Raw genomic sequence first — 288,358 nt, forward strand, 5'->3', positions numbered from 1 at the left:
GGAAATTGGTTAGTCTCTAAAGATCTCTAGTTCCAGTCCTTATAATATTAAACTAATCCTTTTGGTTTTTGAAAGGTACGTTAGTGATTTTCAACTAAACAAATCTAATTAAACTACTATTTCAAAATGACTCAGAAATCTTTTGAATTGATATCACTAAGATTGAAACGAACCTATATTTACTTACTGAATATTGGGAAAAATTCAAAAAACATGAATTTCCATATGTGTGTATGTGTGTGTCTGTATGTATTAAATGGAATGGTTGGTTTGACTTACCTAGTCCATTATTACCAGAAACTAGAAAACTAGAATTCTCAATTTTCAAATACTTAGCAAATTATATATAAAATTCATATATATATATAAAGTTCATATATATATATATAATTCATATATACATATATATATATATATATATATATATATATATATAGAGAGAGAGAGAGAGAGAGAGAGAGAGAGACCCCCCCAAAGGTCTAAATGAGGTGACTTATATAAATAAAGTGAGAGATTGAAGGTTTAAGCGGAAATCTTTGAAAATGTCAGAGTTGAGCAGACAAGTCCATGAAAGTAAAATGAAGCAGTAAATAATTTGCAATAAAGCCAAAAGAAAAAAATAAAGAGAAATAAGGAGAAGGCTGGGTATGTGATTGAGAGACTCTTCAATGCCTCATGTAAGAGAAACAATAAATAATATAAAGCTAAAAAGTAATCAGTGGATTTACTCATATGAAAGCATTAGTGATATTAGCAATAGTACTTTCAAAGCAGAAGAGACAGAAGCCAAATCAGTGCTACTGTGAATGAGAGTGGAGGGTATATCATGAGCTCCGAATATGCTTTCAAGAAGGTTAATGAAAAGAAAAAGGAAGGGGAGGCCCAAAAAGTCTAGAGTGGGCTTCTGATGGCTTGTTGTACAGTGAGATGTGCTCAAACCTGAGTGTACGCTTAGGAAATGAACCACCAGAAAAATGTGGTTTCAAGTTGGATGAAAGAGAGCTGTACTGGCAGAATGTTGTTAAATGCGAGTAATGGAAACCCACTGTCACGCGGGAGACCCTGCTCGCTGCGCCATTTGTCGTGCGGGGCGGCCTACGGGGTCTCTGCTCCCGCTCCCCACATAACGCAGGATATGGTGAGGCCAAAAAGGAATACCCACGGAGCCATAGGCAGGGGAGTCATACCACTATATTCTCTCTGGCGGCTGAATCCACACTGTCCACAAACCGCCATCCGTGCTTGCCAGCCCAGCCGCCATCTTCTTGCTAGCCCCCATTCTTCTAGCAATCTCTGCTTGCCAGCCACAACAGTTATGTTAGTGGCCAATGGCTCACCGGTTACAGCTGACGGCCAACTAGCCACAGCTGATGGCCATCCAGTCACAGTTGATGGTCATTTACTACCTGAGCCAGCACCTGCCCATGTGAGGCTGAGAGCCTGGAAACTGCTTTCTGGGGCTCTGTCCCCACACCCACTTAAAACGATGTTATCAACAAAGAAGTGTTACTGCTCAGACAATTAAAGTACTGAATCTAGGGACTCAAATACCACTACCAGGCACCACCCCTCCATCTCCCAGTGAGGCTGTGTCACGCGGGGCGGCCTGCGGGGTCTCTGCTCCCGCTCCCCACAAGAGAACGCAGGATATGGTGAGGCCAAAAAGGAACACCCACGGAGCCATAGGTAGGGGAGTCATACCACTATAGTCTCACTGGAGGCTGGATTCACACGACGTATGACCTGCTGTGTGCTTTTCTGCCAACCAACCGACTCCCCTTGCTAGCTGCAACCCACTGTGCTAACGGCAATCTGCTCTTGCTAGCTCAACCACCATCTTCTTGCTAGCCCCCACTTTTTCTGCTAGCGTAGCCATGGCAGTTATATTAGTGGCCAACGGCTCACTGGTTACAGCTGACGGCCAACTAGCCACAGCTGATGGCCGTCCAATCACAGTTGATGGCCATTTACTACCTGAGCCAGCACCTTTCTATGTGAGGCCGAGAGTCTGGAAATTGCACTCCTGGCTCTGTCCCCACAGATGATGTATCTTTAGGATGATAACAGACGCCAGTGGGAAAACCTGCATCTTAGCAACGCAATACCTTCGGGTTATGTGAACAACTTTCTCAGTACCTCTAACAGGGAAGTCTCAGAAAACAATAATAGCACCAGGAAACGAGTAGGTTATGTAGACAATTCTAAACTACTTTTATCCTGGCCAGGGAGAGAAAATATATTAATTCATCACGCTTCGATTATACACGTATCTGTAACATGAAAGCCTGGCCCACTCCCCATCGCAAAGAATGGGGCAAGGATGCCAAACCAGCACATTTTGAATTGATCAGGAAACACATGGCATCAGCTGTGCCAGGAAACGGGTCGAGGCAGATTCCAAAGGAAAGGATTGAGAATTAGCCTCCTGAACTTGACTGAAGGCTCAATTATGGTTGCTGGGGATGGGACAGCAGATTCCAAACAATAGACGCTAAATAATAGACGCTGTGAAAGACTTTAAAAAATTGTTAAGCGGTCAACATTAAACATTCTAAAAATCCTAATACATAGGGGAAAGGAGCATTCAATGTAAGAATATGAAAAACGTCCAACTAAGTCACCTATAAAAAGTCACCGTAGGAATCCCTGCAGACTGGTAGTTTTACCGGAAAAGAAGAAAAGGCAGTGAAAACATCCTGCTCTAGGTTCCACATGTAAGGAGCCTGGAAATTGCCACTCCGTCCTAACAGCAAGGAAAAAGTTGAGCAGACTGAAAAATCAACCGCTCTCCCTGGATTCGTACCAGAGAGGTGGACACGGCAAACTGTTGCCCCCGAAACTGGAGTGTGACAAAAAAAAAAGAAAAGGATTGGAGACTTACCCGAAGCAGAGACTCTCAGGCCGAACAGGTTGCCTCGACCAGTGCTGGGTCCGAAAACGTGAATGCAGCAGGGGTTTCCATGCAGTCACCGCTGAGAGTTAAAACTCCTGGGGGACCCAGTCTTGGGGGACCCCCACAACACTGTGAGATTCACTTCCAGGCGTTCACCCACAGTCCCACAGTAAATATCAGTGAAAAACGTCCGGGGGCTTCCAGCAGGGAGGAGGGAGATGGTACCCTTCTGAAACACTCCAAAGCGCACTGTTCTCAACATGAAGTCCCGCCCTCAGTGAAAGCTATTTAAGGAGAGCCTCAACGGCTGGTTTTCATCAGAGCCTAAAGGATGCAGGGAGGGGGAACAACCATCTTCAGGTGGCTCTACCTAGCTTTCCACGTGAGAGTCATTCCCTAGAAACAGAGGCGGTGTATATCAAACTCCGTGATATTTAGTGTGGTATTGCCAAGACTGCAAATGAGCTAGAGAAGAAAAGGACATTTTTACTCTAATGTTAGTTTCAATACTTTCTTACTAGAGAAAATGTTCTTCTCTTAGCATAAATTTGGAGTGTGTTGACTTTGAGAAACAACACTGGCCCTTATCTTTGAGATGTGTTCTTAAAATATCAGGAACATAATTAGTGCATCTGTGGCTCTCTCTGCTGAGGGAGTTACTCATTAACCATACAGAAAGAAGCCCAGCATATTGGTAGGGAGACAAATGCTGTGTTTCCCCGAAAATAAGACCTAGCTTGCCAATCAGCTCTGATGCATCTTTTGGAGCAAATAATATAAGACCCAGTCTTATTTTACTATAATATAGTAATACAATTATTTTAATAGAATAGAATAGAATGGAATAGAAAATACCAGATCTTAATTTTTGCTCCAAAAGATGCATTACAGCTGATTGTCCCACTAGGTCTTATTTTTTGGGAGCCATGGTGCTAATCAGTGTACACCTGAGCTGAAATCTCAGGGAGTACTAGAAAGTGGAAGACTCTGGAAATAATTAAGGAGCAAATAGCCTCCTATGGAAGACAGAAAACCTTAGTCCTAAGAGAATTACATTTGAGGATATAATTGAAGACTGGTCCCTCTCCCTTATGGGAATGAGGTTACAGGACAGAAAGGTTTAAGAAGGGATTTATTTGATGCAAAGCCCTCTACCTAAGGGCAGGAGAGGCAGAAAAAGGCAAGAAGGAGACTCCTCAATGAGTCCTTACAACATCACATGCCTTTCTTACACTACAAGAAAAGTCCAAGTTAGCAAATCCAGGGACATTAAATTTTTGTTAGCAACCCTGTCTTAGTAGTTTCCCATGGTTTCTGTGACACGGTACCACAAACTGAGTAGCTTGAAAATTGCTGGCAAACATTGGGGGTCCTTGGCTGATGGCTACGTCATTCCAATCTCTGCCTCCATGGCCTGTGCCCTGTGTGTTGGTGTCCAATTGTCCCTCTTCTAATAAGGACACTGGTCATATTGCATTTAGGACTCACTCGAATGTAAGATGACATCATCACACCTTTATTATATCTGCAGATGCTTTATTTCCAAATAAGGTCACCTTTACAGGTTCTGGGTGGACGTGAGTCTTGTGAGAACAGTGCTCAATCCAGCACAAACCCACAGTAAGAAGTATATTTTATACACATGAACAAAATGAAACAAAGAAAAACACTTCCAAAACAATGCTTACCCTCGCTCTAGATAATGAACGCTGATATTTCCTAGTCTCTTATTTTTCAGTTTTTAAAAGCTTGTCACAAGACTCAAAATTGAGTCCAATCACATGTGACTATCAAAGTCTAAAAACACTTAGTAAGAGCAATAATATTTGTCACTTGAACATTTTAATTCGCTTGTAACACTGTACTAACCCTTTCACTGAAAGGCTGGCAAGGCAAAGAGAGGAGGGGAAAGGTATCTGTCCCATCGGATATCTTATGTTCATTTCAGGCCTCCAAAAGAGAAGGGGTACAGTTTATGGGGTGGCCTAAAACACAGAGTTACCAGCATGGTCCCATAGTCCTATACACAAGACTCAACATGAGCAGAGACAAAATATGCAAACTAGATAGTAAGACCCGTTCCATGGTTTAGCAAAGGTGACACTTCAGGGAGAGAGAGAGAGAGAGAGAGAGAGAGAGAGAGAGAGAGAGAGAGAGAGAGCAATAAACACCTAGGTTGCATTTGCATTAAGTTTAAATCTATAGTACTTTTCTTTTTAAAAAGCTATGATCAATAAAATTTAGAGAGTACCTAGCTGTTCTTATGTTTTTTCACCTGCAAAAACGTTCTCATCAAAATGAGTGAAATATCCTGCAAAGGTGACTCAACATTGTTCTTGGGATTCCTTTGGCAACGGTGTTATGTGAGAAATCTGTGAGTACCAAATGGAATAAATCTGAGTGAAAGTCCTTGCTAGAGAATAAAGAACAGGAGTGTCCTTTCCGAGTCACTTTTATGACTCGCCCCAAACCTTAACTACAAGCTAAGAGTTCATACTCATCAAGGATTAACCCAGGAACAAAATTCCTCTACAATATTAATTGATTTAATGCGATCCTTAGGGTACTTTTCACCCATTCATTTTATTACCAAGTAGGCAACCAGTCACAGGAGTTATAATTCTTTTTTTTTTTTTTGTACTTATAGTCTAGGATGAAGTAATAGATAGTGTGATGAGCTGGCCCTTTATAACATAGTTCCAGAGAAACTTTAAAAATTAAAGTTGTAACTTATACCACAGAAGGTATCAGGTGAGGTTCTAATTCATGGTGTTGTAGCATATGAGTTTCACAGGGGTAGAGTCTGTCTCCCCACCTATTCCTCTGCATTTGGTTTCTCATGGGCTCTTCTAGACTTAATTACACCCTTCTTATTTAAAGATACCTTTGCAATTTGTTCAAACATGAGTGTTGTCATTTTAAACCACGATCGCCAAACCTAGTCTTAAATATAGCATACACTATGCAAATGATAAGTACTATACTTGAAAATTGATATTTATATAATTATATTTTTTCCTTATAATGTGGGTTAAAGTTAGTTTTGTCACTTTGTCTGCTGGAAGGCACTTTCGTTGCCATATCAGAAACGTAAAATTGTGATACATGTAATATACGCTATGCAAGAAAATCCCTCTACGTTTGAGAGATCGAGGCTACGATCTGGACAAAATAGAGAATGACTTTGTTTTCTTTCTCATTACAGAAACTCCATAATATCCTGAGGCAAAATTCAGAGTATATATTCTCTCTCGTTCTAACACACTGGATTTGTTTTCCAACCTCCACCATCCCCTCCAATGAATGAAAGAGATTTACAATTAGTTACCTTTTGGCTAGCCCATGGCAATGTTATTTTTAAATTACATTTTCTAATAAACTCCTGGACTAAAGAATGGTTTGTTGACCTACCTCTAAGCACAGGCCTGGATATTGCTCTTAAAATAAAGAGATATTTCCCCCATCTATCTTCAGAATCTTCATAACTGGTCTCCCTGTGGTGATGACTCAACTTTAATGCTTTATTTACCGATTAGTGTGGTGCACAAGAACAGTTGAAACAAGTGAAATGTATTCGTCTTGGGGAGACCTTCTCTGAAAACTCAGGTTTGCTGTAAACATAGCAAGTATTTGAATAAAAGGGAAAACTACCCATTCATCTGCTCTGTCACACTGCAGTTCACACAGACCAGTGATTACGTTCCACTAACAATTTCCATCTTCTTTGTCACAAATTGGCTTGATCGTTATTTCAAGAAGTTTAATTTATTTTGGCTACAGGAGGAATAGTCAAGTCTACTTTGACCAAAGGTAGCTTTTTGGATGAGAGGAAAGCATATGCTCAAAGAGCCACCACAAATATAACTTTTATTCTACTTATGTCTTCATTATTTTCTACAGATTTTTGAAATCACACACAAAAATCACAAAACCCTACACTACCCTCAAAAACACACCATTTTGTCTCCTTCCCCTGTAATTAGCTATGCTATTATCTATTATCTATTTTGATCTATTTTTTATTATCTTTTCACCCAGTTCTTAAACTGCTTATTCTATTTTCTATATTTTTTCACCCAATCATCATAAATTTGAAGAAAAACCTATGCCTGTATCCTGAAGCTCAAAACAGATGAAGTATGAAGCAGTAGGTACATACACTGAACAAAAACGTCATTTTACTGTTGCTTCTCTGCTGATCATTACATTAGAGAAATCAACTACTTGTCATTAAAAAAAAAAAATCAGCAACACCACAATAAACTGAATTTCACCCATTCAGTTTTAACCTGTGGGGCCAGACTAAATGCCATCTAAAAACAGACTCTACGTTCCAAAGAAAGATGCAGCGTAAATGATTGGACAGAAGCAGCATAGGTATCAGCTGAGTGTTAAGAGCAGCCAGCTACCCAGCGAGATAATACAGCACGGATTTCTGAATTTCATGGCCGCAAAATTTCTAGAGAACTTTTCCTTAAGATCATCAAAGCCTCACAAAAATGTTCACTTCCTGCATCCAACTTACTCTCAATCTTTTTGTTTCCACAGTGCTTGTTTCTGGTCCGTCCCAGGGAAATGGATTCATGGAGCCCATGACAGAGCACATTTCCCCCGCCATCAAGCATATGGCTGCATTTCTTGGGCAGACAAAAGTGCAGCCTGTGGCTACTGTTTGTAGGTTACTGGGAAATAACACTGGGAAGCAAAAAGGTGGTTCATTGCAACCGGTGTCTAATTTCTAGACTTTTCCAAAGTTGTTATTTCTTACGTGCTTCATTTGGAAAAAATGCATCTGTGCCATGGCTAGAAATCCACACAGACAGAAAAGTAAGGAGCCGAAGAACAAGACGGTAAAGTGTTCACATTTACACTTTGCCTCTCCGTGGCTCTGTTCTCTCGAACTGGAAAAGAACAAATTGATTTTACCAAGTTTACCAAAGATATGATACCCAGCATCCAACACTGGCTATTAGATTGTTGTGCCTTTAGTGGTTTTAAAACATCTTTAGATAGGAGAGCAGGGTTTCAGTGGCTGGAACCCAAGGGGTCAGTTGCATTATTATCAAGTTCTTTAGAGAAGCTTGCCCCATCTAGACCTTCTTGCAGTATAATTATTATGAAGGAGGAAGGCTGTTTCAAGACTAGAAAGATGGATTAATAATACTGTTGTTATCAAACAAATAATCCGTAACTATAAAGCCATCATATTAGCTATCTAACCGATTTGCACAGACACTCACTATCCTGTATTAAGTACAAACTTTTCAACTTCGTTCTGTTCTTTCTATAACCTGGGTGACTCGGAGAAAATGACTTCAGAACCTTGGCTTGAGGTCTAACATATTTACTATTATAATAAAAATAACTAGCATTTAGTTAGCAGTGAAATATCCCTGTCATTGTGTTAAGTATTTTATACTATTCTATTTAATACTCAAAATACTTGGAAGAGGTTAATATAACTATCCCCATTTTACAGCTGAGAAGACTGAGGCATATAGAAGTGAATTGTTTCTCTAAGTCCCAAAGCAGAGCAGAAATGTAAATGCAAAACTGTCTAGTACTAAATCATATCTTTTTAAACATTACGCTTTACTCCAAGAAAAAATAAATAGAAATAAGAGGCTGTACCTAACAGAGGAGGTGAGTTTTGTCTTTGGATGGGCACAACTGGAACTTGCTAAATATAAAAAATTTAATTTATAAATGAAAGGCAACTTTATGTAGCAAATGTGTGCATTCTTTCAAAATCTTTTTTATTTAATCAAATTTCAATTAAATTTGTAAAGCTTATTAATGGCTTTCAACTCTAGACAACAGTAAAAAAAAATCTAGCATGGATGTGGCTTCCCTGAATAAGATTATTTTTTAATGAAATAAGAAGGTGAGGACTTACGGGGTTTTGTTTTGAAATACTCTTCTAAATTTGGTAACTGTTGCATTCCATCATCTTAATGAGTTAATGTCACTTAACATTTACAAAACCTTAGGAAATTTTTGAGATTAGTTTCACTAATTGGTTACACTCATTTAATTTCAAAATGTTTAATTTGGTTTGGATAAGATATTTGGAATGCTTCCTTTTTTCTCATTTTTGAAATTCGTTACAACTCAACTCCAGCCTGCTTACTTCAGTTAAAGAATCTCTAATAAAGCTCTAATTTGCCACCCTGACTTGCCACACATACTGTTTACATAGCTTTCATTTTTGGCTATAGTTCTGTGAAAATCATTTTTGCCCAATCAAAACTCTAACTTGGGTAACTAGTTGTGAATTCAAGGTCCAAGTATACAGAACAATTAGGCACTAGATATATATTAAGCTAAATTCTTTTTTCAGCTGTTACATAAATTTATACTTCCACAAAATTAAATGAACCTTATTTTAATTGCTCCCACCAAAATTGAATGAACTTGTTATTTTAATTACTTAGCTCTTATAATGCTTTCTCTTACTCATTAAGGATTTGTTTCAAATATTCAAGGTTGAAATTAAGAGTTGCTTAAAAAGTGAGGTGTTACTATAAATTAAGAATGCAAGCTTTTCATTCCACTGTTGGAGGTTTTTATCACCCCTAAAATTCAATTTTTTTTAAATAATTAAAAATGATATTATTGAGTCACTCAAATACATAAAAGGTCTGTTGCTTTGAGCTGCCTGTATAGCATTTGGGGGCAGGCATAGAGAGAACCATCACCCTCTTTCTTCCTTCCTTCCTCAGATCCATATATAATTCCAAAACATCTGTCCCACATTAAATTACAATCTGTCACTGTGTGAGGGATGTAAATTATAAATGTCTATTACATTATTTTGTACATCTGAAACTAATAAATAAAATAAAATAAAAAAACAATAAATTACAATCTGTAACTGTGCCACAGTATAAAGTTGATTTGCCCATATTATCAGTGGATCTTTTGGAAGAAAGGAAGAAAACTACCTTAAAGCGTAATTATTTTCAAGATATAAAAGGAAAACCCTAAAACATGATGAAGAAACATGCACATTGCTCAAATCATACATTAGGATGTGACTTAGTCTCATCTGGCTACTATAAGAAAATATAATAGATCAGGTTGCTTATAAACAACCACAATTTATTTCTCACAGCTCTGGAGTCTGGGAAGTCCCAGACCAAAAAAAGTCAACAGAAAACAATGACAACCCAATCCAGGGCAACTAATGGCCCAGATCCTTCAAGAATGAAGGTTTGGGTAACTGTCAGGCAAAGAACCACACACAACTAAGGTGCTTGCTGATGGCAAAGGGACTACAGAATGGGTAGCAGGAGAAGGTAGTTATAAATACCAGCTATGACCACGTGAGTAGTTACAGAAACAAACACTGTAATTATCATGAGTGTTTCCTCCTTATTTTGTAATGAACATGTTTGTGTGTTTATATAAAATATTAAACAAATGTCTTTGTTTTCTTTCTTATTCCCTTATCATGTAATATCAGATGTACTGACTTTATATCAGTATTTAAGTATTGTTAATTTTACATCATATTATTTAAGTTATGAGAAATCAGGAGAAGAATAAATATCACTCAAGGACTTTGCCTCCTCTTATGGGAAGAAATTAGTGTATTTTGGGTTGTGAGTAGGATAGTTGTATCATGTTAGGTGGAATTATGACCTTGTTATTATCTTTATTTGGAGATGAAGTATGGTTTAAAGAGATGGGTATGGGTGCCAAGTGGACAAGAGGTAGACTTGTGATGACTAATTTTCTGTTCGAACTTGAGTGGGTTAAAAGATGCCCAGATAAATGGTAAAAGAGTATTTTTTTGGTGTGTCTGAGCCAGTGTCTCAGGAAGACATTTGCATTGGAATCGGTAGACTGAGTAAAGACAGTTGCCCTCACCCATGCCGATGGGCACCATCCAATCCCTTGAGGGCCTGAAGAGAACAAAGAGGCAAAGGAAGGTGGAACTGGAATTTGTTCTCTCTGAGTGATTTGAGACTTTCCTCTTCTCCTGCAATCAGAGTGCTTCTGGTTCTTAGGCTTTCAAACTCAGACCGAGACCTCTACCATCAGTCCCTCAAGTCTCAGGAATTCAGACTGAATGTGAAGACTGGCTTTCCTGGTCCTCCAGCTGGCAGACAGCAGATTTAGGGACTTCTTGGCCTCCGTCATCATGGGAGCCAATTCTTATAATAACTTTCTCACCTATATCTATACCTATAAATTGTATTGGTTCTGCTTCTCAGGAGAACCCTGACGGATACTGCCTAACTGGGTAGAAAGTCCATTTACACATTATTAATCCCTTTTCTTCATATCCACTAACGAGTTATTGCACTGGCATATATTACACTCTAGCTTTGCATTCAAATCACTACTACAGCATACACACATAATTAGGGAAAGGAACTGCCACCTCTCAATGGAGATACTTATTTCCTCTGAGAGGATCCTTTCCTCCAAGAGACAATTCCAGATCCTTGTGAAATCTCTTTTTTTCTCCCTACACAAACCGCATTGCCAAGTGAATCCAGAACAGAAATAACAAGGACATTATCGAAACAAAACCACTGCTCCCTCGTCAGATCTATAAATTACAAGGCGTGTGTTTTTAGGCACATTTGTGTTTTACGCTCTCGCCTATGTACTTCTTTCACCTATAAGTGATTCTTTGCCTTTGTCTTTCTCTTCCCTGGGATCTTGGGCACATTCTCTTGCTTCCTGTAACAGAGATGCACAATGCCCTGTGGTTGTGACACCCCCCATGATTAAAGTAGGGGAACTTAGGACTTTTACTTATTTCTGCTACCTCATAAATAAATATAATCTTAGTAATTTATACGCACTTTGCTATGGAACACTATGAAGTAAGGAAGCTTGCAAACTAATGCCTTTTTCATGCTTGCCTTGAGTGAGGAGAGACATGTGTGTGCGCGCGCGCACCCATGTTTTACCTGAAATCAGAGCATCTACGTTGAAAGGCTCAGACCTTCTAACCACCCTTCCAGGTCCCCAGGTAGGTTAACCATTGTGAGGACCCCACAGTAATCAGACTCCAGCATTTCAAGACAGCCTGAAAACAGATGCTTATTACACTGCTGTAAATACCAAATGATGAATGCCAAAACTATTGTTTATGAGCTAAGGCTACTCTCAATGTGCTTTTCTCCTGGCCAACTTATAAGGGTTGATTGTTTGTTTGTTTGTTTGTTTGTTTGCTGACACCAAAAAAGGAAGAAGGAAAAAAGGCTATGATCTTTGGAGAATCTTTGGCTTTTTTCCCTTGACAAATGTGTGGCAGCTTTCAATTTGATTCAAGTACTTCTGCTTTAATTCTCAATCCCATCTCTAAAAATAATTACTGTCCTTTGCTCTTGGTCTCACACTGACTAATTTTTATATAGCATATTGATTTCTAATTTTGATCCTGGCAGTTCATCATTCAACTTGTAAGACACATCATTCTTTCTGTGAATGGAAGTTCCATGTCATTCATCTTGGTCCTTTATTCTAAATAATGTTACCTCGTTTCTTTATACCTCCCTCAGGCCTTTTCTCCTACCTAAGGATTTACCTTGGTTTTTTCGTTTGTTTGTTTGTTTTTTAATTGCATGTTTCTTCCTGGGTTTTTTGTTAATGAGGTTTTAAACTTTATTACGAAGCACACAAAGGGATTGATTTAGAAGCTTAATTTTTGAGGCGGTAGGAAGAAGTGACTCAGTTAACCTCAGTACTGCACTAATGACATAAAGTACGTATGTATTCAGGAACCCTGAGCCATGAGGAAGCCAACTCAGATGATTCCCCTTTCTAGACCACACAAGGATTTATATTAGCACTGTAACATCTATTTCTCTCGAATGAAAAGTGAAAGAGGAGGAGATAAACGTATTGAGCCAGATGCAGAAGGAACAGAAGCAGAAGCACCGATAGATTGCTAGTGTTTGTAACGGTTAAGCACCTTTTGCAATTCTTTCTTGGTTTACCTTTCGGCTGAAGCGGGATCTGATTGTCACCTGGCCTTCTGGGCTGAAAAGAGGTTTTCCTTGGGGCCTGCTGGCCAGGCAGAGGAGAGAAAGAAGGACGTTCACTTTTTGAGAAACACTTCCTCTCAGTTAAGGTGGAGTCAGCAGACTCCGCAGCCTCTTCTTACCTACACTCAGCCTGCCTAGGAGCCATTCTGCGCGTCACTCCCACACTCATCTTCCAAAGCAGAGCTTTTATGCTGTCACACCCCTGCTCAGGCACCTGTACTGGAGGAGAACGATAGTATCAATGCCTCCCATTAGTGCAGAGTCTTTCCATTTACAAAATGCTCTCACATATGCAATCTCATAACAACCATCTCTGGGTACTTAGTACATCAAATCCAAAGCCCTCATCCTTAGCACAGTCTTAACACTTTCTCAACTAGTTAGCTGTCTTTCTATTACTTCTCACAAAGGAAGTAAGTCTTCAGCCTCTATTCCCTCCCAGACAGTGCTTATTTTCACCTTTGAGAAAGGTGAAAATATTTGCATCCCCACCCCACCCCTGCCCTCTGCCTGCAAATGCTCCAGCCTCCTTTTGCCTCCTTATGGAATGTCAGGAGGAAATGCCAGCTGGCCAGGGGAAAGCATGGGTTCTGAGGACAGTCTGCAATAGGCCACCCACTCCTTCTGGCCTCACTCCACCCAGCTTGCACATGGACACACAGTTTCTTCCCACCCCCATGGGATGACCCTTAGTTAACTGAAGTTGTCTTTCGCATATAAGCCCCGCCTCCAGGCCCTCATCTGCATGTCCTATTTTTGGCTCTTTGCTTATGGATCAAATTAGATGTTGATTAGACCCACCATGAACTCCTCCCTCAACCAGTTTGCACGGCTCTGAAAAGTTCTTGTCAGGGTCCCATCATCAGAAAATATGACAGCAATTAACCTTACAGGGAGTTCTATAGACGTATTTTCTCAGTTTATTTTATATTAACTTCACTTTCCTTTTGGAAAGGCTTTAAAATGATCAATGTGGCATAATCTATCCTCTTAAACCACAGGGACGTGAAGGCGGAGGAAGGTGGGTGCCCTAACCCTCAGGCTGGGGCAGAATTGAACCGGATCAGATATATGGTGACGGAAGGAGAACTGACTCTGGGTGGTGAGCACACAATGTGACATATAGATGATGTAATACAGAATTGTACACTTGAAACCTTTGTAATTTTACTAACCACTGTTACCCCAATAAATTTTAATTTGTAAGTAAATAAATAGATTAATTAATTAATTAAAATTAAATTAAAAAAAGAAAGTCCTGACTCTCCACTAGGCCTCCTCTGACACTAACCCAAAGGGAAAGAAAAGGGGTGCCTCATTCTGCTGGATAAGTGAGGGCAGCCTCAGGAAGGTTTCTGACCATGAATCAGGAAACTCTCTGCTTTCATTAGTGGAACACAGGTTTCTAAACATTTATACATTTAGCATAGGCCAGTTCTTTCTCAAGATTAACTTACACAGATTTGTGCTACTTAGCCAATTTTCAAAAATCTCCAGCTTTTTAATATGCTGTGTGTGTGTTTTTTCTTTTTTTCCTTTTAAGTAAGTCCATGAGGGTAGGTAAAAGAAATGACTGCAAGATTTTAAAAGATGAATATGGTGTGAAGATAACTCTTCACTGGCATAAACGTCAGTCTCCAGAAATAGCATGAATAAGTCAACAATTTTTCTCAGGATAGATACTAATCAAGGCATAAGGGATACATAACTATGACAATGATATCTAATGCAGTTGCCTATTATTCATTAAATTATCTATTCTTATTTAAAATTATCTTCATTTATCATTTGAGACCAAAATCATTTAAAAGGTATGAAAACATGTTATCCTATCTGTTAGAATATAAAGAGAATGTATTCCACACACGATGCACTGAAATTGCTACATCACATTATTGAGAAAATAATCTAAGTACTAAAACGTGAGCTTAGGAAGTGTGAGCATACAAAATAGTTAGATTGCAAACCTGGATTCTAGTCTCTGTCCTCCTCTAAGTAGTGTGATGACATTGCTAAACCTGTTTCTTGGTCTGTAAAGGAAGAGCTTAGATTAAGGGAGCCAACGCTTTATACAACGCTAATGTTTTATACATCAAAGTAAGGAAAAAATGATTACATTTAAATATGTCAGTGAAGCTTAGCTTCAACTACATAACTGTGGAATACAGAATTAGACATCGTTTGCAGAATAATAAAATGTTTTGTATCATAGGGATGAGGGGCCATTTGCTTCATTCTTTTATCAATTCCTTCAGTGGTTGTGTCAGTTAGGGTTCTCCAGAGAAACAGAACAATAGGTGATAGATGATAGACAGACAGACAGATAAGAAGGAAGGAAGGAAGGAAGGAAGGAAGGAAGGAAGGAAGGAAGGAAGGAAGGAAGGAAGGAAGGGAAAGAAAAGGAAAAAAGAAGAAAGAAAAAGGAGAAGAGAAGAGAAAAGAAAAGAAAAGAAAGACAAGACAAGAAAAGAGAAAAGAAAAGAAAAGAAAAGAAAAGAAAAGAAAAGAAAAGAAAAGAAAAGAAAAGAAAAGAAAAGGAAAAAAAAAAAAAAGAGAAAAAGAGAAAATCAGCTCACATGATTGTAGGGACTGGCAGTCCAAAATCCACAGGGCAGACAGCTGGCTTGTGGACCAGAAACTCAGACAAGGTTTCTACATTACAACTGAGGCAGAATCCCTTGTTCTGGAAATCTCATTTGTTGAGAATTCCAGAAGAAGGGATTGGATGAGGCTCACCTATATTATCAAGGGTAATCATCTTTATTTAAAGTCAATTGAGGATACTTGTTAATCACGTCTACAAAATATATTTCCAGCAACATCTAGAGTAGTGTTTGACCAAAGAACTGGGCACCATAACCTACTCTAGTTAACACGTAGGATTAACCATTGCAGTGACGGCATATACTTATTATAGGACCTGTTGTTTAGCACCTAAAAGGTCTTAGGGATTATTATTCTTTGTGCTTTGAATAAATAGTCTCATGTAAACTTGAGGTTGAAACTCAAGTTTACTTGACTACAAAATATAACAAAATGATCACTGAGAAAAATAAGCGAGAAATGTGAGATTCATATACTTTCTTTCATACCAACTAGCTTTTGAACTTGAGGCATGTAACAGTATTATTTTCTTTACATATATAATGAAGTGTTTGAGTTGGATGTTCTCTAAAACTACTCTGTGATTCTGTTTTGGTACTGTATACATTTCCCCTGTCTTTCTTTTTGAATGCATCATTGCCTTTTAAAGGGTAGGCATTCCATTGGCGTTTGGCTTGGGCTGTTCTCTTGAGCCACGTCATGAACATTTTGTGCTGGTTGATTATTCAAGGACAACAGAGAAGGTTGATTCTTCAGTGGCAAACCACTACAAAGGAATTATGAATCTACACATTGGAAGGAAATACTATGAGTGTGTTTTGCCTATCAGCCTTTCCATCTGTACTTATAATAAAACAAAATACACTTTAATGACTAGGGAGCCACGTGACCTGAAGCACAGAGTAAGGATGGCTCATGCCAGATGGTGAATTTTGCAGAGCTTCACTCAACACTTTTTCTCTCCTTAGGTGTCTTGGCTCAGGTTCTGCTTTCCTCACTAACAGTAATCAAGGATTTAACACCATCACCCCCTGCTGAGCTGAGGCTGTTATGAAAGAGCAGGCTGGATTCTTCTGGCCTCATACATCAACTCCAGCACTGCCAGCTAAGTTCCATTTGCAGAATCTTTATTACTGCTGATGATGTCAGAGAAAAGGAACATAGTCTGATTAATAGATTGTAGGTGGAATTTACAACACTGGCAGCTAAAAATGATCTTTTGATTTATCAACTGAGAACATCCAAGATAAAAGTCACCGAGAATGAATAAATATGTTCAAAAGCTACCAGATCACTCTAGAAATCGAGTTTCTACTTAAATGCCATTGAAAAAGCTCTTTTTCCTTACTGTTCTGCAAGTATTTTTTGGCTCTGGTAGAATCATTGGCCTTTCTGTGGGGAACCATTGCAGAAAATCCTGCTACGAGGATCTATTCTGGCCTCTGTGAGTAACTTATTTTTATTTCAAGACAATGGAGCGTATGTGTGCACTGCAGACACACAAATTCAAACAGCACGTATGTTGAACGTGAAAATCTAAAAGATTATCTACCATTAGGTTGGTGCAAAAGTAACTGAGGTTTGAAAGGTCAAAAATAATTGCAAAAACCGCAATTACTTTGCACCCAACTAATGTAATTCAAAATATCACCAATGACAGTAATGTTTCTAATTAGGATACTCATTTGCTTGGAAATTATATTTTTAGAGTTTTGGAACTTATATTTTTCAGAGTTTTAGAACTTACATTTTAAACAAACCAGCTTCTAACTTTTACCCTACTCCTCTTTTTTACTGCCTCTTAAATTAAAAAGACAGAATTTAATTGTTTATTGTTTTATTTATTTTTTTCCCCTAGGAGATCTGAATTGTTTTCTCGTTTATAGTAGAGAAGGCTAGTATTAGTGACCCAGTAAAAAGGTGCACACTTTCTTGGAGTAAAAATCATTCACTTGCTTGCCTCTCTTCTCATATCATTCATTACATTTTTTTTTTCATTGCATTTTAAATAGGCATAAGAATGGAAAGGCACCTGAGATGCTACTTTAAAGAAGAAAACTACACAAAAAATTAAAGTATTGTGTGTTGTTGTTTTTTAAGAAGAAAAATTCCTGGATATCACAACATCAATGTGTTATTAAAAGTGTAAGAAACATGTTGACAGAAAGATATTCTTAAAATATTTGTACGGAATCTATTATTTTCTCACTTTAACTTGATTTTCTTGGTTGACTCTGTAACAACTCTCCCCTTCTATTGGAGTAAGTACAGACGATTTCTTCATTCATTCTCATTCTTTCATTCAACTGATATATTTTTTTGGTTCATACACAGATGCTCAACTTTACCCATTAATGGCGTATACTTCTGATGCTGTCAGAAATATGCAGTATATATTAGACAGGGTCAACTTTCACAAGACATGGAGAAAGGCCAGTGGTCATATCAGATAGCTTCTGTATATTCGAGGTAATTTAAACTTCAAAATCCTCTCTATTATTTGGCATCAGTACATTCACATCCACGTTAATTTTTAAAATAAAGTTGCCTGGGTCTTTGGACTTACCCTAAACAAGCTTTAGCATCCCAAATCTACTGATACCACCTGTCAGAGCTTGAGTTATTTTTTCATTATGATTCGCTATGGTTATTTTATACTTAACAATGTTTTTAAAATATTATCCAAAAATAGCCTCTCTAAATTTCTCTAGTCGATCGCTAGTCAGTTGGATACATAGCAGTATGCCTCTGTTAACAGACTCAAGTGTGAGGAAAACGTAAGATTATGTTCTATTATCCCAACTTTATTTTGAGCCAATATCCAACTGGGTTTAGTGATGACATTATTCTTAGTCTTGGGTGGATATTAAGGGTAGGTTTTTCCAGCTTCTAATGTTTCAGGTTCTGTCAAGGTTTGGAGTAGCTTGCACACTGTCAAGAAATTAAGGGACAGGGGGCCAGCTAGTCTTCAAGTCACTCATCCTCAAGTCAGAATAGACAAAACCATCACCTAAGCATGGATTGTGCCTTTGGTGTTGTACCTAAAAAGTCATCCCTGTACCCACAGTCATCTAAGGTTTTTCTCCAATGTTATCTTCTATGAGTTTTACAGATTTGTGTTTTATATTTAGATCTATGATCCATTTTGAGTTAATCTTCGTGAGGTTACAAAAATCTGTGTCTAAATTTTTGTTTGTTTGTTTTTTGCTTGTGGATGTCCAGTTGTTTCAGGACCATTTGTTTAAAAAAACTATCTTTTCTCCATTATATTTTGCCTTTGCTTCATTGTCAAAGATCAGTTGACTACATTTATGTGGGTTTATTCTTGGGCTCTCAATTCTGTTCCATTGATCTATTTGTCTATTCTTTTACCCCAAATCCTTATTTTAAATCCATTTTCCTTTTATAGATTGGGATTTGGATCCTGCATATGTTGTCCTGTTATTATGTCTGCTTTGTAAAGGGCTCACCAGTTGCCAATTCAAACTACATACAATTAAAATGTCACTATTCATCTGCCTCTGCAGTCTGTCCCTACACTTAATCTTTAAGGCAAATGCATAACCGACTTCTTAATATTAAAATTCACAGAATCAGACTTTTGCTAAAGCCTACTTCTATTTTTTGCCTTCTATGAGTCCTTGGAACCCTCATCATACAATTGTAACAATTACCGCGAAGTGGTGAGTCTCACCAGTGCGAATGTAATGTGTGCCTCCTGCGGTTGTTTCAGTTAGAACGTTGTTGCTTTGCCTAGCGACGTGACACTTCTTCACTGGTCATCTCACGCCTCACCTTGCCATCTGCAACCATCCTGGTTAGAGAAGAAGCTTGCAGATTCTTGTGGCAGAAATTTATTCACTGCCTTGCAAAGTTCTGTGCACCTACTAAGAATTGCTTTTCAGAATGATTTCAGAAGAGTATTCACTAGATTTAACCTGCAGATGCAGGCACAAGTTCACGTTTAGCTAATAACGCTATATATATTTTCAGTAACCTCAAAAAAGCACCTAACTTTTCTGTTAGGTACTTTTTTGTTCAAACATCTACATATGTTTGAATTTTCTTTCATAAGTATTGCAGTTGTTAGGCTTTGTCTTGGTTTGTTCAAAAGACTGCGCAAGGATTATATATGGAATATATATGGCAGCATGCTTTGAAAATTATTGTTCAGATGTTCATAATTCATTTTGATCACAAAGACAAAAAAATTGATATTATTAATTCAGATGTAGAAATAATGAACCACATGGTGTTTGAATATGTTTTAACTCTTTCACTATATTCATTTTTTACTCTTTCTGTGAAAACGAAATGCTGCTAAGAGTATCCTACTCTTCTGAGATCTTTTATGAACTTCAGGATATATTATGAACACTAGGAGATATTTTTTTCCTCAAGTGAAGTACAAGCTGAATTGAAATATTTGCAAACGAATTAGTGAAAACTCAAGACACGGACCTGTTTTGTTATTTCAGCAGAGCATCTCCTAAAGACTTTCCTGATAAGATGCTATGTAGGTACTTCAAACACAAGTTCCTTAAGTAGAGTTTTCACCATCTGCAGGTGGTGAAAACTATGCCTCTCCTGAGTTCCAACTGTGGTCAGAATCTCCATTTGTGTCAAATCAGCCTGCTTCCTCTTCTCCCTCTCAGAATGTTCTTGATTCCGCTTCTTCCATGTTCACTGTCATTGCTCTTGGCCAGGCCGTAGCAGTCTTATTTAGACAGAGCAGGGTCTCCCAGGCTCTTTGTCATTCTATGTCCTACAGCCTATTATCTCCAATCAATCCTCTCACAGGGACCTATGCAAAAAAAAAAAAAAAGCATGCAGACCCAGATACATCATTCCCTCCTTTACAGAAATCATCAATATTTCCCCCTTCTTTAAATAATTCTTAAACTATTTAAATAAGTTAGCATGGTTTTTAATGCCTGTTTTTGCTCTAGTTCTCAGATAACTTTTCAGCTCTCTCTCAATCACACTTTTCACACTCAATCTTTTCTCTGTATGCTCCACACTATTTGCTATTTCCCTGAATGATCCCTCTGGAGTAGCCTATGTCCAAATTAGTCTTCCACTCCCTTCTCTCTAAATTAGGGTGGGATTTTACTATTTAAAGGGGCTCTGAAAATTTTAAATGCATGTGGAGGAGGATCTGAAAACTGTCTTGAGGAATGTTTGAAAAACGGTGTTTTTGTTGTTGTTTTGAGAAGGGTGTTTGTTTATTTAGTCTGGAAACAATAAAACAAAGTTGATGGCTGCCTTTTAACATTTAAAAAGTGTCATAAAGTAAATAGAGTAGAATAAGTCTTTGTAGCACAACAGGATTTGAACAAATGAGTGGAATTTATAGAAATGCAGTCTTTCAATGATTTTAACAAAAGGCAATTTTAACTGGCATTTTTAAGAAAAATATCAGTTCGTGGCTAACCCAGTTCTTTATATACAGGATTTCTTTAATCCTCACTAGTCTGTAAAAAATTGAAGAACACTTACCGATACGAACAGACGGATTCAGAAAGCAACAGAGCCAAGATTCAAATTCTAAAACGACTCTCACAATGAGGTATGTGTCTTTACCACTGTCGTCTGAGTACCTTTCACTGAAGTCATTGAAGAGCTGCCAACTGCCCATTTATTAAAGATACGATAAGAGGTATTTCTGCATTGTCTGGAAGGAAGACATCTGTGCTTTAAAAAAAGCAATTTATTTCAATGTTGAGATTTGATAATTTAATAGACTAGCAAGATTGATATTAGTAAACATCTCTTTAGATTTCTAGTTGCTTCTCCCCACCCCCCCAAAGTATTGTTTAAAGAAGCCGGTACACGAAAGTAAGCTAGTCTCTGCTCTCTCCAGGAATATTAATCCAAGGAAACCGATGCAAGTTTCTCTGTTTCTTGCCCCATGCACCTTCCCGAGGTCTTCTAGTAAAACTCACATTAGGAGATGAATGGCAATATATTTTCATGACATCAGTAGTGCAGAATTAGCTTCTATAATGGCATGCCCACACCTTGTTCATAAACTTCAATACTCTCCAACATCTACTTTAGATCCTTTGGTGGCCTCTATATTGTCCATTGAAATTATTTTCTAACGGACAAATTCTCCTTTGATACTGAACTTACATAGCTTCTTCAGAGTGAAGGAAAGCTCCCGGAAAGGTATTTCCTTTGTTTTAAATTGTTTTGCATGTTTCACAGCATTTAAGAAAACATATGAATCAGAGATAATTATCAAAACAGAACTGCCTCAAAAATAAAGAGGACAGCTATGTTGAAAACTCACCTGAACCATAGTCACATTATACAAAGTAGACCTGAAAACAGGAACAGAAGAGGAAAAAAAAGCATACATGTATCTGCTTAGCATTTTATATGGTTTTCATCATATAAAAAATGGCTCTTTTTTTTTTAATAACACTGCATTTTATAACTGGATGTTTTGCCTTTATATGCATAGAATCATCTTCCAATTAAAGTAAACATGAATAAATAGTAAATTCTTTGAGGTACAAAACAACTCAGGGGTGAGCTTTAATTTTTTATTCACTCAAAAATATGCATTAAAGGTCTAGAGTGTAACTCAAAAGGAGGGTGGATAACAGTTGATTAATCTGAGTTTGTCATCTTCAGGCACTTTTTCCAATATTTGCTCAGCTTAATGTACTTTTCCATCTATCACCGCTAGCTTGATCCTGATGGAGCAACATTTCGGCATTGGCAGCGATGCTACACTAGATCGGTTAGCATCTGCCTTAGATTCTTCTTTCCCTTCTAAAATTTACCAGCATTTGAATCAAGTGACCAGCTTCAGTTTAAACTCTTCTTGTTCACATTTAAATCATTTCTGATTTGTTTGAGTAAAGCTTTCTTTTATGATTACACATCTGTGGCATCCTGCGTGATGAGGGTTGTGGAGAGAGAGGAGGGGGGTGCAGGGTTAAGAAAAGACAGTAGCCATGAACAGAGTGCAAGTGGGGCCAAGGGACTCAGCCTCAAGGACCGGGCCCCAAATCTGGCCTACCCCTAGGTATTATTAGTTAGGTGGGGAAGTAAAGGAGATAAAGCTGGTCAATCTCAAGATCTATGAATCCCATACATTATAATAGGAAACTGATTCAAGCCAATCACCCTTGCCTGCAGGCAGCAGAACCGTAAGTCTCAGGATAAGCACTTCCCCAAGGGACAAAACCTATATGCATATGAATAGATGGAGAGCACACCACTGAATCTCTTCCCTTGCAGGTTGTGGGAAGGAATGCAGCCACAGAGGCAGAGGCTCTCCTTAGCCCGGGGAGGTGGGGGGCTGTGCCTACCACTATCGACACTGCGAGTTCTCCAGTGGGTCCCCACTCGACTGCGCCTGTCTTAGGTTGCTTTCCACGTGGAAAGTCGTACTCATCATTAGCTGACCGACCATCTTTCTGTGGCCAAACAGGGAGACATAAGGTGCAAGCACAAAGGTGAAGCAAAGTCCCTGAAAGGATCCGCCTCACAGACTCTCCTTTTCTTTAGGGGCAGGTACAAGGGGACAGGAGGGTAGGCTGCTGCGTGGCAACACAGATCCACATCTTTTTCCACAGGAAAAAACGTTATCTGTGACATCTTTCGGGGTGAATTTTCCAAAAAGATATTAATAATCTGCTTCTGTTATGCTTTTTCTTAGAATCCTAAATTTTGACCTCAGGATGTTACACACCCATCCCACTGGTCAATATGCCCTTTGGCCCGTTAAGCGTCAGCTGGAGAAGGCAATGATAGCAGCTGAAAGCTAAGCGCAACAGTAAGTTTTGGGATCATTAATATTTCAGAAGAAGGAAACAGCTGTTGCTGCTGTATTCAGCGTGGTACTCGCGCAGTAGGCCTGAAATAACTCTCAGCACAACGTCATAAACGATGATCAAAGAAGGTTCAGACTGCAAGACCCAATTCAATATATTTGAAAGCAAGGGTGGAATACAACAGAGACAGTCAATCCCAAACCACACTCCGGAATGTTCTGAATGCCTTCAGAATTGTCAGGCAACTTATAATATCACAACATACCCAGAGAGATTATCAATATTCAGAATTTAAATAATTCCATGGTGTAGATAACATGTAGCAGAAACCAAAAATTGATTAACTGTGTAGTTGATGCAAAAATTTAAGGAGTTTTTTTTTTTTTTAATTAAAAGGAAAACCATATCACTAACACGTAAAATTTAAATTCAAACATGATTAATCTGGGGATATCACGTAATGACAATTCATTTACCAAAAATAAAAGGTATGGATTTAGTGTTTCATAGGCAGCAAACTCTACTAGAATCGATTTGGTGGTATTCAAGAAAAAGGAAATGGGCACTGCTTTCAAGGAATTTATAATCTAGTGCAGGAAAAAATAACCAGAGCTTATAATGTAACTTGAAAACATGTGTTATGCAATAGGCTAATGTAACTTATATAGCTATGGAATATAAGCAAAAAGGAGTGAAGAAATGGTCAGAATAAGTGATAAAACATAGGATTATGGGTAAGCATTTTTGGATTAAGAATTATAAGAGCGCCTATCTATTCATGCACATCTAACTGAGTGCAAATATCGAGCTCTTTATCATCAGTGTATGCTCCGTATGAGTGGTGGTAAACCAGCACGCTATATTTAGTGCAAACCACCAGGCCTAAAGTGGTCTTCAATTGAGTAAATTTGATCCCGCCCAGGGTGGTATAGCTGGGGTAAGAGCTGGCAGCAAAATGCTCTCAAATTGCAAATTCCTTTTAATGTCTCCTAACGAAAGATAGAAGAGTGAGATAAAGCAGAAGTTTCAGGGGCAGGTAAAAAAAAAAAAAAAAAAACAACTAAATTTCCAAACCAGGGCAAAATTAATACTTAAGGATATAACATCAATCGATTATGTATAAAACAGTGTTAATCACCTACGAGTATTTATATGGAAAATTATCTTCATGTTTTACCATTGTTGCTTCCTGTTTAGGTATATTGACTCCTTTTTTAAAAAACTTAGCTGTATTACTTTATTTTTCAAACATTTTTGTGATTATATGTAGTACATGTCATCTGAGAAAATCAAGTAGTACATACAATACCATGTTCTTAAATTAAAATGGAAATTAAATTTTCTCCATATAAATCTTACGTAAGTGCTCATAGTGTATGCTATTTCTTTTGTCTGAAATAAACCACAGTATCGTCATCTACAAAAAAAAAGATATTCCAATTCATAAGGTTGATTTGAGAATGAAAGAAGTCATGTATGTCTTGAACAATTTGCAGTATATTCAGCAGTTTTTATACACTTTCTAGTAATTGTAAGTGAATGAAATATGCAAATAAATTGTTTTAAGATACAAAATGAAAAATGTGGCTGGTAAAAGAAGTTACTGGATATCACAGAGGTGTCAATCCCAAAAATGTGGATATACTTTAATACACAGAACTGGATATTTAAATATTCAGAAATGTATTCATTTTGTCTAGTTATAGCAACATAACACTAATCTAGAGGGGAAATTTCATTTAAAAATCTTTAATTTTTAATAATTCTTCCAGGCATAAAATTCCAAAAGTCTAGCTGCGTCAAGTTAAGCATTCAATTAGACAAATCCCACAGCAAAACAATTCTTGTCATGAAGGTTTGTTATCACTACTAAAGTTATATGATCTCAAGAGCTCAGTAGTGTGAGCGGGCCATATGTAAACTATAATCTTTATGTCACCAAAGTGAATATAGTGACTCAAAGTTGGGAGACTCCACTGTTTTCACAGGACTCATAGAGGGAGATGCTGGGAAGAGAGCAATGCTATCATTTATCCATAAGCTTTGCTCAACCTATGCCTTGGAAACTCCATTCAATGACATTTATGGCTCCTGTAAAAAACAATTCTTTGTACAGAAGGAAAATAATTATGGACACAAGATTCACCCTTCCCCTCCATATCTACATTCTCTACATCACAATAATAAATTAAATACACGTGGTTTAAAGTATGGAACTAGAAGCTGCTGTTTGTGAATAGCCAGGTCAGCTTACTACCAACTATACTCAGTCTGAAAATTAGTATTCATATTGTTATTTCTCTTGGTAGCAATCTGAATACTCAGGAAGATTTAATAGTTGCTTTCAGCACTCAGCATTTTTTTTGCCTCTGTGAGTGCTATATTTCTTACGGTACATAATCAGATGAAAGGCTCAGAGATAAAACACACAAAAAAGTTGAAGGATTTGCTGCAGTTATGCTATTGTTGCATTTTAATTCCTATCGAAATCAATTACATGTTTCGGGCCTCTGGATAGAGAATTCTATACTTGTTGATGACTGAAAGGCCAGTACACTCACTGCATTTATATGTACAAGTTTATCTTTCCTTTCTGTCCAACCCTCGTAGCAATCATTAATAACATAACCTTCAGTACAATGGGCTGTCAGTACTTTCTCTGTGAGAAGAAAAATACTCCACCTATTTCCATAGAGAACAGGTAATGCAAGCTGAAAAACTTGATAAAGTGAAGAGAGGCATTCATTCAAGTTATTTTGCCTAATTCCACTTGACACCTGGGAGAAAGTGATATTAATTTTATCTTCTATTGTAGATACTGGATGGGAACAATCAAGGCAACATATTCTGGACTTTTCAGGTGATAAGACAGCCCAGCAAAAGTTTTCTTTTGTGACTATGGTTCCATATGACAGGTTTTATTATTATTGGTAATGATGATGGTGGTGGTGGTGGTGGTGGTGTTGATCTGAAAAGAATTTCCAAATTTTGCAGGATACAGGGAAATTAGAGCTCACAATGCAGTTGTAAAACCCTGTTGTAAACTCCAGGCATTAAAAACTTATATAAGAAACTAAAATATACATTACTACTACTTTTGTTCTTTTTCTTTATTATTACCATCAAGAAAATTGTATTTTTCATTTGTCAGTTGAAGTGGTCAGGGACATATCAGATAAAGTACAATCTGGCTAACTACTAGTCACAGGAAATTACAACATAGTTCACGTTAGAGACATAGCATTAATTCCACTTAGAACAGAATGAAGTTTCCCAATGGTGAAACAAGCAGCCATACAAGGTAGTGAGTTCATTGCCATGAGAAATAGTTAGAGACTAGATGGCCACTCATGAAAACTATTGTAATACAGGAAAGAGGAAATTTTTGAGTAAAGTAATAGATGAACCAATTTACCCTGAAGTCTCTCCCTACCTTATCATTCTATACTTCTGCACAAAGTAACGTCAGGTAAAAGATGAAAACGAATCAAGATTGCTCCAAGGCACTAAGAGTTCGTGGGAAGAACTCTGTAATATACAGAATCAACTCGTATCAATCACTTACATATGCCATTAAGTATAAGTGCTTATATATACAAGTCAATAAATTTTCACAATAAACCTCCAAGTTAAATATAATTATACACTCCAAACAGTGAAAAAGATGGTCATTTGCACAAAGTCACAGTGAGGTTAGAGCTAAGTCTCGAAAGTCTTTGCACTCACCCACTTCTCTTTCAAAGTTTAAAATACTCTACGTGTTCTTCTAATTATTTCTGAAATAGGTGACTCTTAACGCTATTATAGAATATTCCAGTGAATTTTCGGAGAAAAATTCACCCAAAAAATAGATCTTCTCAGGCAGGCTGCCAAAAATGCAATGCCAATCCCCAGGTTAAGCTTTTGGCTCAGATTATTTTAGTGAAGTCTCTTTACAGGTAGTCCCGGATGTTCATGCAAGAAACACCAGAAATGGTGGCAGGAGAACTGAAAGAAGGCCTCGGGCATGCTCACACAAGCATTTCTAGATTCTTTTTGCAAAAGAATTCTTTAGATCAGAAAAAAAAGTTCCTGATCTTGCATCACAGAAATGAAGTGCTCTTCAAATGCCTCTTCCAAATGGCCCTATGCGAATCCAGCCAGAGACTGACTATAACACTCTAAGCTCTAAGTTTTAATGGAATCTCAGCCTGATCCAAATTGTCTTCACTAAAGAATTCTCCCCAGAATTGTTTGTTTTGTTGTGTTTTGTTTTTGTGGGGTTTCTTTTGGCTTAAGGTTTTTGGCTTCAATACGATGAACATTTTCTTTCTCATTTCACAATGACTGAATGTATCTAAAACAACATTCTGCTTATTCAGGGCCTTCCCCCATAATCCAGTCTTCAGCTAAGATAAAATTCTGTCCATTAAAAGTTTGTTTCTTCTCAAAAGTCTCCTTCAATTCCTACACGTTACATCAAGGTTTTCGTGTCCCTCTAGATTCTTTTGGTCCACCTGCCCCCTCCCACCCCAAGCTCACCCACTTGCTCAAAGAACATCCCTGACCACTACTGTCCACCAGGTCCTCACGGTCTCCTCATCTAACACCCCAGGTTGTCTCAGCCTCTCCGACTCATGGCAACTACACTTCCGTAGGGTCCCACCAAACATGCTGTGGCAGGAGCTCGGGCATCCAGGTGGCCTCCAGCAGCTGCCCCACCGGACCAGGTCACCAAACCAAGGAGTCCAAAGGAATTAATACCTTCATGCAAGTTTCGATCTTTGCACATCAGGATATGGAAAGGGTCTGTCATAAAGTCTTCCTTCCTCTCCGGAAACAGTCTACCTGGCTACGTGATTAGTTCTGTGTCTTGTAAGGCTGTGTGTCTCTGTAACACAGCAAATTGTATTTCCTGATATAGTTGGTCCCCAACTTCAGATGGTTCAAATACCTACTTTTGATTTCATGATGGGGCAAGAACAATCTGCATGCCTTGAAAACCCAACTTTGAATTTTGAACTTTGATCTTTCCCCAGGCTAGTGACACTACATGAGACTCTGTTGGGACGCTCAGCATTGGCGGGAAGCAGCGGGTCCCAGTCAGCCACGTTATCACGAGGGTAAACAACCCTACTCTACCATGTATCCATTGGGTCAGATGATTTTGCCCAACTGTTGGCTAATGTAAGTGTCCTGAGCATGTTTCAGGTAGGTTAGGCTAAGCTACGGTGTTCAGAAGGTTAGGCGTATTACATGCATTTTTGACCTAAGATCTGTTCGATGTATGATGCGTTTATTGGGATGTAACCCCATTATAAGTGGAGAAGCATCTGTAATTGTTTTCCCTCCTCCCCTTACTCATAGCCCTGGGACTTCACCTCCAAAGTATGACAATGTTCGCTTTGCCCCAGTCTCTAATTTCTAAGAGACATTGTCTACACTTCTATTTTCCTTCTTGCTAGCTTATGGCACTGCTTAAAACAAAGAAAGTCAAGCATAGAAGTTCAATCAGGAGAAATGCTTTTCTGTTTTACTACCAAAGCAATTTTCGTACAGATTTTCTAAATGAAATTTGAGTAATAAACATATAACCATATATAAAAAACATAAACATATAACCATAATGTACCATTTTCTTGCTGCCTTGATTAAAAATATATTACAATGGCCTATAGGCCCTACTTAATTAATCACCACCAGAATTTATAAAATAACCCTTCCAATTTTGGGGAGAAGGTGTGAAACTTTTCAATTTTTTTCTCTGTTTTACTTCTCCATGTAAGTAGTGACTTCTACTATAAAACAGAAAATTTACTTTCCTGGTGCTTTAAGGTCAACAATATAATTTTATATAAGCACTTTCTTTTATTTCCATATCTTCATTGTCGCTTACTTTCACATAAAGCTTAATGTATTCTTTCATCACCAAGGCAGTAAAAAGGTTAATTTAAAGCAAGAAGGGAGGGGGGAAAAAAGTCAGCACTTTACTATATACCATCACTAACCTCTTCAGTTGCTTTATTTGTTTCATCATTTTCATTTCTAAATATTACAAATACCCTAAATAAATATACAGAGTAATAAAATGAACACCAGAGTACCCGCCATCCCAATCTACCTAATCCTGACATTTGGTCAACCTGCTTCAGATTTTTTTAAATTAATAAAATGTTATTTAGGAGTTGACCCTTTTCTTATGTCATTAGTCTCATTCTCTGCCAAGAGGAATTCAATCGTCAGCCTCATTCACAACTTTTGCTATTAGTACATATGTATTTACATGTAAATATAGTCTTTTAAATGTGTTACAAATAGTATAAAATATAGGTATTAATTCATTTAGTTAACCAACCCTTATGTGTTGGCAACTTCTATGTGCCAAACGATAATCTAAGAATTGATTTTACAAGTAAAAAAATAATGCAAAGTTTGTAACTCTTTCAGACTGTGCATTCTGGTTGAGGAATAAAACAAATACATTTACAATATGCCACCAGGAAATGATCATTGTTATTTAAAAAAAAAAGAGTAAAGGATAGTGTTGGAGAGAGATGTTCACTAAAACATTTAGGCTCGCGAGCAAAGATATGAATTAAATACTAAAAAGAAACATTTGAGTAGTGAGGAAAAGTCTTCTAGAGCGAGAGGGAGAGGAAACGCAGGCCTTGAGGGGTGAGTTCAAGAATCCAAAAGTGACTGCAAGAATTTCGTGAGCGTGGCGAGGATGCAAGGGCAGGAGTTCACCAAGGGTTATTGTGCAACATGCTCTTTGCATTCAAACATTACTCTTTAGAGATTGAACCACCTTGTAATGAGTAAGTCTTGTTTAATTATTTTAAAATTTTCCATTGGCTAGGACTCTAAAATTTAATAACCCACAGACACATCAACTTACATTGTTTCCAATTTTCATTATTTTCACTATTTCAAAGGATGCTACAATGAGGACGCTTAGTTATGTCTCTATCTACACTTATGCTAGGGAATTATCTTTCAAATTCTCTCTGCGTCTCTATATGTTGAAGCAACCAGGTTGTTCATCTTTCGAACGTTGCATAATTTGAATTTTGTTTATTATACAAAATGCTCATTTCCAATAGAAGCATCTGTTAACATTTTAAAAAATATTCCTCTGTCATGTGTATACAAATTAAATAGGCCGTTTAATTTATTTTGACAGAAAATAAAAAACTTATTTTGTGTTTTCATGTTTGAGACTCAACTAGTTACATGTGTAGAAAGAAGCCATTGATTAGATACTGCTCCACACCTCAAACCACAGTCGCCCCCTGTGATAATTACAAAGATCCCTGTGTCCCTTTCCTCTGGTGCTTTGGGGGTAAAGTGAAGCTAATTCAAGGCTAGTCAGAGATCAGGAAAAGTACATGAAGGGAAAAAGTAGAACAAGCCGTGGGTTACGTTTTAAGTAAACATCAAAGGTTCTAGCAGATAGAAGAATTCTGGATTTATCCAGTCACCAGGAAGCCTACAATTTTGGAGAAAGGGAGCAAGAACACACAGAAAGGAATGCAAACATTGCAGATACAAGCACGTACACTAGACGACAGAATAAATTATTCAAGCAAATAATCTCACGAACATGCTCTAAGGAGTCTGGTAGCCAGGCAAGGTTTTCTTTCAGTCCAACATTCAAGCAGGATATGCGTGGAGCCAACCAGTGCAGCAATCAAACAGGAACACCTCACCAGAAGAAGGAGTTACAAGTGGGAGACAACAGGAATCCCAGCCATCACACATGACTTACTTAAGTTATTGTTTTTAAATGAAGACTTTAATGAAGATGTAGCAGAAATTACCAACACCCACCACCCTGCAGATGCCCACCACCCACCAAAGCCCTCCTTATGACTTCTCACTGCTAGTATTTGTGTCTCTCTGATTACTGCTTTTTCAAAACCTTGGAAAGATTCTTTGCTCACAGGTAGGGCAGATCAGAAGTGCCAGCTTATTCGTCCTTTCAGGAAGCGGCCCACAGCCAATGACTCACCAGAGGAGGTGTACAAATACCTCAGCCTTCTCTCCTGTTGGGTGGCATAGTCTCAGAGGCTTGATTTTGACCATCCCCCCACTCCCCATGTTCCTAAGGAACTAAGCTCCCAGTGCTGTCGGTGGTGGCTAGATTTAACACCCTTGATTGGCTAACTTCCCTCTACTGCTTCGTTTCTAAATCCTCCACTGGCGTACACTGCATTTTCCCCTAAAGTACTTGAGCTCCTTACGACAGGGAATGAAGGCCCTGTTTTCTTGCCTGCCACCGGCTGGGACTGCTCTCAGCAACTAGAGGCCGCTATCAGTTCCTTGTGTCAGAGCCCACTCCATTTCAACAGTGGAGAAACTCTCCCTGGTCAAATCTCTCTCATGTTCTCAATCTAACTTCTTTAGTATCCAACCAGAGAAAACTCGTTGCTTTTAAAGGATTTGTGTGATTAGGTCCAGCTGACCCAGGTCATTTTCTTATCCTTAAGGTCAACTGATGTGGGACCTTTCAGCTGTATCTAGATCAGTATTTGAATAATCAAGGCCGAGGAATCATGGAGACACAGCATAGAATTCTGACAGCCACAGCAATCATTGAATTTCAAATAAGTAAAACTGCGGTGATGTTTGTACAACTCTGTGAATATACAAATAATCACTGACTTGTGAACTTGAAACAGATGAAGTTTACATACAATAAAGCTTTAAAAAATAACTTCTGTATGCCTCATGTTATTTAATCTCTAGATAATCTTTTGCATTGTAATCATTATTAGTCCTGTTTGGCAGATAAGGCAAAACTAAGACTCTCAGAATTGAAGGAATTCCTGTGAACGCGCAGTGGCAAATACAGAATCAAATGAATGTCATCTGCCATTTCCATTACTTTTTCCTACTTACTGCCTGTTTTTATGTAAATATAAGAAAGCCTTGGGATTATTCAGATGTTTCCTAGAAAACAGACACCATTTGTAAATGTAGATAATATTACAAACAGTTTTATACTTATCCCATTGAATAGCTTTCAATTTTTACAATCAGTTTCTATGGAGTTAAAGTTGGAGAATACACTTAGGAATACACAACTGCTCTTTCTACAAAACCATCCCCATACATACAAAGGGGAAGGGGAGTAGACAGAGGGAGTGAGGGAGGGAGAAAGAGAGAGAGAGAAGTGTTTTGTTATTAACAGAAGAATGAGAATATCAGTCCGTTTTTTTTTTCAGGGTAAAGAGAACTGTATAGTGGATTCCAGGGTCCCATATTAGAGACAGACTATTAGATACTTTACACATGTGCCTAAGAAGACAGAGTCACACGTGCACAGGAGCTGTCCCAGCTGTTATCTCCACTGTTTCCGAAACGACAACCCTAAAATAAATCCCACACTTAATTAGTAATTCAAATATTACATAAAATATTACTATGCTCCAATTTTTTTCAGCTGATAAAAATCCAGGTTTTATAATAAAAAGACAACTAAAATATTATAAGTCCAAGGAGAATGCGAAAGTAAAATTGATTTTAATTATAATTTTTCCCCTAAAGGAAAAACACTTTTCTCATGTAAAGTATGTGTAGGGATCACTTAAAATGTTTACAATTGCTTAACAGCTGCCTGGTATCTTCACAGAAGAAAAAAAAAAAATCTTTTTGGAAAAGTTTTGAAACTGTGAAAAGTATATGCTACAAACTACTAAAACATGAAACTGCCTGCTGTGTTTAATTCTATAAATGATGGAATACTCCTTAAACACAGCAAGCATATGTATGCATATATATATATGTGTGTGTGTATATATATATATATATATATATACATATATGTGTATATATATATATACACATATATGTATATATGTATATGCGTGTATATATGTGTGTGTGTGTATATATATATATATAAAGCATAGGTATGCATGATGTATGCATATAAAATTCCTTTTATTACTATTGCCTTAGTCATCTAAGATGTCTTCAGGATATTTTCTTCCCTTTAATTCTTATCCAAACTATGCCCTCAACACATAATACAATGAAGTGCCATTAGAGGTTTTTTTGGTCAGGATGTCTTAGAACAACTCTCCTTAGCTTTTCTCACTTTCTCTAATCCTACCACTGTAGGAGTTTGGGACGCATTTGCTAACCTGTCAATTAAAGCTCATAGGAGCCACCAGTGACGCAAGTTTAGTGGCTATTAAACAATTAACATAGTAAGGAGATTGTTGAAACTCTCCATTGGCTGAATTATGATCCCTGGAGGCAGTCTTCCCTTTACAGCTTGCATGAGTTTCTTGTCATTGTTCAGTGAAATTCAGGTGACAACCCGTGGTGCTTCTTAAACCTTTTCTAATTACGCTACTTCAGGCGTTCTGGTGGACTCGGGCTCTGTTCAAATCTTGAGTGTTAGGAATGGTGGTCTTCAAGTGAAAATGGAGCGGTTCAGAACATACGAGGGGTGACCAAAAAATACGGTGAATGCTGCTACCGAGCGCCATCCAACAGAAAGCCAGGGATCTTCAATACGGGAAGCGGTGTATTCAACCTTAGTAACCGTATGTGGCAAGTATCAACTTGTTCAGTGCAGTCAGCCAGGTGTGAGCTACGGTTGATTGAAGGTGTGTTTTAAAGTGTGCCATAATCATGAATCATGAAAATGCATTAAAATGAGATGGGCAAACAGTTTCATGGTCCATTGTGACAACGCTCCATGTCACACATCTCTTCTGGTTCAGCAAAATCTGTCAAATAACCAGATCTGACACTGTGCGACTTCTGGCTCTTCCCCAAAGTCAAAATGACCATGAAACGTAAATGTTTTGAATCGATTCAGGACATCAAGGAAGCCAGGACAGCACAACTAAAGACACTCGTGAAAGAGGACTTCCAGAACTGCTCCAGAAGTGGCAAGAACGATGGGATAAGTGTGTTCGAACAAGGGGGGAGGTATTTTGAAGGGGGATTAATGGCAATGTGTCTTTTACTGCAATAATTTTTTTTAATTTAAACATTCACCGTATTTTGTGGTCATACCTCCTATATGTTGAATGAGACAGTCTGATCATTACAAGTTTTCTACTTTATCATTATTTTGTTTATTTCCAAGCTAAATATAGAATGCCTCAGAAACCAGGATCTTGTCTCCCCTGGGAGAACTATATCATCCTTAGTAACTAGCTATGCAAGACTGCCTACCATTTCTTGAAAATTATACATGCTGACAATTTGTCACAACACAATTGTGAACTTTCAGAACCTCTAGAAATAACAATTTGGCATAGTTATGTAGCCAACTATGTCACCATCTACACAGCTTTATGTACTATCTCAGGTGTTTACTCCTTGGGGGGCGTCTGACCACAGTTTTCCTTTAGGGCATTCAAAGTTAGTGACTATTTTTCAAAAACAAATGGCCAGGTTCATGCCATTATTCTTTCTGTCTAATTCCTACCCAAAGGACAATTAATTTCATGGGGTTAAGTCAGAAAAAGAAAAACAATAATTAAGGGAAGAAAGCAGAATCAAATTAAGGATTAAGTTAATGGTAGTTTCCCAGCATGAAATTCTACATTAGTGAAATACACTGGAAATAGGATGTCAGTTAACCAAGCTTTCCATACATGACACCCCTTACACAACTGGAAAAAGTACAAATTCAATAACACGTGGAGGTATGAATTACAGGATACACCAGCCAGATGGCTGTAACGTGAAATTGTCACCCACAGGCAGCTGATATTCTGAGAAAAAAAGAAAATATAATGCAGTGCAGTTTTACTGAGACAAATGAAGTGAAGTATACGTAGAAATATGGATAATTAAAATGTCTCTCAAAGAACTGTTCAGAAAATTTATAGTAATGAATTCCTTATTTGAACAGGCACAAAACGTTTAATAATAAAAAGTGTATTTGTCTATGCACCAAACTAAACAAAGGTTAAACAAACACATAAGAACTATCAATTTTTACAGAGAGCCAAAAAAATTAATGGCACAGATTTTAGTATTTCCAGTTCTGACCCTAGCAGAGTTGGCCATAGCATTCTCATACCCTAACCCCCAAAGGAAACCTTGATCATTTTGCTCTATTCTGAATGGCACAGAAGTTTCCTAATCACTGTTCTCTCTAATTCCCACCATCTGAAAGCTAGAGTAATGAGATTCCATTTGTAAAACTTTTACAATCTTAGGGAAAATTATACAATTATAAATAAAATACATTTATCTTTGTTGTTATTATACAAAGAGCTATAATTGTGTCTATTTTTGTAATGTATTTTGTTGTTTTTGAGAAATTTTATACTGGGTATAATTCTAATGCTGCTAACACTGCTTTCTAAAATTCATATTGAAGACGAAGCAACTTTGCCTGAAGATGTCTTTCTTGCAATTGTAAAATATGAACTATATTATGAATGACAATAGCAGTGAATAAAAGTACCTTTAACATGCTGCTAAAGCATAAGAGGAAAAACATATTCTCTGAAGCCTCCATAATAATAACAAAGAGGCTCAAATGTTTAATTATTTTCTTCAAATCCTTTGGTATGTCTTAATGATGCCAATTCTCATCTTACAATCCAAACATCCTCTCATTCTGCAAGCAATTTAGTATTTGTTTCATATAATGGGTCACATTATTCCTCTGGATTTTGGTTGCCTCTTTCATTTCCTGTGTTGGTCACTCACCCCTCACCATTACACTAACGCTAATCATTCATCCTCTCCTAAGCTTGACCCACAGTGCCTTCCAAGGAGACAAGGGAACTGGGGCAGGCTGTGGGCAGAGCTTTACTCTGACCCAAAACCTCATTAATTTAGCATATTCATACAGGTGTAGAAGAGCACTTATTGCAACTCTCATAAGACACATCACCCTAAAAGAAAATACACATAGTATCCAAGGGAATATAGAACATATATAGCTAGATACAGATACAGATGATGATAGAGGTAGAGGTAGAGGTAGAGGTAGAGGTAAAGATGATAGAGATAGAGACAGAGATGATAGAAATAGAGATAGAGATAATAGAGGTAGACAGCGAGAGCGAGAGACAGAGAGAGAGAGAGAGAGAGAGAATATAGAACTGTTCGATCACCAAATAGGAACTCTCTCCTCCTTGTCCTTAGAAAAAATTAAACTGCTCTCTGTCACTATAATTTTAAGAATGTTATGTAAATGGATTCATACAAAACATAACCTTTTTTTAAGGCAACTTACATTAATTTTATTTTAATTATATTGTATTGAAATATCCTTATTCACTCAAATTTCAATAGTAAAGATCCCTTAGGAAGGAATAAATTCTAACATAGTTCTACTACCACTCTAACAACCAGAGGGGAGCCCAATATGCTAGTAGTATTTGCCTATAGGATTAATGTGTTCTGGCAAATGCAAGGAAAGTTAAAACATTAGCACCTCCTATAGTATTGAATTTCCTCATTTTTTAATGTAATTTTGAGAATTCAGCTTTCAGAAATTGGCCACTAGGTTTTAACTTTATGACTAATGTTTTCCCCTCAACATAATGCCCTGGAAATCCATTCAAGTTCTACTGTGCATCTATAGTTTGTTCCTTTTTATTGCTGAGTCATCTTTCATTGTATGGATGTACCACAATATGTCTAACCACTCACCCTTTGAAGGACATTTGAGTTATTTTCAGCTTGTGGCTGCTATGAACATTCATCTGAAGGTTTTATGTAAACGTATTTTCATTTCTCTAGGATAAATATCCAGGAGTACAATTGCTGAATTACATAATCTTGTTTTTATTTAAAAATTTGAAATTTGGTCATCACAATTTTTTTCATATTAATTTTGATTCTTCAAAACATTGCATTAAAATGTTAGGTTACTGAGTTTTTTACCCCTCTCCCTCAAATTGTGCACCTGAAATGGTTCTCCTTTGTTTCTTCTTAGTTTCAACCTTCGCTAAGTATATATTTAGTTTTATAAGAATTTGCCTAATATTAAAAAATAATTAACTTTAAAAAAAAAAAAAAAACAGAATCTGCCAATTTTTTTTTTTTTTTTTCCAGCAGGATTGGAAATGTGCTGCTTTCAGAATGACTGGAATTTCCATTCTAGGAGTGATCCAGTTACTCAAAATCATTGACAGCATTGGTGTCATCACTGTATTTTTATTATAGCCATTCCAATGGATCTGTAGTAGTATCTCTTCATAGTTTTAATTTCATTTCCGAATGACTAATGATGCTAAACATCTTTCATGTGCTTATTTATCTGTCATCTGTAAATCCTCTCTGGTGAAATGTCTCTTCATAGCTTTTGCCTATTTTCTAATAGGACTGTTTTATTTTTTTAATTATTCAGTTTTGAGAGGTTGGTGTTTTTAATATTCTAATAGTCTTTTGTTGAATATGAGACTTGAAAATATGTTTTCCTAGTTGGTAGCTTTTCTTTTCATCCTTTTAACAGAGATTTTCAGGGAGCAAAATATTTTTTGATAAATTCTAATTTATCAGTTTTCCTTTAAAGGATTGTGCTTTTCATGTCAAGTCTAAGAATTCATTGTCCATTTTTGAATTCCAAAAATTTTCCATTTATTTAAAAAAGTTATACAGTTGTATGTTTTATATTTAAGTTCATGATCCATTTGAGTTTATTTTTATTTACTAATTTAATTGAGATATAATTGACATATAACACTGTGTAAGTTTAAGATATACATGTTGATTTGATACACTTATATATTGCAATACTATTACCACCTAAGAGTTAGCTAACACTTCATCATGCTACATAATTATCTTTTTTTTGTTGTTTTAAAAAAAATAAGATCTAGTCTCAGCAACTTTATGATTAAAAAGTGGGCAAAGGAACAGAATTCATTTTTGTATGAGATTTGGGTTGAGGTTGTTTTTATTTTATTTAGAGCTTTTATCTGAATGGGATGTTATATTTTACCAATTTTATATTTAATTTTTAGGGAAATTATTACATAGTTTCTATTTAACCTATAAATATAAGTCATAGGTAATCTTCATAGAGTCTACCTTAGTGTAATACCCCTGGGATGAGTTACTGAGAAATGCATGGGGGCTTTGTGTTTTTGTTTGTTTATGTGTTTGCTTTTAGTGATAGATTTTCTTGTAAAAAGTTAAAGGATCATTTGGCTCTCCCTTTTCATAGAAAGTGAGGTTTGATTTTAATGATTGTTAAATCCTTGAATCCACTTCCATATAGGCAAATTAAAAGTTTTTATATATATATATATATTTATCTGACCTTGAACCCACCTTCAAAACCATCCCCCAAAATGGTCAGACACCTGGGAAAAAAATTAAAACAAATGTATATCAGAAGATCCATGTCACGATTCACAACCTATTTAGATCTAAAGTACCCTTTATTATAAAAAATGTTTTTATAACTCATTATTCTGAACAAGACTCACAGATGATAAAAAAAATACTACCTACACTTATAAATTAATTCAGGACAGTGTACTTATTATAAAGGTGAAATAAAAGGAAATTGATTTATAATTAAGTAACATTTATATCATGTTAATGCATCAACACAAGTACATTAAAACATATAATGATATAGATGCTTTCATTGTTGTGTAACCATCCTTAATACAACAGCTACAACCCCAGTGTGTGATGTGTATGTTGGGTTGGTGACTTCAAATCCATGAGTTGATGTGTTGTTGGTTTCATGGTACCAAAATGATCGTCAACTTTTGGTAATGTTCTGAGCAAAACAGAGTACAATCCTTTCTCAATTTTGTACCTTGTCATTCCTAGAAACTTATATAAAAACAATACATAAAGCATTTATATATTGTTTTAATATGGAGTTAAATGTTTACCTCAGGCAAACACAAGTCAATTTTGTACCTATGTAAAGTTAACGGTGGAGATATTTGAAAGTTCGAAAGAGGCCAGTGTTTGTCTACATCGCAGAATACCTAGCCTAGCATTCTCAGCCTCTGATCTAATACAAGTAATACCTCCAACAATCATTAACACCAAAGCACTCACACACATTTCTTAAATGCCCCATAAGGGTTTCAACAGCTGCAAAACTAAGGAATTCTGACCTAATCCAAATAGCCTAATCCTACAAACTCTGATTACTATAGGAACCAAGTCAGTCATGTAAATGTATGAATCTAGCTGGTCATTAGGTCAGAAGGGAGTTTATAACTTCAGTGTTTCAAGTACTTAAATGTCTTTATAAAACATGCTAACATAAAATACTTTATTCAAGTATTTTTACAGTAGTTGTTGTAATGTCTGTATCAGATCATTTCAACATCTGCGTCATTTTGGTGTTGGCAGGATGCTAATTGTCTTTTCTACATCATTTGAGATTGCCACAGTTTTGTTGTATGCTGAGTACTTTTTTATTTCATTTTGGGCATTTGGGATATTCTGTCAATCAAGAGTCTGTGTCTTATTTAAATCCAATGGAAAATGATGACATTTTTGTTTTGACAGTCAATTGCCCTTGTTAAGTTCAGGTCTAAAGTTCCATCCTGCCTTCTGTAAGCTATGGTTCCAATACACGTTCACTTTTCAAAGCCTTTTTAGTTCCCTTTGGATCTATCTGAGCTATTTACTACCCATTGGTCAGTCTTTGACATACATTATAACCCCTGTATAACATGCTGAAGGCTATAAGTGGGCCACATTAAGATATCAAGAGCAATAAATCGTGCGTTTGCCCTCAAGAACATCTTAGCCTAGGAACAAAGTCAGGCATGCAAACAATTGTAATATATAGTTTATAGATATGATCAAAGTGATCATGGAAAACAAATGAACAATAAGAAAAACATCTATAGGTCTAGGTTAGTGGAATTTATTTTCTTAAATATAGTATATATATGTATATGTATGTATATATATGTATGTATGTATGTGTGTATATATGTGTGTATATATATATATATATATATATATACACACACACATATATATGGTGCCAAAAAAAGTATACATATTTTAAGAAAGGAAAAAACTGTATTAATTGTAATACTCAATATATACCAATAACAAAAGATGAATACAAGTCACCTTTGCCTTCTGCAATGACAAGAGGTGCTCAAAGTGGTTACCATCAGTGTCTAGACACCTCTGATTATGGTGAACTATTGCTTGAGCAACACTGACCAAAGTGTCCACTTGTATATGTTATTTTGGCACCCCCTCTATGTATATATTTAGTTTGTTCTTAAAATATACATTTCCTTCTATTGAAAAATTGGTTGTCCATACTGTGATTAAACCTGTGCAGACATAATTTCGAAAGCTTTGACTCAGATCATCATAATTTAATCATCCTTAACCTTGGCTAAGAAACATGACGGGAAATAATCCCAATATCATGGACAAGGAAATATTTCTAACAGCAATTTGATAAGTAGGTGCTCAACATTTACTGAAAGAATGAATATTTTCAGGAACATCCAAAATTGCACAAACATTTCTGACTGCATCATGTATGCTCCACATCTTGCCTCTCCACTTTATTTATTAATCACCACCTCATGTACAACCCAGAAAAACAGTGCCTAGCAGAAGGACATATAAGGACATACATTACTTGCTGTGTCATGGACTTATTTTTCTGCTACATGCATAGCATTGTGAAAGTACTTTAACGCTAAGGCTTAAATCTAGATCACATTCTAGAAATAGCTTTCCTTCTCTTTATTTGGGGTGGACGTCCAAATCTCGTTGTGTCGCTAATTGTGTTGAATATATATTTGTGCTTTACTTATCTCTGGTTTTCCTTCTGTACCAATCTACATGTGACCCTAAGAGCAAGAGCAATTCTAAAGGAAAAGAGAGGGCAGGGAAGGAAACAACACGTAGCTGGCAAGATATAAATTATACATAGCATATTGGAGTTGATATATTTGTTTATGTTGGTAAATTTGGGATTCAGAGGAAAAGCTAAAGGAAATACATCATAGCAAAGAATGATACAGCACAGAAATTTACTCCTTACTTATAATAACAAAATACATTTTCACGCCTGAGGAGGGAATTCAGTTTCCTCTGTTTAATGTTATTTGTTTAGTAAGCTTTTATATAGTGTGCAGTTTCCTTAACACATAACTCCAAATTCACGTAGAGATTTGCTCTCCCATTCAAATGGTACCTCTAAGTTTCAACTATTGATCTGTGGTGTTTTTATAACAGTGCTTGAGTCTACCAATAAAATTATAAGTGTTTAGGTTTAATGCCTAAGTTATCAGGTAAGTGTGAGAATAACGCATGAGACTACCTGTAAAACTCTATTTATAAATGTCTTTCTCTTAATGAGACTAGACAGAGAATATTTCTGTATGGTTTCTAACTGCCTAAGCAGTTCTGTCCCTGAAGTCTGTTCTTAGGAATTTAACATGCACTAGAACAAGCTGCCTTTTATTTCAGCATTTATTCGAATGCACAAATTCCCACTTTGTCTACAGGAGTTGAATTTGATGATTTGACTAACGTTCATATGGCATTATTTTATGATACCAAGATTCATCCGTGTTCACTATCATAGCATAATATTGACCTGTTACTACAGTAAATGCATTGATTAGTTGGCCATTAATAAATTTGGTTCCTCCTTATGTGAAATATTTAAGGATTTAGTTGTAAAGTTCTTTGACATCTAAAGAAAAACTGTATGAGAAACAAAAATTAATGCAAGTGATTAAAAATCATTAACAAAAAAAATTATGAAAGTCATACACAAAAGAAAATATCTAACATGCAGAATATTCTCATTTCTATAGTTGACAAAATACTGCTCTAGCACCCAAGGGTACATGTGATAAAACTCCAGGAAAACAAGTGTGTTGACTCAAAATTCTACCAACGGATAGCAAGAATAAAGAAAATGAAATCAGATATAAAACCATTTCAGTATGATTCATATAATGTGAAATAACAATAAAAATCCTACATATATTCATCTAATTTCTCTTGCATTAAATTCAAATTGTTTTTCCTTTTCTTCCATCGTCTTCATTCTCAGTGCATGACCTTGCCTGCTAGTTCCCTGTGAAAGCTGAAACCATTACCACCAGCATCTGTACCCGCATGCTCTGTCTTCCCACCTATTATAACAGAGGAACAAGTGCAGCTACTTCCTCCACTTGGGTATTAGATCCTATTCCTTCTCACCTACTCAAGTATTTTGCCAAAGCAATTCTCTCTCCTACATAATCACTTTTTCCTCCTATGTGATTATTATAATCAGCACAGAAATATGCTGTGTCCTTTATTAAAAAAAAACTCCTTTTGACCCCACTTCCTCATCAGCTCCTGCACCCTGATGACGCTCATCAAAGTGTTGTCCAAACTCACTTTATTTGCTCCTTTCTTTCCAGTGACCTTCAAATCTACTCCATGTAAGCTCTTGGCCCACACTTGAACTAATTTTGTCAGTTACCAATAACCTTCAGTTTCTTAGAGCCAACACTCAATTTTCAGTCCTCATCTTACTTAACCCATCAGCGATATTTGACACCGATCACACCCCTAGTTGAATACTTCCTTCTCTTTTACATGCTCTCTTCTTTTTTTTTTCAGAGTACTACTCCTTCTTGATATCCTCTTACCACACTGTCCTTTCCTTATCAAGTCACCTTTTCTTTTCTTTTTTTTAATTAAAGTTTATTGGGGTGACAATTGTTAGTAAAGTTACATAGATTTTAGGTGTACAATTCTGTATTACATCATCTATAAATCCCATTGTGTGTTCACCACCCAGAGTCAGTTCTCCTTCCATCACAATATATTTGTTCCCCTTTACCCTCATCTCCCACCTCCCTCCCCCCTTACTCTCTGGTAACCACTAAACTGTTGTCTGTGTCTATGAGTTTTTGTTTCTCATTTGTTTGTCTTGTTCTTTTGTTGTATTTGGTTTATATACCACGTATCAGTGAAATCGTATAGTTCTCTGCTTTTTCTGTTTGACTTATTTCACTTAGCATTATAATCTCAAGATCCATCCATGTTGTCACAAATGGTCCTATTTCACCTTTTCTTAACGTGGAATAGTATTCCATTGTGTATATATACCCACAACTTCTTTATCAGCAAAAGAAACAATCGACAAAATAAAGAGGCAAGAAACTGAATGGGAGAAGATTTTTGCAAACAATGCCTCCGATAAGGGACTAATATCCAAAATATACAAGTCACCTTCTCTTATTCCTCCTTGCTGCTCACTCTTAAATGTAGTGTTCCAGGATTCAGTCCTTAACCGTCTCCTCCATCCACACTCACTCTATTGGTGATTTCAGTCTCTTGGATGTAAATGCTGCCTTTATGCTAAGAACTCTCAAATTTGTATCCCCAGCCCATATGTCTCTCTTGAACTTCCAACTCATACATTCAAATCTCTATTCATTTCTACTTGAATCTAGTGAACATTTGTATGTAGGTATCTAATAAAAAAATTCTACTTGGATATTTAATAAACATTTTCATTTGGATATCTCATAAATACTTCAAACTTAACATAATCCAAATTGAAATTCTGACGTCCACCTCCACCCGGAAACTGTTTTTACCTGGATCCTTCATTCTTCATCTTAGTTGACAACTCCAACTTTCTAAATGCTCAAGCCAAGAAATTTATCTTTGAACTTTTCCTTTCACCTACAGCCAAATCCATGAAAAAATATTTTGGGCTATATCTACAACATACGTTGACAATTTGCCCGCTACTCACATTTCCACTTCTATTAATAATACTCTGGTGTAAGCCACCAACTTCTCTCATTACAATTATTTCAGTAGCTTCTGAACTAGATCCTTGCTTTCAGTCTTGTCCCATAAAGCACTCTCCAAAAAGCAGTTAGAGGAATTGTTTTAAAATGTGAGCTGTGTTATTACGTCAAACCTAGCTCATAGTCTTCAAGTGTCTCCCCATTTCTTTTACAGGATAATCTGAACTCCTTAACAGTTACTATATTAGCCCTATCTGACTTCTCTCCAGCTCCAGTACTCCTTTGCAGTTCCTAGAACATTCCAGTATAGTCTCACCTTGTGGACTTTGCCCTGTTCCCTCTGCCTACATATCCACACGGTAAGTGTTTTTTGTTTTGTTTAGTTTTGTTCTGAGGGGGTTGTTTGTTGGGTTTTGTTGTTTGTATCCTTCCATATCCACAAAGCAGGCTCCCTTTCATTCTTCAAGTCTTGGCTCAAGCAGGATATTCTTAGTAAGATCTTTCCCCCTTAAACTTAATTAAAATTGAATCTCTCCATCTCTAGATAAACATTTCTGATCTTTTATTTTGCTCTATTTTTTAGTAGTATTTACCTTCTAATATTCTATATAATTTATTTTTGTAGTTGAGTAGAGGGCTTTTGTATCTGCTTTGTTTATTTCTGTAATCCCATTCACTAGAACCATGACATAGAGCAGATACTCAATAAATATTTGTTAAATGAATGTCACATGAACAATTTATTTTATTATAATCTGTGTGTTCACTGTGTTATTTCTGATTCTACTGGTTCTCCTACATACCAGACCTAGGTAACACTTACCACACATTTACAATGCCAGCATCAAACTTTAAAGGCGTCTCTATTCACCATAAAATCAATGATCCAAATTTGAATTTATACACTTGGTAGTCACAATATATGATTTCTCTCCAACCTACAACATTTATTCAATGACACGCATCTCCATTTATCTCTTCTACACTTTCTGTGAATTCTGGAGTGAAGCACTAGAATCTCTGACCAATATTAGAAAGGAGTATACAGTAATATATTTGAACCGTATAATCCCACCATCCATATTGTCCTATGACAACCATCATGAGACTCAAACTGGCAAACATAATTGCAAGGTTTCACACTGAGGAAAGTCATAATAAAATACGGACAGCAAGTGTAAAGCCTATTTTACCAGATTGAGTGGACGGTAAAAAGAAAGACAAAGGATAAATAAGATAACAGGCCCTTGTTCCACTGGCCTTTCAGGGCCTGTAGAGATGTATGTGGAACCCAAGAACATCCAGAATTGAGGTTTATTTAATCAGGACTAGCAGAAGGAGCAGTAGAGAGAGTTCCTGAAGGCCTACAGGCACATCCCATCCACAGTAGGCAGAATTCTGAAGTGACTGCTGATGTTGCCCTGCCCTAATCCTCAGAAACTGTGAATATGATACACTAGCACGCCAAGAATATGTTATGTTACAGGGCTTTGCAAATGAGATATAGCTGGCCTCCAGGAGCACAGTGCAAGTCCTGGCTGACAGCCTCAAGCAAAGAAGATCTCGGTCCTATAACCACAAAGTACTGAATTCTGCCAACAACCTGAATGACCTTGGAAGCAGGTTCTGCCTCAGTCTCCAGAAAGGAACGTTGCCTTACCTACACCCGATTTAAATCATGAAATTCTAGAATTTTAACTGAGGAGATAGATGAGGCTTTGGACTTCGAAATGAGGCTGTAATGAAATGAGCCTCTTGGGTGCCATGGAATGGGGTAAATGGATTTTCCTTCTGGGAGAGACATGAATCTTTGGGGGCCAGAAGACAGACTGTGATAGATAAATTCTAAAGATGACCCTCCCAAGAGTCCAGTCCCCTAGTTTTTCAAACACTAATTTAGGTCCTTCTTTGAAGGGATTTTACAGATGTAATTAAAGTCCCATCAACTGACTTAAAATATGGTGATTATTCAGGTGTGCCTGACTGAATCAGACAAGAGCCTTTTAAAGTATTCTCCTGTTGGTGGCAGAACAGAAGTCATCATGGGAAGAACTCGGCATACTGTTTCTAGCTTGAAAATGAAGAGATCCATGTGAGATGGAATGTAGGCATCCAAATGATACAAGAGGGCTCTTGGCCAACAGCCAGTGAGGAAGAAGGAACAGGATCCCAGCCTCCAGCTGCAAGGAACTCAATTCTACCATCACCTGGAATCCAGAGGACAACACACTAAGCCCACGCCCCCTTCTCTCCAGCCAGATATAGGTCTCACTCACTCAGACACAATCCTGAGGTGTAGTAGTGAAGGGAATGAAAACTCCAAAACTCTGATCCTAAAGAGAACCATCAATACAAAGGCTGCTACATAAAACCAAGTCTGGTAGGAAGTTAAGATGCAGGTAAACTAACTACCCAGACCTAAAAGAAACTCATGAACCCAGGAAATAATGCAATATCAGCAAGTAGAAGTTTTTTTGTCATCCACTAGAGAAGAGGTTCAATTACTAGGAAAAAGAATCTAAACTTCCTTTGCAGAGCTGAGTAGAGTGTGATTGAACTTTTTACCTGGGTACATTAGTATAGGAAACATCAATTCATGTGTGTCACTTAAAGGCACCAAAACAAAATCAAAATGACCTGTTGAAATAATTCATTTATCTTAATTCTTATCTACATAAGAGATTTATCGATATTTGAAAAATAAAAAGGTTTCAAATATATGGTCATGCATATTGGTTAATAAATGACTAGGAGCAAAACCCAGTAAAGTGCACTTTAATGAAAAGTTCAAAACCTTGAAAACTGTTCTTGACATTATTTCCCCACCTCTAAATTGAGCAAAATATTACATGCCTATGGAGGTATGTAATGTGATGATGGGATCGGTTGTGTTTTATGAAGAGATTGTAAAATCCATGAAAAGTTGCCCAAAACCAAAAGGATATTACACCAAGCATAAAAAGCATATAGCTTAGTGGAAAATAAGAATTTTAATAAAATTGAAAATATAACCCATCTCCCTCTTTTATGCGTCTTCCAGCTACCAATATTCTCTCCCACCATGTTTCACTGTTATGACATTGATAAGTATGAAAAAAGCAGATAAAAGTTTGGAGAACTGGTAAAATAGTTTTGGATGCTGAGCTACCTGAAAGCTAGTATGGTAGAGTTAGTGCATTGATAGAATTAAATGTGGTTGTCATATTAATGGCATATTAAATAATGTAACTAAAAACAAGTGGTATTTTACATGTGAATAGAATAAAATAATAGGTAGCTTTAAGATATAGAAAATAAGTTTGAGATATCTAATCCAGCCTCTCAATTCACAGCCATAAAACAGGATTAGAAAGAATGCTAGTCACAGCACACACATATTTAAATCAAGCAAAAGATCTGAAATTTGAGTCTATCCCTCCTGATTCCATCTTTGTACACTTTACCAGTTCAAAATAATTTGTAACAAAGTTCAAGTGTCCTAAAAGGAATAATATATACACATTAATTTAATAGTTAACATTTGCATCTTCAAATGTTGAGACTAAGAAGATTACCATCAAAATCAGGTAGCAAAAAATGCCAACTCTTCCAGATGGGCTTCCTTTGTACCCATCTTTGATAAAACTAGACAGAAAGGACTGTAATTAGTCACAGGAAACCCCAGCTGTATCCGAGTCTATCCAAATTGTTGACTAACCGCTTAGCCTGTCTCTAGTCTTGAAACATAATGAAATTCCTTTGTGCAGTGTTTAGTCCCATTGGGTGATTTCATGTTCGTATAGTGGCGCTGACAGCAGAGAATTTCAAGTTATGCACCAGACTGTGGAGGTGAATGAAGCCCTCAAACCCATTGTTCTCCTGGAACAAAAGCTCCATTTTCATTACACCTACATACACACGAACAGACTCAAATACTGACACACTCTTCATGAGGAAACACATTCTTTTTTTTTAACTTAATTTTTGCTGGGTTTACAACAAAAAAAGTCCTAATTTGTGGGTTCATTTCTGTGCCTACAACTGTTTTCTCCTTTCTAAGATTTCCGTATGGGGTGGAGATCAAAAACAAACGCTACCCTGTAAACTCTTGACATCACTCAATGGCCCCTAAGAATTGTGCTTTACTCACGTCTAGGAATGCCGGATCCTAGGATGGGTTGGAAACACAAGTTGAAGGAATAACATGGTTTCTTCTTTCATCTACATGGTAACCTGCCCTGATACAAGAACACAACTGGGGAAAGCACATGTCCTTGTGTGCAGAATTTAGCCTTAAGGTAAATTCTGAAGACTGCAAAACAAAAGGGATAGCACACACTTTGGGCAAAATCACAGAGAGTGATGGCAAAATTTAAGGCCTTCCATGGGGAATAAAGGGAAAATTGAAATATATAAGTAAAAATTATCCTTTCTCCAGAACGTTTTTGCTTTGTGCCAATTACTCACTTAGGGCCAAAAATCCACCAAAGCATCAAAAGTATTTGTGACTGGGAGATAATAAATAGCATTGGTTTTAAGTAAAACAGTCATATGTTTCACTCAGTCTGCCGTATTTTAACCTACTTTGTTCAACATGGTGCTAGGGGTCTCTCTCTTTTCAACACAACCCACATCCACCTCTGAGCTTTGAAACAATTAAGACAGGCTTCCATGGATGGGGCATTGTAAATGTACACTTAAAATTTTCACTTCTTATGAACGAGATGAAGAACCTAAGATGAAAATGAAACTTTCTTTCAATGGGGCTGAAGCTTTTAAATTTTACATATAGAATTCAGAGTCTGGTGTAAATTTACAGTGTGATGCTTGGGCTTTAACTCCACAAGGAAGGATTTGGGGAGGGAAGATGGAGGTCACATGACAATGAGTAATTTCAGCTTTTATATCAACAAGAAATTCTTATTCCAGTAAGATATTTTTACTGGGTAAAGAATTCTAGGTGTAGAGGTGTTTGTTTGTGGGTTTTTTTTCTTTTCTTTTTTTCTTTTTTTTTTTTCTTTTCAGCAACTTTAAAGACATTGTTCCTGCTGTCATTCTTGTCTTTATTCCTCTCTACATATTGTGACTTTTTTTCTGACTGCTTCTAAGATTTTCTCCAACTAGTTTTAAGGAATTTGATTTTGATATGTCTTAATGTAGTTTTTCTTTATACTTCTTGTACTTGCAGTTTGTGAATGTCTTAGAAAGTTTATTGTTTTCATCAAATTTGGAAAATTAAAACTTTTGGTTATTATATTTTTTATTTCTCTCTTTCCTCTTACATGGACTGCAATTACATACACATAAATGTCCTTGAAATTGTCCCAAAGTAGTTGCTAGATTTATTTGTTTACTCTTTTCTAGTTTTAATTTGGATGTTGCTATTTCTGACAAAAAGTTCATTATTCTTTTTGTCTGCAGTATCTAACCTGTTGATATTCCCACCCAGAGTATTTGTCATCTCTGACATTGTAGCTTCCAACTCTAGAAGCTTGACTTGGGTCTTATTATATCCTTCATATTTCTACTTAGCATGCATAATCTTTCTTCTACTTTCCTTCACATATGCCACATAAGAATAATAACTGTTTTAACATGCTTTTCTGTTAATTCTATCATCTGTACCTTTTATGGTTCCATTTCTATTGATTGCTGTTTTGTTTTTTTTTTTCTCCTCATTGTGGATTATATTTTCCAGCTTGTTTGCCCACCTAGTAATTTTGGATCAGAGGTCAAACATTGTGAATTTTACCGTTTTGGATACTACAAATTTTTATATTTCTGCAAATACGTATGATCTTTATTCTGGGGTGCAGTAGATTAACTGGAAATACTTTGATCCCCTCACAGCTTCCTTTTATACTTTTTTCGATGGGATCAGATGTGACTTAAGTTGAGAGCTAGTGTTTTCTCCATTACTGAGGCAATACACTTCAGCATACTCTACCCAAAGTCTTTTAATTTCAGAATTGCAATCCTCTGAATGGTGGGAACAAGAACTACTCACATCCTTTGTGACCTCTGTATATTGTTTCCTCCAAACTTTTTGCATCAATCAGTACTCAACAAAGCCTTGAAAGGGAACATTTGCAGGTATTCAGATCCCGCCCCCACCTCCCCACTGCTCTCTCTCCTTTTCTCTCTCTCTCTCTCTCTCTCTCTCTCTCTCTCTCTCTCTCTCTCTCTCTCTCGCTCTCTCTCATCAGGTACTCTGTTTTGCAAACTTTAAACACTTTGGTCTGTCTTCTTTTCCTCAATTCAGCAACTCCACCAGTCTCCAATGAGCTGGGGTAATCAGAGACAGCTCACCTTGCTTGTTTCCCCTCTCATGGACAGTGTTCTGTCCTGACAGATGTTTAATGTCTGAAAATCATTGTTTTGTGTATTTTGTCTGTTTGCATTTTTTTTTTTTCAGGTGGAAGGTAAGTCTGGTCCCTGTTACTGCATCTGCCCAAGAATATTTTAACAACTTTGTTTTCATATAATTTAGAATCAGAAAATCTAAATTCAAAATCTAATTTGATTCTGACCAGCAGTGTTCTGGCTGCAGCTTGCTCTTTTACTAACTATAGCAACTTTGGCAAGTAATTTAATAAATCACTCTAAAACCGCCTTTCTTTTTTTTATGAAGTGGGGACGGTTATATATGTCCTACTTATTTATGAGGTATTTTGTGGGGGGAAATGAGCACTAAATTATATAAAATTGGTTTGTAATTTCACAGTTGAATTCTCTCTTCTAAATCTAGTGCTTTTTCCACAATTGTCTACTTTATTAAATATACAATTTAGAAATGAGTTCTTGTCAATAAAGCATTCTAAATGCTAACATGATTTTCCATATATTTTGTTGTGTTTTTCCCTCCCTATATACATTTTTTACTGAATATTATCAACTCTGTATAACTCTCTAAGGATTTGTATAACTTTTCATCTAGAAAATGAGATGGTCTCCAGTTGCATTTAAAATCCAGTTGTAAATAGCTGGGTAGAATGAATGTTTATAGGGTAGGGCAGTTGTATATTATTATTATTATTAACCATAGAAGCAATTCTTTACATAGAGAAGTCCTTGCCCCTTCAAAAGCACTACAGGATTTTCAATAAATTTTGTAGAATGTGAGCCAATTTTAGTCCATGTTATTAAGGGAAATTGATTTAACAAACAAAAAATAAACAGACCCCTAGATTTAGGATTAGAAATCAGTGTTCAAAAAATATGCTGGAAATTTATGTTGATTAAATTTTATTTTCAGATAAAGCAGTCTCATGCCTTCTTACCTCTAATGATATCTTTCCCCATATGTCTTTCCCAGTATCCTTAGATTCTCTTCTGCACTTCTGTGAATATAGCTCTTGGGAAAATATTTTGAAAAACTCATACTGTGAAAATATCATCTACGGACAGGTAAGTCATCCCAGAGATAATGTAGTCTTCTCCCTTTCAGTTTCTTTTTTATTTGGGGTTCAAAAGTAACACAGCATCTATTTGGCTTAGTTCAGAAAAGCATGTTTGAAACAAATGACCTGTAATGTGCCATCTAATCCTGATCCTTCTATAACTCTCTGAATGAAGTTTCAATGATGGAAATTCAACAGTTATCAAGGGATTCTGCTATAAAAATGATAAGAAATTCCACTGAAATATGATATTCAGAGGTGTGCAAAACACAGGACGAGGAGTTAGGAAACAATTTCTGATTTTGGCTCAGAGTCCCAAAGCTCCCTTTATAGACTTGGATAAAAATGTCCCTGGAAGTAGTTTTCTCATTTGTAAAAATGTGAAGTTAAAAATCTACAGATTATGTACAGCATTTAGCACACAGAGTTCACATCGAAAAGGCTCGATGTGTGTTTGTGAATTGAACCATCTTATTTACTATCTTGTAAAACTCTCCTGAGGAGGAAGCAGCCTTTTGCTATTTGTAAACTTTCACCAGTTTTCCAACCAAAAATCAAGCCCCTGGAATAAAACAAATGGAAACAATTTTAATTTGTTTCTCTTCAATTTGAGTTTGTGGAAAGACGGGTTCAAGGAGACAGCATGACAAAGAAATATAATTTATTGAAGTTGATTAATTAAAGTCTAGATGAAAGTAATTAGTTTGGAAACATTACACCATTTCTATTTTCACCAAAGTCATAACAAAAGCTTCTGGCTATTAAGACTTTGTGGCAGCTTGTGATTTTTTTTTCAGGTAATGGAAGGTTTACAGGTGGATCAATTTTAGCTTAAATCTAGCATGAGACCTCCTTAAACCAATTTTAAAAGTTTCTAAAGGAATTGTTTGAAACATAAATTTTTAAATGAAATTGATATCTTAGGTTAAAACTATAGTATGGGTTATTCTGCCCTCAATTAGGCAACAAACTAAAAAGTGACATCTTTCTGATAACATTCTAATTGGCTTTTTATTGGTTGAGAATAATTCCATGTATTTCATCAAAAAAAAAACATGATATTTTTGAGGATTTTAAAACATTTCTGAATGTGTAACATCTTCCCTAATCATAGTTAGATCAATGGTTATTGATAAACTATTTGTTAACTAGTTGCTACACACAGACGTTAGAAAACATGCAAAAAGGTGCCAGTGACATTCTACAGAGTTTGTGCAGAAATCCGCATGCAATTTTTGCTGTGTTTGTTTTGTTTCTCCCCAGAAAAGTCTTCATCAAACTATCAACCCCATATAAAATTCTAATTTTTGGTAAGTGAAGAGCCTTCAGAACCTGAAGGATAATTAACTTCCCATAAGTCTTTAATAAACAATGAGGGAGATATTTTGTTCCCCCCATTCATTTCAATTAAACATTTTCAAAGCTCTCTGACCCTGTTGACTCTCCTTGGAGCTCTTCCAGGATTGGGAAAAAGAAACTCCAAAACTTGTAAGAGGAAAATACATTCTTTGGGATTGGCCCCAGCCATGGGACGAATTTCTCACCCTAGTCCCTTAGAGGGTGGTAATTAACACGTAATATGCATAAGAATCATCTTGGCATCTCCGAAAAGATGTTCATGGTCCCCACATATGTGATATGCCTGCCTTTCATGGAATAATCCTGCTGACTCAGACGTCCGGTCTCCAAAACTGTGAGACAATACATTTCTGTTTAAACCACCCAGTTTGTGGCACTTTGTTATGGCTGCTGTAGGAAATGAATACAAATGCCACGCATTAAGATTTAGAATACACTGGATTTTGTTTCAAGACTGGAAATAATTAATGTCCCTTTTCAGATCACAGCTCTGGACTTTGCCAATCTCTCATCTATTTCTAAATAAATGGAAACAACATGAATTCCTTCAGACTCCTAGATTATCCTTCACTAAACGACACCTCCACAGGACTAAGGAGGGAGCAAATTGGAAATGAGGCCAGCCCCATACACTCAGTCCTGGAAAAGGGCCAACCACAGCTGTCCTGTCCTGGGTCCGGCCACCAGGTGCTGCCCCAGGCTCTTTTTGGGTGTCAGCTGCTCAGGTGGCATGTTTGGATGTCACATTAATTCCTTCCTGGCTCTACTGTGTTATTTAGAGTAATTCACCAGTTTGGAACTGGCTGAGACTAGCCCTGAATTATACTAAGTGATACCCTAAGGGAGTGAAGGAGTTAATGTACCTTTCAAAGTGGCCTTCTTTAAATACACAATCACATCAGGTGAAGTACAGGCTGCTCAGGCAGCATCTCTGGGAAAAAGCAGAAACATGCACCCTCAGGAAGCCGGTGGGTGGGCACGTTAACATTCTGAACTCTAACCAACAGAAAAACACCAAAATTGTTTATGTGGTGACCACTGGGAAGAATAAACATTAAGTCCATTTCACTTATATTGTAATTATTATTATTACGTAGGAAAAAAAAAAAGAGGGTTACACAGACATCCACAAATGCAAAATTAACATTCACCTCAGAGAGGCTGAAAACACTGATTTTAACCTTCATCCACCAGGTTTAAACCCAAGCTTCCATCACGAGATCCCAGGCATCCTTACGCTCCTGCCTGTAATCTTTAAATCTGTTTTTTAAGAATTACTCTCATTTGCACTACAGAATAGAGTCAATAATGACTTCAAGCCACTCTCCAAAGAAATCTGTACGTGAATGAGAACAGGGGCATAGTGGGGGGAAGAAGCTAGGAAAAAGGTGTTGTTTTAGAAGTCAAGATCAGCCTGATCCCACAGGGAGTGCTGGAGCATGAGTGGGACCACAGCTGTGCTGCCCAAAGCTAAACTAACTGGTACATTCCCCAGGGTGGGAGTGCGTAACCCCCAGGATCACCAGCTCCCCACAGCCCAGGACAATCCTCCAGAGCTGGTGCAGCTAAGAGCCATGAGCAGCAAGCAGCTGCCACAGCTAAGGAGGGCACCTCAACCTACTTAAGGATGTGTGGGCGGGGCGGCCACAGCCTCTACCATATCCTCAACATGGGTTTACTCAGCACCTAGCTAACTTGTAAATACAGTAGGATAAGTCATAGGTCCCAGTCTATGGAAGTTAAATCTCATTGAGAAGACAGGAGATAGAGATACAGAGATAGAGATAGATAGATGATAGAGAGAGAGAGAGAGAGAGAGAGAGAGAGACAGAGAGACAGAGAGAGAGACAGAGATATATGCTAGTCAATGAAAATAGGTTTACAATTCAGCATAACCTATTACACTAAATCTGACAACCTTTGACGAGGTGATAGCAAATTTAATTTTTTATTTTTATTTTTGAGCTTATCTCACATCGGTCTACGTATTACATGTAAAAAATGGAAAATTTTAACACTAACTTTCCTCACAATAAAATGCAGAACATTCAAAGTCAAGCTACAGAAAAGACAATTTAAATGAGTCTGGTAATTTTTGAGGTTTGGAAAGTATCTTCTAAAACCTTATATATGAACATTAGATTTATTATAATAAGAATTATCTTAGCCAGATAAGCCAAACACCAAATGGTGATGAATGTTTACCAGAACTACAATGTGCATATATTTCTCAATATTTCTCAAGTATCTCAGTGTATCAATCCCTGTAATGAAATTTTCCTACAGAAGAGTAAACATGAAAATCACCCTCTCTCCCGTGTGAATACACATAGATATATACCAGACATTTGCAGAAAGTTCTCTTATAAGAAAGTATTGTGGGGAATAATTAAATATTAAGGTCAATCTTATATCTTTTAGTATCCCAGTACATTTGAGTGGCTTGGCTTATGTCTTAGAGAGTTGCAAAATTCATAATTCTTGAAGAAAAATGAAAAAAATCGTGATTTTAAAGTTAGAAAGATATGTCCTAATATTTACTATTGTCTGAATATTTACCATTAGAAATGATCCTGATGGCTACTCAAATTCTTGTTTCATAAAAATCATGGATAACAAAACTTTTTTGTCATGGGTTCTGTCCAAAGTAATTGGCAGTTATTTGTATAGTATGAGACTAGTGACACAAAGCCTGCTTGATGAGTTGCAAACACCTTATACTCAGGTGCTTAATAGTTAGGTGAAGGGAAAATAATGACAGTAATGAGGATTCTGATCTGTGTCACATGCAGTCCAGTATATGCATAGAAAGTATCTATGTTCTGACAATGGACCTGAATATTTCCAGGATGTCTTACTCCCAGTACGGAGCTGCCTGCCACACCAATGACGCTTACAGGCCACAGTCAGCTCGCCCTGGCTGCAGAATGCTGAATCAGACCTGCAGTCCCAAAGATGATCATGTAAAAGCAATTTAAGAATTTTACAGTTTATTTTTATGGCCATAGAGGTGATTTTTTCTCCCTGGCATTCATCATTTCAAAAAAAAAAAAAAAAAAAGCCTGGAAAACCAGATTAAAAAATTCAAGAACACAAGTTCAGTCAAGAAAAGAACAAGCAATTACTAGCATTAGGAAGCCATGCTTCCGACTTATCCCTTCCTCATTACCAAAGCAAATGTCCATGGAATTGAAGGAACATTTCAAAGAAAGGCCGATAACCTTACCTACGCAGAAAGAATCCAGCTAAGACATGTAACTATAAAGTCACGTGGTCATATTCTTTACAAAGATTCTAGAAATTCTATGTGCAAATTATTCAGTCCCTTAAGATAGCTTCCTTAGCAAACTATCCATCCATTCCAATGACATCGGTATTTTTTATTTTAAAAAGTGTGGGACAGTGACAGCTTTGTTAGGATCTTTAGTCTCCTCTTCTGATGTTAGAAAATTCTTGCCTATAAAGGTGAGTTTCATTTTTAGAAACAGCAAAAACGACAATCAGATACAAGTTTAGTGAATAATACCAAAAAAAAAAAAAAAAAAAAAAAATCACACAATCAGCAAACGCATACAGAGGCGCGCATCGAAATGATATACAGTTTTTCAGACATACAGAATATATCATTAAATGTTCATCGTTATTATCATAAGTGTAGGTGGCTTGATATGTTTTAGTTTTTTAATTCTCTAAGGACTTTGAAAAATTATTTCTCAGAGTTCTTCCTATAGCTTGAGAGTCCCCCTGGGAATCCCAGATGTGTCAACTGCCAAGAAAGAAGGAGGTCAGGAAAATATTTCTTCCCACAATTACATTATCAGTGTTCACATTACTTCACTGCCTCCGGAAGTGAGCTGTGAACTGTGGCCTTGATGCTACAGTTGCCACCGTCATTACAGTTTGTCAGTCACCAGCTTCTCTCAGCCGCTGTCCTTAACCAATATGAATCATGGGTTCATAGGTTTCATTAAGTCTATTCCAAGAAAAACAAGTTAACCTTTGTGATCAGAGGTGGCCTTGCTCAGTTAATGGAGGGTATATTTATAAACAAGGAAGACGAAATGTCAAGATATCAATAGACTTTGTAACTATTATGGATGGGCAACTGTCTCTTATTACGCAAAGCTGAAAATGATTTGTCTTCAGTAATATAGAAGGATTAGACCGCGCCAGGAAATGATGCTGGGAATTACTTAAAATAATTATTTCCCTTGGAAATTTAATGCACGATGCTAGAGAAAAACATGTTATGTGCCCAGCTGTTAACCCTGTTTTAAAAGTAACCATTAGTGTTAGGAGGTTCTTACACTTCATCACTGAGTTAAACCCTTATGTCCCGAGGGTAAACCTGCAAAATTCAAAGAAGACCTTTGGGTGTATGTTAATAGTTTATACAATAGCAGAGCAGTATTTAGTTGTATGTTCTTATATGTTTGTGGGCATATGCGTATGAGTGACAGAATATTCCAATATTTTACTATTACTAGGCCTTTAATATAAGTGATACAAAAGCATTTATCAATAGAAATAAATGACTTCTTTTTCCTTACATTGTTTTTTCCTTCTAAGTATACTCCACTTAGTGATGAGTACTGAAAGTTTAATCCTCAGAAGTTTCCTTTGAATTTATTTTCTTATGGCTAAGGAAACACAGACGAAATGCTTTGTCACTATTTAGTAATGCACTAGATATAAGTGGAAGGTAACTTTTTGACAATTTCTGCCAATTTGACCTGTGATAGTCAATCTGAGTTGTTAAGAAAAGTCATCCTTTCTGTCAATTATCCAAATTAAATTAACCATAAAGTTTCATTGTAAAATATGGAGGCTAAATATGATTCCTGGTGTGTGTGTGATAATATATATATATAGAGATAGATAGATGATAGATAGATATAAAATAATAAATAATAATAAGGAAACCAGAGATAATATGGGCCCACAAAAAGAAGATATTTTTTAAAAGGATCATTCATCTTGAATATCTAATGACTATTTTTTTCATTTCATTTTGGGGGCAAGAATCCCTTTTGAGAATCTTAAGAAAACCGTTTCCAGTAAAATACTTTAAACACATATATATATAAAACTTTTCATATAGCTTCTGGACACTTATCTAGTCTGAAAACCACATGGGGATCTTGAATTTCATGTCCTAAACTCAAGCGAAAATAAATATGAATGTCTGTACTTCCTTATCAGTGTTCCAGCCAGCTAAAAAATGGAGATTGTTCCAGAAAAGCAAATTTTTTTTGTCCCTGCCGATGCACATTAATTGTGAAATATTGGTCTATTCATAATACACCAAATGAAAAATAAATTTCCTTTAGTAAAGGGAAGATAATTAATTCCCTTTCAGATGATGAAGGCAAGCAATCCAGTAACCATTTGTTTTATGGGGTAAAGCTCCTTATAGGAAACCTGTAGGGTCAGGAACGTAAAGCCAGTTGAGCACTTGGGTTGGCTGCACCTCAAGTGCTGTGTAATTTAGGTCAAGGAGGTTAATTAGCATATTATTGTTTGGCCAAATGAACAGCATGAAGTTGGCAAACCTCGATTCCTTAAATAGTAACACATAAATCTTAGTGCTGTGGCACTTCTACAGATGGCAGCACGCTATCTGATGGATGGAAAGGGCTACTTGAGCATAACATTAGGATTCTAAACAGCAAAACAACTTCCGCAGTGAAGAAATTTCACGGGACAGCAGAAATTTATCATGTTTGTTTTGTCACTGTAACTAACATCTTGCCAACTCAACCTCATAAAGAAATAAAGGGACATACACAGAAGGTCACACAAGGGGGAGTTAAAAAAATCAATGTATGCAAAGATAGTGTATAATAAACTGCCCGCTAAGAAAGAAATGATGGAAAGTGTTATATTGTTGCTTTGCTTTTTATGAATAATGTAAACTTTCAGGTCTCTTTCATTCATTGCTTATTTATCTTGCTTCTCATGTTATTACACAATATTTTTGGAAGCATTCAGTCAAGTATTAATTTTCCATTTTATTGTTTGCTGCCTTCTCTTCGATGGACATTATATTTATCTTTAAATAAAAACAGAACATAATAGCAGGAAATGCATTATGACAGCAGTCCCTGAGGGAGGGAAAAAAGTTTTATAAGTAGAGAGAATGGGTTCTACTCCTTAGCTCAAGATTTTACAGAACTCCTAAGTTAAAACCTATTTCCCGTGTGTGTTGAAGGTCTGCAAGACCACACTCAGGTGTAATGACCCCTGGAAGGATTTACAGGACCCAGAAGAGCTACTATAATCATAGTTACAGTTTGTTATAACGAGTGCATATGAATTAAAATCAACCAAAGGAAAAAGGTGCATAGTGCACAGCTTCCAGCTACCTTCTCCCAGCATAGTCACACAGTCAGTATTTAATTCTCCCCAAACACGTCACAACATGTGCAAGGTGTTGCCAGCTCTGGAAGTTCACTGGCGTCCTGGTGTTCAGGAATTTTATTTGGGAGTTAGCCACCTGGGCATACACTGCCTGCGTAACTGACCTCAGCTACTCAGACAGTAGCCTCCAGAGGTCAACAGATGCCACATGTCGCAAAGCCCCCGGCATATATACAAAAACAGGCATTTACCATAAATCTCATTCTTAGCAAAAGCTACCTAATGTGGCCCAAGTTATCTGCGGCAGGCTTTTCCAACAGCTCAAAGGTTATTTATCTCTCAGGAGCAATCAAGGGCCAGTCCTCAAAACATTTGGAATGTGCAGGGTTTGGGCAACGCAGACCTGGGAGTTAACTCTTTACTGCACACCATGGACACACCATGTAGCAGTGATGGTTATGTATCCACTACAAGGTTTTACCTCACTAACTCCTATTTTCCCTAATTTCTCCTGAATTTCTTGTTGTCACAGATGCTGACAAGATTGTATTTTTAATTTCAGAAAATGCCGATATCTATGTGTGCCCAAGAATAGACATATGCTATAACTCGATTTTTTTCCTCCTCAGGCAGCTAAACAGATGCATTCTTTTCAAAGCAATAATAGGTAGGTTAATGACCTACCATCTGAACAGATGAATCTTGTGGGGAGAGGAAAATGCATCTCATTCTAAAGAAGTTAACGTGTTTAATGCTTGTATTTCCTTGCCCCTCTTGTTGCTAGGATGTGGGCATGGGACCTCGAATCAGCCAATAAGACTATCCCACCTGGGGCTGAATCTAGAGTAAGTATGAGAGACAGAGACAGAGAGAGAGAGAGATGAAAGTCTTCCTCACACCTAGCTCTTGTAGATCCCATAACCTTGCTTAATTCCTACCCACTTTACACCCAAGTTCTTCGACCTTTCCCCAAATTCCTGCAAGCTATAAAATAGCCTTTCAGTATAGTAAGTATAGGTTAAAGTTTCCCAGAGTCAAATGTTGTTGCTTTCAAACAAAGACCTTCAGCTGGTATAGGAAATGTGCTAAGAAATTAAAATAAAATAGAAATGAATCTAATTTGTAACAGACGTCTAACAACAGATTTCATGGTTAGCACAATTTCTTAGGGACTCAGATATCCTCCAAGGACTACCAATTTCTTTCCTCTTTTCATCTGAGCAAATTCTAGTAAGAGGTGACCTCTAGGGGCTCTGTTATAAGGTCTACTGAAAGCCTCAATCTCTCCCAGGCTAGTTCCTGATCTTTCTAAATGTGACCGCAGTATCACGCCCACTGCTGAGTTTCACTGCACTCATTTGCTGCCCCCGCCAAATTTATCTGAATCTATACTTAATTTTGATGAAGACTGTTTTAAATCATCCTAAGAGACCTGACTTTGAACCTCATCTAATTTTATATTAATACTGAATTTCCTACACTCCTCTTGAAGCATTTCTGTCCCCAAGCCTTGAGAAGTTTAGTTCCGACCCTTGCACAATCTTACTCTACATTTCGGTGGCACTCAGCGTTGTCTAATCTCACTATAGGTCTTTTGATTGTGATGATGGGCATAAAGTTTCTAGAGTCCTTTATGAAATAAAAACAAACTGGTCTTTTTTATCTTTTAAGTCGTCGCATCCAGTCTAAGTTCCTCCATTGAATTCTTGCTCTAGATGAAGAAAAAAATACACTTATTGGTTTATTTGCAAAGCAGAAATTCTTAATAAATCCTAAAGGATTTATTAGACCCAAGAAGGAAGGTCCCTGCCCTGATGCATGAAATCTGGGTGGCCTCTGAGCTTGAACCCTCTGATGGCTATACCCCTTCTAATACACAGGATAAGAAGTTTGTAGATCAAAGCTTTGAGTTTCCCCATCCCTTTCTAGACTGTCATTCAGACTTCTGGGAACCAGAAACCACTGCCCAAATGTCCCATACTTGCATACGGGACACATACAGACTTCTTCCCAAGGTCTATGCTCCTGACAGAAGCCCATGTCACAGACACATCCATCTCTAGGTCCAAGGAGCCACAGTTTGCAGAGATGTGGGAAGAGCTGGGGCTTGCAGGCTCAGTGCCCACATGTACATGCACAAGGTCTCTCCCAGTATGAGGCAGAGCAAGGGTAGGAAGGAAAGGCAGGTGGAGTGGGGTGGACAGCCCCAGTCTGGGACCGACGTAGTCTTGCATGCCGTCATTGCAGGAAGCCCAGAACTTCACGTTCAAATTGGGCCTTCCAGGTTATTATGGGAGCTATTTGCCAAGGAAAGAAAAATAGTTTGCTAACTTTTTTTTAATTTTTAAAATATGTGTACCTATGGCATGTGACCTCCATTTGTACTCATATTCCAGGCAAGTTTGCTGGTCCCAATACAGGATCCATTTCCTCTGCGGTCAGTTGTTCCAATCTACAATTATCTTGCTTTCAACCAAACTTTTCAACTTCTATAGAATATGCTTTACAGAAAGAATTAATATGTATTCTGCAGAAGTTATACAGACATAGCCTCACTTAAGGGGATAATATCATGCATTTTTAAGACTGTCACCCGGTTACACTGGAGAAGATTTCTAAAACCTAATTATAATATTCAGAAATTGTAGAACTGTATCAGCTTCATGCAGAATCTACATTTCACTCTTTTCATTTCCACCAATTCCTCCTAACTTTCATTCTTTTTATTCATGTGCATTTGTTGACGTTTTACACATGATTAGACTGTCATGTTGTGGGTGTGAACAGTTATCTTAGGCAGGCAGGAGACCCGGAGCTCTAATCCCTAGCTTTGATGTGGTTGGGGTTTGCATGGCAGGGACTGGGTATTAAAGGACGAACTTGGTTAATCAAAGATTTGGGGGTGGAAGGTAAAAGAAGATTCTAAAATAAAAGAGTCAAGTCCAAAGGGAGAGAGACAGGCAAAGTCTGGCCACAACATAGAAAAGCTATCACAGAAGCCAGGCAAGATGGAACAATTTGCTTCAGAAAAGGGAATAAAAGACAGATCCTGGAGAAATTCCCTAAATCTTTTAGCACAGAGAAGATAATAGGACACTTGTCCTTGCATTTGTGAGACGAAGCGTGCTGTTTACGGAGGAAAGGCAATTCAGACATTGTGGGTATGAATTTATATACATTCTAATTAAAAGTGAATACTCCAAGACGTAATTATGAAAGAGTAGCCAGCTTGTTAGTGAACACATGAGGGTGGGGGCAACGGAAGGTTGATATTTTGTGCAAAGTCTCAGAATTTAAACAAAAGAAGAAAAAAGGAAGGAAAGAAGGCATAGAGGAGGGAGGGAGGGAGGGAGGAACCACACACATTCAAAAGGCAAATGAAGGCAAATAACATGCATCACTGAGGAATTTGGATAATAAATAAAGTTAAATCATGAAATTGTGAAATTAAAGGACATAAACTAATTTGGAAATTTTAAGGCTGATTAAAAGAGCAGAGAACTGAGAAGAAATTAGTGTAGTCAAAGAAATCATTCACATGAAGTCCAACCAAGGCAGACAGTAGATTAGATCTGAGGGAAAGGAAGAGACAGAAGAGGACGTGGGATGAAGATTAACTGTACAAGTTAAAATGCTCTAGACATCCTGGGGAGCCAAGTACCATTCCTACCACAAATAACACTGAAATCGACTTGATTAGCCAAATTCACCCCATCAGTCAGCCATTACTCATTGAGTGTCTCCTATGTGCCAATCCCTGTTCTCGGTACCACCTATAAAATGCTGAACAAAAGAAATACGGTCCCTGATCTCATGCAGCTTATTGTCCATGAGAGCAATAGACGATGAAATAAATTTACACAGATTCCTAAGTTAATATAAATTGAGATGCTGAATTGCCAAATATAAATTGTGGGGTTATAAAGAAATATTTCAATATTAAAACTGGAAGTTCATGGAAGTCGTCTCCAGAAACTAATATTAATATGGGATCTGAATGTGAAGGGGGGATTAGCCAAGCAGTGAGAGGTATTAGGAGTCATTTAAGTGGAGGGAAGAAATATGTAACAGCCTTGAGATGAGAAAGAACGTGACTGATTTGAGTTGCTGAGGGAAGACCAGCAGAGGGAAAGCAGAGTGAGCAGAGTGGAGAGTGGTACGGGAGGACGTTATAGAGTTGGGTAGAGTCTGCTAGTTTGTATAAAACTTTGGATTTTTATCCTAAAAAATAAATCTTCATTTTCAATATAATGAGGGACCATATCAATTTTTGTAGTCCGTGAAAAGTCAGAGAAAGAAATCAAGATGGGTTGGTACTTTAAAAAAATTAAAATGTGATGTGTTGAATTAAGTGAATTAAAAAAAAAATACCCTGAGGTTATAAGACCCCAAGATATATATGTATCTTAAGGAATATGAATCTTAAGGACACTGGGCTAGAGGCAACAAAGGATATTAATAAGTAAAAACGTATGTACCAAATATAAACTCAGGCTGTTCCATGTTCACGCTGAATATCATGAACTTTGGGTCAACACCAGCCTTTATAAAAATGGTGGAAAGTGTTTTGCTTAAGTGGAATATTAAAAGATGTAATAGCGCATCAGAACTTTACACTATAGATTCTGTCCCTCTGACAGCTGTGTTATTTGGTAGTACCACCGCTCATTTTCCAAGAAAAGCAAGAAGAGGTCTACACACCCTACCATAAAAATGACGTGATGGCCACTCATCACAGGAAATGTGGAGGCATTAGCTGAGTACCGCTGGCACCAACACCGACTAAAGTATACCAAAATGAAATGACTCAATTCCATATTTTTGCATGTTAAATGAAAATCAGAAAACACCTTCTTATGTTTCGCTACTTACATTTGATATTTTTGACTTAGCTCCAAAAAGAGCTCGAAATACGAATTCATCACAAAAGAAATCTTTCTTACAAATGAGAAATAATGGAAGAAAGCTCTGAACTTAAGAGTAGACTATCATCCCATTCCTAACTGAATTCTTTCCTCAAAAATCCCAAAGTATTCCACTTTATCTTCTTCAAGCCTCAGCTTTTTCTTATGTAAAATAACTATATGAATCCACATGTACTTTCTATTTCCATTGTACTTGTCCAAAACGACAGTATATCATTATGGTTCTAAGGGCAGGCTCTGGGTTTATATCCAGCCTATTCTATTTGGCAAGTTAGATAACCTCACTGTGTCCTTTTCCCCTTATCTATTAAGTAGAAGACCTCATGGAGTGGTAGGAATGCAGAACAGCACCCAAAACATAGTATGGAACCGGTGGATATTATTTACTGTTGTGTTAATATCTACTAAGTAAGGTCATATGTGTAAAAGTACTTAGAATTGAAAAGTGCTGTGCAGAAGGCGAGCCATTATTACTTTCATTAAGCAACGCTTTTATATTCTATTGAATTCAAAGGGCATCAGTATGAAATTCTGCCTTTCGTGGTACCCTAATGTCTGTGGCTAATAGTGACAATTATCTGTCATTATTTTTTAAAATGTATCTGATTGCTCAATATATGGCAGATATGAATAGATCGTCGAGGGTGGCTGTGCCAATATGTTTTCTATTCTAGAACCATTCTCCAACCTTCTCCCTGCTGTTCTGGGCTTCTGAGTCTTACCTGTAAGGGTTATATCAACAGGACAACCATGCTGTCTTGCTTCCAATTTGGTTGAGCCAACGACGAGCCATAGAATGCTCAGTGAAAAGGAGAGAACCTAAGTTCTTCAGTTATTTCCATTCTCCATGTTCTCTAGTCCAGTCTCATCACCTTGCAAACCATGTATTCCATTGGATCCTTCCCTGAGGGACTGTCTCATGCCACTGCCTCTCTACCAAAGCCTCTGCTCCATTCACGGCAATCTTCTTCTTGTGATTCTATCTCTATCCCCTCTTCTCTTTGGCCCTAACTGCTACCATGGCCAGTTCACGTTCTTGCCCCACTGTGATTCAGTAATGCCTGCCCATACCTCTGGCATAAGATCCAGGGTAAATAAGCCTTCCTTGAATGATCCTAATTAAATCTCTTACTGGTTGGACTTTGACTAATAGGGACCTTAAATTATTCTTCTGTTTACTCAACCAGATCTTCGTATCTCAAGCGATACATAAACTATGACAACATAGAACTCAAGCATCCCAACTTGAGTGATGAGACATACTAAGTAACTTTAAAAGTCAATCATGGAGGAGTGAGGTGCTCAACTATCTATTTCACAGGGCCATGCTTGACAGCAGTGCTGAGCAGAAGCTAGAAACCCTTCCTAGGAAGAAGCCCAAGAAACTAACTGTGTTAAGTTTGTGCTGTAACCCAGAGGACTTCCTGGGATTCTAGAAGGGGTGGAAAGAAACTTGGAAAGTGGAGGTGTCACTCTACATATAGGAGTACCAACTGGCTCATTTATAGTTAGGCACACATATTAGTGTGACCGCATGTATGCCCTCAAGCTGGTGATGCCTAAGGACATTCAAGCTACTTTAACAAAATCTGGAAATGAATATATAGAGATGAGTCTGGAACTGTATCTAAAAGTGAGATGATCCTGTTAGGGAAACTGCGTAAACCAAAGCACAGAAGCAGGAATGGACAAGGCGTTTTATGAGAGTCTGCAAAAAGGTCAGCCTGACTAGAGAACAGGCTAGATGTTTAGAAAGGAAATAATATTCGATAAGTACATGAGGAACAATTGATGCAGGGGCTTGAATGGATGTGGAAGAGTTCAGCATGGGTCAAAAAGGCAGTGTATGTTACACCTATGTAAGTACACAGTGCCAAGTTTTAAAAGTAACTTGGAAATATTTTTCTAGCAGTTTTCGGCAAGAACATACGAAAGTTAACAAACACTGTTTGTTGGGCCATAGCCTAAGGTGGTGGCACTACTATTACCCAGCAAGGAAAAAAACACCCAGAAAGTATTTTAAACAATGATTGAGTATGATCGGATCTTGGTTTCTAATACAAATAGAAAAGGAAAGAAAAAAAAAAAAAAGAACAGGGATCCTAGGACTGGAACAAAAAGTATACAAGGTAAGCCTGGAGCATCATAGTAGTAGAAAGTACAAAAAAATGCTTTAGGAAAAAAGAAAGAAAGAAAGAAAAGTCACGTTTGGTATATCTTAAAGGACATAGGAGCCAACTGAAAGAGGCCTCAGTGGCCAAAACCAGAACAACTTGGAAAACAACATAAAATGCTATTAGATTATTACCCAAACATTAAAATAAATATCCATGCATCTACATCAATGTAAGTACATGATTAAATAAATAAACAAATGGACAGCAGCCACATCTTCCTATGCAGGAAAATTCCAAATAATTTATGTAGATATACCTATTCTTTAGGTGTGGGCTGCTCAGAGTAACTTCTTCTCAAAGATAACAGTATAGAAAGGGAGGAAAAGAGCAGCTTTACAACAGAGAAATCCAACAAACATGATCAAGGTCAACATCAACAGGAACAAGTCAGGCTGTGTTCTGTGTCCTTGAGATGATGGGGTTAAAATGATTCTTTGCCACTGTGATCTTTCTCCCCAATATAATTATGAGGAAAACATCAGACAGTTCCAAATTGAGAGACATTATGGAAAATATCTGACCAGTACTCCTCAAAACTGCCAAAGTCATCAAAAACAAGGGGAGTCTGAGAAACTGTCAACATAAGAGAAACCTAAGGAGACATGATGACTAAATCTAATAGAGTATCCTAGAAGTGAGCCATGGAACAGAAAGAAATCACCTTAGAGAAAACTTAAAGAAATCTGAATAAAGTATGGACTTGATTTAATAATTTCTCAATAATGGTTCATCCATTGTAACAAATGTTAATATAGGATGGTAATACAAGGGGAAACTGGGTGTGAAGTATATGGGAACTCTTTATACTATCTTCACAATTTCTATGTAAATCCAAAACTGATCTAAAATTAAAAGTTTATTTTTTTAGAAGCCCTATGTGAATATAACAAATGCATCTCATGTATTGGAAACACTTATAATGTAAATAAAAAGAGGGGACAAAATCTTGCTCATACTCACAATCTATTTATCCTCACTGTGGATTTAGAACATGGTAATTTCATTTTTATTATTTGTATACATTACATTAGAGTAACTTTTTTTTTAAAAGGGAATAAAAGCACTGATCACAGTCTAACTCATGATTGATTAGGGAAAACAGTGACTCTCAGCTGGTAGATTATGGAATTGGAGGAAGTTAGGGAGTAAGGAAAATTCTTCACTTGTGGGGAAGATCTCTGAAAAGTGTGTGTGTGTGTGCACGTACATACACCTTTTAAGAAGCATAATAAATATTATGGGATGATTTCACATTTGAATAAAAAGCTGATGATTTTTTAAAATTCAAAGTGCATAAATGGAACTCAAAATTATCTTGACTGATTACAGCTGAGCCAATAATACTTTGTATTTTGTGTATGTCAGTTATTGTCAAGTCAAGGAGAGAGTGTGTCATTCAATTTAATAAAAAGAGCAAAAAAGGAAGATTGAAAATCACTGAGCTCTAGAGAACCCAAGCCAGCTGTAAAGCTAAAATTTCAAGCTCTACTTTAGAGAGAATAGTGATGACACTGACACATCCAGAAAACTAGAACTGAAGTTATTTCAAGAAAGGCAAGGTTAGCAAAATTATAAAAAAAAAGAAAGAAAGAAAAAGAAAAAAACTGAAAGAAAGACAAAACGTTGTTTGGAGAGAGAATGGAGGACATACATTGAGAAACCAAGAATAAAAGGAAACAGGAAACTAAACACAAATGTTGTAGATCTACCAGCCATCAGGAGGGTAGTTGAAGGCAGAAGAAGAGCAAACGACAGAGTAGTCATAAGAAAAGTTAAAGTTATAAAATAATGAGACCAACGACACAGATCTCATGTCAGAGTGTCTCCCTTTGAGAGTTACTTCTTCATAGAATGTGATCAAAGTGAAAGAAAGAGAACGTTTTAAAAAGAGGTTGAACAAAGTAATCAAAAGAAGCAGGGGGCAAGGAGGGTGACTCGGGAAGGAAAGACGACTGTGTTAAGCAATGGGAACCCAACGAATAACCTAAATTGCAACCTCCCTGAGTTCAAAGACGGGTCTTGTTCATCATTGTATGCAACATTTGGCACAGTGCCTGTCACAGAGTAGGTGCTCCTTAAATATTTGAGTGAATGGACAATTATAGCGGAGCACATGGGAACAAAACTAGACTGCGGAGAGCTTGGAGGAAAGAAAATGTTGAGGAAACAGACGATAAAGTAAATGACATTGTAGATGAGAAAGAATAGGGAGCAAGTGAAATGAAAGACAAAAGCATAGAGATAGATAAAGGAAGAAGGTAAAAAAAAAACACGAGCAGGATAAAGAATAGCAAAGCAAAGAAGGGAGAAGCAAAAAATAGATGTTGTTGAGGTTTTTATTGATATTATTTTACTATAGCTTGCGACGAGAAGGCTTGTCTACTGAGTACTTGGTGACACACAGTGACTTGTGTCGTCCATGGGCTTCCTCAGAATGGTCCAGGTTAGTGGGTACTCACAATGAAACTATTATCAGAGTTCTAACATCATGTATTATGAAAGGGGAAAAAATAGAAGAAACAGGAATAATGAATTATTCTTAATTATCCCCAAATGAGTAAATGATACCAATAACATAAACTTAATGTTTGGGCTCACTAGCTCTCAAAGGACATTTAGAAAGTGCCCCCTTTACACTTGAGAATGGCAAAATAAATACAGAAATGACCCTGTAGGGTATTCCTTCAAACAGCCTGTCATGTTCCCTCTCACATTCTGAAGATATTGAACTCTGTTCACACACAGTGGGTATGGCTTAGAAGATGTCTATTGCTGGCACCTTAGATTTACTGAGCAACTTTCTTTAAAATGCCCCTTATTTCAGATTATTTGCATAGCTTGAAACAATTACAGAGATTGTAGATTGTGCTTATTTCCTCCCTGAAAGAAAAAGTGGAAGAGAATTATTAGATGAAACTGGAGAAGGAAGTAAGGAAGGTCCAAGGTGCATGGAGGTGGGAGGGGAAAACATGGAGCCCTGGAAATGAACTTGATTTATTAAATGTCATTTTTGCATAGACCTGGCATTTTCCTCTGCTCCGAAATATTTTGGCAAAGAGCATCTTTAACACATTGCAACAGTCTTAATAAAGGAAAGAAAATGTGATTTGGGGATCCCTATGTATGTTAAGGAGATATTATTTTTATTCAGTAATTCACTCTACTGAGACCCCTTTATAACTTTATTTCTCCTCTCCTCTATAAATGCTTTTATGATATTTAATGAATGCTATTTTACTTTAACACAATAATCATGAAGTGTTCGGAAAATGTGGATGTTTATTCAAAATGATTTTCAAAAGGTTCCAAGTATTTTGCCATTAAGGTTTAAGTCTTTGAATACTTACCATTGAATTACTTTAGGCTATGCTGAAGAAAAGATTTCTAGGATGTATAAAATTACAAAAGAGACATAAATAGAAGCAATAAGACTCTTGAAGGGATTAACAAGAAATAGAATCACATTTACAAACAACAATGGTTGTATTCTAATAAAATGATTCTATACACCCAGATCTAAAAAGACAACCCTCCCTGGTTGTATTCTAATAAAATGATTCTGTACTCCCAGATCTAAAAAGACAACACTCCCATTCAAAAAAATCGTTAGTTTGTAAGATATTTGAAACAAGGACATGACTATGGCACAGTATGAATAATAAATTATAAAGTCAGGAATTAGTGTGTGGGTATACTGTTGTCATTTATATTTTATAACGCAGAACAGAACTTTTAACAAATTAACCGTCGGCTCTGAATTCCTTACAATTATTTGTTCTACGGGGTTTATTCTGTGATTGTCTTCTTTATAGGATTGTTAGGTCAAGTGACATATAAAAAATACATAATTAAGGCTGTTCTTTTAAACGGCTACTTCCATGCTAGCACACTTGGTATTCTGTATTCTTTTCCATTATAAAGGTATAATTTACTAGTTCTACTTTTTTTTTTTTAATTTATTGGTGTGACAATTGTTAGTAAAATTACATAGATTTCAGGTGTACAATTCTGTATTACATCATCTATAAATCCCATTGTGTGTTCACCACCCAGAGTCAGTTCTCCTTCCATCACCATATATTTGATCCCCCTTACCCTCATCTCCCACCCCCCACCCCCCTTACCCTCTGGTAACCACTAAACTATTGTCTGTGTCTATGAGTTTCTGTTTCTCATTTGTTTGTCTTGTTATTTTGTTGTTTTTGGTTTGAATGGATAAAGAAGTTGTGGTATATATACACAATGGAATACTATTCGGCGGTAAGAAAAGATGATATAGTTCTTCTTTTATACTAAATACACAAGCTGTATTGGGGTATATGCATCGAGACAGCTTTCTATGTCAAATTGTGTCCTACAGAGAGCCTGCCACTTCTTTTGTAAATTCCACTGGAAGAACCCAAGAAAGTCCCATTTTACATGGAACGCTTTTCAATAGTAAACATTGCTCTAATGAGGTTTCAGTGTAAAAAGTTGATTCCAGGTCCAAAAGTACTTTACTCAAACTCAGGGGGTGACAGAGGCACCAAGAGACTCCAACTCATTATTTTATGGGACTCTTACTACAACCCTCAAAAACAGTACCTTCCTCTATTTTCACGATCTCTCACTAGCACTCATGAGGGATCTCTGTGGAATGCTCTGCCTTTACCTCCTGCCTTTTCACAAGATGTTCATTTTTGTACTTCTCTCGCTTTTGTATTCCTATTAGTTTTAAGATATTTGTACTTTATTCGCTGTATTATATTCAACCGTTCATTGTTTCTGGGTCTTAACGTTGATTTATACTATGTTGGAAGTTCCTGACTGCTCGTTTGGGGGTTATTTTTATTTACGTACTTCAAACACTTCTCTACATTTGATGAATTGATATTGTAGGAGAAAATTTATTGTGGAGTACTTTATGAATATCCCATCTTGAAATCCCCTTTCCTAAAGTATAAAGTGTACCAGTTGACATGACTTTTCTTCATAGGTTTGAAAAACGAGTCATGAACAATGCCTTCAAAAATAACGTTGCCCATAACTTCCAAAACTAAAGGAAAGAAAAGAATTCAAGAGCAGCTGAAACCCCACATGGCAAACAGAAATGTTGCACATTCAACGAGCTGTTGTTTACGTTTGCCAGAATTAGAAGAAAAATACACAAGAATAAATTTTTCCTTTTCTTTGACCTGCTGGGAAAAAGCACATGTGGGCTTTTGATGTTTGCAGTGGTCGATAATGCGATGTGCCATGAAGTCAAGGAAATAATAAAGAGCAATACAAAAGCAGCGGTAAGAAAACATACCTGGCCCAGTTTTCCATCTGGGAAAGAATGACCAAAGATAACAGGGGCAAAGTTTGCTTTTGTCACTTTCCTGAGGTACAGCACATTGTCACTTTCCAATGGCGTGTATTTTTGCATGCATTATGAACTACTAGGTGTTAAGTCTAATTGTACGCAAGTCTTCACTGCACAATGCTTACTGCTGAAAAAAGAGACTGCCATGAGAGATACAGACATCTCAAAAAGGCTGCAGAGGGGATATTGTATCAAGCAGGAGACAAATGCGGTACCGCCTGATCTGATGTAGGGTTTCTCGGGATTATGCTAATAAGGAAATTTTGTCAGAAAGCATTTATTCTCATAAAAGCTATTGTCAGGACAGCTGTTAACAGCATTAGCAACAGCAATAAAATTAAGATGCTCTCCTCCTTAGGCATAAAAGCCAAAAAAGCTGACTGCCTGAGTTGGACTCATAACTACACAAAATAAATGCAGTAAGCCATCCCTGTGCCATAAGCAAAAATGATAGGATTCAAATCATTTTCAGAGGCTTTACTGCTAAGTACCTATTATGGCTCGACACAGAGTATTAAGAAGCAATGGCCCATGTGGCACTGGCCCATTTATACTGTATACACACTGTATAATCATTGTTGGTATCGGGGGTAATCCACCAGGATGCATCTAGCTAGAACTGTGACATAAAGAAATGGACTGTTTGAAAGGGTTATGGAACATGAATGGAGCTAGTCATAAGAGCCATAAATGTAGGCTTGAGACCAGAAATCAAAGTGAAACAGAATGTGTTCCCCATCCTCCCCTGCCTTATTCCTAAAAAACCATGAAAGCATTTCGAGTACTAAAGAAAGCCACCGCACGGAAGATTTCCCCAACCCACAATAGCTTTCCTAATTCACAGGGACTCAGCTTGAGCACATTATGGCGGAGGAGGCAAGTGACTCAGGAAAACCTGCGTCATTTTGGCCGATGCTGTCATTGTTCCTTTTTTCTTTTTTTAATTTTAATTTTCTTTACAGGTTTCTTGAGGTAGAAGTGGTATACAATAAATTGTATCTGTTCAAAGAGTGCAGTTTTATGAGTTTGACATATATATCTTCGATAACAAATATATACATCACTCCAAAATTTTCCTTGTGTCTTTTCAGAATCCTTTTCCTACACCTCCTTTCCCATGCCCCAGTGTCATCGGGCAAATAGTGATTTGCTTTCTGTCACTATAGATTAATTTGCCTTTAGTAAAATTTTATATGAATTTATATAAACTGACACATACAGTACATTCTCTTCTTTGACTAGCTTTTCTGACTTGCCATAATTTTCTTGCATATCAATGGCTCCACGGGTATCGATAGTTTATTCAATGTAATTTTGCTCCATTTATTGCTAGATTTGGGCCTCCAAGCCCAAACAGGGCTGGTGTTCAATCAGAGGTTTTGACTTCAATTAAAGATGATTTGTGTAACGTGCGATGCTTTCTTGCTTCCATCATATAGTGATAGGAAATGTCAATAAAATATTTTCTCTCGCTACCAGCTAGATGTCTCATCAACTGCTGACTCAGCTGCAAGTGTGTATTTCCCTGTTATGAGAACGAACATCTCATAGCTGAGAACCACGATTACAAAATCCCAATAGAGTCAATTCAAAGGGAATTTACCTCAAGGCAGTGGAAGATACTGCTAAGTACACAGATCCTCAGTTGTGCAAAATCTTTCTTTACGACTTAACAGTGGTACAACTATAAGAAACCTGCCCTATGTTTTACCCCTATTCCTTATCTATAAAGTAGGGCTGTGCCTCACTAACAAATTTTGGTGACGACAAAATGAGTCAATATATGTCAGAGTGTGAGAACAATGTCTGGCACACAGTTAACACTATGCAACTCTTAGCTGTTCTCTGGGTAGCTGTTATGCTATGGATGGCGTTTTTTTTTTTCATAGGCAACACTTACTCCTGACCCACATAATGTTAGCAAAGCAGAAATGTTTTTTCAGCTTTGCTTATGATTGGAACAAGACTATTTGGAACAAGACGAAAGGTAATGAGATATAGGAAAAGTATGACAATAAATCTCCCTTAGATAACTTACTGGTTCTTCTCCACTGCTTCTCTATTTAATTTATTGAATGCTGGGATCCAAAGCACCACAGCTCATTCTATGGTTGACCTACTTTCCCCTACACTTGTAAGGCAGCCCACCACAACCGTTCCCCCTCTAGGATTAGAAATTCAAGGGTGGGTATCAGCTTGCTACTTACGACATCCCGTGAAGGAGATGGTATCTGAGACAGCCACAGGGAGCCCTTTCTATGAGGTGTTCTGTTACCAAGTTTGCAGCATGACCTAAAGCAAAAAACAAAATAAAAATTCACGTTATTAGCCATATTCAGAAAGTCCTAGTTTCATGTGGAGTATGTCACTGAGAGTCTGTAATCAACCATAATGCTTAAAATATTATCAAGACAGTGTGGTGCTAAGATTCCCATGCCATTTACCAAGTTTGAAATGGCTGGGATGGAACACTAAGTTCTTGCTCTGGGAAAACGAAGCTGGCAAGAACCAGAAGAACGATCAAAGTCCCAGCCAAATAGAACCCAGTCCCGTGAAACCAGAAATCTGTAGGAAACCATCCAGCAGTCGATAACTAGGCAAAACTGGTAACCAGTTGGTGAAAGTCAGTGAGCATGGTGGGGGGGGAGGGGAGAGCAGAGATTCATGAAGCACATTTCCCTAGGGAAGCAAGATTAATTTTTGGTCCTTTGGTAATGTGAGTGAGGCTTGTAAGAGTCTACTGGCAGGTCTGTTTCCGGTAAGCTCAGAAGCTCATCCTCTAGGATGAATGTTTTCTTCACCTGCTGTTGGGCTGGGTTGATATAGGCAGGAAATGACAACACAGTAGGAAATAAAACTTTGTGTGCCTTTCAGTGAAATGACCACGATAAATATACTAGTTAAGTATTAGTACCTACTTCGGAGAGTTCAACAAAGTTGCCTTTAGAAAAGGAACCAATAAAAAATAAAAAGAAATAAATAAAAATTGTTCTTCAAAAAATGACATGGGAAATACTTGTTCTCCTTTGTCAAAAATATTTGTCTATTTACATAAGCGGACCTTTCTGAATTGGATGTAACTTCTCCATTGGGAAACTCCTTATAAGCAAAATCTACCTTTCAGTTATCCTGAAGAGGTGTGTTTATGTTTCTTTATTTTATAGTTATTTGAATCCCAGTTCACTTAAATGATGCATTATTTTAAATGTTAGACTTTTACTAGCTCTTTCTGAGTCCAACCATCAATGCTAAGAGAAGAAGAAATAACATTCAAGTCAAAGTACTACCAAATTCAAGAAAAGAAAAAGAATGAAAGAGAGGGAAGCAACACACACACACACACACACACACACACACACACACACACACACCACCAATTTTTCAAACAACAACAGGCAATAGTTTGGGGCCAGAAAATAATGCAAGAATGGGTATTCATTTTCATTTTTGTGTTGAAAATTATAGAGCCGTAAATGGATGAATTCTAAGACATCCTGGCAGTGGAACAGCTTCTGCTTCAAAGGTAGATTCCTGTCTCTCACTCAGCATACACAGAGATGAAGCCAAGCACTCGCTTTCACCAGTTGGCCTCTCCCACAGCATTCAAGGAACCCAAATGCAAACTGCAGTTCTAAGCTCCATAAGCATACGAGAAACTTAAAAAGTTTCTGCCTTTAAGAGAGCCTCACTATTAATTTGTATATAAACTTAATAGATTTTAATTGTCTCATTAAAAATAGAATACTTTATGAAAATGAGCAATTATATTTGTTTTACAGCAATTGTTTAATTCAAAAATATTTCATTATAATTAGCAACAATTGGGATTGATTTTTAAGTAAATCAACTTTAACACAGAGTGTATTTAATTGGGGTGAAATTTCCTTTATTAAGAAAATTTAATTCAAAAATAAATAAGGAGAGCTAACAAAATTGTTTTTATTTCTCAGCATAGAATGAAACTATTATTTCAGCCATCTGGCCTTCTTTAGGGTAAAGGTCATTAGTATGCAATAGTTTCATTTAGCCATATACAGAAAGTTAAGAAAGCATTTTCTTGTAGATTCTACTTTTTGTAAACCTTACAAATGGTTCAGATATTGTCACAGGCAGAATCCATTTGCATCACGGAACTGGCTATATCATGGCTGAAACCCATTATAATCCAATAGGCAAAATTAGGAGAAAAATATTTTAATTGTAGCAAATCTCCTACATTTAGCGATGAGAGTCACATTTGTAAAGGTAATTTGTCTATTCAGCTTAAAACTTCATGTAATTCATGAGTATACTACTAGAAAATTGTACATTTCAGAAAACTGCAGTTAGTCTAAGAGTTTTAAAGTACTCAGATTTCTCCATAATCAGAAACTTTAAAATTCACACTCTGGGATTGTTTCTGAACAGCAGCGCAGAGTACATTTGTCAAATATATTCTATTGTAGATAGTGAAGCATTTTGAAGTGTAGGATGGTAAGTTTAAAAGTGGGGCAGGGGTAACTGTGACAAAATGTAATGTAACACAGCACATTATGTTTTTTACAAAAATAAGAATCTAGAATATGATCTTACTTATTGGTAGGATTAAAAATATAGCTTTACTCAAGGAGAAAAAAAACTTAAGTGCTGTTTTGGGAAACTATACAGTGTGCTACGCGTTTATCCAGAATCAGTACAATTTTTCTTTCATGACTGTGACATTGGTCATTAATCTTTCTAAGTGGCCAAGTGGAAAGCTAAAGTGTCATCCATGCATAGCATTATTTCATAGACGGCTAGAAGCACTTTTCAAAGTTCAGCTTCCTGAATCACTGAACAACTTACTTTCTCTAAAAGAAGTTTACTTTGATCCATACCTGTCAGACTGGCAATGATCAGAAATCTTTACTGAATTACTTTTAGCAGCATCATCATTTTTCAAAGCAAGAAAGCATACAAACATATTTTGATTGCAGATAAAAATAGTTTGAAGGGCATTAAATCTGCACAGAAACGGTATCTTAACTGTAATCAGAGTTTTAGTAAATCAAGCTCAACTTCTTTCTTGTGGATCGATCGTACTTCTTCATTTCAGCGTTCAGTCGGTACTGTTCAGGAACCACGAGGAAGGTCTCAAAGAATTACATCAATTTCATGAGAGTTGAATACTGCCAAACCCATCCCACTTCAGGTTAGAGGCAAAGGTGATTGCAAAAGAGTTATCTCAGGCATACATGGTTTACAAGTATATATGTCTGAATTATTTTTAAAAAGAAAAAGAAAAAAACTGAAGATACTGAGAAGACCTAGACATAAACCCAATTCCACCACTCACTCTGTGACCTTGGAATAGGAACACACCTCACATAGCATGTTATTTATCTAGACAATATAATCGCAATATGGCTTGCTCTACCTAACACACCAAATTCTCATAAAGTTCAAATGAAATTATGACTCTGAATGTGACATTCCAATTTTAAAGGCTATGCAAGAGAAGAGTTGATTACCTACTGCTACGTTTTTGCTTCTTCACCTTTCAAGTGTCACCTTCCTACAGCATATCAGGATAAGAGGGTCTGATTTGCATTCATCCCTAAGCCAGTGCACACACCCACTCCTAAGTGTGACTCTGTCTTGGGCTCCCCTTCGAGCCTGGTCGGACCCTGGAATTCTGGAAGGTGATACTCCCACCAAAGTGGGCTCAGGAGACGATGCCGTACGTCTCTCCACTTCCAGCTCTTAGTTTTCATGTAAAACGAATGCAAGTCTGTGGTGACAGCAGACTAAGGAAAAGTAGGCATCGCGGAGGAGAGAGTACAACACACGGACAGTGGGGAATGAGATGGATTTCAAAACTATACCAGATATTTCAGGACTTAGGAGTTTATCACACAAACACCCACTCAGAATTTTTTCTTCAGGCTAGAAATCCATAGATTTGTTAGATCATGACCAGCTCTCAGAAGATAACTATAACCCAGGAAGGCAAAAATATATTGAAAAATTATTAGCAAAAAAAAAAAGAAAAAAATACAGTAAGAAAAATTTTTTAAAAGAGGACAGATGGACAAAAAGGAAGAAGAGACTGTTTACAGTAGCAATGAATAACATACAATATCTAGCAACAAGCTTGACAAGAAATATGTACGTGATGCATGAGGAAATTTTTAAACATTACTAAAACTCAAAAGGAACACTTGGACAAAGGGAAAGCACACAATTTTCTCAGGCAGGCCGCAATTACCATACCAGTCCTACCAAGTGAATTTATAAATTTAACTCAAATTTTGTATTGGATTTTTATAGCTCGGGAAGCTCATTCTCACCTTTCCTGAGGAAAATAAAAAGTAAAATTAGTAAATGAAAACATAAGGATGACAAAGCCAGCCACATCAGATACCAAAATACATCGAAAGTCTCAGAGCTTTAAAAAGTGGAATGCTGGTATCATCACCACACTTCCCAACAAATGGAAGGGAATTTGAATTCCAAAAATAGACCCAAACTTATGTGAGAATTTAGAATATGATGAAGGTAGCCTGCGATCAGTTGGATGAAAGTGTCACTAACAGCAGTTCAGGTAACTGAGTAGCCATCCAGAAAAAGGTTGGCTTTATATTTCTCACCTCACATGATGAAAAAGTCCAAATAGAACAAAGATTTAAATATGAAAATTAGATTTATAAGAATACATGGAAGTGCCATGACAGTGTGGGGAGCTCCACCGGTCTCTCTTACCTAGCAACACTGGTGACAATCATTTTTTAAAAAACGACGACCATGTAAAGTGTCTAGAAAGGATCCTAAGGACACGCAGCAAATGACAAAATATGTATTCTGGGAAATCAACTAAAACAAGGGCACGACCACACCTGCACCCTGGAGGAGGCACTTTAGAGAATGCACATTGCCAGGGGCAGGTCAACTTGACTAAAATAATCCAGTCCGTCCCTCAACAAGTAAACAAACAAATAATGATAACCAGTCTAGGGAGGAGGGAACACGTTTCCAACAAATAATTATTAAACATGCAAAGAAACAAGAAGTTAGGATTCATACTCCAGTGACCAGAAGAGAAATAAAGAAGGCAACATAAAGTGCCGGTGAGAAGTGATTAGACGTTGGAATTCACTGACAAAAACTCCAAAGTAGCCATTACCAATATGTTCCCTACATTCACATATCCACGCTGATGTGCATTGAAACAGACCACTACCTCCTAAGACCATGACATTCATCAAAGACGTGCCACTATTGTCTCTCAGAATTGTTGAGGATTATGGAAGGTGGAAAGCAGCTATCATCTTTTAAAATATTAAGATTTTTAAATTTTATTTTATCAAAAGCAAGAAAAATATTAACTCATGTACAATGAACTCCTTACTAATAGAAATCATGTGCCCATCTTTCTGTCTCTAACATTTAGGGTGACATCTGGGACGTAGTGTTTGCCGATGAATGAATAAGCAGATGAATGATCGATGTTTCGTAACTCTACAGAAATACATTTTCTGTCTCCTATCAAAACCCCCATACCTTAATTCTTGTAAACTTGAGGCTATGTCCTTAAAGTACGCATACTTAGCACTCTTACAAGTTCCCAGTGAATGGAACTTTTGTTTCTAGACGCTTGACTTAACATTTATTTTTGTCCTATATTAATATAGCTACACCAGCTTTTCTATATGAATTTTCACCCAGCATATCTCTTTACAGTCTATTTTCCTTTTATTTGTATTCAGTAGATTGAACAGACAGTTATTAGGTTGGTGCAAAAGTAACTGCAGTTTAAAAGGTTAAAAATTGCAAAAACCGCAATTTCTTTTGCACCAACCTGATGTTTATTTCCCTGTGATGATCTCAGAGGTGGAGTATGTATTTGTGGAAATTGCCCCACAGTTTCTGATTCAGTTGGTCTGAGGTGGAGGCCAGAAAATTTGCATGTCTACTAAGTTTCTGGGCAATGTTAACACTGCTGGCTTGAGACCACAATTCTAGAAGCATGTTTAAAGAAGCAGGAATTTATATCTATAGTTTAAGCAAGAACTCAGGTGGTGCTGATTTGCTGGTCTGGGAACCAGATTTTTGAGTAGCACTTGTTTTCTGCCTCTGACCTTTTTTTAAAGTTTTCCATCTTTTTTTGTCTCTGCATGCTGTATCTGGAATTTTTTTTTACTTTTATCTGTCTTCCAGTTTCTAATTCTCTCTTCTACTGTGTTCATTTTCTAACCCAATTTGACCATTATGTTTTTACTTTGGGTTATCTCGATATCCATTTAAAGAAATTCTACTTGCTTATTTTTCAAACGTACTATGTCACATTTATAAAATCTTACCTGCAGCTGATTTGATGTTTGACATTATATATTTAAACAGAGTAAGCATAGCTGTGTTAAAATTTATGTCTGAAGGTTGCTCATTTAGTTCATATTCATGATGCCTTGTTTCTAAGGGTGATTAATTAGTACTTTAAAACTTAAGAGTCACTGGATTTTAAATATTATTTATGAGCATTCCCTGGGTCCTCTTTCAAAACCACTTGACTTGTGCTTCTGTCAGGTGTATAGAGTCACCAAACATCAGGGATTCCCACTAATAAAGCTCATGTCTTGAGATTCCTTAGTCATCCAGGCTAATTGTGCCCAGGTAGAAAAATCCATGTAAGGCAGGTCTTTGGCCATAAATCCTCATTTTCTCCTTTCAGTTTGTTCTCCTGCCCCACCCAGAGCCATGTCAGACTTTTCTGAATTCCCTAGGGAGTCAGGATGGGGTGGGAATACAGTGGGATTAAGTCTGGCATGCCATTATCCAAAGGACATGGATCTCTGAGGTCCCAAATTTGTTGGGAATGGCAATCTTAGGGGAGTCCAGACCCAGGTCCGGTCCTGGCCCTGAACTTCTGGCTCTTACTGTCGAATGCTATCAAATCAAAGCCCAAGAGAACTTTACCAGCAAATGCCCCAAGGCAAAAAAAAAAAAAAATAGATTTAATGTTTCTATCTCTGCTAATAGGTTTTTATTTAAATACTGGGCCCTGGAGTTCCCCACTGTCTTTCTGACTCCTCATTGGTTTATAAGAGGATTTTTGAAAAAACACATTTTTCCAGCAACTTTTAATGTTTTTAGTGGGAGTATTCATTACCAAAAATTGGACTACTCTTGATCTTATAGAGTATAGAGAATAGAGAATATTGATAGATGCTAACTTAAAACGTCTTCAGAAGTATAGTAACAGCTTTTATTTTATTTTACTTTAAACATAATCCTTTCACTTAAATGATAAAACCCCACTGTGAAGCAATTTAGGCTAACAGTTAGATAACCTTTAAATCAGCATTTTTAATCATATATGTCACATATGGCTTTCTGTTCTATTTTAAAACAAACGTTCCACTATAAGATTATGACTTTTGGGGGGTACTCACTAGAAACTGGCTGAGTACATTTGTTGTAAAACAAAATTTCAACTTCTAGGAAGTGTAAGGATAAATAAAAAATAAAGAGGCTTAATTCTCCTTCAAAAGAAAAGGGGGAGACTCCTCTCCTTCTCCCTGAAAGCACTTATTTAGCAAACTTTTAAGTTCTTTCTGCATCTCTTTGAAATGCAGATAAATCTTTCTTAAACGCTAAATAAGCCTCTCACCAGCTTTACATCCTAAGACTGCCTTTCTCAAGTACCTGGCAACCACCTGTAATCATCTAGGAAGATGGGCAGTGCCCCTATCTCCCTGGTCCCGTGGGCCCATAAGAGCTTAACTTTAGCTGTAGGTAGGTTGCATCTCTTCAAATAGCCCCCGCCCCCCAAAAAAATCTCACATTATAAAGATAAAAAATGTTTACTTTTCCTGCAGATAAAGCCAATTAACTAACACAGATGGTCACCTCAAATAACCAAATAAATGTATAATGAACAAAGTGTGCTGACTAATTCTTCTATTTGAGGACTAGTTTTGTTTACCTTGAGAAAACAGCTGCCTATGTACTAGATTGACATGATGATGCCTTAAGGATAGGAGGGTTAACAGAGTGAGTGAGGGAGGGAGTTCTGCTTCCATTTGAGAAGAGGACATTCGCCAAAGAAAATCTTTTTCACTCAGAACAGAACAAGATGGATATCTTATAAAACCATGAATATTTTAAGCCCACCAGCATAGCTAATGTCACAAAGCAAACACATGAACTAAAACTAGAAAAGTGACAACCCCTTCTAGAAAAATAGGACATATAACTAATTTCATCTTTGGCAGAGTTGGCAAAAGAGGATGGAGGTAAAATAGAGTCTTTTTAAGTCTACCAAAGGCTGAAAGCATTCATTACCAGTAGATCCAGAAAGCAACAGATGTTAAAGAGATTCATCTGCTTGAAGGTAAATGATAGCAGATAGAGCAAAGGAATATAGAACATAAAAGTTAATAGTAATATGGATAAAAAATATAAGATTGTTATCTTATTTAAGTATCTTTAAAATAAAACTGTCAAAGGCAAAATAGTAATAATTTCTGGATTTACAACTGATATAGAAGTAAAACTATGAAGATAAAATATAATTGTTATAAATACAGAATGAATCCAGAAAAATTAAACCAAAAAAGACAAAAAAGGAGGAAACAGGAAACAAAGGACAGATGTGACAAACAGAAAACAATTAGGAAGGTGACTGACTTAAGCCTAATTTCATCAATAATCATCATAAATATTAATAGCCCCACCCCCAATTAAAAGGCAGATGGTCAGATTAGATGAAAACCAGCAAACAACAACAAAAAGAATCCAGCCAACTATGTGTTGCCTAAAACCAATCCACTTTAAATAGAAGGCTCCAGGAGGTTAAAAGCAACAGAATGGAGCACGTCACTTTCGACTTAAGACATGTATTGAGCTGAAAAAGAAAAGCTCCCTTTTAGAAATATTTTCTCAAGTTTTTTTCACTTCCGCTTTCCATTTCATCACTTCTCTCTCATCTTCACTCTCATCATTTCTACTCATTTTTCTTAAAAAAAAGAAAAAAAAAGAAAAACAGAAAAAAAAAAAAAAACACCTCTATTCCTTGATATGGTGCAGTCTTTGGTCCCCCACTTTTTTCACTAACAAACTTTTTCAAAGACCAATTTTGGCTCCAGTCTCCATTTAATTACCATCTGTTCATTTCTTAACCATTTTCCTTTTTTTTTTTTTGGCTCTAAAATTACAATATAACTACGTAAATTTGGAAGCTATAAAGACACTTTTTTTTTTTTTACTAAGGAATATTACAATCTGATTTTTCAGTCTCCAAGATAATGCTGAAATTATTCCATCAAAGATCAAGTATCTAATCACCAAATTCAATGGCATTTTCTCAGTTCAAAAATTCCTACATGGTATTCACCACCACTGATTAACTCCTTCTCAAATTTCCCCTTTGGTAAAACGATATGGAGAAAACTGTGTATCTTCTTGGCTTAGAAATTATTATGGATAAAATATCATCAGTTCTATATGCATTTAAGACTTTGATGAATTACGGTCAAGAGCGAAAGAAGTCCCTTCCAAAACAAAGACATTCTGCTGGTTGTAATGTCATTGGTTAGACAGAAAATATAGATGAGTGTGATATTCAAGCTTGGGTACAGAGCAAAAAAATTCTACATAGGAGTGGAGAGGGAAACCCACAATGTGAATACCGTGTAGAGCAGGAAGAGCAAGAACCATTATTGATAGGGTAAACAGTATGGAGTTTGGGAAACAATACTGGAGGTGCCAAAATTGTATACAAGTGGACACTTTGGTCAACGTTGCTCAAGCAGTAGTTCGCCATAATCAGAAGTGTCTGGACGCTGATGGTAACCACTTTGAGCACCTCTTGTCATTACAGAGGACAAACGTGACTTGTATTCATCTTTTGTTATTGGTATATATTGAGTATTACAATTTTAATATAGTTTTCCTTTCTTAAAATGTGTCTACATTTTTTTGGCACCCTCTACATTTACGTGGATTTTTTTAGTGAAATTTTGTGTACTATGGAACACGGTTTTTCCTGTTAACCTCATTAGACCATCAGTCAAGATTGTAAAAATTACATGATGCCTGGTATAATTCAATATCTTATAGAAACCAGAATTGCCTGATTGACTTAGGACAGGAAACAATCAACCAGCACATAAAAGTAGGAAGTGGACATCCGTGTTATTCTTCCCTTGCTCAGCGATGTATTATATACTCTCCTACGAGAAGCTATTCTTCAGTTACATTTGCTGGGTAATAACAGTAGTGTTGGCAATAGTAGACAACTACTACATAACTTTCATTAAGTACTTGTAATTGGATAGGTACTGTGATAAATATTTTGCATGGATTATTTTATTTAATATTCAAAACCTACATGGAAGTTGATAAAAGTATTAACTCTATCTTTCAGATAAACAAATTGGGACTTAGAATTATAAATACTACAATTATATTTACTTAAATTATGATTAAACTTCCCAATTCTATATCCTTCTAGGTAAGAAACATTCTTACTAACAGGTTATCATATTTTTATTTACCCTTTTATGTCTCGTTTTTTTTTTTTTCAAATACTTCTATAGCCTCTAATACAGAGACCACATCTGATATTTTTTTGGGTTCTATAATGTCTAGCAGAATTTTTGATGCTGAGAATAAGTATTTAGCACACACTTTGGAAGACAAAAAAATGTATCCCAGTAGATTCAAAACAGACAGGACGAGAAACAGGTTGCTTAGCTTCTCAACTGGCTCTTCAATTATTATTTAGGAACTATTTACTATCCTTAAAATAACACCCTTATTTAAATTTAATGTCCTTGGGAAAATCACAAGGCACAAACTCTGCAAGCACAGAAATCATGTATGTTGAGTGTATCACTGATTAATATGTCCAGTATCAGTGGCGTTAGAATATTTGGCCACTGATGAGACACATGAATAAACCAATGAGAATACATGCTGAATATATGTAATTACTTACTGCATATGACTCTCAGCCCTTCTACAGCCTAGTAACTATTTATGGGTACCCAATAAATATTGAAACAAATGTGAAAGAAAGAGAAGGGAAGGAAACAGGAAGGCAGGAAAGCAGACAGGTAGGAAGGAAGATAGGAAGGAAGGGAGGAAGGAAGGAAGGAAGGAAGAAAGGAAGGAAGGAAAATTTAAAAATGTGTTTGGGTAATATATAAACTTCCATATAGAAGTCTCAAAGGAAGCAAAGCAAAAACTTTTTAAAGTTTACTTTTTAGGAGTTGAATGTTGCTTATAAATCTATTAACAATATTTAACTCCTGAAAAGGAAATTTTAGATTCCTATAGTTAAAATTCTTGCAAAAAAAAAAAAAAAAAAGTTAATTTTTCTTATAAAGAGAACACCATCTCATTCACACCTTAGGATTTGGTATGGATAAGGTTGTTCTCACTTTGGCTAAAAATGGAAAACATGTTTGATCCCTAGAAATAATGCCTTAGAAGTTCAGATTTAGAAAAATCAGCTTTGTTTTCTTCTAACATCCTCATTTGTTCCTGATTATTTATGAATTCCTTATATCTGCTGGTGATTTTTAAGGTAGACTTTAGTTTACTAATACCACCAGCATAACTTTTGCCAACTTCTTGCTCAGAAAAACACATGCTCTTGTGTCTTGAAAACTTAACAAATCTCCTATGAAGTCACAATGAGGGATAAACGGACTCCTACATTACCATATTTACCCAGTCACTTATATGGTTATAACTTCCTTTAAAAGTCAACATGGCGGTCACAGATCCATCTTGGCATTTGGCTGACCCTCCCTGTGGTCAATCTTGCTGCTTCAAACCATCAGTATCTGTAGTGCAAGTATGCCAAGCACTACGAGTGAGGAGTTTGGCATTTCATTGGTTGTCTAAATCAATCATTTTTGAGCATGAATAAGTCATGCTAAGAAGGATGGCTTCAGCCTCCATTAGGAAACACTTGTGTGAGGAGAAAGCTGACAAATAGAATAAATTCAGGTTTGGGGATGCCACACCACATTTTCCTTTAGCCAGTCTCACCTTTGCTTCTACTGAAATGATAGATTATAGAATCATTTCAATACAAATCCTGCTTAAGTCTCCTGAAACTGATTTACTAGAACGGCTCGTGATAGTCCAGCAGAGAACTCATTAAGGAAATTCGAGATTCTGAAATCAGAATAGCATCGCTGCCTCTCAGAACACGAGATGATAGATGGAAATGCCTTCTATGCATGTTTACCAGCAGATGGGTATATTTCATTCCCTTGATTCCTTAAAGAACAGTTGAAGGATTTTTTCAGAATTAACTTCTCTCTTTTTCAATTCCATCATCAATCTGAAATTCATTTTAAGAAGTGCTTTGTTGGACATCTCTCTCAGTATTTCACTGGTTTCTTTTGAAGGTCATGCCTTTCTTTTCTCTGTACCAGAGTTGAGATGTTGCCAAAAGCAATGGCTTACGTGCTGAGGAATCAACCTATATTTTCTCAATTTCATGTTTTCCATGTCCTCTGCCATATGGGTTGCCTATAAACATAGGAACACCTCACTTCCCCCAAAAGGTAACATAACATGGATATAGTTAAGCAATGGAAATGAGAAAAACAGGACCTCCGTGCTATAATACACACACTAAACTAATACATGAAATGTTTAGGGGAATTTTCAAATTTTTCATTATTCTTTTACTCATATTTTACACCCAGTGCCGACAAGCCTAGCATGTGATTTTCTAATCAGGAAATTGGTGAAAGTTATTCCAGTATTAGTACCCCCAACTGTACTTTAAGTACTATTAAATACTATTACCAGGCAATAATTCAATAACCAAGGACTAATAAAGATGATACATGGGGAAGAGATGCTTGTTTCTGAACATGCAATTTAAAGATTGTTTCTTGAAGTTACAAAATATCTTTCCAGTCACTGGGATTCAGAATAACAAACCCACAGAGATTATATCCTTCCAGAAATGCAACAAGGAAACAATTTTTCATTTAACTATATATTAACAATATATAGACAATATTTTAGTTCCTGCAAAGGCAATTGTGAACACACATACATATCTGTGCTCTGTCAGTTGAGAGGACATAGAAGCAACAACACACTGGCAGCAATGAGCACACCTGGCCCTTAAATCTTAGTTTCTAATACCATTCATTCTGCAACACAAGGAACTAAGATTCCACTCCTTGAAAAAAAAATATCTGATTCTACAACAGTGGCAGAAAATACACAAGATGCTCCTTAGCACCTTGTAGAGTCAGAAAGAAAGGAAATGTCTAAGGAGACACACACACACACCATCAGGGAGGTAGGTCAAAGAGACAGGAACCAACTGAAAGAAAAGAACTCCCAATTGTCAAAGCTATACTGGGTTATGACCACAATATAAAATCAACATTGAGAGTCTGGACTGATATAAAAATATTTGAATAAATAAATGGGGGGGAAAAGGGCAAATTTCTCATTCAGAAGAATTCCAGATAATTTATGTAGATATTCTACTTCCAGTGAAGCAGAACTTTACTCCACTTGAATGAAGGAATCCACTATTTCATTCTGGGTATTCATAGTAACTTACTTCGCAAAATTATAGTATGAAAAAGGGGGAAAGAGGAACTTAACAGTGGAGAAACCTCACAAACACTACGTCAGTGAGATGATCCAGATGAAGACCAACAGGAATAAGTCCTGCTGGTCGTTGGGACCCTCAAAATGATGTGATTAAAATGACATCTGACTTCTGTGGTCTTCTTCCCAAAAACCCATGATCCCAACATAATCATGAGGAAAACATAAGAAAAATCTAAATTGAATGAAACTGTACAAAATAGCTAACCAGAACTCCTAAAAACTGGCAAGGTCATCAAAAACAAGGAAAATGTGTGCTTGCTTCGGCAGCACGTATACAGAAATTGGAATGATACCGAGAAGATTAGCATGCCCCACCACAAGGATGAAACACGCAAATTCGTGAAGTGTTCTATATTTTAAAAATTAAAATGAATGTTTTTTTTTTTGTTGTTGTTGTTTTTTTAAAGGTAAATCTGAGAAACTGTCAGAGCAAAGAGGATCCTAAGGAGACATGACTACTAAATGGAATATTCTAGAACGGATAAAGGACATTCAGTAAAAACTAAGGAAATCTGAATAAAGTATGGGCTTAATCATTCATCTGCAGTGGTTCCTCAATTGTAACATAGGTACTGAACTAATGTTAAGATGATAATATAGGCAAAACTGGGTGTGGGGTATATGGCAACTCTGTTATTATCTTCACAATTTTTTCTGTAAATCTAAAACTATACTAAAGTGATAATAATAAAACTACATTAAAGTAAAAAGTTTATTTTTTTTTAAAAGGCAATTGTGAAAACTTAATTCATTTCCTTTGTTATTTAAATAGGAGATATTTATTGTCTACACATAATTTGCTGTGTTGAAGCAAATCTCCCTATTCATCTTATACTCCTTAAATTTTTTCTATAGTGTTTATCACCATCTGACATAATGTGTATTTATTATTTGAAAATTATTACCATGAAGACAGGGTTTCTGTGTTTTGTTGTTGTTTTTTTAGTGTTCTATCTCCTTCATTACATCAGTGAGCTTTGTTGACTAACAAATCACCCTAAAATTTAGTAGCTTGAAATAAGCCATTTATTACCTCTCACATGTCTACGGGCCTACAGGTAGTTGCATGAATCCGTGCTAGGTTTGGCTGATCCTTGCCAGGTTTGTTCATGGGTCTCTGGCTAGGTGGCTGATGAGCTGAAGGATGGCTGGTCTGAGATGGCCTGAGCTAAAATGACTCGTCTCCCCTCTCTGTCTCTCAGATCCCTCCAGCAGGTTAACCTAAGTGTGTTCTCATGGTAGTAACAAAGTTCTACCATGTAAACGGGAACGGAAGGGTACAAGCATTTTTAAAAGCCTCCACTAACATTAACTTCACAGGTGTTTGATTAGCTCAATCACATCACACTGGCCAAGCCCGGGGACTGGCAAAGGCTGTCGCTACAGAAGATGTAAATAATCAGAGTCTCCTGATGCAGTCGACCTGTTGTGACCATCTAGAACAGAGGTAGGCCCAGAACAGACACTCCACAAATATCCGTTATATAACAGAATGAAATGTAACTTTCTTTTCACACAAAATGCTTGATTGTATGAGTACATATATTGTAGATATAACATAGATGTTTGGAGCTACAGAAATTTTCTCGACGAAATGTAGAGTCCTACAATATTAGGTTGGTGCAAAAGTAATGGCGGTTTTTGCAATGGAAAAAAATGGCAAAAACTGCCATTACTTTTGCACCAACCTAATACCTATGCAAATATAAATCTAAGCAAAGATAAAAGGAACATAAAGTTGCATATCAAACCTAGCCAGCAGGTGTGTGAGTGTGTGTGTGTGTGTAGTTTAATTAGGTGCGGCTTTGTGGTATTATTTGATGCTTCTCCAGCTAACACTGATGTAGAATACATTTCAGACATTATGGAGACAAGGTATCTCAGCCTGTCGTGATGACAAATACTAACAGCAAGTGTCTAATAATCTAATAAACAAATATCCAAAGAAGACGTTTTCCAATTTGGATCAGGGCTATAAAGGAAATAAACAATCAGATGTGGTAGAGAGTGCTGGGAGACATTAACTCTGTGGTCTTCAATAAATGAATCTCTCAGGTGATAATATATGTGTCAAGAACAACACGATGAGTAAGAGTCAACCAAGTGACATGAGGTGAAAGAAGAGCATTCCATGCATTAGCGAAGGAAGTGCCAAGTTTCTGAGGTATGAAAGGGCTTTGTGTGCTGAAGGATCTAAAAGGAGAACAGAGTGTCTGGAGATGATTGGGGAGCAAAAGTGCTGTGACATGAAATTGGAGAAGTCGACAGACTATTTAAGGGCTCAAAGACATTGCAATTATTTAAACTTTATTTTTTTCCCTAAGAGAAATGGGAAGCCAATGAATAGATATGAAACTAGGGAACAACATATTTTCTTTAACTCTTGTATAAGACCACTCTGGCTGATGTGCGAAGAACAGATTGGAAAGGACCAAGGGTAGAATCAGGAAGGCAAAATTTGAGGGCTAATTTCAGTTTTCCGGGTGAGAGATGAGGGTAGTTGGACCTGGATGGAGGTAGTGAATATGGAAACGGGGAGATGGATTCAAGAAATATTTTAAAGGTATAAAGACTTCAATTCTTGCTGATGAGCAAGATCAGATACAGAAAAGACCCATTTTTACTGAGGCTATAGAAGTCTTGAAAAGAGACAAGTTTGTGATGGGGGTGATTCCATTTATTACATGTTAAGACTAGAATATCTATTAAAGCTCCATATTGGCTGATGAATATAAATGGGGAATAAACAGATTCGAAATATCAACAATAGAAGGTATTTAAAGCCATGAGACAAGATACCAACTTAGAGGCCCAGTGGTTAAAGAAAAGAGGGACTAGAACTGACCTCTGAAGCACTCCAAATTTTAAAGTTCTGTTAGAAGAGTTACAAAGACCGAGAAGGAATAGCCCATTAACCACAGAGGGACTGTGGTGTCACAAAAACCAATAAAAGGGTGTTTAGAGAGAAAGGAATGGTAGGCTGCATTGACTATGACTGAGAAGTTAGATATGAAAACAACGTGCCCACAGACTCGGGCAACAGGGAGAAATGTGATGACTTTTGCAAGAACATTTGATTCAAGGACTTGTGATGGAAGTCCAACTGGAAAAGACTAAAGAGGGAAAGAGATCAGAGGAGTTGAAGGCAGTGAACACAGATCACACTTTTAAGAGATTTGTTTTCTATAGAAGAGGGGACTCATATTTGACCTGCAGAGTCAAGGGACATTCGAGGTTTCATTTTTTTTCTTTGATTTGCTTTGATTTTATTCATTTTAAGATGGATGTTTCCAGAACATGTGTGGATGCTAATGGGGATGAGTAAGGACTCGTGACATACGAGAGAGAATCCATAAGTTGAAAAGTGATGTTTAAAAAAACTTCTTAACGGATCTGACCCTGGCCCTTCAGGCTCATAAACAGAACACTCTCCTTATTGTTCCTATTAGCGAAGAACTGGGTCAGCGGAGATAGATACAACTTGGAGCGGCCCAATCCCCATGCTGACCGTGAATCTCAATCTCTTCTCTTTTCCTTCACCTACTCACTTATTTTACATCCACGGCTGTTCACGAGTCCTGAAATATATGTACTGTCATCCTTTCTACAGTTCCTTTATGAAATGAAACTAACAATGTCTTTAAAAAGAAAGTGCTCAAAATTATATAAGGAAAAGAATGAAGAAGCAATAAATATTGTCAAGCCACAAATTTACAAACCAGTCTTTAAAAACTTTTCAGAAGTTTATATTAGACCTTGGATTTTTTTTAAATGATGGCTATTTGCTAAAGTATGGCTTAAATGCCACTGGTAGTAAGCCAGGTGACTTTACAACAGGTGATATACGAAAGGATTTGGGGAAGGAGGGAGCCCCAGCAGGAAACATAGGACCAAGATAGTTGAAAAAGCAGCAGGAAGAACAATGGATGAATGAGAGGGAGGGGGCAGTGGCGTAGGAAGAAAAGTCCAGGGGTTGCTGAAATTTCTGTCTGACTTAATTCTGTCTCACTCAGTGCTCACGCGTACATGTACACACACACACACACACACACACACACACACACACATACACACACACACACAAATGAATGTGTGCCAGTTTCCTGCTCACAGTCTTGCCTTCGAGTTTTCAGAACAAGGCTGGACCAGCTGCGATTACATAAATGGAGGGAGGAGGGACAACCCCATTCTAAGCAAGATCAGCTCCTGCCAGAAATGCTGGACCCCAAGACCAAGGGCTTTCAGAAGCTGAAGTGAAGGCTGAAGTTCTTGAGTCCATTTCAGCATCTGCAGAGGCAGCCGAGTGGAGCTCAAGAAAGGCTCGGGAGTCTATTAGAATTGTATTCTGCTCTTGGCTGAGACCCACAGCTCTGTGATCCTATAGGTACCGTGTCACCCCTCTGGGATGCAATCACATGGTAGGAATAAAAGCACTAACTATGAGGTTGCTGGCTCCAAAAAAAAAAAAAGTGACAGAACCCTAGTTGTAAATCCTCTCCATTCATTCAGTCTTCAAATCATCAAACATAATTGTGTGAATTTCCTAGTTATTAACTTGTCAGGAAAAAATTTCTGCAAATATCCGAAACATGCTGAATTCATGCTGACAAAATTGGGAGTTATGAAATAACCACATGTTCTGAAGAACAGATCCAGAACAACCTTTTAGGTGTCTCCTTCAGATAAAAGTTTGTTGAATAAAAACCACTTATATCAGTATGATTAAAAATTAAGTTTTAGTATTGGAGGAATGGTTAAATATTTTCTTTTGTGCTGATTGATATTAAAATATCAAATATATGCTAAAAATATTAGATATATGCTGATTGATATTAAAAATTAAAAAATAGCTGTGCAAAATGAACTTTCAACCCCATTTTCCTCTCAAAGCATCAATGTACTACCGTATAATTATTAGCGACTAACAAACCTTATTTTTCTGTAGTGCTTTCATGGAAGAACTAATTTGCAGCTCAGACATTAAATACATGTTTTCACTTCTTTTCATAATTTGTTTTACTTATTTTTTTAAATTTTTTAAAGTCATTAGTATTCTTTGGTTCCACGTGTATGTATTTGGTTATACATGTGTAACATGGTGTGGTTATACATGTATTTTTATGCTGACCTTACATATATTGCAAGTAAGTCATTTTTTTATTCATGGAAATATAAATTTATTATTAAACGCAATTGAAAAAACAATCTTTTGAAAACATTAATCATAAGATGAGTCTACGGGAAATATTGTCAAGGTATGCGTAAAAAAATTTTTTTTGAGTCATGCTGCCTTACATAAAGAAAATTTAAAAGCTGATCATCCTTTATCAAAGACATGTCTTTTTCAAACACCAAGGTTAAAGGGAATCAAATTTATTTTTCAAGAACATTCTAGGGTTAGCGCCATTTTCTTAAGTTTGTTACGACATCTCTTTAACCTGAAAAAACTATAAAGATGCTTTAAGATAGTGGTGCCTAATTATGATTCCCAGTGTTTTAGGGTATTTTTGAAAAAAAATAATTAATTATGCTGTCACACAATACTTGAAAAAGTATATCCATGTCTATATTAAAATTGAAAATTACAAAAAAAAATACCCACAAAACTATATTACTCCTACCCAAATACTAAGATTTGGGCAAAAATGCCATAAAATCCTATCCCAGAGCCACCAGATACCCTGAGGTAGAGGGTTGCAGTAATAGGCAATCTAATGACGAAGGCGACAGCACCGTCTGATTAGACTGAAACAAGGTACAGGCCAGAGAGAGCAATATTTGAAGAGTTGCCTTAACTCTGTCTTGGAAGGTAACTTGTGCCTTTCCTCTAAAACTTGCTTATTTTACTCAGAGGCTTATGGGCTTAAAGACTTGAAACCTGAAAGCGAGAAACCCTCTAAATTATTTTTACTATTGACTCAGTGACAAAGTCAAGGAAAGACAACTTTCAAATAGATTGTACTACTCTAGAAAATATTATCAAAATTGTTTCTTCTCCTGTGTCTACCCACTTTTCTTCACAGGAGACGCTAAGTGAAAAAAAGAGAACTGATACATTCGTGCATGACTTAGGATTTTAGAAATTTGAGAGCTGAAGAGGACCTACCTGAAAAATCATCTAACATAACTGTCGTTTGTACGAACAAAGAAATTGAGGCCCCAGAGTTTAAGTGGCGCGCACACACACACACACACACACACACACACCAGACTAATGATACAGAAGATTTAATATGTTCTTTGCAAGAGCAAATCGTTTCCAAATGATGTGAGGATTTTCCACACCTCTTTTTCTATTACTTAGTAGAAGTCATTTCTTTCAAACAAAAGTAACATAGATCCATCTGTTTTAGCGTATGACTCATTCATCTGCATTTTCTGACCTAAAATATCTCTTGCTAAGAAATATCCTTTTCCTCAAAGGAAATAATAGTGACACTTCAGAACAGGTACTGGAAATCCTGACCCCCCCCCCCCCCCCCCCCCCCGCTTAATTTCATAGCCCTCAGCTGAGCACCTGTGAGGTCAGTTGTTTGGGTCTCTATCACAGCTAAGAGAATAACTCTCCCCTTCCTGCCACGGCTGTCCTCGCCAGTTCACATGCAGTAGAACTTACTTTATTTCTTAAAAATAATACAGACCCACAGAAATCATTTTCCGATCATAAAAGTAATAATTCATAGTTATTATAGAAAATCTGGAAACCTAGAAAAGGACAGGAAAGATCATAAAAATCCATCACAATCCCACTGTGGAGGCAAATTATTGATTTCATTCTCAGACCTCATTTCTACTTCCTAAAATCCTCTGGTTTTATTTCTGAATCCATGTGTTTCTGGGAAAGCCAATGTCCTTTCAAGCCCCAAAGGGGTGTCCAGTCAGTGGACATTCCCTGTCGATGGCCACAGCGACAGTTTCAGGAGGAAAACTGTGTCTCCTCACTCCAATGAGTGAATGCTTTCTCTATGAAAGCTATTACCTCATTATCGTATTTGTTGCTAACATTTCCCAATCTGTTCTTGTTTTCTTCATTTTGTTTAAGACCTTCCAACATAAATAACTTTTGAATTTTTTTATGTCATGCAAGCACACGTGTTTTGTTTTTTATAGAATTTTGCCATTGCTTGTATATTTTAAAATGTAGTCCTGCTATAGTCTGAAAGTTTGTGTCTCCCCCCCCCCAATTTGTATATTGAAATCCTAACCCCCAAAGATGATGGTAGAAGGTGGGGCCTTGGAGAAGTGAGTAGCTCATGAGAGTGGCGTCCTCAGGAATGGTTTTAGTGCCTTAAAGTGCCACCTCCTTCCACCCTATGAGGACACAGCAAGAAGGCACAGGCCATGAACCAAGACGAGGACCGTCACACGGATGCAATCTCGCTGGCCCCTTGACCTCAGACTTCCAGCCTCTAAAACTGTGAAAAATAAATTTCCACTATTTATAAGCTACCTAGTCTGTGGTGTTTTGTTACAGCCATCCAAACGGACTAAGACAATTACCTTTCAGAAATGAGCCACAGCCACTTAGATTTCTGTCTAGGTTTAATGGCTCGTGGTACCAATGGAAGCAAAATTTTAATACTAGTTCAAAAAGCAACTGAGAAACTTTCTGCCCATGTAGTCCGTAGGTTATTATTTTTCTGTGTGTTATTTTAATTACCAATTTATTTAGCATTCACTCAAAATATATTCGTTGAGTTCCTATCATGTGTTACACATGGTGATGGATAGAAAAACAGAGTTTCTATTAGAAGGAAATCAGGATTATAATGTCACAAAAATGTGTCTTGGAGAATTATGAGAGACAATGTCCCTCTTTGCCTCATGCTTGCAGGGATTAGAATGGACTCTCTGAAGGAGTTTGAGCAGAAGAGGAGAGAGAAGTTTAAAGAAAAGAATGGCTTAAGAGGAAGCATAAAGAGGGAGAAGAGCAGGGAAACGATTCACTTTGCTAGAACTCAGGATACAGGGAGGACAATAGCTAAAGATAAGCTTGGAGAGATGGAAATAACACAGCACAGAGACCTAGAAAGTCAGATGCAAATGCACCTTCTTTGTGGCCGAACCAGTCCCTTCAAAAGGTTTTGGCAGGAAATTTAAAAAAGAGGTATGTTTTAGGAACTATATCTGCAAGTTGTATTTAAAGAAAAGACGGAATAATTCCCTATTACTGAACCTTAGAATAAAATAGAAAGGAAATCTGACAAGCTTTTGAGAATGTCAAAGGGACTTCCCATGGTGACAGATGCATTGGACCCCACCTATGGTTTCTTACGTTAAAAATCACAAATCCCAGTCAACGTTTTAGAGGAAAATTACTGCATCATCCATCCTTCCTATTTATTAGAGTATGAAAGGGCCAGAAAGGCCGTCCTTCAGGGGCGTCCTACTGACTCGCAGGTCCCCAGAGGCAGAATAGAAAAATTCCAATCAGGAATCCAGTACAAGGAAGTAGATGTGACGGATTTCTTTCTCCCTGGTCCCTAAAGATTTCTAAATGTTACATTTAAATTTTGCTGTAAATCCTACTCTTCTTTGACATTTTGCATTGCTGGTTAGGCTGATAGTTATCTTTGGAGAGACTCAAAGTCCAATGTGTGGTCACCATGAATATCCTCCTTTCTATTTATGCATCGTCCTCGTTGCAACTGTGAAGCTCCATGTGAGCTGACAGTGGGATTCTTTTGGTTGCTGCTTTAATTCTCTCTACCACACAGCATAGTTCGAATCAGGTTGCTTTCTCTTTCTTGTTTCTCCTGGCGGCAGAGTGAACTTCGCAGAGCCCAGGTACGGCCCCTAGAGCAATTTTATGAGCCTGAAGGCACAGCCACGTCCCTAAGTGATTTTCATGTACCTAGGAGAATCCGATTCAGATGTAATAGAATTAATCTTTGCATAATATTCCATGAAATGTCGATATTTCTGCTGCCATGCTAGCTCAGAATGCCCTGAAAACAATTCCCCTTAAAAATATTAAATACTGAAAATGAGATAGGTTTATGTTAATTGTGGTGAGACTGAGGAACATGCCCAGATAGGACAAGGGTCTTTATTTAAACTAAATCCTGACCTAGAGGATTCAGCTTGTAAATTGTAAATGTGACCCCTAGATTTTTATGGCCAGGCTATAGTTTGAATGAAAAATCACCTCATTTAAACATGGTTTCAGGTAATGTTTTTCTTGACTTTTATGCAATGAAGTGTTTTACTGCAGCTGCTGGTAGATAAGGTACAAATTTCCAAATCAATGTGTTCAGCACTTTTGAAGACACTAATTCACTTTTCATAGAGCTAAAATCATATAAATTTGTACTTAAGCATTAAATTCCTAAAAATATCTATTCCATGATACTTACCAAAGAGCAGCACATTAGTGTTTTAGTTCTAATTCAATCATTTGAACACTCTGGTTATGCTCTTCTAACAACAAAAGCAAAACTCTTCAAAATGGTAATTGTTAAAATATTTCAACCACTGAGTAGGAATAGATCAAACAACATATCATGATAGATTAGAAAAAAAAAGAAAAACAATGTGTAGATTGTGTCTGATTAGGCTTTAGTTTATAATGAAGCTTATGCAAAAATATGATAAAATATTATAAAGCTGTAATTTTAGCCACATAAAATTAACCATATCATGCCTAGGGAAACATTTATGAAATATCACATTGAAAAAAAGCAATTCTAGAGTAACCTTCAAAGGAGCAAGATGCAGAATTGAAACAAATACCTACGTAGATAATATTCAAGATACGATTTAATTATCGGAGTGGCAACTAGAAGAAAGAAAGTATCAACTACAAGGATTGAAATCAAAGAAATAGAAAATAGAAAATAAACAAGGAAAATCAATGAAACCAAAAGGTGGTACTTAAAAAACAACAACAACATTAAAATTGAGAAATCTCTAGTAAGACTTATCTGGAAAAAAAGAAAAGAAAAAGAATCCATGTGCATATTCTAACATCATAAATGCAAAAAGGGACATCACTTGAGAATGTATAGACATTAAAAAGATAATAAATACCATGAACTTTCTTATGCCAGTAAATTTAAAAACTTAGATGAAATGGACAAATTCCTTGAAAGACGCAAACCACTAAAGCTCACTTACGGTGAATAGGTAACCTGAATAGCCAATATTCATTATTTTAAATGACCTTGTAGTTAAAAATCTTTCCACAAGGAAAGCTCTGGGCTTCACTGTTGAATTCTACCAAACATTTATGTAAGACATAATCACAATTCTACACAAGCTTATCAAGGAACCAGAATCAAAGGAAGCACTTGCCAGTTCAGTTTTCTGAGGACAGCATTCATCTGAAATCCTTAACAAAATTTTAGCAAATTAAATCCTGAAGTACGTGTTTTCTTTAAAAAGCAGTATATCACCACCCATTAGGATTTATCTCTAAAACGCAAAGTTGTTTTAACATGTGAAAACCCAAGTGATTCGCCAAATTGTGATATCACATTTGAAAATTATTTGACTGCCTTAATAGATGAAGAAAAAACACTGGAAGAAATTCCACAGGCATGATGATAAAAACTCTCAGCAAGCTAGGACTAGAAAGGACTTCCTGATATTGAAAAACGGGATACAGCTCACATTATATATAATAGTGAGTGAATACTTTATGCAGAAATGGGAGCAAAATGGTGCCGACTCTCGCCACTTCTATTCAATGTAGTACTGGAGGTTCTACCTACAGCAATAAGTAGAGGTGTGAACTGGGTGATATGTCTATTTACAAGTCTATTGGCAAAGCCTAATACATTACATTACATTGTGAGAGAGGACGGAACAACCAAAAACCTAACTGACCCATATCCAGCCTGAATTTAACTAAAGTCCTTGGGTTTTTGTTTTCATTCATTTTGTTTTGTTTTGCATATTGTGCTACTAAATTATGCCTTCTGATCAAGGCAGAAGAAAGACATCATAATTGAAACATACCAATAATGGTAGAACAGACAATACTAATCAATTGATCGATCAACTAATGACTAATCAACAATTAAACCAACTAAAAACCTGTAGGGAAGTTTCTCAAGATTTTCTGGCTGTCCCTATCATATCCCTCTTAATTTGTCAAACTGTGTATTCATTTGATAAAGACTAAACCTATGGTGGTAATCGTTTCACAATATATGTAAATCAAACCATCATACTGTATACCTTAACCTTATACGGCGATGTACAAAGTATGTCAATTATTTCTCAATAAAACTGGAAAAAAATAATCAAAGTAAATTTTAAAAAGAAAGATGACTTGTACTCATCTGGCAGATGGATTGACTCTTGGGGATTGACCCGCAAGTTTTCACTGAAGTGCATTTTAAATACTTTTCCAAAAATAGAGTCCCACTCTATGTGAAATCAGTGTACAAAATTATATTGAGCTACATACATCATAAAGCTAATCATATCAAAGAGCTGTAATAAATTGAATTTTCCATTCCATTGATTTTTCACCTCTGGAGCAGGCCCTGCCTCGCTCTTCAGACACTGAGTGTGGTTGTTGTTTTCATCGTGTGTCTTCTTGATAATGCACTCAGAAGTAACACTGAGAAATCCCAACTTTGAAAATAACGCCAATAGGCCTATGTATGGGAAAGGTGAGGGTATACAAGGTCAAACAACTAAGTTCAAGAACTCATCCTAGAAAAAGTGCTACATACCTCATTGCTGAATATCACTGTGGTCACCTTCCAAGTACTCCCCTTGGGAAGCTGTGCACTGTCACTAGTGTCTAGTCCACCCTTCATAGCAATTTTGGAATTTTTCTGGAATGGCCATCAGAGCTGTTGTCATCGTAGTACCCTTGATGTCCTGAATGTCATCAAAATGTCTTCTTTCAATATTTCCTTTATTTCAAGTAAAGAAAGAAGTCACTGGGGGCCAGATCAGGTGACTAGAGAGGGTGTTCCAATACAGTTATTTGTTTACTGGCTATAAACTCCCTCATAGACAGTGCTGTGTGAGTTGGTCCATTGTCATGATGCAAGAGTCATGAATTGTTGGCAAAAAGTTCAGGTCGTGTAACTTTTACATGCAGCCTTTTCAGAACTTCCAAATAGTAAACTTGGTTAACTGTTTGTCCAGTTGGTACAATTCATAATGAATAATCCCTCTGATATCAGAAAAGGTGAGCAACATCGTTGCAACAAGTTCATGAGCTTAATTGCCAGACCTCGTATCTCTTACACTTACTTTCTCAATATCCATGAATGTATCCACACATATATACATACACCTAAGCACAGACCTGATATTTTGCTGAAAATTTCTCATTTCACAAATTAGAAAGATAGAAATCAATTCTATATTTCTAAAACCCTAGTCATTGGAAGTAGGTAAGGGGGGAGGAGAGGTGATAGAAGAGGGTACAGGGGGTCAATTATATGGTAAAGGCAGGAGAACTGACTCTGGGTGGTGAACACACAGTGCAATATAGAGATGATGTATTAGAATTGTACACTTGAAACCTATATAATTTTATTAACAAATGTCACCCCAATAAATGTAATAAAAAATATATTTTTTAAGTATATATTTTTATGTGATGAACTTCTTGTACTTGGCTGAAACCTCACACTATTTCTAAAATTATAGGTAGGGAGTGTATTTCTATCTTTACTATTCCCTTGTTTTGGGAATAGCGTATTTCCAAAGTGATGGATGCATGGATTGCGCTAATGAAAAATTAAACAAGTACTCCAAGGTTACCCAGAAACCGCTGAAATCTTTGGTGTGCATTTATCTGTAGGCAGCATTAATTTCTGTTGTTATGAGACAATAGCTTGATGACCCTTGAAACTATACGTAGGCATGTTTGGACATCCTGATGCTCGTTAAAAGGTAAGACCATTGCTGCTCACTGTTTATCATTTTCATACAAGACAGTAACCCTTACAACTTGGAAATGAGAAATGTGAATTAGTGCACACACCTGATTTGGGAACTGAGAAAAAATAAGAAGGGAAAGCGGAGGACATCAAAATGGCTGCCTCCATTCCCAGACCTGGCGATGGTCCCTGCATATTTAGTGCTTCAGGCTTTGGAGTAAGAGAGCCCAGGCAGTGGGGCTTTGGGAGGAGTCTGATCTGGCTGAGAGAAGGGAAGAGTGACGCACACACTGGGGTGGCACTGGGGAGGCCCTTCTCCCACCCCTTCCTCAGCTCCTGAGCTCCAGGGGCCCTGATCTGCTCTGTGTTCTTTACTGTCTTGTTTCCTAAAATCACTCTCCTCATCCTAGGAGATGATCGTGGCTATAAGAATAAAGCAGGATTATTCAGAATGACTTTGCATAAGAAGTTGTCATGGGCAGAACTTAAACGAGAGAGAGGAAGATAATTAGCTTAGCTCACAAATAGGAAAGTGTGCTTTCAGCACAGCCATGAGTACAGTTACTTTACCCACTGAAATAGAAAAACCAAAAGAGAGCAGAACTGAGGGGGCCGGGAGGGAGGAGGCACATGTTTACTTCTCTCCCAGGTCATCCTTCCTGAGTAAACAAATAGCACTGTTTCTCGAAATCTTTACTATAAAAAACATACTTATATACACTATATATACGTACATACAACTATACATATATGTACATGCACACTAATACCCATGAGCATTGAAACATTTCCAATGCACTCACTAATATCAGGTACCACCAGAAAGCAGTGAAGAGACATCACTGCTTTTTTTGAAGAGACATTTCCAATTACATTTCAAAAGGATATAAATTATCAGAACGCCAAAAATAAAAAACAAAGAAAACCGAACTTGTCAGACTATCTCCATTATTCTCACGTTTATCTTGCATACGCACCCAGGACTCTCATTGGGCAAGCTCTGGAAATCAATACTGTAAATAAAATATCATTGGCGTGCTCTTCTCATTTCAGCTGTGCTATGAGTGAATGAAGGGCGGTAATGTCTCGATAAATAATGTTTTAACTTCAGTCTCTTTTACCCTCGTTCCAAACAGATGAGCAATTTCTGAACAGCAACTATAGAAGATGCACTTTTACCACTTCATCAAAAACATGTAAAAATGACATATATTGTGATATTTATTACCATGTATATTACAAACCACCACAGCAATCCAGTACAAATGTCCTTTTTTTTTTTCCCTCTGTGGCGCCGACCTTCAAAAGCGATGATGTGAAAAGCCTTTATGACAGCTTAACTAGAAATACACTACCGCTGCTATATTAATATGTAGTATGGCTTTCCTATAAAGTTGGAATTTGAAAGGACACGCGGAACCTTTTGCTCCACGACAAACATGAAACATGCAGAAAAATGTGTTCCTGCATGCAGCAGGAGAAGCTTGAGGTAATGTTTACATGAAAGGATGCCACCTCCTCTTCCTCGCCTCCAAACGTCATGGCAGTTTTTCCATTAGATAAAGTCAGTATTAGCAACTGGGTGACTGACATCCCCTCCAGCACAGCTAATCAGAAAAGCTTTCCAGAAGTGCGCTCAGGAACATAGTCCTACCCTCAGTCCCTGTGTAGGGTGACATGTGACTCTCCAGGCATAGATACGCTTAATTAAGCTCCATATGGAATCAGTGAGTGTATTTCAGTGACCAAGGGCTGAGTAACGGAAAACTGACAGGCTCTGAAAAATTACTTGGAAAGCAGCAAATGCATTCCCCTTTGCACCTTCAACATATTTTACGTACGTAAGTATCATGCGGCTACATTTTCAGTAGGTTCCTTAACACCTACCATCAGGTTGGCTAATAATTGCTTTTCAGTGGACACAATGTTCCCTCACATATACATGACGCCACGATGCATACCACGATTAATTTTTGTGGGGTTTTATATTAATTTGTAAACAGCAACATTTTTTAATTTTTTTTCCTGATGATAGTCCAGGTAGGCATGAGTTCCCGTGCAAACATGAGCTCACAAACAGAGCCTGACAGTTGAGGACCTGTCCTTGTCTGCTCTGGCCATTCTAATAAGGTACTACAGACAGAGTGGCTTACACAACAGACATTCATGTGTTACTGCTGTGGAGAGTGGAAGTCCCAGGTCAAGGTGCTGCTCCCAGTAAGGTCAAGGTCAAGGTCCCTGGTGATGGCTACCTTCTCACTATGTCCTCACAGAGTGAAGAGCGCAATCCCTCTCTGCCTTCCTTTCTTCATAAGGACGTCACTCTATCATAGCGGCCCCACCCTCATGACCTCATCTAAACCTAATCAACTTCCAAAGGCCACACCTCCAACTATCATAACATGGAGTATTAGGAAAGGGGGTATAAAATTCAGTCCATGGCAGGACCTAATGTCTTTATCCATTGTAGCAGATTTGTCAAAAAAAGAAGAAAAAAAAAAGGTTTTGGTAAATCATTTAAAGAACAGGATTATGGAAGAAATAAGTTAATTTTTATATTATTGTCATAATTAAGATTTTGTACCAAGTCAGCATTTGGTGTCTTAGACTATTACAAATTAAAAGGAAAAAGCACACAATGCAATATACGGATAACGTATTATAGAACTGTACACTTGACATTTATATAATCTTATTAACCAACGTCACCCCAGCAAATTTAATAAGAAAAAGGATAAATGTCAACTTTTCCTTTAAAGAAGTATCAGCAACTGAAAGGGCAAGGAAGATGCAGGCTGTGAATTTGGTTAGGGCAATAGTTTACAATGGTGTGAAATCGAATTGACATTATAACATGAATGAGGGTAAAGGAAAAAGACCAAATGAACTACTACTTGTAAGTCACCTACAATGTACCACATCCAAGTGTTGGACATTTCAAACATATTACGTCAATTAATTCCAAAAGCTTTTCAAAGAAAGATAGATATAAGTAATATTAGCCTACTTTTATAGATGAAGAAATGATTTGCCTGAAGTTCACACAGCTTATAGTTGTGGGGCTCAGAACTGAACCCCAGTCTTCTGGGCTTCAAAGGGAAAGAGAGCAGAGATAACTCCCTTGAATCCATATATACGCAGAAAGAAAGAGATGGGGAGAGAGCTTTTTTAATGAAAGCACTGTGTATGACAGAACAAATTAAGGAAAAAACAAAACACTTTTACATTAATCGCAGAATGACTTTTGAGAAGAAAGAGAGGCTGAGATAATTCTGCAGAATTTAAATTATTTTGAATTTGAATCCTGACTCTGCTAGAAATTAGAATTCCTTGAAGAGTTCTTTTTGGTTGTTTGTAAAATTGGAATTGTAACAATATTGATCTTACAAACTTTTGTGAGGATTAAATGTAAGAATATGTAAAACTCTCAGGACAATGATTTATGCATTGTAAGCCCTCAAACAATGCTTGCTGTCTAGTTTTTACCTTTGTTTTCATTATTGTTATTCTTGCAACTGGTGAGAAACATGCAAAGGTAGCTACCCCCTCTCTCAAATCTCAAATCAGAGTCACAACGCAGGAGGTGACAGATTAACCAAAGGTACAATGACCCAATGTTGTGTAGGCATGATGGTGACATAGGTATATAATTCACTCAGACAATGTATATTAATTTTTAAAAGTATACGTCTTTTGAGTTTGTATATGTGTTTCCTACCTAGTATGCCAGACACAAAAACACATCTGAAATATCTCATGCCTGTGAACCAGTAAGCCAAACTTGACCTGAAATTCCTTTGGTCCCTGCCCCAAAGGCTGGATCCTACGTGAAGTTGTAGATTAGTTAAGTCTGTCTTCCAAATTTGACAATACCCTAAACGTCAATCATTTCATGCTTAGGAGACAACTCTTTCACTGTTGGCCTTGATTGTAAGGGTCATGTGCAGTTTCCATGCTATCTATGTATTTATAGAAAAGTCTCTGCTACCTAACAATAGTCTATTCTTACAAAAGATTAGGAGGGACATGGGAACTATATACAGAAAATGACTGTCTGTAAAAGAGACATCTACATATGGTAGAAATCGACTGTTGGTGCAATTGTGCAGATACTGCCAACCCAATCTCACCTTCTCTTTTTCTCACCTTTCTTGATTTTTGAGATTCTCACACTCCCGCACTCCCCACTCCCCGACCTATTAGACCAATGAACTCACTGTTTTCATGTGACCCCACCCCTCACCACTGCCCAGAGCCTCCCTGACAGACGTTAATGTCCCAGGCAGGTGGGTATTGGATCAAAACAAAGTCTACAAAGGTCAGATCCTGAGGGAAACCTATACGGTACAACAGGCTGTTCTCAGTTTTCTTTATTGTTCCTGCCTCTCTTTCCTCGGCCTATTAGTATGGATATTTAGCCACACTTACTTGCAACAACGTTTATGTGTATCTTTACTTGTATGGATTAACCCTCTTAAGATACCTATGTGACTAAGTTACTTCCAGCCAAGCCTTGAAATAAAAAGAAGGGAGGGGATATTATACTTTATATGTCCCAAATTAAGAAAAAAGGATAAAAGGAAGATGGAAACAAATATGTACTGAGAATTTGCTATGTGCTTGGAATTACACTAAGTACTCAACAAATAGTAACTTGGTAACTAATTTTGCCCACACATTCAAATACAGCTATTAAAAATGTAGCTCCTTTTTATTACTGAGAGTCAGAGAAATTAATTGGCCAATAGGTGATAGGGTTTAGATTCAAGTTGAGTCTGTCTGATTTAATATTTATTTCCTACACTGTAATATCTCTCATTATTTAATCTGCAGTACATGTTATTTTATATGGTAGAACTTTTTGTGAAGTGAAAAATCATCTGTAATCCACTTCTTTCATAAATCAAAAGTATAGTGTAATTTTGATAAATATGTAAATTGTCATAAATTCCAGCAATGGATTTGAATTTTAGGAAACAGACACATACCTGTAAACTAAATAACTCTGTCCTTCACGTAAATTTGTGGTGAAAGCCGTGTTTGAACAGCAGCTGGGAGAGCTTCTGGAGTTTACCTGCTTAGGTGCACTCCCTGGCACTGCACCTGTGCACTACATCTCGCCGTCTTTCTAGAATGCCTGCTTCCCCACAAGACGAAACTTGGCCTGGTGGATTACTTCTGATGACTTCAGAGATTAGATCTCTCCCCATTAATCACGTTGGCAGGTGATTTCAGATTTCTGCTACTTGCACACAGGAAAACAGCATTAAAGTGTTTGGGATTTTTGCTTGTTTGTGAAGAATCTCAGCTTTAAAATGCTGCTTTTTGAGAGCTTTAATGAAGCTCGAAATTGGTGACTTACAGTACATTTTACTTTAATGCTTTTTCTGAATAATACTCGAACAGTTCGTCTAACTTGAAAAAAACGAATTCTGTGTCCCAAATTTTGTCTTGGAGGAACCCAAAGTCACATTTGGCTGGTAAATATGGCTGCTACTTCTACTTGATAGCCGAGATGAGCGTTAGCTGAGTTTCTTTGTTTATTTTCTGCCATGGATGCCGCTAAGGATTTCATATACTGATCTGATTAATTTCAACAACACAAATCTCTCGAGATACATGTTTCATTGTTCCCACTTTACTAATCAGTAAATGGAGATGCAGAGAATTTGAGTATTTTTACCCAGAGTCCCCTAACCATAGGTGGCCCATACAGAATTTAAACTTAAACAGTTTGAAGCCAAAGAAGATATTCTGAATTACAGGTGACAAACAGCAAGGGTGCAAAGATTAGGACTCACGTCTGAGCCCAGGATGTTATACAAACCATGGAACAACAAGTGCACAGTGGACGTGTATTGTTTCCGTAGAATTTTTTTCAGTTCTCCTGCATTGTCTCAACCACCCATTTGCAACCAGCCTAGTAGCTTTCAACCTTAACCTAACTTTACAATTACCTGGAGAAATTTTGGGGGGAAAATAAGAACAACAACAAAAAACACCTAGTATTTGAGCCCCACCAATTTAATAACTATATCTGGGGATGGAGGTTCAAGTATGAAATAGGGGTCCTATGGTGACCATTTCAATAAACAGGTCAGTTAGTACCAGAAAGATAGGGTAATTGTTATGGTGGTGTTCAGGGGAGGAAAACATGAAAGAAATTAGTGGGTCGAGGAAATTGCAAACAAATTCTCCCAGCATGTTCGGAGTTGAAGATTATTGGAAGCGACATATATGCTTGCTGATGCACCACCGATGGACCTCTCCTGTGCCCACTAACGTCCTGCAAAGCTTTCTGTGTTCTGACAAAGGAGCCAAGCAGCTTGGTAAGTGAGCTGCTGTTAAAAAAATATTTGATGAATGGATAAAGTGATTTCAGCGTTCCTTGGCTAGACATGGGTGCAATGGGACTTTTCAAAAAACTGCTTGTGTTTCATAAAAGCAAATTTTATTGCCAAAATCTCTTCTTCTAAAATAGCATGATTGTTCTCCATGGGGGTTAATTCAATAAATAAAAAGCACAATACATGGAACAAAACTGAAGACTGATCTCATTGGGTTGAAGCAACACCAATTCCACTGTTAGAAATTTTGGCTGTTTTGCAAAATAAATCAGATCTGGGTAAAGAGGATAGAGAAGAAAACCACTTTGAGCTGGTGGAAGCTAACGTGGGAAACTAGAAGCTGTTTGGAAACAGATGATCAGTAAATAGTAAAATATCTGCCACTAAGATTACAAAACAGGAGTAAACACAAGACAATGCTTTCCCATCACATGTCTTCCGGAAGATTAAGTCATTTTGTAGATACAAATCAACAAATTGATTCTAATGTCTATATGAGAGGCCCAGAATAGCTGACACAATATTTAAGGAGAAAAGAGTCAGGGGACTACAGTATCCAAATTCATAACTTACTATATAAAGCTACAGAAACAAAAACAGTGTGGTATTGACAGAAAAAAGTATAAATAGGTAAATGGGTCTGAATAGAGAGCCTAAAAATAGACTCACACAAATAAAGTCAATAATCATTGACAAAGGAGCAAAGATAATTCAATGGAGAAACAAATGGTCTTGTCAACAAATGGTAGTGGAACACCTGGACACCCACATGCACAAAAAAAAAAAAAAGAGAGAGAGAGAGAGAGAGAGAGAGAGAACCAAAAAATGAATCCAAACATAGAAATGAATCTAGACATAGAATTTACCCCTTTTGAAAAATTAACTCAACATGAATCATAGATCTTTACGTAATGTGCACACAAAACTTGAAATTCCTAGAAGATAACATAGGAGAAAATCTAGGTGACCTTGGGTTTGGCGATGACATTTTAGATATAATACTAAAAGCATGATCCATGAAAAAAAAAATGGATAAATTGCACTTCATTAAAATTATAAACATCTATATGGTGAAAGACTCTGTCAAGAGAATGAAAATACAAGCCACAGACTGGGAGAAAAATATTGGCAAAACACATATACAGTTTTAAAACTCGAAAATAAGAAATAAAAGAAAATTTAAAATGGGCATAGGATGTGAACAGGTACCTCACCAAAGAAGATACATAGATGGCAAATAAGCACATGAAAAGATTCTCAACATTATTTATTAGGGAATTATAAGTTAAAACTATAATATGATAACACTATGCGTGTATTAGAATAGCTTAACATCTGAAACACTGACAACTAGTACTGATAAGGACATGGAACAACAGGAACTTTCGTTCGTTTCTGGTGGCATTACAAAATGGTACAGTCATTTTGGAAGACAGGTTGCAGTATCTTACAAAACTAGACCTAATCATACCATGCTATCCATCAACTATACTCCTTAGTATTTATCCACGAGTTGAAAACTCAGGTCCACACAAAAGCCTATACACCAATGCTTTTAGCAGCTTTTTTCATAATTGCCAAAACTTGGAATCAACCAAGATGTTTTTAAATAGGTGAATGGATAAATAAACTGTGTGTTTTTTTATGCAATGGATTATGATTAAGCATTAGAAAGAAACGCACTATCAAGCCATGAAAAGACATGGAGTTACCTTAAAGGCATATGATTAAGCAACAGAAGTCAATCTTAAAAGGCTACATACTGTATGATTCCAATTATATGACACTGTGGAAAAGGCAAAATTAGGGTGAAAGTAAAAAGATCAGTGGTTGTCAGAGGTTGGAGAGAGGGAGGGAGAGATGCATAGACAAAGCACAGGGGATTTTTAGGGCAATGAAACGACTCTGTACAGTAATGTAATAGTGGATGCATGATATTACACATTTTTCAAAACCCATAAAGTAAACCCTGATATAAACTCTGGACTTCAGTTAATAATAACCTATTAATATTGGTTCATCAATTGTAACAAATGTATGACACTACTGTAAAACGTTAATAATAATAATTAATAATAATAAAGGAAACTGTGTAGGGGGTAGTAGTGATAAGTGATATACGGGAACTTTCTGTACTTGCTGCTCAATTTTTCTTTAAACTTAAAATGGCTGTGAAAAAAAGTCTCTTAATTAAGAAAAGAGAAAAACAAAGACATTGTTGCTTCAGCTTCAGGTCAAAGTATACTAATTACTACATGTAACTAAACAGAGAGTCTACAAATAGACTCATTGTTAGTAGACTCAAAAGACAAACCACAGACTTGGAGAAAATACTTGCAAATCACTTACTGACCAAACCATTCCACACCTGGGTATTTTCCAAAGTAAATAAAAGCATGTATCCTTACAAGTCTTGCATCTGAATGTTCATAGCAGCTTTATTTATAATAGGAAAAAACTTGAAACAACCTAAATGTCTAGGAAAGGCGAATGAATAAACAGATTCTGGTATACCTATACAATGGAACATTATTCTGCAATAAAAAGAAATGAACTATCGATACACACTGTAACATGGATAAATCTCAAAATAATCATATTGCGTGAAAGAAGCCAGATCCAAAAAAAAAAAGCACATACTGGATGATTTCTTTTAATACAAAATTTTAGAATGAGAAAACTAATCTACAGTGACAGAAAAACAGATCAGCAGCTACTTGGGGGCTAACGGGATAGTTTACAAATCAGAGATATCTTTTGGATGTGATGGAAATGTTTATAATCTTGATTGTAGTGCTTTCACAGGGGTGTGTGTGTGTGTGTGCGTGTGTGTGTGTTTGAGAAAGAATATGAATTTGCGTACTTTTAAATATATGATTTATTATAGGTACAGTTATAAATCAATAAATCTTGTTGATTATCTTATTTAACCCACCAAACAATTTTCTAAGTTACGTTCTATTAGTACCTAAATTTTACAAGCGAGGAAAGGGTTGTGGTTAGAAATTTTAAGTAACTTGTCCCAAATCACTGGGACAAAGTTGGAGGAACTGATAAAACCAGGGCCTTTATAATACCAAGCCAAACAGCCTCCTGGAGGTGGCATTATCATAAGTAAATCATTAAAATCAAACCTCATATCTTTTTTATAACATTCTCAGGTTGGCAGATTATATAAATGCTGATGGCCTAGTTTATTTTAATGCATCAAAGTATCTCAAATAATAGCTTTATAAGTACAAAGTGAAATGAATAAAAAGAGAGAGGAATTAACAGCTAACTAACCCAATGACTGTTGATTAGTAGGTCTATGTCAAACAGCCTGTGTATTTTTTGAGGGCAACATATTGTTAATGCCTACACAGGCCTGCCCTATATTTAGTACTGATAAATGACTGTGGAATTTAATTGAAGCCCTCGGGAATCCCTGGTGGATTGTCATCAAGTCCTATCTTTGACCTTGTAATATATGATATCGATATCAGTGAATTGGGTGGAGCCTGTAATCATACTTATAAAATCTGCTATAAATATTCCATTAAAGTAGTGCTAAGGAATTATACATTAAATTTCAAAGATGTCTTATTCAGCAATATCTTATTCAAAACACATTTATTGAGCAGCCACTGTGTTCTAGATTCTGTACTATACACAGAAGCCACGAAAGTGATTAAAACATTTTTGATTGCCTGATACAATATAACACTTAACAGATGCTATGAGAAGTGCTAGATTTACTTTAAAAAAAAAAAAAAAAAAGGAACTGCAAAATGGTAAAGGTCATGGCACTGGGTTGGTATTGAGCTGATTATACAATTATGGGAAACCTAACAGTGTCATATTGTTATCAAGGTTATCTGAGTCAAATGTATGCTGGATTGCTGGGTTAATAGAAACACAATGTCCAAATAAATTAAAACCGAAATACCCAACTGTATTTTGACCTGGTCCCACCGTATCTATATAATTTTAATCTCAGCACAAAGCTATGTCCAATCAGAGCACCACATTAAAAACACCACACCCAGCCAGACATTTGAAAAAAACTTATACCTACACTAGCAATTATCCAGGTTAAAGCAGCTAGAATACTCTGGTAATCGTACTCTAGGAAATATAAATGAAGGGACTTGAATTATTTAATCCTAAGAAACAAAGGCTAACAGGACAACACTATTCCTTCACTAAGGATTATGATGGCAAGAGGGACTAGTCTTGCTCTTTGGTGCCTTAGAAAGCAAGGGGAAAGAAAATTAGAAGGAAGCACCTTTTGGATTTACCTATGAAAGAACTTTATAACAACGACACCAATTTCAAAAGAGGAATGTTCTTCTCAGAATATGGTGAGCTTTCTCTTCCATGAAGGATATTTTTAAAAGCAGCTGCCTGATATTTGTTGAGCCAAATAACTTCTAACATTTTTTTTTTTCCACTTCTCTTTGTGGACCCTTTTGCTTTAGGATAAACCATTTAATGGGATAGAATGTCACGGTGTTTCACAAACTTTATCTACCCTGAAAAATAATGCATTTATTTTATTCCCTACAATGAAAAATTTCCTCCCAGAGCATAACCAGATAAACGTACTGAGGAAAACCAAATTCAAAATGGTGCAATCTTTGTGGAATAAATAACAAATGGATCTCATACCTTATTCTATTTATTTGAAAAACTAGATTAACGATGCCACAAAGATAATCCCCTGCAGTGTTAGTCAATTGTCTCTTAACCTCACTCTGCCATATAACTTACAGTGTAATTTCAAGTGTTAGGGTAACATGTATACATCCTGAATTAAGGGACTATGGATATACTACACCTGTTACTTTTGGTGTCAATGTAATAAATTGAAACAGAACAATAAATTTTATATGTGTGGTATAAATATGCCATACGTATATGATTTGCACATTTTTTTTGGCTCAAAGATAAATAATGTAAGACAAAAAATACTAAATACAATTTTTAATGTTTTCCAACCTGATAATTAACAATTATGAACCCTCGATGTGTTATTAAAACTAGGTAAATATTTTTGGATTATACGTTCCATAAAGAGACTTAACATCATTTTTCTTTTCTGCTAAGAGCCAAAGCAGAAGAAGCTCTTATTTCTCTCTCTCTCTCTCTCTCTCTCTCTCTCTCTAAATAAATAAATAAATAAATAAATAAATAAATAAATAAATAAATAAATAAAAAAGAAGGGAAAACCACTCACTTATCAATCATAGGGAAAAGCAGTATACTGACCAGTTATAAAACAGTGAACCTTATCCTGAAAACTTTTTATTTAAAAAAAAAAAAATTAAATGTGTTGGTGATTAACCTGTTTTTAAAAAACGCTCATATAATGACAAGTAAGGTCAAACAACACACATTTTCTAACAACAGATACATTTTCTAACAACACATATTCTCAACTTATAAAGCAGTCAGTGTACTTCACTACATGCAATTATCAACTCAGAAAACTGGTCTTTTAACAGAAATCAAACAATGTCTTATGAGTTTAGGACAAAGAGCTAATTGAAAAACAGAAAGTTGTGATGTGTACTTTGGACTATTGTGTCAGAAAAGGCAGATATGAAGAAATACAAGCAGTCGGTTTATAAATCACGTGCGTGGAATTTAGTAAGAGCTAAAACGTACTCAGTAACAATTATTTGGAGGGTAATTTGCAGGAAGAATTTGGATGGAACTCTATAATAACTTTTAGCTTTGAACAAATTTAAATCCTCATCAACCTCCTGATAACAAATATAAAGGAAGCCCCTCTCACATGTAAACATCATACTAAGTACAAGGATAAAAAGAGATTTAAGAAAATGTGCCCTGTCTTGATTGAGCTTAAAGTTTAACATTCAGGGTTTAGAGATAGGCTTTACCATGACTGCTACAATTAATTCATAATGGCTTCCTAGAGTGCCATCCGGTAAAGGGATCTGATATAATGCCAAAGCTTTACAGGAAAGGAAACCATTTGTGTTTATTGAAGCTTTCCATTGGCACGGCGGAGAGGAGTGACGTCGTCACATGCAAAGGTAGTGTGCAAAATGCTTTAAAGCGTAGGCGCTGCAGCCAGAGAGCCTGGGTAAAGAAAAATCAAGTACACTAGCACATTCTAATAATTTGATACATATTCATTATCAGACACATTATCACACACACACAGAGGAGACTTAAAGACAAACATATGTTGTGTGTGAGTGTATAAAATGGATAGGTCACACACAAATAACAGACTGCTCTGTGCACAGATACTAAGGGAAGATTTCATAGCAAAAGTGGAAACTAAACTGGTCTGTAAGGAAAGGCTAAGCACTGAAAACGTGAAGTGGAAGTTTACCACAAGATGGGCTAGGCTGAGCAATAAATAACAAAAGCCAGGATATCCCAGAACAAAGCTGGAATAGCCATGTTTTTCTCTGGTAGACTTCTTCAGATGAAGGAAAAGTTTCTTTAAAAAGCCATGAAGAACGCAGCATGCCAGGACAAGAACTACGGACATTATTTTATGCTTTAGGGAATAACTGCTATGTTTTTAAATAAGAAGTATTGTGTTTTAAAAAGAGCGCCTCTTAAAAGTCTGAGAACTTCCAGAAACTAGAGGAAAATTGTAGCCACACAAATCAGAATTCTCCATAAATCCTCCAAAAATCTATAGCAATCAGCAAGACAATATATTTTGACCAAGTAGAAAGACTGTGAGTTTAAATATGGGAGAAGGAAAGAAAGGAATAGCCTAGAACTGGTGCCACAGAGCTTTCTATTTCTCCAGACCTCATTCAAAAACTGGCAACCTCATCAATTAATACTGGTAAATGGGGCACCACGTGACACCCAAATGTAGTGCAGGTTCCTCCATGAGGGGTCATTAGCCATTGGCTCCGAGTTGACACTAATCTCCAGGGACTCAAAATGCTTACCTTGATCCATCAATCAGAGTGGTGAATTGTGGAAATCAGATAGATTTGGCATCTTGCCAGTAGTCCGTTCTACTATGAGTCCAGTGGACCTGAGAGACCATTATGAGTTTATTTTACTTTAGAAAAGCATCATTGTCAAAATCTCCTCAGTTTTGTGTACATACGTTTTTGAGGGCTATTTTAGTAGAAAGGATCAAGGGCAACTGCTTCTCACATTATAAATGAAACAACAATAACGTGCATTTCTGGAGGAATTCCAGAGATTAATGCCAAGAGTAAAAAAAGACCTGAAAGATGCAGGGATATAACTTCCTATTATACCTCTGAGTAACTCAACTCTTGGGCTAATATAGGGGCCCAACGGATCTTGGACGATGACAGTTGATTACCATAAACTGAATCAGAGTGCCTTCGATCACAGCTCCCCTCACAAATGCAGTATCTGTCCTGGTGCAAATCACTGGAGCCCTGTGCACCTGGCAGGCATTTATGCATCTGTTGAGTTAGTGGATGTTTTTTTCTCAATCTTAATCAATAAAGACAATCAGAAGGTGATGACCTTGATCTGGCAGGTATGGCAGGACAGCCTCTCTGTCTTACCTCAGGGTTCTTTATATTCTCCGTATCTGTGTTATTGTCTGCAGAGACCTCCTTGTATCCCAGAGAACATCATGCCAGTATTTAACACAGTTGCATTATGCTAATTAGTAAAACACCAGAAGACACAGGGATGTTGGTAGGTGGTAGACCAAGCCATGAAAGTCAGGGGCCTGCCATACCAATAAATTGTGAGGGCTCAGTGTTCTAAAACTTGTCAAAATATCCCCTTGTAAGGTGAGAGAAATGTAGAGATAGCTTTTTTAGTGGAGCTAAGCAAGTTGCATATCAAAGATTCACTTCAAAATTCCCCTCTCACTTCACTTAAATATGTTCCTTTATGGCAGAGGTCAGCAAACTTTTTCTTTAAAAGGCCAGATAGTAAATATTTTATACTTGTGGACCACACTCTCTCTTTTGCAATTACGGTACTCAAGTCTGCCATTACCTCCTTAAGCAGCCATAGACAAGTAGTGAATGGGCATGGCTGTGTTCCAATAAAACTTTACGAACAGGTAACATACATTATTTGGCCTGGGGTGGAGGGGGCATGGTTGTTGATCTGTTTTCTGATATACCAAAAAGGTCCACCTTCCATGCTTATTGATTACAGAATCTAGGTTTAAATTAACCAGCCTCTCCCACTGGGAGAAACTAAAGCCAACTTAACAGCAGCACTTAGCGACCAGCTTCCTCCTGTCACCTAAATATTTTACTAATGGCATCCACTATCCAAAAATTTAGAGACCACATTTTAATAGTTAATATTACTATGAGTATGGAGTATTCACTCTTAATATTTTTAATGGGTGATGCTGACACAGAGTGGGGGCACGTGCAGGTAACATTGGGGAATAATACCCTTTGAAGACAGTGCCTCAAAATGTCAATGCTTCCTGCTTTACAGCTAGATGGAAATGTTTTAATGAACTTTGCTTCGGGGGATGACATTATGAAATGTGTTGTTGCTTTGGAAAAGCAGTAATGATTCCTCTTCAATTTCACATATCTAAATATTCAATGTCTATGGTCCATCTTGCACTCACTATCCTCCACGTGCAAGTTTTCTTCCTATATAATGTTAATGATTAAACAATCACCTTTCAGTGTATATTTAGTTGATTGTGCTTCTGGCATTATCTTGCATATCAGTGTTGCTCGTCTTAAATTATAGGTATGGATCATCCTGGAAGCTCACATCTGTTTGTCTTGCACTGAATACAACCCATACTTAGAACCATGCTCAGGAGATTACTGGCACAGGTATAGATGTTTGTGATTTTCCCTGACAGGGACCTCTCAACATGACAAAAGGGGAACATAGGGTCATCATTCTACCTCTAGACAGATCTTAACAATACTTCAATCATTCCCAGACAGGTAACAAATTCCTTTCCCCATTTCTGCTGGGATATTGTGAGTCTTATTACTTCTATTATAGGCCATTGATTTTCCTTATGCGCTCCATGTCATCATTACTGTCTAATGTTAATGCACCCTCATTATTATAAACCATTTTAGTTTTGCTTTAATGACTGTCTTCCTCAGCAAATATTGACAATCAGGAATCCCTAACTGTTGTCCCGCTCTTCCATGCGACGTTAGGCAAATCACTTCCCTTTCTAGGACTTTAGCTTTCCATCTATAAAAGGAATAGATTGTGATAAATGTTCAATTACAACACTCTCTAAATTCATGAAATCCCTTCAGTGGTATTAAACCACGCATTCTTTCCTGCAAAGTTTAACACGTCTGTCTAGAAAATGAGAAATGCTTCAAGTGGTGATTAACTGAAAGGAATCGTTATGTTTTTCTTACTTGACGATATCTTCTTTAGACCTTGCATTGTATTCTTTTTTTTAAAAAAATAATATAGGAATGTATTTGACAATGTTGACCATTTCACCCTCTGCATTTCTTGGATTTCGATGATGTTAGGATACATGTCTAGCCACTCCTTTTTAGGTCTGCTTTTCTAGCTCCTCATCGAGTCTTCCCCTAAATTCCACAGGAATCTGCCCTCGATTTCATTGCTCTCTCCAATCATCCTGGGCAGCCTTATTCACACACATGGTTTCAAGTGCCACATATATGTTGATGACAGCTAGTCAATGTCTCTAGCTCATAGATCTCTGGAGCTGCACCTCTGCTATTCAGCTGCCTACTTGGTATCTCCAATCCGATGTGGGCCAGATGCTCAAAGGCTGTGTATCTGATGCTAAACTCATTAATTTCCCCAACATTCTGCTCCTTCTCTATGTTTCCTGTTCTTATTAAATGTCATCATCATTACCCCAATTGCTCAAGCCACAAACATACCTGGCAGTCATCTTTAAATCTTCCCATTCTCAATTCTTACATCCAACTAAAGTCTGTGAAGAGGGTAACTGTGAGAAGTGAAAAGTGAAGTAGCTTTGCTTCTTATATAGTATAATAGCCCGCTGTGGACAAAACACCACCCCAAATAAAGCATGAAGTTTGGTTCGTGTAAAAACAAGCTCGTGAATTCATTTTGTAAAAGAAGAGTTAACATTTAAACGATATATCCTCTAACTTTGAAACTTACTTCCAGGCTAAAATTAGTGAAAAGATATAAGTAAATTCTAAACCTGCTTGGTTGCATGTTTGTTTGGTGTTTTTTTTTAATGTGGACACACTCCAATCCAACCAGAAATACTCTTTTTATTTTTTTCCACGTTAAAACAGCAAACAAAACACATTTTGATCTAAATCTGGTTGTTTGAAAGAATTTAGAATACTACCTGTGAGATTTAGTTTTTTGCTAAATAAGAGAATGATGAAACAATTCTATTTTGTTGTTGTTAGCCTGTAACATTTAATTTCCTCTGTACTTACAAGGCCAGTGATTTGTTACATTGATCTACTCCATGCCAAGTGACTGCAAAATTACAAAAACACAAATACAGACAAAGCCCTGGACTCTATAAAGTCTCCCTTTCCCTTGTTTGAAGTTTTGGTTCCCTTCTACAGTAAGTAAAGGGACCGCATCAGAAAACCATTTACATAGGAATATACATGAAAGTACTTGTAAGCATACAATGGTAGCACATTAAACAGAATTTTAGTTTCTTTTTTTAATTTTTACCAAGTGTTTACTATATGCTCAGCACTCTTCTAAGTACTCTGTAAATATTTGTTTACTTAATCTTCAAAAATAAGACTACAAAATAGATGGCTATAAAATCTGTAAAATGGAATAGTGCCCATTTTACAGATTCAGAAACTGATGCCCAGAGAGAGGTACATTGCCAGCCAGGATTCAAACCCAGGCTGTCCGGTGGTGGAGAGGGCACATGTTTAGTCATAACGCTACCATCACAACATTTAACCTGACTTTCATCAAACGCAAATGGCACATGCTACATTTCTTGGGAAATTTTCAGACGAGTCAACTTTTTATATGAATTTTCAGACATACAGGGAAGCACTATAAAAACCTTCACAACCTGTATGCAAATTACTCTTGCACAGTTTCCTTCCTTCTATTAGGCACAGGAAAAAAATGGTTTCTTTGCTATCCAAGTATCTGTCAGAAATTAGTTCCTCCAAGATATACTTCTTAACTTCGACAAGATCAAGGTGATAGTCAAAGAAGAGAAGATTATTTAGAAGTGGCTCAGGACGTAGCACTCGCAATGACATGTAGTCAAGGGTTCTGAAAAGACTCACAAAGTAGAGAAATTTCGTCCTAAAAAAAGAAATGCTTGGAAATGCAGAAAAACATGCATTAACAATTCACAAAGAAAGTCTGTATCACTACATAAAATGCTCACAGCCAGAACCAGGCTACGTGGCTTTAAATGAATTTGGGGAATATTTTTTTTTTGTAAACATCAGGTATGTTTGGTCTGTAAAAGACATCTACACAAGGGCATCTACTCGAAGGCAATTATTCTAACATATGTTCTTAAGGTTGACTTATATCCAAAACCAAATGAAACTTAGAGACAATGTTCTAATTTTGAACATTATTCCTGATTCTTAAACAGTTATTTTTTTTTATTTCTCTAGACTACTGTACAGGAGCTAGGGACATTTTGTGAAATGTAAGCAAGGCCATCATGTAAGCAATTTGATTCCCAGTAGGCTGAGGGAAGCAAAATGGTAGAATATAATTACACACACCTATTTAAAATAAACAAAAGGAATCCTAAGGTGTTAACTAAAAATACTGTGATATCACAACTCTTTAGCTTATAAGGTTTATACAAACTGAAAAGGGAGAGTTATGTGGCTTTTATTTACTTTTCATTCCTTGTCGCCAACGTTTTTGCTAAATAGACAAAGTTAGCTAAACCAGACAGTTCATATGTATTTCTTCCGTATCAAATACATTTCAAAGTGCCAAATTAAGCTCCTTCAGTTTCTTATTATGTCTTGTAAAATGGTCTTGTGACTGATGGGTAAGGCCAGACCCTCCCGCTATTCCTGCTATCTACCCAGAGGCCCGTTAGGGCCTCTTAAATGTTACTCCTCTAATTCCTGTAATTGCCACCACATGGATGGTGACTTCTTGACACATAAAAGGTTAGATGATTCCCCCCCTCCTCCCCATGGATAAGGGCTTCAGAAGAGTGGATCAAGCTCACAAACGAGTCAGCATCGCCTGCTTTATAAAATATTATAATACAAAAACTTAATACATTCCCTAAGATTTCACTACACTCAGAAGTGAATTTAACTCAGATACCTCTGTAGAGAGAATTTTAAAATGTATACTTAATTTTAATTATAGTCTTAACCATCCAGCGTTGTTTTGATCATCATTAAACAAGCTTACACTCAGTCACGTGGCTGGTTATTTATCCGTACTTCTTTTATGGGACTGATTACTGACACTGATCTCTCTGAAAGTAAGCTTTTCTATTATCTACATTCTCTTACAGTTCCTATCAGGATGCAGAATGGTGTATAGTAGACCCCGCATTTGTTAACTGTGTGCTATATGACTAGCCTACTTTATAAATGTAAGATCACAAAAGGGGCCTGTCTTCAAAAAGCTGACAAGGCAACAGAGGATACTAACAAAGTGTATGCTACCTCCCCTTGTCCGCATGGGGCCCATTCCAAGACCCCCAGGGGATGCCTGACGCCTCAGGTAGTACCAAACCCTATATATACTATGTGTTTTCCTATGTCATACAGGGACTCATGCAAGGACTCATGCGAGGTCTCAGCTCCCGCTCCCCACATAAGAACGCAGGATATGGTGAGGCCAAAAAGGAATACCCAGAGCAACAGATAAGGGAGTCACACCACTATATTCTCGCTGGTGGCTGGGTTGGAGACACAGGAAGCAGGAGCCACACTATCCCCAACCTGCTGTCCACTTCTCTGCAATCCACAACCTGCATTCCGCTGTGCTAACTGCAACCTGCTCTTGCAGGCTCAGCCACCATCTTCTTGCTGGCCCCCATTTGCTGCTCGTGAAGCCACAGCAGTTATATTAGTGGCCAACGGCTCACTGGTTACAGTTGACGGCCATTTACTACCTGAGTGAGCACCTATCCACATGAGGGTGAGAGCCTGGAAACTGCACACCTGGCTCTGTCCCCACGCATATATATATATATATATATATATATATATATATATATATATATATATATATAAAATAAAGTTTAATTTGTAAATTAGGCACAGTATGAGATCAATAGCAATGACTAATATGACAACAGAACAATTATAACAATATACAGTAATAAAAGTTAGGGGAACACGGTCTCTCTCTCTCTCTCAAAATACCTCATTATCTTTACTCACCTTTTCAATTAAAGGAGGCATTTTACCTCTTCTCTTTGGCACATCCGAACCGCCATCACTCCTCTTGCACTTTGGGGCCATGATTAAGTAAAACAAGGGTTATTTGAACACAAGCACTCAGACACCTCCAATCGGTCCGATAACGCACCGGGCTGCTACGTGACTAACAGGTACCAGGCTCAGCAGGTGAAGACGATGGACAAACAGCTGACTCACATCAGGGGTGGGATGGAGCCGGACTCGCGAGATTTCTTCACGGAACTCAGAATGGCACGCAGTTTGAAACTGGTGAGTCGCTTCGTTCTGGAAATTTCCATGTGATATTTCGGACCACTTCTGACCGAGGGTAACTGATACTGTGGTAAGTGACATGGAGGAAAAGGGGGGGCTACTGTAGCAGATTTTTCCCTGCGGGAGTGTGTGTACAACCCTGGGAGGATACGTAGAAGCTTCATCTGCCTTAGACGAAAGAGAAGGCAATGCTTTAAAGTACCTACATTAGACAGGCAACAGGGTGAGGAAGAGAGTAGCACCAGCAATTTCCGGAAGCCGAAGGATCAAAGTTTCAATTAATTTAACAAGGGAGGATAGAGGGTGTCGTGCGGGAGACCCTGCTCGCTGCGCCATCTGTCATGCAGGGAGGCCTGCGGGGTCTCTGCTCCCGCTCCCCATACAAGAACGCAGGATATGGTGAGGCCAAAAAGGAACACCCACGGAGCCATAGGTAGGGGAGTCACACCACTCTATTCTCTCTGGCGGCACTACACTCTCACTGGAGGCTGGATACACACTGTCCGCAAACCGCCATCCACACTTGCCAGCCCAGCTGCCATCTTCTTGCTAGCCCCATTCTTTTTTCTCTCCCTTCTTGCTCGTAGCCACAGCAGTTATATTGTGGCCAATGGCTCACTGGTTACAGCTGACGGCCAACTAGCCACAGCTGATGGCCATGCAATCACAGTTGATGGCCATTTACTACCTGAGCCAGCACCTGTCTATGTGAGGCCGAGAGCCTGGAAACTACTCTCTGGGGCTCCGCCCCCACACTCCACCCCTACAGGCTCTCGCCTCACAATCTACGCGACAAGCGTCTTCCGCGAGGGGACCTGTGCGAGGAGCCTGGGGGTGAATGCAATATCCTGGACACAGCCAGGCTCTCTGGGTACAGCCAGGGTTTCTCAGGGCACCACCAGTGCTTCTGGGCACGGCCAGACTTCCTGGACTTCTTAGGGTACCACCTGTCTTCCCGGACACAGCCAGGGTTTCTCAGGGCACCACCAGTACTCCTGGGCACTGCCAGACTTCCTGGACTTCTTAGGGTACCACCTGTCTTCCCGGACACAGCCAGGGTTTCTCAGGGCACCACCAGTACTCCTGGGCACTGCCAGACTTCCTGGACTTCTTAGGGTACCACCTGTCTTCCCGGACACAGCCAGGGTTTCTCAGGGCACCACCAGTACTCCTGGGCACAGCCAGACTTCCTGGACTTCTTAGGGTACCACCTGTCTTCCCGGACACAGCCAGGGTTTCTCAGGGCACCACCAGTACTCCTGGGCACAGCCAGACTTCCTGGACTTCTTAGGGTACCACCTGTCTTCCCGGACACAGCCAGGGTTTCTCAGGGCACCACCAGTACTCCTGGGCACTGCCAGACTTCCTGGACTTCTTAGGGTACCACTAGTTTCCCCGGGCACAGCTAGGATTTCTCAGGGCACTGCCACTTTCTCTGGGAACAGCCACACTTCCTGGACACAGCCAGGGCTTCTCAGGGCACCGCCACTCTCTGTGGGCACAGCCACACTTCCTGGACACAGCCAGGGCTCTCAGGGCACCGCCACTCTCTCTGGGAACAGCCCGACTTCCTGGGCACAGCCAGGGTACCTTCAGGGCTCTACTACTCTCTCTGGGAACAGCCCGACTTCCTGGGCACAGCCAGGGTATCTTCAGGGCTCAGCCAGACCTCTCAGCGCACTGCCACTCTCTGTGCCTCTCAGGGTACCCTGCTGGAACAACAGCGACTCACAATCAAGGTGCTTACATATTCTCAATGGCAGCCAGTCAAGAGACAAAAGCAAATATCCCCCAGTTCCACTAACAACAGTTCCCAAACAGTCAAGCGGTCCATTAAATTAGGGATGGAAGGCAATTCCCCATAGTCCATAGTCATTCACCAGGGCTGTCCTGGGAGTGAGGGACGACCTTGACCTCACCCTCATCTCCCACGAAGGACTCAGCAAGCGTTACCTCCTGGGACTATAAGTCCTGCATCCGGGCTGCCTGAGCAGGAACTTCCCCGGCCCACAGGGCTGCAACGACCTTCGCTTTCTCCGGCCTGTGCTGGTTGGGGAACCGTCCACATCTTTCCACCTCTCCACGGGGCTCCATCTCTGCAGCAGCTGCATGGCTTTTCCTGTGCTGGTGGGAGAACCGTCCACGTCCTCCCACCCCTCCATGGGGGTCCAGCTCTCCGGCAGCTGCTCCTCCTGGTCTTCCTCAGACTGAGTGTTCACACGCACAAACTGCTCCACCGTCCTTTGGAGAGCTTTGGCTGGCACCATACCCTGCTCGCTGCGCCATTTGTCGTGCGGGAGACCCTGCTCGCTGCGCCATCTGTCATGCAGGGAGGCCTGCGGGGTCTCTGCTCCCGCTCCCCATACAAGAACGCAGGATATGGTGAGGCCAAAAAGGAACACCCACGGAGCCATAGGTAGGGGAGTCACACCACTCTATTCTCTCTGGCGGCACTACACTCTCACTGGAGGCTGGATACACACTGTCCGCAAACCGCCATCCACACTTGCCAGCCCAGCCGCCATCTTCTTGCTAGCCCCATTCTTTTTTCTCTCCCTTCTTGCTCGTAGCCACAGCAGTTATATTGTGGCCAATGGCTCACTGGTTACAGCTGACGGCCAACTAGCCACAGCTGATGGCCATGCAATCACAGTTGATGGCCATTTACTACCTGAGCCAGCACCTGTCTATGTGAGGCCGAGAGCCTGGAAACTACTCTCTGGGGCTCCGCCCCCACAGAGGGTATGAGAATAGTAGGCGTGGACTAACAGGCCTAGAGGGGAGGGATGGTGAAAGACAGGAGAGGCAGATCCAGACACAATTTTGGACAAAGATGAAGAGCTTGGATTTTTATCAGGTAGGCTGTGAGACCGAGCTGAAAATGATTAAGTAATGAAGGATGAATTGGCGTTTTAGAAATCATAACAGCACATAGATTGAACTGAAGGGAATTGAACAGTGCAGCAACTCAGGAAGGCAAGCAACAATGGCTTAAACTAAGCAGGGGCAGCATAGAAGGACAATACAGTTCTAAGAGACATTATGGAGATAGAATAAATAAGACCTCAAAATGGTTTAAAAAAAAACCACAAAAAACAATGAGAGAATGAAAGCCAGTTACGTCTCCCAGGATTCGAAGCTGCTCAGCTGTGGGAATCCTGGTTCCATTCACCAGGATCAAAGGTTTAAGGGGAGGAGTACATTTAGGAGGTTATGAAAGAGAGAAAAAATGATGAGATCTGAATGTATTGAGTTTGCTTACAGCTGTGGATCACTTGGAAAGGAGGGACAGGACAGAATAGTGGTGAGGAGAGCAGACTTGCCATAAAAGGGGGTGATTATATTAGCACTTGTTCCGTAGGGTTCTTGCAAGTGGTAAATGAGTTAACATATAAAAGTTCATAAGACGGCCTGATACGTAAATGTGATTTCATGATATTACCCATTGTCATCATTTTTATCTAACTAGAGGCACCCAAGCAGTTTGAAATGGGTACTGAAGCTCAGTAGAGAAATAGGGGCCAGAGAAAGAAATTTGGGGGTGGAAGAAATGTGGGAATCACCATCACATTGGATGATATTTTTTCCACCCTGACAAAGCATCAAGAACACCCAGGAACATTAGGAAGTGGGCCGTGCCCCTGGGGGTTCCCAAATCCAGCCAACAGTGAGAACACAGGTAGATAGAGGTGGTACATGGAATCACATGCTGGATGAGACCCCATGAATGAGTGGACAGAATGAGGTCTTAACATGCAAGGGTTCCAGACCGCAGTCATCGTCTTTCTAACATGACCATTTCTGAAATTTTCCTTATCATAATGGAGCTATCGATAAATGTGAACCACAGCATCATGGGAAAAAGGTAAAGATACTGGAGCCTATGGTTTTGTGCTACCTCTTCCGCGTCATCCGGGAGCAAGGGGGATGTTGTGGGGAAGCAGTGACGGTCAGTCATACTGTGAATCACGCTGAGGCAGAATTCAAGCTGGCTTTGAGACCCCTGGGAGCTGGAGGAGATTCAGGGTGTGATTCTTTTGTGGAAGGCAAATTGCCCCAGGACATGTGGAAGCAAGGTGAAAATTCTAGCAGCAGCATCAAGGTGGTATTAGGTTGGTGCCAACTTAACTGCAGTTTAAAAGCTTATTAATTGCAAAAACGCAATTACTTGTGCACCAATCTAATAATGACAGCAGTGGTGTGAGAGCCTCCAGCCTCAAATGAGTGCACTGACTTCCTGGGCTCACAGACAAACAGGTAGAAGAATGATGACCAGCAATTTGGAGATGAGAATAACAAAGCCCCCTCCTCACTGCTGAAGGGAGCTGTTGGCTCCAAGTCGGGAAGACAGCTATCCTAACAGCCCTTTGTGACCTGGCCCTTTCGGTGGCCCACGGGAAATAACAGATCTGTGCTTCTTGAAGAGCAATGCCAAGGCAGCTGTCGTTAAGGAATCACACCTGCTATGACATGGAGCCACCTGAGCTGAGCATAATAGCAGAGAAAGGGGACCTTCCTCTTCTATCCCCACCCCCTTATACATGTGGATGAGATGACAGGTGATCTATGGCAGTGCCTGCTGCGGAGGCCAGAGACCTTCCTGTTATATTATAGGAAGTGCACTCCACCCCTGCCCCACATATTGTCAACTTAGTGGAAAATCATTAATTCACAGAAGCCATTGTTCCTTAGGCAGCGTCATATAACTGTGCCTTGATCTGTTATATGTAGAAAATAAACAAGGCTCCCCTAGGCAGAACGAGGTTAGAAATATCTCTAAATCTAAAATTAGTATTTTCCCCACTATATTGTATATTTGGAAATTGTATATTTGGAAACAATAAATACGGTAGTCCAGCTTGGCTAATGATAGAGAAAATACAGGAAATAGACTAGAAAGAATGATGGGAAACTACATTATACCCTGAGTCTCAATGGATTTTTGAACAACTTATCCACTCCCTTCCACAAATATTTCATAAACCCCTACAATGTACCAGACCCTCTTGGGGGCTCTAGGGATATAACTGTCAAGAAAAATGGCAAAGCAGTTATCAGGGAGCTTAAATTCCAGGAAAGGGAGGCAGAAAATAATCCAAGTTAAATTCATGCATGTGGTGGTGATAAAAGCTGTAAAGAAATATAACATAAGATAAGGAGGAAAGAAGATGATGGTGAAGGGAACAGTGTCCTCTTGTATATGGTACCATGTTATCCAGGTGGCTTTTCTGGTAAGGGGGCATGGCAACCTGACTCCAGCCAGTGAGGGAGGGAGTTGTGTGGATTTGTCAGGCGAGAGCAAGAACAACAAGTGCAAAGAAAGTCCCCAGAACAGAAAGAAGGCAACTAAACCCTTCTTTCCCTAATTTTGGGATTCTGATTGCTTACCTATTTTCCTTCCATAAATGCCTGCGTTATGATACAGAACTTGTTTTGTGTGTCATGTTGGATAGATACGGTTTTTCACAACATGGGGTCTTTGGGAAGAAGGGAAAAAAAGTCCTCTCCAGCCTCTTTGCCCTCTGGAAAGCTTAGAGCCAAAATAACCGTTGAGCAAATCTACCACCACCATTCCTGTCTCCTAAGCCCTGCAATCATTTTTTAGTAGACCGATTTTGTCTTTTATTGTCTGTCGACTGAGGCTATATGGGAACAGCCCTTTATTGTTATATGAAGCATTTGCTGCAATTTGGGAAGGCTGGGTTTTCTTTTTGCACTTGTAATTATGAAAGGGAACCCGGACACCGCATGATGGAGAGTACCACACAGCTGCGACGAACACTTCTCTGATACACTTGACTCATTAAAAAGCACATTTTGCTCCTTTCTGAGTCATAGCTCCTTAAAATTTCTGTAACACAATGATATTCTGACAAGGTTGCTAGTTTCATATGTGCCAAACTTTTTTCTCGGCATTTGGAGTAGAAGCAACAAAGTTACATGACTTTCTGGATATTTTAAAGGACACAAAACCACCTCAGAGGAAATTGTGTCTTAGTTATAGCTTCTGTGCAGCTAGCAAGGGTTTCAGGTTTATTAGTGTCTTTTCAAATTGGAGACATTATAAATTTGGTTTTTTTTTCTCATCGTGTCATTGTAGGTCTTACTCTTTTGATACACCCTCAATTCAATCTAACTTTAGTACAACTGTAACACTTCAAAATTTACAACTCTTCTAAAAGCAAAGGACAAGAGAAATCTAGTAGCAAGTACTGTCGGGTAGAGCAGTGTTTTTTGCCTCTGATGAAATAAATTTCTGGAGGATATAAAAGTGGCATTATCAAAGAGGAGAAATATGGTCTTGAATTCAACCTTGACCTAATTATCGAACTTGACACAGGGCCAGGTTTAAACCATGATAATGTTGGTAGGACAAGGCAGTATTGCATAATGTGATCCATGAGACACAAGGAACTTCCCTGCTTAAAATGCTAACCTTTTCACAGATGCTCCATTAGAAATCCAGGCTTTGGGGTTAAATGTTTCTCTATGCCCACAATTTTTTTTTTAAGCACCATTTATGGAAGGATACACGTGTAAAAGATGGATTCTTTTGACTTGAGTTTATGTGGCACTTCTCTCTTGGGTATTAGTGAAATGAAGATACTGGGATCTAAAGGAAATAGTAGGAAAGGACTGCTGGAGAGCAAGAAAATGATGGTCAAACCACACTAAATCCATGCCTTTAATGTTTGTCCTGGAGCCAGCCCCACATGAGACAGAAAATGGTTAAAAGTCTTGCCAGCATCCGTCCAATATTCGGTTAACCACAGAGGATGGGAGAAGGTAATTAGGCACCTAGCACTTGGGCTCCACTCCTTTAGAAATTCAAACAGGGCCAACATTCCAGTTATTTCCATTCAATTAAATTAGAAAGAAACACCCACCTGGATGTTTTCAGTCTACAGCACTTTTAAATGCACTGCACGTTTTATGTCTTCTCTGGCACAAAAGAGCACTGTAATAGAAAAAAAAGGTGACAATTTGCCATTTACAGGCAAGTGAAAACTAGAAAATCATGCCAGCCTGGAAGAATTGCCTTTTGAAAATAGTATTAGGATAGCTGCCTTAAAGGAGGCAACAATTTGCGGGTCTAAAAAGTCCCGAAGAATAAAAGATAGGTTGTATAATGTAACGGTGTTAAAATCATTGCACTTAATCATAAAAGTCTCCTTAGCATAAAATAATTTCTTTTTCACTTCTTTCTCTTGCCTCACACCATGTGTCCGTGAAAGAAGGATTATTATTGCCATTATTTCTGTAGCCTTGTTCATTATCCGAATGCTTTATAGACATTGATTAGTTAACTGTACGATCCCTGACAGAAAGGGCAGTATAATTAACCTGCAGGCAGATCTCAGTGGTTACGTGATTCACCCTTTCCTCCAAGGAGATCAGTGGAGGACAAGACCTCACCTCGAGAGTTCTTCTGTCTGAAGCAGTTGCTCTCCTGGCTGACATACGTAACAACGAAAATGCTTTTTCTTCCCTGGCATCACTGATGTCAGAAATGGGGTTGTACACACTCATTGGTCAAGAATGAAATGTTGTCCTGGTGAGAGTCTCTGCTCCATTAAAATAAGTACACCTGGATAAGCTTTCTAATCTGCAGCCAGTGGAGGGAGTCTCAGGTTAGAGTTACTATATGTTCATGCCACAGTTTTCCCCTTCTCTGAGTATTTATTGAGATCCCATTATACCCCCAGAGGACTGTTCTAGGCTCCAGGAATACAAAGTGAATTTGGGAGCCAAGGTCCAGCTCTTACGAAGCTTCCTTTCTAGTTGGATGAGACTACGTGATGATAAAAGTAAGGATAATAGCAACTAGTGGTAAGAGCAAGGAGAGAATTAGCACAGGATGATGTCATGTTGGAACTGTGCTTAGGTGATGTTTAGATGGGGTCATCAGGGGAGGGTCTCTGAGAGTGAATGACTGAAGGAGCTAGCAATGGGAAAAGGAAACCAAAGAACATTCCACAAAGAAATAAGAGGTAAAGGATAAGCCTTAAAGTAGCAGGGAACAAGGTGTGGCCAGGCACCTGACAGCGACTCAGCATGTCTGAGGGAGACTGATCAACTGGGAATGTGGAGTAATTGAAGGTTAGAAAAATAGGGAGTGCCGGAAGGTGTCCCTCAAAGAAAAGATGTGTGAATTTATTCTAAGTGCCTTAGGAAACCATGGGAGAGATTCCAGTGGTGATGGGACAGGATGTTATTCCTATTTGCCAAACATTACTTTGTTATTTTGGGGGGAAAGACCAGGAGAAGGGAAGCCAGTTAGCAGGTTATAGCACAGGTGAGAGGTCACAGTAACCTGAACTGGGATGGTGGTAGAGGAGATGGAGATTTAATTGGATTTATTTCGGTTTCGATGTCAATATTGACAGGATTTGCTTATTGATATAGAAAATATGGAGAGTGCAGAATTAAAGACAACTGCTATATCCTCAGGTTGAAGGATGGGAGAGAATTATTAGTAAATAATCTAAGGCTTTTCAAAGGCGTTTGAACTTGGGAAACGCACAGCACCTGAAAAAGAAAATATCAGGAGGCTCTGACATCATCTAGGATGTCAGCCAAGGCTTCTTTAGAAAGTGACAGGTACACTAAGATCTGAAGGAATTCGCTGGAAAGATGCTGTGACCAGCACTGGGATATAAAGTCATAATTCATATACTCATATACTACGCTGTACAGACTACAGACATTAGGTCTCTGTCTTCAGATTCTGGAGAGAGAGCATCTGATCAATTGATTGTCCTTAGGGCAGGTGTCCAGTTCGCATCCATTCATCTGTGGCTTGGGGAATGAGAGAGTGTGTCACTGAGCCTGTAGTTTCCAAGGAGTAAGAGAGAGCCTGTTATGCTAGAAGGGAAGTCAGGTATGACAGCAAATTGACTTATATGTCTAATATAATCCTCCATTCACCTTTTCATTCCCAGAGCTTAACAGAGTACCAGGCATATAGGAAACATCCAACGTCAAGTGATTAGATGAATAAAGGCAATTACAGAGACAGGAGGCAATTTAAGTAGTAAGGAAATCTAATTCCCAGATCCATCCCTACTATTTTCCAAATGGACTCCCACCCCTCCCCCCACCACTCTGTAATCTTTTGGAACTGTGCCTCAGTAACAGATATGTTAACCATATTAGGTTGGAAACATATTTGTTAGTACTGAAACCTGAAATGTTTCACATAGGAATCCAGTGATTCTTAAATTTGGCAAAAAATAAGAATCACTTGGGCCCCATACGTTAGAATGCAAATTCCTAGATCTCACCCTTTTCAGTACAGCCAAAGGAGAATCCAAGTATATCAAGAAATTCCATTTCTGGGCGTATTTCCCAAAGAATTGAAAGCGGAATCTTGAAGAGTTATTTGTACACCGATGTTCATAGCAACGTTATTCACAATAGCCACAAGGTGCAAGAAGCTCCAATGTCAATCAACAGATGAAGAGATAAACAAAACGTGGCATGTCCCCACAACAGGATATTATTCAGCCTTGAAAAGGACGGACATAGTGACATAACCTACAACACGGTGACACCTTAAGGACATTATACTCAGTGAAATCAGCCCATCACAAAATGACACTGTAGGATTCCACTTGTGGCAAGTCTCTGACATCGTCACATTCAGACAGAGAGAGTAGAATGGGGGTTGTCAGGGGCTGGGGATAGGAGGAAATCGGACGTTGTTGTTTAAATGTGTACAGTTTCTGTTTCAAATATTGAAAAAGCTCTGTAGGTGGTTACACAGCCCAAGTGTATATATACGTAACATGACTACAACTGCACACTTAAAATAATTAAGATCGTAAATTTTGTTACGGGTATTTGACCGCAATTACAAATAAAAAAATACAAGAATATGAATTTTGACTAAGATCCCAAGTGATTAAGATGCAAATAAGGAAATTTACTTTGAGAAACCACGTGCGGTAGTCAGTCTTTTCCCCAGTCCAATCTACTGCAAATCTAGTGTCATGGATCATTGTCACTGACTTAATTTAGACTTCATCACCTATATTGGATTCCAACAGCCACATAGCTTTTTTCTTGGCTCCTGTCCCACTCTATCCTAATCTATCCTGTACTTTAATATTATCTTCCCAAAGCAATGATTCCTGTTTAATGTAGATGGCTTATGATTCTGATAGAAGAGTAGAATGGAATGAGAAAACAAAACAGAACAAAAACAGTGCAGGAAATGGTCAAAGGACTACAAAAGGTAGCCGAATTTAGCACGCTTATATTAGAATTATAGATTTGAATTTTATCTTGTCCATATTTTAACCGTGTCAACCTTGATGTCTTTTACTTAGTATGACCCGCAAAAGAATCCGATTTATTCGCATTTCCTTATGAACTAAAATACAAACACTGCCACCCCTCACAAACTTGCATGTGTACTGCGCTCACCTACCTCCCCACGTTTTCCAGCATCCCCCGTGTCACATGACCTGATGCTCCCCCAAAGGAAATCCAATACGAGAATACTCAGGAAGCCTCGTTTCAATCCAGTCTTTTCCACAAACTAGCTGTGTGAATGTAAGCGATTTTCTTAGCTTCTCTGGGATCCACATTTCCACCTGTAAAGAGAGAACTGACTTATAGTAGTGCCTTTCCAACCTTTCGATGACCACCCACTATAAAAATAGAGGTTTTACATGGCAAAGAAGTTTCATGAAAGTTCCATAAAACACTTACCCTTCCTGCATGTGAAGGACTCTGATGTCTTATCTCCTGATTCGTTCTGTTTCATCCCGTATTATTTCTTTCTTTAAAAAGAAATAGTGCTGGTTGCAACCCTCTAAACAACACTAGACTACGTCATAGCCACAATTTGAAAAACACTGACCTCAATGACCTTTATGGTCTGCTCCAATCCTAACGCGCTACGATAATGAACAAACATGGAATTACTTTTGCCTATTTGTGTCTTTTCCCCTATTTGTATATTAACACGTTTATAGATAATTTCTTGGGAAATAAATAGATTCCCTAAGGTTCTCTCACAACTCTGATAAAATAGCATAGCATCATATTAGGAATTCGTAAATTAATTCATACATTAAAAAGTGTATTGAATGATAATACAAGCCAATGGAAAAGAAATTGTATTCCTTTCCTCATTTTCCGATTACATTCCAAATAGTTGACCATGATTGAGGAAGAGACACCAACATCAAAAGGATGACCTTTCAATAGCTTGGTTCTCAATCCTGATGCGAAGTCAACGTCACCTGGAGAAGTAAAACAATTTTCTGACCCCATTTTGTGACTATTAATTCAGAATATAAGAGGGTAGAACTGAACCACCAATATTTTTAATCCCTCCGGTCGAGGACAGAGAATTAAAAAACTGGTAGATACAACATGAAAGTCTCCATCCTCTGAGTATCCGGTGTAGTCGAGGATAGAAAATAACTAGGGCAACGGCAACCACTGTTGATTTAACCCTCCCTTTTAATCCCCTGTCCCTACATTCCTCCCTGTTCTGGACTGAATATTTTTGTCTCCCCCAAATTCATATGTGGAAGTCCTAAACTCCAATGTGATGGTATTTGGAGGTGGGGCCTTTGGGAGGAAAGCAGGTTTGGCTGGAGTCCCTACAATCAGATTAGTGCCCTTATAAGAAGAGGAAAAGATTGGAGCTTGAGTACGTGGCCATCTGCTAGCCAGGAAGAGAATTCTCACCAGCCTCCAACGGTGCTGGCGGCCTGACATGGGACTTCCAGCCTCCAGAACTAGGAGGATTAAATCTCTGTTGTTCAGGCCATCAGTCTGTAGTATTTAGTTATTGCAGACCAAGCTCACTGAGACACTCCCCTCAGCTTCAGGCTGTTTAATCTTCTCCCTTATCATCTTCATAATCCATAATGGAGAACTGTTCTCTGCTGCAGTGTAAGCAAGAATGCGTTTACATCCCAAATCTCCTTCACTGGCACTGCTAACATGTGCTACGGTTTCTGCGTGCAAATGTCACGTGGGAAGGGCACCCCTCTAAACAGCTGATCCTGTTCTGTCAGTTGTGCACCTCAGTCTGTGGGATAGAGTTGTAAGCATCTTGTAGGCGTGCCATGTTGAAGAACTAATAGCTGAAAGCGGGTAAGGGTCGTAGTAACAGCCGTGTCTCATCTCACAGAGAAGTATTGTGAAAGGCAATCTAAAAACAACATTAAGGACTTGGAGATACAAACAAGCAACAGCAACGGTGACAGACTCAAGAGACTAAAGGGAGTTAGAAGTCGTTATTTGGCTTTGATATAACAGCCTAACTTGGGGGTGAATTACACATTAAAAAAATAAAAAATAATAAAAAATAAATTAAAAAAAAAAATTAAAGAGAAAATATGGAAGTCAGGGAAATTATACCCCCAAAAAAGTTAAATGAAAAAAAAAACTAACAAATGTTGTTTTGAAGGGTTATGGTGCTTTTGCTTTTTTGCTCTGTAGACTTGATTTTATTATTGTGATTACTTTTTCTTAATAATGCAATCAATTGAATTTTCAGACACAAGAGGTTTTTTCTAATTCCTGAATTCTCCTTTTAGATGAAGCTACTAGCTTTTATATGCTTCCTTACCGCCACCTGGTGTGTGTTAATATATTGCAGGGAAAAGGCAACTTGGTGCAACAACTTAACCCATGTAAGGTCGAAGCTGGCAGTTAATCCGTTTATTAACAAACACCTTTGATGTAGCTCAGTGAGTTGCAAATAAAATACAGAGCATCTCCATTCACTAATAAGGTTTTCTCTGGTTTCCAGACTGGTAAAAGAGTTTCCTTTTGTTTTGAGGTAAAGATTTTTTATAATAGCATCAAACTATATTTAAATAAAATATTGGCCCAAAGAGGTGGTAGTGTTTTATTTTATTATTACATTTTAATTTGTTTCTTAGTAAAAGGAAAAAAATTGGGACTGATGATTAGCCCTCTGGAGAAGGCTAAGAGAGGTTTTCAGAGACACCTGCGCACTATCTCTTATTTTCCTCTCTCCTCATCATGAGAAGTGAGGGGTCTTCACTCACTCAGAGTCGATTAAAAATCTGAACATCCGTACATCTGAACTAGACCTCTCTTTAATGGCAGTGAAAGGTAATTAGTGCAACTGCTTCTTGAATGGTGACTTTTTGAAAAATGCCACGAAAGTCTTATGGTGAAGCAAGAACGGGGCCACTTTCTCAATTCTGGCTGGTTTGTACCAGCCAGAAAGTCTCTGGGGAGATGCTATAGAGCAAGATACAGATGCTTTATAGAGAAACAAGGGGCAAGAAAAAAGCTGCCTTAAAACATGATGTATCTGCTCTATACCCATTAATTTCTGTACCATTGGACAAATATATTGGATCTTATAGTGTGTGTGTGTGTGTGTGGGGGGGGGGGGGTCCATATTCTCTTCCTATTAATCCAACAACACCAAACTGTTAGCTCTGTTTCGCTGCCCACCTCTACACACGCATTCCCATTTTTGTTGTTGGTGAAATTTTACTGGACCCGTTTTACGGGCCTCTGATGTAGTTGATGAAAACAACAGGAGGTGGAACGAATGAGCTATTTCGGAGCCTTACTCCCTTTGGTCTCTTACCAATCTGAGTGTAACCTGTTAATTATGAAAGACAGATGATAGGCCAGCAGGTCCTGGTGAATAGCCAGTGTGGGAAACAGGGTGGCTGGTAAGGGTGGGGTGTGTGCATGACTGGAATTTGGAAAGAGAAGCTGAAACGGGAGCCCGAGGCTGAGACTGACTCTCATTTTTTTTCTTAGAAACAAGGCTGTACCTGGCCTTTCATTGCACAAAGATCTGTGAGCATGGGTTTACGGGCATGTTTCTTCAGCAAGTTTCTTCAGCAAGAGACCAATTTTGGGAAAAGAAATTTTATGTAGCAGAGACAAAGGTCACTGACATAGCTGACGCCTACTCCTTTTTTACCTCTTAGGTTTTATGTAATTGTGGCATTGATTGCTAGGTTTTTGTTTTTGCGTTTGTTTTTTTCTCTCTTTTTCTTCATACTTTAATCAATATCATAATGAAAGCTTAGGGGAAAAAATGCATTTTTATCAAACTCTAAAAATTTGCCTCGCCATTGAAATACATATCTAAGCTCTTAATTCTGTTCATTTAGACAGTTCATATTTCTTAAAGCAGTGCCTGATTATTCAAGAGATGCTTACTCTTCCCTTTTCAAATACTTCAAGTGTCTATTGTTGGTAGAATTCTGACAGTCTCCAAAGCTTTTGCAAAGCTCACCAACTTGGTTTAATTCAGAAGTCGCATTAACTTAACAAGATCAGAGTCTCTCTGCCAAAAATTAACCTATTTTGCACAGAAATAGTTCTTTAGCTGCAATTGTCATTTTTCTCAGATCACTGCAGACAGGCTGTCACTTTTTTTCTCCACCCACAAAGACTGAGACTTCTGCAGCTCATAGAATGATCTTGCATTTTCAATATTGGGATCATTTAAATGACCCTGTACATATTTTCTGTTTTAATCTATGCTTTTCCAAATATAGTTTTTAATTCTGATGGATTTTGTAGAAATTATCTGTCTGTACAAATCCCGTTTTTTAGCACTACTGCTGAAATGCAATCAGTGATATTTATTTTAAGTCTTCTCTTCAAAATGAATAGTTACTGTTAATTGAATAAAACAGCGAGGAAAGTTGCTAACTTACTCTTTCAAAGGGGATTGTGTGTGTGTACTAGTGAATCATACAATAATTGGAAAGAGAAAAGTAGCATGCATGAAAAACAGTGATGGTACTTTCTTATTTGATAATCTTTAGAGAGTGGGGAATTGTACAATATTTGATTCTTTATTAATATTTATAAAGGCAATATATCAAATTTGAATACTTTTGTTCACCTTCACCAAACTGGGTTCTCATTGCTTCTATAGCAGCACTGGATTAAAAAGCTTAAGTTATATTTACAAAATGAGCAGTTAAGCTTTTTACTGATGAGAAAAATTTAAGTTGAAATGAAGATATATTACTAAGAATCATAGAATGATTGTACCAGAAGGCATTTTAGAGAAAATATAATCAAATGCTCATTCTGACTCCTCGTTTTATTGTTTTACAGATGAGGAAACTGAGTCCCAATGAATTTCTTAATTCCACATAGCTAATCAGTGGGGGTAAGAATGTACTTCATTTTTTTTTTTAAAGAAACCAGTAATATATATTGCCTTAGAATGCTTATCTATGTTTATTGCAAAAGTGTAATTTATTTTCAAACTCTATCAAAAATGGGAATACTCAGCATATGTCTAGAGTTTAATAAATACTATTGGCTAAGGTCTTATGATGATAACACTGTCTGTAGAGCAAATAGATTATAAATGAAATCATTTACATTATTGAGTTTTTCATAGACATAATAGGAATGAGATCAATATTTTTTAAATTATTATTAATTGAATTGGCTGGATTTTAGTGTTACTGAGTATACTTTTAATAGGTAATTGACACTTGAGATAGAATTATATTTTTATCTAAATGTAACATAGGCAGATATACCCAGAAGCCTCCATAACCAAAGGGATAACCCATGAACCTTGAGCCCCAAAGGCAAATCAAAGGTAGACCCAAGTGCTTTCGGTGACCTACCTCTTTTTAAAAAGAGAAATACCCTGACTCATAGCTCACTCCTTGCAAAAGAAATGTTATGTCTGCGTCAGTCTTGAAAAAAAAACCTCATCTTTCTATAGCTTCAGACTTTATCATCCCTGAGAACGGCCCTTGAGAACTATCACAGCATTTATTATTTGGCCTTTTTCCTAAAAGTTTCAGCTGCCCAACACTTCATCACATAGTATGATTTGGTGTGTGTTTTCCTGTAGATAAAATAGACTTTACTACCTTATATTAATATAACAGAGATGAGATGAATCCTGGCCTTTTATTTTAGAACCAAAATTTTCTTTTAAAGGACAGAGAAATAAATTAAAAGAAAAGTCATAACAGTGTTCAAAACCACAAGGCATAAACTGTAGAAATCTACTGTACCCTATTGTACCTATAGCCCACAATAATATACTGTATACTTAAATATTTGTTAAAGGGGTAGCTCTTATGTTACATATTCCTCCTGCCATAAAATAAAATTCAAATAAAGGAAAAAAATAAACATTCTTTGAAATAGCTCTAACAAGTGAATAGCTTACACCAATGAAAATCCTTTAGTATTATTTTCCCTTCCTTTCTCCCTCTTTTCCGTGAGTTGTCTCTGGTGCGTTACAAACTAAGTTGCTTCCTAGCTTTCCCTCCAGCTTCTGTGCTTAGAAAATCTCTCGAGAGCAGAACGAAGGTCCAAGATGCCTGCCTCTAAAGAGCTGAGACTTTTATGTCATGGAATACTCACGAACACCCTGCTGAAAAAAGTTTCTAGCAGGTATACTTTATGTCAATTGGCCAAGTCCAATCCATCTTTCATGAAGTAAAGCCACCGAGTCACCAGCAGTAGTCCATACGAAAAACTAGACAATACCCTTTTTCTAAAGACAGACACTTGCTTAAGTCATTGAACCAAAACCAAATAAAAAGCATTTGGTTTACTTGGAATGACCTGAATTTGCTTACCCGACATGAATCGATCTGGAGACTGAGCCACAGTTACTCAAATCAGCATCTACATGAAGTTACACTTTTAGTGAAGGATAAATTGCAAGGAAAACTCTTACATCAGAGATTTTATTTGGAAAATGTCTAATTACTGTTGAGAATGCCTTTGGAGAAGATGTTTCATAGGAATGACCCTCATGACTTCTTTTTTTCCCATAAAGAAAAGAAAAAAGTCTAATTCAAGTATACCAGACAGTCAACTGAAATGAATAAGGTTTTAAAACTTACTTTTATGGATTTTAAGTTTTCAAGTCCTTGAGGTCTCATATTTGCCATTACTTTTAGTTCACAGTTGTATAGTGTTTAATACTATTTTTACCAATAGAGTAAAAAGAAAAGGGAATTAGAGGTCCAAAATTTTAAATATGATGAAATAGTTTAGTTTTCTTAAAAATTCTCAAATGTGTTAGTGTATTTAATAAATTCAAGACTATTTACTTGTTCTACAAATATTGTCGGAATGTTCGTTTCTGGTAGCAGCAAAGGCTCTGAGATTCAGTGGTGATCAAAATGAACAATGTCCTTTCCTTCATAAACCATACAGTGGGATGGGAAAGTGAGTGTTAAGTTAATAATGATCACATAACTAGGTGAGCAACATTACACAATTCAAAACGCTGTTCTGAGAAAATGAAAAAGGCTCTAATATAGATTAAGTTGTAGGGAAGAGTGCCCTCAGCCAAGAACTTTCAAACTGAGGCCGAAAGAGTGGACAGAAGACAAAAAGACAGACAGGGGGAGAATGCTTCGGGCAGAGGGACCCTGAGGTGGAAAAGGTTAGGTGTGTCCAGAAACTGAAAGCACAGATTTAACAAAATAGTGAATTTGAGGGAGAAAGAGATAAAAAGAAGTTATGTGTAAAAGACTTCTATTAAATGGAAGGATTTTGGTCTTTATCCTAAATATAACACAAAGCCATAAAAGAGTATATATATATATATATATATATATACACACACACACATATATATACACATATATGTACATATATGTATGTTTGTGTGTGTGTGTGTATATATATATATATATATATATATATTTTTTTTTTTTTTTTTTTTTTTTTTTTTTTACCATGGTTGACATAAAGATGAATAGCATTCAGGCTGGAATATATCTTATATTTTCATTTTTTGGTAAAATCCAGACTAGACTGTATTTCTTTACATATGTGTGTGTGTGTGAGTGTGTGTGTGTGTGTGTGTGTGTGTGTGTATATATATATATATATATATACCATATATATGTAATATATATAATGATAATATGTCACTTTGTTGGCATAAAGATGATTATATTCCAGGCTGCACTATATTTTTCTTCTAATATTAAAACGTTTTCATGAGCGTCTAAAGTTCTCGTGACCTCTGGGCCCAGTGCCTACTATGACCAATGCATAAGGCTGCCCTGGTCTTATCAGGAGAGAACAGTTTTAATCCAGATAAAGTAAAAAGCTATTACATGGCGCCTGGCAAGAGAAGATGGCAGACACAGGCAAGAAAAATCAATAATGTATTATTAAATTAGGGTTTAAATAAAAATAAAACATGGCATCGACTCAGACACTTTAAAAATATACAGAGGGTGCCAAAAAAAAAAAATGTATGCACATTTTTAAGGAAAAATCTTTATTAAAATCACACTGATGGGAACCACTTTGAGCACCTCTTGTAATTGCAGAAGTCAAACGTGACTTGTATTCATCTTTTCTTATGGGTATATATTGAGTATTGCAATTTTCATATAGTTTTTTCCTTTCTTACAATGTCTACACATTTTTTTGGCTCCCTCTGTATATCAAGAAACCTAAACCAATATTTGCTCAAAAGAAAAAAAATTCTGACTGCGATCTATTTCAAAAATTACAGAAGGGAAAGGGAAGAGGTAAGAAGACCGAGATGGAATGCTGAGGGGTGCAAAGGAACAACTGGAAGCCGAGAGGAGGGTGGGGAGCAGAACAGTGGGAGGGAGAAGAAAGGACACCCAGGGAAGCAGAGGCACGGGAGAGGGTGAGAGATAATTAAGGGAAATGTACGTGAAAACTCTTTATAAGGTAACTGTGCTGCACAAACGTAGGAAGTATCATAGGAACCCAGGGGAAAATTTCCTCGAGCACCTGGAGCTAATGCATTAAAAATCTTCTAAAGATCACCCACAATTCTTCGGAAGAAATCGACAGACTGTAGGCCATCCTGGAGATAGTTGTGTTTAGCAGGACAGAGCTTTAAAAAGGAGCATAGGAAGGGCTTGTCAAACCCAACATTTCTGCAGAGAAGGGTGTTAGAGGGAAGCTGGCAGGTGGTTTTAATTTGTCTTACATGTCTGCTTGCTAGAAAAACTACATATAGGGTCGGGTAAGGGGAGTTGTTGTTTTCCTAGTTCTTTCTGTAAATCCTCTGCAATGTTGTTATGTAAAAAAAATTCCAAAATGGTTTATAGGAGAAAAATCAATGTATGCTCACAGCCATTCCTTGTCTTCTTCCCAAAAGAGTTTGATAATCTCTGTGCTTTGTTGTGAGAGTCCCTTTTTATGCTCTTCCCTCTGTGGACCAGAAGTGACATCTGGCAAGTACAGCAGGAGGCCTGGCTGGCCCTGGCCGTGGTGGGAACCCTTTCTTCTCTTGACACCTCTCCTCTCTGCTCTGCAACTGTGGTTAGTCTTATATATCGACTGGGCCAGGCCATAGTACTGAGGGATTCAAACACTCATCTAGACATGGTTAACACACATAACCAGTTGACTCTAAGTAAAGAAAGTTACTCTTGATAGTGTGGGTGGGCTTCAACCAATCAGTAGGAGGGATACAACAGCAAAAAAAACAAACAAACAACAACAACAACAACAACAACAAAACGAGGTTTCTCTAACGAAGAAGAAAGTCTGCCTCAAGACTGGGATGCCAATTCCTGCCTAAGACTTTCCAGCCTGTCAGTGTGCCCTGCCCTGTTTGAACTTGCCATCGCCTTACATGTCCTACTGGTTCTGTTTCTCTGAAGAAGTGCTGACTGATCCAGATTTCGCTACTGAGAGGGGTTCTGGAGGAACAGAATCTTTTTTTTTTTTTTAATTCAACTTTATTGGGGTGACAACTGTTAGTAAAGTTACATAGATTTCAGGTGTACAATTCTGTATTACATCATCTATAAATCCCATTGTGTGTTCACCACCCAGAGTCAGTTCTCCTTCCATCACCATATATTTGATTTGATCCCCTTTACCCTCAACTACCACCCTCTCCCCCGAGGAACAGAATCTTAAGGATGAGTTTCCTGAATTGTTTCTGGAGAGTCTGGATTTGGTTCTCTAAGCTCATTAGATTGAAAGGCACTAGGTTTAAAGTGGGTGCTGTTAGTTCATGGCATGATGTGCGACTAGAGGTAACTCAGAATATTACCATTGGACACCACTAATCAAGTATCTATAAGGGGTGAGGTTTTGGGTGCCTATGTATATGATACCTTGGGACATTTTTGTCAAACCAATGCATATGGTAATGACAGTGACTCATTGCTCCCAAGTGCACTGGAGGAAGTGGGGAGAGAAAGGATGAGTTCAAGACTTACGAGGTCTGACAATTAAGTTTGCAAACTTGCTGCACCGATGTTGCTAACTTTTTTGATGTCAGAGGGATTATTCATTATGAATTTGTATTTGTACCAACTGGACAAACAGTTAACCAAGGTTACTATTTGGAAGTGCTGAAAAGGCTGCATGAAGAAGTTAGACGACCTGAACTTTTCGCCAACAATTCATGGCTCTTGCATCACGACAATGCACCAGCTCACACGGCACTGTCTGTGAGGGAGTTTTTAGCCAGTAAACAAATAACTGTGTTGGAACACCCTCCCTACTCACCTGATCTAGCCCCCAATGACTTCTTTCTTTACCCAAAGATAAAGGAAATACTGAAAGGAAGATATTTTGATGACATTTGGGACATCAAGGGTAATACGACGACAGCTCTGATGGCCATTCCAGAAAAAGAGTTCCAGAATTGGTTTGAAGGGTGGACTAGGCACTGGCGTCAGTGCATAGCTTCCTGAGGGGAGTCCTTTGAAGGTGACCCTAGTGATATTCAGCAATGAGGCATGTACTGTGTTTCCCCGAAAATAAGACCAGGTCTTATATTAATTTTTGCTCCAAAAGACACATTAGGGCTTATGTGTGGGGGATGTCATCCTGAAAAATCATGCTATGGCTTATTTTCCAGCTAGATCTGATTTTTGGGGAAACACAGTAGCGCTTTTTCTAGGATGAGTTCGTGAACTTAATTGTCCGACCTCATAAAATTTCCAGCTCAACTGCAGCATAAGTGACCTGAGAGTTTCTATGTCTACCCTGGAAGAAATTCTTACCTCCTGTAGCTGAGGGGCTAAGATCCATAAAAGAAAACCAGATTCATCCTACGAGTGGCTAAATTACAGCAGATTGAATTTCCAACCTCACAGTATGTAGCTGGACAATCTTTTGTTGGAAAGAATTAGCTTCTGGCTAATGGATCCAATCAACCACCTCAGTAGAAGCCAGGAATAAAAAGCCAGGCTTATCCAGGAATGATTTGTGAAGGCTCTTTTGTCTAATGGCTTACACCCCTGTTAATTGCATAAAAAACTCACAAGGTTTTTGAGAATTTTATATCAGCAGAAACACTGCCAGCCTGGATTAAAAGGTACCAAGACACAGAAGACACTTAGGGCAGACCAGATGACACCAGGGGAAGGGATTGGAGTGATACAAGCCAGGAATACCAAGGACTGCTGCCAGCCACCAAAAGCCAGGAAGAGGCCAGGAAGGATTCTTCTCTAGAGCCTTCAGAGAGAGCATGGCCTTACTTTCAAACTTTTAGCTTCCAAAACTATGAGAGCATAAATTTCTATTGTTTTAATTTGCCCAGTTTATGGTCATTTGTTAGAGCCGCCCAAGAAAACAAACATAGCAACCATAGCCATTCAGTAAATTGTTCATACAATCCTTCCCATTGTGGGGGAAGATATTCAGAGACATATAGAAATTGTGTGTCTTCTATTCCTTTTTGGAATGTTTGGGAATTCAGAGGGGTTGTTGTTTTTTAAAAAAAGTTTTAAACTTGACTTATATTTTTTCAAAATTTTCCAAGACTCATCATGAAGCCTGGCTTATCAAAAGATTGATCTATATAAAGATGGTTTGGGGAAAAAAAAGATATCAGCTCTTCTTCCTCTTAACCCGGATACTATTACTGTGATTAATTATTACCAAGGAGGTAGACAGAACACATAGAGAAAGCATTGAGGAGGGGTTAGAAGGAAGGTGAGGGAGGAAGTTCATTAGAAACACATAACCTGGAAATGACATTAGAGGAGCCGTCCAAAGATCTATGCAAGCTGCTTGTCTCTGACTCTACGACATAAATTGTTTGACCTGAAGGAGGTATTAGATATCATGCAGTCTAGAGATACAATATTTATCCAGAGGCAAAAGACAGGGCAACAACATTTCAGCATGGCCTAGACTGTGAACAAATGTAGATCAGGCCTCTGAAGGGTAGACATCACTGGGACAGATGCACAAGCCAGGTGGCCACACCTGCCAAGCTGGAGGACAGCCTGGAGGAAGCAGCAGGGTTCTCAGTCGGGGAGCTACAGCACACTGGTGTGGCTCTCTTCACTGTCGGCAGCCACATTTGCGTCTCGCGTCGTAGTCACACTGCTTCAGACACGTCTTTCATACAGAAAGCTGAGCTAAGTGGGTCCCGGGCCAGACATTAGAGCTATATAACACTACCCGTTTCAAAGAAAGGTCTTAGGTTTACAGAAAAAGTACAAGAGAGCTCAGTAAGGGAAATGAGCCGTTCTGAAGAAAACAACACAGTGTCAAAGTGTTTAAATAGGTCCAAGGTAACAGAGACACAATGGTTGGTATTTTGTAAGGCTTTATGGTGAAGTACTGTTTGTGTTGTAATTAAGGCTAATCTTTACAACTGTTTTGGGTGATTTCTGAACACTTAGCATATGCTGCTAAAAATTGTATGATTTCAAAAATGTTGAAAACTGAAATAAGATCTTTCAACATACTTTATCAACTCATGTTTCATGTAAAGTACCACCCACCTTGGTAGCTGTGTTGTCACGTCATAATCGATTGAAAACATGCAATTAGAGATGGGAGGACTAAAAGGGCAGCCACACTTAGAGCTGACAGCCCGGTAATAAGGAAGTAGGCATATAACTACTATTTAGCTATCCAGTAAAATGCTAATTTATCATAATCATAGCAACTCTCAGGTGTGTCTGTCGTGATTGAGACTAAATTGTGTTCCCACTGAGACTCAGCCATATCAGCAGTGCTGGGAGGTATACACAGGCTATTTTAAAGAACAGCCTAGAGAAAAGATTATTTGGGGCACCCCATAATGTCTGTTATGAACAGTATCCTTTACCCAAGTCACTACTTCTCTATTCCTAAGGAACAATAAGGCTGGATGCAAAAAATGACAGACCTGCTTTCACATAAAATCTCTGAGTTCTTAAACACAAAGTAACCCAGAAGTGTGGGAAAATGTCCCCCTCACTTCTAAAAAGAGATGTGACCCTGCCACAGAAGAAGCCTGCAGACATTACAGGAAGTGGTACCAGAGTTAGCGAGTCACCCAGGAGAAGAGGTTTGATGGCCTTCACCTCCTCTTCAGTGGAAGCAGCAGTGACTGGTCATGAAGCATTGATGGGCAACAGTCACATTAGTGACACCTTAGTTCACTGCAGCTAAGTTGTAGATGAGGGTTGGAGATGACAATCCCTGGGGGACAGATATAGACACTCATGATAGTGGGACCAGCAGCAATAGCAGAGGTGAGAAGCCTTCATGTGTCCATGTCTCCTAGGAGATTGGGAGCAGAAAAGATATCACGGAGTATTTGAAAACAATTGTCCCATTTCACTTAGAACATAGGAAATAGCCTTTAGGTGCTTTTAGAAATCATCAGGGAAGAAAAATCCTTCAATAACAAATAAGGATTCAAATAAAAAAAAAGAATATTTATTGGGATTAGTATTTTTAGTCCCTGCCCCACTCCTGGTCCCATCTGGTATTTTGGGGGAAATATTGACTACATTAAGAAAAAGTGTTAATTATTTGGCATACGCTACTTAAGATAGCAGGTGTTACATAATACATTATAGGAGTGTTTTCATCAAAATAGTTCGTTGTTTTGTTTTGTTTTAAAGAAGTTTTTGCACTTGAGGTTGTATGCTTCAATTATCTATGAAATTCACTTATGTGGAATAATAGTTCTTTCGATGACAGAGTCAAATAAATAACGTATTGCTATAGTAATAGGATGTGGAGCCCTGAGCAAATTTGATTAAAGACGGATTTAAGAGCACTTGTATTAAGAACAACCCTTAGTTTAATTAGGACCAAAGGGACTTCTGTTTTCAATAATTATTTGTTAAAGTTGGGCCAGCTTTTGTGAAGGATTAATTTTATTGCTCAATGCCTTTAAAAAACAATTATTCTGTATTGTTCCTTTCCACCCTTACTGTAGTGTAGATGTTAAAAATGTAAATTTGTGGCTGGTTGCCTCTGTAGCATCAATTTTCAAGTTCTGAAGTCCACGTTGTTGCCTCAGAAAGACTTTTCTTACTGTTCTCAGGGGAAGGCAAACATTTAACCGCTGCACACTGGGCTGTCTTCTGCCGTGGGCTGCCTCTGCTGGTCTTTGGTGCTACCATAGACTATAAAATTAACAACTGAATGTGACGATGCTTTTCAGGGCCCCGTGCATCTGACCCGAGGGTGCACACTGGGCAGCAGTGACATGCGTAAGTAACTGCAAATAGACAGCCGATTCCCACATTAGACTGGCTTTTTTTTTTTTTTTTTTTTCACATCAGCAGCTCTCATATCCAATTTGCATACCACACAAATTATCAACCCTAATGTTCATACAATGTGCCCAGAGCACATTGAATAGGCAACTGAAGTCTATGAGAAAAAGGGGAAAGTAGTAATGGGGAGAGTTTACATGTACTCCCATCATGCAATCATTTTTGCATATTTTCCCATTAAAATTTGAGATTTCCTTGCTCAGCATTTTTTTTTTTTTTAATGAGAAAGAGCTGTTTATGTCTATCATAGACTGGCTGTGTCACATATGATGCCCTAGCAGAAGGTAGAAAATGCACTGACTTTGAACTCCTCCACAGAGCTTAGCCGTGGATGAGATCGTTGATGACTTGTTCCTGAAAAATTACTTTAGGAAGAAATACACCATCCTAAATTTAGATAGGTAGTGGGTCATTTTTCAAAGGCGCTATGGGCATCCCAAGCTGTGTTTGAGGATAAAATTGTATGTGTATCCACATACTCACATACACTACACACATATTATATATAAATGCTTAATATGGTGCATGCTCAGGATAAACATTCGATCAATGCATCTTTCGCTTGTTTTATAGGGAACAAAAAACAACAGTAAACGGAAGTCCTGGTAGGTTTCCATGTCTCAGACGAGAGAGAAGAGTATTTGAATGTCATTTTGTTCATTATCAGTCCATGAAGTATTTTCTAGTGCCATCTGTTTTCCCCTAAGAAGTACATGTCATCTTAATCCAAAAGATATCTGAAAGTGAGTTAAAAACTCCATATTTATGCCTCAGATCTAGATATTTCATGGGGAAATAGAGCTTAAGCAACAAAGATGGGTCTTTTACATAGTTCTCCCTTCGGAGGTCTAGAATTAACAAGTGGCGCATGCTGTGAAGAGGAAAAGTTAAACAAAAGAAAGTTCCAAAACATACTTGTTCCCTCTCTCACCTTCATCAGTGACTAATACAGTGCCTGCACCGCCTCTTTTTCTGGGTTCCTATAAACAGAAGGGTCCCAGAAGCCTAGTTGAAGGGCTGATTATTTCTCTGAGGCTTCTCGGGAGATCTCCAAGTAAAGATAGTGAAGAGGAAATGAAAATGAGGGACGCCAACCTCCTTTGAGTTTGATGGGGTAGGGTCAACTTTTACATGGGAAGGGTCATGGCCTTCAAAATTAGGAATTCCGTTTTATGCTTTATCAAACTATTATTTTTAAGAAGTTAAAAATATGCCTATCTTTAAAATACAGATAAAGACGTGCCAAGGATATATTTCACTCATTAATGAGAAAAACAGCAAGATGGTAAAGCTGGTTCAAAGCAGAATTTGAAAGACTGAGTGTATACAGACAAGATACATGTTCTGTCTGGCAATAAAGCCGTAAGTTTCAGAGTTATCTTTCTATGGAAAATAAATCTTGTGCATCTCTACAGGATAAAATCTGCGTGTTTGCAACACGTAATTTCACACAAGGTGGACCCTAATAAATAGTAAATCAAAAGTACATCCCTAAAAGAATTAAATAAGAATTAAGACAATGTCCTGTTACAACACTGAGAAAATAACAAGTTATTATTTTGCCTTGTTTTCAAGATAATTTTTCTTAACAGCATCTAAGTTTTCTAGATAACTTGGGTTTCCTCTCAAGTACTCTTTTGCTCTTCTTCAAAGGTGATTTCACATAGTAGCAGTGATTTAAATGCCCTTCACCCTCTGAGCTATGCCTCCTATCTTTGAAAAAGACAGTTTAAGTATTTCCAGTAGTTAAATGAGTTGCTACCCCTTTTGTGTTCTCTGTTCTTTTTGATTATAACAGTAGTTATAACTGATTTCTGTCTGTTTCCCTGCAAGATTGTAGTTCTCTGATACAAAGATTCCATCTTGACAATCTTAGTATCCCAAAAACCCCTTTTCCATGCTGCATTGAAGAATATACTCCCTAAAATCACCTTCATTGTACACAGAGACCAAATGCAGATGATTTTATATAATACCTCTTTATCAGGGGCTATCCTAACCCATCCAAATGATGATTAGTTAGTAACATGTTATCCAATGGATGGCAATAGTCAACAAAGAATTACCAAGAATTAAAGTGACATAGTTCCTTCTAACACTTACTGAAATTCACAATCCATAGTCACCTCATTTCATTTACAATATTCATAATTACACATACAGTATCTTAATTGGTTTAGATTTATTCTTCATTCTGCACAAAGGACTGTCGTCAGCCACAACTGGATGTGGCAAACAGGCACTCATCGAGGATTTACAAGGCACTCATGCCTTAATTAACAGACCTTATATCCAATGAGTGGTAAACTCATTTAAATTTCAATAAAATTAAATGTCCATGTTTATGCAGTCCTTTATCTAAATGTTGCCATTTGAGTAGCAGCATCTATTTCATTTTTCTCTTGGTTTTCCTTGATTAATCTTGTAGCAGATTTTGTTGAGGCTGAATTATCCAAAAAAGAGTTCTAATGTAAAGTTCTTGGCATTTATTCAGTGTAGCAGGATGGAAATACTAAAGTTTTAGTGTAATGACATCTGAGTTTCTGCAGTGCTGCAGATTTTCCCAAATGATGGAAAATAGGATCAGTTAGACTAAACTGGTTAACAAGATCACAGTCAACCAAAAATGTATGATATCTTTGTCAAATTGCATGAACACAGAGTATGACTTTTTTAGATTACAGGTCCCAGATCGACGTTAGGCCCAATAAATTGAGAGCTGCTTTTAAGTGGAGCATTTTACCCATGTATACCATTAACATCGATCCTTGTAAACTAATGGTCTAGTGACCAGCTGAATTATCATTTAAGTAAACACCCAACATTTTTAGAAGAAACAAAGACAAAAAGAAATACGTTAGGGCTTTATTGCTGAAAATACCCCAGTGCGCTTTTGCACGTATGTTTAGAAAATTATCTAGCATCCATAAGTGAACGTTAGTATGTAAGAAAGGGAAGGTGCTACTTTACTGAGCCAGGACATGTAACGAAAAAGGCAAATGACTTCTGTTTGAGTCTAAGTTCCGTCACTAACTAACCACCTACGAGAGAGACAATTCCCTTTCCTACTCTGGGCTACACCAGTTTCTCTGCAATTAAAGAGAAGTTTGCACCAGACATTCCCTGATGTCTTTTTCAGTTTTAATGTTCAATCTCCATTTAGGTAGGAGCAAGGAAGGATACTTTTCGGGGAGAAAGAAGTGACTTTGTACCCAGGATTGTGTGTGTGTGTGTGTGGGGGGGGGGTTACACACAAGTGTGCCTGCCCGGATCTGGGCAGGCTCCCAAGTTCCCCTCCCCCCGGCCCCCTGCCCTTTCTCCCTTGCTCACGCTGGGCCCAGCTTCCAGTGGGAGGACATAAGGTGGACAGTATACTGAGGCCCCTCATCTACTTAAACCACCCACAGTTAGCAGAAAATTCAGCATCAGAGTCAGGCCCAGCCCTTTCTTTCGACATTGCAAACAAACTTCTAATAGAAGAAACAACAGCAGCAATTGTAATAATAAAAAATAATTTAAGTTTGTCTAACCAGCTACGTATGCAAGCCCATAATCCTTCCTAATAGTTTGTCCAGGGCTCACTGGTATTAAGATATTAAAAAGAGAAACTATTAGGAAGGAGATATATATATGAATGACATCTGGATCTGGGTGAGAAACATGCATATTTCTTTTAAGAATGAAAATGTCAAGAATGATTCCAGATAATGAAACAGAAAAAAAATTTGCCTTATGTCCCCCTGTAATTTGTGTTTAAATTTTATCTTTCTTTGTTCATTTCTTCAACAAAGACTATGGGCTTACTACGTTGCAGGAACTGTATGTTGCAGGGCCTACCCTGGTTTAAGAATCAAAACTGATAGCATACGTGACATTGTTTTGTAACGCATTATAAACATGTAGAAAGAGGTATTGTTGTTACTGTTAAAGAACAAAATTCAATGGAGTACATTTTGAAGATCTCATTGGTTTTTTTCAGCGACTCATGAATTGGGGGGCATCCAACCTAGCAGAGAGAGAGGAGCTCTGAGTTGTACGCTGTGAGAGATTTTTATAGACACAAGTGACCAGGATCAGGAAAGGTGTACTGGGCATTTGCTGGTTGCTTAGAGCAGGGTTAGCTTCCCTACACAGAGCAAAGGGGCAGTTTGGAGCTGGGTTAGGTAACTTGTGCTGGGCAGGCAAGTGCCAACTGGTTAACCTGGGTCTTCTTCTTCTGGGGGAGCTGAGCACAGAAACTTACTAGTTAAGCTTCGCTTTGCTGGCGTGGGGCTTAGTTAGCATAAGCGACTCCATCTTCAGCCAAATCTGGTGACTTTAAACATTACAATAACAACCATGAAAGTATATGTGCTTCATTGTAAAGGCTTATTGTTAAGGAAACAAAAGGATAGAGGCATTTTGTCCTATAACGGCACCACAAAGACCCCAGTCTTTAGAGCTGGAGAGTTCACTAGAGCCTACACCCAATGACTGTCTCAACCTCAAGCCTGCTTTCCCACCACTAAAGGCTGGCAGACTCCCAGGTGTGGAAGGTACAGGTGTGTACCTGCTGGAAGCACAGCTGATGCAGTAGGTAATACCCCTCGCAGAGAGCCAAGCTGTGCACAGTGAGTGCAGGGCAAACCTTCCAATAAAACCTGTGTTGCTGCTGTTCATAGAATTTCATACTTATTATTTGGATTTTAGCTATGCATGCAATACTACAAGTTGAGAACTGGGGTTTGCCGTAGAGATCATCTAATTTGGAGTATGAGATTCTCTTGGATGTTAAACCTGTGGTTCATTCACAAATGCAAGGTCTGTGGCCCGTGGCTCGAACCAGGGTGGTAGCAGTGGGGATTCTGCAGATCTGTTGGAAATAAAGCAACAGAATTTCCTGGCACAATGACGTTGTGTGTAAGAGAGAGAGAGGAGTTGTAAGCGCATAACAAGATGTTGGTGTGAGCAACTGGCAGGATACCGTTGTTATCACATGCAACGGTGAATGGTAGGGCTGGATTTCACCTCATGGAAACATTAAGCTTACAGATTCAAGTTTGGATGTGTAAGTAGGGAGTTAAGTACAAAGATCTAGGCTTGAAATATAACTTGGATTGTACACCTGAAACCTATGTAACTCTACTAACAATTGTCAACGCAATGAAGTTTAATTTAAAATATATATTAAATTAATATATATAAGTTACTTATATATAAGTTATATACTTATATATAAGTCATATATACATATATATGTATATATGTGTATGTGTGTGTGTGTGTGTGTGTATATATATATATATATATATATATATATATATATATACACTTGGGGAATTACTGTCATAAAATGGCATTTAGGCAACAAGATTGGATGAGCTTGCCAAAGAGAGGAGCATGGAGAAAGAGATGAGAACCCAAGCCTAGAGGCACTCCAGTATTAAGAGATCAGGGAGGAATGGAAGATACAACCCAAAACCCTGAGAAAGAACAGCCAGTGAGGCGGAAAGAAAGCCAAGAGAGTGTGTTATCCTGGAGACCAAGTGAACATACACAAAACTAACAAACAAAATCAACTAAGAGGAGACATTAACTGAAATGCTGTCGATACATCAAGTGAGGTTGCGACTGATCGTTGCCAACCGAATTTAGCAATAAGAAAGGAATTGGAGATTTTAGAAAGAGATTTTTCAGCGAAAGGAGAGAGACTTTTCAGGGAAGACAGGGGTTCAAAGGTTAATTTTGAGTTAAGAGAGAACACAGGAGGGAGAAGTTGGACACAGAGAGAAAAAGAGTTCTTTGGAGAATTTTTGCTGAAAATTGTAGCAAGCAAGGAGTGGGGACATTTGCAGGGAGAAATTGGGGGTAAAGAGAAGGATTTTTGGAGATGGGAAATTAATCTTTATATGTTGGTTTGAATATTTTAATAAACAGAAAAATGAATGATGTAAAAAAGAGAGACTAGAAAGTGCTATGTTCATGAGCCAGAAAGATGGGACCTAGAGTAGAAGTGGAGAGACTGGCCTTGCAGAGGAACCCAGATTAGGAAAAAATATCTAAATGGCTCTTTAGGAAAGAATAAATGAGAGAAGTTGAATAAGTTGTCTAAAGACGGACCCAAGATTTAACCAGTCTCTCAAAATTCAAAGTTCATGTTTTTTGTTTTTTTTTTCCACTACAAAACATAGATTCTCATTGAGAGAGAGAAATGATTTAATTTCACCCAGACTTTGACACAATTCTCTCTGACATTGCATTTTTAGTTCCCGAAACCTGGTACCATAAAAACTGCAAAAGTAATCAGCCTCATCTACTGAAATATAGAGTAAAAGTTTTCCCTAAAATTATTCCCCATGAAAAGAGTCACCTTATATTTCAGTTTTAACCAAATCCGTTACATTACAGAGTACACTGCCATTTACATTATTTTGAATAGTACTGTTTGGAGAAAGCAAATTAGCCTGAAACAACATTCTAGTTTTGAGTGTTTTTAATGGCTATCTGAAACTGTGGTTAAAAAACTGTGGTTAACCACAGAAACTGTGGTTAAAAAAAAAAAAAAAAAAAAAAAAAATTCTGGCAAATAAATATAATGCACATTTAGTAATTATTACCAGGATGTCTCCAAGTCTCATGTTGGATTTTGTATTAGTTAGGGCAATGCTAAGCTCAGTAACAAATAAACCCCCAAATCTCAAATTTTCATTGCTCAGCAGAATGAAAGACTAATTCTTATTGGTTAATAAATTGGGGTCAATCACAGACCAGGGACTGGCCTTCAGCAGTGGTTCAGGTATCCACATTCCTTCTACTCGATGCCTCCACGAACCTCTGGAGCAGAGGTCAGCAGAGTACAGCCCACATAACACAACCATGTGCTGTTGTTGATATGTTGTCTATGTCCACTTTCATAATACAGCAGCAGGATTGTGTACTAGCAACAGAGACCACATAACCAAAACCGCCTAAAATATTATTACCTGGCCCTTTACATGAAAGTTTGCTGACCAGTCCACTACTGGGGACAGAGCATGTGGTCCAGGCACTTCCCCTTTGAAGACGCCCATCACAGGTGCACGCTGCTCCTGCTAATAATTTGCTGGCAAGGCCTCGTCACATGGCACCGCCTAGTTGGAAGAAGGTGGGGGAATGTAATTTGGACTAGGAAGCTACTTTCTAGTAATAATGCTCAACAGTGTAAGGTGAAGCACAAATTTTGGATGGATACCTCGCTGTTTTTGCTGCAGTTGTCATTTTAAACAAGCCTGTTAAAGATCCGTTGAAAAGGCAATGGAAATCACATACATGCACCCTTAGGATGAATCAAAACACCAAATGTTCTAAAGCTGGGACTTGAGATAAAATTTCCAGTGACAGCCCTATACACAGATATAAAAATTGTAATATCTCACACCGGACAGCAAGATAAAGTGGTATGAAAAACAACAACAACTGTGCTAGATGGTTCAAAATATTGTTTTAGTGACGACAAAGGTACTGATATCAAAATACACATGCAGAGTTTGATAAAAACTGTTGTACAAATAAAAGTGCAAAAGCATCACACTTCTGTATTAACATATCTCATGTACCTTACATGTGTGTAATTAAAATAAAAAATTAAAAGTAGACAGTTGACTGTCATCTACCTGCCTAAAACTTTACCAATTTGTCATGCAAGGCACATGGTGAGTCATGGCACTAATATCACACGCCTTAACAATGAGATTTATTGATGACAACATGCAAGTGAAGGAACAGGAAAGAGCACAGTTTCCTCTAAACTCCCGTTGTCACAGGATCCCTCAAACTTCCATTATAGGACATACGTCCACATGGATAGCGCTGGGTGTCCATGAAAAGTCCTCCAAATAGTGGGAAACCTGGCTTCATAGAGCTTCATATACAGAGGGTGCCCCCCCCCAAAAAAAACTGTAGACACATTTTAAGACAGGAAAACTGCATTAAAATTGTAATACTCAATAGACACCGATAACAAAAGATGAATACAAGTCACATTTCACTTCTGCAATGACAAGAGGTGCTCAAAGTGGTTACCATCAGCGTCCAGACACTTCTGATGATGGTGAAATACTGCTTGAGCAGCGTTGACCAAAGTGTCCACTTGTACACATTTTATTTGTACCCCGGTATTTATAGGCTGGCCAGAGAAGGGAAACATCTAGTCTTCTTAGAAACAAAATAATAAGGGATCTCATGGCCAGGAAATAGCCTTGGGTTGCCTCCTCAGACCACCTAAAGAATGTACATCTCATTGTTGAAATATCAGCCCTAGACTTTGATGTCACATCACAAAAAGGAGACTGAGGCGACATCCCAGGCTGTATCTCAGAGACCAAAGTTCTGTCTCTCCTCAATGCTCACACTAACTAAAAGATTTGGGGCGATGATATTGTCATGGGGAAGATAGAAAGATGAACGTATATTTGAGTTTGTATGATCTGTGTGCAGTGGAAGTTGTTTTTTCACTAATGCAGGAAGATGAAAATTAAAATATTTTCATGTCAATTGAGATCAGAATTTTGGTGAAAGGATGACAGAGCCTTATTATCCTAAAATTTCTGAGCTCCATCTTTAATTTACATTAACTCGCTTTTCCCTCATTTCAAATATTAGCTAGAGCTGTGGCTAGTTGTTACTACCTTCCCTTTGAATATTTGTGCAGTAATTCTGTGTGCACATGACTTTTTTCCTAGGAGATGTTGGCTCCACTTACAGGAATTACTAGGAAAAGAATTCAGAGCAACAGTTTATTAATCCAGGCATATATTTTCAAGGCCCAAAGGCTAGGGCATGATGCTCAGATTTTTATGTATAAGTAAGACAAATTAAAGAAATAGTTATTTCCCACTGCATTCTAAGACTGATACAAAGGACTGTCTAGGCCTTACCTGTCTCCTGCAATCGTGCTATTATAAAGCACTCTGCCAAAAGAAAGCATCACATTTTTCATCTTCCAGGATAATTCTTTCTTCTTTCCATTTAGTCCCATCTTCGACTGCAAAATAAAGTTGATGCAGCTGCTAAAACTCTTTGCAGTATCTTAGTTTTATTATAAAAAATGGTTCTTGTTGGCTTTGGATCTAACCACGATCCCAAATGCCAGCATGATTTCAGAAACCTCTCAAACCACTGCTCTTACAATGAGAGAATAGATCGAAAGAAAACCTATACCCCCAGAGCACCTACCACTATCATTTATTCAGCTAAGCATTTACAGACATCATATTTCATTTTTTAGGACAAAATTATAAGGAGTATATTGTTATTGTCATTTGTAAATAGGAAATGAGAGACTCAGATTGGTAAAGGATCTTTCCCAGTATATATTAGAGTTAACATTTGAACCCAGGACTATCTAAGAGTAGTTTTCAATTGTATCCTGCCATTTTACTGAAATTATTGATTAATTGCAGCAGAAATTGTTTTTGAATTTTCTATATATATGGGATCATATCATCAGTAAATTACGACAATTTTACTTCTTCCTTTTCAATTTAGATGTCTTTCATTTCTTTGTCTTGCCTAATTGCTCTAGCTAGGACTTTCAGTTCTACATTGAATAGGAGTGGTAAGAGTGTGCCTTAGAAGAAACATTTTGATTTCTCTCCATTGAGTAGAATGTTAGCTGGGCGTTTGTCATATACGCTGTTTATTATGTTGATATATGTTCCTTCTATACCCATTTGTAAACATTTTTATCATGAAAAGATGTTCTTTTGTCAAATGCTTTTTTTGCGTCTACTGATATGATTCTGTTATTTTTAGCTTTCATTTTATTAGTGTGATGTATTACATTTATTGATATGCATTCCATGTTTCCCTGAAAATAAGACCTAGCCAGACAATCAGCTCTAATCTGTCTTTTAGAGCAAAAATTAATATAAGACCAGAGCTGATTGTCTTATTAGACAATAGAGCTGTCTAGGTCTTATTTTTGGAGAAACACAGTATGTTGAACCATCCTTGCATCCCACAAATAAATCCCACTTGGTAGTGGTATATAATCATCTTACTGTGTTTTTTAATTAAGTTTGGTAACATTTTATTGAGAATTTTTGCATTTATATTCATTAGAGATGTCAGTCTATGATTTTTTTTATAGTTTCTATAGTTTTCTATATTTTTTACAAATTCTTTGCTTGTGATATCTTTATCTGGTTTAGGTAGCAAAGTAATGCTGACCTCATAAAAGTTTGAAATGTTCCCTTCTCAATATCTTAGAATCTGAGTTTGAGGAGAATTAATATTAATTCTTCTTTAACTGTTTAGTGGAATTCTCCGGTGAAGCCATCTAGTCCTGGAGTTTTCTCTTTTGGGAGTGTTTTGAATACTGATTCAATCTCTTTACTCATTATTGGTCAGTTCAAAATTTCTATTTTTCCCTGATTCAGTCATGGTAGGTTGTATGCTTCTAGAAATTTATGCATTTCTTATAAGTTATGTAATTTGTTGGCATCTAATTGTTCATAGTATTCTCTTATGATTTTTTTGTATTTCTCTAACATCAGTTGTAATGTCTCCTTTTCATTTCTAATGTTATTTGAGCCTTCTCTCTTTTTTTCTTAATCTAACAGGTTTTGTCAATTTTGTTTATCTTTTCAAAGATTCAGCTCCTAGTTTTGTTGATCCTTTCTATTTGTTTTCTGGTTTCCATTTCACTTATTTCTGCTCTCATAATTATTATTTCAATCCTTCTGCTAACTTTGGGCTTAATTTATTTCTTTTTTTAGTTCCAAATAAAGTTAGGTTGTTTATTTGAGAACTTTCTAATTCCAGAATATACATGTTTATTGCTATAAACTTTCCTCTCAGAACTGCTTTTGCTGCATCCCACAATATTTGATATGTTGTGTTTTCATTCTCATTTGTTTTGGATATTTTTTTATTTCCCTTTTGATTTTTCCTTTGACTCAATTGTTGCTTGGAAGTGTGCTGTTTAGTTACCACACGTTGTTCTTGTTGTTGATTTCCAGTTTCGTAACATTGTAGTCAGAGAAGGTAGTTGGTATGATTTCAATCTTTTCAAATTTGCTAAGATTTGTGAGCACACCCAGCACACAGATCTCAGTTTCTGAATACCATTCTGTCACTCTCCGCTGAAAACAACCAGATCTCCTTTAAAAAATGGCTGATTACAGAGCATGTGCAGGGAAAGTGTAAGACAAGCCTTGAACATCTGGTGCCAGAAAGTAAGGAAGTGCTCAAAGAAAGATGGATACATGCCAGAAAGACACAGAAGCTTGCCTGAAGAGCTATTAATAGACAAATCTGAGAATCTGATCATCAAAATAAATGATAGTAATGAATTATAACCCATTCCTAAAATAGGAAACTATGACTCTATACTAATAGAAATAAATAAACTGAAAGTTTGATAGGGAACTGGATATTTGCATAGTCTCAAAGTAACTTCCCACAATACTTAGTCATTACAAATGAAAGAAAGTAATATTACAGAGAACGTTGGCAGACAACACCTTGATCAAGTGATTCAATTTATGATCTGTAATGGAACCAATCAAAAATGTATGCTCCTAAAGAGGAAAGAGCGTAGTATCATTTCTGGGATAGCCTTGCCAAAGATGCATAACCTGACCATATCATGGGGAAGCAGCAGGAGAACCTAAATTGAGGTAAACTCTATAAAATAATTCTGTAATCTGCAGAAGTAACAGATTATGAAAATTAAGGAAAGGCTGAGGAAATCTTTCAGATTTAAGGAAACTAAAGAAATATTACATCCGATCCTGAACTGTGCTTATAAATCCTTTTGTTATAAAGGAAATTATTGGGATAGTTGGCAAAAGTTACTGTGGTCTGAGGAGTAGTGCATTCTTTATAACTTAACCTTATTGAGGTTTATAGTGTAGTTATGCCAGAGAGCTTCCTGCTTTGTAGGAAAACTACTTTAAAATCTTTAAGAAAAATGGGTCATCAGTCCAGCAACTAACTCTCAAATGATTTAAGAAAAAAAGAAGTGTTCTTTGGAGTGTCCCTGCTATTTCTTCTTACCCTGGGATGGTCCAAAAAAATAAAATCTGAACCTGAACATATAAAGAAGTTCTCCTTTTAAGAGATAATGCAAAATAATATGAGAGAAGCCCTAAACTAATTTATCAGAATTCTATTCTTTCACCTGATTTTATTCCCAGCTTTCATTTAGATAATATGATCAGAGCCCACCTTGTAAACCTATATAGTAAGTTATTACTAACATAATATAGAAAAATCAAGAAGACTCTCTGACACCACCCTTCTATAATGCCTAAATTTCCATAAATGGAAAGTTTTTCCCATGGGTTAAGAATAAGCTTTTAACAGGGCTGTTATAGAATATAGTTTCCTAGATGACACATAAAGAATCACTGTGAGGAATGGATACATTAAAAAAGCATACGTGCAAGATGGACTCATCTAAACCTTTCCTTTCTCAAACTTATTTTGAGAATATGAAGAGAAAAAAAACTAAATGTTACATCCCAGGGGAGAAATTGAGTCATGGTGTCACTATGCGCAAGTCTGTGGACCATAATAGAGCCATCGACAGCCAGAGAGCCATCAAATCCATTTGACCAGATCGATAGTGGGCCCAGGTGAATAACTAGTCTGGGACAAGGTAATCCAACATACTAGTGGCCATAAATTTATTTTACCTACAAAATAAAATAAACCCGAAGGTGGGTTATGAGCATGAAGATGAGTTAGCCAAACGTGATTCACAAGCCAGAGAGCCAAAAACAGAAAAATGGATTCCAAAGGCAAGTACGTAGATGAACGGGGAGTAAGGGAAACACTAACTTTCTACAGGTAAGAGTACGCCTGCTAAGAGAATCCCTAGGATGTGGTACGGCCACAGTTGTCCTTTATTCCAATCCACTCCTACTTTCCGTTTTAAGATGACCATTCTGAGATTCTGAAACCACAGAGTAGAATCAGAGAGAGCACAGCTCCTGTATCAACCCACTTGGTCACAGGTTTTGCAGGAGTGAAAAAAAGGAACACATTGTAATGTAGTAATCAGGAGAAGTCCACTCAGAATCCTCATCAAGTAAGGCTTTTCTGCCTAACTGTGGAGAATGCAGTCAAGAGTCCCTCATCAAAAAGATGAAAGATGAAAAGTATTGGCAAGGATGTGGAGAAAAGAGATTCTTTGCACATGACTGATGGGAATGTCAATTGGTGCAGCCATTATGGAAAATAGTATGGAGAGTCCTCAAAAAATTAAAAATAGAACTACCCCATGATTGAGCAATCCCACTTGTAATTATTTATCTGAAAGAAATTAAATTGATATCTCAAAGAGCTATCTGCGCTCCCATGTTCATTGCAACATTACTCACAATAGCTGAGATAGGGAACAACCTAAGTGTCTGTGGATGAATGACTGGAGAAAGAGAATGTGGTATATCTAAAAGAGAATATTATTCAGCCTTGAAAAAGAAGTAAATCCTGCCATTTGTGACAACATGGATGAACCTGGAGGACATTATGCTAAGTGAAATAAGCCAGACACAGAAACACAAATACTGCATGATCTCACTTATATGTTGAATCTAAAATAATCAAACTCATAGAGGCAGAGAGTAGAATGGTGTTACCAGGGGCTTGGAAGAGGAAGAAATGAGGAGACGCTGGTCCAAGGGTACAAGGTGTCAATCATTAGATGACTAAGTTCTGGAGCGCGAATGTACAGGATGTGATTATAGTTAACAATACTTTATAGCATACTTGACATTTGCTAAGAAGGTAAACTGCATTGTCACCAAAAAGAAGGAAGGAAGGAAGGAAGGAAGGAAGGAAGGAAGGAAGGGGAAGGGAAGGGAAAGGAGGAAAGGAAAGGAAAGGAAAGGAAAGGAAAGGAAAGGAAAGGAAAGGAAAGGAAAGGAAAGGAAAGGCAGACGGCAGGGAAGAAGGCAGTGGTAACTGTCCAGCAGATTTCTGTGCACCCGTTATATGCCCCAAGGTAGGACTCTATAAGCCTCTGTCCATTGCATCTCGGTATTGAACTTGCCAAGGACACAATTCAGTCAAGCACTTTACTTACATAAAGAAGAGACAGAGCAAGATCAGCACCAATAATGGGTGTCCGTCCCCCAGGGCCAGCAGGCCCATCCCAGAGGCCCACACAGAGCGCTATGCCTGGACATTCCCCTCTTATGCCACAGCACAGAGACCCCCTCCCCTCCCCGCAGAGGACAGAGCTAACGGCGGGGTTAGCCAGGTGCCATATCATCCGCATTCTGCAAGCAAAGACAACAGAGCGTTCTCTGAGCCTGAAGCAGACAAGATACTCCCACACAGGGGGCTAAGCGGGCACAGGCTGGGTGGGCTCTTTATCTGTTGGTAAGGACGTGTTCCCCCCCCAAGGCCCATTCTTAGGCAGCAGAATGAGAGTGGAAATGCTGCATGCACTAGACTGCCAGTCATAACAGTAACGACTACTGCGTTTCCCCGAAAATAAGACCTGGCTGGGTCATCAGCTCTAATGCGTCTTTTGGAGCAAAAATTAACATAAGACCCGGTCTTCTTTTACTATAATATAAGACTGGGTCTTATAAAATAATTTATAATATAATATAATATAATATAATATAATATAATATAATATAATATAATATAATATAATACCAGGTCTTATATTAGTTTTTGCTCCAAAAGACGCATTGGAGCTGATTGTCCCGCTAGGTCTTATTTTCGGGGAAACGGTATGTGCGGGGATGGGCATGTTGATTAGCTTGTTGTAGTGATGGTTTCATAATGTACACATGCATCAAAACATTAAGTTGCATGCCTTAAATACGTACAATTTTTATATGTCAAAAACAAAAAACAAAAAAACAAAACAAAAGAACAATCTTCCGGTCCGCCTAAGCTGCAGAGAGCCACCCCAGTCAAGGTGCTGCACTTCCTGGGACAACCCACGTCAGGAGGCCGAGCAAGGTGTCAATAAAATGCCCCAGCACCTTAGTTCAGCCTGACAGGAGACAACTCTGAAGAGTAACTTCCCTCTAGACTCCCCACTGGGCTCCTGAGGCTTTGGGAAGCCCCCATGACAGCTCAGCTTCCCACCCGCTCAGCTCTGCCCCTTCCCCTTCCTTTCATCACAGCTAATCCCTAATAAACATCTTCTTTTATCCCAAATTCTATCTCAGAATCTGCTCCCAGAAAACCCAGCCTGGGACAGTTGGTATTGGAGATACTCTGAGAAAGTGCCATGGCGTTTGGGAGAGGAAGTCTCCCGTCCAAGCTGGCAGTGAGGTAAGTGGAGCCGGACAGCCGCGGGACAGGGGAGTGTTGTGGCAAGCATTAGAAACATGGAGGAAGCCGCCCTGGGAAGAGCCAGGCCTGTGCTGATGTGCTTTAGAAAGATAATAACAAGGCGAGATGAGTCAAAGCTAAGGGAAACTCAGGTGTGAAAGCCAGAGGGTCATTTTGCTTGTCGTGGAAGCAGAGCCTGGGATGAGGGTAAGACCAAGAGAGATACTGACTCCAGCAGAAAATTTAAATGAGCGCCCAATAGAAAAACCCTCTGAAATCAAGAGGGAGTGGCTTCCTCTCAGGCCTGCAATGGCATCTCTAAGCTGATCCCTGTGGAGTTGAGGTTGGGAAGAGAAACAAACAAAAGCAGACACCATCGTACCAAACTGCTTGTGGATATTTTGTTGTCTTGTGTTAGTGTCTGTAAATTTTTTTTTTAAATGCTTTCACGTAAACAGTGTGTTATATGTGTGCATGTGTTACTTTCTATCTACACCAGGGGTTTCAACAGGGGGGTTTCAACAGGGAGGGTTTGCTCCCACGGGACTTTCAGTGATGTCTGGAGACATCGTTAGCTGGCACAGTTGGAGATGGTGCTTCTAGCCTCGAGTTGAATGCAGGACACATGCTTCAAACAGCCTGCAGTACACAGGACAGCTCACCACACATAGGGAGTAACACAGGAGTATTCGGTCCAAAATGTCAATAGGGTGAGAAATTGTGTTCTGCCTGAGACACTGGCAGTTTGAAGTACCCTCAACAGAAGTAGGCACTGCAGTCAATTAATTCTTCTGTAAAGGATCCTGATCAGGAATTCAGACCCCAGAGGTGGCCTCTACAAACAAATGTCAACCCGTTGCTAGTTGAGCTGTGCTCCTGGAGTCCCTAAGTAGCATTGGAAATCAGTGTTGTCAGGAAAGTGGGTGGGTTACAAACAGTGAGCTGGCACTTCTGTCCATCCTTCCGTGCGTAGGAGTATCAAATCTGGTGGTTCCAGCAGCCTGTTCCCATTGAGGGGGTGCTCTGGGCCCAGAGCTGCAGTTCAGCACATGCCCAGGGAGACTCGATCACATGATCCAACTACAAGTTCAGCTGACTCTTCTTAACCCCCACCAGTGGTGCCAAGTCCTTGAGTCCAATGGCTCATGAACCAACCCGCTGAAAACAGGAGTCAGTCTCCCCTTCTGCCAGAAAACCCCAGACAATGGTCGCCTTTAGGTCCTGGTTTCCAGCAAGGGCAGGGCCCACAGCAGAGGCAGGTGAAAGCTGTAGGCCACCTTTGCCACGGTATCACTCTCAGGTGTACTTATGATGCAGCTAGGCTCATGAGGGCACTGCACAATCCTGCCGCAACTAACCTGAGCATATTTGGCCCTTCAGAGCTATCAGGGTATTTGCGGTAGATATCAGTGTCTGTCTTGGGAGAGAGTCTCTTCAGGAACACAAACATCTCCAAAAAGCAGATCCCTATAGGTTGCCTCATTCCCTGCCTTCTTTCTCTCATGGTAAAAGCTACCAAACCTTTGCTCATTCCTGGGAGGTTTCAGAGTCCCTCTCCTGTAATGAGGCCTTCTTATAACTCTGATAAAATGAACGTCACGTCGTTATTCTCACCAGTGCTATTTCAGCTGTAATTCCTGGCCAGTTCAGGAGCAGAAAAGGATTCTAATTGCTACTTCACCACATTCAGTAACATTGCTATTTGAGACTGCAAAACAACAGCAGCAACCACCATATTCAAACTGAGAGCAGCTTGTGTATAATATCTGAGTCTCTCTTTTTTCAGATAATTATTTCCTTGATTTCATCAAACTAATACATAACTAAGCATGAATTCTTTACAGGAAATATGTGCCGTTTGTGTGAGCAAAGCCCTAGGAGACTTTAGATTTAGACATATACAATCAAGAGATCTGAAGCTGAACTTTTGTCAAATAAATCACAATGCTTCCCATTTGATTTTTTTCATAATTTCTGTTTCAGTAGAGACTGAATCAAATGCCACAGTATAGGCCTAACATCCCCTTAACATCTCCCACAAATGTGTTAATATGTTGCTGTCATTTGAGGGGCGGGGGGGAAATAAAAGAAAAAACTAAAAAGAGCCATTTGGGACTGTTAGCTATTATTCTCAATTAAGTGACACGAAGATCGTATGTACCTTTTTCAGAAAGTTAAATTGTTATAAAGCTAAAACATTCCTATATTTTTACCACAAAAAAACATGCATATTTCACTGATAAAGACTGCTGTTATTGCAAGAGCCTCTGATGCTTGCACAGGGAAAGATGCATTTTAAAGTTTCTAGACTTAATGAATTCTTTGCCTGTTATTTAAAAGAACTGAAAGTTAGGCTTACTGAAAAGGAAAGTATTCTTTGATTTGGAAAATGCCTAATGGAGAGCTTCATACCTGCTCTAGATGCTGATTAATCAAGCATTAGAGAATGGGCAAAACCATTCCCCTGTGTAAGAAACAAAATAATAAATACATACAGAGTATAGGGTTTGTTTGGGCTACAGGTCCTTATGTGACTGTCAGAACTGGTTCCACACGCAAGTATTTTATCCGTCACAGATCCCAAGCACTATGATCCCATTCCCTACGAACCCCAAACTGTCTTATCTGCTTCACCACAATCCTCTACAGATTTAGAGAGAAAAAAAAAGAAAAAGGAAAAATAAAACTAGAAAGGAAGAAATAGGAGGTGGGGCCTGGTCTCCAGGAGGCTGCGAGGCTAAGTGCTGGCAGCGCAAGTGCTCAGCTGGCACAATGGGAGCAAGAGGGGACAGAGCAAGTGGAGAGTGGACACTTGCAGGCTGTGGTTTCAGAAGTGTCACCACAGCCGTGTCCCCAGTCAAGGTAGGAGATTCCGTCTCCTTGGTCATGGTGTTTGAAGGGGAGCCTGGGAACAAGGTGACCCTAGCAGAGTACAGGGCAAGAAAGTTGTGCAGTTTGGAGTCCCTGGGCCTTTGTCCCTAGCTGTCCCAAGACCCACCTGCCTGGGTTTGTGGAGAACGCTGGGGCTCTGAAGGCCGAGGGGGTCCAGGTGGTGACATGTCTGGGTGCTAACATGTCTTTGTGACTGGAGAGGGGACGAGCCCCCAGGTGGAAGGCGAGGGTCGGCTCCTGGCTGACCCTACTGGGACCTCTGGGAAAGAGACAGATTTGTTATTCGATGATTCAATGATGTCCCTCTTTGGGAACGGGTGACGCAAGAGGATGCTGATGGAGGATGCCCTAGTGAAGTCCCTGAGCAGGGAGCCCGATGGCCCAGGCCTCACCTGCAGCCTGGGCCCCAGCATCCTCTCACAGCTCTGAGGCCTCGGGCCCAGAGTCACTCCTACCTTTTCCTATTTCACCTGCTCAGCTCTGGGCAGATGTCCCCACCTCAGCTGGGGCCACTGAATTGGAAACTTGGGCAGACTTCCAGGAATAAACACGAGAGAGAGAGAGAGAGAGAGAGAGAGAGAGAGAGAGAGAGAGAGAGAGAGAGAGAGAGAGAGAGAGAGAGAGAGAGAGAAAACAATATTTTAGCTCTGATTAAGATGGACTCCATACACTAACAATGGGTCTTTGTTAGGGAGGAAAAAGGAGCAAATGTCACCTAAGGGTACATTCAAATAATTATGTTAATCTGACTCTAAGCACTTAGATTTTTGGAAAACAAATCTGAGCTACCAGTCTCGGACGTTTCTCTCATGGGCAGCGCAGTGGGGAACAGCAAACTGACTCTCATGGAGACCCTCCGATTCACTGTCAGTAGACATTTAGCAGCAGCTGTTGGGACTGGTCAACAAAGGCTGTGTGCATGAGAAAGTTGATCCAGGGAGAATGAGCAAGGTGTATAAGAAAAACAGTTCTGAGCTCTGCGGTTTACAAGGACTGAACCACGTGGCACGTGCGGTTAGATGAGGGCAATTCATAACCCCAAGAAGTGGCAGGGAACACTGACTCTGTCAGAGAAATCTATGCCGGAAAGCCACTGAGCTTTGAGAAATTTCCACTGGGAGATATGCTCAAGGTTTTAAAAAAATGGTGATTTGTCTTTATAGACATTTATTTTATCTTCCTGTGTTTCCTGTTACAAGCAGCTGCTTTTGTCTTATTGGTATTATAGATGAATGTGATTTCTGAACTAGTTCTAAATGAATGCTTCTGACTTGCTGGGTTGTCTTTCCTTCATGAAATCATGATATTGGCCTTTAGGATAGATTTGGATGTAGTCATTGGATATAATATTTGGATATAACAAATATTACACTGTTGTACTGACTCTGAAATTAGAAGTTATTGTCCTCAAGTATACGGCATCTTGGTAAAGGCCACATAAGAAACTATAGTTGAGGGGGACATAACTTTTCCACTGAATTATCTTCATGTAGAGGCACATACCATGCTGACATGCTGCCCAGATGCACCTTCAAGTACGAAGGGACCATTCTCTAAGCTACAGGAAGCTGCCTGATGACATCCCACAGCTATCACACCACCAGGCACTGCCTCGGCTAAGTAAAGCTGCCTCATCCAAGACAAGGCCCCTTTCTGAGTATTCCTGCACCCAATGACCGATCAAGGGGTCGGCGTGGAGATGCCCCATGAAGGCCTATTCCTCTAGTCCCAACTCTGGACAACTCTAAAGGGCCATGCCAACAGCAAAACTCCTGTGAAATCAGCTGAGAACTTTGCTGACATCACCTCACTACTCAAACACTCCCTCTGCCCAATCCTTCTTTCTTTCCCTAGGTATAGATCTCATGAGCACGCCCTAGTAGGTGCCCTGCTGGGTAATCTCCAGTTCAGAGTCTGCTTCCGGGCACCCCAGCCTGTGACCCTTTGTGCCAGGCAGCATCCATAACAGCAAACACTGAGATGGGGTCACCTACCATCTGGATGACAATAAGGCCCCCATTGGTGGTAGCTGTTGCACAGCCACCTCCAGGCAAAATGTATCAGTGTGATTGTTAAAACTTTCAGCAGTGGGGGACTGGGATGTCATGGTGTTAGAAAGCAATGTATTAGCTGATTATCAGCATTTGAGGATTATGGGGGGGATGGGGGGATAGTAACTCTAAGGACAGCAGAACCAATTGGCTATTGCTAAGTGTGATAGATGCTTTTGGAAAGGATAATGCAGAGCTAGTGTACTGAGCAGTAATTCAAAGTCATGTGAAGGCGAGAAGGCCTCCTGGGTCACATGTAAAGGGTTCTCATCTACTGCAGCACAAGGACCAAGAAACTTCAGAGGAATAGCTATGTGAATAAACAAACGTGAGTGAACAGGAACTGTGAAGACCGTGATACCCCATGTTAAGGATTATACAGAGCATCATCAAAGAAAAGGCACTGAAAATGAGTCTGGGAGGGAAGACAGGCAAAGCCTAGATGATTTGTAGAGCAGTGAAAATCCTGACACCATCATGATGGATGGATGGCATTATATTAGGTTGGTGCAAAAGTAATTGCGGTTTTTGCAATTTTTCTTTTTAACCTTTTAAACTGCAATTATGTTTGCACCAACTTAATACAAACCCATGTAGTGTACGACACCCAGAGTGAACCCTAATGTCAGCTATGGACTTTGGATGTATCGTTGTAGGCTCATCAATGATAACAAGTGTACCCCTCTCATAGGGGATGTTGGTAATGGGGGAGTCTGTGCATGTGGGGACAGAGAGTATATGGGAAATCTCTGTGCCTTCCCCCCAATTATACTGTGGACCTTAAATGCTTCTAAAACATATGAAGTCTTAATTTAAAAAAAAAAAACAAGGTTGAGCAAATGACTCAGCCAGTGCCATCTGGCAGCACCATCTGCCAGCCTCTGTCATCAGATAACCAAGTCGTGGCACTTAAAAGGGACGTGTGAAGAGAATAGCCCTAGTGGCTGGGACAGGGGTTGTGCATGCTCCAATAGCATAGGTCTGCACGTATTAAAGCTGCTAAGATCTAGCTACTCCCGCCACCCAATGTCCAAATTGTCAGCCATAGAGACCACATGGTAAGGAGTCCCCGATAGGACACCATCCGTCACGGCAACTAACCAGCCACTTGTGGCGAGTTTACTGCACCCTGGACCCCTTCCACCCTGGAAGGAGTAGTGATTTATTTTGACAGGAACAGATACGTAGTTGAGGGTATCAGTTTATTTTCTTTTTCTGCCAGGAAACCTCAACAGCGTAACTATCCAAAGAGTCACATTATAACCTATATTATATAAAGGGAATGACAGGTGGACATATAACCATGGGATTTCCTTTATTGTATTATAATCTATACCACCCAGAAGCTTCCAGCCAGCAAGAGCAGCCTGTTAGGCATGGCTGAAGTGTCCACTTGGAGGCCCTCTTTTATAAGAATAAGGTCTATTCCAAAAGATGCAGTGCATACTTTAAAGCATGCACTTTTATGTGGTGCTGTAGGTTTGTTAGGGAGACTATGTAGGCTCAGGACCCCAGGGGTGTGTGGTAGGCAGAATTTTAAGTTGGCTACCTGCCCATATATACACCCTACCTGCATAATTCCCAGGGCTGTGAATATGATGGGTTTTACACCTGTGAATAGGTTATGTCATATGACCATAGTGGACCATAAGGTGGGGAGAGTATTCCAGGTGGCCTGCCTAATCACATGAGCAGAGAATTTTCTCGACGGTAGAAGAAAGGGAACTCAGAGTTTTAAAGCAGAGGAAGGATTTGATATGTGTTTGCTGACTTGAAGATGGAGGCGGCCATGTGTCAAGGAATACAGGTGGCCTGTAGGAGTGGGGACATGTCCCTGGTTGATAGCCAGAAAAGTAACTGGAACCTTTCTTACAACAGCAAGGATTGAATCCTGCCAACAGTAAGAATGAGCCTAGAAGCAGCTTTTCCCCCAGAGGCTCCAGACAAGAACATAACCTCGCTGACCCTGATTCTAGCCTTGTGATACCCTAAGTCCTGCCAGACTTCTGATCGCGCTATCAGTGTTGTGTTAGCCCCTTAGTTTAGGGTAACTTGTTACACAGCAGTAGAAAAGTCACCTTAGTGGTTCCTTTTACAAGCAGCACAGACCTGGGAGGCCTACGTTTCAATGACTAAAATCAGTTGCCTCATATATATTGTCCATCTTTCTAGTTTTTGGAAGCAGGAGAGTAAGTGTAATATTGGTTATCTTGTCGTGGCTGAAGCAGAAGCACAATCACTTTGCTGTTTTAAGTAAGCATGAAATTTTCTGGCATCCAGTCGGTCAGTGACATCTACCTGGGTCTAGTATTTCTGATGGAGTAATAGCGAGCTTGTGTTCTTAAATAAGACTTTGGAGAAAATGAAATAATTGAGTAAAGCAAACGTCATTCTGGGTAACCTATACACACCTGTTTTTTGCGTGGTTCGCTGAGTGATGGGTATACCCAGAAGTGATTTCAGTTTTCAGATCATGACCACATTTCCGTTGGGATAGGTAACCCTCTGATAATCACATGTTTTAACTGTAGTTAGATTTTTAATCCTGCCCTTCTTCCTCAATAGGCTCTTACAAAGCAGCCTCTTCTGTTCTGTTCTGCTTTCCTTTTATTGAGTTTCACACTGGCTTTGCTTCATCTGTCAGGTCACAGCTTCCATTATTAAAATTATCCAAACTCTAATATTCCTTCTATACTTATTTAGAGTCCATCATTAACACCCACATTTTTTCTACTCTAACCCCCAAAAGGCTCGTCCTGATATTCCTGCCTTAATCATTTTCCCCTTTGATCTTTGTTTCTCATTTTCTTTGCATCGATGTCAAAATCCTTCAGTATGACACGGAAGAGAATATTTCTTCTCTCTGAAGGTGGGAGATGATATGTAATCTTCCCCATTGGGGAAGCTGCAATGTCTAAAAATTATCCTCCAGAAAACCCATACGCATTCACCGTGCACCGGAATAAAAGAAACCGGAAAATAACATTTGGTCACTGTGTTTCGTATTAAGTCCATTGGTTGAATTGTGTGTTTTTTAATGCATTCCCTTAAGAAACTCAAAGAGAGTATAGGAGGACATATTGGATAAATAATTTCATTGTCCTCTAACTTTTGCAAGTGGAGACAAACTTATGTAGAAAGATACAAATGTGAACACATACCACTCTGATGTAGTCATGACATCTACAAAACAATGTTTCCTGGAAATACCTGTGTGAGAATGGGTCATGTCATGAACGTGGACTTCCTGATGTACTCGAAATATATCTCTGACAAGATTTTTGAGCTCCACAGCCTATCAGAGGAAAACCTTTTGAGTTATTAGTTGTTCACATTCTGACAATAAAAAATGTTCTCCGGAGACACAGGAAACTCAGTGAGAGCCTGCTGTCATGGGACTGGTTTGTTCTCTTCACAGACCCGGCCTGTCCTCTGTGTGAAGTCAATCCTTAAGATTCCGGAGGGGAGCGTGAAGAATTGTGATTATATATACCTGCCTTTTCCTTACAATAAGAGAACTCATTCTTTTTCACATTTCTCATGGCACTTTTAGAATTTCATAAAGGTGGCTCTGTGCTACCGATGTAGAAGAGTGTTGTGATTTCTAAGTTATTCCTTATATAAGGATGTTGTTTTCGTGTTTTTCCTTAATTATAAAAAAATTGGGATGCCATAGGAGTTTACAAGTCCTAGAAGGAAAAGCCACTAATTTAATTCTGGCTGATCCACAGCAGTATCCTAAAATTAAATATTCTATATGCCTTACCTTAGCTCCTCACAAACACTAGTATTAAGTGAAGCATACTGTATTTGCACACCTGGAAAGAAAGTTTCCTTGTACAGAGCTCAGTAAAAAGGGACACCTTGCCCTTAGCATTAAACTGTCAGGAGATAGTTCTTAGAGAGGGAAGAACAAATATCGTGAGAGCCCAATCAATAGGGTCCAGGCACGTGTAGGGGAAAGTAGAAGTAAGAATTCCAGGAATTCTACTTCATAGGAAGATAATACTAACTCACTATCTTGGGGAAGGGGGGTTAGCACCATGAGGGGTAATGAGTTTCTCAGATATCAGGATGCATGACCTGGGAGAATTGTACCTGCTGAAAAGCTCCCTGCACAACTAAGGGGGACGGGGGTGGTGTGTGTGTGTGTGTGTGTGGAGGGTGGATGTCTAGTCCATGCTTTGCTCTGCGTGCCCTGCTTGGGGCTGTCTCCTGAAGGACAGAATGGCTTCAGATTCAGACCAAGACCCCACATGTAATAGCAGAGGCCGGCCCTCTCCTCTCCTCTCCTCCTTCCACCCTCCACCCATCTCCCTCTCTTCCTTCTGCCTTCCCTTCCCTGCTGTCTGCTTTCTCAATCTGCTTTCCTTCCCTGGCCTCCCTCTGAACATTAAAAGGAGCGTTATGTGGATTTACCAAGAAGATGAATTTGACTTCATTCATGAAGCAAAGAAAAACAATGAGAAATGAGGCTTGAGAGGAGAGGAATAAAGAAGGAGAAATTGGTAGGATGCGTTGAAATCCAGAGCTGGAGATTCGGAATGGGGTGGAGGTATTTTGAGTCAACTAACATCGTGATGAAAACAAGAGTTGAGAAATATTTTTCTGGTAAATGCATACAAAGGGAACTAGACCAAGTGGAGACTGGAGAAACTCATGACAGTTTCCCATCAATGAGTGAATTATAAGAAAATATTTGTGAGGGAGGTAAGAACAGTTTAACTACATTGGACCAAATGGGACCAGCCAAGACTATACTCAGGAAAATCAAGTGAGGCTCAATGGGGCATGCATATAGTAAAAATCTAATAAATAACAGAATTCCAGTAATAAAACATGTTTTATTGCATTCTGTTACTGGAATTCAGTTAACTTAGAACATCTCCCCACATGAGCAGTTTAAATAGATATGAAAACAACCTCTCACCCCACCCCCCAAAAAAGCAGAATATTGCAGAATACTGGCTAAATGTATTTCTAATATGTAGGAATAGAAAACTTCTACTGCATATGATGCTTGTGTGATCTCGAAGGAGTATGTATTCTTTTTTAATTGCAAAATCCTCAAACAAGTTTGACAGGTTAACAGGGCAAAGGAGTATATCAATAGAGACAGCCCTCTATTTCTAATTATGATTTCTTCCTACATAAATTCAGATTGTGAAAATTTTAGGACTTGCAAATAGAGATCTAGCCTCATATAATTTAAAAAGTGTAATAGAATGCCAAGACTCAATCTTGGCAACCCATTTCCAGCATTTCGTACATATTCTTTCATTTTTTTTTCTTTTCCCTTATAATTGAACACACAATTAACTTAGGGCTCAACTGGAGCTAAAAATTCACCATTTTTTTTTTTTTTTACATAGCCAATTATTTCAATCTTTGTCTCAATTTTGTGAAATGTATGAGACCTACACTTATCACTTTTTCCATTTATCACTTCATTTTTTGGTAAATGAGTAACGGCAAATGCAATAAAATATTCAAATAATGAAGAAACACTACTGTGCAAATTGGCAACAGTGAGAGAACAGAGCTGTTAGCTGTCAAGCAGTGCCCGTGAAGCTCAAAATTCTTGTTTTTCGGTTAATGCATGAAGTCTACATTCAGAGTACGATGGGATGTGATTTATAAATATCAATGCATAATAATGTAAAACAAGATAACAGTTTGTGAAAGATGGATATATAAAATTCAAAATCCACCCATCGTTTGTATAACTATCCCTTCAATTAAGCATATATGCTGTCTCCACAACAGGGGGTAGAGTCCTTTTACAGAAGAACCTAGAATATAAAGAGATTGGACATACATTCTTCTAAACATGGAAATTGTGGTTATTTTGAATTGCCGATGGTAAAAAAAAAAAAAATTGTCTCTCAGAGGTAAAGGCAATAATAATAAAAAAATGCTCATGTGGAGTTAATAAAGAAAGATTGATTCATGATGTAGAGTGATGGGATCTTGTAGAAAAAGGACTGTGCCATTCTGGAGAGTCTTATAGGAGATGAAAGGCATACAAGAAGTTGTCAGCTATGTGGAGTAGACTTTAAGAATGCAGAGTTCCGATGGTTCAGTGAAAAATGCCTGGGGTCTACTGCTTAGCCTTTCTTATAATCTTTCTATCCACTTTTCCGTAATGAAGTAGTTCTGTTTTAAATCTTCAATTACCAGCCTTAAACTAAATAGTCCTTGATATACAACTCCAACTCCCCACACTCATTTAAGATTCATTCTCCCTGCTTTCGGTAGTTGTTTAGTGTATTGACAGGTGCATGGATATTGGGATTTGAAATAACAAGGTTCGAATCCCAGCTCTGCAGTGTGTCAGTTGTGCAACCCTGGGCTAGTGAGCTCGTTTCTCTCTAAATCTACGTTTCCTTACCTGGAAATGGGACAATGTACACATCAAACATTTTATATGAGGATTAATGAAATCACACACACACACGCCCACTAGGATAGTATCTGGCACATTGTATTCATTCATTTATTCATTAAATATGGATCTATGGGGAGCTTTCCATATACCAAATACTATGCAGGCAACAGTGGTAGAGTGGTAACAGGACAGATACAGTCTCTGCCCTAACAGAGCTTAGTGATGTAGATGTGAGATGGACAGGAAAGAAGAAAATCACAAGATTGTGTTGATGTGATAGGAGACTAATGAGATGGTGGGAACATATGCAAGTGTGCAGATTCTTTAGCGCTTTAATGAAGGCTCCCAAAGGGAGTTAAATCCAAACTAAGACTACGTGGGGAGTGAGTCTAATGAAGCATGGAGGTAAAGCAGGGAGGGAAGGATATTCTGAGCAGAGGAGACACATGTATGAAAGAAGAGCTATATTACATGTTTGAAGAATTGAAAAAGTTTAGTTCTGGAACGCTGAGTACAAAGTACAGAGTGGCAAGAACAGAGGCTATAGCAGTAATGCAAGAACCACGTCACACAGGGATTTATGAAGGACTGTACTTCATGCTGAAGATAGTGAAAAGCCAGTAACACATTTTGAGCAAGGGTGACACAACCATGATTATATTTATATCAATACGGACGGAGTGGACTGAAAGTGAGCACTCCTGGAGGTAGGGAGACCAGCTCAGTTAAAGTATGGGCTCATCCACCCAGGTTGCCCTTCACTGATAAATGAAGGGACATCTTGGTTCCCAAGGATGAGTGGTATGGAGGAAAGCACAGCAAGTCTTCCCACCCCACAGTCCGTTTGCTTATCGGGTAGAGCTCCCTGGAAGGCTGTGTGCACCAAGACACGAAGGATCACTCTCAGTTTGTGAGTTCTTCAGAGACGGGCCAGAGGGTTATATTTTCCCAGCCACTTTTGCACATCCTAGCTGCATACGTTAAATTGATTTCCCTTTCTATTTCCTAAACTGTCTTATCTAATCCCTGGGAAAGCCAAGTTCTGAATCTATTGTAGGTAAATCATGCAGGTGCATGAATATGAGAGAGAAATGCCTGTCTCTGTTCTCTTAACATTCCCCTGGTTCATCTAAATTGTTGAAGACTATTAAGTCACTTGAAATATGAGAACAACTTGACTTAGACTCGCTTAATTTTCTTAGATTGTAGCTATAACAAGTGAACATAACAGGTTTCCTTGCCAATTTTTCACAAAGTCGGTAGCAACCATCTAAGAAGCTAGAGACAAAGTGGGGTGGAGAAAACTAGGTGAATATAAGTAATATCTAAGATAGGTAACAGGATTCGGTAGTGAATTGGCTATTGGGATGAGCGAAAGTAGAGTGAATAGAAAAAAAATAAAACCTAAAGAAATGACTTTGCTTAAGGCCTTAATAACTGCCACTCACCCACATTAGGTCGTAAAGAATTGAATGTCCTCACATCACATTATAGTCAACATGTGACTTAGGGATTTCTCCTCTAATCATTTCACACCATAGTTCTCTTAACTAAGCTGCTTCTGTTTTTGGTTAAGAATCAAACAATTTGGAATGGAGGCCCTCTCTGACCCTTACGTCTCCTTTGTCCTATATGTTCATTTATTTCCCCAGCTCATTAGTAACTCACACTTGGAAAAATAAAATAATTTTATATTTGGTCTTCCTGGTCCAGCTAAGCTGGAAAAATTATCTGCAAAAATTATATAAGACAGACCTACTCACTTTCACACAGATCTCATAGATGATTCTCTTGAAGCCCAGAAAAGTTAAGTGAACTATCAAACATCATATAGCTAGTACTTTCTAAAATGAAAATTAGAACCAAGGAAATCTCTTTGACAATATAATATCTTTTCTATCATCACACGCAACCTGCATATTATTCTGCTTTCAGTTTTCTCTTCTTCAAACACTAATTTCAGCTCCTCAAAAGCTACCAGTGGTTCTTTTGTCTGTAAATAGAATCCAAATTTTCTGTTATTTAAGACTATTATCTGGCCTTACCTTACCTACCATTATTTCCCACCATATCTCAGCACAAATCTCCACACCTCACTGTAGTACCATTATCTTCTGCACATACCACGCTCATTATAGGCTGTAAACATTAGCTTATGATGCTTACTACACTTAAATTGCCCTTTTTTTTTTGCCCTTAGTCCCAATCATCTATTTCTTGCAAGGTAATTGAAGTTCATTTCATTTTCTCCAAAAATGTCTTTTGCTTTCCCAGCAATAATTGATGTCTAATTGAATTCTCGCTTATATCATACCTTTGGATAAAATGTTATTCTACTTTGCTAAATAACTATTTGGAGTAAAATAAGTTGTCTCTTCTAAATTATTTTCTATATGTTTGAGAAGGGTAGTGACTGCACCCAGAGTTTATTTAGCATTCTCTTTTGCAAAAACAGTGCTATTCATATACTAATCATTCAGGGAATAATGGTTAAATACATGACATGAATTTTCAATAATATTAAAGAGAAATATATTTTCATAGCGAATCTCAATTTCTTGGCTTTTACTTGGGATATCAACTCTCCTGTATCTACTGCTGTCCACAAATGTGCGTTGCTAGGAGAGGGAACTATTTTTTTTTTAAGCAGATCCCTGTGTTAACTAATACCATGTTTTTTACCATTCTAAAGCAAACTAGCATCTCCAACAACTTTCCACACTCAGGAATCTCTGGATCATAGAATTCATATTTGGGTCCATCAAGAAGTTGTTCACCATAGAGAAACACTCTCGTAAAAAGCAATTATATAATTTAAATTAAATTTGGGAAATTGATTATTACTTTGTCTTGTTTAACTCAACTTTAGAATTACGTAACATAGTCTATATGTAATTATGCATAATAATTATGTATTTGTATAATTTATATATGGTTTATATAAAATTATATGTAATCTACAAATTACTTTAGAGGTTATATGTAATTAAATATATAAAACATGTCATTATAAGTCATTTATAATATACAAGTTAATCAATTGAGGTAAACTAAAGTATCTGTAGTTATTTCAATCAAAAAGTGAGTATCAAGAACTTATTTAACAGTCTATCATAACTATATTTCAATTTTTAAAAAATATTCAAATTTCATAGTTCCATCTTGTTTGCCTTTCTTACAAACCATTCTGAAAACAATGTTAGAGAGTATCATAGACCATTAGGCGGGAACTATTAGTGATTCTATAGTCCCAAGCATGATTTTTCAGGTAAGGTAATTCAATATGAAACAATCTCCCCCCAAAATTCACAGTTAGACATGCATGATACAGGACAACACAACTCCAAGACACTATCATTATAATTTTTCTCATTGCTCTCTGATTGGCTAAATGAGACTAAACGTTTTATTTATTTTTGTGTGTATGAGATACTTTCGACTTTTTAACTATTTCAGCACCTTACCTTGGGGTATCCCCAAAGCTTATAGTGCCACCAGGAATCTTGCAATATTATTTGAGAATGTAAGATCAAAAAATAGCCACAGAAAACACAGACAAGAACATAGCTCAAAGGCATGGAAATATCAATGAGCAGAAATGCCCTAGCAATTTGAGTATCCCCACCCATATACCAAAGAAACTTACATGAAAATATTCCTTTTTTCATATTTTTTGTCTTACACATTTAATATCCTTGCTTTATTAGGTAGTTAAACTTATTTGCTACCAGCTTCCCTTTAACCTGTCTCTTCCATTTTTACCATACTTTTCAACTGTTTTTTTTTTTTTCTTATGTATCTAATAACTGTTCAATATAACTCCTGGGTTGTTGTAGGATTTAAATGTGCTGATAACTATGAGACACGAAACCGTGTGGAAAAGTGAAAAGCTCATTAGAGCTGTAAAATATCATTATTATCATTCCTCTCTTAAACAGGAGTTGCCTTGTTGTAACCTAGAAATAAAAATTGTCATTGTGCAAGTACAAGATTATGGGAACACAGGGGATTATTGAAGAAAGGACAGTATAAATGCTCACTCAAAGCAAAGATGGCAGAGACATGGACTGAGGGGAAGCACAGGTGAGACAAAAACGTTAGTGTTGAAGTTGGAGTGGTCCAGCAGGGTGTCTGGCATGGCTGCTACCATCCAGGGACCAGCCCGGTTCTTTGTTCCTTTTCTCAGTCCCATCTGGGCTGACCCACCTCCCCTGCCTCGTTCAGAAGCTGTCTCTTTCAGTCTCCAGGTTTTTCAGAACTGAAAACATTTTCTCTTCTTCTACTGACCTCTTCCCTCCAACCTACATTTCTGAATTTATCTTGGATAAATAGGTCTCCCCATCCAGAACCATTTGATTTCCCCTGGGGAGGAAGCAAGTATGTTGGTATAACATACTATACAAATCACAAGGCATCCAGATAAACTAGAACCAATCATCACCTGTCCCCAAATACTTGCCAGGCCAAAGTCATGGATTAATGCTTACAGAAGGAAAAATAACCTGCCTAATGGCCCCCAGTGTCAGCCCTCTCTTTAGTGGGGTTCTCACCCTGCAGCAGCGTCTTTGACATACAGTATTTATTCATCTTATGGGACTCTGTTCTAACGCTGGTACTCAGTGATGATTTTCTGTGCCTGTTCTAATCCTGTCTAAGAAACGGGATGATGAGACGAGCACTTTCATGTGCAGATGTGAAATGTAAATGTATAGGCTTTAAAGGTTTGAAGAGGCAAAATTGTAAGAGGCAGCAAATGTCACAAAGCTGTAAAAATGTTCAATTCTGTTCTATAGAATTACTAGGCACTGAGCAAAGAAGACACAATGAACATTAAACTTAGATTTTTCAAGAAAAGCAAATGTGGCCAGAAATTCCTAAAACCTTATAACCTAAGAAATGAGCTTAGTTTGGATGCAAAAACAAAAATTGAATATTAGAACCCAATATTTATAATGTCTTGTTTCTTCCATAGCTTGATAACTGAACACTGTAATAATCCTGGAGAATTCCCCCAAACAGGAATAACTTAAATATCACAGACCTATTTTTATAAACGGAGAAAAAATTTCACCAAAATTCAACATTTTCTCTGTATTGGACATAAAATTACTCTGCTCGTGGGCATCTTAATTTGGAGCTCAGTGTCATTTACCGGGACTTCATAAATTTGTTTTCTAGATAAGGCCCAGAAATCCTGGGTACTTTTTGCTATCCGCGTGCATAAAATTTCATCAACTCTCCAGAGGTAATAAAGTCTGCTAATAGGCTAACAGACAGGTCAGATCAAGAGAAGTATCTCTACACACAGAAAAGCAAGACCCCAATTACAATATAGTTCCTGATAATAGCTGCTGTTAAAAAAGAAAGATTATTAAAATAATGGCAACAAATTTTCCAAATCACTCTATTTACCCAGTATAAATAGAAATTATATGAAATAAGACAGAAGATATATCTTATCTATGTTCTTCCTCTAAACTTAATTATTATCTTTGAACTGTCTAAGTTAAAGTTGGTTTCTCCCTTTTTTATCTTAAGAATAAATGCTTTGCTTTGTCCCATTTATGCTCTGAGCATCAAAAAACTGCTTTTAGTCTGCAGCTGAAATGTTTCATTTTGCAACTCTAATAATCAAGTTAGAATAATCCTGTTCCACTCCATAAAACCGGAATTCTCAGTTTGTTCTTGTGATATTTTTCCAAACTTTTCCATTCCTGTTTTGAAACTGAAAAGCATTGCTTCCCTGAACATTTTCAAGAAGCTGTACAAAACTAACAATATTCTGTTAACATCAGAAACATAAAATTCATTCTTTTAAAATGTTAAATTCCTATCACATAATTTGTATTTTCCCCATAACTCATGGATATTCATTCGTTCCACAGAGACTGATGCTCAACAGTACATTCTAGACCACTAATTTAGAATGCAGGAACTTGAAGATACTCAAAATGCATCTGAAAGCACACACAGATATCCAGCCCCCAGCTGAGAAATGCTACATTGCAGTTAAATGTATCGGTTTAGAGGGTTACTTGAGGACAAGTAGTCACAGACGTATATGCTACAATGACACCCAAGACTTATGCCATAACCTGATTACACTGTAGTCATCAAGACCGTTAAAAGAATGCTTTCAACTGTTTTCATCTTATACATAAAGTTCACATAACTAAGTACATAAAGAGAGACACGTGTGAAGAAATAAAGTAGATGACTTTAAGGTCTGAGAGTAGGGGAACAATCTACTAGGAATCTTATGACCTTAACTTGAGAATCTCTGTTCCGGTTGAAGACCTTGCTTTCCCCTCCATTCAAATTCCAGTCTCTACCACACACAAGCTGCCTCTGGTTGCGCTGGGTAAATACCAGCCTGGTATATTCCTCCCATCCAGTCCAGGTATTAATTTATTCAACAACTGACTACATGTTGGGTCTTTTATATCTTCTCTGCCTTTACTCAACTTTTCCAACATATGGAACAAATTTATAACTGTTTTAACGCCCTTTTGTACTAATTCTAACATTTGGGTTGGGTTCAACAAATTCTTCTCCTTATATATGGTCCCCTGCCTGTTTGCATGGCTAGTGGTCTTTGATTGGATGTCAGACTGATTTTACCTCTTTTGGGTACTGAAGAGTTTTTTATTCCTATAAATAGTCTTGAGATTTCTTCTGGGACACAGTTACATTCCTGGGAAACAGTTTGATCCTTTCAAATATTGCTGTTAAGATTTCTTTGATGGGCTAAGAGCTATGTTTATAGTCAAGGGTCAAAATACCCTACTACTAAGGCAAGATGCTTCTGAGTACTCTACCAGTATATTGCGAATCAATAGGTATTCTATTTTGTCTGGTGGAAACAGATACTATCCTCAGCTGTAGGATACTGCCTCTGGTCCTTTTAGGGGGGTTCTTTGTCTGGCTTTGAGTGGTTTCCTCATATAGATATGCTAATAGTACTCATCTAGAATACACTAGGGGGACCCTCTGCAAATTTGAGGGTCTTTTTCTCTCTGTGTCTCCTCTTTGGTACTCTGTTCTATAATCTCTGGCCACCTTTATCTCCTGAATGCTTAGATAGGTCTCCTCAACTCAAGGACCCCATCCAGCTTTGCCTGGGTTCCCCTCCTACAGTAGGACCTGGAAATTCCCAAAAGCCACAAGCTGGGGCAGTCATGGAACTCTTCTCATTTGTTTCTCACCTCTCAGGGATCACCTGATGTCCATTGTCTCAAAAATCATTGATTTACATATCAGGGTACAGCCTAAGAGCCTACAGAAAAAGAGAATAAACATTAGCATTCTGTGAGGTCATTTAGGACCATTCAGGGACCAGGTCCCTCCCGTTTTGTGGCTGCCGTCTTCTTAGGTGTCGTCTCTAGCCAGTCAGTCACATTTTCAGCTAAACCTTTATGGTTTCTATTATTTAAAGGAAGATGGGGAAAAGCTTGATGCTGGGGGATAATAAAAAGTTTCAGCCACAAACACTAAGAAAATTAATTTAAGTGTCTCATATGCTCTACACATAATTTATCTTTTGCCAGGGATACCTGAAATTGTTTTAGAGCCTTGGAAGACGAGTAATTTAAAAATAAAATAAAAAAACAACAACAAACAAAACAAAAAAAAACCTCTCAGAATTATAATAAATAATTAGTATACTCAAAGATGTTCAATTAATCTGTAATTATTCCTCTCCACAGTCTAACGCTAAGCTGCTCTGGGATTTGCCTAAAATTTTGTAAAATACTCATTTAAAATAGAAAGTAAATGCTCCAGAATGAATTTTCTGTATCTTAATCTGTTGTTTTGATTTTTTTTAAATGAATGTCTAGGAAGTCTCCAGCTTCTGTTATCTTTCTGTACACAGCGGTACACTATTCATTTGCTCAATTCTGTAGGCCTGTTCCCCTAGCAATTAGCTTGTCTTTGCTTCAGCAGATCCGGGACAAAAATGAATCAAGACAGCAAACCTGAGACAAGGCTGACTTGGGGTCTGTTACCCCACTCCCCCCAAATCAATGTGATGAATTGCATGACTATTTCAAATTCGAGGAACACATATATATGCAGGCCCGTTAACCTACATACGAAAACAAATTAAAAGAGACCCCACGAGTATATGGACAGGGCAGTCCTGTAGGCATTGCCTGTGCCGGATGGAACTTGTGGTTCTCCCATTACGCATTTGGGGAGAGGGCTCTCTTGCAGCATTACTGGAAACAGAGTTGGCATCCATGTTTCTCTTGTCAGTACTCAAGGAGCCTAGTAGATGCAAAAACATAAGCACTCAGATGCAACACACAGTTGGACTTTCTTATTTTATAGAAAGCCTCCAAAGACATTTAATCTCTTTTTTTAATGGCTTGGGAGAACTAGTTAATTCCTAGGAGAGTATCTCCACTTTTTAACCTTCTAACAATGAAGCAAGTTGGGGACGTCGGTCTCCTTTAGCAACAGTGGGATTTTCAACAGAAAGGCTCACTGACCAATGTTTGTTCCCCCTCAAATTTAGGAAGCGTGTTTTAGTCAGAGTATAACCATGGCAAGATGCCTAGTGGTTCCTGGTCAGAATCTCACATTGATTCTGAATTCCAAAAGGGGAAGCGTGTTTAAAAAAAAGGGGGGGGGGATCCAGAATCAATGTAGGTATCCGTGGAAAGCACACAACTTTGGAAAGACACCTCCCCCCAGAATGTTTCTGTGTTTGCTAGAACATGGAGAAGCCAAAAGACTTGAAAGAGAGTCATTGACTCGCTCTAATGGGAGATGGATAGGTGCCAGGAAGATGTCACAGAGCAACTAGGGGGCTTTTAGGAGTTTGAATTCTTATGGAAAAGAGTGCAGACTGAGAAAGTGGAAGGTGAATATAAAACTAACAAACTGAATCATTGGAAGAAAACGTTATACTTATCAATATACTTTAGCTCTAGGAGAAGGAGGAGGGCATTGTAAAATTTGCAGCTGAGAAAATACTTTGTTCTATGAATAGTTTTCCACGGCAGACGTTTTCAATGATTAATAAACAGCAGTCACCACGTTGAGAGAGTTTCAGCAACAGTATGAAAGATCCCCTTGACACAGGCTAACAAAGTCCATTTCCCACTGAACTCAGGCCCTGGTCATTAGCTGAATACTGTCAAGCTCTGGTGTGTTATGTCCTGTGAGAATGAGCGTAGACTGTCTTGCGTGAAAGAAAACTGCATGTCAGCTCTACATTAGTGATCAACTTTTTGTGCCTCTATGTTGCAAACCCCGTAAGAGTCTGTACTCTTTTGATTTTTTTATATACTTTTAGCGTAAAACCCAAATTACACTTACACATTAGTGTCACCAGGCAGTAGAGCATAATAATTGAAGCCTTGGCTTTGAAATCAGATATCCTGGCTCCAGCACTTAGAAGCTACATGACTCTGGATAAATCGGGTAACTTCTCACATGCTCCATCTCCACATCTGTAAAGCAGGGGTGATGGGTCATTCAATGATTAAATATTAATTGAGTAGTCTTTGTCAGACACCAGAGAAGAGATAGTCAACAAAACAGATATGCCTCCTACTCTTAGGACCTTATAACTTGGCCGATTATGCCATCAGATTACATTTCTTCAAAAGGTAATTGTAATGCTCAAGTGACACAATAGGCAGAAAACTCTTAGCTGAGTGCCTGTTATGTAATAATTGCTCAAAAGCATGCTGCTTTAATGTTGTGTTTTGAGGTGCACTCCATCACTGTCATTGTTTCCTTCACACTGCTAAAAAACTTAACTACTTGCTTAACATGATCTCAGAAGTATCAAGAAGGCCCAGATACCAATAAAATACTCCCTCTTACCCATTTGATGTTAGACTGTACCAAAGTATTCAAGTCCAAGATTCCATATGGATGGTGGGCTTGTTCTGGGGAATAAGTGAGCTACATACATGAGGGAAAGAGTATTCAGCTTAGGTTTTAGAGGAAATGGAAATTCATACATTTTTACAAAGTGAACTACTGTGGAAGCTTGGAGGTGTGTGTTAAAATATGAATAAAGTATGTTATGATTTGGATTTGAAACTGTCAGAATCATTTCAAGCTTATTCTAAATATCTGCAGACAGGAGACAAGAAAGCGAGCTGCTTCCAAATATTAGAAATTCTAATGTTTTTGTATGTATTCAAAATAGAGAACTTAGCTTTGAAGTGGGTTAATAATTTAAAAACAATAAGCTTATTTAAGTTGATTATTCCGTGGTTTTTAACCATAAGTGCCAATTGTAATAAAGCTATCATTACTTCCCCGGTGTCATGTTCTAAGACTTTCCTCCATGATCTGAAATATAGTTCACAAACTTACAACACAAATACCAAGATTTAGATTTAACATGTTACATTTCCACTGAGTAAAGTGACGATAGGTGTGCCCTTACCTCTTTCCACTGACGAGCAAATAAACACGCCAGAGACATCGTCACTATCTTAAAGGCAAATCACAGTCAAGTTTAAGCTTGTTTGAAAAATTCACTTCAAATGTGGTTATCCAACCAATGTTTTTTTCATCCAGTTTACTAGGTCGAGATTTCAGCATTCTTATAAGCACTCCGAAGGGATTTATAAGGCAGAAACTGAATATACAAGTATTTCCCCCCAGAATATTGCCTAATTTCTCTTTAATTAAAGCTGATTCTTTTCTCAAGGAAGAATCATATTTCTGATTTTATGTCTCCATGCATCAAACAAGGGACTGAGAATGTTTGGCTACCACAGTGGGCCGTGTAAGCAGAGAAGTAAACACAGGGAAGGTTATACATTCCAGCCCCTGGGAGGAATTCAGCAATGGCTAGGAATGAGGAGATCCATCATGTAAAGCTGCCTAGGAATTCTATTACATGTAATCAAGGTATCTGGCTGTGGTTTGAGAAAAAAATGTGGTATGTCATTATCTGTTGATTGATCTTCCTAATACACATGAATTAAGAATACTCGTCCAGTGTTCAAACATTTGTGGTCGGGAAAGGTGCTTTGTAGTTTTCTTTATTCAGCTCTGATATCCTGAGTGGTGTACCGCCCAACAGTGACAGAGCACGTGAACGTTCTCCATGATGGCACATTTCCCCCACCCCCCTTAGATGGAGAATTGCATCAGAAATTTAGGAGAGAGGAGATGCAAATAGAGGTTGGAAAAGCACCCCAAACTTAAAAATCAGGGAAGTGGGGCTAAGATGCCACCCTCTGTCAAGATTCCCTTAAGATCGGCTCAGAGATTTCAGGCAGGTGTGCGGACACTGGCTAAGAGTCGGGTGCAGATTTCCTCTGAGGGAAATGTGGCGTGTGAGTCTTTAACTCGGAGATAACTAATTACAACATTATGGAATCCCCCGAAAGCAGATCATGATTGGGAGAAATGGAAGAAGCCATAAGGACATAGATGCCTGGATGTGGTAGGATGGAGAGCCTGTGCCTGCTTCAAACAGGGGCAAGTCCAGACAGTGGGGATCAAGAGACAAAGCCTGAACACCCTGGCTGAAGGTATGGGCTGCGGGTTAAATCTACTTACCATACCCTGGACTGACTTGTTTGGTGACTCTCAGTAAATTGCCTGATTCCTGTAAATTTCAGTTTCTTCGTCTCTGCAATGTGGACGTTCAGCATATACGTCATACAGCTGATTGAGGGAGGTGATGCTCGTAAAGCAGTTAGCACAGAAGTTGGTACATAAGCAGCCATTAATTCATGTTAATTACCTTCACTGTTGTCATTGTTACTGTTGTTGGGGGGAAAGGGAAGGCACTCACTAGAGGGGCAGATCTAGCTCTAGCAAAAGGGGGTCTCTTTCTCCACATCCCGGAGGCCTTCAGTGTCCTCTCCAAGGTCATCAAAGGACACAGCTTCAGTAAGGAAATGCCTGTGCTCTAGCCCAGAGCAAGAAGGATGGCTAACTCCAGACTCTCAAATGCTCTAGTCCTCTTTGTGTCCATATGGAAAGCCCATCACGATTTCTCACCCAGAAAAAAATCTTCTGGATATCATCCAAGCGTACAAAGCTTTGAACTCTCTCTTTTTCAATTCATAAAATTTGTTTAATGCTTATTTAATGGCATAGCTGAAAAACATTTCAAGTTGGCCCAGAAAATGAGAACTATGAATGCACCATGTAATTTTCTTACAGATTTAAATGGCTTTTTTTCTCTTACTTGAAAAGAAAATGAATGCAAAAAAAGAAAAATTACTTAAATGGGAAAAATTTAAGCATCCAACATTCAAAAATTTATGGTAATCTTACAATATACAGTCAAGTCATATTAAATATAATTTCTAAAATAAAGATAATGTTGCATCAATCTAGAAAATGGAAATTTTGAATTTTGTAAGTATTGTGCATTAAAAACATTAGCTTTTCAGGTACATCTAAAACCACAGATTTACATGTTCTTTGACCTCATGCATCTGAAATGAAAGAGTCAAAACAATTAATTAGAAGCAATCCTCTGTTTAACACTTAATTTTTCTTTCACAATTTCCATATCTATACATTTAACACTATTTTTTCTCTTAAGCAAAACAATTAACCTACAGAAACAGTACCAAAAAAGTATCAGAATTTCTCCAAAATGCTATGTCATAAGGATCTCAGTTACTTTCAAAGTTATGAGTCTACAGAGCAGCCAAGAAAATTGTATGTGGAAAAGAAATCCAAATGGACCAGAACAGAATTTAAGACTGTGGAAGAACTTCAGCTTTATTCATATATAAAGCAAACGAAGTCTGTGTATGTTAAAATGGAAAAAAAAAAAAAAAGTAGGCTTTTCTCCCTGCAATTGCAGAGTTGTCAATTGCCATCTGTTAAAATCAAATTTTAATACGGAAAAAATAATGGAACTAATATTGAGTGCAAAGCAATATGCCATGAATAGCAAAATAGGATCAAGTTTTAAATGATTAATTTATTCATAAAGTTAAAGTGAAATATTTCTTTAATTAAAATAGAAATTTGGCAAGCACTTATGAGAATAAAATAATACAAAGTGCCTTGAGTGCTTAGAAAATTGATACAATGAAATCTTGAATAATGATGATAATTTCTTAATTACCCTGATACAATGAAAATTCCATCTGATTATAAAATGTTCGATACAAGATTTAGGAAAACTATTTTTATCGGGAAGAGAGATGAGATTATAAACTGCTCAGTGACGAAGACCCGACATTGTGGTCTTTGTGTTACTCTCGCACTTGACACAGTGACATACACTGTGGAATTTCAGTAAATATTCACTGTAATTGTAAACCAAAGTTGTGATTGATAAAAACCAACAATTGAGGTTTTGAGAGCTTCTTCAGGCACAGCAGTGAGGCATGGGGTAAATTAAATATTGTAGGTGAAGGTCAGGCAGTACCTCAACTGCTATTACCAGGCTGGAGAAGAGAAGTGATTACATACCCACTGGGCTTTTCATTCGTTTATCTATTCAGCCATTCAAAAGGAAATATTTACCAACTCATCCAGTGTTCTAGAAAATGTCCTCAGTTCTGGATGTCTAACAGTGCTTCACAGATTAGTCCCTGCCCTCAAGCATCTTAGGAGATCAAAGCTTCACCTGCACTCTGACCACCTAGGCTGAGGGATATCCTGAGAGTGCAGGAGGGTTGAAATTTCAAATCCTAAATCTCATGTTATTCCTTTGCTCAAAATCCTTCAAAATGTTCCCTTGTGTTTGAGGCTACAGCTCCAACTTCTTGGCATGACTCATAAAGCCCTGCTTGAGTTGCGGTCTGCACACCTCCTGGCTTGGTGATACCCCAGCCCTTCCCGGCTCTTGGAAGGAGCTACACAATTTATTTAGTTCCTCAGTAGCTTCTGCGCATGCTAATGACTTTGTCTGGAATGCCTTTCCCTGTGTTAGCCACAAGATCAAATTGAGTAAGTCCAATCAATATTTCAATACTTGATTTCCTGTGGAAGAGTGCAGACTGAGCACACGTACACACACCACACCCAAGCCTGAGCCAGTTGGCTCTTTCTAGAGCCCTATCTCTTTCTCTGTACTCTTCTCACCCTCTGAGTAGTATCACAGTGCTTAGCATTTATTTGGTAACCACTGTTTTCCCTCAACCAAACTTCAAGAAGAGATCCATCTTGTTGAACGTTGTGTGAACAGCGCTTACTAGTTCCTCTGGCCATTAATAGGTTCGCAACAAAAATCCTTGCGTGATAGTAAGTGACACAAGTCAAAGAAATCTATCTGGAAATGAAGAGGAAGATTCAGAGCTTCAAGGAAGACCTTTATCTTCTGGGCCCTACCTATTCCAGTCTGACCTTTCTCTAGCTTCATGCCTTTTACCTTGTTGAGTTTAAATACTTCCATAAACCATGCGTTTTGAAGCTGCAACATAATTTCACTCAAATTTAGGAAGAGACCAGATATTTGCACAAAAGTTGGAGCGAAAACAGTAGAGAGATTGGATGTTCAGTGACTCCCAGTGCAGTTTTCCTCTCTCCTCAGTGCTCGGATTTTTTTAAGGGCGGGTTCTATGCAACCTGTCCAGTCTGTTGTTCACTCTAAAAAGAAAAGCACAAACATTTTCCACTGAACTGATTAAATTCTCTCCTTGCATAGACCTGGATGAAAAATAATAAGTTAAAAAGCCTAGAGACATTGTGTGGTGAAAGAAAAGAGTTGTTACACCATAGAGATTGATTTACTTTAGATGCACTGTTCTTAGTATTTCCTTTGTGTTGCATAAATCCACAAGAATGTTATTAATTGAATAGAGTTGATAGTTTCTGTAATTTTTTCCGGCAGTAATAAATGTGGCCCAGAGCTAAATTAAGACATCCTTTCACTACTTTGGGCATAGCATTTTTTCCGAACAGCTGGTTTCTGTTAATAGGCATATCCTTCCTGCCAGAGCAAGCAAATTTGTAATCCCCATCACACTTGCTGTGTAACTGCCCCAGAGCACGTAATCACAGAGTACGTTCCTGTGGCTTTACAAGGATTTTTTTTTTTTCCCCTCTCGAAGTTGTACTTTTGGGAGACACACCATCTATTTTGTCCTCCAGTTTCATGCCTTTCTTTAATTATAGCCTCTGATATTTATGGTGAGGAGAAGAAAACAAAGCTAAAGGTGTACAATTGCCCATTTCAAATATGTGAGCTCACAAATCCTCAAAATATAAAAAGTTCTCCAAAATGCTATAAAAACATATTTGAAATTTCAAAAAATGGAAGTATTTTCTACCACACAATTGGGAAATATTAAAAAAAAAAAAAATAGAAGATGGCTATAATATATTCAAGATCTGATAAGCTTTGAAATGCCTTAAACAGGAGTGAAATGATTACCTTATTGTACACGATTTCATGTTCACCAGGAATATTCGGTAATTCAATAGGAGTTGATTTTTTTTGAGTTTTAGTTTTCATTTTAGATAATGATTCTATTTATAATTTGTTGTAGAAAAGCAATAATTGGGCTTAATACTTAATTCACCAAGTAAGCGTGTTTCCTTGCAGTATCAGATTGTGGGTGGTTCCATAATTTCAGTTTGAGTTAATTTCTCTGGGAATGCATATGCTTAATTTGAAACACTTCTATTCAAAGTGGATGGTTGTTTGGAAAGAGAATAGGTAGAAGATTGCCTTTTCCACTTATGAAAAGAAATGTCCTTTAAACAGAATTTGGAAGATAATTATCTATTAAGGGGTAAATAAAAATGTTTTCAATCGCATAAACATAAACAAATACGTGATGTGGTTTTTGAAGTATATGGGAAAGGTTTCTTTTCAGAACACTTTCAAAAATCAGAAAGAGAACTGAGAAGAGTTTGATCAGTGAATATAGGTAAGATGAGGCAGGAAAAAAATGGAGGAACATGCATGGGGTAAAATTGAATCAAATGATTGGAAGATGAATTTATTGTCTGCTCACCCCCGGAGGAGCCAATCCCAAAGTGAAGTAGTTCTGGAGGGAATACAAAAGGCATCACTGGAGATAAAGGGGACACTTCCTAAAGATAAAAGTTTTCATTAACAGGAAGAGGAAATACATAGTCCTAAATTTGCATTACTACCGTGTTTCCTCGAAAATAAGACCTAGCCAGACCATCAGCTCTAATGTGTCTTTTGGAGCAAAAATTAATATAAGACCCGGTCTTATTTTACTATAAGATCAGGTCTTATATAATATCATATAATATCATATCATACCAGGTCTTATAATAATATTTGCTCCAAAAGATGCATTACAGATGATTGTCTGGCTAGGTCTTATTTTCAAGGAAACAGGGTAGTAAGACTTGGAAAACATAAACAAAATATTGACCGAAGTAAGAGGAAAAAATGATTAAACCAGCAGTCATATTGGGAGACTTTTCAATGAAACAAAATCTCAATACAGATATGAAAGATTTGAATAACATGATTAACAAAATTCAAATAAATTATATATAGCAATCTGTTTATAAGTTGCCAAATACACATTCTTTTCAAACCACATGGAACATTAATCAGAATCAACATATTCTGGGATATTAAAGAATTTAAATTATATAGATAGTGTTCTCTGATTGCAGAGAAATAGGTTAGACTCCAACAATAAATAACTGTAGAATCTCCATATATTTAGCAATTAGCAAACACGTTTCTAAATAACTCATAGCAGAAACTACAATGGAAATTAGAAAGTATTTTTAACTGAAAGCTAATGCAAACATAACATACCAAACTTGAAGAATGCAGAAAAGGCTATGCTTTTCAAACAGTTTAAGAGAGCAAGGTAGAAGTGATAAGATTTCCCAGGACTTGGGCTCAGAATTATGCAAATTCACTTCTTCACATTTGGCTTGTGAAATGCTTGTGAAAGGGCCAATCTAAATTCAAGGGAGGGTGACATTACCTGAGAGCACACATGTGAGGCCTTCAGACACCATGGCTGGGGGCAGAGGTTGGTGCCCATGATTCAAAGAGCAGCAGTAGGTGGTGGTGCTGGTGGTGGTGGTAGTAATAGTTACAGTTGTAGTAGATGGTGGTAGGTCCTTTACTTCAAAATTCAGTTGTCTATACTACTGACCACTTTATAGCCTTCCTTAATTATTCCAGTCAGTTAATCTTCTCTTCCTTTGAAGTACCATACATGTTACAGTAACTGCCGCAGTTACTGTCACAATAATTGGCACTTTTTTGCATGGAATTATGGTTGCAGTATAGTATAATATTGAAGGCAGAATTGGTGATATTCGTGATTCCCCAAAACTAGCACTATGTGTTCACAGAGTATGCCTGCGATAAATCTCAGCCATATTTATGGATGAATGCTAGTTTACCAAACCAGTAGACTTTGCATCAGTAAAAGACAAATAGGTGTGTTTGACGTTAGTTGTTCTCAGTGAGCTTATGATGGTTCCTAGTCTCCACTTCTTCATTTTCTGTCTCCTTTCACAGCATTTCTAGGATAAGCTGTGATATAATTTTGCTGGGCATTGATCTCAAGGATTCTGATTTGCACTTTCCAAATTGAGTTTGATGGTGTTGATAGGATTTTAAATTTTACTTGGTTATTTAATTATTAATATTTCCTGTATTAAAACAATATTTCCATTTACATAATCTCTCAGATTTCAAGTGTTTCTGAGAACACATTAATAAAGTTTTGGACTCCTCCTATATAATGGACCTAGGCTTAGAAAAAGAAACAATTAATAGTGATTTAACACCCTCACTATATCAAAGGTTTGTAGCCTAAACCTTTGATTACTTTTTATTGATGTAGGATTTAAACTTTTTTTAAAAAATAACTTTCTTTGGCGGAGAAAACAAATGCAAAACCAGAATCGATTACTTTTATATTCTCTTTGACAACAGTTCTGGGCTTTCATTAAATACTATATATATTTGTGTTCAATAAATAAAATAAGTCTGTAAATACTACCATTCATCTCAATGTATTAAAAAGCACTCTAAACCGTATAATAATAAATCAACTTTTCTTGTGACACTGTTCTCAAGTGTCAAATGATTTCCTTTTTAAAACTATAGACACTACTTGTAGGTATTTCTGATGCTTTTTATTCACTTTCGTGGTATAAATAGCCTCTCATCCTGCACTTTGATCTTTCTTTTTTTCTTTCTTTCTTTTTTTTTTTTTTTACATCCAAGTTTGTCAAAGAATTTGACAGTTTACCCCTCCACTTTTGGTCTTCCTTGAAGAGCACTTTGGAGGAAGACCAGGCAGTACAGTCTTAGCTCATAAATAATTCATGTTGTACGACTTCAACTTGACCTTCACTAGCTTTGCATGATTCTTTTATTCAACTTTCATTGATTTTTATGGAGAAAACTGAGGCCACATGTGCTGGCTTCTTCACATCCCAGAATCAATGTCCCTACATTTACACAACTTCCAGACTCAGAGAAAGAATAGAACTATTATTATAACCATAGACTTACAGAAATAGAGGGAACTTTGGAAGTCATTTAGTCTAAATTTTTTCATTTTACAGTTGATGAACTTGAAGCAAAGAAAGGTGGAGGCAGAAAAACCCAAAGGGCCATCCATGGATGTCTATTTCATTATCCTTTTAATTCCTTCTTTTCTTTAAAAAAATAAAAACGAAACCCTGTTATTTAGTCCTAGTTTTTCCTGTCTTTACAAGATGCTGCTTAATCAAAAATCTTTTCCCTTAATATATTTTCAGTGTATTCCATTGAACTGGCAGCTTTTGTTCTCTCCATATGTCACTGTATCAATCACAAATGCATTAAACTATAAGCAAGAGAACATCTAACAGTTGCTTTAAAATAGAAGGTTTACTTTTTTCACATTTCAGACCGTCAGAAGTTAGAGGGCTTCTCACTATGCTTCAGGAGCTCAAGGACCATGCTTGGCTACTCTACAATTATTCAACCTTTTCTTCATAGTCACAAGAGGATGGCTTAGCTTCTAGCATCCCAGATCTTCAAGGCAGGAGGAAGGGAGAAAGGTACAGGACCAGTCACATTTGCACCTTTTACCAGAAAACAGAATTTTCCTGCAAACTTCACTCAAACATCTTTCACTTGTACCTTCTTAGACAGATGTATACCATGCAAGGAGGGCTGGGAACTGTAGTCAGTTTTGCTTTTTGTTTTGTTTTGTGTTGTTTTGATTCGTTTGGGAGGGGAGGTTACACAATTTATGTGGTTTCATTTTTATATACGTATCACTAATGAAAACACATTTTCTTATAAGACTATTTCTCATTCCACGTTATATTGCATATTTATTATGTGTTATCTCTGTGTTGAGGTAGTGAAAGAAACACAATTTTTTCATCACTTGAACCATTGCCAAAATTGATAGTGATGACATGTGAAGCGTTGATCAATGAAAAGCAACACTTTGTACACAATCAGGCCTCAAAGGATATTCACACTCTTAGTCAAAGAAATTCTTGCTTGTGGGAGTTTGGTCTCTGCCATATAATATGACCTCTTAGAAGATGTGCTTGTAATAGAGAGTCTGTCCAGTAGACATGCTTTCAGAATTAGTAATTCAGCCACATATGTCTTCACAAATCTGTTTCCTGTTTAAGAAAAAAAGGAAGCCGTGGAGGTGGCTATACTGACCAGAAATAACATGCCAATTCCAGGGAAAGATTTACAATTTGCAGAAAATTCTGATGATCATCAATTCTGAAATTTCTACCCTATGCACCGAATTTTAAGGGGAAGTTTGATTCATATTCCCTAGTATAGACGTATGAATGATAAGGCAGTGCTCTTTTAGATAAAATATGCTTTATCCCTGAAAATATATTCACATCTTTCATTTAGATTAGAGATGAACGCATACACCTGGGCCACTTTCCTTGGCATCAAGAGGTACCGAGAAAAACTATTTTTCTTGTTTCTTGTCCCCCAAATATAGGTAGCTATTGATATATTGATGTATTGATATAAATATACATATAATAGGCATTTATGTAGTTCCATGAATCCTGATACTTTTACTCTCTACTAATTGTTTAACTCGGTGGCTACCAGAAACTTTCCATCTTTAGGTGTTGTTTATTTAGTAGGTAACTTGCTTGCCAACTGCACATGTGTTCCATCATAATCTCGGGTGCCAAGGCAAACCTGTTCATTTAAGTCAAGCTGATGCTGGCGGGGAGCCCAGATTACTGGGGCACAGCAGCTACATGAAGCAGAAGAGGCGCTTCCCAGAGTGTTATTGAGGATAGCATTTCAAGCAGCTGGTATAGAATTTAGAAAGCCTTTTTTTATTACATGTATGGGGGTGATATTGGCTGATAAATTTATATAGGTTTCACGTGTGCAATTCTATAATACATCATCCGTGTATGGTGTGCTCACTACCCAAAGTCAAGTCCCCCTCCATCACCATGTAGTTGACCTCCTTTACCCTCTTCTACCTTCCCCTCCCTCCTTCCCCTCTGCTCTCCAACATTTGGTTTCACCCTGCTCTTTGAACAAAAGTGGACAGAGTAGTATCAGAATAGCATTTGCCCTCTTCTCAATTCCGCTTCTCCATACGTACTCATGACCCATGGTACTCAGAAGATCCCTCAGTATGAAGGCAAGAAGGGGATTGTTTTTTAATAAAAATTGTTAAGGCGTACACACAATGCTCCGATGGACACACTGTGAAATAATTCCTGGAGTCAAGGTAATTGACATATCCATCTCCTAATACAGTCACTGTGTGTGTGTGTGTGTGTGTGTGTGTGTGTGTGTGTGTGTGTGTGTATGGTGAGAGCACCTCACATCTACTCTCAGCCAATTTCTAGTGTACAGTACAGTATGACAAACCATAGTCCTCATGCTGTAGATTCGATCTCTAGAACTTACTTATCCTACATGACTGCAATTTTGTTCCCTTTGACCAACATCCGCCCATTTCCCCACCTCCCTGCCCCTGGGAACCACCTTTCCACTCTCTGCTTCTACGAATTTAACTTTTTTAGATTCCACATGTAAGTGAGATCATGCGGTATTTTTCTTTCTGTGTCTAGCTTATTTCACGTAGCATAATGTTACAGGTTCATCCAAGTTGTCACAAATGGCGGCGCGTGCACACACACACACACACACACACACACACACACACACACAATGGAACATTATTCAGCCTTACAAGGGAGACTATTTAATACAGAAGACTGTAGATGTAAGTCTCACAAGAATTACTGTTCTTGTGTATGAGAACTAAATCAATCTAAAAGGTCTGCCTGCATTTGTATTTTATCTTCCAGAACCATTTGCCATTCCTAAGCCTAATTTGTGAAAGCATGTGTGACAATAAGAGCGGAAGGATTTGGAACCATTGATTCTTTTTTCTAAGACAAAGAAAAATCAAAGTGGCGTATCAAATGATATCCTCACTACTGCCGGGCAGTCCTGAGTATAATCAACATTAAAAGGTAGTTTTTTTTTTACTCTAAAGATCATATTTCTTGAAAACAAGTCATCTTTATTATCTACGTAACACAATCTCCCATCTGAATAGGTTTTAATGATCTACAACTTTAAAATCAGAAATTTTTCATAATGTTTCCCTTAAACGCTTTTTATGCTTTCCCTATCCTAAGGAAACCAAAGAAAGATATCTTTATAATTCACTTACATATTTTAATTTCCTATATTCAGATTTCTTCTGCCAACTCCCACCACCACAAATACACACAAAAATCATTTATTTTTCTCTGAATTGAAGTAGTTTTTTTTCATACTGAGTCTATTCTATAAAACTATAATCACAATTTCTGTTTTTCTTTGCACTTTGTTTCTTTGCAATTTCTTAAGAAAGTAATTCATGCTGAAAGTGGTACCAGAATGCTTTGATTTTACCAGTTGGAGAATTAAATGGCCTCAGGTAAAGTAATTCAAAAAAGAAAGAACTACATGGTACAGTAGAAAAAGTACTGATCTTGGAGGAAGATCCTAGAATTTTAGGGTTAAAAATAGAAAAAAAATAGTACTAGAGTAAAATCTAGAGTAAATCTTATTTAGAGTAAATCTCTTCATGGCTCTGGATCTACGTCTACTCAATATGGCAGCATTGAGAAATTTTTGCAAACTCTAAGTTCTCTGTAGTATTCATGTGGTACCTAATAGATACCAAAAATATCCAAGGTGATATGAAAATAAAAGCATATTTTAGATAAGTGGGACTACGTCAAACTAAAAAGCTTTGGCTTAGCAAAGGAAACAATCAATAGAGTAAAAAGTCAACCTGTGGAACGGGAGAAAATATCTGCCATGGTATTTTCCTTCAGTGTTCTCAGATTTTTGTGTGTAGTAAACCCCTGAGAGCAGGAGAGAGACAGGGAAATACGAAAAATTTTAAAAGAAGGAACATAAACTTACAACCAAAACCAACCACCAACACGAATAAAAATATAAAATTTTCTAAATATTATGAATGAGCTGCATGATATAATGAATAATCTGTATACTATACAAAACATGACTCTGATAATATATCTGAAAAAGAGTCTAAGATAAGGGGAATGTAGAATTCAAATTGTAGAAAATAAGAAGAGACTCTTGTGTGAGAATGTTCCCAACAGAAGAGTGTTGAAAAGGAACTGGGTGGCAAAAAGCTTGACAAATGTCCCTTAAAGCGGGAAAGTTATTAACTTTTTTCCAGTTATTTGTAGTTCTGTAACAGTTATGCCATATTAGGTGTCATATTACTTCTAATTTAGAGTTTGGAATTAGTCCATTATTTTAATAAATATATATTGTAAATACGCACATTTCTTCTCTTTTGTTTATTCATACCATTGGTTCAGTCAGTCAAAAATATTTATTGAGCATTTATTATGTGTCAGGCACTGTTTGAGGCCATTTAGCTACATAAGGAATAAAATAGACAAAAATCCACCCTCATGGGGTTTATATTCTAATGAGAAACCTAGCCATTGGAACATAGTCTGTTATTCAGAAATCGTGCTGAGTTTCAGTAACAGTGCCAAACAGGAGATAAAAATCAATGACAGTCAAATATAAGCATGTGACTTGTCGACACTTGTCAACAAGCTGTTGAAAGAAATAGGGATAATTATTATAGCCATTACCAAAGCGTTTGGGTGTGCAGAATTCTGCTGGCAATTTGTGCCTAGTTAAGAAAAAAAAAAAAAGTTAACCACACAAGTCAGCATAAAAGCTGTTATATTTACTGAACTACATCCTGAGCATAACCCAGTTACTTAAGGAGTGGCAGTACGGAAGAAAGCAATCCCTAAATATGTCAAGTGGCAATGTAAATGGGTTTATTGAACCCTGGAAAATGCTTCATGATAAAAGATGCCATTGGAATATAAGTCCTCTGCTGGGCTAGTAATTTGTATTCATGAAGGGGATGCATCCACCAATGATCATTTAATTAACAAATATAGAGTGTTCTAAAGAGAAATGATCCTTGCCTTTTGCCAAATGTGTCATCTAATATCAGTGTCTCTGCTGAAGTATCAGGAATGTCAGATAAATCTTTAGGTGCCTTACATGCTATGCAGTGGAAGTGATTCCACTTGGGGATAAAACTGCCATTTGGCTCAATTACCTTCATACACTCTAATTCTAGAAGGCAGGCAGGTTTCTTTTTTAATACTCTTTTAAGCTTCAAAGGGTTTCATCACTAGAATGATTTCCCTGGACATGGAGTATGTTTTACTTCAGCATTAAATACAGTTTAAAACCAAACAATCTTTGGGAAATATTTTTAGCAGGCAGTTTAGATTTCCCTGCTAGTGGATTTTTTTTTTTTTTTTTTTTTTTTTTTTTTTTTTTTTTTTGTAAGCACACATAGCATTGAGAAAATGTATTCGTGGCACTATTCCCATTCAGGTTTCAAAACAACCTGCAAAGCAGGACGGATATTTTATCAATGAATTGTGGAATGAGGAATTTATATAAGGTCAACAAAGGTTTATAGTGAGCAGAAGACAGATAGTCAAAACCCTGTAGTACTTCTGTGTCTACTGTTCATTTCTCCATAAAATTGTGGTGTTCTTCGTAACTCTTACACATTAAGCTTTCCATTTATAGAAATCACCTTGTAATAAGAGGAACATTTAAGTTCATATTCAAATTTGTTTTTCAGTTCATAGGTAAATAATGCCTTATTTTTTTAAAATACAACATTGTTATTACAATATATGCACAACACAATGCAAATTCCATTTTTTAAGGAATATTAAGTAATATATTGGACAAAATAATTGAATTTTGATAGACCAAAGAAGGTATTCTATAGGGTACCCAAAAAAGAACAGATTATTTAATCAACATTATTAATTTTATTTTAAGTGTTTTTTAACTAAGTATCCAAACATAATATTTTCGTTTTAAGAAACTAAATTCAACTATTTCTCAAATGCAACTGTTTTAACATCTGTTACTGCTTTGCTGAATTAAATATTATATGTATATATATACACACACTATATATAATATTTAAGGAGTAAAAAAGTAAAGGGCATGAATGGAAGTTTACTTATGTATCAGTGTTTCTGATTTTTAATTTCTAACTGAACACTTTATGATACTGTATTAAAAATGTCTTTCATAGCACATGTATGTTTGGTCACCTTTAAGAACATATATTGCAATTTCTATGATGTGCTCAATTTCAAATTGTGTTCAACCTCCATTTCTACAATTAGCAATATAATTTGTTCTTTGGACCCGTTTAAAATTATAATAACTATCTTATGCATTGAATAATTACTTAATCATAAGCAGTTTCTTAAATATTATGTGATGATATTCGTTCACCTATGTCTAGGGGAAACAAATCTTCGTTTTGTTCTAACCATATTCTCCTATGTCTTATTACATGTATTTTGTCTTCCCAAATATTTTGCAGTAGTGAACCCCAAGAATATTCTCATTCCCTATGTAATCCAAAAGAATGGGGAAGTGAGGGGAGAAAAACTTAATTAACTAGAAGACAGTTCATTCTTGCTACTTAATTTAGGAAAATAAAAAATTATCTACCTTGCTTCAATCTGATCCCAAATAGCAACATAAATAAAAGACAAGAGTTTATTTTGGTAAGCTGACAACAGAAAAGCTATCACAGGAGAACAAAGTTTTAAATTGTATCACCTAAGTTATTTTATCAAATAAATTCCAATTTAATGATCATTTTATTTTTGCTTCTTTTATATAAAAGGTTGATACTGTGTTATTGCTAAGATTCTTGTTTTTGCAAAGTTTATTCAGGTATACAATAATAAAAAAGGACCACTTGTAAACATTGTATTGTTTCTAACCCTCATACATTATTAACAGTAACCCTTATAATTTATATATAAGAACGTTATTATTCATAAATTATAAGAAATCACCAGCATCTGTTATTTTCACTTATTGAACTTATACTCACCATCCCACCGTCAGCTGAAAGAAATTTTTCCATGAAGATTTTGCATATCACTGGCATATCCTGTCATCATATTCTTTCATTGCGTCTCTTTCCTTTGAATTTCTTTATCACTTCTGTCGGTAAATAAACCTTCCCTAGATTTCTCAGTGCTCCTGTAAAAGCCTGGACTCTTCACATATCATGAGACTTAGGACCTTGAACTTTGTAAGTGAGCATAATGTTGTATAACCTTAGATAAAGTGATAAATACAAACTTTGATTCTTCCCTCTTCCTACTTTAATATCGCGTTACTGAGATAGAGGCAAGATAAGGAAACTCAGTCAGTTAATTAAATTCTGTCAATTCTATTTCTTATATACGCAGAAATCTGTCCATTTCTCCACTCCTACTGCCCATTCCATAGTTCAAAGTTCTTCTCTTGGCTAATATGGTCATTTTCTAACTAATCTCCTAGCTTCCACCCTCTTCTCCAATTTATCTCCCTCTCTGTCACAAAGCTAAACTTTAAATCTGTCACTTCCTGACATCAAAAGACCTGAATATACTATCCAAGATCTGTCAAAACTGATTTGTAACCTCTCTTGCCATATATATTTTCAGTCTCTTAATTCTACCCTCATGTGGCACCGCCCCCTAAAATGCTGCTTCCATCCCCCCGTTATGAATATGGCTCACTTCTTTATGCTTCTCTGCTTTTGCAAATGCAGTCATTACTTCTCCATCTACCCAGGCTCAGTGCAGCCTTCCGAATCCACCTCAGAATTGAACTCACTCGTGACACCTTCTTTCTACCTGTATGACCAATGCTGGTGTCTCCTTCCTCTCTAATCCCACAGGCCTGGGACTATTTATACAACAACTTCCCACACTGCTCCGAAATAGTTTGTTTGCATGCTGGCATCCTTTACTATATTGTCATCGCTGAAAACTTCCTTTGAATGTTTGTTTGTCTTTGTACTTTCATGTGCCTGGCATAGAGCCTGGTCTCCGTTAGGTTCACAGTAAAAATGTGGTAAATGAATAAAGTCAAGCTCAGTAAATTATAGTTTGGGAAATACAAAAAAAGTGGGAGCTCTAAATATGTGTCCTAAAGAGCTTCTAATGCCAGCTTGCATATGTCAAATTTTTATTACCTCTCATTTTATTATCAAGAAGAATTGTACTGTGCAATATTGGCTAAAAATACTTTGCAATAATCAGAGTGCAGGAAATGGGAGTGAAGTCGTTCCGAGAAAGGCAGGGATAGATGAAAGTAATGCCCAGTTTGTGGTCACAGTTGCAGGAGCCTGTGATGGAGGAAAACCTGAAGAACAGCCAGGCTGAGATCACATTTTTAAGACCCATTGTGCCCCATGTCACAGCCTCTCATCCAACATTGTGCTCCAGCCATCAGTGCTGCCATCATTCTTCGCCCAGGTAATTAGGCGGCACCTCATCTCAACTGCACTGCACTCAGACGCGATTCCAGAGTAGGAAATGCTGCTGCTTCGGGGATGCTGTATGAACGACTCCAGGATTGGGGCATGTCCAGATCTATGGGGGATGGCTATGGATACCTGGTCCTTTGTTCTGTTCCTCCTGTGGAAACTCTCAAGGCTCATTAGACAAGGCTCTTTAGAAGATGCCAGGATGGTCCAACCTCAGTTGCCTATACTGGGAACATTGGCTTTTTTCCTTAGTTTTCTGTCTTATTCTCCCCAGTCTCCCACAGAAAACTGGTCTTAAACTTGGCCATAGAAAGCAGGCCTTTATAATGGAAACCTGGAGCTGCTCTGATGGTAAAAAGTTGGGTGGTCACTACGCGTTGCACAGCCTTGTGAGTACTAAGTATTAAGGTTGTTACAGGTGGGAAATTAGGACGAGGTAGGGGTGAAAGGTGAATGCCGAAGCTGTGTGGCATTGAACAGCATGGTAGTTTTAAGGGTTATGGACTTGGCTGCTTTTGTTAACTGCTTTAGAAGTCTTCAGAAAGGAATTGATGGGGTCAGAGTGAGTCTCCTTACAAGTCAAGGCATGCTGTGAACATCAGAAAAAGCCCATGGCAGTATGAAAGGAAACTTTCATCTTGTGAAGTGCTGAGGCAGACTCTGCTGAAAGCCACGCCCAGCACATAATAGTAAGGGAAGAAGAACTACAGAGGTGGCTGCATGCATAAGCTCAACAGCTGCAGGAAGGGACTGGGTCCCTGAGTTGAAGCCAACGTGTTGATGAATCTGAGAATCTTGGGCCCCTAGGATTCCCTGAACACTTCAGACCAGCGGAATCTACTTCCTCCCTGTTGCTAGAAGAGGAAGTATCCCCTTCTCTGGACACCCTAAAAATGCCTCACCTGAGGCAGATGTCTTGCTACGTAATATTTAACCTCTAGAGCTAACCATGTGGACCACATTGGCTCCAGACCAATACTTGGAGTTGGATCATGCATAGCACAGCCTGCACAGGGAAATACAGAGCTTCCTCCAGGAGAAGATAGCAGACATCCCCCCCAAATCATAAGACATGGCTGAATGTACACTGGTAGCAAATAGAGGAACGGGGTGGCCATGGCTTTTAAGAATATCAGACCAGGGAGGACTGAAATCTGGATAGGCAATAACATATCAACTAGGGGATATTCTGCCATGATTAAGAGATTAATGTCTTGGGAAGGTTGCTTGTGCCAGCGCTAATATGATTCTGAGGTGGCTCCTTGAAGTTCGGACATACATTGGCCTACAACGAATGTAGAAATGCCAGAATTGCCTTAGCAGAGTAGCTAGGAACAACTCGGGGGTATGAGAATGTTAGAATGGATTTATTATACCGATTGGAGAACCTGCCCTCTGACCATTTCCCAAAGAGTCCAGAGAAAGAGCCCTTCACTAACATAATAGAGAATGCACAGGTACAAATGGCTTGTCCACGCTAATGGTTTAATGATGGCTGTCTTAGAACTAAGGAATCTAGTATCTGTGGGAGTAATTGGATTGTGGAATGGCAGAGACTAGGTGGAAGTCCTTAACCAATGAAGGTAAAATGCATGTAACCACTATAACGAGCAGCAAGACTTAAGTGGCAACTAGGGTACCATGACCCACAAAGACGCATGACCAAGGGGAATAGACCATGGTGTTTCTAGGTTATTAAAAAGATGGGGAAACAATTATTTGCCTGATGGGAGAAAAAACTGAGGATTGTTTAGCAAAATGTTAATATAAGCTACCACATTGGAAAGTTGTGATCTCTCATTCAGTTTGCAAATCTAAGCCACTTCGCAGAGCCCATCAATGGATGAGGAGGCAATGTTCCCTTAAGGAAAGAGCCTATAATATTCCTACAAGTGTATAAAGTATGTAACATCAGTATTGCCCCAACCCTTCCCCCAAGGTGGCCTATAGCCATCTCCCAGAATAACTATGCATTTGGAGAAGGGGACTACCCAAGCATTATAAGGGTTACTGGATACTCAGCCTGATCTGATGATAATATCTGGAGTTCTTGAAAGCCATCATCATGTTGGCTGTTAGAATAGGGGCTTGTGGAGGCCAGAGGATAAATGAAATCCTGGCCCAAGAAGGTATCACAGTAGGTCAATGAGTCTTCAGACCTATTCTGTGGTCTTTCCCCCCAGTCAGTCTCCAGTGAATAACTGCAGTGGATACACATAGGGTTTGACCAAACCCAGACCTGTACCATAAGAGCCATTCAGGGCAAAAGGACCACCTGGAAGTCCCTGACATGTATCCTATCTTTTTTCTGTATTCAGTCTGTTGCAATGTGTTATTTTAGTTGAAATAGTTAAAGAAAATTCTGCTTCACACAGATGTGTAATTGGAAAATACAGAAGTATTTTTATATCTTTTTCAGAATATTGTGATTGTTGTTCTTTGATACTACACCAAAATTCAACAAGTAGTGGCTTTTGAAATGTTAGTTGCCATGGGGAATCTGAAACCCCATCAACAAGACTTTTCATACTTAGCTACTTAGGAATCCATTTGTCTATCTTGCACTTTGAATGGATCTTTTTACCCATTCTTGGTATCATAGTATCTTCCAAATGCTGACACATTTCATTATAGAATATCTAAAAAATCACATTCGTTACTGTCACCACCAATTCCCTCAAAAAAGTCTGTATGTATTGAGAAGCTGTCAAGGTAACAGGACAGTTGAAAGTTTTCCAGAATTACAATTGTTGCTTAAAAGCTTGGATTTTGTCATTGGCAACACATGCTGTCAGTTTTTTTCCTTAAGATGGCAGGGTCACTTCATTCATTTTCAAGAAAATACCTCAATAACCATAGTTCATCTATCAGGTTCTTCCGAGTACATGTGATATTCTCTGAAAAAGTGACTAGAATAACTCATTCTCACCAGTTCTTTTCCTGGAGACAATCTTTGTGCTTCGGTGTACAGCTGTACTTCCTGCATACATCCCATTTCATCACACAGAATATTGAAAATGCTCACTCAATAGTAACATAAACAACATTTTATGAAAAAATAACAATATTAAAAAAAAATCATGATGAAAAAAGAGATACGGTTTTACCAGATCAAAAATGAACACTTTTGCTGTTTCAGCTGGACTTTCTTACTTCTTAAAGCTATTTCATCAAGAAGACACTCTTAATTTTTTTCTTTTCTACTGAATGTATATGATGGTGAAGAACGTAACTACGACAAGTACAGTCTGATGCCTCTGCTTGTACTGAGGCACCAACAGCATCGTCATGGTCAATCACTGACTTTGTGAAAAAGCCCCATAACACCTTATATTATTATAAAAATAATTTGGATCTGAGGACTCCCGAAAAGGGTCCCAGAGATCCCCAAGGGACCCACAAACCACATTTTAAGAACTGATGTCTTAAAGCCAGTGGAGGCTGAGCACCAGGTAGAAAGAGCCAAAATGTGATCCTTGCGAAGGCACCACACAGAATACTGGTCAGAAATTGCAGCAACACTTTTCAAGAATCCCAGGTGTGCAAGCAAAGGAGATTCAGTCCCCAGCATTTCTTTCCACCCTGATAGAAATAGCCCTGAGTCCTGGCAAAGAAAGAAGAGGTACCTTTGAGAGGAAGCCAGTCACAGCTTTTCCTCTAAGTGACCTTCAAATCAGGTAAGAGAGGCCCTGGGAAATTCACATGTGCCTTTTCCCAAGCCTTTTCCCATCTCCCTTAGGGCAAGGAACAATTGTGTAAATAGACTTTCCAGAGCAGTGGAAATGTCACAGACATTCCCAAAGGTTGATATGCAAAATAAAATCTAACCTGAATCTGATAGTGGCTCTTTTTTTCCTCCAACAGACTTGGGAAATGCATCATTTAACTTTTTCAAATGCCCCCACAGTCCTGAGCACAGCCCTAGCCCTGAAATAAGCTTTCGATAAATACCTGATTCACACACATTTATTGACATAATCAGAAGCCGTCTTAATGTGCGTCCGGGGTGGTGGAGGGGAGCATACACGAGCAAGTAATGCCCCAGGCAGAAATATTTCATGCAAACGCCCAGGTCACAAAGATATGCCACTTATGAAAAAGTTGTCTTAATTCTACTTCCTCGGTGTTTTTTATTTGCTGATTGAATATTATTGTTTCTTAACGTATTTTCATAGAGACCCCACACAGTTTGTCCTGTTCTGTAAACTGTGCTATAGCGGATTGTTTTCAGTTAGGCCTCACTCTGAGCCATGCAACAAACTGATGTCCCAACGCAGTGAAGACAAGAGGGGGCTGGTGACATCTCTCCGGCACAGCAGGTAATGGCAGGGAGCTCTCAAGTTGCTGGAAGGGCTGTGGCAAAGAAACAGGTGAATGAGTCTAGTGCTTCTCCTGTTAGAGAGCGAGGACTTGAAATCTGTTTCTGAAGCTGTAAGTGCTTCAGGAGTGCCTTGCTCAAAATGCCATTTTGCTACTGTGACATTTAAGACACGTTTGAAATTTGAGAATACATTCATCAGTTCAATGTAAAGGAGTGTATGTTGGCATGGAACCTACCACTCCAAAACTGGTGCCAAAGGAAAGTCAGACAGTATCTCTTCTGAGCCTCTGGCCTCTGAAGACCACCAGGATAGTTTTCTGACCCCAAGACACTAAATATAACAACTGATTAAATTTAAGCCTCCGTACAAACCATGTAGAAGAAGATCTGCTTTTCATCATGTATATGTACCTACATTATATCAGGGGTGCCAAAAAAATGTATACAAGTGGACACTTTGGTCAACGCTGCTCAAGCAGTAGTTCGCCGTAATCAGAGGTGTCTGGACACGGATGGTAACCACTTTGAGCACCTCTTGTCATTGCAGAAGTCAAACGTGACTTGTATCCATCTGTTGTTATCGATATATATTATCACAATTTTAATGCATTTTTTTTCTTTTCTTAAAAGTTGTGTCCATTTTTTTGGCACCCACTGTATAGACTACCCTCTGATATTTTCACGTTTGTTTTATTTTCAGAAAATAAACATCGCATTCCCAGCCTTCATCCTGACAAAACACGCTGTCTTTGAGGTGTCATTTTAGGTGCAGTGGAAGTGCCCTTGACCTTGCCTTCTGAAATTCCCTCTCCTCCACTGCTCAAAGGTGAGTGCAAAAGCTCTTTAACAGAAGCAAATATTTTATTTACAAACGCATATGTCTGAAAACATAGTGTTGAGACAGTGATTTTTTTTTAACTCCTTTACGCAAAAGTGTAAATGACTACCACACATGAATTCCCCCATTTGGAGGGAGGGCAAAATTGCAAAGGACAGATCTTGATGGCGCTGAGTTTCACACCCCAGTGTGGAGGAGGATGGACTATCCCCCAAGGGACAAAGGAGCTTTACAGAAAGGAAGGACCAGAGCTGCTGACCACCAACTGCACAGATGCCATAATGTGGTCATTGCAATTCAGAAAATGTAAGCTCTCTGAAATAGAGAGCATTTTACAATGCAGCCTTATTTCAACAATTTTCCTGCAGCGGGTTTGCCTTCTACTAATTGCTCATTACACAGAACTATCCTAACACCATGGTTATGTTGTTTTTTCCCCCCATCCACTGTTTTCAGAAAATAATTTTTTTTCAGTTGTTGACAGTTTTTTGTTTCTATAGATATAGTAATTATTCAGATTTTGGTCAGTTCTCAGCAAGTTCGGTAAATTAACTGAAAAAGTCTAATTCCCTAGTGGTGCCACCAGGAGATTCATTCGTTTGGTTGGTTGTTTGAACTGAGAAACCAGGGACACCTCCCTTCCTCTCACCCATCTCCCAACAAATCTCAGTGCCTATCTTTATAAATAACTTGCTAAGGGCCAGGAGGCTCTAAGAACAAAACACAGAATGAGAAAGCAGGGACATAAAACTTGTGACGCCTCTGGCTTTCTACTTCAACAGACAGCTCAGCTTGTAAACCTCTGATGTACCCACAAAAGGACTTGGTGAAAAAATCTTGGCCTAACTCTGTTTCCAGAGATTTTCTTGTTCTCTCTTCCCTCCGAACTCTTCATCTGTCTCTCCGGTTCTCTCTCTTTCCACATCTCATCTCGGTCACACTGGCTGTCTCCTCTCTCTGTCTCACGGTGGCTCTCTCATCTTCAAACTCTTCCCTTATTCAGTTGAAAATTGACTGGTACTGACTCTTTCTGTCTTAATGAAACCAACTCCAAAAAGGTTGTGTGTTTGGGCTCACGCTCGATATTTTCTTTTTTTTTCTTTTTTTTTTTTTTTAATTTACCATTTTAGCCACTTTTTGTTTTTTTTTTGTTTTTTATTTTTATTATTGGAGAAGGAGAACAGGACTTTATTGAGGAACAGTGTGTACTTCCAGGACTTTTTTTTTTTTTTTCTAAGTCAAGTTGTCCTTTCAATCTTAGTTGTGGAGGGCGCAGCTCAGCTCCAGGTCCAGTTGCCGTTACTAGTTGCAGAGGGCACAGCCCACCATCCCTTGCGGGACTCGAACCGGGAACCTTGTGGTTGAGAGGACGTGTTCCAACAAACTGAGCCATCCAGGAGGCAGCTCAGCTCAAGGTGCCATGTTCAATCTTAGTTGCAGGGGGCACTGCCCACCATCCCTTGCGGGACTCGAGGAGTTGAACTGGCAACCTTGTGGCTGAGAGCCCACTGGCCCATGTGGGAATCGAACCGGCAGCCTTCGGAGTTAGGAGTATGGAGCTCTAACCGCCTGAGCCACCAGCCGGCCCCCAATATTTTCTTTATGTTATTTTTATTTTCCTCTTCATGGTGTGAGTCAAGAAATGAATTGTGTATATAACATACAAAGGGGTGGAATGCATATGTGCATTACAATTATGTAATGGCCCACCAAAATATAAAATCCATCAAGAATTATCCCAAAGTCTGCCTTTCCAGCAAGCCTCCAGTTGTCCCTTCTGTCCTCTGTATGGCGCCAACTAGATCCCACCACCCTGTCTGCACAAATCGGGTTGGGGCCTCAAGATCTCTGTGACTGGCATTCACAATCTAATAGCTCACACCATCTGTGAGCAGCAAATCGTGCTTCTGTTACTGCACTGTGAGATTTTTAAAAGCTTGTCTGTTTTACAAATCCTTGTAGAATTATTTCATTTTGAAGACTAATTCTGGTGATAACTCCGAACTGATTTATATTCTACTGTATTCTAATTATTCTCGCAATCTTCTTTCCCTTTAAAATTTTGGGGTTTTTTTTTTGCTTTCCTATTTTTAGCTCTTAAATGTTTCTTACCATTTATGTCATCTAGAATAACCGTTTAAGGTTTCCAACTCATTGGCTTTTATCGTTTTACTTAAACTTTTTATTGCTTCTCTATTAATGTTTTGAGAATGCGCTTTTAGTCTTTATTTTAAATTTAATCTATTGTATCTGAAATTTAAAATTTTAGTTTTAGTTTTTAACTTTTTTTTATCAGACCTCAATTCTGCTGCCCTTAACAGAATATGAGTTAATAACATACTCTTATTTGTTTAATTTTCTTCTTTTAGCATATTATGTTCTTACAACTTTTTAGAATTTATTTTCCCAGTTGCTTCTCTTCTCTTATTCTTTTCTATATCTTTTCATAAAATTTGGTGTGAAGTTTGGTCCACCTGAATGGAAATTTCATAATGAGTCTAAAGGATTTTTTAAAAAATAGGGGAAGCTGAATGTTTTACTTCCAGAGTTGTCTTTATGTTTACTGCTCTGTCTTTTTCAAACAGATCTCCTAGACCTTATGCCTCATAATGATGGATGTTTAAAAACGAACTTATGACATGCAATTTAACCTATAGACTAACTCTATTGTATAGATGCTGTAGTATTACAGAAATGTATGCTTGAAACCTATATAATTTTACTAACCAATGTCACCCTGTCATGCAGAGTGTCATGTGGGGTCTCAGCTCCTGCTCCACACATAAGAACACAGGATATGGTGAGGCCAAAAAGGAACACCCACGGAGCCATAGATAAGGGAGTCACACCACTATACTCTCGCTGGAGGCTGGGTTGGAGACACAGGAAGCAGGAGCCACACTGTCTGCAACCTGCTGTCTACTTCTCTGCAATCTGCAACCCACACACCGCCATGCTAACTGCAATCCGTGCTTGCCAGTCCAGCCACCATCTTCTTGCTAGCCCCCATTTGCTGCTAGCGTAGCCATAGCAGTTATATTAGTGGCCAATAGCTCACTGGTTACAGCTGACAGCCATCCAATCACAGCCAATGGCCATTTACTACCTGAGCCAGCACCTTTCCATGTGAGGCCAAGAGGCTAGAAACTGCACTCCTGGCTCTGTCCCCACACACCCCAATAAATTTCATAAATGAATTTTTAAAAAGATATAGTTTAGCATAATAATCTCATGATCCATCCAGAATTGTACACCTGAAACCTATGTAACTTTATTAACAATTGTCACCCCAGTAAACTTATATTTAAAAAAGACAAAGACACACAACCTGGTTAAAAAATAAAAAAAATAGTTATTTCCATGTAGACTTTCCTTTGTAAAAATCTGCCACCATCCATGCCTTATGCAGAAAGGGGAGCATTTTGACATTTATAGTCTCCAAGCATATACACCTATCCCATAAGGCTTGGCCAGTTCAAAGGTGAGACAAGGCCCTCAATTCATTGCCCCTGGCTTCAAACCTGAAGCAACCAGGTGGTCTAGGCTTTCTGATGGTTACTTACAGTTAGTAAATGTAGCAGAAGAATCTGAGGGAAATTCCAGTTACCCTCAATACACTCTCTGAGTTGTGTCTATTCTCTTCTCAGAGGAGTCGCCGACAGCCCTGTCAGTGTTGGAAATTCATTGATATCTTCCACTCATTAGGAGAGTGAAGGCAAAGCTTCCAATGAGAAGTTTATGCACATTCTGGGAGAGGGGCTTCCTATTTTTTGTCGGAAACTATATTGGGCAATCCCAGGCTGGAAAATATATCAAAACCCAGACAGGAGATGTGAGGACAGAGCCCCAGAAAGCAGTGTCCAGGCTCTCAGCCTCACATAGAAAGGTGCTGGCTCAGGTAGTAAATGGCCATCAACTGTGATTGCATGGCCATCAGCTGTGGCTAGTTGGCCGTCAGCTGTAACCAGTGAGCCATTGGCCACTAATATAACTGCTGTGGCTACGCTAGCAGAAAAAGTGGGGGCTAGCAAGAAGATGGTGGCTGAGCCTGCAAGTGGCACGGTGAGGGTTGCGAACAGTGTGGCTCCTGTTTCCTGTGTCTCCAACCCAGCCGCCAGCAAGAATATACTAGTATGACTCCCCTACCTATGGCTCCGTGGGTGTTCCTTTTTGGCCTCACCATATCCTGCGTTCTTATGTGGGGAGCGGGAGCAGAGACCCCGCCGGGCTCCCTGCACGACAGGAGAGAAACATTTTACTTTAGGCCACATTTTTTTATTCTCTCTAGGACAATTCTGAGATCACAACTGGGTAGGGATCTTCTTCCTAATGGGGAACTGGATACTCTTCTGGGGAGAATGGAATTTCTGACAGACAACTTCATCTACCAGAACCTAGTTGATAATCCAATCGCTCCTGCTGTCCTGGACTCTGTGTCACTCCTGCTGAACTTGAGTATGCTGTCATATCTGCTCATGGCGTTAACTTGAATTTCTAAAATGACCACATGGCATTTAACAATCTTTTCATGTGCTTCTTACCCCTTTGAGTATCTTCTTTGGTGAAGGCTCTGTGGAAATCTTTTGTACTTTCTTAATTGGTATTTTTTTTGTCATCTTATTGATGGGGAAGAGTTTTTAATACACAGAGGGTGCCCCCCAAAAATGTATACACATTTTAAGAAAGGAAAAAACTGTATTAAAATTGTAATACTCAATAGATACCGATTACAAAAGAGAAATACACGTCGTGTGTATACACTTTTTTTGGCACCCCCCCCCCCAGTATTCTTACCACAAGTCATATGTTAAATATATATTTTGAAAATATATTTTCCATTCTGTGGCTTTTCTTTGCACTTTCTTAAAACCCCAGAGCCAGTGTGCTTTAGCCAGGATCACACAGCAGCCAGTTTGATTCTAATTTCACCATTATTTCTAATATGCAGAAATTTGGGCAGAGTTTCCTCTGTAGAAACGTCTCTGAATATTTAGGAAACCTACCACTGATCAGGAGCTTATGGGGAATGTGTGTGGTGGGGGGGGGGGCCGCAGGAATCTGTAGTCACTGTGTTGCCTCTTAAGAAGACAGCCCTTGGCAATTTCGCTTATGTATTAACAGTAATCCCTTTGCTTTTTTAAATACCTTGTAATGTAATGGATAAATCTTACTTTCTCTTTTTTAAAAAGAAGCCTTCAATGTGCTACAAATATTGACTCTACATGTAAACAAATTTAAGCTTAATAGAATGCAAAAAAAAAAGCTTTGCAAACATTTCAGTGGGCCAGTTCTATGAGTAGCAATTTATACAAAAGCACAGAATTTTGCTGAATTAACAGAACCAGTCATTCATGACCATAATAATGACCTTAGAGTTATTCTCATTTGCATAGGAACACACATTCTAATAGAACATCCCAGATTCATAAAGATATTGATATATTTGTGCTGATCCACTTACATTCTTCCACTTTGTCCCCCTGAAGTAACTGGCTGAGTGGGGCAGGAGATGCAAAGTGACCTATACATGGATTCAATTGACACTTTGGCCTCTTGCTTCCAACCAACTGATCAGATTTTCTTTTTCCTCTATGAACAAAATGGTTTAAATTGTTTCCTGATGATCTGAAAGAACTTCTATTTGAATTCACAGTGACTGACACTAAACTTATTAATTTAAGATAGTACCAAAATCACTGAGAAGTATCATTTTCCTAACTAATTAGCTTTAAAGGAAACTGCAACGTGTTATTTACCAAGTAATTGTCACACTACAAAGAGAGATTTTACGATACATGCACAGCTTCTCCTCCACTGAGACAAATGCATCTTGTTTCTCTTTTACAGATGCAAGTTGCTTTCTGAGTTTCTGTAATGCTCTCTAATTTTGTAAAATTTTATGTAAAAGCCTAAAATAAAAGCCAAACCAAACACACGTGTTTGTGCACGTGCACACACACACACACACACACACACACACACACACACCCCTGGGGAATATGTCCGAACCCAAATATTGAACTGTGGACTTTGATTGTTGGTCAGTCATTGCTTTTTCTTTACTTTTTAAAATTTATTTTATTTTTTTAAAGATTTTATTAAAATAGAACCTGAAATCTATGTAACTTTACTAACAATTGCCATCCCAATAAACTTTAATTAAATACACACACACACATATATATACATATATATTGTATATATACATATATATACATATATATATATACATATGTGTGTGTGTGTGTGTGTGTGTGTGTGTGTGTGTGTGTGTATATATATATATATATATATATATATATATATATATATATATATAACATACAATATTATATTAGTTTCAGGGGTCATTTTTTTGATCTACACTCTTGGCATGCTTTCAGCAGCCTAGATGAAAAGGATAGTGTAGCCCAAGTTTTAAAAGGGCAGCTCATTACTTCCTTCCACCAAAACTGTAGTCTCATTAATTTATTATGCAGTCTGTCTAAAGTGCATGCCACTGGATTCCTTGAGCGATGACATACTGGGCCTTCTCAGGACTATGGGTCACGAGAACTGTGTGCGAACTTTGGACACTGTTATTCCTCAGGTGACCCCAAATCAACTTTTTTTGTTTCAATCTAAGTTTTTATTTTTATCTGATATATATGTGCCTATGTTTTAAAGGTAAACGTTTCCATACTGTTGTTATATGAAGTCGTAATTTCCCTGACCAAGTCCCTTTTGCTTTATTTTCTTCTCTCCATAGGCAACAACATTGAAGTCTTTCAAAGCTGACATTTAAAAAAAATACTTTGATATTATATATATATATTTTTAATTGAAATTCATTGGGGTGACAGTGGTTGGTAAAGTTACATAGGTTTCAAGTGTACAATTCTGTAATACATCATCTATATTTCACATTGTGTGTTCACCACCCAGGGGCAGTTCTCTTTCCATCACCATATATCTGATCTCCGTTTACTCTCACTTTACTAATCTTGATTATTGTTTTGATTTTTTTTCAAAAGAATACGCATTACAGAGGATGGGAATAAAGCTTCATTTCCTCCCCTACCCCTCTACACGTGTCTCTTCCTCATCTCCCTGTCCTCTCAATATATTTATATCATAGTTCAAAATAGATCAGTATTCAACATATACCTTTATAGAGCTATGTAAACACTACTCTCAACTGAGCTATGCAATAAATTATGACTGCTTGAGTTTACTGTACAACTTTGTTTTTCCTAAAATTAATCGTTGTGCAGTTGTTTAACTTTTTAGGTAATTATCACTCATTCAACCCTATTTTTTTAAATCTAAAATAAAAACCAAAACAAATAAGCATGCACACATACACCGGGGAAAGATTCCCTAACCTAAGAACTGAACAAGGGGTTTTCTGCACTGTGAACTTTGATTGTTGGTCAGTCGTTTCTTTTTATCCACACTGTTGGCATGGTTCCAGTTACCGCGATACAATTACAATCCTGTATTTCCTCCTCAGTAAATAATAAATATGTAAGGTAGTCTATAAATTTCATCTCCTTTAAGGAATAAATAACCCCTGGAGTCATCTGAGGTGTTTCCATATGGAGTGTTGCTTGTTAAGCCTTCATCTTCTCCTAGAAATTCCCTTTTTCTCTCTTCTATATTTGCTTTCCTATTTTTTTTTTAATCTTATACCGTCTCCTTTCTTGGGTTACTTCCTTATTTTCAAAGAGGATATTTTCCACTATCTTTCAAGGTAGGATACAATGCAAGTAAATTTCTGAGAACTTACATACCTAAGAATACCTTTTCATATTCAATTTGTAATTTGCCTAAGTATCAAATTATAGATTGGAAATCATTTTCCTTTAGAATTTTGTTTTCTAGCTCCCACTAGCATGGAGAACCCATAGGATTCCTGTCCTTTATTTGTGATTTTTATTTTTAATTTCTCTAGGACAGCACTGACCAATAAAAATTTAATGCGGCCCCAAAATGGTAGCCACATATGTAATTTTAATTTTTTCAGTAGCACCATTTAAAATATTACAAGAAAACAGGTGAAATAATTTTCATGTTTTATTTAGTCAAATATATCCAGAATATAATCATTTTAACAACTAATAAGATAAAACATTGTAATAATGTACTTTACAGTCTTTATTTCTTAATCTAAGTCTTCTAAGTCTGCAAGATTGAATTGACAGCATGTCTCAGTTTGAACTACTTACATGTCAGGAGCTCAGCTGCCACATGTGGGTGATGGATACTTACTGGACAGTTAAATTCAAGAAGGGTTTGAGATATTTTCTTTGCTTCCAGTGTTATAATGTGTCTTAATAGTATAATAATTTGCGTTGCTGAGGACCACATTTTGTCCATTTTTCTAAGCATTCATTGCCCATTGTCTATTTGCTTGACAACTCATGTGTATCAATTCTGGGAAAATTCTTTAAATTACAGTCTTGATAATTCTTCTTTCCCTCCATTTTCTGTGTTGTCTCTTTCTGAAACTTCTGTTGTTCAGATCTGCTGTAATGGTCCTCCACCATTTTTTCTTTTTCTTTCTTTTTTTTTTTTTTTTTTTCCTTCTATTTTCCATTTCTTTTTCTTAGTTCTGCTTTCTGGAAAATTTTATTTTATTTTCCAACACTTTCTTTCTACTATTGTATTTTTTTAATTTTGAGAAGCTCTTTGTTTCCTGCTTGACCATTTTGAGCTGCACTTGTTCTTCGTTCATGATCTTCTTTAGCTCTCTGAGGGTATTCATGATGGTGTTGTTTTTAATCACCTCTCTGTTTCCTCCAAGTTTGTTTTTTCCCTCCTTCATTTGTTTAATCTCTCTCTCTCTCTCTCTCTCTCTCTCTCTCTCTCTCTCTCTCTCTCTCTCTCTCTCTTTTACTGTAAGAAGCTTTTCTCAGTTATTGGGCAACACTCATTTGTCTGTTCTTATTTAAGAATGAGAAACTAAGAATTGACTCATTGACTATATGGGTTAAAACTTTTAAGTATTAACTTTACTGAGTGGTCAGATCCTCCAGAGAAAAGTCTTCTTTTCTCCTGTTCTAAGGATAAAAGAATGGCTGCTCAATTCTGGGAACCACATAAGAGAAGAAGACCAGAGATTCTCAGCATCGGCTTATGTTCACATAATCGAGCTGTGTCAGTATCGTGTCTCCATTTTCGGTTGTAGCTGGTGTCCCCCATTTCAGAAATCCTCTGTTTTACCCGCTAAAGAAAATAAATATTTGGTATTTCACTGGGATAGAATAAGCTGTATTATTTTTGCACTCTTTTGTTCTTTTACTGTGTTATACTTTGGCATGGTGCCATAAACATATGTTGAGAAATGCTATGTATAAGAGAGCAGTGTTATAAGTTCTACTTTCATTAATGAATTATCCATGACTGTGTCACAGTTTGCGATTTGGAAATCTATTAAGGGCCAGAATAGATTTCAATTTTTTTTTTTTTTCCTGTGTGAAAATACACTATGTCTCCAACATCCTCTGTCTATTCACAGTTAGAAACAACCTAGCCAACCACAACTGGCTATTCTGAACAATCTTTGAACCTGAAGTTTATTTAGCAGGGTTAGATCTCACAATACCGCCACCCTCTCCTACCTCACTTGCAACACCCAGTTGGGATATACTGCCATCAGGTGGTAGATCTCAGTATTATCTATAAATTTCACACAACTATAAATTTCATGTTTTGAAGGAAATTCAAGGTTTATCCCTTAATGTTTCATATTACTCATTAATTCATATTATTTGTGAAAAGAAGTATTTGTATTGAAGAATCTAAATATGTGCATATGTCATAGCAAAGAATACAATTCACTTTAAGTGAACTTTCTTCTTTGAAAAGTAATTTCTAAGGGAAACATGACTCCTTCTTTACTAATCTTTGGTTGTTATCAAAAACAGCTTAATCTGATGCTGTTTTTGTACTCACATCATATAGCATACTTCTTCTAAGACTTCTTGAATTCTAAATTTCAAGGCAAGATTGATTTTAAATACTGTTTACATATGACCTTTTATCCTCCAAGTACTTTGGCCTCACAAGCCTGACACATTTTGAAACACATCCCCACTTGCCCTCAGTATTTCGTTTCTCCTGGCTACTCTACTCCTCTGATGTGCTACTGATCTCTATGTAAATTTTCCTACACCTCATTAGAACAAGAGAGACCTGCCAGGAGCCAAAATCTAGATCTGTCAAAAGCCATTGTGAGAAAAAGTCAATCTCTACTCTGCAGTAAAAGTGAGTAAACTATGTATTCAGACAACTTAGATGGATCTCAGGGGCATTACGCTGAGTGAAAAAAGCTGCTCCCAAAAGATCATATACTGTATGATTCTATTTCTATAACATTCCCCAAATGACAAAATTATAGAGAAAAAAAACAATTCATAATAACCAGGGCTTAGGGACAGTGCGGAGAGAGCAGCGGGTGTGACTACAAAAAGATAGCAAAAGAGAGATCTTTATATATTGATTGCAGTGGTAGTTACACAAATCTACATGTGTGATATAGTGATATTAAACTATACACACATGGTGTACCAATTTCAATTTCCTGGTTTTGATTTTGTACTATAATGACGTAAGATGGAACCGTTGGGGGAAATGAGTGAAGGGTACCCAGAACCACTCTGCAATATCCTTGTAATTTCCTGAATTTATAATCATTTCAAAATAGAAAAACAAGAAAAAGCAAGGTGGGATTTTTTAGTTTTTTTTTTTAGAATTTTAAAATAGCAGTCACTGTGTAAAAGTAAAAGCATTCTAACATCGTCTATTCAGGTTAATACTTCATTTTTTCATAAAAATAATTTAAACATTGCCTCTTAAGACAAACGGTTATATAGGTTCAGAGAGTCAGGCAATGGTCATAAATCGTTTACATTTTAACTTTATTGTCTCTTTCATCAATTTATTTTTCAGAGTTCACTGATGACACACCTTCGTGTTTACAAAGTATGGCGCCAGCCAACACATGTGTAGAACTTCAGATTACTGCAAGAGAAGATGTGGTCCCAGATTCACAAGTGAGTTTTTAATCGGCTTTCTTTTGTAACACTTATCCTTCTGTTGTTATTAGCTTCAAGCTCCCTGCTCTCCAAAATACTTAGCCTGACATTTTATCTCTGTCTGTTCAAGTGTAGCAAGTTTGTGTCCAACCCTACACGAAATTTAAATGTGTCACCACCCTCCTAGAGACACATTAGCTTGCTTTTATGAAGGTGTCCATCTGCTAGCTTCATTAGGCAAGCCCTAGTTCATCCCTCAGTAGATGGTATTGATTCACTAAACCCTAAAGATTTTTGACCTTTTTAAAAAGTGATTCCCACTACATAAGATATTTTGAAAAGTGCCAAGGACTTCTGTTCATTAAGATGAAATCAGTACCATTTAAATTGAGTATCTTTCCTAGGGAGATTGTTAACTACGTGGTATTCAAAAATTGTATCATGTTGAATATGGGAAATTTTGAATAATTTGAGTTGTGCTTTTTCTGAAAGGGGAAATAGTGCAAAAAGTAAAACTTCGTGTCATAAATTGAATCTAAATTCAGCAAAGGGATTAATAACTTAAGTTGATATTGACATGAATTAGCTATGAAGCTGAATGATGTTTCTGGGTATGAAGGAAGGATTAAATCAAAAAGTAATTAGTCAATGAATGATCCAAATAACTATGTAGAGTTAAGACTTGAAAGTACATGTGATTTAGAGTCAAAAGACCTGAGTTCTATTCCCACATCTGCCACCTGCTGACATGTACTTCCCTTGTAAAGGCTCAGTTTCTTCAGAAATAAGAGGAATGTGTTGAATTCGATGATTGCTAAGATCTTCTCTAGATTTGACAGTCTGTGATTAACCAGGTCCATGGGTCATTGAATAATAACCCATGGTACAAGCAGATTAATTTAAATAAAACTGGTGCATTGACTTATTCAAGAAATATTTATTAAGCAAGTATTATGTAAAGATGCGTTTGAAGCACAAAGTTTTTTGGAAGGAAATTTGGGTTTTGACGTATCTGTACATCATCCCAGGAGAGATATCCTGAGACCTATTAAAACGCAGGTACAGAGTTTATGAGAAAGGTGGGGCTGTGGCTGTGGATTTGGGTGTGATCAGCATGTACTTCTCATTTGCAATCCAAATGCTGTAAAGTTGTGAAAAATTAGTACTACACGTACTATAGTACTCATATTAGTACTAGTACTACACGTACTAGTAAGCAGCACGGATCACATTGAGTGAACTCATAGGCCCATGGTCTCGTCTTAGAGCTATTGAATCTGATAACATGCAGTACTGCCATTGATTATTCAACCTCATATACAAATGACCTTTCTTCTGCTCTTTCCTGTATTCTCCATAGCTATCATCCTTATGTGTCTGATTTAAAGTGTCTTGCATTTATTGAAATAATTTCTCAAGAGTATATGCGTTTCACAAAGAAATAATTATTTTAGTAACATAAAGGTATTAACTGACAAATATGAATGTCAGGCATCAGTGATAAGCTCCTGAAGGGATATTTCTATGAGGCAGGTAGAAACAAGGTCTTAAAATTATATCATCCAGGTGAATGTAAACTAGGTCAATGTGAAGAACATTCTTGAGATTGCACTTGCAAGCCATAGCAAATTGTTCTGTTCTTGAGATTAATCTGGTATTCTCCTACTTACTTCTACTTTTAATACAGGCATGCACAGGCAAATCATATATTCACTCACTAATTGCTCAAGAACGTCCCCTTTTCATGAGGTTTTATGTGCATATTTAACAACAAAAAATTTATATTTAATGGAGCCCTGACCAGATTTTGTCATTAATATCTTCTTTTAGTCAAATCAATACTGTATATCATATAGTAGAATGTAATTTCTTTTCCTTTCTATAGCTCTCATTAAGTTAATCTATCTCTCACTAAACATTCAGTTAAATATTCTCAACAGAGTTTACCAGCTATGTGAGTAATAAATTAATTCATTTATTAATTCAACATATATAATTAAACTCCTAATATATGCTACATATAGCTTAACATTTTAAGAATATAAAAGGAGATATATCAAAGACACAGTGATCAAACTGTCAAGTAGGAAAGAAAGCCAAGTAAACAAAAAGAGTTTCGTCTTTTTTTATATTGGGATGCAAGGATGGTTCAACATCTGCAAATCAATCAGTGTGATATTCATTAATTGATTAAGGATAAAAATTACATGTTCATCTCAATAGATGCAGAGAAAGCATTTGACGAAATTCAACATTCATTTTTTATAAAAACTCTCATCAAAGTGGGTATAATAGGACCATACCTCAACATAATAAAGGTCATATATGATAAGCCCAAAGGTAATATCATACACAATGGTGAAAAGTTGAAGCTTTTCTTCTAAGATCAGGAAGAAGAACAGGATGTGAGCTCTCACCACTTGTATTCAATTCAGACTAGAAGTCCTAGCCAGAGCAATTAGGCAAGAAAAAGAAAAGACATCCAAATTGGAAAGGAATTATGTCTCTTTGCACATAATGTGATCTTATATGTAGAAAATCCCAAAGACTCTACCAAAAAAACTGCTGAAAGTAACAAAGAAATTCAGTAAAACTGAAGAATACAAAATCAACATACAGAAACAGTTGTATTTCTATATCTTGGTAATGAACTATCTGAAAATGATATTAAAGCAAACAATCTCATATACAACACATCAAAAACAATAAAATACTTAGGAATTAATTTAACCAAGGAGATGAAAGCCTTGTATATTGAAAACTGTAAAAAAATTGATGAAAGAAATTGAAGATGACACAAATAAATGGAAAGATATTTCAGTCCATTGTTCAGAAAAAATAAAATTGTTAAAATGTCCGTACTACCCAAAGCTATCTCTATCAAAATTTCAATGACATTTTTCACAGAAATCAAAAAACAATCATAAAAGTCATATGTAACCACAAAAGTCACCAAATAGCCAAAGCAAACTTGACAAAGAACAAAGCCAGAGGCAAGACATTTTACTTACGTAGTATTATGCTGGCCTAATAAAATAATTCTGGAAGCATTCCTTCCTCTTCTATTTTTTGGAGTTGTTTGTAAAGGTTTGCTTTCTTGCTTGAAAAGGTATTCTTCACTCTAAGATTTTTAAATGTTTTCCTATGTTTTCTTCCAAACTTTTATTAATTTTTTAAAGTTTAAGTTATTACTATTCTACATTTCATTTTCTCCATGAGTGAAATAAGAGCCTATGCTTGTATTCTTCCAAATAAATAGCCATTTTTGCTCACCCCACTATTAAATAATTCACCCTCATCAATAAATGAATTAAAATATCACATATTACATCTTTTTAGGTACTAGACATATTTTAGGGTATTGATCTTTTCTGCTAACTTATTTATTCCTTTGCTATTACCCTATTTTATTATAGTGACTTTGTGGTCAGCTTTAATGTCTGATTAATATGTCAAAAACCTTTTCACTATTTGATTGTTTCTTAATTTGGGGAACTATTCTCCAATATTTATTAGTCCATTTGAATTTTAGATTTAATATTATATTCCAAAAAAAATTTAAGTGGCACTTTGTTAAATGTATACATTTATTTGTGGATAGAAAATTAATTTTTCATATCCTGGAATATGGTATTACTTGAACTTTATTCATATCTTTTTATAACCCTTAATACAATGTATATATTTCTGTATGGAGTTCCTTTAACTTGTCTTTTTAAGTTTATTCCAGAGTATTTTACAGTTTTGTCACTGTTTTATTTTTTTCATTTTCAATACAAACTATTTCCAGAGTAGATAAAAACCTAATGAATTTTGTAAAGTCATTTATTTTTTTATCCAGCTAGCTTCCTATCTTCTCATATTAATCTTAGTAGATTTATACCAGTGTATATATCCTCAATAAGTCAAAAGTCTAAATAGCCTAAGAGAAACAAATATCTATAACAAAAGTTATAGATAAAAAATACATTTCTCAACACATATAAAACTCTTACAAACCAATAGAAAAATGCAACAGGAAATCTTATAAAGAATATGAAACTCATAGACACAGGCAATAGTTTAGTGGTTACCAGAGGGTAAGGGGGGTGGGGGGTGGGAGATGAGGGTAAATGGGATCAAATATATGGTGATGGAAAGAGAACCATCTCAGGGTGGTGAACACACAATGGGATTTATAGATGATGCATTACAGAATTGTACACCTGAAACCTATGTAACTTTACTAACAATTGTTACCCCAATAAACTTTAAATTAAAAAAAAAAAAGAATATGAAAAGTTAACCACAAAGAGCAAACCCAAAGTAAAACAGAAATGGCTAATAAACCTTTGAAAAGACATTTAAACTATAACATTAAAGAATTCAAATTAAAATGAATTAATATCAGATTGGTAAATGTTTTATAGTTTGCAATTATATAGCTTTAAAATGGCAATAGAAACCAAGACACTCTCATGGGCACTCTTAGTCAATTTAAATTAAACTTAACATCAATTGGAACTACTTATTTGGTTGCCGAGCAGCTTGATCAGAGCATGAACATTCCTATAAGGCAGGGGTAAACACAAGACTGAAGACATGCGCAGGAATGACTTTGGGTAATGGAAGGAGAGAGGTCTGTTTATTCCATTTCAGTGCAGTGCAATGCATGACCGGAAGAATAAACACCTCAGTTATTTGGTCATGGGATCCCTGGGTAGGATGAGATATTCAGATTCTTATGAGTAGAGCATCTCTAAGACATAAAATCCTTATTGACTGCTTTTCGCACCATAAACAATACTATTGTACTAAAAAGTGCATATTTATTCCAGAGGTACATCTCACTTCAGGAATGAAAATGAGGCAGGAAAGAAGTGAAAGTTAACCTTGCCTGACCACATGATATTCTTTGAAATACAGTAAAATATGTTCGAGACCAAAATCTTACTGTCCTTCTCTGGTTGATTCTATGTAGTTCAGCTCCTGCTCTTTACAAACAACTTGTGTGGGCCCTGAAAAGCTCGGTCATAGTCTTCCATTTAGTAATGGAGCCAGGTATGGACCAAGAAAAATCTGGGGATAAAGGTACTTCTGGAATGCTGTTGCTATCACTGGAAGGGCAGTGGCTTGGACATTCTAGGAGCTAGATTTCTGTTGACTGTGGAAGAGTTACCCCTGTTCTTTCTCATCTGGGAACACCAGTTCAACAGATGATAGGAGATGGAAAGTCAGGCAGGGAAGCCACAGAGAACCAGCTCACAAAGCCCCAGTGCTTTCTCTTTGAGGCAAATGACCCCCATAGAAGAATTTCAAGCTCCAACAATTAGGATATTAGTGAGGTAAAGTGAAAAGTTATTTCATTTTAAAATGAGCGGTTTTCTATAGAGACTGAAGGGAAACAAGATATTTCAAAGCTTGAAGATTAGATCTGCAGAGGACATAAAGGGAAAATGTCTGTGTGGGGTTTAGGGTGGGTTTTATTTTGTTTTATTTGTTTTCATTCCTGTAGATACAAAATGCACTGACCTTTCATCTCACTGTGGTCACTTGATCTATTTCCTGGACCGCTGTGCCTTAACAGAACCCGTCCTTCCGGTTCAGGCCAGCATTTCTATGTAGTAATGGAGGTGTTTTGTTTTTGTGTTTTAAACCATTTTTTTGCAATGCCCTGTCTACATACCCTGGAACACAATAATTCAGGTTAAGAATATTAAGGATTAGCAGATAGGAGAATGCAGAGTCACTAAATCATTACTTCAAGCTCTGGTCATTGCTTTTCCATCCATCCGTCTTTAGAAATCTGTGCGCAAGTTCCCAGTCTGTCCAATTGATAAACGCTACTCATCAGTCAAACCTCAGCTAACAGCCATGAAGTCTTGCTTATCTCCCAGCTCTGACTCATGGTAAATTGACAACAGTATCCCCTTTGCTGTCTTCTGTATCCGGGGCAGGCCCTTCACTGGAGTATATATTACTTGAGGCTTTTTGATTGCAGTGTCAGAAAACAAGTCCAGCAAATTTTAAAGGGTAATTTTAAAAATAGAAAGGGCATGGATGTAACCATCCTCTGAACAGAACTTGGACTGAAAAAAAAATATTGAAGTCTCTTTCTCATCTTGGCTTCTTTTTCATTTCTTTGATTACTTTCTATCTCTTCAGACCAGACTTATCTTTTTCTCTGTCCACATACTGTAATAGGACTCTTGTAATAGTAACTGCTACACCTTCTACGGGTTACTTTTACAGTCCAGCCACTTACAAAAATTCACATTCAGACCTCAATGCCATATTGAAGAAGAATGATTGAACCAGCTAGAATCAGGTGGACCTCAGGACCAACCAATAGTAGCTAAAGAGCAAAGTCACAGCATGAGTGCCAGGGCCCAACCCTGTAGATAAAGGAATGATTTTCAGGAAAAAAGGATAATATTTTCTCAACTGAACTGAATTCCCTTTTCACTCTACTTCAGTCATCCATTCCCACGATTCCACAGTTGACGTAGCCATCTCTCAAAACGGCTCTGAAACCTTTAATCCTGTACCCTAGGAGGAATGGGAGGTGAGTGCTAGTGGGTATGGATTTTCTTTTTGGGGGGGTGATAACAATGTTCTAGAATTCATGATTTTTTTGAATAGACTAAAAAACACTGAATGGTACATTTAAAAAGACGAATTTTATACTATGGGAATTATATCTCAACAAAGCTTTTATTTTAAAAAAGAGTCAATGTAACTGCTAAAACCAGTATCTTCAGACCAGCTAAGTAAATGGAACGTCACTGTTTACATCTGTCAGGGATGGACACTTGACAAATTACAGCTACCTAGAAAGTCCATTCAGAACAGTGAACTCACATTAGAAAATTACTAGTGTAATGAGTCATTCAATAACTGCCTAATAAAAAGTGAACCTGAGTAATAATAGATAATGAACAAAATGTAAAAAAGAATTAAAACCATTGTATTTTACATATCAAAATTAGTAGAAGTTCATTTTATATATCAAAATTAAAATAGATGCACCATATGTTAATTGAGCTTTGGAGGAAAGATTATCATCAGTCATATGCATAATTTTTCCTAGAAAAAAAGTAAAACAATTATTTTAAATGCAATATAATTTTAAATGATAGGCTCTAAATAAGGTGAAATGTCTAATAAAGTCCCCGGGATTTTACATTGGCCTTTCTGTATCCTAACGATCCTTTTTTTATGAACCAAAATAAAAAGATAAAGTTCTTGGATGATGAAAATCATAATTACCTCAAAGCAATGAACTTGTCCTTTATTAACATCCATTTGCATATTTATTCATTTGAGATACCTTTGTATGTCACTATATACCAAGCACTGTGGTGGATTTTGTTAATTACTAATGATGCATTATTGCTTCAAGAAGAAGAAATAATGGAGCATTCACTGGTGCCATTGTGGTGCCTCTTCCACAATGTAGAATCTCCTAACTAAATGTGATAGATCACTATTAGATCTTTTGGCTTGGAAGATGAGGACCACTTGTCCAATAAAATTGACGTTAAAACTTTAAGGCGTATGAGGCTATGTGAGAGGGAATCGATTTGTCCTAACAGAGAACTGTAATGGAAAAACTCTTACATTTTACTGACGCCCAAATATCTTGAAAAAGAGGTGTTTTGGGTTTTTTGTTTTGTTTTGTTTTGTTTTTTGAGTTGCAGTAGTCTCAATTCTGCCAGTGGGTTGAAATGAAGAGTTACCTTTTGATCGGTAAACCTTATAAAGTATTCATTCACATAACCCCCTGTTCAGCACTCTTTCCTTTTCCACATCTGTTTGCCTGTACAACATGGGATTTAAAATAGAATTATTTTTAGTTTACAAAATTTTTTCCTCCCTCAAGAATTTTTTTCAACTTGTAACTCTCAGTTCTCTTTCTTGGCAAAGATTACATTTTATTTTTGTCTCAGTTATTGATAGACTAGCAGAGTCCTTTATCCCAAGCTGATCAAATGTTCTGTTTTTCTGTGCTGAAGGCATGTTTTCCTTAGGGATTTCTGTAATCACGCTAGAGTCTACAAAGTAACTAGTAAATATTGTGAGGTAGAAAAGACTTATTTGGCCATCAAATGTTGAATGTGTACACAAAATTTCACCTATAGTTTTGCCCATGCAGAAACTATATTTTAATCCACATTAACTAGTTGGATCTCATGGACCAATCAACTCAATAACAAAACCAAAAAATAAACTAGTTGTTAATTAGAACATGAACACATTTATTTGTGATAAGAAAAGTCTCTGTCCTTTAATTTGAGATCAGACATCTTCACTCCCTCCTCTTTGCCCAGGAGAGGAAGAAAATATGAAAATAATCATAATAATAATAAAGCTAGCCAGTAAATAAAAACACAGGGAATAATAAGGAAGATTATTTTAATTCAGTTTTCTCATCATAAAAGGGATACTTGGCTTCTAGGTAAGATGGGATCAGATTTACTTTTTATTTTTCCTGCTTAGTTCCTACAGTCTTTCAAAGCTCCATTGGTGTATAACCTCCCCAAAGCCTCTTTAGCCCGTGTTCTTCTACCCATCTCTGCATGTTTATTTTCATTTTTCCATATTGTAATTCTTCACTCACTTGCCTTTCCATAAGAAGGCTACGAGGTCTCTGAAAGTAGAGATTCTATTACATATAGTACCTTCAAATATTGGCACGCAGTTGGCTCTCAGTAAATATTAAATAGAGGGAGGGAGGGAGGAAAAACTCTTAAGCAAAGTGGAAAATGTTCGTGATATAATGTCACCTGAAAAAGCAGGATATGACAAGTTCTGCAATGTGATTGTGTCTGTATTGAAATTATATGAGCCCATGGATAGTATCTCGAAGGGAATCTGAGAAATACAAACATTTGATTTACTGGAACAGAATAATCATAAAGCATTTTTTTAAATTGACAGTGATTTAGATTCTTGGCTATACAATGTAATTTATGCCGTAATTTTTCAAATGAAGTGTCAGAAAGCTAAATTTAAAGGATTCTTTCTTGGTAAGTTTCTGGAAGCTAGGCTAGACAGTGAGTGTAGTTAGAGTCACCAGGTTTAGCAAATAAAAGTACAGGACGCTCAGACACACAATAAATTTTTTTTTTTTTTTCTGGAACTTTTTAAAAAAATTTTGGTTGATTTTTATAACTGTTCTGGAAAATATTTTGTCCCAAAGAAAATTGTATTCTTTCTCTACACTTTTTACTATAAATGTTTCCCTTGAAATATTTGGGGTATGATTTTAGTAGAAAGTACTTGTTGGTCGTCTGAAGTTCCAACTGAACTGAGTGTTTTGCATTTTATCTGGCAGCCCACCTTGTACCACTCAGGACCCACTTATCCACTCCATCCATTAGCCATAATAAACAGTTAAACTCCAGTATGAGAAGTGGGGTGGGGTAGGCAGTGGACGAAACAATCATTGAAACCTTGGCTTTTACCAAATATAAAATATTTCATTTTATTGCCATAATACGTCCTCTAGGAAATCCTGATTTTATCCATAAGAGTCGGGAATAAGAAAAGATCCTGAAACAAAACAGAGAGATAAGAAAGATGAGTGAGAACACAGTAGACAACAGGAATTATTATTCTCCCCAAATATCAAGCCCAGTTCAGCAGCCCCATACTAGTCTACAGAATACATTCTGATGAAACCCCAATAACACTCTCTCGTATTTTACCATTTATATTTTCAAAAAATCCCAGCTACATAAAACAGTTGGAGAAGATCCCTAATGGTCCAGGAACCTCTGTCACTGATTAATCATTGATTCTTGCCAGATTGTTTACTTTCATCAACAGTCTGTTCGTGGTCAATTATGGCTGAATAAAGAATTGCCTAAAGGACAATGAGTAACTCCTTCCAGATTATAGCTTTATTAGCTAATGAGGTATTTCATTGAACTTTTATATCCATTTTCCTTCCTGATATGTTATAAATCTCAGCATCTTTAGTCAGAGGTATCAATGGCCCAGGCAACAGAATTGGCTATGGCAAGTTCTCCTAGCGCAATAGTCAGCTTGTGGTTGGTGTTGAAAGCCTGGAAAGAATGCTAGTGTGGCTGGAGCTTAGTGAACAAAAAGAAGAGTGACAGAAGATGAGTGCAGAGGGTTAGCAGCTAAAATCTTGGACAAAATGTTTGGATACTATCTGAATTGCCATGGGCAGCCCCTGGAGGGATACAGAGGAGGGATTATCTGATTTGGGGCAGGTGACATGGTTTTATTTTTATTTTCATTGATTGGAAATGATTTTAACAGACTCTTGTTAATTATTGCCATGAATAAGGGCTATAGATCAACTATTCTAAAAATGGAATAATGTTATTTTTTTGGGCTGACATCCCACAATATTCAACTAGCTTGTATTTAATAGTCTTATGTAGTATTTTAGCTCAACTTGATAAAAATAGGCCAACATTTTGCAAACAGTATGTTACTGAGCCCAAACCATGATCATTTGTCACCTTGACGACTGGAATAGTCTCTTGAATTAATTGGTGTTCCTGTTTCTCCTGTTGCCCTCCTCCAATCCAGCCAACGCCCAGGAGTCAGTATAATTTTTAAAATATCAAGCAATCAAATCATGTAATTTCTCTGCTTAAAATTTTCCAATATGTGGATTTCTGGGTTTCTTCTCCGGATGTAAAGATTTGGAAAGAGCGTCACTCTCATCCACATAACACAAAAGAAGGCTAAGCAAACTTCGCGTTCATGGATTTGAACCCATCCGGTGTGGAAGGAAAGGCATAGTCATTACTAGGCATAAAACCTATTTATCTCAGTTTCTATTGTCCTACACAAAATCTATGATTATCAATAAAAAGTATAAAGCATATAAACAGCCAACAAGGAACAACATATTACCAAAAGACAAAGCAATCAATACAACCGTGCCCAGATGTGACGCTGATGATGGCACTACCTGAAAGGGACTTTAAAATGACAATGATTAATCTGTTTGTTAATGGCTCCAAAATATTCTTATTAATTCAATATCCAATGGGAAATGTCACCAAAGTGTGGAAGGAAGGAAGGAAGGAAGGAAGGAAGGAAGGAAGGAAGGAAGGAAGAAAAAAGGAAGTGACTGAATTTAAAAACTATTATGTTAAACCTCCTGAGCCAGTTCCTCCAAATGTCTCCTCCAAATGTCTCCTCCAAATGTCTCCTCCAAATGTCTCCTCCAAATGTCTCCTCCAAATGTCTCCTCCCAATGTCTCCTCCAAATGTCTCACTAGACTTTTATAAAAAAGGAAAGAAAAGAATTGCTTGTGTGTAACTACAGTGTTTCTGGAATAAGGTAAATTATTAATTAATTGGGCAAATAATCTTTAAATGAGGCTATTGAACAAAGTCAGAAATCTCCGTAGTAGCCTTTAGGCACAGGGTTCTGTTATAATTTTGTCTGAACACGAATTCATTCATTATTGGACTCTGAGACTGGGTGCTTGAGAACAAATACTCAGTTTATTTTTTATCTGAAAAAAAAAAAAAATGATGCAACCAATCTCATTGTGAAACACACGAGAGCAGGGAGTATTTTATTTTCCCTGTCTTGGTATTTCAGATATTTAGCATGGACCCATGCACATAGTAGTATCACAATAAATGTTTGATGTGTGCATTAAATAATTAACATAATCCCTTTATAGACAAATCCAAAGTACACCTGCACAGCAGTCTACAAAGAAAGCACATTAGGAGAGCTGGGTACTACTGCCAGCTCTGCCACTAATTAGTGAGGTGACCTTAACCTTCCTGATCTCAGTTTCTGTAGAATGAAGGGACTGAGTTAGATGACTTCTCCTGTCCTTTCCTAACCTCTCAGATTTTTTTCCTATGTCATGTTTGGAAATTCATTAGAAGAGAGTTTTTAGAACTAGAAAGGTTTTTCCCTGCAGTCTGTGTTTTCAAATGAAGCAAAATGTCTTAACTACCCCAAAGAAAACCTGGATTATCCTGAATTTAATGTATTCAAACAAACTAAAATTGTGTGTGTGTGTGTGTGTGTGTGTGTGTGTGTGTGTGTGTAACCAAGCAATACAACTACGGAATTGAATAAAAGTGAAAAATAATAGAATTGAGTAGTTTTCCTACTGGAACATAGTTTATCCTGAAAGCCGCTCCATGAGGCAAAGGAATTTTAATTAATGGAGAATGACCTGGTAGGTGGAAACTATTCTAGATATTCTGAACATTTTCAAGTCCTTTTATATCCTGATGTCACTGTTTTCCCTTGTTATTGTTATTACATCTAATCTTTCAAAATGTATGGCTTCTCTTTTTCTTGTTGCCGTGTCCCTGTCTGTCCTAAATTTTATGCTTAACAATCGTGTTAAGTTATTCTTTGACACTGTGGATTGAAGAGAGAAAGATGAAGGTAGTTACAGGCTGTCCTATGGCTGACATGAGGCAGGAGTGTGAAAGGGATAAGGAAGAGGATTAAAGACAACTGGTATCCCAGGAATTAACTAAGTAAACTTTGACTAGCAAAGAAAAAGCATGGGCTCAGGGGGATTACTGAGGACCAAGAAAAGAGAAGGTAGGAAAGAGACATTGAGTTGAGTCATTCTCCACCCCAGGCAACCCCTAGTCCCAGAGGCCTGGGTGGTTTCCCAGGGAACCAGAAGAGAAGACAGAGTTGCTTCAGGACAAGTGATTGCAAACAATTTCCCTTCCTTATTCTCCGCGCATTTCTACCTCCTCCTTACAGAACTGGGCTCCCTGTCTTCTTGTGCTGTCATTTTGGTCTAGTTTGTCACCTCATGGAATCATACTAGTGCTATCTACTTTTTAGGTTGATATTACATATAGTCAACGTCCACAGTCATATAGAGCATTTTTAGCATCTGAAAATTTAAAATTTTTGAGTGATCTCCCTGTACTAGATTATATATTATATACATCGTATAATTATGACTGTATAACTGCAAGCAACTGTGAATTCTGGAGGGAAAAAAAATGCCTAAATATTCTAAATGACAGCTTCTTGGTTGACAAAGTAGCGTCTAATGATATGGAAATAATACACATACTTCAAATATCACGTACTTTGGTTGGAAGTTTATTCCACATGAAAGATATATGAAAATGTAAACAGTTCCGCACATGTTAAAAACCACACAAAATCTAAATTTTGTCAGCTTAACCCTTCATATTGAATGGGTCTAATGTGATGTCCCTCCCACGTGGAGTCACCTCGTCGCTTGTTAAAATGCAGGTTGTTGAAATCCACCCTCATCTGCTGAATCAGAATCGTTGGAGATGAGCCTGATATTCTGGATTTCAGCAAGCTTCCTTATATTACATTTATATTCACTAAAATTTCAGCATCTCGAGTTTAATGCAGGGTCCTGTTGTGTCAGTACAGGCTCCACGCCAGTGTGTTTGGCAGCAGAATTTCCCAACCACAAAGTAAACTGCCCTTCCTCTCTTCCCTCAACCCCCTGCGGTGTTTCCAGGCTTTTCTTGCTGATGACATAGATTAGATGCTTCCAGGTACTCAGAGCCCAAAGGTTAATGAGGCATCTCATTCATATTTCATGATTGCTGTTTGCCCTTCTCTGCCTTTGGGACACACAATGGAGAAGTGGAATCAATAGAATAATATCAGAAGGACCAGACAATTAGAAGATACCAGAAATAATCCATAGACTCCTACTGTATTTAAAGTGAATGCTCTGATTAATAAATTATCAACAGAGATCATTTCACCAAAATTTGGCAATGTGTGAGAAGAAAATACAGCTATATCCAAACCTAGGAATAAATAGCACCTACCCATTTCTTTATTAATATTCCATTCTCAACATGCCTGTTCTTGTACTATCTGCCCTGTTCCTTGTCACTGAGGCCATTGCGATAATACTTTGTTCTGTGCTTAGCAGAATTTTTAGAGCTCTTTACTCTTCAGCTTATATGCTTCCACATGGGACCCTGATGGAAAAGACAGAAGAAATTCAATATGTCTGTGTTGAAAACTAATACCTCTGACTCTGAGTTTCTAAACTGTCTAAATCGTTGCTGCATTTTAAAGCACATTTATTGCATAAGATTTCTCCTAAAACATTTTGGGAGACGGGTTCTTCATTAATTGTTATCTTTGTATTCCCTGTCCTCTGATGCCCTTTAGGTATCCTATACAGTCCTTTGTTTTTTATATTTTAAAGGTTGATTTGTAGTACTACATAATGGAAACTGTCGAGTACCTAAAATATTCCAGTAATTTTGTATGCATTATTTTTCAATCTTAAACAGTTATTTCCTGAAAACATGTTCTTTGTAGCCCAAGTCCTCTAAAACGGTCTTTTCAAAAAATAGTGTTGGGGATTAAACAATTTAGGAATTACTTCAGACTGTTTCCTCACTTTCAGATTCTCAAACACATTCACATATTCGATCATCTGAGGAAATCTACAGTGACAATAAAAAAAACTGTAGAACTATTTACCCCAGAGTTTCTTATGTTAACTTGACAGTGAAACTGTTTTTTTAAGGTTTAAGGGAAATCACTTTGGAAAATGCTGCCTTATACCAAATTGGGAAAATATTTAGTATAATTATTGTTATCATTGTTACTATTACTCTTACTTTATATAGAGAGCACTAAGGCAGTGGAAAAAAAAGATGGTTTGCTTAAAGCCACGCAAACAGTAGGTAACAGATCTAAAATTCAAACTAATCTGACTCAAAAATCTACTTTGGGGGTGGCCGGTTAGCTCAGTTGGCTAGAGCGTGGTGCTAATAACACCAAAATTGTCAGTTTGATGCCCCCATGGGCCACTGTGAGCTGTGCCCTCCTTAAATTAATTAATTAATAATAAATTAATAAATAAAGATAGGAAATATATTTTTTAAATCCACTTTGTTTCCTTTACTTCTACTAAGGTTCTTTCTCCTCCAAATCGTTTCTAAAATTCTGTGAATTCAAAGAAACTCACATCTACCCATGGATATTGTACACACAAGGGGAAAATCCTCTTTTATCAATTCCCCATAATTCCCATAAGATAAAAGAAATTACAGTAGTTTTCATGGTTAGATCTTGTTTGTATAATAACAAAATATAAGACATTAGGACATAATGCTGTATTGTTCTATAATCATTTTTTAATGTTAAGTTGTAAGACAAAAGCTCCAAAGTAACAGTTCATCCTAGGCAAAATTTTTAAAGAGTTGGAGCCACCGAGGCAGACTTTAGCCAGAAAGCATCCCTCACAGCAGACTGTTAGTGAAAAATCTTCACAAAGAAAAGTAAAAAAGGAAGGAGGGAGGAAAGAGAACAAGAGAATTAAATAATAAAATTTGGGATGAGTGAAATGGGGAGAATAGGATTTGGATTTCATGAGATCAAAAGATACGGCAACTCGTTTCCAGGAAACCGTCCTACAGAGATATTTGCACAGGGAGATCAAAGTGACATATACAAAAATGTTCATTACAGCATTGTTTACAAGAAAAAATCGGGAACAGCTTATGTCCAAAAATAAAGAAATGTTTAAATAGATTGTGGTATAGAAGCTTGAGGTAGGTTTATATAAATAAATAGGAACTGACTACAAGATATTTTTCTCCCATTAAAAAGAGGTCACCGAATAGTATGTATGGCATGATTTCAAATTGTGAAGGGAGAAGGTGGGAACACTGAGGTGAACGAGGTTTTGAAGGGGCACGCATGCTTTCATGCCTATATTATTGTTCATATATAAAAGCAACAGACATGTAATCCCATGCTACTTTCCTGACATAAAAATAACTTTAAGAGAGCAAGTGGACAGCATACGTAATGCAGGAAGTATGCTGTAGGAAACGGCACATCTTCTGTATCCAGACAATGTGAATTGAACTATAGCTCTGTATCTTGTTATCTGGGTAACCGATACTTAAATTTATCTGAGTCTTCATTGTATCAGTATAAAATAGGGATAATTAAATGTGTCTCTTTCAGTATTCCCAGGCATATGTAATATATATAAAGGTGCCCAATATGTGGTGTTTCATATTAACAATTGCAAATCACTTGAAAGAATGAACTGTATATCACATGTTTTTATTGTCTATTATTGGTGTTCTGTATCTTTTGTTCCATTTACTTATTCCGAGGTGCAAGTCCTTTAAAAAAAGATTTAGTGACTCATACTCTTAAATCTCTTCTCCTCTCCCATGTTTATTTACCAGTACCTGGCAATATCTTAGAGTATTTCAGATTGGGGAAATAAAGTAGAATTATGCAAATTTTAGAGCTGGAATATATCCTACAGTTTACCTAGTCCCAGTTTCATTTTTACTACTAAGAGAACAATTGCTCATTATGTTAATTAGTTCATTAACTTTGTCAAGTACATAGGGCATATCTCAAGGTACCCTGCTTGTATACATTCGCATGTATACAGTTCTTATAGTATGCTAATTTAGGTCTGTCTTCCTGCGAGATCTGCCCACTCAGTCCATGCCATTGAGCTTCATTTCCGGGTAAGGGGGTGATCATTTTAGAACATGCACTACTTAGAAGTGTGCAAGTCTGAGAACTACCACTGCTTAAACAAACTTTGAGAAAGAGGAGTTTGATGGGGATGGAGGTGGAGAAAATAGGAATATTGATATGAGAGACAAACTTCACCTATTTGGCTATTCTCTAAATTCTCTTGCATCATGTCACTTAAAAATAGTTTCTCGTGTCTGCTTTGGTACTTATGTATGTTAGACTGTTCTGCCTTCACAAGAGATAAAGGTAGGGAGTGGTGAAGTAATGAAAACACATACCCTCTTTGCATTCCTAGTACCCAAATTGATGGAGAACCATTGGAATGCTATGAAATATTTTCCAGTAGTGGTATTTCAGAGTTACATTAGTACATTTTCAATTTGGTGCATGTCACTGCAAATAAAAATGACTAGTGAGGTAACTATCCTAACAAAGTAGGTTTTTCATATTTCAGGGCTGGAGGATTAAATCCCTATGAATAGTTTTACACTGGGCAGCAAGCACTATAGGAATAATAGCCTACCACAGATTTTCTTTTCTCTTACAAAATATTTTTAGTCACAAAAATATATAGAAATAACCTAATAAACTAGGTGTACCAAAAAAAAGGAACAAGCCAACAAAACAGTACAAATATAAATGTTACACCTCTGGCTTTTCCAGTGGAAATCACTACCCTGAATTGGAATTATTCATTTCTTTCATATTCTTATACTTTGACTATAAAGTGTGTATCCTAAACTAGATAGCATTGTTTACAGGTGTCCAAACTACATACCGTGTTTCCCCGAAAATAAGACCTACCTGGACAATCAGCTCTAATGCGTCCTTTGGAGCAAAAATTAATATAAGACCCAGTCTTATTTTACTATAGTATAAGAGCAGGTATAATATAATATAATACAATATAATATAATATATAATATCAAGTCCTATATTAATTTTTTCTCCAAAAGACGCGTTAGAGCTGATTGTCCGGTTAGGTCTTATTTTTGGGGAAACAAGGTTACATTGTGTCATTCTTTATATAGCCTTATACAGCTTACTTTATTTGCTTCTTTGTTTTTGAGATGTATACATAGTGATACACGTAGTTCTGGTTTATACCCTCTAACTGTTGACTTATAAGACTGCATGACAGTTTATCCTCCTATTGATGGGTATTTATGTTGTTTTCATTTTAACTGCAAACAACATAGTAGTGAATATTCTTGTGTGTGTATGTGTAATATATATATATATATATATACACACACACATATATATATATATATATATATATATATATATATATATATATCCTTCAGCTCATGGTCATGAATTATGTAATTGCTGGTCATAGGGTAAGTGCCTTTTCAGCTTTACTTGATATTACCAGATTGTTCTTCAAACTCTTTTACTGATTTATACTTCCATTACATACAGAAGAGACTATCTGTTGCTCTAATATCCTCACCATTACTTGATAGGGTCCAACCATATAGTTTTAAAAGAGCTAGCTTTCCATTTCTTTTAGTATGTATTATGCTAATAAAATTAATTTTGTTTTTTGCAGTATATTTTGCAGATAACATCAGGTAAAATAGATATGGAAAGAAAATTTGACATAGTTGGGATAAAATTAAAAGGTATAATAAATTATGCTATATAAGTAAATATTGAGACATCTAAAACTATGAGGAAATATAAAACATCCATTTTAAGGACTTTGACATAAGTAGAATTATAAATTCCCTTTGCAAATTGAAACCAAAGGGACTCTGCTAGATGAAGTTCCTTAATGCATGTGAGTATTTTGTGCACTGTACACACGTCTATAACAATTACAAGTATCTTAGGACATTATATAATATGGACAAACTAAATATGGTAAAAGTAATTTATTACTGTGCTTACTATTTAGGAAAGATATATTTGAAATGAATATTTTAATATGTTTAGAGTTTTATTCTGAACATTTTTTTTATCTACTAACTTTCAGTACCTTTCTAGGCAGCTCTTAAATTTCTCACTTTGATCCTTGCTTTCTTGTTCACAGTTATAAAACTCTTCTACTGGTCTAGGATCTAAAGAAGGTCAAGAATCAGTATTTCCTTTCACTGGACAATTAGAAGTCCGAAATTGTGAACTTTCTATTGAATGCTAGACTTCATTCAAGGTGTTTTCCCTTGGGTTTTTCACACACTGATATTGATTTCCTTCTCCAATGCAATATAGCTTTTCATGTAGTAATGCCTTAGGCAGAGCAGAGATTCAAGAAGAATTTGAATTTTTATCTGTTGAATACTTATTTTCAAAACGTTTACACATATTGTTCTCTTCCTTCATATCAATAGAGCAGGGCTAAATCGTTTTCCCTCAGAATTCTATTTCATTATGTAGGTTTAGAATTTCAAGCAGGGAAGGGACTGTGTCAGCCATCAGAAGCATTTAGAGAGAAAGGAGTTGTATAAGCTAAGGGAAGCCCCTTCCTAGCTCCCAGGTGGTTTCATAGGATGGCAAACCTTTAAGGTGCCTTAGTCCAACATCTTGCAGGTGGGCGGTGTTGGTTTGTCAGCACAAAGATGGGGGCAGTCACATCAACCAGCCTCACAAAACTAACATATCAAATATCCATTTATCGATTTACCGTCAGAGAAAAATGGTTGCAGATGGGACCAATCACTCAAATCCATTGATCCTTATATTGTAGGTATTGCTCTGGAGAAACTCTTATATATGGGCACCAGTAGACATAGACTCTAAAAATTATCACAGGAACATTGTTCATGATTTTTAAAAATTATAGAATGAAGCAACACAATGCCCATCAACAGAGAAAGGCATAAATTAATTATGACATTCACAAGGTCGAATCCTAGCATCCTATCCAACAGTGAAAATCAATGGAGTATATATATATATATATATATATATATATGGTCACATATCAACATGAACGAATCTTTAACATGTTAAATGAAAGGGGTAAATTTTGAAAGTCACATATATTATTAAATTATTTTTAAAAATTCGGAAACTACAAAACCAAGTAATGCATTGCTTAGGGATACATTTGTATGTGGTAAAACTATAAGGAGAAGCAAAGAGAATGGGAATCACTACATTCAGTTTTGTCCTCCGGGATGGAGAACAATGAGGCATTTATTGGAAGAAATACGAGTATTTGAAGCGTCAATGGCATCGGTAAGAGTCTTGCTGAGATTGGGTGGTGGTTTCAGATATGTTTATTTTATTATTATGCTTCACAATTTTTACTTTTATTACATAAGATATTTGGAATATATCACCTATCTGTCAGAGCTTTATCTGATTTCTCCTTTTATTACGTAGCCCTTATCGCTTTTCTCTATTATGGATTTCTCATTCCCATGGAGCAGATGAAGTTAAAACTTGCTGGCTATTATGATGGGTTTTGTGCTTTTGTTCCCTGACCCTGTAAATGGTTTTTGTGCTTCCAAATTTGCACGACCACATTTAGTCTGGATTCGTGGCCTAATTTAGCACTCCAAAACTCAAAATGAATATTAATATATGCTTCTGAATTCAGGGGACAATATCTTGCAAGTGAAATGAGCAAGTCAAATTCAGACAATCTATTGTTTAATCTTGTGTCATCCAAATATTGACCCTTCTTATAATGGAGCATATTACCTAGAAGAATTAACAGCACTTAAAATGCACAAAATTTTTCAGAACTCACTTAGCAGACTTTATTAATGTTATTCTGCAAAGTCCTGTTGATGCTATTCATTTGTATTTCAGAATCCTTTCCTTGATTTACTTACATACATGTCTACCCACTCTTTCCAACTGTTTACTAAATACTAATTTCCTTTTATATTCTGCCAGGTTTTCAAAAATAGTAGTCAGGTGGGAAAGCCTATTAAAAATGATGTTTCAATTATTTCCCATGCTGATTTTTTTTTATTATATTTTTTGTATTCAGATTTTAAAACAAGCTATGTATTTAACCACAACAAATGGATATTCTGGTTGTTTAAAAAAAATACATCGATATTTTAATTATTTACCCTGTTTTAATTTTCATTATAATGTTCAAAAGTGCTCTACCATTCAGAAATTAAATATAAAGGAAAATCAAATCCATTCATAGGAAAATTAGCAGTCTTCCCCAGTTAGTTAAGCATATTTCACAGATATCAATTAGAGCATAAAGAAACTCCGTAGTCCAAAGGTGGTGGTGTAACCAAAGATTTCCCCTGGGGTCATTGTTCCACTGTCTTTTTATGTATACACTGATGTGTGTGCTGACTCTTTAGTAAAAATAGTAAACATCTCTTTTTAAAATACAATATTTGGTCAATAAATTATAGTCATCGAGATCCACTTTTAAATGGCTTAATGTCAGCGACCCCAACGCCAGCCGCATTTCCACGTTCACAATATTAAGAAAATAAGAAGGTGAAAGCTCACAACGTTGTAAATAAGGAGTCAAAGTTAACTAAATCTGTAATAAATCTCCATCCATGACAAGGCCAGTAGAACTGGCTAGAAGGCCTGTCAGCCACCAGGGCAATGTCACCACCCACCAGGAAATAAATATCACGCGTTCTCCTGTCACGCCCTTTGGCTACGCCTTGAAGCAGAAAGTGACTCCAAATCCTCAAAGACCTGAGGTAGCTGAAGGTCCACTTTTACCTGTTTCCCTGTATCCAGTTAGAAACTCAAAACTCCAATAAAGAGACAAACAGAAAGTGGAGGGCATTGTCAATGGCAGGATGAAAACTGGAAGTTATAATTTCTGAATGGTGGGGATTGGGAGCAGTGAAGGAAACCAGAAGAGCCCTTTCGGCAGCGTTTATTGAGAACTGAACTCTCTATTGTCCAGCTTGTTTCTATTTTTAAAGAGCCAGATATTAAGGGTAGAAGCATCCACACTAGATGAAAGTGAATAGACAGGTGGTAAACAGACTACCCAGCCAGCCATCTCCTCCCGACCTCTCACCTGCTACACCACACAGCATACATTTCTCTGAGAACCATTTTTCTCCCCTAACGTACACGGTAATGATGACTTTGATACTGTGTGACTCTGGCCCATGGGCCATAGCTGACTGGACCCTGGGTGAAAAACCTAGCCAGGAAAGAAATCTTCGTCCCAATGTCATTGAGACTTGGGAATGAGATTTCAGCTCAGTCAGGTTAGTTTCATCACAGAAGAGAGATTATCAAAGAGCCATGACAGCTATGTTTCAGACCATACCGGCTGCAGTAGTATTGAGGGAATTCGAGGAGGCTGGCTGGAAAAGAGAAGAGGAGGGAGGGAAGGAGGAGAAAGAAGAGGAGGCAGAGTCATGAAAAGCAAACATAAGAGCAAAGAAGAGACACCGTCCCCGTGGCGTTTGATCCCTGGCCCAATTGTCCCCAGGGTTGGTTTCCAAGATTCGTATACTTCTGCATCTTCCTGCTAAACTCTGCTTTTGCTTTAACTAAGCTGCTCAAGTGAATTTCTGAGACTCAAAGTCAATATGCGCCCTCATTCATAAACCAACCCTGGACTTTATCCTCTCTCTTTATCACATATGACTCCCAGATGACCTGCAATATGACCGTAAAAGGGAGCTGGGAAAGGGCTGCTGGTGTTACTGTGGTGGGTGTCTGGGAAATGGGCTGTTTCAGCTTATTCATGTCCCCTGGCCCTTTTTGGATTCGACTCCTGATGTACCTTCTCCATCTTGTGATCCTTTGCTGCTGGGCCTGTCTGAGTTTTTTACTCTGTTGATCCAACATAACCCAGCGCGCAATAGGCATTTCCAGATACAGAGTCACGTGGTGCCTCACCCTCAAGGGTTCAGTCTCCACCAGGGCTCGGTAACATACCAGGAACTGTTTCTAAAATGAGTTATAGTAATCCATTTTGCTGCAGTTGGCATGGTCTCGCTTCAAGTTCTAGGGGTCTGCATCATGATTTTGTCACTGAGGCTTGCCATAAAACCTACACTGAATCATTTCCCACCTCTAATACCCACAGAGTCATAGACTGTTTAGTCATATGACCCAAGTGCCAAGGCAGCCTGAGTCTCCTGCAGAACCCTTTCCTGTTACATGTGCCCCTCAGTGCTGGCAGTCATCCATATCACTCAAAGAGACAATATTCCTAGTATTCCTGTGTCCCTTGGCAAGAGGACACCCATCTCCCAGGGTCTTTGATGAACCCTGGGATTCATCAAGTATTAAATTCATGTTCCAAGAAAGAGCCACTAAGCAACTGAGTTTTGCTTATCTGGTTTTACATTATGGCCACATGATCAAGCATGTGAGCTCAGGGACAATTCACTGATAACCAGCAGAGATGCAGCGATAGACTTTCAAGGAGATCTGTTGCAGTCATTCATTCCTTCAGCTGTCTCCCCAGAGCATCTCACAGAGTGTGCTCTCTACTTTGTGGCCATCTCCATGCTCAGGAGTTTCTGAAATGTAGGTGATTCTGAAATCTCAAATTCTAGACCCAGCCTCGTCCAGGTCAAACCCACAGACACCTCTACTTTCTCTCCTGTTCTAGTTCTTTCCTGCCTCCAGCTTCTCAGGGGAGGAAAATCAGACAGAAGGCAGCATGGCATATTGGAGACAGCAGGAGAAATTAAGAAAGTCTTCACCAATGGGAGATCACATTTGAGGTTGGCCTAGATGAATGATGAATTAAATTTCTGAGACTAAAGAAAATTAGGTCTGGGCAGAGAGAAGAAAAACAGGAAAGATACAGGAAGAGGATGAGATGTGGCATGTTTGACAAACAGCAAATGATGCAGTGTGACGTGACAAGCTCATAAAGTCCATTTAGGTGGGTTATTTGTGTTTATGGTGTGTGGTTTTTTGGCTTTGTTTTGTTTTGTTTTTAGTCTTAGAGCCTAACGTTCAAGGAACCCAAACTAAGGGCCGTAAAACAACTGAATATGTATTTTACATATTTACTCAGCAATACTGTAAGAAAAAAAGATTGTTATTCCCAAGGTCATATTCATATATATGATATATCCATTAATAATTTATCTTATGACATTTACCCTTTTTTTGCAGTACCATCTCGTTTTAAACTCACATCAAATATATTGATGACTATCACCTTAAAACTTTTTGATCCGTATTAGTGACCTCAAACCTACAATTTGCTGTCTTTCACTCTTTTTTTCCTTTAGATTTGGCCTTTCCCTAGTGAATTGCTTTTCATTTATCTTGATTAACTCTAACTCTGTCAGCTTCTGTCCTTTCTCTAACTTCTCAGAAACCTGCTATATATTCTGGGATTTTTTGCAATATTAGCTACACCGCCGTCCAACCCAGCACTAGGTAACATTTGAGGAAGTTTTAAAATCCAATGACATCAAATAACCTCCTATGATAAACTTTGGATGCTATATTTAATTCTGTGATAAGAAAATATCGCAGAAAATATGTGCATAGGATGAAAAATTCTTTATCTCCCAATAATTTACTCTTGTGTCATTGGAGAAAATTATAATATCTAGGAGTCTTCTACTGAAAAGCCAAATTTAATATATGCCTTCCTTTGCAATGCGACAAAATGAAGAGAAAGGTTTGTATCCTAAAATCAAGGTATACTTACCATTTGAGAGCTATGATAATAATTACTTTTTGTTTTTTCTGTGTATCCACTATTGTACATTCATTAATTCATGTAATCGTATAAGTCATAAGAATGAATGCTTAAGTAATTTATTCAATGTGACTACAGTGAATTGGGTTTTGAACCCAGCTATTTCTGGTTCTTTTCCTACTGTACAGTATGTTCCACTTTTAATTCATTCATTCAACTCAATGATTTTTTGAGAGTCTTCTATGTTCCAACCACACTGCTGGAAGCTAGAGATAAGGTGATGAACAGATAAGTTTTCAGCCCTCATTAATCTTAATGTTTGTTGAGGGAGACAAGTCTTTCTCTTAGGTCATCCATATTCTTTTCTTTCCTGCACAGAAAATGAAACTATCAGATAGGCGCCCGCTCAACTAACCTTCCCTCCACCTCAAAATGTATTTATTCCCCTCCCATCTTCACTTCTTTCCATTTCACTTCAGAGGAAGGCGTGTCCTCCATCCTCTCTTGGATCTGCCGAAACTGTGTACTCCCAACACAGCTGGACATTTGTTTCTATCAGTTATCCCAACCTCCTCTCTCATCTCTCATGTCTCCTCTACTAATTATTTCCCTTTGGCCAACAATCTGGGGGGAAAAAAAAATTTTTTTTTACATTTTTTTGGTCTCAATCTTTCTCAGGCTGCTGCTTTCCCACTTGTCCTCAGCAATAGATTTAACAGAGTTTTAGGCTTGTTTTATCCCTTTCATGCATCCTATTCACTCTTCAAACCGATATAATAAGACTTGTGCCTCTCTGTTATTCCATGTGAAGACAAAGAGTATATGAACCCCAGTCCCTCAGTGCGATTATTCTGAGGAATGTGTTTCACGTGGCTTCAGAACTGTCCCCAGGAGATTTGCTGCAGTCACCCATGGTGATGGTGCACCTCTTACTGGCTGCTTTCTCCTCATCTTGTCACTTCCCCACTTCCCTACCAGCGCGGTCTGTCCTTCATCCACTCAAATCCTTGTCTGACAGAACCCAAACTAAGCACAGAGATGTTTTCAAACCAAATCCTGTCAGTTCTCGTGCTTTCTTTCCACATCTTCTTGTTCTTCCTATTTTGTCTGTAATTGTTGTGTTTTAAGGCCTCATCTTCTGGCTCCTGTATTAACTTGTCTTTCTGCCTCCACCACTTTCTCCCTGAAATCCATCATTTACATACTTGCAGTATAATTTTCTTCCAAAATCTAAACCTACTCCTGTCACGCCTCTGCTTAAAAACATCTGATGTCTCCCTCATGGCCCACAGAATGAAGTCATTCTGATTGATATGGACTATTAGGTCCTTTCTGAATTTGTATCCACCTGCATTTTTGGCCTCCTGTCCTGCCATTCTTCCCCATGGTCCAGCCACCTTGAATTCATTATATTTTCCCCAAACATGCACCCTTTATTTTCAGAACCTTTGCTTTTGCCCACACTGTTTCTTTTTCATGGAGGAGGGCTCTCCCTTCTTTCTATCCCTCCCTCCCCCAGAAACTCTTATGCCTCCTTCAAGACTGCAATCGGATGGGATGTCTCTAGAAAACATTCCTTAATTTCCTTAAACATGGTTATATGTCTATGTAATGATGTAGAACTCCATTCAGATCAGTGTCATACCACTTAATGTCTTATTGAAATTCATGTTTACTTATCTGTCTCCTTCACTTATGAATTCTCCCAAGTCAAGACCATAGCTTACTAACCTTGTTTCTATATACTAGCAACAGTATCTAGTAACAAGTATTTGGATGAATGAATGGTAGAAATTACAACTAGCTGACATGAAGGGAAAGAAGCAGATCATTCTGGGCAGTTTGCTATCCCATTTCTTCCACCTCCCTCCTCCACTGCCACTGCCAAGTATAAACTAAAATTGCTGAAGTAGATTTAATTTCAAAGCAAATCTCAGGTACAGTATGATTTTTGAAGCAAGAAGGTTATTTCAAGCCTAAAAAAGTATCTCTCAGACTCTCTCTCCAACTCATGACAATCTTTTACTGGGACACAAACTCTTTGCTTCCGTATTAGATTTAAAAATGCTTAAGTTCAAATGACTTGGAAATTAATACATTTATGGGAATTGCTTTAATTGCTAAAGTAAATTATATCAAATTTTGATGTGAGGGGATGTTTCAAAAGCAAGACGGCAATGAGTCTCAAGAAATGGGGTTATAGGTGCCCTGAATCTATTCCTTTGTACTGAGACAAATGAAATTTCACACGAAAGAAGTTTTATGTATTTCATGCGTGTGCTACTAAATTTCAGATTCCCACTTTTCTACTACCAAAATGTTCCTATTACTGCCTCATTCCCTTCGGACCCTGCTTGGATGAACCGAGTAATCAGGTCAGCTAAATCAATAGACCTCAAACTTGTCCAATCGCCTGAGAAGCAGTATATTTTTTTTAAGAGTTTCTTAATCCATCCTCAAACCTTTTAAGTTTAAAACTCCAGGTATGAGGCCTAGAGATCTGAAAATTTTTAAAGCTTCTCAGGTGATTTTGATGCTCATCCAGGTTTGGAAATCTCTAGACTGGCAAATATACGACCTCTTTTATAATGTGTCATTTAACTCAATTAAATAAGTATTTAGGAGTGTTGATTATACGTCTAACATAGATGGATAATATATGTAATATTTCACAGTGTGTACAATACCTCAGCCCCCACATCAGTGTTTTCTATACCCTAACTGAGCATCCACTGCCTCTAGGGAAAGTTGTTATGGGCTAACCAGTCGAAGAGCCAAAGGAAGTCTTCATTTAAGATGAAAATGATTTGGTTAAAAAAAAAAAAAAAAAAATGTGTGATTGAACAGAGATACTATTTCCTTTACCCACCCTTCTTTCGTCCGACTACAAAGTTTTTGTACTGAGGAGGAGGAGGGAAAAGTGACAGAATACCCAGAACAAGTTTAAATATTCAAGAGAAGAGGGTTTGAAAAGCAGCCGTATCCAAAGTCATCTCCTTGTTTCAACATCCTCCACCCCGACAAACGCATATACACACCCTGCAGGGTTAGGGATTGTTAGAGAAAAATGGCAGCGTGGCCAAAGGCAGCCTCCAGGGTTCCGCTTGACCTGGTGTACAGAAAGCAAGCACATTTTCCCACATCTTAGGATCAAGGAGCTATCGCACGTTGTGTCACTCCTCAGAATGTCCTAAACTCTGGATGACATAACTACAATCTTGTGGTCCAGTGAGAGGGGACAAAGGCCAACCTGAACCCATAAGAGCCAATTATCACACTCATCAACTTCCCAAGACTTGCAGGCAACCTCAGGCATAGGGGATACCCCGCACTGAGGACATCTTGAATTGCCTGAGGTCAAATTTCTACCAAACAGAAGAAGGAGGGCAAATGCGAAATAACTTTGATTCCTAGGAAAGGAAAGAAAGGTAAATCTCTTGCAAAACTGAATTTGTGACCTAGTATTTATGTCGGAACTTCAGCATTGACCTAACGCTGTAGGTGACTCTATAAACAGAGCAAACTAGGTGACCCTTCCTTTAAAGGCGCTGTGGGAGGGTGAAGTGGAAGAAAAACAGGCTTGAGTGTCAGACACCCACGGTGAATCCTGGATGTCCCCCCAAGCACTAGGTGGTTATAGTCACCGAGGCCCACTTAAGTCATCTATGAAATGGGCAGGGTGTTTTAGAATTAAATGAGGGGTCGTAGTTAAAATCCTGGATACATGTTACAAACTCAATAAATGGAAGTTCCTTTATTTCTACAAATAGTATTTTACCTTAATTTAAAGGCCCCATATTTATACAAAAGAAAGAATAACCACGCCACAGTATAATGACTCAATCCTCTAATTTCTTGTAAATCACCACTTTGTGAATTTCAGTCACAGCCTCAATCTGTGGGAAGAAGATGAGGTCCTTCTGCATGTGTTGGTGACAACTGCTTCCTTCCCACTAAATAGTCCAATGAAGCAGCCGCTGATTTCACCTGTTCCTTAATTTCTTAGATGTTTGAATCAGAGTTTAACCTCGGTCACTCTGGTGACAACGGCTACATACACTTCATCTGTAAACAAAGGGTATTGTTCTGAGTGTCACAGCAGGGAGAAGCTTTTTATTTCTGCTCCGAGGGCTAAGAATGGTGCACCTAAATGTGAGTTGTAAAAGCCCTTTCAAGCCTGCTCTCCTTGAGCACTGGTCTCTGCAGGTGGGGGAAATAAAATGAGGTTTCTAATTTACAGTCAGCCTTATGGTGCACAAGGTAGTCATAGCTCTCAGGTAAGGAAAGTGGGGACTTGACACAGCAGTTTAGAGTTTTTATACTTAGTGTCATTTTCCTGTTAATAGGCCCATTGGCAATCCTAAGGTTGGGCCATAAAAGTTGGTGTTAACTTAACTTTGCCATTCCCAGATTTTCACCTTATTGGGTTTTGTTTCTGTTTTTCTTTTTTTTCTTATTCAAACAATCATTAATAATTACAGCTAAAGAGGAATGTAGACATTATGAAACCCAGGGTTAACTATTATATGTGTCAATCTCAAAGCAGAAGTCATTCTACAGATGGTTTATTTTTCTCTCAACAAAATGTTTCTTTCTCTTTCCTTCCTTCCTTCCTTCCTTCCTTCCTTCCTTCCTTCCTTCCTTCCTTCCTTCCTCCTTCCTTCCTTCCTTCCTTCCTTCCTTCCTTCCTTCCTTCCTTCCTTCTTCCTTCCTTCCTTCCTTCCTTCCTTCCTTCCTTCCTTCCTTCCTTCCTTCCTTCCTTTCTTTCTTTCTTTCTTTCTTTCTTTCTTTCTTTCTTTCTTTCTTTCCTTCCCACTTTCTTTTTCTTTTTTGGTTATTGTTCATTTCTAATTTTCCCTGTTTTTAAAAAGCGAGATGTGACTTAAGTACAGCTAAGTGCCCAAATCTTAAGTGCATTTTGCAGGCATATGTAGCTATGTAATCCACATCCCAATCAAGATGCTGACCACCTCCATGGTGTCCTCATGGCCCTCATAAATAACCAAAACAACCCCAAACACCCACTATTTTGATATCTATCCCCACAGATTAGATTGGCTTGCTTTACATATTGCCTAGGTGGAATCATATACGGTGTCGTCTTTGGTGCATATGCATCCAGCTCTTGTGAATAGTTTTGTACATGTCTTTTGGTGGACATAAGAACTCATTTCTAACGTGTGTCTACCCAGGAATTAAATTACTAGGTCACAAGTTATATATAGTTTATAAATATGCTTACAACTGCCTCAGTTTGCCAAAATGATTCAATTAATTTCCATACTCCCCAGCAATCTATGAGTTCCAGTTGCCCTATATCCTCACCAATATGTGGTACAATGTTTTCAATAAATTTTAATCTGAATGCTTTGAGGGTCTGCATGCATCTTCCTCAGTCCATATAATTCCGCATTGTCTAATGCCTCAGCATTTCATATCCTCAGTTTAAGTCCATAGCCCACGAATACTTTGGAGTTAGCCAACTAACGACTAATCTCATCCAACTTCTCATTTATCAGATTAAGGAGCCTGTTCCCAGGGAGTTTAACTGACTGAGCCGGCATCACATAACTACATAGTGACAAACTGAGAATTAGGTCTCAAGCTGTACTTCTAGACCAGGCCTGTTTTCACTACATGGCACTGCCACCCACTGATACTCAGCTCCCATTTTCCCTCTTATCTCCACTTGCTAAATCTCTCTTCAAATAACTTTATGAAAAGAAATGCACTCTTGACTGTCTTGCCTCACTTGGCACCATACTGTTGGCCCAGATGACAACACTTTCTGTTGCTTCTTTTCTTGACCAATAAATGGAAAGCATAAATTCAAATACATGTTGCAAAGGAGGTAGTATGCAGTAGTAAAAAAAAAAAAGGCAGGAGTGGAAATCAGTCACCAACTGCTAGTTTTTACAATTTTATTCAAGAAGAGAGGAGCCTACAGTAATGAAAAGAGGTCATTCTAATGCTGTCTCAAGGGTTGGATTGCCAGACTCACCACGTCTTCGTGGAGAGGTGTCCTGGTTTACTGGCAGGTGTTTCTTCCTGCTGTTCACTTTATTCATATGGTATAAACATTTGTTTAAAAGTCAGGAGGGGTGTAAACAACGCTACGTGAGTTAAATATGATATAATTGGAATTAAGCAAAGACTATTAAAGAAGGTTGCAAAGTAGCTGAGGTCATGATGACAATGTCTATTGTTTTCCTCAGTTTCCTCATATATAAAATAAGAAGTTAGCTGAATTATTTTTAAGATTGACTCCAGCTTGGTGGTTCTATGAATGGATCAACCATACATATAATTTTTATGACATAAAACATAAAACAAGCCCAGAGTTTATTTAGGAAAATCTGTTTTGAGAAACAGATTTAATTCTATAAAATGGAAACTGTCATCTGATAAGCTGACATTTCCGTTAATGAGTCATTGACATGAACTTGATCTCATTATTATTTCTAATCATCCCCCTTCTCCTTCCTCAACTAACTGCCTTTCTAACTGTATTTGATTGAACTAATTTACCTTTAATATTTGACAAAGAAATAGTTTCCTTTTCTATAGAATTACACTGCATCAAAGTGATATATTCCTTACTAGTTTATCTGAGAAATATGGTATCAATTATTATGCTATACAAGAGCAAAAATCTGAAAGTAATAAATTTATCTCAAATGAATACTATAAAATTGTATTTATAGCGTCTGAAATGAAGTTAACATTAGTCATCTTTTCACCAAATGATCTGAAGCATATTTCTTTTCCCAAAATGATCTGAAACAATAGAATAAAAATCTCAGGAAGAACTTTGGGGATTTTTCATACCTGAAAAAAGAGTAGGTCCTGTTCAAAAGCTAGATTAACATTCCCAATGAGTGTTTTGATCTATTTTGACGGATTGGGAACTCCAGCGAGAAGACATTCAGTACCTCACTTAGGAATCACCTTTTCCCCTTGTCATATGAGGATTCATGCATTCTTTAATTAGAAATTGATCAGAAGCCTAATAAAACTTGATGAGTGATACCACTAAACATCCGTTTTGCAAAAGGCTCAACTCTATCTATCTACTCACAAATTTTCTCTCCTTGAACTCACTCCATGCCCCCAATTCATATCTGAAGAGAGGATGGGGGGGAATTCAACTTATTTTTCTTTGTGCAATTTCTCAATAAATTTTTAATTACTAGGAACAGTGCTGATGAGTAGGTTAGAGTTACTGAAGAAATACAAGTTATCTTTTTCTGTACAGAGTAAGAGGAATAAATTTAAAGATTTACTTGAGGACGTTCCTAGATATTTATAGAAGTGTGGAGGAACATAGGCTTCATGGAGAGAAAGAGTTTATGCCGACAGGACGTGTGATTCACTCAGACCAAAATCTTGAAATTTCCCCTACACTGTGTCACATCTTCTTTATAGTCAGGCTCTAGATTTATTGTGTGTATATTTTGGTGGAGAAATACATGTGTCTGGAGCTGTAGGTAAAACTCCTTTGGTAATGGGTAAGCAAGAGATCTTACTATTCTTTACTAGGGAAATCAAACAACGATTCTATGGAGAAGCAGGTCAAATGAAAAAGGCTGACCTAGAAGGAAAGTAGGCAGAGCATAGTTAAAGCAAAAACAAGATCTAGAGAGATAACGTGGCTAAAAGATTCTGCTTGGGCTTAGTAAGGGGTAAGTAAGCTCAGCAGCGGAGTCTTCACCAGGGTTGGATAGGGCTGTAACGTAAGCAAGAGTAAGGCCGAGAACAGACAGGGGGAACTGGGGTCATGTCCAGATGTCAAAGGAATTGAGAAGAGGCAGCAGGCAAGAGTGTGGTCACAAATGAGTGTTGAGAAGCTGAGTTGGGCAAGTTAGGCTTAGATGGGATCAGAGAAATAAGAAAAAGAACAAAATCTGAGATGACATCGGAATGACGTCTTTCCAAAGATTCTTATTGTTTCCGTAGTTGAATGTGATAGTTTATCTGTGGAAATGATGAAACATCCCCTGTCAACTCTGCCCCAGCTCATTCTTCCTTACTAGAAGGAACTTAGGCCCAGAGAAGTGATTTTATTATCATCTAAGCAAACTTTCTATGCTAGATAGTAGTCATCGTAGCCAGCCCGGGGCCATATCCAAGAAGCCAGAGGAAGCAGAATCCTTTGAGTCTCCTAAAACTTGTTGTTAGCTTCTTTCCTGAGATAAGAGTTCCAATCTATTTGCTGAATTTGTACCTGAAGTTCTGACATAAACCAGAAAACAATTCAGAGACACAGAAACTGGGTACAGCAAAATATGAGGCTCCAAGCAAACCAAAAATAACCGGCTGACTACTGTTTCCTTGAGTGTCCAATGGGAAAACTGAACCTGGATCCAGGATTCAATCTCATTGAAACTAGGAAGATGAAAGAGTTCTTAAATGTCCTAGGAGATAAAAGTACAGGCCATGAAGCCGTGCACAGGGAGGCAGACCAAAGGAGTTGGCGGTAAATTTCAGTGATTGCACACCTGAAAGAATATACTTTTGAAATTCTCCATGCTTGTAGTACTGTACTTGCTGTTTCAAAATATCCTTCCCAACATTATAGATAGGGGATTAAAGCACAGAGAGATTGTGACTTGTCCAAGAACCAATAACTAATAGGTGGTAAAGAAAATATTGAGAACCAAGTCACCTACTTCTAAAAATCGTATTCTTAACCCACTACATGATACTGATAACCTCTATCAAAAAAAAAAAAAAAACAGGAAGCAACGTTCAGCTAAATGCATTATTGTAATTTAAAAGCAAAATTAGTGTACAAGTTTTAGAATGATACATATATTTCCAAGAACATACAATAAATAAAAAGTAGGACACATATGCCTATGTGGAGGGTGAAATGGGCACAGATGAGAGAAAAGAAAAGAATTGAAAGAGGAAAAATGAGTGAAATAAAGTAAAATAAAAATAAAGATGAAATGAAAAGAAAAGAAAGATAAAGTGAAATGAAATGAAATAAGGAATAAAATAAACAATATAAAATAAGAGTGAGAACTGACAAGACAGGTGATAGAGTCTTAAGAGAGAGCAAGGGCCCAATGCTCAGTAGTGTGTCTCAGCAGGATTCAGGCTGAGAGAGAAACCCATGACGCCTCAGACAAGGCCCACCACGGAAATCAAGATGCTGCATTCAGGAACTGAAGGAAGCATTACTCCAGGATAGAGGGAACCTTTCCCCTGGTTGGTAATTACGGTAAAATAGTCATCAAATTACTCATTCATTTATTCACCAAAACTTCAAATATTTTTTAAGTTGAGATATAATGGACATGTGACATGTAATTAGTTTTAAGTGTGTGACATAATGATGTAATGTATGTATATATGAAGAAATGATCACTACAATAAGTTCAGTTAACATCCATCACCACATATAGTTACAAAAACTTTTTTTCTTGGGATGAGAACTTCGAAGATCGATTCTCTTACCGACTTTCAAATACACAACACAGTGTTATTAATGATACTCACGACATCCCCAGGGTTTATTTGTTATAACTGGAACTTTGACCTTTTGACCCCCTTCACCCACTTGGTCCACCTTCTGGCCCAGGTCTGTGGAAACCACCAATCTCTTCCCTGTAGCTATGAGTCCAGGGTTTTTTGGATTCCACGTGTAAGTGAAATCACACAGTGTCTGTCTTTCTCTATCTGATTTATTTCCCTTAGTGACCTGATGCCTTCAAGGGCCATCTGTATCGTTGCAAATGAGAGTTTCCTTCTTTTTACGGAGATTACATATATATATATATATATATATATATATATATATATATATATATATATATAACATGTATATACATATATATACATATATAACATGTATATACATATATATATATATCTTGTATATATATATATATATACCTGTATTTTATATATATGTATTTCTTTGTCAATTCATCCATCCATGGACACTTAGGATGTTTTCATGTCATTGTAAAAAACGCTGCAATGAAAATGGAGGTGCAGATATCTTTTTATTCGTGATATTGTTTTCTTCAAATAAATACCCAGAAGTAGAATTTCTGGATCATATGGTAGTTCTATTTTCAATTTTTTGAGGAAATTCCATACTGTTTTTCAGAGTGGCTGCACTAATTTACAGTCCCACCAACAGTGTACTTAGAATCCCTTTTTTCCATATCTTCATCGACACTTGTTATCTCTTGTCTTTTTGGTAATAGGTGTGAGGTGGTATCTCATTGTTGTTCTGATTTGCATTTCCCAGATGGTTAGTGATGTTGAGCAGCTTTTCATGTACCTGTTGGTCATTTCTATGTCTTGTTGGGAAAATGTCTATTTAGATACTCTGCCTATTTTTAAATCAGATTGTTTGGAGTTTTTTTGGGGGGATGAGAGGGTCGGTTGTTGTTTTGCTTTGAGTTTAGGAGTATTTTTTATATGTTTTAGATGTTAACCCCTCATCAGATATATGATTTGCAAATATTTTCTCCCATTCTGTAGGCTGCCTTTTCCTTTTGTTGATGGTTTCAACAAAAGCTCTTTAGTTTGATGTGGTCCCACCCACTTATTTTTGCTTTCGTTGACTTTACTTGTGGTGTCAAATACAAAAAATAATTGCTAAGACCAATGTCCAGGGGCTAACCCCTTATGTATTTTTTTCTAGGGGTTTTATGGTTTCAGGTCTTATGCAAAGCAAACTATTTTAACTCCAAAATTTAGTCCTCATAGTACTTCATGTTCTACGCTTTTGACTTCATAATTCTCTGTGTTCTTTGTGTCGATAATTAATTAATAGCTATTAATCTTGTACCAATTCATAATTAATCTTTTTTGCACTAATAATTACTACAAAGTAAAGTGATGACTAAAGTTGTGCATTTATTATTTACTAATGACAACAAAGTGTTAGAAGTATCAAAAAATTCTTGAAAAAACAGATCTGCAAAATTTGGCTCCAGAAAAGTGGGTCCTTTTTGTACATGGGAAATAATAGGCACAAAAGAAAACTAATAGTGGAGATTTTTAATCACTACTATTGGACTAAAGGATGAATTTATCTTTGTTGTAAAATGTTTGCATACAGTTGTAGTCAACTTAAATGGTTTCATGAAAATAAAAATAGAATGGAAATTTTTTGAAATGGCTTACCCCGGCTATATAGAAAAGCGATTAAGTAATTTAATTATAGCTAACTCCAGGAAATCCTTTCTCGGTGAAAATCCATCCCTGATGGTAAAATATTGATTTAACATTCCTAGTATAGTAACAGGAAATCATCATTCTGAGGATCAAAACCAAGAAAAACATGAGGTTCTTTTGTCCTCTTTACAAACATCAAGCCAACACCAGATACCACAGACATTTGGAGGTGGGGCAGGACAGACGAGCCCATCCAAATATATGTAAACATACTGGAAAACATCAATTAAAAGTTTGTATTTCAAAGCAATCACTGCTGGCTAGGGAGAGCAAAGACTTTATATAGGAAATGGTTTTTGATCTGGTCCTTAAAAGATGAATAAGATTTTAATGGGTAGGGTCCTTGGATCAGGGGAGAGGGCCTTTAGTGGGAGTAGTCTGAAAAAAAAATAATAATGGAATAGGGAAAATGTAAGTCCTGATCAAAACATTAAAAGGTGATTTTTGTGGCTTAATCATAGGTTTTAGGTGGGGAAATAGAGATATATCTGAAAGGAAGGCTTGAGCCAGACTTTGGTGTATCTTGAAAACCAGGCTGTGTAGTTAGTAGATGTTATTAGAGAAACCACAGAACTACCCAAGGTTTTTGTTTGTTCATTTGCTTAATGAAAAATTTGATTTAGAAAAAGAAAAGAAAAAGAAAAAAAGAAACCTTCAAACTCCAGGATGCTTTAGGAAAAAATATTAGAAATCATTCACTAAAAGATAAGATGCAGTGATATAATTCTCCAGTTTTCTAAGTCCTTATAAAATATCACACTAGCAAAAAGAGAATCCTTGCAAGGCACTTGTTTGGAGAAATGTTACCTCTCTCAACAAGTAGAATAAATTGACTTCCAATCAATCCTGACACTTTGACTCAGATCCAGCCCAGCAACCTCTCTACCTTCAATACAATTGTCCCAGGATTTGGGACTTTCATTCATGGCCATCATTTCATGCTCAGGGTTCTTACTCTCTTCTGCGGAACCGAGACAGCTGTGGTTGTACTGGAAAGAAGCAAGGACAGACGACGAGTCTGCTTCCCACCTCAGCCATTTCAGAGCTTTATAACCTGGATGACTGCCTTAACCTCATGGAACTTCATTATCTTTCCCTGAAAGGTGAAGAACTTGACCTTCAGTGGTCTCTAAGGTCCCTTCAAGCTTTGCCTCTTCATGTCTTTAAGATATTCCTTTAACAAGCTACTCTAGCATTTTCAGGACAGCTCTCTCCAGTGCCACACAAAAAGTGCCTGAGAACAGGTGATGAGAGATATCAATGTGCCGAACAAAAATTATTCGTGCACAAAGCAAAAGTAGCTCTTTCTCTATTCTGCTTAAAAATGCAGACCTTACTAATTTGCCTTGTTTCCATATACCTTTAAGTATTAGGCTGGTGCAAAAGTAATTGTGGTGTTTGCAATTATTTTTAACCTTTTAAATTACTTTTGCACCAACCTAATAGATTTAGCTAAGCTACCTGAGTACAGCCTATTTTTGGTCCAACACCATTCTGCCCCACAAATTAGGGGGAAAAGAAAAACCACCTAATTTACTTCTCAGTATGCTTTTCATACTAATCCTGGAAGAAATAAATGCAGTGATCAATAAGATAGAGGTTGGAATCAAAAGACCCGTGTTTGACTGTTATCACTACCACTTTCTAAATTATTTTAACCAAGTTATTTAATCTTCCTAAAACTTAACATCTACATTTATAAAGTGATATTTTTGTGAGGATTAAACAAGGTAATGTAAATAAAGACTTGAGCTCTTATAATAGAGCTCAGTAAATAGAATATAATAATGTAACAATAATGTTAAACATACAGAAAATATTGACCGAAAAAAAAAAGTGTTTTAATATGGAAACCTCCCGGAACAAAATGGCTGACTTGCAAAACTAACCTGCTGAGATTTGCCTTCATCTAATTAAGTGGTTCTCAATATTGACTAGAATCATTTGGGAGTTTTTAAAAACTACCAATTCCCAAGCCCCACCTCACTTAGATGAGGAGATGTGCTGGAAAGCTGAGCTTCTCAGACTGTTTGAGAGCTCTCAGATCTCAAGATTCAAACATAATTTAAACTTTAGAGACTCAAATCTAATTGGGTTGCCTCCTCCCATTAATACATGAAATTTACAGACCTGGACGAGTTTATAGGTGAACTCATGATACAGTAAACAGCTCTCCCAGAAAAGTAGTGATTTTCCCCCAAACCTGGAATTTTTGTAGGTTCTCTATATTCTGTGATAATTTCCATTCCAAATAAGCTGATGAATGTCAAAATTTGGAGTTTGAAATCTATTGTCATCTGTTTCAGACCTAATGACAGAAAGCAGGCTTGAGTGACCTATGATGGCAAGATTAGTATCAGTGAACCACATTGGATGGTTTTATTAGATGTGTTGGCACACTGGTACAGGATCTGATCTCAGGACATACAGTAACACAGAATAAAAAAGAGCTTTAAAGTTTTTATTCTCAGTATAAAATTTAGGCTTTTCTCTCAGTTTGATAAAGACATTTTGCACTTAGGAGTTTTTATTATTCTTAAAAAATGCAGTTTAGTAGTAATGTGGTCCAAATAGCTAAATTAAATAAAAAAGAAAAATGTGAACACTTCACATGACTATTTCCTTTTCCATTTTGAAAGTGTATTAATTATACTAGTGTTGTTTAAGTGATAACTTATGTACGCTGACATAATTTTCATTAATCACGAGCCATTCCTGCTATGATAGAAAGATGACCATACCATTTTGCCAGTGAAATCGCCATCCTTCAAAACATTGAACCTCTTAGTATATCACTGTCTGTATTTAGAAATGACACATGGTACAAAATAACATTATCACTTGTCTTCAAAACAAGAGAGTCTCACTAGGAATTAATTTTCAAATTTGCCATTTGAAGATCCTAGGCTGACTCCTGCACCATTCTATGAATTAAATTGGCATAACTAAAAATATTACTAGCAATGAGTAAAAATCCTGCTGTCATGTCTGGGCAAATTTGTAAAAATATAATATGCTTGGAGAGGGAAGCCGGTTGCGTCATAAAGAAATCTATCACTGAAGTCATAGAAAGTTTAACATCCTCTAATTATTACTGTAGAAATGAATATAAAAGATTGTCTTTAAAAATACAAGCTAAGGAGTAGGAATAGCACCATTCAGTTTGAGCCCCAAATCTTCATCTAATACTGTGACTCTGGAGAGACCACATAACGTTATCTGGGCCTCCTTCTGTTCCCTCCATTTCTGAAATCTTCTCAAGCTTCACTCTTCTTTCATCTTCTAATTATACATGCTGTTGTGTTTATAATCAAGAGAAACCAAAGTTCATTTTCCCGATATCAAAAGTGAGTCTCTCTTTGGTTATGTTTTGCTCGTTACTGGGAGACGTTGGTTTGCCTGGCACTTACACGTCTCCATTCCAATGAAAAAACTTACTTCCTAGCCTCAGCTTCTATTTACTCCAAGGTCAGAATTGTGGGTGGATGAGCTAAGTCTTTAATGTCTTATTGAAGGGGGGAAAAATACTAAAAACGATTTGTGATCAAATATTGACATTTGTCAATTCTAGATGAAAAAAGTAAGTGTATATTAGGCTTTATTCTCTGTTGTTATTTTAAATGTTTTAAAGCTTAAAAAAACAGTTTGTATAACAGGTGACAGAAATTCTTGGTGGTGAGAAATAATTGAGGCAATGTAGGGTCATTGCAAATACTATCTAAAGTCACTTGATTGGGGAAATCAGGCTTTGCTTATCCGATATAGCTTTGAGATATCTAGATTTTCTGTTTTATAAAAGAGGTAAATTAGAACGACTTTAGCTTTAAAAGAGACTTTTTGTTGGTTTACCTTAAGTAACTCCCATCTGAACTATTTGTTGCTAACACATAAACGTGAAAGAATCCTTTTGTTCCCTATTGTCAGGCAGGGAAGTTTTCCCCAAGAACATTCTGAAGCAAAAACCACATTCAAGGCCATGCTCTAATAGCACCATTAAGCTGTTCAGTGTTTGGTCTTGTACTAAACAATAATACCTAAAGCATTCCCCTAAGAGCCATCAAAATAGAACTGAGATATTATGTGCATTCAAACAACTATCGTGCAATTTATACCTAATGAAATTTTCTCTAACATTGTTTCCTTCTCTCCTCCCTCATTAATCAGTTAAGAGGGAGGAGCGTTCAGACACCTACGGTAGAATAACGTGAGAAAGTTTCCCAGCATTCCTTAACTGGGGAGTAAGCAAATGGCACATGGCTTTTGAAATGTGTACAGTTGATCAGCAGTGGAGAGATGAAATTAATGTGAACTTGGGGGAAATCAGACAGCTAGTATTGTTCAGTAGCAGATCTTGGATATGTTTTGCTCTTTGATTCTGAAATTATTGGATACTTTTATAGACTTGGCCAGTAAAATAATTCCAGTTTTATTACTATCCACATCCTGTGGTTTTATTTCCTAATAAAAAGATGAATAGAGTTAGTGTTGTCCTGAAATGTAATTGATTTAAGAGAAGTATAATTTGCTGTCTGGGAGATGGTCTTCTGAATTTCTATAAAATAGTGCATGGAGGAATGACATGCAGAGAAAGACTGCAGTGCCGAAAAGTTATTATATATACTGGACATAAAAATTATTTTTCACTATTTTAGTACTGGATAGTTTTCAGTTAATATTCTGAGTTTTTAAAGCTTTTACCGAAATTGCATATTTCAACAGAATTCAAAATGAGCTCAAAAATTAGTTATCATGTCATGAAATAATCTCATTCCTCAAATCATTATGCTATCGGTAATTTGAAATCGAAACCTCTTTCCCCCTCCAGAAATGTAGACAGATATACTTGGGATGAAATTGGAGATCATAGGAAACGTAATTGGACAACCTTAAACATGAGAATTCCTGATCTGTTTAGGGGCTAGCCACGGGAACCTGCTGAACTAGCCCAAAAAACGTAAAAGAAGGGCTGAGGTCTTATGCAAAGGACATACCCTAACCATTATGGGAGGTACACAGAGTAAAGAGCTAACTGGGGAGAAAAGATTTTACTGACTCCGGGTGGTGAACACACAATGCAATAGACAGACGATGTATTACAGAACTGTGCCCTAGAAACCTACGTAACTTTACTAATTTTATTCAATCACCCCAGTAGATTGAATAAAAATAAATAAATAAATAAATAAATAAATAAATAAATAAATAAATAAATAAATAAATAAGATGTCAGCTCATTCACAGTGCAGTTCTCTTTACTACCAGCAGGAAGCGCTAGATGCTCCCGGCTCCTCTCCTGTGCCTGCCCAGAAACCCCCGCCTCAGGCTTCCCTCAGTTTCATCAGTCCTGCAGGGCCACTGCTCTCTCGGTTCCATTTCCCGATGTCACAGTTTGGAAAGTAGCCCAGGAGAAAGCTCACTTTGTGTGTGTCCTTTCTCTCAAGAACCACACCCTGAAAATCTGTTGGGAAATGCTTGAAAGTAGTTGCTTTGCATATTTTGTGCAGTGGTATCGTTGTTTACAGCAGGAGAGTAATGAAATCTGATATTCATTACTACTTCATGGTCAGAAATAGAAGTCTGTTCTCCTCCCTTCACACCCATATGCTTCTGATTTCCTGTTTTCTTATCTCCTCCAGCACTGTGGCCTGAGCTGATGGGGGGCTGGAATTATATACTGGCTTATGATATAGACCTAGGCTGGAGGGAAATGTATATTGAATGCAGGGGCCAAAAATCTGAATATAATTGATGACCAAAGGTGTTTCCAACTCTAGGCTTTTATTGCTTCTTCCGAACAAAAATGATTCAGTTGGGTGACTTTTCACAATAAGAATATAAGTATCAGTCTCCATCTACAGATACACAATCCCTTATCCACAATTCTAAAAACCACTGAAATCCAAAATGTTTTGCAAATTTTGTGCCAAAACTTATTTGATAGCAAAACCAGATCTGGACTGGCAGTGGTCACCTGTGTCTCAGGGCTTCTCCCAAGCACATGCACCAGTATGGAGTAGCGGCTTTTTCTCTTGTAAATTTTGGTGGAGCTAAACAATAAAGATGGGGTCACATTGAAAAGGAGAGGAAGCATCTTTCTTCATCAGCAGTGCAGAAGACGGAGTTAATGGGTGACTATCAAGCATCTTACTATAGAAAACAGTATGGCAGCTGCCCCTATACCTGATGTAAAGAAAGAGAAGTGATGACAAGAAACACTAAAAATAGGGAAATCATTTCAGGAGGTAAACAATGAAAGCTGAACTGTGGGTTGATGAAGGGGCTCCGACGACAACAAAATAACAGAACGTGAAATTATGCCATTGCTCAGTTTGCTGGATAAGCAACCCACCGTAAAACATACAATTCATTTTTTATGATCTGCTTATCACACTTTTTACCTAAGTAGACCAAACATGTTTACCATTCTCTGCTTCAAAAAATGGACTATTAAGAAAACGGGACATCATCAAAATCCCTAAGTAAGGTTGAAGTTTTAGTCTTTAGTGGTATTGTTCTCATGGAGAAAATACCAAACAAAGCCGTTCTGGGACTTTATTTTTAGAATTAGGCTAGCCAGGATCTCACGCTTCCAGATTCCAAATGTTATTTTTAATACATGTGAGTTAATAAAAATGATTCACAGAGATACCAGAAAACAGATAAAAGTTGAATCATCAGATCAAGCAATAATATGTGAATTTAGACATGTTTATATTTACTATATATTAAAAATAATTGTAGTGTTATTAGAATTTTCTTTTAAGTCTATGAGCAATTCCGTCCCACTTTTCTAGCTTTCTTATTGGGTCAGCCAATTTCACAGTTAACGCAACTAGAGAAACCTGGTAGAGACAGAAGAGAAAGAAAAGCGTTATGAATTTTTTGTTAATTAATCTATAATACTATGGAGGTAAATTGTAATGCTGTCATAATGTTCTGGCTAATTTCTTTGAGAAAGGATGTGGAGAAGAATTATAGAGTTTTCATTTATTTACCTCCATGAAAGTTGATCCCTTACCTTTTTCATGTATGCCATCAAGTATGTCTACTATTATTGGAGTGAAATCACAGTGAGTAGAGCATTCTAGAACATTTTTAGGCACCATATTAGATTTTAAGGGAGTTGTCTGATTTTCACTTATTTTGACATAATTTTGTTTATATTCATACAGCTGCAAAATGGATTTTTTTCTCCCACTTTCTTGAATGTAAAACCAATGGAAACCCTGTCTCAATCCAAATTGCCATTTGGAAACCTAGAGATTATTGATTAATTTTTGGATTATTGATTTATTTTTGGATAGTATAAATACAAGTTGGAAAAATGTGCCTAATTTCATGAATTATTTTCAAGTTTTATATACTTTCCTATTATACTTAGTGATTTAATGAAAAATATACAAATCAATTTCCTCTTTAATAAATGTTAAAACATAAAAAGTATACACTCAAACATAAACAAGATTCTTGTCAGTCATTTAGATACAATTCCAAATGATAAAAAAAAAGAATTTGAAAAAAATGCAGATTAGAAAAACTGTTAAGAAAAATGAAATTATCTCATCCTAAATATCCATAAAATATATGCAGATCTCAGTGACTTTGAGATAGCACTTTACCTTACTAAACTAGCAAAGAAATTCTCATTTTCAATTGAACGTTATTGAAAATGAATAAAACTAATATATTTATTACTATTATGAGCTTTCTTAGAAAGCAATAGAACAACAGACATGGAGTCATAAAAATATTTGTATCAATTACTTACAATATAGTCTCATATAAGGTTATTTAGTATATAATATGGAAAGATCTCAATTACAAATGTTATGTTCACTATAATTGCACTGTAAGTAAAAGAACAAGACCTTGCTCTCACACAGATTTGAGAGGAGGATAGAATCTTGCCTATAGAGAACAATAAAATATTACCAGTGATTTTTCTTTGCATTTAACCAAAGTGGCAAAAAAGACATTACGTTTATGCTCTAGAGCTATAATATCCAGTATACTGGCCACTAGCCACACAAAGCTTGAGGACCTGAAATGTGGCTCCTTCAAAATCCGATCCACTCTAAATATTTATAAAATACACTCTGGCTTTCAAAGACTTAAGATAAAAATAATGTAAAATATATCGTGAAAAATTTTTATACTGATGACACCTTCAAATTATGTGGGACTACTTTGGGTTAAATAAATTATGTGATTAGGTGAATTTTGCCTATTTCTATGTACATTTTAAAACGTGACTTCTAGGTCATTAAGCAGGATCATGTGACTACAGAAAGCCTTTAGACAAAGAATTGCAGGTTCTTAAGACAGGAATCCACCAACGCTGCAGGTGACCTATGTAGGGAACCCAGAAGATAAGGGCAGGGCACTGATACCTTCTACTGGGAAAATGTTTGATTGGATCCCCCAGTATTCGTGAGACTGCTTTTGTTGTAAGTAACATAAAATACAATCCCAACTATATTAAATAATACACATAATCTGTTCATTCATGACACTCTACAGTGTGCACATAGTTCAGTTACCTCTTGATACGGTGGCTTCACAATGTTACAAACACCCAACTTCTTTCTGTAGACAACATTGGTTTAATCCCAATAAGAACCCCTGCAGTTCTCCTAAGGGGGGCTTTATACTTCCTACTTTAAAACTAGCATGTGAAAGAGTGTGTGTCTTTCTGTTTTTCCTTTTTTGATTGCTTGCATGGAATGAAGAGGAAATTTCTATACCCAAAAGATTATAACAAATACCCCCTGGTATCTTATTAGCCTGAATCATGCCCCAGTCTCATCTCCAAACCAATCACTGCTGCCAAGCGTGAAGATGGACTGACTGACTTCAGGCAATCAGAGATCACCATCTGTATTTGGGAGCTGGAAGCCAGGGGTTAGTCCTGCCCAAACTGCACAGCTGGGAAATTCAGAATCATTAAGGGGGGCGGGGGGGAGAGGGAAGAAAGGAAAATGGATGCTAGGAGGTACCCAACAAATGCCCACTCTGCCACCTCAGGCATAAACACAGAGTCAAGAATTCTAATGGGAATTTTAATTAACATCTTAGCATGAGAAATAATACCCACAAGGGAAAATGAATATATAAACTGAGAGATATTTTTTAAACTTTGTACTATCCTAAAGTTCAACGCTTTTCATCTTTTTGTTTTTCTTTTTTCTCACAGTCTTAGCAATATAACCCTTAAACTCAAGAAGCATACGTGCTTCTTTTTCTCAGTATCGAGAATGGGCTTAGTAAGGCACTACGGAGGTGAATAGCTAAGAGGCCACTGACAAACCTAACAAGTATTAAGGGTTTGGAAGGACAAACACCAGTCGCCCTCTCCCGACTTCTGCTTGTCTGCCCGTTTTAACTCGTTCCCTCCAAGGGAAGAGGGATAAAAATTCTGACTTGTTAGTGTCTGTGACACTGCCTGCACTTCAATTAACTGGCAGTTGTAGTTTCTATATATTAAATGCTGGCACTTCCTGAGAAGAGCTCCCCACATACTTCTTTTATTCATATTGAGAAGCAAGTTGGTAAGGTATTTCTATCCATAATTCTGTCTTTTTACTTACCTTAGGAACTGTCAATAGGGTGAGTAAGATTGAGGCAAGCACCATAGTTCCTGTTATCTTAGACATAAGTGGGAGCAAGTAGAAAGCCCCACTTAGATGGTAAGTGTGAGTCGAGGGGTCCATCCCAACTGGACACTGAGGGCCATAGAATCTTTGTTCAGAAACGTAGAAAGCTATTTTTGGTCTATTCTTCTGTAATTCATTTTGGTCTATATTCTACTGTAGGTATTCTAGTCTTAAATCTCCTCACTTCAGAAATCCAAAAGGATGAAGGGTGAGTGGAAGAATGGCAACAATCTCCACGCAAAAAAGTGTGTGTGTGAGGGGGAATCACTTGAATTTCAAGCAAAGGCAGGGAGGGGGGAGCGAGAAATAACCTGAATGATTAGAAGGGCTACTGGACAATAAAGAAAAAAGAAAATCTAAATTAAACCTTAGAAATGAAAAGGTTCAAGAATATTGGCAGAGATCAAGGTGGTTCTGGAAGGTCAACCATAGAAAACACACAGAAAGAAGAAACGATGAGAATAATTTTTATGTCAAGTTGGTGATTTTGCTATGCTTGTATTAAATCCAATAATTGCTTTCAGGTAAAATTAAAAAAAAAAAAAAAAAAAAAAAAAGAGTTGACCTAGCTGAAGCAAAACAAAAGGGTAGGTGGTAGAGTTCCACTTTAGGCATTGGCACACTTGCTAATAATTCCAGACCCACGATCCCACTAAGAATAACTCACTAACACCAAAAAGGTATTTTCCAATCTGTTTGAAGGCTTCAGAGAACTGCTATGGTGGATACGATGGTGCCTTCCCTATATGCCCTCCCTAGCACTGAAGTGCCGTTATCCCAGTGCTGGGAGTACTAACAGGCTTCAGCTTTCAAATGAGTCCTCTTAGGGACTTGTCACCAGCTGAAGACAGCCGCCTCACCTTAGGTCATGTTTCCTTCCAGGGGACGTCCCTCACCCAAAGACCAACACGCTAACGGAGTTAAAAAGACCCAGCATCCTTACCCCAGTGTGATTCAACTCTAAAGGGCCATGCTAGCAGTAACACACCACGGAAGATTGGCTGAGGTATGTATTATAACTGCATTGTAGGTCAACTCCATCTTCTGCTCAGTCACGTTGCCTACATTCCCCCACAGGTGTTGATTCCTAGCGAACACACCAATAAGTCTCCTGCATGCAAATCTGAGTCTCAGAGTTTGCATCACTGTAGGGGATAGCGCCAGGCACGGGGTCATAGTGTGATTGTTAAAACTTCTGTGATGATGAACTGGGAGGGGAACCAGTGAGGAAAACTCTACAAAGTAGTAACAAGGTATTAATGTTGAAAAATGCAGGGAAATGGTAATTATATGGATGCTGGGATGGTTGTTGCTGGGGATTATTCATAGTTTAGAGAAAGACAATGAAAGGCCAAAGATGATTAACTGTCAATTTAAGGAAAGGTGTAAAAGTCAGAGGGCATACTTGTCAGCATTTTGAAACTCCTCTACAGCCAGAGAGCAGAAAAAGTTGAAGGATGGGTCTAGGGCTTCGTTATAAGAGCAGCAGGCCTCTAGAGTGAATGAATTATCCAACTCCACACATCTGCTGTGCCAAATGGTTGGGAAGAAATGGGACTCTGAACCCCTTCTTCAAGACAGGAGGCCTCAGGGGATTCAAGATTTTCAAGGACACCAGCCAGACACCCTCATCCCATATCTCAATGTAGATCCCTTGGACTCCCAAGCAAGGTCATGCCACCTGCAGTGAAGAATTACATACCTTTTGGGAGGAAAACATTCTAATAGAAATAGAGCAGATGAGCATGGACTTCAAGGGACCGTATAACCAAACCTTCCCACCCTAAGCTGAGTTCTGTCAGACCCACCAAAGGCAGGAGGGTACAGTCTATTCTAAGATAGAAGTAGTCGTATTGAGATTGGGCTTACACAGAGCCGGAGAGCACGGGAAGACCCCGGTGTCTTCCACCACTAGGCACTAGCTCTTCTCCCTCAGATGACAGCTTGGTCCCTTTAGGACCAGCTGATGGAGGAGAACACAATGCTGAGCTTGCTTTACGGATAAGTTATCTTAACACAGAAAAGCCAACAGGGATGGTGCTGAAAGACATCAGTGCAACTGAATCTTCCCAGTGGGCAGAACCTGGGACAGTTCACCTAGTCAACCACTTTGTGGAAAGAGGTTAGAATGGTCAGTTGCTGGGCTGGTCGGTCAGGGGCCTGGAAGGGAGAAACTGGACGATCAGACAGGCAGGTCTGAGGAGGAGGGATTTGGCTGATCCACGGGGTATGCGTGAGTTCTGAAGCCCATTGCAGCACACATTTTGATGGCTTTGTGATGTGTGAACTTGGCTAGGCTGAATGCCCCAGAATTTCCTTTCTAGGAGGTATGTTAACAGGATGGGCTACAAATGAGATTCTCCCTTGATTGTCAGAAAGTGGAACGGAGGGAGCAGACATAAGAATTAGAAGCTGTTATTCTTCTAGTTATTCAAACAGCAGTCCAGGTGCTGCTGTAATGAGATTTTGCCAATGTAATCAGAGTCCCAAATCAGTAAATTTTGAATTAATCAAAAGGGAAGCTATCCTGGGTGAGCCTGATATAATTGTGGAATCTATTTAAAGAGACTAGGCCTTCCCTGAGTTTCAAAGACCCCAGGAAGCAAGGGGGAAGGAAATCTGTAAAAATATCTCTACATTCTGTGACCTCTCCTCTGACCTCATCATTGCTAATCTGCCAATTCACATCGTTGGCACAAAGTAGCAGCTGGGCCTGTGGTTGCTCTCCACAGTGTGCATCTTCCTTCCTTGGCACTGCCGTGACTCCTCGGCCAGGTGTGTGTGCAGAGCTCTGGGATGGAGGGCTCCGGCTCCAGCAACATCCCCTCATCACTGAGTTCTGAGGCAATAAGAGCACACATGGGTTTCAGACTCTCCCTGTGGGGTTCCAACTCAGGCGCGTGGGTTCCAGTCTGCTCACAACCTTGCTGACGGCCGTCTGTGGTCTTTGGACTCCAGCTTTAGGTGTGAAGACAGCCTGTGGAGACTGCCTAGCCAGCCCTCCCACTGACGTGAGCCAATGCATGGTAATAATAGATGGGGCTGAGTTCCGGAGAGAAAGGAAATCCAGAGAAGTAAACCTGTATTTGGTGTTCCATTTTCCCGTAAGGGTTATGTTGATTGAAATCAGTGGTTGAGAGACTCAGAAGATAAGAATGAAGTAGAGGCTGAGAAGTGAAAGGCTGTGTCAGGACTATCACAGAGCTTGGCAACGGGGGATTCTTTACATCCGGGATGCCCTGGTAAATATCCCCAGCTTTCATTTGTCAGCACAAAGGACTATGCCTTAGCCATAAGAGTGGGCTGGAAATAGACCATCTTCAAAGACTGAAGACCGGCTATGTCTTGGGTCAATTTGTGATGAAAGCGATCTGCTCTTCGCCCAACTGCTTGCCAGAAACAAAAGGAAGTCTTTAGTGGAGGAAGATAAGGCTAAGAGCTATAAATTATTCCCACAAATTAAATAACAACACCAAAAAAAAACCCTAAAATTAAGAAAACCAATATATATATGAAGTATAGATACTGGCATTACCAGATAGAGATTTTTAAATGCTGATAATATATACAATATATTTAATAAGATATAAAACAACGATAAAGAATAGAAAAGTATAAAATAAAAATCACTTTGAATTCTAGAACTGAAAAAAAAATAGCTGCTAATAGAAATTAGCGGATGGATGGTCTTAGAAACAAATTAGCAACAGCTGGAGGTTTACTGAACTAGACAATATGCCAGGAAAAAATATTCAGAATGAAGTACAGAAAAAAGGCAGAAGGGCATAAAGACACATAAAAGCCATGATGAAAAGTGTAATTAGAGTTCTAGAAGGATAGGAAAGAGGGAGACTAGAACAGTATTTGCAGCATGAGCCTAGAACTTTTCTCAAAATTTTCAAAGTAGAGATTTCAATCCACAGATTCAAAATGTATCATGAACCCCCAGCAGGAATAACAACAACAAATAATCAACCTAAGAGATAAGAGAAGTTTTATTATCCTTTTGGATCGGAGCCATTAGCTTCTTTATTAGGGAAACAAATGGCTACAGATCTAATCTTTATGGTACGTAAATATGTTTCTAAGAGAAATGAAAGCAAATGTCTCTAAATCCATAGGTATTTGTTTCCATTGCTCAGATTTTTTCCTGAAAATTCCGTGGATGTTTTATTTCCCCACAATTATACATCCAACAGAAATACATCCTACACATGTATACCAAATACATGTTCAAGAACCCTCATTATTCTTAAGAGCCCCAAACTAGAAACCACCCAAATGTCTATCAATGGAAGAATGGATAATTACGTATCTATCAGTATATTAATACAATAGAATTCAACATAGCAATAAAAATGAGTGAATTCTCACTGCAGGCAACAACACGATGATTCTTACACACATAGCTTTAAACAAAAGAAGCCAGACATAAAAGATTACGTACTCTTATGATTCCATTGAAATAACACTCAAAAATCAGCAAAACTAATCTATGATGTTAGATGTGGGGATAATGCTTACGTTTGCCAAGGGAAAATGGGGGCAGCGAATGGGAGGGGAGCAAAATTAGGGCTTCTGAGCGCTATTCTTTGTGTTGATCTGGCTAGTGGTTACACAGGTGTGTTTCTTTTGTAAAAATTGATGAGCTATTCAATTATGACTTGCATAATTCTATATATTTTATTGTTTATTGATTATTTTTTAAATGTATTTTTCAATTACAGGAGACATCCTTTCTGTATATATTGTATATTCAAAAAATTATTTAAAAAAGAAAAGATGGAAACTTTTCATAAGAGCTCAGCAGTTCTGACAGAATGCAAGGTCAGCAGATATGTTGACCTCCGGGGATGCTAAAACAGGCACAGCAACACATCTCAAGTGTCCAGCTTTCTCCACCTCTCCTCTGTGCTTCTCACTAGTCCTCTAAGCTCTTTCTTTTCCTTCAAGTCTGCCTGGCAGAGCAAGACAGATGGAGGAGTAAACATAGTTAATCCTGTGTTTAATATTTATTCCTGGAAGGTGTTCTTCGTGGGAAATACATAGGATTTAAGGTTGTCGGTAATGTTATTCCCAACAGGAATTAAAACAAGCTGATATGTGTAGCCACTATGTCAGGCAGGGTATGCATTTATTCTAATGGGTGTTGCCCATTTCACACCTCTTATTAAATAGTTAATGTATGACCTCTGGCTTCAACTTTTTAAATAAATAAAAGGAAAAAACTTTCATTTCCAAGCAAGTAGACACTAATTATAAATGTAAACGTTAAATCTCCTGTAATAAAAAAAAATTTTGATCGCTGAAAGAATAAAAAAATAAAGCAATCTGACAGTTTTCTATGCCAAAGGGACTACAGGTGAGAGCTAGTCAATTGAGAGATATTGCCACCGTTCCAAAGCAATTTTCTAAAGCCAGAATTATTCCTTCGCACACCTGCAAAAGATTCAGAAGCCCATGGGAAAGTAAACATTTATTTCAAAAATAAACTTTGAAGTTTGGAAATAAAACAGACAGGCTGTTTTCTTATCTAAGAAAGGGTGGCTCTAAGCTGCCAGAGGTCCTGTAGTCAGGACTTCAAAGAGTAAAACTCACATGTACGTGTTAACTGACTCTGAGACTCTCAAACCAAGTGAACTGCAGAACAAGCCGCATTTACATCCATTAAACGGCATATACGCAGAGAGGATTAGAAATATGGAGAGAGGAATTCTTAACTCAGTTTTGCCACTGACTATGAATTTTCTGCTCTTTCAAACGGGAACAAGCGTTCAGACTCCATCATTCGAAGCAAATGGATCAAGGTGACAACGCTTCCAAAAGAAGTAACCTACAACCTATGTTTGTAATTATTATTAACATCTCCTGAAACCTCGTTTCTTCCTGTTTTTTTTTCTTCTCTTCCTTATGTCTCCTCTTTTTCCTCTCCCTTTACATGTTTCCTCCCTCCCTTTCTCCGCTTTCTCCTTATCTTGACTTTTTCTCTTTCCTTTCTACCTTCTCTTTCACTTCCTTAACTGTCCATAGTGTGTTTCTTTAACTGACCATATAGCATATATATTTGCATTTCTCAAAAATCAACTAAATTTACTTTTGCTTGTTTGTGACCCAAAATTAATTTCTTTTCAAGGAGCCACTGGTTTACAAAAGAAACATACTGTTTCTTTACCTAGACTAAAAGAATCATCCTTGGGTTTTTGAAATAAAAGACTTAGTTTGTTAGTGAACACTACATCAGGGTCAGAGAAAGGCATCCTACTAGTGACTTTCCATTCAGGGACATTGAACCAAATACCACCTCATTTCTTTTGGCGGCCCTGTAGCCTACCCTTGGGTGAGGTTGTATCTAGCATGACTCCCCGCTTTACTTTCTGAATATTAAATGAGATCCTAGGATCTCTGATCAATGTTAATCAATCAATACATACTTTCTTAGCATGCATAGCTTGTGTTATATCTTTGGAAAACTGGAGTTAAGAGAGATGTGGTTTTTTACTTTAAATATCTTACTACATATTTCTATTGAGAAAGAGTGTTAATATAATCTTATAAGTAAGAATAGATGCATTAGGTTTCAGTAAGTATATCTCATTGGATTTGTTCATGTAACTCTTAGAAGAGTGATTGAATCTTCTATTCAGTTTTGCTATTATTAGTAATCAACTGATATATAAGTACAAAGCAGGGCTATAAAGCTTTCATAAGGCTTACCTAACACATAATTACTTTTTCCATAAACAGAATTGCCCAAATACATGTCAATCTGGAGAGTGGCATGAAGCAGTCATAGAAGTGTCTCTAAAACAAAATTGTTAAATTACTGAAGTTTCCTAATGTAAATTAAACTTAATGTATTTCTTTTTTTTTTCTGTTACGTTCTGTAGTGATCAAGAGATCAATTTTATATGTTTATATGGTAGACTTTTGTAAGTCAACAACTAATATGAATGTTCAGTATGATGTATAAATAGATTTCTCAGCATTTAGCCAGAAAAAGCAAACTGTGTGGAACCCATTGATTAGAAAGGATCCAAAAAGATGAGGAGACATGACATCATTCCATCTCATGGTGGAGAGAGTCCCTCTGATAATGGATGAAATGTGGTTCCCCTCAAGACACTCTGGGAGGAATCCAATCCCAGGACCCAGAGACCAGTGGAGGTGTAGGCAGAGCTTCCAGTGTGGGGCCAGCCAGTCGCAGGTACACTGAAGAGAGCTGTGAGGGTAGGCAGCTACCAGACACTGAGACGGTGGCTTCTAGGGAGGCCCTTCTTTCTTTCCAGAAAATCCATAATACAAATAGCCTGTTTTTGATTGAAAATTACCATACAAAAAACTGGTTTAAACCACAAAGAGAATTTACTGCCTTATTTAACTGAAAAGCCCAAGATAACTAGGCTTCAGGTAAGTTTCAGTGGCTTAAAACATGTGAATTGGACCCAGTTTCTTTATTTCCGTTTCTGTGCTCTGACTTCTTCACATCGGCTCAATTTTTGTTAGGCTTGCCTCTTGAAATCCCGAAGTAGTTTCCACATGTCACCATAAGCTCCAGAATTCCAGGTTTCAAGTCCAAAAAAGTCTGCCACTTGGAGAGTTCAAACAAAAGTCCTAGCTTTGAGTCTCACTGGGCCTTTGGCCAGACTTAACCAGCCAGCGTGGCCAAGGGAATGAGAAGTGTTGATTAACTTCTGTCAGTTAGGTTCTGATTGAGGAGTTGACAGCAGATTCCAGCTGACCTAAGTCACAAGGCTGGAAAATGGGGGGAACTGTCAAGAAATGAGCAAAAAATGCTAGGTTTCGGGGAAGCATCCAAGACATATCCTGTTTTACGTCACTTCAGTTGCACCAAACATGCATTGTGTGCTTGGACTATGCCGGGTACTGTGCTTGGTGCTGGGCTGGCGGAAGATTTGCCATGAGACAGAGGGAAGGTGCAAGAGATAAAGATGAATATGACCTGGCCACTGACCTCAAGCAACTTCACCCTCTATTTGGAGAGAGAAGCATGTTAACGATCTTCTTGGCGAACCATGTCAGGGGAGTTGACAAACATGGGTCCTTCATACAGACACACTGGAAGTAACTGCAGGACAACTTGGCAATAAACTTTGGTCCCATTCCTTCTTTCATGTCCATGGTGCCCACATCTGTGTTAAGCTATTTCTCTGTGGCATATTTTGACAAAGCAGGAAACTTCCAGATTATTGTGAAAGTATTGTGAGGAGATATGGAAAGAAGCAAAGATTTCCATTTTAAATTATGAGAGGTTTCATGAAACCAGTAATTGCCAAAATAACGGTCCTCATTTATTTTAATCATGTTTTCTTTAAATTTAATTTAAACAGCTGTCACTCTTTCTCCACCGTTATGTCTTACTTGTCTCCCCTCCCGCTGGTGGTGTTCTTAAACAATGACAAAATGACATTAAAAATTCAATGAGAATGGCTGTGTTTTTCATCACTGTTTGACTAGAATTATGTATTAACTGTAGAGAGTAGCCTCTTCCCTCAGCATGAGGAAGGATGTTAGAATCTATCATCAAAATTCGTAGGGTTTCTCTTAAAATACCAAGATGTGCTTACATTTTTATAAAGTCACATTTTCTGTGACTGGCACATAACCGAAGTATGTGGTTAATCCCATGAATTGCCAAACACGTTACAGTACTCTGTTAAGATGATGTGGAAAATGTTATAGAGTATCTGTTGTAGGTAACCTGATGGAGGGCTGTCCAACATTGGAAGGGACACTAGCTTCCTTACTGTCCTCAAGTGCCACTGTTCAGGACACTGAATGAGAGACCACTGGTAAAAACCATTTTAGACAGGAAAACAGAGGTTAAACCAACGCATGAGGAGGCGTAAGTACAAGCATCCTAAGAAATCCCAAGGAAGGGCAGGAAGGCTAATAGTGCCACACGTTCTCAAAAAAGATAAGTGCTAACCGGGCTGGCAGCTTTTGGGTTGAGAACAATTAAAGAACAAGAGAACATGGCACAGGGAGCCGTGGGAGGACAGGAGCGCGCAGGAGAGGGAGGGTTTTGTGATGGAGGCGCCTCTGTGCCGCAAGGGGGCGCTGTGCGTGGAGAGAGCAGTAAGGAGTTCACCTTTTTGCTGCCCAGTCTCCAGCCAAGCATGCATACTGGATGATGCCAGAAGCTGGTAAAACCCTACTAGCTTAGTTCTGAGGCTTTGGAATTCACATAACGTGGTCCTGTCCATAGGAGGGTTGCTGCTAGTGGATGGCCAGCAGTAAAATCTTGTAAATCAAAATGCACAATCCTCTTTCATCCTCTTAATTAACTCTGGGACACAGGTTACAAGTGACTCTCACTTCCCAATTGTTTGGTCTAAGCTCAGAGTCAGTAGTAATAGGACCAGCATATTTTCCTCTCAGTCCACAACAGAAAGCACTTGGCATCTCATCTTAGAAGAGATGCCAATTTTATACAGCCATTTTCACATCTAGGTTCCAGGAGATGTCAAAACACCCATTACGATGTGCAAAGAAATTGTTTCTGTGCTTTTGTGATGTCTTGCGAGGGCTAAAGTCTATGTATCTCATATGAAATCTTTCTCCTTTTCTGCCCTGAGAATGAACCACATCTGTCATCCTTTCTCATATCTCAAACTTTGTTCAATCCAACCATCCTATAACCGGAGAACTGAAGCAGGCGTCTGTGTTTGACAGGCTAGCCAATTTGGTAGATTATTTGGTGTTAAGTATTTTAGTGACTAATAATAGTTTAATAAGTTTTCTAGAGCAAAATATATGTATATGTATATGTATATATATGTATGTATATATATTTTAACAGAACTCTTCAATATTTTAACAGAAAATAATATCAGGGATTACCAAAGAGTAGCCTTTGAATATCTATAACATAAACTTTGGCTGCCTACCTTATTACATACAAGATCCCTCTCCTTTCCAATCCCAGGGGAATCATTTGTGTTTTCTCCTTTTTGCTTAAGTATTTGCATGTTAATTTTATATGTGTGTACCTTTTTGATGCTTGTTCATTGGGCTGTCTGCCCTTTAAATTAAAATGAGCCTCAGTGATGCCTTAAATTGTAGGTTACCAAAGGAAAGATACTCTATCTAATTCTACCTAACACAATGTCATATTTAGGTAAATGTACTTAAGAGTTTTTTATTACAAGAAAACTTATATGCAATATGTCAGAGTTATTTCTCCATAATGCCTTGCGGAGGAGGGGGGGTTCTATTGTTCACCTTCCTTTAACTTTTTAAAATCACTCTTAATAGTGTCCCCAGTGTAGAGGACAGGAAACAGCAGTCCTTAGGAGTGGAAAAAAAAAAAAAAAATGGCAGGCATGGTCCCTCCATCTTTGGATGTGGCCCTGGTCACAGAGCTCTGGGTTTTATTTCCTCAGAATGCACTGCAAATCACATAGTTTCATAAGACACACATTTCCCCTGAGAACTTAAGATGGCAGCTTTCTACTTAAGCTGCTGGCTTCCTCATCTCTGTATGTCAAAAATGCATCTCTAGTTTTTTAATCTCTTATTTTACAAATGAGGGAATTGAGATCCTTAGAGATTAAATGGCTTGCTCCTGGGGACACAGCTAATTAGCAGACTTGCAGACATCATTCATCAACCTTAAAAATGTCCTTTCGGTATCTTGTCAAGTATAACCTATTACCCTTAAGAAACTCCTTTCCTAAGAGTGAGGAGTTTCATCAATACTGTCCAGCTCGCTTCCTTTATAATTAACTTTTGTTTTATCTCTCTTAATTGAGTCCATAAAATAGAGGACAAGCAGCAGTGGATATTTTCAACCTATTACAGTTTCTGTATATTATTCAACCAACTTTAAATCAATGTTAATTATTTAAAATAAGCAGCAGCCATACTCTCACCAACATAATAAAACCACAACTATTTGAGATTACGATTCTCCCCAAACTTCTTTTTTAAAAATCTATCAATACATACTTTTAGAAAGCTGTAGTACAGTATTTATTTGTTCTATGTGTATTATTGTTATGTTTTCTGTCTCTTACCATTATCTTGTTCATATTTCTATTCTATAAAATGCTACAAATATTCCAGCAAAATAGCTGCATAATCATGATACAAGAGGATAATTAACGTAACCTTTCCCCTCTTTTTGGACACTTAAAGATATTTCCAGTTTTGCAGGATTATGAGTAATGAGGAAGAGAGCACATTTGTGCAAGCCGAAGCAGTCTTTACACAGAAAACCAAGCCTGTGACAAATGTCCTCATGCCAAGTGACAAATCTGGTTCCGATTTACCTTCTGTGAAACAGAACATGCAAATATTGAACGTTGTTTTGACACAGCATACACTTGCTTTGCCATGACAGGCTGGCAATAGAATGAACTTCTCTTTGAAATAGTTGAATGTTTTTCTTGGATAGTAGAACTTTTTATTGAACTGGAAACTCTGTATGGGTAAATATTTCTTTTTCTTCAGTTTACAATAGGGTAGGCAGTACTAAATTATACTACTGTACACCTACTAGGGACCAAATACTTAATCTACATTGTCCAGAACTTACCCAAACTCTGTAAGGGAGTTGCTATTACTCTGTTTTATAAATTTACAAATGGAGAGCCTGAGGGTCAGAGACATTCAGCAACTGCCAGAGCCAATTGCCTGTTAATTGGCCCCAAACTCCGTTCCATTGGACTGTCTTACCATGTCGTGTACCACATCATACCTGAGCAGCAGTGACAGGGTACAACACCTGTTATTTAAACAGCGTCATTAAGGTAGACTACGTATACTGTACAATTCATTCATTCGAAGTATACAGTGCAATCTGTTTCAGTATATTCATGGAGATGTACAATTCTCACACAGTCTATTTTAGAACATTTCCATCCCCTCAAAAAGAAATCCCGTACCCTTTAGCTGTCACCCCTTCCAATTCTCTCTCCCCAACCATAAGCAATAACAAATCTATTTTCTGTCTCTATAGATTTCCCTATCTGGACTTTCCTAGGCATGGAATCATGTAACATATGGACTTCTTTGTCTGGCTTCCTTCACTTAGCAGACTGTCTTCAAGGTTCATTCCAATTGTAGCATGTATCAGTGCTTCTTTCTTTTTCATGGCTGAAAAATATTACGTTGAATCGTCATTCCACATTTTACTTATCCATTAACCACCGATGGATGTTTATGTTGTTTCCACCTTTTGGCTATTATGAATAATGCTGGGATAAACATACAAGTTTTTGTGTGGACATGTGTTTTTATTTGTCTCAGCTGTATACCTAGGAGTGGAAGTGCCGAGAGATATGGCAGTTCTGTTTAATTATTTGGGGACCTGCCAGACTGCTTTCCACGGTGGCCTACCATGTTACTTTCCTTCCATCAGTGTATGAGGGTGTCAATTTCCCTGCATCCCCATCAACATGTATATATATGGACTTTTTTATTCTGACCATCCTACTGGGTGTTTTCACCACGTTTTTAACTTCTCATTCGAGTTACCAAGAAGTGCCAGGACTATGAATGGTATTGTGAACAAAACCAGATAAAATGCTTGCCACCTTGGGACTTAACCCTATGGTATGGAAGAAGTTACCAGTTAAATAATTGCGGGTTGGCAGAGAAACTCTATTTGCAGGAATGTTTGTGACAGAGAGATGTTGAATTTATGGCAGTGTCTTAACAGTTTCTTCTATTTCAATTTTTTGTCAGGTCACACTAATAAATAGCTTCCAGAGAGAGCATCTAAGATCACTTTCCTCCCTTCCCCCCAAAAAAAAACCCAGAATGTCTTTTTTCTTTATAGTAAACAAAAATAATTTTACTAACATTAAGGCTCATATTCTGATAGATGTATATATATATATATATATATATATATATATATATATATATATGTATATGTATGTATCAGCCTCTCTACTAAGCCACCTCAAATATTTACATTTTTATGGACCTGATTACATAAAATCTATTTGCTTTCTATCTTTTTCTTTATTTCTTTTTTTGCTTGTTTATTTCAAATTCTTCTTTTTTCAGATGTTTGTTATTACATTTTTTTGTTGCATTATTTTAGATGTTTATTTCACATAATCTATGGCCCTTTCTTAAGCATTTGAGGTTTTATCTGTTATTTTATCTATAAATATATTGAAGTTTATTTTTAAAACAAGACAACTTTACCTGATTTTACCTGGCTCAGGTGCATCATGATATATGATGTACAACTGGTCTAGATGCAGGGCAGATCTCGGCTTGAATCCAGACTCATTTATTGTTGGTGTGATCTTTGACAAGCTATTTAACCTCTCTAAACATCAGTTCTTTCATCAAAAAGATTTTAAAAATAAATTTTTAAATAAAATTTTTTAAAAAGTTTTTAAAATCCTTTGCAGGATTTTTAGAATTAAATGATAGAACTCATACAAAGCATTGTGTACATTTAAGAAAAATATTATAGAAGGGTAACCTATTCAATCATTATTTTGTTTTGTGTTTTCACTGCTTTAGATTCATCTGCAAAGGAGGAAAGTTTCCTGCCTTCCTCTCGGGAGAGTTCCAAAGGCATTTTGTTCCTAAATCTTCATCTCTCTTGACCAGGGAGAAAGGTAAACAGGCTCTATTGTGTGACTGTCTGAAACCTGGCTTCTTAAGAAGTCAAGTGTGATGCTGATTCCATGGAGTTCCATTGAGAGAGAAATGTGCATGATGAAACGTTGGATTTTGTTTTGTTTTATAGGAAGAAGGAAAGGTAAAAAGATAAAGGCAGCCGGTCCTAGGGTGGATCCCTGGAGTCTGAAGAAGGGTTATAGGAATTAGAGGGGGGAGCTCTTCAGAGCCAAACAGTTTCAGATTAGGAGTGGGGGTGCTAGGAAGTGCTGTGAGCTCTTAGGGAAACTGGTGCAGGTCCCCAGCCTATGCTTAGTGACAGAACCTGCTGATTTGCTGGGTACAGAGACTTGCAGTGGCACTGAGCAGCAGTGATAGAGTGATGGTGGGTGACCAGCTCCCTCCCGGTTCACAATGGGACTGAAAGCAACCTGAGCAGTGGTGGCAGCCACAGCCCAAGACCAGAGCTCCTCCATACCACAGAGTTAGAAAAATGACGGAGCTATAGAGATCTGGGAATTCTTGAAAAATTCCAACGAAGAGACTAGATCACCTCTAAAACAACTGATGTTAAACTTCTTCCTTTTTTTTTTTTTTTTTTTTTCTGGTAGAAGACAGGAGGGGAGCATTTAAAGTTTTTGTAATTAGAGCAAAAAAGAAAAAAAAATCTGGCATTATTTACACTCTTAAATAATCAAAGGCAATTCACAGCTATTGCATATACATATATATATGAGAAAAGGAACATATATTCAGATTTGATAATTGGGAAAACATGTATGTTATTTTGGCAACAATGTTGAAATGATAAGTGCCCGGATGATATTGTTATTATTTCACCTTGTGAATCCTTTTCTCAAATAAAACCCTGTGCTTTAGAAAACAGGAGTAAACCATAGGATGCCTGAGTGCCCTGTGTCAGCTCCTCCAATTTCTCTCTTTCCTTTCTCCTATTGCTTTCTCTGCTTGTTTCTTCTGTTTCTTCTTTGCAGTTTCAATTCCTCTTTCTCTTTGCTTTCCTTGTCTTTACATTCTAGTTCTTTTCTCAATCTCTCCTCTTTCCCCCTTCTCTTAATTTACCTTCCACAACTCCCCACCTCCCTTTCCCCTATTTCCCCTCCGCTGCTACTCCCCACTTATTCCCACTCACCGTCCTCCCTCCCTGCTTCCTCCTTGTCTGCATTTGCCTTTAACCTCAGCCCGTTTCCCCACCTAGTATTGACTTTTTCAAAACAGAACTTTCTTTAAATAGAATCAGAAATCTAGATCTATATTCCCTCCATTCGTCCTCAAGGTAAATCTCACCATTCGGCCCATCACAAGTGGAAGTTTCAAATGGAAGGACTTGAATGTCTTATATTCTGGACAAAGATTCTGACATCTGCGTATGTCTGTGAAGAAAACTTTATATTTAAGTAAAAAGTACCTAACATATTGAGGATACCCTTTTATAAGAGCTTATCTTTCAGGAAAAACAAAACAAAACAGACATGGTCACTAGTAACCGAAAAGGTTCTTGGGGGCTGAACTTAAGAAGCTGAAAAGAGGGACATATTCAGATAAAGTGTCTGGTGAGGGAAAACCATAGCAACTCAGTGTAATAAGATTCTATATTAAAATAGCTGAAGTAGAAAAAAGATATGTAATATTCTTCCTACCTACGTAATTATGACTTACAATTTCTTTTACTGCTGTAGCTTCCAGGTCTGACCTTTATTACCCTTGAAACTTCTGTTCTAGAGGCAGAAAGAGGATGGTGTGGGCTAAGGAGAGACAGCGGGCTACCTGGCTCTTACAATGGTGTTGATTTGAATAGATGCACAAAGTGTTTCCTTTTGCTCCTTTAAGGACTGGTATTATTTTTCTGAGAGGCTAATCAAACAAAACAGTAGAGTCATTTAGTGTACATGCAGTGTATTTTTTACCTTGAGACCTTTTAAACAAATGCCTAACAGGAACATAAGAAACACTTCTAATAAATAGACTCCCTGTGAATAGAAAGCCCCCCAATGAAAAAGGGTAATGCAAGCAGAGGAGAAAAATATGAGAGAGGAAGGCTTGTGCATGTCTATTAACTATTGCTCATTTTTAAGACAAGGAATATTATCATCACAACTTCCTGACTAGGTGAGAGGATGCAATCTCCAATATTGTAACACTTGTGGAGAAAGACTTTTGGACATTCAAAATATTGCCCACCCTTGCCTTCTCTGATGCTTCCCAATTGGAGAGTATCAGTCTCCTTGCCTCTTGTTAACTGAATATAACAGTACATTAGAACAGATAAATCAGTAAAGAAAACTGAGGACAATTTTCCTAAGAACTGAATCTGTATGACCGCTGTCAAATAAAAACATAATGTGAGTCACATATGTAGTTTTAACTTTGCTAGGGGCCACATGAAAAAAAAAAGCAAAAGAAAACAGAAACAGGTAAACTTAATAATTGTTGAGATGGTTCAAAATTCACTGCTACCCAATGTCAATCAACAAATGAACAGGTAAACAAAACGTGATTTACACAGTTGAACCCTTGAACAACACAGGGGTTAGGGGTGCAGACCCCTACGAAGTCCAAAATCTACCTGTAACTTTTGACTCCCCAAAAACTTAACTACTCATAACTTACTGTTGACCGGAAGCCTTACTGATAACATAAACTGTTGATTAACCCATTTTGTACAATACAGATGTAACATGCTATGTTCTTATAATAAAGTGAGCTAGAGAAAAGAAAATGCTATTAAGAAAAACACAGGAAGAGAAAATACAATATTTACTGAAAATTATCTACATATAAGTGGACTCGCACAGATCAAACCCGTGTTCTTCAAGGGCCAACTGTACATGTAATGGAATATTATTCGGCCTTGACAAGGAAGTAAGTTCTGACACGTACTACAACATGGATAAACCTTGAAGACATTATGCTAGGTGACATAAGCCAGACACAAAAGGACAAATACAGTGTAATTCTGTATACATGAGGTGTCTAGAGTAATGAACTTCAGAGAGACAGAAAGTAGGATGGTGGTTCCCAGGGTCTTAGCAGGAGGGAATGGGGAGTATGAGGGTTATTTTAGGTGGTGTAAAGTTTCAGTGTGGCGTTGTAAGAAAGTTCTTGAAATGGATGATGGTGGTGGCGATTGAGTAAGATTGTGAATTACTTAATGCCTCTGACTATATACTTAAAAGGTGTTAGAAGAGTAAATTTTACATTATGTATAAAAAGGAAAAGAGTTCACTGCCATAAACTCTGTGTTAATATTGAGCCCTTCAGCTTTGAATTTATTTCCTTTACTTGGGAAAGGATAGTTTTTCCATGTTATTTCACGATCATAGTTTAGGAAATGCCATTATATTATTAACTCTAAAATTATACCTTATTTTCTCTATGGTTGAGTACTAAGGGGTTTATGCACCGATGGGTGGGTTTAACTTTCACTCGCAATTAGAAATGCAGGGACCAACTAAGACTCATGCAAAAACAAGGGCTAAAACCTGGATTCCTATTATGGAGGTGGGTGTGCTTGAAAAAAGAAACACAAGTCAGTTCAGTGGAAGAATGGTTATTTTAAAAATACAATACATGAAATTCTGGCTTTTGACGAAACATGAAAAAAATGCTTTCTTATTAATAAATGAACTAAGGGAACTGTCTGTTTCTTTCATGGTTCCTTCCACCAGTGCTGTACTCGGACTATCAAAGTGTGTAGGCAGGAAAAGTGGAAAAGAAGGGAGCATATTTCTAACTTAAAAATCAGTTAATTAGCACATATGGACCGAGCTTTAGGATAACCTAATATTGAAATTCAAAGCTAAAAGAAACCTTGTATTTATGGATGAGAGAATACATTTCCAATTTTCCTATCACTGCATGTTCTCTGCCCACAGAAGCAATATGATTCTGGGAAGTCCATGTTTAGCTATTAGAGACACCTGTGTTTGAATCCCAATACTAGCAATATTAACTATAGCACACTGAGAAGTTAGACACGTTGAACCTCTGTTTACTCACCTGTAAAATGGCAAAGTATTTACTTTTCAGAATGGCCACGAGGATTCAAGATAATGTTCATGACGGTTCTGACACTGCTGAGTGAATACTATTATTACTCTCTTTTAGTGGAGAGTTAGATTAGGAATTATGCAAATTCTTTACTCTCCTCTATAACTTTGAGGAGAGTAAAGACTGTCTCTGTCTCTCCCCCTGTACTTTATAGAATAATTTGTAGCAGTCATGAAATAATTCATGAATTACCTGTTCGATGCCTCCTTCCCCGGAAACACTTACCCCCTGTAGCATTTCGTGTGACCTCCATGAAGTCCAAAAACTCCTGTTTCTTTCACCAGTATATTCCCAGATCCATGGGAAGTCTTGCAAATAGATAATGAGCCAATGGAGAGAAGAGACTCCTAAGGCAGGGATGGTAACCCCAATTCTGAGTGCAAGAGTTCCATGCATGACCAGACTGACACAACCAGGGCAAAGAGTAATGCAGGTCCCCTAGCTCAGGGGTGCAGCATGCATGATTAAGCACAGAAATGTCAGGTCCAGGCCCATCTGAGAAGCCATCTTTACTCTGCCACCTTCTTCCCATGGTGCATACTCTGTGTACATGACTTACCAAGGTGCATACCAATGCTGCCTCTCACAGTGCCCAGCACATAGTGGGTGTTCAACAGATATTTTGAATAAATCAATTAGAAATCAACCTTCTTCATATACCAGTGTGAATGGTGCACCTGACCTTGTAAAATGTAATAGAGCTGTTCATAGAATCTATGAGCTTTTAACCTGAAAGTCCTCAAAATAACCCTAAGTTGCTTTTGGCATAGGTGCAGTTGTTGAAACAATATTGGATCTAGTTTTGAGAAAAGTGACGTTTAAAGCATTTTGTATTGGGTTTCCCCATCTCTAATATAAGGGAGCTTGAATGAATGAACTCTAGTTTCCTTCCAGATGTACTATTGTTTGAGTTTTAGATATAGGAGTATATATTTCATCTAGGTAAGGAGAAAGTAGTAAAAGATGTAATTAAAACAGTGAGTAATTTTTCGTAATTCCAAGCAATGCAGTAGCTCAGGTCACTACAGTGTTCTGGGCAGCTTGTTTATATCCATCAACTCTTAATTAACTACTTAAATAAATACAGAGAGTGCCAAAAAAAAATGTATACACATTTTAAGAAAGGAAAGCACTATTAAAATGGTAATACTCAATATACACCAATAACAAAAGATGAATACAAGTCACGTTTGACTTCTGCAATGACAAGAGGTGCTCAAAGTGGTTACCATCAGCGTCCAGGCACTTCTGATTATGGCAAACTACTGCTTGAGCAACGTTGACCGAAGTGTCCACTTGTATACATTTTTTTTGGTACCCCATGGTATATGTTTAAGATATTGGTCCCTATCACTCTCTAATATCAAGTGAGACCTCGTGGGCCACTTCACCATGGTACTTCCCGTGGATGGAGGCTACCTGAACCCAAACAAGTACTCCTTGGTATACTATGTGTAAAATCTGGACACTGGAAATAGACCCTTGAGGGAGCAGAACCATAAATGCTTTCACCCCACCATTCAACTCATTGTTGACTCATAAGAGCAAACTCTCGACAGAAGATTTTTGCATGCCTAAGTGTTTTTCCAGTATTATTTAATATAACCCAGGAGTATACTTCTCTCTGCCCTCTACTAATTTAAAGGGTAAGCAGGAAGTTATCTTTCCTGCATCTGTTCTCTCTGGAGTGCCGTTTAGCTGTACAGGTCTGTCTTTCAGCTCCCACAACGATAGCAACCTATTTGATAAGCTGGTGTTTATCACCAGTGGACTTTGAAAAGAGAGGAGGGTAAAACGAGCCGTCTTCCCTTCTTGACTGTTTGTTCCTTCATAATCCCTAAGATTAGTATATTGGTGTGTGCAGGTACACAATGGAGTGATATTCATAATATATAACCCCTGGCACTGCAGGAGCGTGCAGCCAATAAAAGGATGAAGGCCTTTATTGCTACAGTTGGGGCCTGGAGGCTCCCTGATATGCTAGCGTTTACTTGCTGGGTCCTGAGAAGGTTGGGAGTTCTAGGAAGAGTTTAGAATAACTGGGCTGGTAGGCAAAGGAACATTTAGGGGATCTCAGGACCGAATGATAAGAAGTAAGGAAGAATTTAAATATTTTAACAATGAGTATGACCATCACATTGTGTATTGACAGAATATCAGCCTTTAATAAGTGTGAATTACTCTAGTCAAGAGTAAAGACAATTTCAAAAGAGGAGTACAATACGGAGGGAAAAGTGAACACTCTAGCTAAACTGGACTTCCGCTTGCAGCTCTAATGTAAAGGAATGTAGACATGTAAATCTAATCCTCCTGTCCCAAATGCCCACATCCCCCCATCCTCAGGATTGTTTCTCATTTCCCAAGTAGCTCCTTAAATCTCTGTTTCAATTCCCAACCCTTTTCCCTTAGGGAAAAGTCTACCTGTTCCTATAGAAAGAAATCTCTTCTCAGGGGTCATTCTTCCGTTGCCCCAATACTGTGCCCAAGTGTGAACCAAGCAGGATAGAGGGCTCCTGAGAAAGGTTTAGCCAGGTGGACAATGACAGTGGTTGTCTTTAAAGAACTAGAGTGGGAGTGGCCTCCAGGTAGTTACTGGAAAGCAGGATTGGGATTCTCTAGTCTAAGTTTCTTTTCAATATTCTTGCCAATGTGAGCTGTCGTCCTCTCTGTTTTTAACTTCTGTGAAGTAGTCCTTAAAGGAAGTATATCTCCTTAAAACTCTCATTAACCGTTTTCAGACTGCCTGGTTGCTGTGGACTGAATCGTGTCCCCCCAAAATTCATTTTGAAGCTTAACCACCAATGTGATTTTATTTGGAGTAAGAACATTACTGAGGTTACATGAGGTCAAAGGGGTGGAGCCCTCATTCAGAAGGATTAATGTCCTTATAAAAGGAGACCCCAGAGAGCTCCCTAACTCTCTCCACCATAGGAGGACACAGCAAGAAGGCAGACGTCTGCAAACCAGGAAGAGAGCCCTCACCAGAAACCAAATCAGTCTGCGCCTTGATCTTGGTCTTCCCAGTGTCCAGCACTGGGAGAAATTAAATTTCTATTTTTTGAGCCCCTGGTTTATGGTATTTTGTTATCATAGCTCAAGAAGACTAAGGCTAATCCACTATTGAGACAGGAAATATTTTTCTCAATTAGCATGAGACTTTCATACCCTGTGCGTCAAATGGTCCCTTTTACTCTGGAAAACTACTGTTTTGTTTTCTTTTGTTTTAGATTGGTTTTTAGCTGCTCTGACCTAGTAAGTAGCCTATTTGAATTAGTTTTAAAAAGAACACAACCATTGGTGTTAATGGCTATTTTCTTAGCTTTTAAAAGAGCTCTAAAAAGGAATGATGCAGGGGATAAGGGTTGAGGTATTGCTGTTCATTCCATATGCCACGCTAATACGAGTATCTTTCAAATCTATGTAGCTACTTCTCACTTACAAAGAGCACTCCCTTAAGTTTTCACAAACTATGAGACAGAAAAAAATTTTTTTTAATTTCAAGATGATAAAACTGAGGCTCAGAACCACTAAGAAATTTGCCAAAAAAAAAGTTTATGGTGCAAATATCAAACCAAGTCCTCTTTCCATGGGTTTAATACTTTTTCCACTATGCTATTTTTTTTAATTCTTTTTTTTTTGAACTCATCTTCTCCCATTTAGATGATAAAGTCCAAGAGTTCAGAATTGTGTCTGTCTAATCAGTTTTACACAGCATCTTAAGCAAATGGTTACTTAAATCAATGTAATTCAAGAGATATATATTGAGCATCGGTTATGTACAAAGCACTCTATTAGGCACTCTTTTCAGGCTTTCAGGAACTCAGTTACAATTTGGTGATAGCCTTTAATAAAACTACATTGTTTTAAATATACGTTTTTACAGACAGGTCTTAATTGATTCTGGAATCAATAAGGTATAGAAATCACAGTACATCTCTGTGATACTATCTTTCTAGCCAACTACTCTTTTTTTTATTATTATTATTAAATTTATTGGGGTGACAATTGTTAGTAAAATTACATAGATTTCAGGTGTACAATTCTGTATTACATCATCTATAAATCCCATTGTGTGTTCATCACCCAGAGTCAGTGCTCCTTCCATCACCATATATTTGATCTCCCTTACGCTCATCTCCCACCCCCCATCCCCCACCCCCCTTTCATTGTTTGCTCATTGACTCCACCCAACTATTTTGGTAACAAAGGAGCTGCCTTGTTCTTATCTTATACAAAGTTCAGTTCTTCAAATTTTCTGACCCCTCTGCCAGCGTTCTTCCTTGCGTCTGTCTCCATCCCACGTTTTGCTTTTTTTTTACGTGTCTAACTCTTTCTCATTTTTCAAGTCTCAGTTAACATCTCATTCCCTTAGAGAAGTTTTTTCCAGAGCCCTAGAGTAGGTTTATGATTTCCTGTAATAAACTTTCATTGCAGTTCATATTTCCACTGCTGTGGCACTTATTATGCTATTCATTATGTATTAATATTTGCATTTCCGTCATGGACCTTAAGGGACCATGTCTTTCCTGTTCTCTGGTATAATTGTGATATTGACCACTACTTGGCATATAGAAGACATCTAATAAATATTGTAGTTACAGACTATATTTCCATACAAACCTAAAAAAAGGGAAAACGTTTCGGAAAATAGAAAATTCATTCATGAATATGTTTACTCACTATTTAATCACAGTCAAATTTTTATAACTTGTTGATTATATTCCTGCCAGTATGTTACATGGAAAATAAAGCTACTGCCCCCTGGAAATAATGCTCCTCTAATGGAGGGAGAGTCAGTCAATTCCACAAATTCTTCTTAGCAAGTGTGAGCTGCAGTCATTTCTAGATGGACATATAGCTATGGGAAATAAATAGTTAGTGTTACCAAATATTATAGAGAAGTCAAAAAGAATCAGGCATAGAAGACATGGCACATACATGTTTAGCAGTGAATTTGTAACTGAAAGATTGGTAATGTCTTTTTAATCATTTGATATGTTAAAACTTGTCTTCTTTAGAAAGGTCTTTACTTAATTCTCATGCTATCATTAGTCTATATATATATAGCCCCAGAGATTTTTTTAAGTTTTGTAGATCAAAATACCAAAATATATATTTTGTTTCATTTTAATCCATTCAGAATATTTTATTTAATGTTTAATCCATCAACAAATACTCATGATATCCTGTTTGCACCAATATTTTACTAAATACTGAAAGCAACCCTAATTTGGGGCTTTAAAAACCTAACTGTGTAAATACATTATCCCACAAAGAAGATAATAAATATTGCATTGTTCTCTGCTATTCATAAGTGTATTCCACCCATTCTAGTGAATAATGAAGTGGCTGTTAAAAGTTCAGTAAAAGATAAAATACTGGTCACCCTGCATCCCAATTTAATTAGGCTTGGCCAGGATTTATTATGAGTGTTAAGTCAGGAAGTTTAAAGAAGTGAGGCTCAGTAGAGATTATCTATGCAGTGTATGTATGTATTTATAACTCCACTGGGCTCTTTCAACTCAACAAATAACCTTGTTTTTCCATTGCCCAAATAACTTTCTTTTTTGGAAAAAAATAAATTTCCGTGAACAATGGGAACACTTTTTGTTACGTGTAGGGACTGGCTGTATTGTTGGTCAAATGAGGCTATAAATCAAGTGATTCTTACCATATCTTTGAAATCTATGACAAGCAGTCATGTAGATTGAAAAGCTTGCATGCTGCAAGTGTCATGCTGTCACTGCATTTAATCCTTGAAGGTACATGCTTGGACTGTCCAGACTCCACGAACCTATGAAATTGTGATTATTCCTTTTTGGAGACAATGCTACTAGGCCTTATCTCAGGGTAAGACAAAGTGACAAAATTATATTCCAGAAGTACAGCTGCACACTCAGTCAAAAAACAAGCTTTTCTGGGTCTGCATAGTTAGGTCCCTGGAACTAAGTGTCACCTCTTGGTAGAAGAGCCTTTCTTACACTTACATACGGCCTTGCAAAACAATAGAATAGTTTTTTAACATTATATTATAATGTCAATTTATCCATTGAGTGAGATTGTTGGACTTTAAATGCCATCTGTTTTGTCAGTGCATATTCATTGTCTATACCCTCTCTCTGGAGAAAATTAACATGATTCAACATGCTACACAAGTTAACTGTGAGTATGGGAGAGTTCCGGGAAGTTTAGATGCAATTAATTAACTAGATACTCAGAGCTTTATAATTCTAATAGAATCCATTGTCATGTCAAAAGTGTCTTTCAATATTATGCTGAAAACCTGGAACATTACGTCCTTGAATTTTCATTACAGTCACTGAAAAGAGCTAAGGGAATTCATTTCCATTTTGTTTTTTTCACTCGGTGTTTGAACTTGTAACTAACCTATTTTTTTCCACCCTACTCTTTTGCCATTGCTGGAATACTGAGTATTTATACAGCTGTTCTCATCCCTGAGCTGCTGAATAAGGGCCTGATTATTTCAAACAACTTTTGTAATTAGCTTTCAAGAAGCAAATTGCTATGTTATGTACAGTATCTGTGATTACGATAAACTGTTCTTTTTTTCTAACATTTCAGTGTGGGCTTTAATTGGCAAGTCCCAGCAGCCCAGTGAGCATTCTGTGAACTCACACAATATGTTGAGAAAACAGAAGAATATTTGACAATCAATAGAACAAGTATAGCACTTTTAGCTCAGTTTGGTTTTAAAAGGATCTATTAAATCAAAAAACCCTAAAATGCAGTGTAGTACTTCTCCATGGGAGTAATTGTGTGACTCAGAAGTGGGGGTGATCATTTAGAGAGTTCAGTCTGTTCAGCAGGTAAATATCACAGGTTCTACCACGCCTTGATATATTTTTATTTAGGCACTCACTCAACAAATATCTAGGCAAACACTTAGGATCCCATAGAAATATTGTCAGGTACCTGCCAGGGCAATGTTCCCCAAAGCTTCTCTCAGATGTGGCCACAGAAGAGAATGCCACAAACACTGGAGGCAGTGACCATGTACATTGTTTTCCCTTCTCTTATTTCCAAAAGGGAAATGTTTTCTGCACTCCGTTGCCCATTTTTGGCTCTACCCTGTTTCCTGGGTGTGTTAGGTTGGCTAAATGTATCATTTAGGCACAAGTTGCTACATGATTAGGAAACCTGTCTGCACATAACTGAGAGGAATGGCTCAACCAGAAATACAGGACCTGGAACTGGATAAGATTTTGGTATTTGTCACTTTTAGGAGAGAGTGAATGCATTTCTGTGTTGTCTTATACGTACAGAGCATGTTTGCCATTATGAACATAAGTGTATGTATTACATGCATTTATTGGGTTCTGCACCCAATTCCTGTTGTTAGGAAGGCAAGGGTTCCCACATCACTGAGCAATTCTTGGACTCCAACTGAGTGTGTCCAAGAATTGGACTTGATTCTGACATTTTCTACCTGGAGACAGCATTACATTCCACAGGTTAAGGGATCAGCTGTACAAGACTCTCCACTACCCCAACTTCAGATGCAGTCACAAGTCCAGGTTACAACCGGTGCTAATGACTAACTGCCTATAGACGAGAGGTACCAATGACCCCATTCTTAGTTTCAAGTAATTTGCTAGTGTGGCCCACAGAATCAGAGAAACCTTTTACTGCCTAGATTACTGATTTGTTATAAAAGGATATAACTCAGGGATAGCCAGATGGTAGAAATACATAAGGCGAGGTACGGGGAAAGGGGTACGGAGCTTCCATGACCTCCCCACCCATGCCACTCTCTCAGCACCTCCACATGTTCACCAACCTGGAAGCTCTCTGGACCTCCTCCTTCTCTGGGTATTTATGGAGGCTTCATTCCAGAGCTACGATTGATTAACTCATCGGCCATCGGTGATTGATTCAACCTCTAGCCCCCATTCATCCTAGAGATTTGTATGACTCAATATCTGTGGGTAGAAAACAATTCTACGCTTGCTTACAAGGGTTATCAAATTGTGTTTTAAAAATAAACTTAACATTTTGAATATTTTTTAGATTAAATTATTCTCATGCATATGCAAAATTTTAATTAAAAATTGGCATCAAAGCCTCTACTTGAAAAACACTCTGTTGGCAGTTATTTGCCAATGTACTTGAAAACGTGTATTTCTTCGTTTAAAATTTCTTTTTTCTGTAATGCAGCTTTTCGCTAATTCAACCTGACTCTTTCTCTCAAACTTCCCCTCCTACTCCTGAATGTTCATTTCAGTAGGTGATATTTTACTGTTGTGCAGTCTCCATTTCCAATTAAGAATCATTTTAGGCAAATCAAATTAAGAATAAAGCAGGGGCTGCAAAAACTAACTTGAGATGTATAAAGATTGCTGATAAGGTATGAACGCAATAAATAGATTGCCATGCTGTGGGTTTTTTAAAAGGACCCATTTTGAATGATAGATCACTCACATTGCGAGGAGTGCAAAAGTGGGCTGAAATCCACCAAAAGTCATTTTTATTGTTTAGAACAACTTAAAGTGTATTTAAGCTACTAACACAGAATGTGAAATGAATTAGAGGTAGACACTTTCAAATGAGGAACACAGAGATAAAGTGTTAATAAATTATCTATTCTATGCTACTTATCTTTATCTTGTTGCTTTTAAATTAATTGTACTGAGCTAATGGAAATATGAAATTAGCATTATAAAAAGAACTTGAGAGCTAGAGTAAATATTTATTGAGTGCCTACCATTTAATAATACAAGACAAGGTACTGTGCAGAGGGACTATCTTTATAAGTGCATTCAAATTCATAATTTGAGATATAATTTTTAAAAGAAACATTCCAGTATATTCCACTGGAGTACTTATTTTCTTTAATTTACTGTTTGTATATATCCCACCTTCCTCTACCAAAGGATTTTAAGTTACCAATTTCTGAGTGTACTTTAAGGCATGTATGAAAATAATACTACAAATCAGCATATGTCATATAAACTCCATAAGCATGGTACAAAAAGTAATAATATTGGATTCTGAAGAGAATGAACTAATTCTGTCTTTGGTGTTCAGAGAAGCCCTTAAGGATTCCGTGCTATCTGAAACTAGCTTCAAAGGATAAATAGAATTTCAATAAAGAGAGTTGCAGGAACAGCATATCTCAGGTTCCAGAAACATCTTGCTTAAAGGTTACAAGGCAGAGAGCCCAAGTTGCATTTGAGAGAGTGAATCCACCTGCCTCTTGTTGATGATGGTTGATTAATTTGTTGGTTGATCGGGAGAGGGGGAAAGAGATGGTCTATTCATTCATCGGTTTTTTAAGCTCTCAGTTCATGTAAAGGAAATAATGAGATTAGAAGGAGTCGCATAGAGAAAGTGAGCTTAAAAACCAGAGACCAGGGATCAATGCCAAAGCAACTTCTTTAACCTTTCAGAACCTGCATTTTTCCTACTAAAACAAGATTAATAATTGGTGGCTACAAAATGTACATAAGACAGCATATGTAGAACATCGAGCCCATAGTTCTGATGTGATTTTTACTTTTGGAAAGAAACAGAATAATGAACGGTTTTGAATGTGAATAAAAATAATAATTTTATTGAGTGCTTATAGTGTACAAGCTCTGTTTTAAGCATTTGGCAAGGATTAATTGACCAAATATTGAAGGAGTAAATTCCCCAAGGTCACAGAGAGAGAGCAAGAGCCAGTATTTGGACACCAAAAATGGCACTCGCACAGTTGTGAATGCAAAGGCTCTGGGGTCAGGACGTCTGGGTTGAATACTCCTGAAGTTACCACCTTCTGGCCATGTGACACCCACTAGTGATGACCATTTCTTTGCCTCACTTTCTTCTTCAGGTGTAAAAGAGAGTTAAGCCCTCATAGGGATGAGTTTGTGTTCTTGTAAATCTTTATAAAAATAAACAGTGGGCTGGAGTCATGCCCCTGCCCCCCAACCCCATATCACGGTGTACTGACTCCTGCTCTACACAACTAGCTACCAGCTCAGTGACACTTGGAAAATCATTTCACTCACTTTTCTAACCTCACTTTCCCCTTCTGCTCTAGCAACACCGAAGCATTCTGGTTAGGATAAGATTAAATGATGTGCATAGAAATGCTTTGCAAAATCACACTGCTAGAGACTGTAGATTTTACAGTGCAAAGCCTGCAAAGTATCAATTGCTTTGATGGAAGAGAGTACCCATTTCTATGGAAGAGCCATTGATCCCAATGTCCCAGTTTCTCTGAATCTCAGAATTCAGTGATGTTTGAAATATTTCCTTCCTAAAATTTATGGGAATCTGTGACTAGTCTCAAAAGCTTCCAGTAGTTTCGATTTATTTATTTATTTATTTATTTATTTATTTATTTATTTATTTTTCTCTCTCCTAGGAAGCCTGTTCTTCTTGCTCTGGGTGCTTGTGGGCCTTATATTCTGGGACTAATCAGGTAGAGTCTATAGACATGGAGTTACTGATACCTGCTGAAAAGAAATCAATTGCAGGAAACACTTGCCCATTATATTTATCAATATACTGATTTGGTTCATTCTTCCAACAACTATTGATTGTGCATTCATTATAAGCCAAGCAGTTGAATGTCCTCGAGATACAAAATGAATAAGGCGCAGTCTCTGACCAGTGTAAATAACAATTCCTGTGAACTGTACTGTTTCAAAAGATGAAACCCTTCTACTTTGAATGGGCTCAGTAAGCAAGCAACCTTGGAGCTGGACACTCAGAGATTTTGCTAAGTGGAGCAGGAAAGTGTGTGTAAAGATCGTCATGACAAGGACATGTCATGAGAGGACCATGTTTCCCAAATGACAACTCATTTGCATGCTGTCTTCCATTGTTTACGCCACAGATTTTCTTTACATCAACTCATAGTTTCAGTTTAAGGAAATTTATTTACAGAGAAAATTTCAGTTTTATTGTACTTGTTATAAGCTTCTCTGGTATAAAAATTAAAATACATTCATAATTATATAAATACAAAATAGTAATGAATTTTAAAATGCTGATACTTATACCACTAACAATTATTTCCGTGACCACCAGTGAAGGGCCGTTCATGCTTTGGGTAACAGTATTTGGAGCTGTTCTGAATTCAAGTGGGGATTAAAATTACCTGATAGAACCACAGAATGTTTCATCTGGAAGGAATCTTAGAAGCCACGTAATCTAATAGCCAGCATTTTACCGAGGCCAAGGGAGAAAGTATTTTGCCCAAGATGGCAAAGATATAGCTTCAATTGAGAACTTACAACTTCTAATCTAATGTTCTTTCCAGTGCTACATGGCATTGGATTTAACTTTTAATACTTACAGATTCTGATAAATAAATTTATAGATCTCCAATTTTAGCCTGAGTCATGTAGAAACTTGCTTGAAAAATAATGGATTGAATATGCTCTGTTCTTTGGTAATGGCATTAATAACTTAAAAAAAAAAACTAATGAAATATCTAATTTCATTTGATACCACCATTAGCCTACTGCCCAAAGATAAAAGTGTGAATAATGGCACTTCTAAATAAACATGGCAGCTACAAGATGTGTTTATCTTTGTCTTGTCATGAAAAACACTACCAAAATAATAGTGAAGGATTATTTTTTTTAAAGTATAACCTTCCCCACAAATAAAGAGAAATGAAACTACAGTAGATGGACGGTAGCAATGAAATTTGGTGAAAAAGAAAATAAAGGGATAAGCAGATACTGAATTAGCAGAGTGGAGATAGCTAGAATTAAGATGCCAACAAG

The 288,358-nt window shown here is 37.7% G+C and overlaps 1 non-coding gene and 1 pseudogene across 1 annotated transcript; both read left to right on the top strand.

Annotated features, from left to right (window-relative positions):
- Window positions 1-87,403: 87,403 nt before the first annotated feature.
- Window positions 87,404-87,511, top strand: LOC141567758 (U6 spliceosomal RNA). The gene has a single exon (XR_012490588.2). It is a non-coding gene; the product is annotated as a U6 spliceosomal RNA (small nuclear RNA).
- Window positions 87,512-162,484: 74,973 nt separating this feature from the next.
- LOC109433971 (peroxiredoxin-5, mitochondrial pseudogene) lies at window positions 162,485-163,033 on the top strand (annotated as a pseudogene).
- The last annotated feature ends 125,325 nt before the right edge of the window (window positions 163,034-288,358 follow it).

This window comes from Rhinolophus sinicus, chromosome 8, assembly GCF_057876585.1.
Source record: "Rhinolophus sinicus isolate RSI-liver-muscle chromosome 8, RSI-T2T, whole genome shotgun sequence".
Taxonomy (NCBI): Eukaryota; Metazoa; Chordata; class Mammalia; order Chiroptera; family Rhinolophidae; genus Rhinolophus; species Rhinolophus sinicus.